This window comes from Dermacentor albipictus, unplaced genomic scaffold (assembly GCF_038994185.2).
Source record: "Dermacentor albipictus isolate Rhodes 1998 colony unplaced genomic scaffold, USDA_Dalb.pri_finalv2 scaffold_24, whole genome shotgun sequence".
NCBI classification, from domain to species: Eukaryota; Metazoa; Arthropoda; class Arachnida; order Ixodida; family Ixodidae; genus Dermacentor; species Dermacentor albipictus.
In genome coordinates this window covers 462,883-751,240 of record NW_027225578.1, presented here as the reverse complement: position 1 = coordinate 751,240, position 288,358 = coordinate 462,883, and the positions used below count along the sequence as shown (strand labels likewise).

At 47.1% G+C, this 288,358-nt stretch overlaps 1 protein-coding gene and 2 long non-coding RNA genes across 3 annotated transcripts; 2 read left to right on the top strand and 1 right to left on the bottom strand.

Annotated features, from left to right (window-relative positions):
- The first annotated feature begins 32,095 nt into the window (after window positions 1–32,095).
- LOC139052489 (uncharacterized) lies at window positions 32,096–44,635 on the top strand. The gene is made up of 4 exons (XR_011509931.1): window positions 32,096–32,253; window positions 33,800–33,841; window positions 36,396–36,600; window positions 39,284–44,635. It is a non-coding gene; the product is annotated as an uncharacterized lncRNA (long non-coding RNA).
- Window positions 44,636–111,447: 66,812 nt separating this feature from the next.
- Window positions 111,448–257,002, top strand: LOC139052487 (uncharacterized). The gene is made up of 4 exons (XR_011509928.1): window positions 111,448–111,621; window positions 113,894–114,034; window positions 256,211–256,301; window positions 256,870–257,002. It is a non-coding gene; the product is annotated as an uncharacterized lncRNA (long non-coding RNA).
- LOC135912528 (uncharacterized) lies at window positions 222,236–224,324 on the bottom strand. Its single transcript, XM_070529606.1, has one exon. The coding sequence runs from the start codon at window positions 224,322–224,324 to the stop codon at window positions 222,255–222,257; it is 2,070 nt and encodes a 689-aa protein (XP_070385707.1). The 3' UTR covers window positions 222,236–222,254.
- Window positions 257,003–288,358: the final 31,356 nt, after the last annotated feature.

The following is a 288,358-nucleotide window of genomic DNA, read 5'->3' as shown; positions in this document are numbered from 1 at the left end:
AGTACCCTTTAACACTAGACCAATTGTAGCCATCGAAGTTCACTAGGGTTGAGGATTGGGCGAGTTGGTATTGCATTCTAGAACTGGTACATTGCAGCATACAAAGCCGGCTTGGCTTGTTTCTTCCTTTGCATGTTGCGCTGTACCAGTTTTAGTAGCCATTTGCCTTGCGCGTGCCATCTAGTGAGTGCCTATTCACCGTACCCTTAATTTCCACCCCCAATCAGAGGACTTTGGTCCTCCCTGTGTCAAAAAGATTATTATTATTATTATTATTATTATTATAAGTTTCATGGTAGGCAGTTATTGTATAATAAGCTCAGTGGTTCCATTTTATTATTTAGGCCACTCTTCACTTTCTTTTGCTTATGCCGGTTGGCATTTTCTCTACTTTGATTCTGTACAAGCCTTTTAGGCGCCCGTTCCTGCGTTGGGCGTCAGCATCCTCGCCATAACCGGGCGAAAGAGCGCAGCGAAGGATGAAAGATGGCGACAGCGACGAGAGCGCGAGGAGGTGGGTGCAGCAGAACCATATAGCGGAAAGCGGAGGAGGAGGGTATGACGAAAGCGTGATAGTGCCGCGCAAGACCAGCTCTGCGGCGACGACCTCTACGACATGGCACCGGATAAGCGGGCCATCGTCTGTTCACCAATGACGCCATCGCTAACGTGTCCGGCAAGCGCATCCACCGATACCATATATGGAAAGAAAGCACTGCATGATCGGAGGTCTGCCTGCCGCGGCTGCTGTGAATCGCGCCCATGAGTCACCCACGCGCGGCCATTTGCGCTCTCCCTATTTGCGAGGTATTCACGCCATACTTCGCTCCGTTTGCAATTTGCCGCACGTGCCAGATTTCCCGCGCCAGTCACGCTACTCACAGCGTTCTTTTCCTAATATAAACCGTGTATACCTATATAATCGTAATACAAAATATTTGACACGCATGCTTTACTGGCACAAGATGATATCAAGCTCTTCATGTCAAGATCAGCTACGGGCTGTCCGGAGGGTCCACGATGACGCCATAAGGCTCGGCCTGGCGGTGCCGACGTGGACGCGGCCCGCCTCGGTGTGCAATGACTGGGCTTCAGGACACTAATAAAGTTCTGTGAATGAATGAATGAATGAATGAATACTTCTGTCGCGTATAAAGCTGCGCTCAATTTTTGCATTAGGGAGTATCGTAATCGTCGGTGAATTTTTACAGCGAAGCTGTCTATGGCTAGAATCTGGAAAAAAAAAAGATGTGCACCGCCCCCCCCCCCCCCCCCCGAGATGTTGACAAAAGCAAATCATCACGATCCTGGTAATAGTGCAGAAGGGGTCCAAGCTCAATGACACATGGGCCTGTGGGCTTGGGGTCCTGTAATCCGCCCTTGAACTACTCTTGTCACACATGGGGCCCAAGGAGGTCCCGGACACACAAGTAAGAACACATGTTTTTTGAAAAAACAAATGGTGTGTACAATTTGTTCAAAAAGGTCTGTTAAGGAGTTCTCCGCGCCAGCCGCGCAAATGCTCTAGTGCCACTCCTCGCGCGTTCGTCATCGTGTTCTTCGAAGCTGGCTCCGTTGTGCAAAAAACTAGCATCATCAGCAATGGCTCAAGCGTCGCCGTCTTCCACAGCTGACTCCGTTGCTGCTCATCATTCCAGCGTAGAATTTCACTTTTCTTCTGGCGTGGGAATGTGGAGGCCACGTTTACGGGGGTATGAGCCCTTGCTAAAGGGGGTGTGAGCCATTTATTGCCTTACGTGACGGACACATTTAACAACAAAGGTGATACGCCAATGTGTGTACCTACTTATACCACCACGATGACCGCACATTAGGACAATAAATATGTTCCTACCTTTGTTTACTATTCAGCGCCACCCATGTGTGGTGCGCTAAACAGCTTTGCTGGTTATTCACCTTCACAGAGTGGAATGACACTAAATTTTTTTCCTCGAGTGTCTTCTAGCGATTCCATGATTGTTCTGTCGTTGCGTCAGAATTCAGTGTTTTGGCATTGTTCAACCCCAAGAATTGATCTATTAGTCTAAAAACGTATGTTTGCATCAGTCTCAAGCATCATCTGCAGTAATGAGCTGCGCAAAGAATAACTTTAGGGCAAATAAGTATTCCTCACTCCAATTTACCACAAGGACAATATCCAGATCATATTTTTATTTTGGACCGCCAAATCCGGCCCGTGCTCTGCGTGCCAACGCTTATCGTCATCATTATTTTCAGAAATCCGAAAGCTACTACTGAGGGAAACTTGCTGCTCACTTACTTTCTCAGAGAACAAGCGGGAAATGAGAAGCTCCGACTAGTTCTCCCATGCGAGACAAACGGGGGTAATAAAGAAGCCACGCGAATGTTCTTTTTACTCCTCTTCTTTCTTCTTTGCTTCTTTTCCTTTTCTACGAGCTCAATTGCGCTTACCAATTTTCTATACTTTCCTGACCCTAAGGAGCACTTAAATATATTTTTTTTGTGATCTTGGTATTTTAGTCTCTTTCCATATAGTGTATAACTTAAAGGAGTACCGACGCGATATTTTCGACCTTGCATATTGCGCATTAAATGTAAATCTGCAACTTGCACACCCCTTAAAAACTACTGGCCAGCGTCAGATCGCCCCAAACAATTTGTTACAATACATTTCTATGGCCAGTTTCGGCTTCGCTTCTACTGTGTCGTGGCGTCATAACGCAGAAGGTAGTCAGATGAGAGCAGGACATTGCGAGCACATGACACGCTCTCGCTCGGTCGGCCGTCTGCTATGCTGCTACATCTTCCACCGTAACGCGTAACAGCATAGGAGACGACCGATCGAGCCGCAGCGAGTGTTAAGACGTCCGTATGTCCTGTTCCCGCGTGGCTACTGTCTGCATCATGACATGACGACACAGTGAGTTCCTCGAAAACGAAACCGAAACTGGATGTAGAAGAGCAATTATACTAACTTATTCAGGGCATTCTCAGGCTTTCCAGTATATTTTCTGGGGTGAAGAGGTCCAGGACGTTCATTTAACGAAAATTAACGAATAGTCGAAAATATCGTTTCAGCGCTCCTTTGAGAAACAATTCCTCCGGGTGAATGATATGGTGTCAAGAAAACCACGAAAAATGATTTCGATTGCAGACGAGAAGTGCGCTGGTCACAGAATGCGAATGATTAGTAAATTATTTCCCGTGCGATTCGTTCGTGCGGCTTTCTGGGCAAGCGTGTTCCGTGATCTTGAACATAAAAAGGGAATAATCTCGCACCACAACTAATTCGTTTACTAAGAAAATAATTTGATGATTCTGCTTCTTTCTTTATACTACATTTGACGCGCCACGGCTGCTTAGCGCCGTTGTCATTGCGCTGCTAAGCACGAGGTCTCGGGATCAAATCCCGACTGCAGCGACAATTTGATAAGGGTGAAATGCAAAAAGACCCGTGTACCGTGCATTGGGTGGGCACTTTAATGAACCTCAGGTGGTCAAAATTAATAAGGAGTCTCTCACAGCGGCGTGCCTCATACTAATGATGGGTTTGGCACGTAAAACCCGAAAATTTAGTTTTTTCGCACCAGAACAACTTTTCGCTTAATGAAAACGCCACTAATGTGGTTTTGCCAAGTTTTTATTTGCCACCTAATTCCGGTCCCTGAAGGACACCCGAGAACGGCAATTTCAACTATTTCCAGGATGAAGCACCAGCAATGCAGGCTTCGGCACATACGTCTTTTCATCGAGCTGTCAGCGCCAAGAAAACAGGGTGATGCTATTTTCAATGCTCTATATTATACATACCACCAATGCGCTCGGCATAGGTGGGAACCTACGGTCGCGCCGGCGTTCAGTGCTGGAGTATTCCTAGGTAATGTGCTTCGATCTTTAGCGATAGCACCATGCATTACAGCATCTTCTCCAGGCCACGGTATAATAATAATTGCGACGAGTTGAGATGGTCTCAGCCTATGGTGTTTAGGTACCGGTAAAACATGGTGGGCCGATCGAAGCGTGTTTCGCTTTTACAGTGGCCAAACAGAGGCCGTCCTCCTTCTCGCAGCTTGCGGTGGCCTCTAGCGAGGGGACGCACAGACACGGGAGCTTGCTCGCCCTCTTCTCCCCTATCTCTCTCAGACACACACACGCGCGCACACATGCGCACAAACACCTCACACTCACGTATGCAGACGCGAGCGCTGTAGGGGTTGAGGACGGACTTCGGGATGAAAACAAACTTGGGAGGGTTTATTTTACATTATTTACAGTGAGAGGAGAGTCAAGTAACAGTCGTACAGTCATTACGGGCCGGCAGCAACTCGGACGCTGCGGCCCGCGGCAAGAAGTTCGAGAGAGGTGAATCAGGGAATGCTCTGGTATCTCTGGAAGCCTTCTTTTAAACCCTTCGAGGACTGGAAGTCGCGTCATGTTCGGCCAATGGGAAAGTCCACTCAGATGACGCCATTTTCGGCCAATGGTAGGCGCACCCGTGCGGCGGTGTCACACCCGGCGGCTCCTTGCGGTCTTGCCTTGCTCACTTGCAATGCGCTCTTCAAAGGCGGACAAGGGGGACGCTTGGGCCCCATTGTCCGAAGGCCCCGGTACTCCCGGCGGTACGGCCCCGCTGCCTTGTAAATGCCTTCTTCAAAGGCGACCGGTGCGGCGCTGCCAGGCTTTCCCGGTACATCACAGCCGTCTGGCTTTGGGACTCACGTTACCTGGAATAGTGCCGGGCTATCCCCTCGCTTTCTGGAAGAGTCAAGCATTGAATAGCTCCACCGGCGGCGTACGAAGTGGGGGCCTTCAACTTGTTTGCTCGTGCCGCGCTTCGGGAATGTGGCATCCGAGCTTCTCCGCTCCTTAATTAGCTGTGGTGCGATTCGATGTGGTCTGGGGAGCTCGAAGGAGGCTCAGAAAAAGGTCCCGTATCTAACAGAGCGCACACGATTATATTCTGGGGTTTTACGTGTCAAAACCAGGATTTGATTATGACGCGCGCCTTATAGAGGAACTCCGGATTAATTTTGAACACTTAGGGATCCTTAACGTGCCCCTAATACACGGGACAGGGGCGTTTTTGCATTGCGCCCACAACGAAACGCGGCCGCGGCGGCCGGGATTTCATTCCGCGACCTCGTGCTTTGCAGCGCAACACTGTATCTGCTAAGCCACCAAAGCGGGTGGCGCACACAATACAAGGACGATTATGCAGGGCACAATGGCAATCGCAGACGCGTCGCTCAACAGATTTGCAATGAAGTATAGATGAAAGCTCAGCCGAGCGCGGTGTTTTAGAGCGCCGGAGTGGCACCACAATGCGGCCGCGGTGATAGCTTAAATCCTTGCGGGCGCGCTCTGACCTGGCGGGTTGAGCGACGATAAGCACTGGCCGCCGGCCTGGCGTTGACAACCAGGCGTAGCTATTGTAAAGGCACGTTCGTAGCGAACACGCCAGAGTGCAGATGTGACTTTAGTGCGCTGCGAGAAAAAAGCGGGGGGGGGGGGGGGGGGGTATTCAGGGAGTGGAAGAGAGAGTTTTGCGGAAGGCCCAGTCATATACACGGCGAAATAAACACTTCATTGAGCGTCCCTTGAATGAACCGTTCAGGTCGATAAACACTTAGGTATTCACCTACACTTCGCGTATTAATGCAGGCAGTGCTGCACTTGAGTGTTCCTTTCAGCAGTGGAAGCGCGGTACCCTGTACACGGCGCTGTTCGTTTCAAAAAGTGCAGGTGAAATTCAGGCTCAGTTCCTGTACTTTCCGGACAGCTGAAATCGTCAGTTGCGATTTCATGCAGCGATGAAGCAGCACACGATTTCTCCGGTACCATGGCAGCCAGACGTCGCTACAATAAATATGACCGTGCTGCTGAATGGCATTCTGAGAGAAATTGCGCCGTTAGTCGTCAATAACGTCATCCATGTCCACGAGAGAAGTCAATATTCGTACGTGGCTCTTGAACGTAGCCCCGAATAGGCGGAAAACGCACTCCAACTTGGATTCAATGCATAGCTTCTTGCCACTTCTTCATAATGTTGGGGTATCCAATTCTTTACCGTCTTACCAGTTTAGTGGCGTACATTGCATGTATATATTGACACGTGTAATTGTTTATCTTTGAAAACGCGGTGACCGCGTTTCACCGTGTAACAACTGCTATCACTCAGCACAGGCCACGCATGTTTGTATCGGAAGTTTCTCGAATGTTATCGATGGTTCGATCCGCTATCTGTTGTTACTGGACCTTGTGTAGTTTGATTGCATATATGCAGGACGCGAATACTGTAGTACTTTCGGGAAGATAAGCGGGTGTCAACGATTACTCTGGAACTTTCGATGACTCATGTTTAAAAGCCAACGCGCTTGACCCGCTGATAAGATTTTCGACGATCGCCAACTGTGTTCGCTACTGTCGTTCTTTGAGTGTAGCCTGTTTTTGAGGGCACAGGTTCGCCCAATAAAACGCTAGTTTCGTCAGCCACAGTTTTGCTGGGGCCGAATCTTATAACGGCTCGGTTGGGGAACCGTTCCTTTGGCCTTACCTGATTGGCCAAAATTTTGATTACGTCACAGGTCGTCAGAGGCAGCGGGGCGGTATGGCAATTTTTGAATACGTCGCACATCTGTCAATCATCTTCAAAGCGAACCTGTCATAGGAACCAGCGAAGGGGTAGCCCGCTTTGGGTTCCATTGCTGTGGCTTGGCTGTGGGCTTGCGACCCTGGCCGCGCGCGCCGGTCGCGCGACCCCGGAGTGACGCGGGCGTAGCGCACGCCTGCGTTGGTTGCTTCGGATCCGGCTATTACTTGCCTTCGTCGTTTGCTTGGCGTTGCGGTGTTGCTCTTTCAGTATCAACCATGGCTGGAAGTGCGATACGCGTTCGAAGAAATGAGGGATAATGAGTTGCACCACCCCTGCCGGCTTTCTAAGTAGGCCTTTTGCAGGCTACGCTATCAAATGGAGGATGCTCGGGTGCAAGCGTACCAGTGGTCATTCCACGCAGAGGAAAGAATATTGCGCGCTGCGGTTCATCGCCACCGGCCTGCAGCTCCCAGAGGTCGGTCGGACGTGAAGCATTCATTGGAATGACCTAGATCTCTGCTGTCGACACTGTCCACAAAGTTGCTCTCGTACTTACTGTGTTGGCCGGTAGAAGGGCTGAGTCAGCTTTCCCATGACCTCCGCTTCAAAGCCAGTGCCAAGGGGATATTTGCAAGGTGAGATCGAATTCCCCGTGTTATCGCCAGCGTGAATAGCTCGCAGATCGCCGTTCAGCAATCAGAAAGGTTCAAACTAGACTGGTTCAGCGCTTCCTTCGTTCGGCTGATAAAACCATACAGTCAGGATGGGAAGATATTGTGGAGACATCTTATTAGGCTGCCCTTCTTCTAGTTCGGGAGTGCAACACTTTGTTCCTCAATTTCACGGCACAGCGGGCACCGTCAGCACCACACTCTTCGATTTTACTTCGCGCACGCAATGCAGGGCCAGTGTATCGTAATGTTCGATTTCAAGTTCCATTGCTTTTATCACGCGACGCGCCGTGAGACACAGATCGCAGGGATAGCGGTAGCGCGGCGGCCAGCGAGTCATGTCCGAGCCGATGACGAAGGGCGAAAAAAGAAGGAAAATTGATATATAGTCCGCAAGTAAAGGTGTCCCTAAGAACCAGTTCACTGTTTTGTCGCGACCGCTACTTTAAACTGCTGGCAGTGCGTTCCTGTTGCGTGCATCGTGCGAGCTCCTGGTAGCAGACGACATAGCGTTGCAAGCGTAATGTATTTACATTTGCTATACCGCCTGTCGGCTGAGAGTGAAAAAGAAATACATCAATAAATTACTTCTGCATTGCGTAAACGCCAGGCACAACACGTTTATGCTTCAGAACTTGGCGTATAATATTCAATTTATATTTTACATTTATTTAGCAAGCAGAAACATTCTGCAATTCCTTTACTAGCGCGTCATAAAATGACCTACACTTCAAAGGTGGCACCCTCTCATCAATTGGTCACGTCCTCCCCTTCTTCCACCACGGGTTTGGGAGTGGCACATTTAGTGACGTAAGCGGCGAAGCGAAACGTTCGTATTCCGAACCGTTATAAGATTCGGTCCCTGCTTTCTTCACCGTCACTACTATTTGACAATGTTGCTCAATTTCGCTGTCAGAGTGTTGGAAAAAAAGCCACCATCAATTTTCCTTAACAAAAAATAATAATGGACAAGACGTCTTCCACCGATGGTTGTCGAGCCCAGAACCCTTTAAAGCTTTCTTTGCCTCCTTCCAGGTGTCTAGCGTTCCTCGTCTGCTCTTTTGTCTGGCATTCATCGATACTTCCTTGCCTATAGTGTACAACTTGGGCTCACTGGTATATGCCTCTCGGGACGAGCCGCTGGGTCGGTGCCCGAATAGACAGCTTAGGCCACCGGGTATGTTGTTGCCCATTGTTGACCAATCTCCAAGAATGGGTACGTGCCACTGTAACGTACACAAGGGGTATGGAGGCTTCTAGGTATTTAGATACGTGTCGTACTTCTCTGTGCACACACCTCACATCAACATTCTACCCCCTAAACGCATCGTCTTAGCGTCAAAGAGAGCTACCAGCTACAGGAAACGAGGCCGCATGCGCGTTATCCGCTATACGGCCACTACTTCGCTCTCTCGAATAAGGTTTGCGTCATTTAGTGTACAATGTTGCGTTTGTTCTGCAGGTTCTTGGCTGATTCTTTATCTGCTGATCTATTATAGTTATTACTATGCATTAACTTTCTCAGGTTTCCTTATTCCTCTTGCTTAATCGCTGAATGCTATGTATATTTTGGTATTTCGTTTCCTCGCGTTTTTTCAATGAGTGAGTGAGTGAGTGAGTGAGTGAGTGAGTGAGTGAGTGAGTGAGTGAGTGAGTGAGTGAGTGAGTGAGTGAGTGAGTGAGTGAGTGAGTGAGTGAGTGAGTGAGTGAGTGAGTGAGTGAGTGAGTGAGTGAGTGAGTGAGTGAGTGAGTGAGTGAGTGAGTGAGTGAGTGAGTGAGTGAGTGAGTGAGCGAGACCATCCTATTAATGTTTCAGAAATGAAATCTCCGTGACCGAGTCTTAATCTCGTCCCACATATGTTTATCCGCTATGTGGAAACATGTGTGTAAACATTTCCCGCCTGTTAAGTGCTACCTATGTGCAACGAATGCTGTTGAGCGTCGGCTCTTCGATCGGTCCGTCTTTTTTTTTTTCACTTCTACTACATAACGCCCATAGTTTCGCTCATTATAAGCTCCTCTAAGTAAGGTAAGTGCAACATCTTCCTTTCATTCTACATTTACTACACTTAGCAAGTTTAGTAAATGGACCATATTCGCAAATATTTTCCACTTATGGTGGAACCTACGTAAAAAAAGATTAAGAACCAGTGCGCTCTTGCTTACAGTAACACAAACCGGGTACACTACTTCCTGTCACGCTCCGTATAAGCAGCTGCAGCTATACCCTTGTAAGTCCACGGATAAAAATGTCAAGGTGACTCCGTCAATAGGACGGCACCAGCAGCCGCGCCGTCGCTCACGGTGTCACTTCTGGACCAACGCGGTGCCCCGACGAGGGCGACAAATAGCTATTCAGAATATCAAAGCACTCGTCAATAGCCGACGCGCTTTTCCGAACGCCGCGAGTACAACAAAATCAGCAAAGTTTGTGATCCGCGCACAATCCATCTTCCAAGTATGTTTACCTTTTATTTTTTTCAAGTTTATTATTTTTTTTTCATGGTGTGTATAGCAGCGAAGAACGACAACGCCTCGATATCATTGACGGCCGTTGCGACAGGCAATCTCAAGCCGTTGAAAGGTCGAGAAAGAGAGAGGGAAAAACGCAGTTTCAAATAGATGGCCTTCAAAGGAATAGAGAAAATGTTGTAGTGCACAGAGTTTCCAACAGAGGCGCATGGAGGACACCACCTCCCATAGAGAGAGAAAGAATAAAGAAAGCATGCTTTTAAAGCCCCCGAAACTTTTGTTCCGGGGTGTCAGTTCTCGCGCAAGCTTCTCTGGCAAGCCTTTGGCTGATCGTCCTTCAGCAATGCCAAAGGTACTTCGGTTCCTTTTTTTTCACTTTTTCTTCAACTCATTCGCTCCACTTTTAGCCCTTCAATGCAGCACCGCTTGCTTCGCCTGTGTTTGTCCTTCCTTTCTTCTCAAACCTTCTTGTACAAAGCACAAAGTGTTCGAGAGAGCGCCGTCTATAGCTGATCTCGCCGTTGTGCCGCTGGGCCCCGTCGCGTTTGTTGCTTCACATTTGCTGTAATTTTTTTTTCCTTTGGGGCACGCCTGACTAGTCGGATTACGTGCAAACACTACGCGCACTTTCAGAAAGCTTGTTCTACGACAGCTTTTCTTTCTTGTTCATCTCCTATTTCACTTTCGAACTACAACCTTCAAACTCGAACTTTGGAAGGAAAACAAAAAGTCGTGCATCGTACTCATTCACATCCATCCTTCTTGCGGGCAGCATAAGAGGAAGTTTCGAGGCCGGGATATCTTATTTCCCCCCCCTCCCCCACACACACACAGATATATATATATATACACGTCTTCCGCGGTACCGTCTGCATGCCATCGAACACGACATGCGAATTTCACCATGCGCACGCGCTGAAAAGTCCATGCAGATTTTCATCTTTTATAGTGTTCGAGAGCAGAACCAAAAGAAACGCTTTAATGCAATGTAAAAACAAAACATAATCTACACAACATTAAACGCAGCCCTACCTAGCAGTGAAATCTAAAAAAAAATATATAGCTGCCTTTTTTTTTTTGAAACTTAAAGGCTTGTCCTCGGATCCGCTCTAAATAGGAAGAACTGTCTTGCTGTACAAGATCTTGGGACTACAGTCTCGCATAACACAGCTGGAGAAACCCACGAAAGTGCAGCGGCATTTTCTGAAGGTAACCGTACTGAACGGCCATCTCTGACACAGCGCTGAGAAACGTTATTACATCGGTGACTGCAGTGCACATGAACTCTCGACTTTCCTTCACTAACCTTTTTTCCTCCCTTTCCGCTTCCCTCAAGTGCAGGGTAAGCAACCGGATTCAGCCTTGGCTAACCACTCTGCATTTCATTTATCTTTTCTCTTTCTCTCTCAATTTGTCCTCTTTGAATATTACCAAAGGAACGTAAACAGCAGGCGCTATCAGTAATGATTCAATAAGGAGCATTGCATCTTGAAAATTGTAAGTCACCGTAAGAAACTGTGAAGCTCCAGCGAAGTTTCAGAACTGCACAGTGGCTTATGAAGGATGCAGTGGATCGAGGACTCCGTATAAATGCTGAGCAGCTGGGGTACTTTAACATGCACCCTGTGCAAGGTATATGGGTGTTTTTGCATTTCGACTCCACACATGAAAGCTTACATTCTTGCGGATAAGGGCAGAGCACCGGGAAACGGTTGCAGGATTGATATGCTTGTTTGAGGCTGGGCAGTAACTGACCCTGCCTCCTGTAGTGCACCACTGGGATTTATAATGGCATTGTTCTGTACTGACTCTTCCAAGATGGCCTCCTTATACTTTTGAGGGAGGCGCGCGTTGTCGTGTGTGAACAAAACACCGCAGGCACAAGAAGCACCAGACTTCTCCGCGTGTTTTTAGAAGATATACATGGCACGGATTTTCTGAAGTACAAAAAAACAAAAACGCAAAAAAAAAACAAAGAGGACCGAGAACGTTGAACCTGAAATTAAAATTTCGCGTTCGTTTACTGTTTTACTATTTCGGTGTGTACTGATGTCAATCCCACTCTGCCACGGTTGGAAAACCCATGCCGTGGGGCTAATAGTATTGTAAATGAATAAATAATAACTAAGCTGCCTGTCAGCGCACTGAGAAAGCATTCCACATGTAACCCCAACTTTCCTTTCCAGGTGCTCCAGAAGATGGTGATTCTTCAATAGCACTTTCATTATTATTTAATTGCTACTTTTTCCAACATGTCATGTATCTAGAATAGTGTCTTAGGCCTACATATGATATGCACGCGTTCTGTTTATGCTTCTGACGAGACAGGCATGCTTATAGTGCCGGTGACACGCGTTTACCATGACTCCTAGTTTACGGCTTTCATCCCCATCGCACTCTTCAAAACTTTTTCTTGAGTTTACATTCATGTTCACGTATCTCAGTTTAATTTTGTAAGCATTTCTATAGGCCCGACGAAAAAAACTATGCGACCGTCTGTCTGTCACGTAAGACAAATCGCTATAAAGAATTTATTCTATAAAACAAAATTAATTCGAAAGGAAGAGAATTCACCGATGATTACAATACTCCCTAATGGGAAATTTGATCGCAGCTGTATACGTAATCTCACGATATATTGGCTGGTGCGGACAATCTGCTTCGTGCGGCACGTTGCACACGAAGGGAAGTGTGGCGCGATTGCCTCGCTAATCGGGAGATAGCGAGAGGCAGCACGTGGGTGATGCGTAGGCGCGATTCACAGCCGCCGCCGCAGATAGACCTCCATTCATGCAGCACTTTGTTTCCATATATGGCGTCGTTGGCGTCATCGGTGAACAAACGGCTCGCGCTACTGGGGTGCCATCTCGTAGCCATCGTCGCCGCAAAGCCCGACTTGCGCGGCACAATTCTTTTCTTCCTACGCTTTCGCCATACTATCCTCCACCGCTTTCCTCCTCACGCTCTCTCTCTGTTGTCGTCTTTCATCCGGCTCCGCGTTCGCCTTTTCATCATTCGATGTGCTCGTTCACTCGCTAAGAGCCCGTCGAGAGACGGCACTGACGCTTTTCGTAGGAACGGGCGTCTAAATGCTGCGCTCTAAAACGTTGCTTGTGGTGAATTTCCGACCTACGACCCTACACTCAGAAGCCGAGTGTCTAACCCACTTGGCTAAACATTCCCGCTTGCAGAAGGTGAATATATCTGACGCATATGAATGTGTTGTACCGGCTGTACAAAACAAATGTCTAACGAGAGCAGTTTCTGCGAAGGCTTTGTTTAAAGATATGGTGATGGTAGAATAAAAGCCATACCTAGGACCACATGTAGAGCCGATTTGGAGCATTGTACGCATCAGAAAAATTCCAATTTCTCGAATATCTAAAGGGTCCTAAACCACTACTCGGTCTTGCTGAAATAACATAGTCCGCGGGTAGCATACGCTGCTGTGGACATCTCAGCCAAGTTTTGCTGTCGTACGCGGTGCGTGGAGCTCGCTAGCGGAGCGCGAAGTTACCTTTCTCTCAAACGCTCTTTTTTCAACAGAACCCTGCCCTTCATTCTCTCTTGACGCTTTATTTCGTAGAAAAGCGGATTCCCATACGCGACTACTATTAGTAGCTGTGGTCTGCAACTTAGCGTAGATACCGCTGCCGCCGCAGGGTGCCGCGAAAAGTTTACTGAAGAAGCGCACTGCGGCTCGCTGAGGACAATCGCGTGGAGCTTACATTTGGCGCGTCGTAGGAACCAAAATCTGAAGTCGTGACGGCTACATTAAAGGGCAGGCACGTACCCAGGGGGGCGGGGGGGGGGCAGGGGGGCCCACCCCCGCCCCCCGAAATTAAGCGGCATACCCCTCCCCCTCCAGGCCACCACTGCTCACACAGATTCCTAAAGCGCTGACGAATCAATCTATTCGGCGGTCAACATTTTGTTGCCTTTTACACCGAAAGCTCTGTATGACTAACCTCCGTAGCTTTTCGGCGGCCGTCAACAGAAAGAATCACCATGTGGGCTGATCCTGGTGATACCCTGCGGGCTCGGGAACCTGTAACGCACCCTCCGGGATCTTCGGGATGGGGCCACGTATGGGGACTGCTTAATGCCTGCTTCACCTCCACCGCGGGTAGGCCTGGCGTTGCACTACCTTCGGGCTGGACCCACGTATGCGGAGTGCTCAATGCCTGCTTCGCCTCCGCCGAAGGTCGGCCCAGCATTGCACTAACGTCGTGATCGGCCCAAGTTTAGGGAGTACTTGACGCCTGCTTTACCTCCCACGGGGGTCAGCCCAGTGTTACACTATCTTCGGAATCGGATCACATATGGGGAGTGCTTAACGCCTGCTTCACCTCTGCCGCGGGTCGGCCCGGCATTGCACGACGTTAGGGATCGGCCCACATATGGGGGGGGGGGGGTGCTTAACGCCTGCTTCACATTCACCGGGCTCGGCCTGGTGTTGCACTGTCTTCGGGCCGACCGGCGCCGAAGGTGAAACACCTTCCTTTTCGTTTGAGAGCTTTGACTGTCGTCAGCTTTCGCTGTCATTCATGTCTTCACAGAGTGGAATGGTTGTCAATTTTTTCACTCCTTTTGGATGGCGGTGGTTATCGGCATTTCCTGGGATGTGAAGGCCAGTTTTCTGATCGATTCGGTGCCCGCGCAATTAACTCGAGATGAGCTTAGTTGTCACCATTTTTTCAACAATCACGCTCATCGCGGTAGCTTCGTTAGTTCAATCTTCTTTGTTTAGACTGAACCAGGGATCAGGAAAGGATTTGGTTCGTAATGAGCTTGCCTTTGTGCTCGTGGAACGAGGTGCGGTCGGAGGAAACGCCAGTTGCGTTTAACGTTTCCTTTTGCTTCATTATTTCCTCGAGTGACGGCTCGCCGAGACGCTGGCAGATCCTCGGAACCATATACCCGCGATATAGGTTAGATAAGGTGAAAAATAAAATAATGCAAAATAATGCGAGCCCTTCATTAACGGTTAAACCCATAAGCACTATGACTGTCACCCGTTACCTCGTCTGGCTTTTCCCTAATTGTACAGCACTTTTCGGGCAAAATTGGCAACTGGAAACAAAAGTCACAAAGAGTTGAGAAATCAAGCGATCTGCTAAGGGAGAGAGCAGAGGCAACAGACCAACAGGAAGGAAAAGCGAAAATTAACAAACTTAACCGTTGTTTCTGAAAATATTTATGGATCAACATATTTTTATTTAAAACGGAAATAGAGGAAACGCCGGCGGAAGTGAAGAATAATTCCGTGTGTTTTGAATGACGCTCCTACAGTTATTAGTCGAGCCACCTGGCGTAGCCACTTCTATGCTGTGCTAATGTGGGCGTTTTTCTAACCTTCTGCAGTGGGCGCAGTACGTCTAGAACCACAGCATCCTGCGCTCTACGTGGTTGTACGGTACTGGTTGCCACGCATACTCAACTTCCCAAATAACAACGCGAGTCGGCTTTGGCACTGAACTTCGTAGAGCAGTAAACGAGGTATCCAAAAGAACTGTGATTGTTCCGCAAATATATATTTCTGTATAATACCTCAAGAGCTAATTAAAAAACAAAACGCTACCAGCCATCTTTATTTTACACTTTCGCTTGTTTACTTGTTCCTGGCAGTGTTCTTCCTTCGCTTCTTTCATGCGCGAGTCCATTTGATATGGTTCCTTGTTTGCCAAGTTAAGGAGAGGTGTATCTCAGAGGCGTACCTGTGAGATATACCTGATTTTAATTCTCTTTTGCGAATTTACGTGTCTTTATGGTGAATGGTGGGCATTATTCACATTTTTGCTAGTAAAGGCACTCCTTTCCCCCTCATTTGCATAGAAAAGTTAGCTTGGGCTGCCCCACCCTCCTCCCCCCCCCCCCCCCCCAAAAAAAAAAGAAATCCTGGGTACGTGCCTGCTACAGGGACTGACAACCAATTTTCGTGGTACCCATTTTTTAGTGCAATGCAAAGCTTAGCGGTCAGAGTGCCTAATCATGAAGTGCTAACACAGTAAACGCCGTGGAACATTTTTTATCAGAATTTTTCATCTGCAGTGAGGATGCAGTCGTTCAATGGCACCATGCTGAGAATGGTGATAGGCGAGATCGATAGCGATTATACGCCGGTGTTAATGGGAGACGGACGAGAATTATGGCCGTGCTGTAACAAAGTATATATGACATTATTTATCAAGTCGATGTTCGTGCGATTCATGTTTTCCGAATTGTTAAATGATTTCAGCGACGTTAGCTACGAGTTTTCGCGGTCTCAACTGCTCTGGTATTTAACCAGTCCAAACGAAACCAATCCGATTGAAAACGAAACGATGCCTTTACAAGTGATACGGAGTTCAGCGTGTAGCCGTAGCCACGCGTGCGTTTTTTATTTCCGAAGCATAGAATAATGCGTGAGTGTCTAATAGTACACCAGCTGCAATATTAAGCTATAATTAAAATTTACTTAATAACAATCGACTTATGTACAGTAATCTCATTGAATACATCCGATGTACCAAGATTTCACCGCCAGGTCTGTCCACTTGCTGCTATTTGAGACTTTCTATGCCAATTTAAAATTATAATTCCTAGTTAAATCGCAAACACTGTGCTGGATTCTATCGCTATAAATCATGGCCATAAATCATTTTCATCAACGTCTTGCAAGACATACTGGCCAGTCGTCAGTCCATTTAACATCCAAAATAACAATTGAACTGCGCGCCAGGGTGACACTTAGAAGGCGGAACGTTGAGGGAACACCCCACTGCGCCGTAGTCTTCGCAGTGCAAGACATTGAAGAATGGGAGCAATGCTGAATGTATTGAAGCGCTTTTTTGCGGTAAAGTATTTCTGAAATAGCTTGTTTTCACTTCAAATGCCTATCTCCAGTTCGATAAAACGTGATGGAGGACCCCTTTATGGCCAAACGCGCCACATATCCCAGGTGCGTTTCGGTGGTCGCGAGATGCGCCTTCCATTGGGGCGTTCCTTCACCGCCGAAATGATACCGATATTAGTGGGCTCGTGTGCTTCACGTCTCGCAACACAGACTGATAAGCCGTCAACGAATTAGTGAGGTTGATAAGGAGTGATGAGGCGTTATGCGGGTGTCATCACGGCTGATAAGGGTTCGCCGCGGATGGATAAGGTGTAACGAGCGATAAGGGCTTATAATGGTCGGAGCAATTCTGATAAGGTCCATAAGCACCGATCATTGTTGATAAGGGCCGGATCAAGTGCGACAAGGTAGATAAGGACCGATAAAAGTTGATAAGGGTCGAATCATGTCCGATAAGCTTCATAACGACAGATAAGTAAGCTTCGATAAGGTTCGGATAGATTGCGATAACGTTGATACCAACCGATAAGGGTTGAGAAGGCTCGGATTGAGTCTCATAAGGGTTATACGATTCGATAAGGCTTGGTAATGGTCCGATCTAGTCCGATAAGGTTGAAATAGACCTATAAGAGTTGATAAGTCGTTATGCTGGCTGGATTCAGTTTCATAACATTGATAATGACACTAGGCTGCATGGAAATGAACAAGTGGCACAATGCTTACACGTATTCAGACTAGTCCCAAAGGAGTTTCTGCGTGAATTTTTCCGTTTTTTTTTCTTTTTGTACTGGCACTGTCTTCTTTCGTTAATATTTTTTTTTGTGCGGTAGTGCCTGACAGCTGGGTTTCCATCGACTTTCTACAAAGGTGCCTCATTTCACCGACGCTCATTTTCATTGATGAGAAGCTATAGAAAAAACTTTGCCGGAATCGACCCTGATCCTGCATCCATGCAGCGCCTAATATCGCTCGAGGTACGACGAGCCTAAATTAACCTCTTAAGGCAGGTTTTTCACCGAATACAAGAGAGAGAGAGAGAGTGAACTTTAATAAGCACCAGCAGTTTTGTCGGCTGGGCCTAGGCCTCCCACGATGGGACGTCGAGGTCTTGCCTCTTCGCCGCTTCGTAGGCCTGCTGGGTCGCCCAGAGTTGGTCGTCGAGGTGGGAGCTGCGCAGGGCGGCGTGCCATCTCGACGAGAGGGTCACGGGATTAAGGTCTTGGTATTGGTGTTTGCACTCCCATAGCATGTGGTGGAGTGTTGCCGGTTCAGTTTTACAGACCTTGCACGTCTGGCTCGGGTAGATGTCGGGGTATATAGTGTGATAGCGTGTGAGGGAGGGGTATGTATTCGTCTGTAACAGGCGAAGGGTGGTTGCCTGTGCCCTGTTTAACTTGCAGTGAGGGGTGGGGAAGGTTCTTCTTGCGAGGTAAAATGACTTTACAAGGTCGTTGTATCTGGTAAGGCGGTCGCGTCCTGCGGGTGCACCTGCACCGTCTCCGGCACGGTTGACTAGTCCTCGTGCTACGGAGTGTGTAACCTCGTTGAGGTTGGTGAGGTGCGGGTGGACAACGCCGGCGTGTGCTGGGATCCAGACGAGGGTGATCTGATTTTCAGACGAATGCGGGGCTTGTCGTAAGATGCGGAGTGATTGATGAGAAATGCGACCTTTGATGTAGTTGTTGACTGCTGCGCGAGAATCGCTCACTATGGTGTGACAGACTGGGTCAAGAGTGGCCAGGGCGATGGCCACTTCCTCGGCCGTCTCGGCATTTTTGGTAATGATGCTGGCAGCATGTCGGAGCAAGCCGCCTGCTGTGGTAACCGCCGCAAAGCGCCGTCCATCTTGGTACTCAGCTGCGTCGACGAATGTGACGCCCGCGGTGTTGGCGTAAGCTTTGATGAGGGAAGTAGCTCGTGCCTTCCTGCGTTCTTTGTTGTAGTCTGGGTGCATGTTTCTCGGAATAGGGTCGGCGTGTATCCATTGCTGAATGTCGCGTGGTATTGGGTGTTTATCTCCATGTTGACGGTGGTAGGTGATGTTAAGCTTGTTTAGAATGCTGCGGCCCGTTTCAGTGAGAGTAAGCCTCTCTAGTTGAGATCGACGTTGGGCCTCGATTAACTCGTCTAGCGTGTTGTGGATACCTAATTGTAGTAGAAGTTCCGTGCTGGTGTGGTTGGGTAGTCCTAAGGCCTGCTTATAGGCTCCTCTAATGATGATATCCAGTTTAGACTTCTCAGCTTTGTACCAGTTGAGAAAGGGCGCAACATAAGTAATCTGACAGACGATAAAAGACTGGACAAGGCGGATGAGGCTGTCTTCCTTCATACCCCCTCGCCGGTTGGTCACTCGTTTTAGCAGTCTGGATGTATTGGCGGTCTGTCGAAGGATCTTTGAAATAGCCGTAGAGTTAGCTCCGTTGGCTTCTATGGTCATACCCAGAACGCAGATGCAAGGGACCACGGGTATAGGTCTGCCATCCCTCAGGTTGAGCTCTATTTCCTCGTATTGGCGTTTAGTTGTGGAGCCCCGCGGAGGGCGTCCACGGAGTGTGGGGCGGTATAGGAGAAGCTCCGACTTTTCAGGGGAACAGCGGAGTCCCGTGCCTTCAAGATAGTTTTCTACGACGTCAATGGCGTCTTGTAGAGCAGTTTCGATTTGGCCGTCACTGCCCTTTGCAGCCCAGATTGTAATGTCATCGGCGTATATGGTGTGTTCAATGCCGTCGAGTTTTTGTAGTTCTTGGGCTAATCCAATCATAACCAGATTAAACAGTATTGGGGAAATGACAGAGCCTTGCGGTGTGCCCGTGCTGCCGAGGGAGAGTTCCTCCGATAGAATGTCTCCGACCGACAGGAAGGCCTTCCGATTGGATAGAAAGTCACTTACGTAGTTGTAAATGCGTTCTCCAAGGTTGAGCAAGGAGATGCGCTGAAGGATGGTGGAGTGCCTTATATTATCGAAGGCGCGCTCGAGGTCGAGGCCCAAGATCGCCTTCGTGTGACGGGATTTGCCATCTAGGATTTGATGCTGAAGTTGGAGCATAGCGTCTTGGGTGGAAAGATGCTGTCTAAAGCCAATTATCGAGTGGGGATAAGCACATGTGTCTTCGAGGTGAGTGTTTACACGGGTTAGGAGTGCGTGCTCCATGACCTTGCCTACACATGAAGTTAGTGATATGGGCCGGAGATTGGCGAGGCTAGATGGCTTACCGGGTTTGGGGATGAGAATTACTTTGGCTGTTTTCCATGTCGGGGGTATGGATCCCTGGCGCCAGCAGGTGTTGATGTATTCGGTGAGTTGTTGCACCGAGGAGTCATCTAGATTTCTTAGTGTTTTATTCGTAACTCCATCTGGGCCTGGCGCCGAACGGCTGTTCAGCTTATGTAGGGCAGCATGAATCTCTGCCAAGCTGAAATCTTCATCAAGGGCAGGGTTGGAGGTCCCTGTGTATGGGCCGTGAGGTTGAGTGGGCCCAGATGGGATGTACTTTTGACATAAGGTATTCTTAACGTGGTCCTGGCCATGCGTCTTGCTCTCTGTGAATAAAAGCTTGGCGAGGCGATCTTGTTGATATGAGCGGGTGGTGGTGCTATCAATCAAATGTTTGAAGATTTTCCACGAGCGGGGTTGGTGGAGTTGCCCGTCTAGAGAGTGACATAGCTCTGTCCATTGCTGTCGACTTAGAACTTGGCAGTGTGCTTCAATTTCCTTGTTGAGAAGTGCGACCTTCCGTCTGAGTCTTCTATTGAGCCGTTGTCCCTTCCATCTAGAGAGGATGGATGATTTGGCCTCGATGAGGTGGGCGAGTCTACTGTCTATGCGCTCAGTCGGGGCGTCTGTTGTGATAATGCGGGTGGCCGATTTAGTATCAGACAGTAGATCGCATGACCATGATTCTATGTCGGTAATGGGAGTGTCCGTCGTTGCTGTTACACGGCGTTTACGGAACGCATCCCAGTCCGTCCAAGTAAAGTCCCTCGTTCTTCTCATAACGGCTGTTAAGTGTGGGAGAGTAATTTCGATGATGCAGTGATCACTCCCGAGGTCGTGTTGGGTGTTGCGCCAATGGGCGTTGTCTGCGTTTTTGGTGAACGTGAGGTCTGGCGTCGTGTCTCGTTCAGTAGAAGTGCCGAGGCGAGTGGGGAAGGCTGGGTCAGTAATGAGTGTAAGCCCGAGATCATGGGAGTCTTGCCATAAGTTACGACCTGCAGCAGAACTGTGTCTGTAACCCCATCCTGTGTGCGGGAGATTGAAGTCACCTCCGATGATAAGGGGGCTGCTGCCTGCAATATTAAGGGCCTTTTTGAAGAGGGTTAGAAATCGGCTATGGCGTTGAGATGGAGTATTGTAGATGTTGAGGATAAATATTCCTTCCTTTCGTTTCCTGTGCGGGATGAGCTCAATGAAGAGGTGTTCGGTGCGCCGATCGTTGAGATCGTGTTCGATTGCGGTAATTCTTTTTCGAACGAGTGTGGAGACTCCGTGTGGAGCGTTGTTCGCAGTGAAAGAGTGATATCCTGGAAGGCTGACCGGAGTATTGTGCGTTTCCTGGAGCAAGATTACGTCGGGTTGACATGAAGTAGTACGGAGGTGTTGATGGAGAACGGGTTGTTTATGGAGGTAGCCTCGGCAGTTCCACTGCCACAATGTTGTGTCAGTTTTAATGTGGGCCATGATGAAGGATAGGGGATGCCACAGGTGGCAGGGTGGCGGCGACGGTTCCTGTGGTGTCCATGGCTACGGTTTGAGCGGTGGAAGCGGTTTGTGTGAAAAGGGTTTGAATATTAGCTTCCATGGCGGTGACTCTGTGCATAAGGGCGATTAGAGAATTCTGTAAAGCTTCCACCGTGCTTTGGAGGGTTACGAGCATATCCTTGACCTCGGAGCGTACTTGGCCCTGAGCTCCTTCTTGGAGGGCACGCTTTTTGGGGGCTGGTCTTGAGAGTTCTTCAGTTTGGCTGTTGTTAGCGGGTTCTGGGGTGTTAGGTGTATGTTGGGTTTTGGGTTGTTTGAGGCTGTGAACCTCCTGGGTAAGCTTTTGGATTAAATCACGCATAACTGCGTTTTCTTTCTTAAGGTGTTCGATGTCGGTGTTGTCTGTGTTGGGTTTAGGCAGTGGGGGGGATTTTACGTGACCCTCTCGCGAGACGCCCGTCAGGGCCTCTGCGAAGCTCACCTTTTCTGAGGTATGTCTGGCTCCTGGAGTCGACGTGGATCTTGATCTGGACCGACCGCGATCCGACCTCGGTCCGGAGAGGGAGCGAGACCGGGACCGGTGCTTGGTCTCCATGGACGGGAAATCTTCTGATTGAAGGGCTGAATGCTGTGCTACTCGGCGTTCTCCGAGGCGTCTTCGTATAACGTACGGCGTTTTGTATCTGGCAGTACAAGATTTGTCCGCTGTGGGGTGGGGTCCACCACACAACATGCAGTTGGGTGTACACTGATGATCTTGATCTGGGTTGCGAGCTCCGCAGCCCCGGCAGATCTTGTTATTAGGGAACGGGCAAACGTCCATGCGGTGCCCGAGACGGCCGCAGTGGTAACAGATATCGATCTGCTTGCGGTACAGGGAGCATGGGATTAGTGTTGCGCCATACCGAACCATGTATGGTACGTCAGGTCCGTCGAAGGCAATGACGATGGTCGTGGTGGAACCGATTCGCTTTGCGGCCAGGGCTAGAGGATTGCGATCATTTATGATGCTAGCATCGACTTGTCTGGCGTCATCGGTGAGAGGGATGCCTCTGATGACCCCTTTGGTGGTGTTATCTGGGGCGGCTTCGTACGCGCTGACCTCGTGGGTTACCCCGTTGACTTGGATGGACTTGATTCTTGCGTACCGGTCCGCATTTTGCGGGCTGGGTGTGCTGATCACCATGATGTTTTGCTGGTTGTTCGAGCATATTGTGTCGTGTTGACTGTCTTCTGAGCTAAGTTGCGCTGCTTGAAGAATAGCTGCAGTCACTGTAGGGCTGCCGACCTTGGAAATATTGAGTGCTCCTTTGGGTCTGACGATGATCTTGATCTCATTTGCTGGTAGTGGGAGCATGCGCCCGGCCTTGAGAACCTGAGTTCTAACTTGCTGCCTGGGTCTATAGCGAGAGCGAGAGTCTTGCGTCCTAGGTTGTTGTTCTTGGGATAGTTTTCGGCACCGCTGCTCGTCTGGGCGACGGGCGGTACACCGACGGGAACGGGCGGTACACCAACCCATCTCGGTGGTTAACTCTTCTGGGGAAATATCTTTGCCACATACTTGGACTTCCATGCTTCGCAGATTTAGCCAGGGGCTTGTGCGTCGTAGCAGAGCTCGCACGGACACGCGCGGGAACGTGCCAGGTAGCCTATGTAGGCCGAGCACCTGGCGCACGCGCTTAGCCTTAGCGCGGCGACGGCGTGATCGTAACACAAAAGTGGTCGCGGTCCCGGAAAAATAAATGTCCCACCTGATAACTTGGTATCTACAGAGTCCTGGTGGTCTCACAGTTCGAATGGTACAAAATTAGGGCAGGTATGCACAGAAAATCGCGGCGAAAACATTTCGAGAAGACGGAGCCGATGTAAACACAAGCTATGGGCGCTGCACTTCTTCTTCCTCCCACCGAATACAAGAAAAAATAAATTGTGTACTCGCCAAACAGATACCTCGATGTATCCAAAGAACATACTTTGAGTAAATGCTGCAGAATGTCTAGGTGTAGTGCCTTTGCGAGTGCACAGCCTTGCGCGACAACAATTCTGCGGCGGTGAATAACGTTTATTTGCACGTTCTCTTTAAATATTTCTCGTTGTTTGATTTGCATTACGCGCCGCTACTGTTATAATTGTTCATTCCATTCAAGCGCTTGTCTAAGCATACTGTGGCCACTGACTGAAGTCTTTGTATTCCCGTCTCTCTCCTCTCTCTCTCCCTTTCTTTCTCTGCCATCGAAGGGCAAAAACAGAGCTAAACAACGTGTTCTGATGAACTTTTTCCGCAAATTGCTTCAGTTTTAGGCCAGTTCAATTATGCTTACTTGGTTTCCAGAATGACGACAAACAAAAACGTAAACTGATTAGAACTTTTGCAGAAGAAATCAATGAGGGTAATAGATGATGTTTCTTGTCATTCTCATAGGCAGGTGATCTTTGATCACTATTGAGCAATGAGAATCAGTCACATCCGCAGCTGCTGTATCACGCAGTTGTACTTCGCAGCTAACAAGGGCTAGCTTATTTTATACTCACATCTTAATTTTAAAGAAAGAAAGATAGCACACCTACAATACGCGTTGCCCAAAAAGATGATTTCTTCATACTCTTTAAGATTATTATAATCGGAAATCCATAACTTACACATTCTTTTAGTAAATAGATTAACTTGAACTTATAACTTAAATTAAGTTCAATAATGTAAATCATGTGGAGCCAGAGCGACGCTGCAGCACATGCTGTGGGCATGCACCGGTAGCGAGCCGCAGGAGTCTCCGACGAACGGGGTAGCAATGGCAGTCTCGAACCGAGGGGCGCGATGGGAAGCGGCTCTGCTCAGCCACCACTTCGCTGACCAACTGTGGACCATCCGGCACGCCGAAGAACGCGCCCGTGTCCAAGGACTCGAGGTCGTCACCTAGGCTGGAGTGCTTATGGCCCCGTCCGGCCCAAATCACCGGACATTTCAAATAAAGTTTTCACTCACTCATAGATCTCTATAGATCTTGCTCGGCTGCCACGGAAAGCTGTACACGATATCATTTTGTCATGCAATGGTCTTATGTACTTATTAATGAATGAATTAATTGTTCCTGAAGGAATTCAGGAACACGTGCACAATTCCTGAAGGAAATTGTGCACGTAGATCGGCTCAAGCCGTATCACGAGCCCTTCGTCCTCACGACGCCTTAGGCCTCCTGTGCGGCTCCGTCTTTAGCGAGGGGGGAAGTTGTAAGGAAGAAGAAGTGCGCCGGGCAGAGCTCCGCAGTCGGATCGCCAATGCTACTGAAGTGGGGCTCGGGCTAGACGCTGTTCCTGGTGTGACTGGCTAAGCCTACGCTATTGCGTCTTCTTGTCCGCGTTCATCGTGCCGTCCACAGCCGTGTCGTAGTTCTTTGCCATAATTCATTCATTCATTCTTACTGTCAGCCCTCTCAGGGCTAATACAGGAGGGGAGAATAAAAACAACAAAAAGAAACAGAATGCGACTGAGTTACAAGGTTTGACTCACAAAGCTTGTCTTAGAATGGAAAAGACGTATGAAATACAACATGCATGTGAAAGTAATAATGAAATCATTAACATCTTGTAATCTTTGTGATCAAGATTGTTTGCAGATGTATTTCGCGCGTTAAATTTCCCTTTTCTGCTGCAAAAGTTTCATCTTTTTCTTCCTGTATTTTATTTGCATAGAAATGCGAGCAAGCATTATCTTCAATTCTAGTTTGCTTCGTTTGTTAAGCTGCGCAATATTGTTTTGCACTTGTCCCTAAAGATACATCTTTGCGCGTGTGTTCGCTTTCGATTAACCCTTTGATGATTAGTTTCGTATCGCAACTTTCTGCGGAAGCTGCTATCCCCTCCCGCTGATTTCTGTCTTTTACTCGTGCACTGCTCGATCATAGACTCACGCGGTAAGGGATATATTACTCATTTTGTGTGCTCTTTATTTTATGCAAATCATTGCTCTGCTTAATGTAGCGAATTGCATAATTGCCGTAAGGCCACCTTTGATTGCATGTCTTCTCATTCATGCTAAAATGCGATGTTTGGAGAGGCTTGTGACACAATTGTTGCCAACATTTTCAATGTTCTAAAGAAATCAATCAACACTCACACAGCACACACAGGCAAAAGCACGCACATCAATACACAAAAACTCCCATACACACACGCGCACATGATACACCCACATGTACACTCACATACGCCCGCCTGCACACACACAAAGTAACGCACAATTAAAAAAACGCAACGATAAAATCTTTGCGCGGAAATTTAGTATATCTAACACATTTGCAGACAATGAAAATCTAGCGCACGTTAATGAGCGCTTAATGGGCCTTGTGCGTCTTAAGAACGCCAGCGCACAGTGTCCAGACGTAACACAAACACAGGCATTGTGGCTTAGGCGTTAATCCAGGCTTAAGCCTGACATGCTCTCTTAAAGATTCCTTTCAAGGGTCTCGTTTAGCTGAAGTGAAAAAACAGGCGTTTTCTCTCGTTGCTGCTATGCAAAGTGCCCAACTTTGTTTATGCAGAAATGTGACTGGACGAGTTTTCATGCCACAAGTGCGAAGTGCAATCACACACTTTCCAAGCACGACGTTATACACCAGGAAAAGAAAAAGGTTTCACGAAGGACCCTGGCTCTAGGAGTAATCGACCCCTTGGTTGTGCGGAAAGTTGGCTTTGCGTCACTTTCTCAATGTCCGTAACATGACGATTGTAATATTCCCGAAGGAAAAGTTTATTCTGCTCCATTTGCAATGTTGCACGCGGTACAAAAATTGCCGCCTCTCTGCTTTTGAGTCCAACTAGCTGCTCATTTTGTCTAAGGTATCGCAATGTAGCGAGCAGCAACGCAATAGGCGTGTTGTAGCATTTAATAAAGGCACATAATAACCAGTTTTTGGGGTGTTAGGTTCAAACCTAGCACTAAAACTGGATCGGCGAATTCCTTTTTTTTTTTTCAGCGCAGCGCACGGACTCTAAGCACGAGCGGCGTTCCCCGAGAACAACGCTGGACAGGACGGCCCACCATAGTCCTTCTTGTGTTCGCTACATTTACGCCCGGGAACGAAAAGGGAGCCGTCCGGCGACCTAGCAGATTCTCACTACGAGTGGGTCACGGATCATAGTACGGCTTGAGACGATCGACGTTGAGAATATCTCGTCCACCACGGCACATGTCTGAACGCGCATCCATGGATTCGATCACGTAGTTAACGGAGGATGCGCACTCGACGATACGATATGACCCTTCATGCTTGGGCAGTAGTTTTCAAAAAAAGCCCAGGTGCAGCGGAATGAAGGGAAAGCCACACAAGCGCTCAAAGAAGGGAGATGGGCGCAGAGGTGGTGTCACCGCGAATGCTCTTCTAGCGCTCTTGGTCATTGGAGGTAAAAGCCCGTGCGAGATCGCGTCACTCTTCAGCATGGCTTGCCGTGGCGGAAGTGGGCGCACATTCAGATGCATCCGGTCGGTATGGTAGAATAGTGTCGGTATAGTGTGCGACGGCTGCCTACCGTAAAGTAAGAAAAAGCGTGAGAAGCCGGTGGTGCTCTGAATAGCGGTGTTGTACGCATAGGTGACGAAGGGCCCAATTTGTGTGGTCGGAGGCGACGTACATTGCAAGCACGTTGCCGAGCGTACGGTTGACACGTTATGTAAGGCCATTGGTTTGAGAAGGGTACGCCGTAGTTGTGTGATGAACAACGTGGCACTCTTTAAGAATGGCTTCAACTACTTCGTATCCCTATTCCAAAACCCAGTATCCCGTGTCCAGTGCCATGCCGGATTACGGGCCCACCGTCGCGCGCTAAATTCTGGGGCGCTGGGAAGGAGCGGCGCACTGGGAGGCGCTAGGTACTGGTGCGAAAACGAGCTCTAGCGTGTAAAATATGCAGTGCCTGGGCACCGTATCTGCTTTTTTGAATACAGAAGGCAACATAGAACCTTTTAGTGCAATAAAAAAGAGAAAATAAAGTAAGAATAATATGTTGCCACCACGATTTGATCCTGTGACCTACAGATCCCAAGCCCGTTACTTAAAAAAAAAAAGGGAACACTAATCCACGCCAACAGATGGCAGGGTGTGAATAACTTGCCATACGAAGACTCAGGGACAGTTTTACTTTCGCAGACGCGTCTCGCACAGACATTGCAGCTGCGCAATCGCCCCGCAACTAAAGCTTATGCCTGTATCAGACACAAAACCCTGTTGTCCGTATTCAATAGTATGCTTGGAAGTGCCACAATTATTTTCTTTTGCGATTAGTAGTTCAACTTCGAAAGAAGTCCTAAATAAACCGCCGACCCGGGACGCTGTATGGGCTGTTACGGCCGATTTTGACAGCCTTTTCTTGTTCTTCGCGCAAGGGATATGCAACATTTTCTTATTTCAACGATCCGTTTCAATCGACACGTCTGTCTAGTCGCCTTAGGCAGCGTCACATATAAGTATGTTTATAACGCGTCATATCGGCGCTAAGGCTTTCTTGTGCTCACGCTCTAGACACACACACAAAAAAATGGTTTATTTAAGAACACTGATGTGAAAGCTTAAATATAGCGTGATTTATCCTTGTGAGACTTCTTTATTTCTTAGTCCAGACGGGCCGATAGCGTGTAGGCGGAGTCGGTGGATACGCCAAGATAAGCTTCAGCGGAAGGTACCGATCTCGGCGAGGTTCCTATCTGGCGAATGCTAAAATGTGTGTATTTGAGCCACAGAACATTTTATCTATAATTTTTTAGTGCACTAGAGAAAGTGGAAACGCTCGAATCACCTCTGCATTGTTATCGGTACGATAATACCAATCAGTGGCAGGCTTCCTGGGAGTCCGTTCGGACACGTCTGAACGACTTCTGCGTTTCATGTTGACTCCACAACATTGCTACCACAGCGATAGCTCGCAGCCATAGGTTGCATACAAACTACTAAAAAACGAGGCGCCAGCTGCGTTTAAGTGATTTTGTCAAGAATATAGCTATCCACCGAGTCAAAAGGGAAATGCAAAAAATGACCCTTATGAAAATAACTGTTGAAATGTTGTTGGCATATTGTTGACGAATTGTTGACTCAACAGCCTTTCAACAATACCTCAACAAATATTGAAACCACAGAGCAATAATTCAACAGTAAAGTTGTTGGGCAGTTTACAACAAAAAAGTCGTTGACTAAATTCTGTTGGTATATTGTTGAATAGTGTTGAGTATTATTGAGCCATTGTTGAGTAGTTTTCAACAATAAAGTCGTTGACTAAATTCTTTTGATATATCATTGAATAGTATTGAGTATTATTGAGCCATTGTTGAGTAGTTTCCAACAATAAAGTCGTTGACTGAATTCTGTTGATATATTGTTGAATAGTATTGACTATTATTGAGCCAATGTTGAGTAATTTTCAACAATAAAGTCGTTGACTAAATTCTCTTGACATATTGTTGAATAGTATTGAGTATTGAACCATTGTTGAGTAGTTTTCAACAATAAAGTCGTTTACTAAATGTTGTTAACTTATTGTTGAATAAGATTGAGTCACGAGCAATATTGAGTTTCGAAGTATATGTGAAAAACACATGAACATGCGTATGTGTGCATTTTTTGCATATATATGTTGCTTTACTGATCACTTGTCACCATTGCATATATACAGGGTGTTGTTTCACGTTACTTGAACCATAGATGTATATACACGTGCTTCAGCTAACTTTACTCAGAGTTTAAAAATATGCCGATGCACCATAAGACGATGTGACCAAATGCATGTTGCTCACTCTTGTATGTGTTACGCTATTATTGTATTTTTCCTAAGTAGTTAATTAGTCAAGAAAATTAGCCATTCTGAAGGAACAAAGTTAGGCGAAAAATTCCAATTAGAAAGTTCTAGAGCACTTTGTAAAACGTCCGATTAGGCCATTTCTAACTTTCTATCTATTAAGTGTTATTGTTTTTCAGCTTACTGCGGATGCCCGCGAAATACAAAAAATATCACCTGACATACCCGCTTGCGCGCCGTGCTTGCAGCGCTCTCAAACGAGCATACCATCGAGCAGGATGTGCTGCTGCTTAAAAGGCGACAGGGCAGTGACGAAGGCGTTGGCTGAGGTATTATAATTGACGCCAGCGACGTGCTTCCCTCGCTGCGGTTCATGATGGCGATAAGCAGACGGGTGTTCACACCGGTTAAATGGTATGTTTTCGTTTGTGCGCAGAGGGCTTAGGAGCAGTGCAATCACGACTCGCAGGCGGGAATGTCATGTGGTGCTTTTTGTATTTCGCGAGCATACGCAGTAAGCTGAAAAACACTAATGCTTAAAGGGAAGCTGAAGAGTCTGTCGAATTCAATAAGACGCTCATATACGGATGCGGGAACCTTATAAACCATGTCGGTAAAATTTGGGTTTTTGTTTTTCAATTAGGAGCGACGTAATCGTCGGTTGAAATTGCGCTGTAGCTCCGCCCCCCTTTGAGTGAGCGAGCGGAGCGGAAACCGGAAACCGCGGTGTTGTGACGTCAACTCTGCTTCGTTCCTTCGCAGCGTCCGCGACCGTGCCTGACCGCGCTTGTTTCTGCGTGCGTGCCATCGTGTATCTGCTTCGATCGACCCTGCATTCCTTTGTTGGTGCGTCTGCGTGTATGTAGAGTGGTAGTCAACGTGCGTGGTAGTCAATGTGAGTGGTAATCAACGTGAGTGGTAGTCAACGTGAGTGGTAGTCAACAGATGAAGGTCGCTACACGTACCGCATGAACCGGGAAGCTTTTCGCGCGTTTAAACCGTCTTTGTAGATTGCCGACAGCTTTGGACAGCGCACAAATGCCGACGATCGCATCCCCGCTTACGTTCCACGAGGAGGCATGCAGGAACACAACACTACAGTTGTTTGACCGGAAACTAGCTCACTAGATCACCGAAAGATCGCCGAGATCACTAGATCGCTTTGGAAAAAACACACTCACTAAAGAGCATTTCCAACACGAGGAGATCACAAGGCTTTGCTTTCGTTCGCGTCTAAAGCACTGCTCGCACCAGCATCGTTTGCTTCTTCGAGAGGCCGGCTCTTCGCAATCGGCTCGTACATGTAGGCAGTAACGCCGAACTCCTCAGAAAGACGCAGTCTCTCTAAATTTTCCATTACCGTCTCAGAAAACAGCACCAAACTACCTGGCACCGCGCTTCATGTGTAGCGGCAGCGGTCGGCAGCGGCAGAGTTGACGTCACGACGCAGAGTTGACGTCACAGGCGGAAACGAGACGCACGAGCTGGGCGTGTCCGCTGCTGCACTTTTCGTCAAAATAAAATATATTTGCGCTTTCTTTCGCTCAATTTGGATACGATATTCGAATTCGGAGGGTTGAAAACCATTATGTACAGATGTTCACTCATTTTTTCTGGAAAACCTTTCAGCTTCCCTTTAACACATAGAAAGACAGAAACGGTTTATTCGTACGTGTTGCCAACTGCTCTGCAACTTGCTAATTGGAATTTTTTTCCTAACTTCCTTGCTTCAGAAGTTGGTTAATTATCCTTGACTAATTAGCTAATTAAGCAAAACACAGAAATAGCGCGACACGCTACATACCAAAGGGAGCAACATGCATTTAGTCGCGTCGTCATAGAATGCATAGAGTTTACACTCGGCCTAAAGTTAGCAGGAAGGAACACCCTGCATATATATATATATATATATATATATATATATATATATATATATATATGCAGTTTGAGAAGACAAACGTATGTACTAACAGTGACAAACAACCGATGATTGGACGCATCCTGCATTTCCATCGGCGTCCATTATAAGGGGGCAGTGCCCTGGCTGTGTGTTAGGAAACGGCATTGCATGCCTCCATGTTAAATATGGTCAAGGTGGCGGAGAACGTTAACAAAATTCAAGTCTGGGGTTTGACGTGCCAGATCCACGCTTTGATTATGAGCCGCACCGTAGTAAGAAACGCCATATTTATTTTCACCATCTGGGGTCCTTTAACCTGCACCGAACGCACAGTACACGGACGTTCTTGCATTTCACCTCCATCGAAATGCAGCCGCCCCGAGCGGCATTAGATCCCAAGCACTCGGGTTATTAGCGCAACACCTCAGGCCACTATGCCACCACGGCGGGTGCGGCGGATAAAGGAGTGAACATCGTTTTTACAGAGTGCGTATCGCTTAGATGTTACCCGTTAGCACGCACAGAACGAAACGAAAAGCTTGGCTGATATGTATGTCATCGTGCTCATATTTCACATGGAGGCCACATTCTTTTCTGTGACGTAGACGGGGTGCTGGCGAATGTGTTGGGAATCTGCTCGGCCACCAAGCAGAATCTGCGCTGCTATACGTTCTCGGTGACAAATCGCACAGCGCAGAAGCACACACACAAATGTTTAAAAGAATGGGACGACAGACCGCCTGCAGTTTGCTGTGACGTCGAAATAAGAAGCACAAACAGCGACGTTTCTGTACTTTTCTGGTCAATAGTTCAGTTCGCATGGTTGCGGCACGCATTACTTTTTTTAAAAATCCAAACGACGAAAACTGTGCGCGCACAAATTAGCACGGCGTTTGCGACGTTTGAATTTGGCGCCTTTTCCCGCGCACTCCATTAGCTCCGGCCGGTGCACCGCGTTACTGCGCCAAAGAAAGTAGTTCATCAAAGAAGTGAAGCAAAAAACTTTCATACACATGCAAAGCGCAACAATTGTTCTGTAATAACATGAAATCACAGAATTTGTTATCAAATAGTACAATTTATGATAATATAAGCTTGTATTTGTATGAGTGTACATGTATGATTGCGCGTTTGCGGTGTTGATGCTTGGAGCATTCCGGCGAGTTCATGTACGCTGTTCGCTTGAAAGCTTCCTGCTTTTCTGCGTTCTTTGTGTGCTTCGCTGTGACTTCTTTGGAATATTCCTGCGTGTTGCTCGCTTTTTATGGGCTTGTTGCCTCGAAGATCGCCATGATCGCCTCCGACTCAGCGTAATCAAAGGTGAGTTGATGTTTCGAATTCCCCTTGTTCGTCCATTGCGAAGCGGTGTACGGGAGCCCGGAAACGAGTTCAGCGCCTGTGCGTGTTTTCCGCGGGCCTCTTTTCTAGTTTTCATTCCTAGCACTATCCTTCCGTTGCGAGAATTGGTTGTACAGCACTAGATTTGTGATATATAACGTGGAGCTTTGTCCTGGTTTAACTTTACTCTCCGCTTGTGGTGACGTAAGGCAGCTATGTGGTGCCAGCTAAAACAGGGCTGTTGTACGCCATGATTTCTGATACGGTGTTCGAGCACCGATTGAGTTAGCCTTATTAATGAGCGCATAACAATGCGACCTGAAACCATCCGATCTGTACTGTAATCGAAGATATTTCGTTTGCGCCACGCTAGTACAAGGCGTGTGAGTGAGCTGTAGCAACAAAGGGGGGGGGGGGGGTGGCGGTGGGATCAGCGAAAATGTATTCTGTTGCGCTGTTGCCTTCAGGATCGAGTGACACCGCGGTGTTTCAACGCCACTATCTGTCACGCCGTGCGGCCGACGTTCGCGCGACCGGAAAACACAGAGGAGGCTGTCTCGCAATAATAAAAAATTTCAAGTGTGTACACGCGATTCTATGCGATACGTGACATACAATAGGGGTGATGCCACAGAGTGCTGCGAAATCACCGAGTTATACGCCTTGCCAACCGCGTGTGTTATGTTTTCCACCTGTTAGCGCGCATTCAACTTTCTTTTATTATCTTCTCCGTTCGGTGCCATGGAGTGCTTCGCCCAAACGGCTTCGCGTAGGTGCTCTGCATTCACGGAAAGGCAGATTTCATGGCACTCCAGGTCCTACTTTACTGGGATAGAACATTAAAAAAATGTAACAGCGTGAAATTTCAGCTTTTCGCACTTTAGTAACTGATTGATGTAACAAAGTTTTAAAATCAGTAAAGGAACGAGATAAATGCCTGGCATATCTGCCTTGTCGTCCCACTGTGTTTCGAGGCGGCATGTATATGTTATCGGCAACATAAACATCAATAATTAGCATTGTTTCTTGTGACCATAGAAGTAGCTAGTTATGTCGAAAAGCCATTTTTGCTTTGAATCCGAGCACTACACAGTGAGCAGATTGAAAGGGGAGCGCATCGTTGTGAACTAAATGACGACGCTTTGCCACAAGCTTGGAATAATGTTTTTTGTCGAAAGAGCAGGTCTGTGAAATTCTTTGAGTGTAAGCAAAACTTCAGTAGCATCAGGTAGACGGGGAGTAAAAGAATGTAACACTGGGGCCTTATATGAAGGAGCTGCCTTTAATATGTGGCCATAACAGTTAAGTAGATGCGTGGAAATAATTGTTAATATAAGTAGAGGAATGTGAAATAAATTATTTGACAAGCTCACACTGCCATTGGCAAGAGCAGCCACACTTTCGTGTATTCGATGACTAGTCATTTGTATCCGTCCATTTATGTCAGCCTAATGGTCCATGTAGCTCTTTTGATTGTCGCTTTTGCTGCATCGTGGCTTCACGTTTTAATACTGACATCTTTTTTCAGATTCAAAGTGAGCTGGGAGACGCCCCAGCTGGCACGCTAAAGGTGAATTCTTTGGTCATCCATTCTGTAGCGTCACCATGATCAAATACAGTGATGCCGTGAAAATGTATTGCAAGAAGCAGGAAAAAAAACATTGCTGATGCAACTGCAAGGCATTTGCTCCAGTGATCAATTGGTGCAGAGTGCCTTCATTAGGAGACATGGTGCCTTTAAGCACTCAGCTGAAAGACTTAACTGCACCGGGACTGGGAGTGAATTCAGTGTCACTTGTGAACATATTAAACGCAGAATGTGTCTTTTTCAGTGTATATGCCTGATATGAAACTTAGTGTGGACATTAGTGGTCTACATGAGTGAACATCTTTATAGTTTTACCAGAACGAAGGTATAATGGCCTATGTCATACAGCAGTGCACTGCTAGATGTATCAAACCAGAACAGCAGCACCCTTCGAGAAAGTTGGCTGAAGAACGAGCAATGATCGGGGCTTTCTGCATTTCAAGGGCCAAATTACAAAAAGATTGATGCCTAGCTGGATGGTGCGAAGTGCCGGTCACCACATGCTCTATCTTGGCATTACGTCTTGTTAAGATACAGAAATTGCATCACTGCTCATAAATTGGAAGGTTGAGGGGAAGTGGAAGGGCTCCCCTCTGGGTAGCCAGTGCATGCCCTTTGCTATACTGATAATCCTACCTTAATGAGAACCAGTGATGCATGTTAACCTATTACGCAGCCAAGTGCATTCCTTGTTTTGTATTAAGGGGACACTAATGACACCCTAAATGAATTTTAAATAAAGCATCGTCTTAAATAACTACTCCTGTAAATTTCTTGGTAGTTGCTTGATTATTAGAGAAAATAAAGCTCAAAGTTTAATTTTCTGAGTATCGCCCCAAAATCTTCGTGCTGACACCTCATTGTCACATCATGGATTCCAAGTATTTTTTCATACTTTGGTTGTATTGGTTCTGTAAATGTTCCTGACGCTTTTTATTTGGGTTTTTGGAATATGATGAAGAACATCTTTATTTGTAAAAAAAAATTGCTACACCTGAACAGACGTTATCTAAATCCATGACGTCACAGCAAGCGGGTGTGGTAACTTCAAGGCAGCACTGCCACCAATCTTTCCTCTTGCTGCTTTTACAGTTTACTCGGCCTCTTGTCACGGTATGAGTGAATCTCTTGAATTGTAGGAAGGTCATGTACAGATACATCTAAAATAATTTTTCTCTATAGTGCTTTCATGCCGTAGTTGCTTAGGGGTGTTGGCACAGCTCCGCTAAGCACGAGGTCACAGGATCAAACAACCGCATTTTGATGGAGGGTAAATACAAAACTGCCCAGGTACCTTGCAGCCTAATTTAGTAAAAAGTAGTCCAGAGTTCCCCACTATGGCGTGCCTAAACATCAGATTGTCATTTTGGCACTTAAAATGCCAGAATTTAATTAATTTATATTTCTTTAGTGCTCCTTTAAGCTGTAGAATTCATGATCTCTGCAAAAACTCATGCTCAAAGTATTTTCCATAAAGATTAAATAAACAGTAGATATAAGTGTCTATTTATATATTGAATTGTGGTGATACGTGATGACTATTAGAACGGTGGTACAACAAGACAGGCAGAATTGTAATACAATGTGTGATGGCACGATGATGCACATCGAGGAAATGACCGAGTCTCCCTAGAAGTCCCTGACATGGACATCAACTGACTGTCCACAAACTTCTGAGTTCACTCCGTGATCTTGTGCAGCCTGTGCTTTGCGAGTCGATTAATTTAATTGAGGTGGTGGTTGGCACATACTGTCCTTGCAACTTATGTACATTTCATACAGTGGAGTGGAATCCTCACACATTACATCTGGAGCACAGCAAGTGAACATGATGTGTAGTGGTAATCTTAGTAATGATCGACAATCATGTCCCTCTTCGAGCTCCTAATGCTGCTTGCCAACACAAGCAGCAGCAGTTGCCCAAGATAGCGTGAAAGAGATTCATTGAAAAGTGGCATATGCCCAGGGTCGCATACCCAGTCACCTAAGCTGTTCCAACGGTTGATATTGAACTCTTCCCTCAACATATCAGCCCAATCTCCCCATTACACCATGGGCTACCTATTGACACAAATGGATGGGAAAATAGACACCTGAAAATATGAAGTATCCTAAGAATGGTAATCACAATAAATAGTACTAGATGTGCATTAGCTCAAGCTCTTGGGCCAGTTGGTGCATGATGAACTTAAAAAGGGAGGTACCAGCAAAACAAAGGACGCGCACACACGGAAGAGGCGTTAGACAGGAAGTCCGTGTCTAATGCCGTTTCCTTGTGTGCGTGTCATTTGTGTTTCACTGGTACTCCCCTTTTTCAAGTACTAGATGTTTGGATACTTTGGTTTATTATTCTTGTTTGTGCTGGATTGTTCTTCTGAAACGTGGCATCCGGACAGCATAAGAAGCTTGTAAGAAGTCCAGTTTAGCATTCTAGATTTGCAACAGGTACTTTTTTAATTTATTTGCAGTAGGGCTGTTGTGTGAATGTGCTTGAAAGGCTTAAAACTGTTTTGCTAACATTTACTTAAACGTGCAGGTTCACATAGGTTGAAGGAGTGCACATTGAGAAGGTTATCCTGGCACAGCTTACCATGGCCTGCCATGGTGGACCAGGAAAGTTTGCAAGGGCCTTGCTTCACCATGTGTTCACAGAGGAGGAGCTCATGGGCCATTTGGCCTTTGGAAATAACACCAAGGGGCAAAAAGGGCTCTTGACCCCACCAGGGTCAGTGCTGTTATAGGCAAGTACCATATATCCTTTCTGGTTGCATTTTTACATTCACATTTTTTTCTAAAATTATGAACTTGCCATTGGCATAACAAACGACTTTCAAGTAGCCCGTGTGTGCAGTTGTGTGCTACGATAGCCTACTATTTGGAATGACTGTTCATATGATCATAAGTGCGTAATGCCGCCATACACAAATGCTTCTAAAATTTAAAAGCTGCCTTCACTGCTGAAAGTTTTTAGTGGCTCCACCACATAACATGAGCTGCATTGGCGCATTAGCAGTGCTACATGGCTGTCATTGCAAGGAATAGTTGTCTGTGAAGCACGCTCCAAATCTATTGGCATGGACGACATGTTTAATTAGCCTGAAAGTGTTATTCTAATACACGAATTGCGGAGAAGCTATGCTCAAGTGTGGTTACTGCTCAGCTCGAGCAGGAGCACGTTCACCAAATTGCAGAAATCAAAACAGCTCTCCAGGTTCTGAGATGTGAAACAGTAGATTCACCAATTTTAACAGACCACATCGAATTAAGGTTGCTCCTATCTTGAAGGAGGTCCATGTGATGCCAGACAGCAGCCTTTTAGCAGAGGGAACCTGAGTGGTGTGGCAATTTTCTTTTGGTTGTTTCAATCAAAGAAACAACATGGACAGAGTTGCAAGCATCGCTGTCAACAGTACTACGTTTAGTGGGCGCTTACTCATTCTAAGCACTTAACCTATGACTCGTATTTATTAATGCACACTTTATCACTTTGTATTCTAAGATATGAAAAAAAATATTTATGTGGCTTTTCCCCATATACTTCAATAAATTGAAAATAGGCTCTTGGGGCCTAATGTATAAAGCTTCTTACAGTCCATCAGACATGTCCACTACTCCCATTCTGAAATTGTTAGAATTGATTCCTGCTTCCTTACTTCACCTACCTGTTAACAGGGTTATTATGAACCATTGCCAAGTAGATTATGGGCTTAAAATAATCAAAAAGATGAATGGGCTTTTCTGTCGCTCTTGTTTAGCCCGTTGAGGGTCACATTTTGGGGAGAAATATGCCTCTCTAATTTAGGAGTTAATATTTTTTGTGGTTTGCAAATGCTCAAAACTTTCGAATTGAATAGTGTCCTATTCAATTTAGTCTTTTAATGGTCGCTATTTGTAAATGTGAGTATTCTAATATTTCGAAACACCAATAAAACATGAAATTTGAGCCAAAGTACGGTAAATTTTCACGTCCAATAACATAGTATAGACATAAAACGTAAGAACTTGTAAGAATAGCAGACCAGGCTACATTACTTAAGTAGCTGTACTTTAGAGGCTGTACAGCAATCATTTATGCTTACTGAAGAGTCCTGTGCATGTGAAGAAACCTTTTGCTGCTCCATTTGTGCTTTTAATAAACAGCTCTTCATAACATAACAATGACAGAAACTTGCAAACATTAATAATACTAGGTTGTGAGCCTCATCTTACATTAATTGTGATATCAGCTGTTCATTATTCAGAAGCTATCCATTATTTGATTTGCTTCTAGCATTATTCGGTTCAGCCTCAAAAATCACTTTTCGTGCACTCTTAATATTTTTATTGCAGATTTAAGTTCTTCAGAGTGACGTTCCGAGAAAATGAAGTGGTAAATAATATTTTTAAATAACGATGAAGTGGCAATACCATTTCAGTATTTGCAGTTTTAGATGTTTTATTTTTTTTATGCAGGATAAAGCAGCATAATTTTTTTGTGTAATGAAACTTACAAAAACTTGTGGCAACACTCCCAAATTACTGCAATGACAGACACCAAGGAGCTAAGTGAAAATCAGTTTTGGAGAAACCCATGGAGCGACAGCACTTAAAGAATATTTTCTAGAAGCCTCAGAAGGTTGCAGCACCTCCAGTGGGATGCTAGGCAACACTTTGTTCTGAAACGGCAAATTTTTTCAGAACGTTCCGTCACAGCCACAGATGTACGGCAGTAAACCCTAAAAGGGTTAAAGAAGTCAGTCCTATGGCATATGGCTCTTAAAAGACAGCATTTCTTCGTATCTGTCACATTCTGCATGTTTCGTGCTAAGCAGCTTGGTGCACAACTACATGGAATCCTCATTATAACAGTAATTCAATCGTTGAGGCAGAAAACATACTTTGCTGTAAGCAGTGTCTTCTTTAATGTAGAAAGTCCTAAGTCATTGTAAGGCGAGAAGTACATTCCGATTGCATGTGAACTCAGGAAACCTAACTTCAAATGAAGCTACACTCAATTGTAGTGACATGACAGTATTGTATTTGGAGCATGGAAAAGCACAGTTAAATGCTGCACATTTTAATTATGAAAGTTACAAGAAATAATTTAATTGTCAGTTCAGGTTTATTTATGAACATGAATTTTTTTCACCATTTTGTTTCTCAGCAAGCAAAGTTCACATCTTCGACATTGAGGATATTCGTAAAGTTATTTTGCTACAGTGTTTTGTTCCTCTTTGCCCTTTCCTGCATTTGACACTTAGTTGAGTCCCGTGCCACACAGAATCAATTTAAATGGTCATGCTGCAAAGCTGTACCCGTGGAAAGTTGGAATTAAGCTACACAAATACATAAATCAATTTCATTATAACAAGGGCATATTGCATGCCATTCTTTTGCATGTAGAAGTTGCTTTTTAAAACTTCTTCTGGCTTCTTGTTGTTGCAGGCTTCACGTGTCACAAGTTTCCTGGTACCAACATGCCCTATGTAAAGAACTCTGGCCTCGCTTCTCGCATGGGACCAATAGCCTCTCAAGAGCCCAAGTTGGACAGCTCAAACCAAAACACAAGTGTTGTGCTTTTGTAACTCTCGACATTTTTATGTTTTATGTTAGTCTCCTGAAGGGCTCAATTTGGATTTCTCAAATGAGCATACAAATGTTGTGCCTTTCTATGCCTTGACATTTTTATGTTAATTTTATTTATGCTAATTATGCAAGTCCCCTGAGAAGCCCACATTGGATTGCTTAATCCAGAATACAAGTGCTGTGCTTTGTTATAGTTCACTACATTTTTATGTTAGTTTTTGATATGGTTCCAGTAAGGATAGTGTTTCCTTATTAATATATTTTTTAAGTATCTTAAGTCATTTCATGCCAAACCACCCAATTTTGTCAAGAACTGTTCCACTATGGCAAAGCATTTCAAGTTTGCTTGATTTTGAGTAGGTACAATAAGAAAATTTTTGAGAAAATTTGCTTTCATACATACACTTGAGTCATTCCAGGGCAACCAACCAGCGTTTTTTTGACCATCACAGATATAGTTGAAACTCCGAACTCTTGCTCCCCATTTATTTTCCTTCGCAAAAATTTTTTTGAATTTTGGCAAAAATTTATTGTTCTTGCCCAGCTAAGCTAGAAGGCACTGATACACGTTTCTTTTGAAAGGGAAATTGTATGATCCAGATATTCAGATGATGTTCATGTCAAGAGACAAGTGGTGTGACTGCCAAAATTTGCAAAGTTTGAATTTTCTTCTAATGTAGGGAAATACAGAAGGCACAAAATAAATATAAAATCAGACTGGTTGACTTGGGATAGCTGCAAAATATTTCAAGCCTTGTAGGTTCAGTTGATCAGCTAAAAAAACTGAAAGTTCCAATTTTTTGCAAGAAGCTTCGTGTTGAAGGTAAAAAATTAGCTTTGGAGGTTGGCACAAAAGTATGTCGCCCATCGTTACACAGCCCTACATGTCTGCTATGCATGTGACAAGTAACAAAAAGGTATTCTTTAAGTGCAATAAATTATTTTCTCTAATGTTCATTTGTGGATCACACATACAGCATAAATATAGCATAAATATATGAAGCTATGTCAGCTAGCAAGGAAAGATTGTTAATATAATTAGCCACAAAAACTACTCAACAAACTGACTGCCTTTTTTATCATTGCGAAGGCAGGTGACGTCAAGCGCTACAGCTGCAGTCTCAACTTGTATTTTTTTAACATGAATGCAAAAAGTGGTCGCCAGTGGTATCTGACCACATCAGACTGAACAAGGCAAATATGACTTTTATAGGTGAACACGTTCTGGCTCTGAAACAGTGGTAGCAAACAACACCACAAGAATTTGTTCACACTTATGTAGGTTTTCAGTCTTAATTATGAAGGTGTTTTCTACTTGCATCATCATTGGGCTCCAGGGAGCAGGGCACGAAGTGTCCTGCTCCTTCTGTGTTGCATTGCAGTGCGACATGCCCTTTAAAATGCTTTGTATGAACAATATCAGCGCTCTTCCTGGATTTACTGTCTACATAATAGCCGATATTTCTTTTTGTAAACTGCATGAAAGATATCTTTTAACACTGCAGGATTCCCTCACATATTAATACGTACGAGGTGTTAGAAAAGTATTTGACTTTTTTTTGCAGACACCTGATGAATATGAAACAAGCGCGTTTTCATCAGCCACCCTTGAACCTTTTCGCGCATGCACGAATTTTTTCCGCCTGCCAATAGCGTGAATTGCTGGGACGCAGCATTTGAATGAGGTAGTACACAGTGCTCTCATCGTTTTTTTATTGCAAGGAAAATGGCGGAGCGACTGGAGCAGTGCTACTGCGTCAAATTTTGCCAGAAACTGGGCGACAGCCACGTGGAAACCATTCGGAAGATTCAGGCTGCTTTCGGTGACTGCGCTATGAGCAGCACACAGATTAAGGAGTGGTACAACCAGTTTAAAGACGACCACGCATCGGTGGCGAGCGAGCCACTCTCCAGTCGGCCATCAATATGCCGAAATGACCAGGTCAAATGACCAGGTCCTGGTCATTGACCAGGTCAATGACCAGGACCAGGCCTAAGTGAACCCTGTGGTGATGCGGGACCGTCGTGTGACTATCCAAGAAATTGTGGAAGAGGTGGGCATCAGCACATTTTATCCACATTCCATTATCACCGAAGATTTGGCCATGAAGAGATTTGCCCCGAAATTCCTTCCCAAGCTGCTCATGGTGGAGCAAAAGCAACTTCGTGTTGAAGTCTCACAGACATGCTGGATTCCACAAACAGTGACCTCAACTTCACGAACACCATAATCACTGGTGACAAGTCTTGGATGTATGTTTATGACCGGGAAACCAAATCCCAGTCATTACAGTAGAAGCATTCCACGTCACCAACCAAAGACCGCTAAGTGCGCATCAACGTTAAAGTGTTGCTGACTGCTTTCTTTGACTCCCGCAGTGTGGTACACCACGGGTACGCACCACAGGGTCAAACAATCACTAAAGACTACTACAGGGATGTCCTCCATGGCCTATGTGATGCTGTGTGGCGCAAGATACCAAAGTTGTCAACAGGAAATTGGCGCATCCATCACGACAATGCTTTTCTCGCACTTGATTCAGACTCTTTTGGCGAAAAACCAGACTCCTGTAGTTCGACAGGCTCCTTACTCTCCTTATATAGCCGCCTGCGGCTTCTGGCTATTTCCCAAAATCAAGAGGCCATTGAAAGAAGCACAATTGCAGACAAGAGAAGACATTATGGCTGCAACGACAGCTGAGCTAAACTCCATTCGGAAAGAGGCCTTCTCGGAATGCTTCTAACAATGGCAGCACCGCTGGGAGAAGTGGCTGGAGTCCCAAGGAGACTACTTTGAGAGTGATTAGGTTTCCAACGCTCCAGTTATCCCAGTTTTTTTTTTCTTCAGCCAAAGGTCGGATACTTTTCTAACAGACCTCGTATTGATATTTTATGTGTAATGGCTGTATGGTTTACCTGGCCCACACCAAACACAAGCCTCGTTGCGTTAGAGCATGTGTCCCTTGGCAATAAAATGCAGACACTAACACCGCTTCTCTGTCATCTGTGTGGAGACGAAGCCAGCTTTGTGGTCTGCATTCCCAGCCGGCAAGCAGTGCGCACATCCGAGAAAAGTCGGTGCTGACAAAATTTCAAAAAAGAATTTCTCGCATTTAAAAATAATGCCTTTTTTAACTTCACACATGCATAGCAGACATGTAGAGCTATCCAATAATGTATCACATACTTTTTGGCCAACCATGAAAGCTGTTTTTTCCTTCAACATGAAGCTTCTTGCAAAAGATTAAAATTTGTTTTTTTTTACAGGCGATTAGCTGAACCTTCAAATCTTCAGATTTTTTTGCTATACTATGTCACCTGGGCTACCATTCTGTATTTAATTTCTGTCCTGTGAATTTTCGTTACGAAAAAAAAAACTAACGGATTGCAATTTGACTCATTTTTGCCGGTGCCGAAAGCAATTGAAGTATTCAAATATTTAAAAAATTGGCTATTTTGGCAGTTGCATCACTTCACCGTATTTCCACGCACACCATTTGAAGGCCTCGATCAATACAATGTGCATTTGAAGAAGAATGTTGATTGATGTCCTCTAGCTCAGCTGAGCAGGAAAACTAAACTGTCACCAAAGTGCTACAAAATATCTGGCAAAAATAAATAAAAGTGGGTAACGAGTTTTGAACTCTAGTAAACATATAGTAATGTTTCAGCTATATGTGTGCTGTCAAAAAAACGCTGGTCGATTCGGCATGGAATCGCACACCTGCAAGTGCATCTGTGCCATTGTCAGAGTTCAATAAAAACTGCATTTGACATAACTTTATAAAAATAACTTATTGCTTTCTAAAATACATGAGTAAAATTAATAGGTATAAGTCGGCTTAAATTTAAAATGCAACGAAAGATCTCTGGTAATGGAATGATGTGCCTTTCATGTTTGCATGAAACCATATCTTTTTCTGAATTCTTTCGTTATTTTTTTGTGGCAGTGAATAAACTTGTAATGGAACTCTCACAAGGAGTAACTTTGATTCCAGCACATCACTAATAGCTGTTTTTTTTTCCATATAAAAATCTGATGTAGTTAATATGAATGTCGCTTGATATGGAATGACCTGCGCAGGAACGTTATCATGGCGGAAAACACAACTGGATCATGCAACAGCAATGCAGCATAATAAATTGCTCCCATCAGCATCACTTATTGTGATTGCCATGTTTCAGAAGTATGTAACGTTTACCGAAATTGGCACATACCATTCAAGCAACAAATAAGGATTGTACAGTGATCCTTTTTCAGTTTTACAGATCTTTAAGTTGTCTGTGCCAGGTAGCATAATTTTTTTTCTTGAGCTGGATTATTCAGAGGTGGACATTACTAGCACAAGAAATGGAAACATTAAACTGATTCTCATAAATTTATTAATTCACTTATCACATCACGGCACATATTTCAGTTTGCAAATTGTAGCCAGTGATTTTGAAAGACATATTCACTTGAAATTAATTTCCAGGATGACACCAGTTGCGAAATTTTTCCATAAATGTGAGAAATACATGGGCATTCTGGTTACTTTTGTGCTTCAATGCATAACAGTGCGTTCTGTTAAAAAAAAGTAAGTGCTACAGCAGTGCATTTCTACAGCCAGTTTGATGGCATGTGTCTCGTTACTGGTGTCATTCTGGAAGTTCGTTCTAAGTGCATACACCTTGTAAAATTACCGTCTACAATTTGAAAAGCTTTATTAGGAACTGAGTTTTTCTTAATCAGCTGACTATGGTGTCTTGATTTCTCATGCAAATAATGTTTGGCACTCTGTATCTAGAATTATGTTAGCTGCAACAGTCCGTGTTTAATAAATTTCATGAAACTTAAAGATAACCACCCTGCATATCAGGTCTCAGTTGAGTGCTGTGGGCTCAAGCAAATCGTGCCATGGTAATAGTACCACTGGCTCCCAAATAGAGAAAGCAAGTGCCATTTTTGAGTGCTCTTATTAACAGTCATGTCAGTCTGCTTCTACATTTAATTTAGGTATTTATTTTTAAAAATTTATTTCTTTTGAGAAATGTGTTTTACTTGAGGGCCACACAGACTACATCTTCAGTATTCTGTTTTGTTATGGTGTCAAGCTGCAGGAAGTTTGTACTGTGCAATAGTTTTTAAGAAGTTTCTGATGTGCTCAAACTACAAATGGTTGTACATTTACACAGATGTTTGTTTACAAATAAACAGTTCACCTAGAAAAATGGTTTTTGTCTGCATCAGTTCAGCACTCTTAATATTGTGGAGGTCCATCCACTCTGACAATTGAAAAAAGTGGCATAACAGTACTGCTAGCAGTTTTACAATATGGTTTATTACAGGCGATCTGGGAGCATGCTTTTGAGCCCAGGGTGGCAGAGGCCTGCGATACAAAACCCCTGTATTTAAATTTTATCCCTGCCCTCTCACAGCAAACATACCAACGTGACATCAAAGGTAATTATATGCAACATAGCTCAGCAGTATTTTAAGAAAAGTGCAGGTTTAAACTGGTAAATACCCAGTGGGGCATAAAGGGCTTTCAACATAATTTGTGTTGATGTTCAACAGATCTGCAACAATTCTTCCATGGGCTTTCAATATGAATGAACAACACATTTCAACAACACATCAATGGGCTTTCAATTTTGCGACAACACATCTTCAACAATGCTTCAATGGGCTTTCAACATTGACAAACAACACATTTCAACAATACGTCAATGGGCTTTCAAGTTTGAGCTTCAACAATGCTTCAATGGGCTTTCAACATTGACAAACGACACATTTCAACAATACGTCAATTGGCTTTCAATATCGACAGGCAACACATCTTCAACAATGCTTCAATGGGCTTTCAACATTGAAATACACCATAGTTTCAACGATATGCCTATGATCTTTCAAATTGAGAGGCCACAATGATGTTTCGACAGAATGTCGCGGGCCAATTATCAACACTTGTCAACAATTTCCTCAATGCTGTTTCAACAATTCCCCAATGATCTTTCAAGGTCATTTGTTGACGTTGAACAATGATATCTCAATAACCTTTCAACAATTTTTTTTGTAAGGGGAAAGTGGTTTTCAGTGTAAAATAATACGTATGCATAAACACTGCATGAACCAAGAAAGGTGCGCAATCACGCACCGTTCTTCCAAGCTGTGACACGAAATATTCTTTTGTGACCCGACGATATAGCCTTATTTTAGATAAGATATTAGTATCAAGCGATGAATATTAGTGCCTTCCGTACTGGAACCAGTGCGGCACAAATGTAACCAGCGCAGTTTTCAGTGCGAGCCAGCGAACTGCGGCGAGAACTAGCGCGTGTACAGCACAAACCAGTGCGCCCCAGCTTCATAGTAGTGAAGCCAGCTTCTCGTCCAATGTGACCCAGCTATTATCCAGCGTTTTTACTGGTGCCCCAGGGACTTCCAGCGAGCGCCAGCGTCCCCAGTGCAACCCAGTGTCAAAAAACACGCTGGTTTCACACTGGAGGGCATTGGAAGACGCTGGTTTTGGCAATAGAGATAGGAATACACGTCCACGATCAATGGGCAGTTCCTCAGGTGGTCCATGACGCAAGATGAATCGATGAAGCAGGAAGGAGGCAACATCGCGCGCTCTAGCTGCTGGGAGGGCGGCAGTTTCGGCGTATCGCGTCAGGTACGTAGTCAATCGCCCCAATGGCCTAGCGGTTTCCAGCTGATGTCAGGGGGAGGGGCCCACACAAATCAATGATGACGCGCCCAAAGGGCCCGGCACTGACAATCAGGGCAAGAGCAAACTAACTTCTGAACGTACGTGTACATCCCTCGCCAGTAGTACCGCTGTCTAAGGCGCTGATAAGTTTTGAAAACTCCCGAGTGTGCACACTGCGGATCGGCATGGAAAGCTGCGCACGGAGACTGCGAGGTACTATAATAACCACTGTTGCCCGACGAGGTTATAATTGCGTCCGTGAAGCAGGTTGTCGCGAATGGCGAAAAGGTGAGCTTAGCGACACAGCGTGCGAGTGCTTGGTGGTGCTGATGAACCAGAAAGCAAGTCTATTAGAGAGGCAATCCAATGGTCCTTGCGCTGCTCAGACGCGATAGTGGTAAGGTCGAGCGAAGAACCGGTAAAGTGGTATATTCAGCAGCAGGCATAGCGTAAGGCAAGGAAGAGCGCGAGAGCGCGAGAGGGCATCGACGTCAGAATGCTGGCGTCCGCTGCAGTACGCGGATATCGTAGTCCTGCGGGTGAAGTGCACATCGGGCAAGACGGCCTCAAGGATCTTTCAAGGACGACATCCAATATAGTGCATGGTGATCCGTGACTACATCAAATGGACGGCCATACATATAAGGCCTGAACTTTGTGAGAACCCACATGATGACCAGGCATTCTTTTTCTGTCACAATGTAATTGGTATCAGCTTTCGTAAGCGTACGACTTGCATAAGCCACGGCATACTCAGGAAACCCCTGTTTGCGCTGGGAAAGAACAGCGCCGAGGCCAACACTGCTGCCATCTGTATGCACCACGGTAGGGGCTGTCGGGCCGTAATGCGCAAAATTGGCGGAGACGTTCGTAAACGACGAAGCCTTGTGAAGGCCTTGTCGCACTCGAACGACCACAAAGTGAGGAGCCCGTTGCTTCTAGTTGCTTTGTCGGGGTCGATATGATCGCGGCGAAATGGCGAATTAAGGGTATGAAGTAAGAGCAGAGACCTATGAAACTGCGCAATTCTTTGATGGACGGTCCTAAGAATTTCGGCGATGGCCCAATGTTTAGCTGGGTCGCGGAGAATTGCATTCTTGGATACGACATAACCTAAAATTGTCAGCTGCCGAGCTGACAATTGGCACTTCTTGAGGTTTTGTTGTAGCCATGCGTTTGTTAAACAAGTTAAAGCACACCGGAGGCGTTGAAGGCGCGTGGCGAAGTGAGAAGCAAAAACAACAACGTCGTCAAGATAGCACAAGCACGTGTGCCACTTCAAGCCGCGAAGAGCTGTGTCCATCATGGCTCATACTTCGCCGGCGCGTTACAAAGTCCAAACGGCATTATGTTAAATCGTATAAGCCGTCGGGTGTGACAAAAGCGGTCTTTGGCCGATCGGCGTCTGCCATGAGTATTTGCCAATACCTTGAGTGCAAATCTAGAAATGACAAGAATTCTACACCTTGTATACTGTCAGTCGCATCGTCTATGCGCAGGAGAGGGTAGACGTCCTTGCGAGTGATCCGGTTGAGGCGGGAGTAGGCAACACAAAACCGCACAGAACCCTCTTTTTTCATAATAAGGACGACAGCGGATGCCCATGGACTGTTGGGAGGTCGTATCGCCTCGCAGCGAAGCATGTCGTCGAGTTCGTTCATTGCACATGACGCTCTGCAGGATACCGACGTTGCCGCAATGGCCGTTACGGGCCGGTGTCGATGCGATGTGTAACAGTTGGCATTCGGCCTAGGAAAGATTGCCCTATATCGAAAGAAGAACGAAGTTCTTCTAGAAGGCACAAAAGCTGAGACCGCTGGACCGGTGTAGGGGAATCGGCTATAGAAGAACCGAACACACCAGTGGGCGATAGGTCACACGTAGAAACAGGACTGAGAGCGCTGGAACTAGCACAGTAATTGTCATTGGGCACGTCCATAACTTGCACGTCTTCGATTGTTTCTGCATTGCCAAGACATTCCCCTCGGAGTAGCAACACAGGGTATGGAAATGGGTTGCAAATGAAAATGGTGCTGTAGCCCTGTGTGACGTCCACTGTCGCAAAACGCTGCAGCAGACCTTTCCGAGGGAAAAAGCAGTCACGTGGAGACACTAGTGAAACAGCATCTGAGATTCCACTGCAGGACATCGGCACGACCATTGAGGCGTTCGGAGGAATGCGTTGTCGGCTGGGGCAAGCAGTTTCCTCGAAAGCGAAGAATTATCGGTGAGCGGCCAATCTAACAGCGGGAAAAGTTCTATCTCGGCCCGTATACAATGAATAACGGCATTGTGGCGCGAAAGAAAATGCCAGCCGGGGATAATGTCATCAGAGCACGAGAAAAGCATTATGAATCATATAGCCTATAGAACGTCGGCAATGACAAGAGCAGTGCAAGCCGCCAAGGAGTGAATGTGCTGAGCACTGGCTGTGCGGAGAGACAGTCCAAAAAGGGGCGTCGTGACTTTCCGAAGTAAGCAGCTTAGCGTTCATAACACATACGGCGGCTCCTCTGCCCACGAGTGCAGATGTGCAAACACCGTCAACAAACACTTCGATTACGTTCAAGGGACTGCGCTGAGGACTGAAATTGCGACATTGTCGCAGCCCTCGCCTCTTGGGCTTCGACGATTAGTTTTCCTCATCCCGAGTTACGGGATGAGGTCACATTGGCACAGTGAGCGACGGCGTGGGGAAGGCGAACGGCGGGTAGTTGTCGTCGGGCGCAATCTCGGCGACAGAGCCGACGGAGGACCGTAATATGGACGGTTGGACTGGCTTGCTTGTCACGGGTGATGGGGCGCTAGGCGGCTGCACACGATTACAAAAATGTGCGACGTGACCGGAGCAGCCGCACGCAAAGCATATTGGCCGGTTGTCGGGAGTACGCCACTGGCTCACCGGGGCAGGTCCCATCCATGTCACAGGAAGCGCTGTACGGGGGTGCGGCCGACATGACTGCACAACGGGCGGCACTCGGGGTCTAGGCACGAAGTCGGGAGGACAGAGGGGCATACTAGAGAGTGGCTAGGTCTTCGCGACGACTTCAGCGTAGCCGAGGGGCAAAGCCGCTGGCACCTGCTGGGGTTGCGCAATGACGTCAGCGTAGCTTAGGGGTGCAGCCGCAATATGCTGGTTCTGGTCTGGCAACGCCTCGCCGATTTCCTGCTCTTTTGCGCGACGGAGCTAAGGCAAAAAATTAGAACCAGGTTATTGGAGATGAGGCGGCTGAGAGAAGGATATCAAGGAGAGCTGGCGTGCAACTTTCTTCCGAACGAAGGTTTTCATTTCAGCAAGTAACGCTCACTGGTCGGAGATTGTATCCCAACCAGCAATGAGGTTGTCGCGCGAAGAAGGGCGACGTGTCAACGAGTGCTGCCTGCGTACCTCCTCGTAGCTTTGGCATAGAGTGATGAAGTCTGTCATGGTCTGAGGACTCTTGGCAGGTAGCATGTTGAAAGCATCGTCCTCTATTCATTTTAAGGCATTTCTGATTTTGTCGCACTCCAACATCGTCGCATTGACTTTCCTACACAAGTCCAGTACGTGTTCGATGTAGCTGGCAAATGATTCACCCGGCTGCTGTGCACGTTCTTGAAACGCGATTCCGCTCGCAGCTTGCGCACAGAAGGGCGACCAAACACAGCCACTAAAGAGTTCTTGAACGAGAACCACGTTGGAAAGTCGGTCTCATGGCTGTTGTACCTGAGACTGGCGACACGCGCTTATCCCTGTCCTGCGCCAGCCAATTCTAACTAGCGCCTGTGAATTTCTTAATTTCATCACCCCACCTAGTCTTCTGACGTCCTCGACTACGCTTCCCTTCTCTTGGTACCCATCCTGTAACCCTAATGGTCCACCGGTTATCTAACCTACGCATTACATGACCTGCCCAGCTCCATTTATTTCTCCTAATGTCATTTAGAATATTGGCTATCCCTGTTTTCTCTCTGATCCACACTGCTCTTTTCCTATCTCTTACCATTACGCCTACCATTCTTCGTCCCATCGCTCTTTGCGCGGTCCTTAACTTGTTTTCGCGCTTCTTTGTCAGTCTCCAAGTTTCTGCCCTATATGTCAGCACCGGTAGAATGCATTGATTGTACACCTTTCTTTTTAATGACAATGCAAGCTTCCAGTCAGGATCTGCCAATGTCTGGCGAGTGCACTCCAACCCATTTTCATTCATCTGTAAATTTCCTTCTCATGATCATGGTCCCCTGTGAGTAATTGACCAAGGTAAACGTACTCCTTCACAGGCTGTAAAGGCTGTCTGGCGATCCTGAAGCCTGGTTCTCTTGCCCGGCTATTGATCATTATCTTTGTCTTATGCATATTAACCTTCAACCCCACTCTTATACTCTATCTGTTCAGGTCCTCAATCATTTCTTGTAACTCGTCCCCAGCGTTACTGAACAGCACAGTGTCATCTGCAAATCTAAGGTTGCTGAGGTATTCACCGGTGATCCTTACTCTTAAGCCTTCCTAGTTTAATAGCTTGAATACTTCTTCCAACCATGCGGTGAATAGCATTGCAGAGAATGTGTCTCCTTGTCGGACCCTATTCTTTATAGGTATCTTCCTTCTTTTCTTATGGAGAATTAAGGTAGCTGTGGAATCTCTGTGAATACTATCCAAGAGATTCACCTAAGCGTCCTGCACTCCTTGCTTACGTAATACCTCAATGACTGCTGGTATCTCGACTGAATCAAATGCCTTTTCGTAATCTATAAAAGCCATTTAGAGAGGCTGATTGTGCTCTGCGGATGGATCGATTAACTGATGATGACATGAATGTGATCCATTGAGAGTATCCCTTCCTGAAACCTGCTTGTTCCCTTGGTTGACTAAAGTCCAGTGCTGCTCTTATTCTATTGGAGATTATCTTGGTAAATATTTTCTATAATATTGGAACTAAGCTAATATGGGCCTATAATTTTTCAATCCTTTAACGTCTCCCTTTTTGTGGATTAGCATAAAGTTGGTATTCTTCCAATTTTCTGGGACCCTTCAGGTCGATAGGCAGTTCGTATAAAGGGCCGCTAGTTTTTCAAGCATTAGGTCTCCACCATCTATGATTAAATTGTCTGGTAGTACATCTTCTTCTGCCGCTTTTCCCCATGTAATGTCTTGCAAGACCCTCCTAACTTCATCTCTAGTTATAGAAGGAGCCTCTCTAACCTGTTCACTGCTACTTTAGATGGAGGTATTGTTGGTGCTTTGGGTACTGTACAGGCGACAATAGAATTCTGCCCCCACTTTTACTATATCTTTGAGATTTCTCATGATGTTACCCTGCTATGTTTCAGTGCATGCATCTTGGTTTGTCCGATGCCTAGTTTTCTTTTCAGTGTTTTCAGGCTGTGTCCATTTTTTACTGCTTGCTCAGTCTTTCTAACGTTATAATTTCGAATATCCCTTATTTTCTCCTTCTTTGTTAGTTCTGACCGTTCCGCGAATTCTATCTGATCTCTTGAGCAGCCTCCACCAATTGCAAAAGCGTGTGTTAGCCTCCAGCGGCTGCTTGACCCGCTAGAAAGCGCAGGATCCTCTTCTTCGCTACAATAAAGCCGGTATATATATATATATATATATATATATATATATATATATATATATATATATATATATATATATATATATATATATATATATATATATATTTATATATTTATATATATATATATATACCGGCTTTATTCAAGGTGTAAGTGAAATAACGAGTTTCTCATTGTCTTGCTACGTGGAATTGCTACTCTGGCCAATATATCGGTGGCTGGAAAGATTTGCCAAACATATTGTAAACATGTTCGCAAAGTTATTTTGTAGGTCTCTGCGACGCTTTCCTACGTTCCATAGCGGCACCTACTCGACTCCGCATATTTGCTTCTTCCACGCTTAAAATCAATTTTATGTCCGCAGCTATATAATGCCACGGCCTCCAGCGCACAGGATGACATAGCATATCCACTGAGAAATCTTCAGCCATTGTGCGAAGACGAGTAAACACGAATTCGTGTAGTCGCCTAAATGACCACGCACTTTTTGGGTGAAAAAGAAAAGTAGCTGGTCAGCTTTCTAGTACTTCGTTGAAATTTATTCATAATATTTGAAGGTCTTACGGGCCGAAACCAGGATCTGGCTGTGAGGCCTATACCGCATAGTTGGGGACGTCGAAATAATTTTGATCACCTGGGGTTCTTTCACGTGCACCTAAATACTGAACACGAGCGTTTTTGCATTTCGCCCTCATCGAAATGCAGTTGCCGCGGCCGGAATCGAACCCACTACCGCGTGTTTAGCAGCGCGACGCCACAGCCACCAAGCCACCGAGGCGCGTCTAGCACTTCGTAAAAAGTTTGCACACAAATCATTTTATTTTTGTAGGCACGTCGAGCGACAGTGAAAAGGATTTATAGTTACTAGTAAATTACGCTTGTGAAATGCTAAAAGAAAGACCACCCTTTGCATAACAGATAGGCTTGGTAAGCCAGCAAAAGACGAAAAAACGACTAGAGTACAGTGGTATCGGCACCTTGCAATTCGCGTACTAGCTCCCACCAAAGTATAGGATTTTGACAAAGCCTCCCCGAGTAGGCTTGATCTTGCATCCTACTGCGACCAAGGACTCAATAGAGAAAGTTTTCGAGAACTTTTCTAGTGATAAGTTCGCTCAAATAAGAAAAATTTTAATGTTTAATACATGACGTCGCGTCGGCCTAAGAACACAGCGATATAATCTCAAAATTCCACAAGAAAAAAAAAGCTTGGTCTCCGCTTTCTTCGGTAGCAACTCTTGCAAATTCTGAAAGAACCTCACCTGTCCAGAATGATTTACAGCTCTCCTTCTTCGGTGACCCTCTAAATACTTGCGCCCGTACTTCTTCATGGGGAAACTAAACATGCGTGAACAGCTGTAAGTGGGCGGGCGAGCAGATGCACTAGCGACACGGGTTTAAAGCTGCGCGACAGTACGGAACTCACGCCTGCTCGGCCTTCAACGTATGCCTTCGTGTGTGCCGCGCTCAGTGTGACATTCGCGACACGACGCGTGAATGGTTGATGTTAGTCCGATACTCGGTTGTCTTCTTTTTTTTCTATATATATATATATATATATATATATATATATATATATATATATATATATGCTAAGCTGCGAATCAGCAATTCAAACTACGGCAGTTCTGCGTGCCTAACGCCGCGGAGCTTTTTGCGCAGGATGAAGCGCCTTTTGCGATACAGCGTCAATAAAATACAGCGGCGTCTAAGAAAGTGCGTGCGTAAAATTCGAATTGCCGAAGCCTGTTCCAAAGCCCGTTTTTTCTCGACCAGGCGTCAACGTATTGAAGTGGGTGGGCTTAGTAGCTTCAAGGGGGCAACAAGGATGTCAGGAGAATTTTTTCCGACAACTAAGGCTTGGTTCACATGACATACCGAATTGGAGAAAGTCATGAAGCTCAGCATCACTGCGCACAAATGTCCACTAATTTTTAATTCCGGAGCATTTGAGACGAACTTGGGAGGTATCAAACAGAAAACAGTGTCCGATCCCGAAGGCAGTGCAGTCTAACACAACGTCTCAAAGCGCTAGCTGCCACGAAGTAAGAATGCGACAAACTGGCTGGATACGCATGCGCCAGACGTTTCAAAAGAGCGACTTTGGCGCGAGAGATGTTCTCCTCGCATCCGCAAACATCACATGCAGGACTATCAGCCATTCCAATTAGTGCTGAGTAGGCATTCATGAATGCAACTCCAAGCCACAACCGACACAGAAGAGACGCTTCGCGTCGGTGCAGACCGGCCGAAGGTCTGAGTTGCAGTGACAGGTTTAGTCTGTGCAGTCTTGTGCAGTCTTGTATGTGCGGTATTCCACTCTGCCAAGGAGTGTGTGCCTCTAGACTGCGAAGTTGTCTCGCAGCGTTGGTCCTTCGGAAGTATCTAACAGAAAACTCGAGATAGGGTTGAGCGCACGCCAGCGCATCACAGTGTGTACAAACTTACAAGTGTGTGGCAGATACGAGCTGCAGAAACGTCACTTTGATAAATGAGAGTGTGCAAAGATGCATGCGCGCGCACCTGTCGAGACGTGACAATCATGACACTGTGCTAAGCTCTGGCCTAGCTTTTTTATTTAATTTTTTTTTCATGAAATGAATAAAGTTAAATTTTGCATAGCTAAGAACTAAGCAAGAGCTGACATGCATGACCTCTAAGCTAGTAAAGATTAGTTGATTGATTGATTTTGCTCATACTCGTATAAGTATGAGCACATGTCAGCTGTGCTCACGCTCCTATGTCACTGGTAAGTAAAATCCACGACTTTATTTGCGGACGATCAATTTTGAGAGCATTCGATGTTGACGTACATTGTCCAAAATAATCGACCCGAAATCCGATCAAGTAGGTCCTTGCCATGCCACAGAACAGTATATAACCACAGCCGTATCGACTGTCTCTTCTAGAAAGCCACAATAAAGGGAAGTGCACGCCTCAACTCAGCGTTTAGATTTCCGGGTGTTTATTTTTCATGAAAATAGACGAATTCCTTTCGGTGCTTTCTTCTGTCGTCACTGGAACGGCACATTTCCTCACGTTACCTCACGTCATGAAATGCACGGACTGTATATCACTGGGTGTTAAAAAATAATAACAGCAAAGCGTTAAAGTCTTAACGTCAGCTTTATTCCATACTTAATACAACTATCTTGGGCCAAGGATACTCTTAAATCAACGTTGCCTGAATACGACGTCGGCAGCAGTAATTGTATGTAGCGCGAGCATACAATCTGTTCACGTGTACATTGTGTTGTTTCTTTTGGTCTCACCACATCTCTCACGTGCTTCCACGGTCATCGAGTGAGATGTGTTCATGTTTCCTTGTGTGGGTGTAACACTATGCTTGTTAATTTAGTTAGTATGCCTGTTCACAAGTTTACACAGCCGATAAAACTATTATCCTTACTTCATAAAGCTGTCCACTAACTTGCTAGCGCAATCGATGCGTCGCCTTTTGGGGTGAAGCTGCGACTTTTTTCTTGTTAGTTAGATAAAGATGACGTAATTTGGGCACCGTTTTCCTGCCACGGCTTTCTGACGACGGCGGGGTCGCACAACGAGCCAAGTAAAGCTCTCGCATGGAAAATGTAGCGGCAACGAATGTGCAGGCTTCCCCTCGAAAGTTTCAGCTGAAACAATGTGCACGCGTATGCTGGAAACGCCTTTCATCGGAAGCGACCGCCATGCTGATATGCACCTGCCACGTCAAAAACCACTTCCTTCTAACACATTGTCTGCAGTACACGGGTAACCATGTTAACGATGAGCTATGGCTACGTTAACAAACACTGATCATAATTTCGAGTGGTTAAATTAAGTTACTGTGTTTAACCTCCCAAAATTGCGCAGTGTGCTATGAAGGACGCCCCACAGTGGAGGACTCCGGAATCCTTTAGAGCGCCTTGAGCTCATTACCGAACCTCCGAAGCACCGATACACGAACGTTCTTGCATTCCCGCCGCTTCAGAGTGTGAACACGCCGCGGTCGGAAATGGAACTCCCGACCGCGTGCTAAGTAGTAGCATGGCATAGGCCCTGAGCCATCGCGGCCGGTATTCAGAGTGGTTGCCGAACCTACGCCAATAGCTGGAATGGCCATAATCAGGGCGCCGCTAACACCAACTTGGACACGGCACTGACGCCGCTGACAACCTCTTCTCCCACCACCGTATCGCAGTCTTTCTCTTCCTCAAAATAAAAAAGGGAGAAGGGCGCCTCGAGCTTTCTTCATTTCCCCTCGGCCTTCCAGCCCAGCAGCGAGCTTTCGGCCGTCATCAACAATGTCCCGTTCTGGTCGTACTAACTCCGTCTGCCATCATCATAGGACCCGTTCCCGGCGCATAATTTGTCGTTCTTTTTTCCTTTTGTAAAAGTATACATCACATCACCGTCTCTTATAATGTGCGGCGCCGAGTTATTTCTCTGCAAGAGTATTATTTTTCTGGTTTCTTTTACAGTGGGATGTAAATTAAGCCATCCGGCGGGAGCGTGGCTCCCTAAGGAAGCCCGTGTAACGTATGGTTCCCGGGCGTGAAAAGTGTGTGTGCGGATAATATACTCGTAAGTCATAAAGTCAGGCCATGCTAGAACTGATGAAGTGTACGTATGCGTTCCTGCGTGACAGAAAAATACGGAAAAGCGGAAACACATTGTCGTTTGTCTAAAGGCACTAACCTAAATATACGGGGTGTTTCAGCGAACACTTTCAAAAATCTTGCAAAAAGTTGCCTGTGGCAGATATCACAATTCTAGTTCATGAGCTGGTGTACTCGAAGCGGCGGACAATACTTGCAAGAAAAATTTAGATGCAAAATTGAATAATAAAGAAAAATTCACGAATTAAATTTTTGATTGGTTGCATTATGGCTATCATGTTTTTAGAAGGGATCGTGGTTCAAGGGGTGGGGGTGTCGTAGCTATTTTGAAGTCGTTTGTCCAGGTCACTGTCCTTGACCAAATTCCAGATAACCAAAGGCTGTTTTTAAATGTGTGATGTTGGGGCTTGACCTTCTTATTATGCACGGTTTATCGTGCTCCTGATTCCCAATTAACATTCCTCAAAAGCTCCTATGATCACTTGTTCACCAAGCTTGAAAACAATGCGATTATGACGGGGGATTTCAATCTACAAGCCTTGGACTGGATGAGTTTAGCTTACGGGAGCTGTGCTTTTGCTGATGTAATTATGGACACCATGTTAGGTTTAAACCTTAACCAAATTGTGCCTGACTGTACTCGTAAAAATGCTGTATTAGATTTGTTCTTTGTCAGTGAATTGTTTTCTTATGGTGAACTCAGAGTTGAGCCTGGTATTTCTGATCACCATTTGGTCTTTTTTTTTCTTGTACTACTAATTGCGTTGAGAGTACTCGAAATTTGTCTGTTGCCTGCGTACTGATTTTGACCACCCTGACAACGCTACTATTATTCATTATTTGGATGACGTACTGCTGCCTACTAATGAGGGTGATGTACACAGCTTATGGGAATGCCTCACGGAAGACATCTTATTTTCTATCACAAATTTTGTACCTCGACGGAGAAGGAGAAGTAAGCTTCGAAACCCTTGGGTCAGTCGTGACATTATTCATTTGAAGCGGAGATTTAAAGGCCTCAGGCGACATCATTCTATATCTTCTCAGTATTTGCAGAATGTAAAACATGAGTTAGCACAGAAACTGTCCACTTAAAAATCCCATTATTTTAAGGTTGCTCTTCCTTCATTCAAAAAAACAGAACCCAGAAAATTTGGAGTTAGCTTGGTCACCAAAAAGAGGTCATCAGAGAAATTAAAAGTGATGATGAGAACCTTGTTACTGATGAGAAGGAAATAGTTCAGCTCATTAATGGATACTTTCAAACTGTTCTGGGGGGGGGGGGGGACTTTCAGATATGGTTTTTGATGCACCGAAACGATTAATCGATCCTAGCGAAGTTCCTGTTTTACCACAGAAGGGGTTTTTTCTTTGCTTCGTAAAATAGATATTCCGAAATGTCATGGTCTTCAAGGTATTCCAAGTGCTTTTTTAAAGCGTTATTCGGACCAGATCTCGGAGCATCTTGCTAAAATTTTCACTTTATTTCTACAAACCAGTGAGTTGCCTAAGGATTCGAGGAAGGCTCGTATTGTACCGATCCATAAAAAGGCGGTAAGTTACTCGTGACTAATTACCGACCGGTATCAATTATTTCTACATCCTGTAAACTTTTAGAGCACATCGTGGCCCGCTTTATAAATGACTTTTTCAAGGAAAAGGACATCCTATTACGTTTTCAGCATGGATTCAGGAAGGGCATGTCAACCACTACTCAACTCGTTACGGCGGTTCATGACTTTCTCAGCGTACTATATAACTCGGGACAGATCGATGTTCTTTTTCTGTATATGGCGAAAGCTTTTGACAAGGTACCGCATTCAAACCTTCTTTATAAATTCAAGTTGATTGGTCTTCCGCTGTATATTGTAGAATGGGTTAGAGAATACTTAAGTGGTAGAGCGCAGTCTGTTGATGTCAATGGCGCCCTTTCTGAATCACTTGCTGTTACTTGCGGTGCTCCTCAAGATAGTGTGTTAGGACCTTTGCTGTTTTAATATATATAAATGATTTAATAAATGTCGTTCCACGGTCAGCGTCAATATTATTGTTCGCAGAGGACTGCATTGTATACAAAAAAATAGCATATATCAATAGCAGACCATCAATTGCTCCAAGAATCTTTGCTCAAAATTTGTCACTGGTGTGAAGAATGGAGTATGGAGTAAAACATTGATAAGAGTGTGCTTCTCCGAGTTACGCGGAAAAAAAGATGTTAGCTGTTACTAATATTGCCTCCAGAACCGTCACATTAGCGAGGTCTCACAATACAAATATATAGAAAGAACTCTTTACAACGGATTAACCTGGGGCGCTCATATCTCTGAGATCTGTTCAACTGCATTCTCGAAGCTCTGTTTCTTGAAAGGAAAATTAAAGAATACTCCTAGCCATATTTAGCTCTTGACTTATAAAACTTTCATCAGGTGCAAACTTGAATACTCGTCCGTAATTTGGTACCCGCACACTAAGGAAGATATCTATCAATTAGAGGTCGTTCAGAGAAAGGTAGTACGTTTCATTTTTCATAAATACAGAAGGTCAGACTCCTCAACACAGCTTATGAAGGACAATAATATCCCGTTGCTTAGTACACGTAGAAAACTGAACCGCATTTATTTACTTCATAAAATTTCGGCACGAAAGCTTAGCATTGCTCTCACCTCATTCCGCAGGCACTCCACTACTCGAAGGGCCCGTCATAATAGGGAACACTCATTACAGCCTATTTTTGCTAAAACAAACTCGTTTAAGCACAGTTTCTTCCCTCAATTTTCTTCCCTCAAGCAAGTTTCTTCCCTTGGAACGCGCTTCCTGAATCGGTTTTTCGCTCTCCTGACGAGGAACAGGCCCTTCAAACTTTGTTTCTTCAGTAGAAAGCAAACAATTTTCTTATGAGGGATTTCAATACTCATTGCTTATTGTTTCTGCTCTGTCATCATTTAATTTTTTATTATGTTGTATGTCACATGCAATGTATGTTTTTTGCATGTTCGTGCTGTTATGATTTGTGCTTTCATGCCCCTCCTGCTTGGGCCAATATGGCCTACAGTATTGTGAAATAAAATAAATAAATAAATAAGTAAATAAATATTTCAATTTACAAACTCTAGCCGTGGAGTTCGCTAGGCGGATCCACTTGGAACGAATTTTCAAGATGACACCGGTTTAGAGATATAAAATGCCTGTGGCTTAGCTAAGGTTAAGCCCAGGATGCGAAGCATACTAGCCTTTATTTTAGTTGTTGAACCACTGTTTAGCCTGGTGAACTGCTGTTGCTTGGCTATATTTGGTTCTGCTAGACGAAGAAACAACTCATGTGTTACTCTGCTTCGCCTTCAAGAGTGGAACGCGACAGCGTTCCCGTCGACCCGCCAAGGGGTGTAAGACAATGGGCTACGGCGCAGCGACTACGCGCCCCGCATTGGACGCGGTGAGCGTCGAGCAACGCAGCGTTCGGCGCGGCAACGAAATGTGCGCCTGAGCAATCGACGCACGCCTGAGCCTTAGAAACAGCTCGTTTCTAAGGGAACACCGCATTCACTAGAGGCGTTTTTGTACCGCTTTGAAGCATCGTACTCGTGGCTCAGTGGTAGCGTCTCCCTCTCACACTCCGGAGACCCTGGTTCGATTCCCACCCAGCCCATCTTGCAAGAGTTGAGCCAAAGCCACCTAGAAACAGTCTCTGTAGCACGCCGCAACCTTCGCTTCTCATTCCAACGAGCAGCTCTGTCTCCAGGAGGCATCTCACCTCGTGAGTGTCTAGCAGAGGCAAGCGCAGCTGCTTATATTGGCGGCGAGGAGTTACGGAGTCGCCCTCTATCGGAAGCGCCTCGCTGGCGTAGTATGAGGGATCACGTGGCGCGCTCCTCATAGGTTTTGCTGTCAGCGCTCACTGAAAACACCACGCGCGAGCTCTCCCGGACATTTCTGTAAGTACTTTCGAAACGAGAGAAGTTTCTTACTGTCTAAATAATAATCTTAGGCAAACTGAAAGCACACAATCGTTTACAGCCGCTATCTCCTTACCGAATACGTACAGTGAACGCCACTGCGCGCGGTCGCCGTTATGGAGTCTCCCGAACCGGCTTCTTGCGTGAAAAGTAGGTAAACGCTGAGGGCAAACTATGTGAAATATGTTCTTATAGTGTTTGTATAACTAAATGGAGCGTAATAGAACGAAGCCTCAATGCAGCGATCGCGCAGATTCGCAGCGACAGACTGCGCGTCTGCATGCTTGTCCGCGCACTGTTTCGCTTTCTCCGCGCGCGCGTTTTCGCACCGTGCCATGAGCTTCAGGCCGCAGAATATGAGCATTTGACAGTATACAGGCAACCATTGTTGCGTGGGCGCTATCAGAGCTGTTCTTCATTGTAGAGACTTCGACGCCTACGGGGACTGTGATGTGCCGTCGCGACGATGCAATCTTTTTTTCTTCTAAATTCTTTGACCTATCAATACTATTTCTCGAGTTGCGTCGCACTGTATGTTTATCGGCGTTCTCAGCGTGCAATTTCCCGCTGCTCCTTTTTTGTAATCCAGTGCATTAATTCATAACACAAACATGACCATATGCCATGCTTTCTGTAAATGTGCTTCTTACCGCTGCCTTTCCACTCCACTGAACTTGCCAGTATCTATAGTATCGACAAGTTCATAGACCAAACCGTCATGACATTAGTCGGGCAGCGGACTCAGGCGAGCGTCTCAGTGCGCGTTTTCAGAACATCGCAGACCGGGCGCCGTAGCAGAAATCTTCCTCGCGTCTGTGCTTGCTCCATACCCGAGTTGTAGCCGATGACTGTTTGCCGGTTTTATGTTTCGCGAGCCAAGCTTCACACAGCTTCTTGTGCTGCGGCTACGTGTGAATAAGGCTGACACCGGCCTCCGTTGCGTGCGTCCGGCCCTGCGGCACCGAGCAGTAGCCTACCATGTTGCGCGCCTTCAAAGGCAGCCATTACCTATTGTAGTGCTTGCAAGCGTTGTAAAGGAGACACTCGAAGCGGGAAAATTTCGCCACTAAATGAAAACTGCAGCGTACGAGGGAATTTAAACTCGTTTTCAGCTCGCTTCGGCGCGCCCGAAGCAGCCGACGCGGCCGCTATGTCCACGTGATCCCTCCTAGGACGTCACGCCGACGGTGGCGCCAGCTTTTCCAGTGGTGGAGCTCGAGGCCAATACCGCCGCGACGCCGCGAGCGACGGCGCGAGGAGCCCCGTTTCTCCTCTGTCGTGACGTCACGGTGTCACGTGGTATTGAAGGCGACACCGCCGCGCCTGAGGAGCTGGGTTGAGCTCTAGTAATATGCTTCGCATAAAATTCCCGAACATTGTGGAGAAATGCATTGGCGTTCCAGTTAACTTGTTAACAAAACGTCGTTTCTTGCACTGAAGCACACAAGTAACTGGAACGTCAATACATTTCTCCGCAAAGTTCGGGAATTTATATCTCGAAACTGGTGTCGTCGTGAGAATTGGTTCCAAGGGGATCCGCCTTGCGAAGTCCACTGCTAGAATTTATAAATTGCAATATGCGTTATAATATAATTAACTAAAATGTAATTAATGAATTATTGTTAATTCGTAAAATTTGCATTTAAACTTTTTGTGCAAATAGTGTCCGCCGCTTCGAGTAGACCCGCTCATAAACTACAATTGAGCTATCTGCCACAGGCAACCTTCAAAGAATATTGAAAGGGTTCGCTGAAACACCCTGTATATCCAAGAAAAGCTGAGCGAAAGATAATGACTTGTTAGCAACTGAAAAAGCATGCATGAGCTTTCCTTTCGCAGCTCCCTGCTCTAAATGCTTTGCTAAGACGTTCCCTTTAATTGCTTCTTTGCCGGGTCTCCTCATCCTTTTGTTTCTTTTTCCTGATCCATTGCTTTCTGTTGTTTTTCTTGGTGGTGGTGTTATTGTGTGCGCATTTCACTGCACAAGAGTTTATAGAAGCTCTGCATTTTTTTATCCTCCCCCGTACTAGGACAGTCGTTGTTCCGCAGTTACCTTGCTACACCTAACAACCTCGTTAAATACTGAGGCAACTTTCTTTTCATTTCTCGTATTTTTTTCGATAATTTACTTCATTGCCATATTCCTTTTTCTCCCTACACGGCTCACTATGCCCGGCCCGATGATCTCCTAATTTCAGGATCGTTTCCTGATATTTTCCTAATATTTCTCCGGGGTTTCGTTACACTCTCCTATTTTGTTCTTATTTGCTCAAAAACAATTTCTTTTAAGGGCTAAACGTCGACCGTCAACTTTATGCACAATACAAGTACAGAGCTACAAGTTTAAAGTGAAACTTCCCGGCGGACAGCTGAAGTAAGGTCACTAATGAGAAAGCTCTGGCGCAAAGAGCCGGGCCATGTAGGGCAGTTTGGCTGCGGTCTCAAGAAAAACAAAAAGTACTAAGAACTAACGCACCTTGGGCAGAAAGTAAAGAAAAATTTCGCAACGCGTCCTGCTTTTCGAGCCTCTCAGAGCAAGTATTAGGGACTTTTAGGCGTCTAGATCACCAAAAATGAAAGGAAAAGAAGAGAAATCGGCACGCCTAAAGCAAATCTGTATGACGGCGAGTGCGCTTTTATAGAGAAGTTTTATGCTTACACCCCCGAAGGATCTCTCTGCAGCCGAAGCGCATAAGTGTTTAAACGATTTACAAGGAGAACAAGGTGGTTTAGTGGAATATCCTGCGTGGCATTCAGTGCTAATTGAGCGCAAATGACGAACGCCCTCAATTATTCTCCCGTTCAGTCAATGAAAACGGAACAAGAATTGATATCTGATGTTTTAGATGCCAAAACCTCAATTTGATTATGAGGCACGCCGTAGTGGGGTACTGAGAATTAATTTTTACTACCAGGGGGTCTTTAACTTGCCCTCAATGCACGGTATACAGGGGCGTTTTTGCATTTCGCTCCCATCGAAATGCAGCCGCCGCGGCCGGGATTTGATCCCGCGACTTCGTGCTGAGCAGCGCAACATCATAGGCGCTAAGCCAACACAGTGAGCTGAACAATAAGAATGATGGAATAACTGTCCGTCTTGTAGCCTTTGAGATATTCGACACTTTTGGCTGAAGTATCGAAAGTTTCACTTTAAAAGATAGACATAAGAATACCCGCAAGTTTCCCACCGTAGCTATGGGCGTGCCTTTCATTGCGAAGTAATGCTACAAACAACAAAGAAGTAAAGCAATTTAGTAGTATATTATGTGCAGCACATATCCAAGTTAAGTTGCTAAAATTTGCCGAATGAGCAACTGCACACACCGCGGGCTGCAATAAGCTGAACATACAAGCTGTTACCTACTGTCGCAGCTTTGGTGCCGCGGCGAGTCGCAGACGTCTTAGGAGAATTTTCGGCACTGTTGGTACATGATTTGACGAAGAAGTCGTACATGATTAATTTGGCGAATTTGGCGTGTTGGTACATGGTTGAAAAGGCGACAGGGCAAAAAGATACGGACGGAGACGAGACGACATGGACGAGCGCGGAACTTCCAACCACATTACTGTGGATGATTCTACGTGTGGTTCGTGCCCCGGGTTACCATCTGCGCATACGTAAGTATGCCAGCTTTTTGCTTGAAAGCGTGATGGAGACCATGCTGACACATCCCTCTCCAACTCTAGAAATCCTTTCAGATTTTGTAATTTCCCGTGTCTTACGCGTTTTACCCTTCTTGATAACGGAAGTGTTTGCAGGGTCGGACGAACACTCCTTGCAAGTCAGACAATAAGCTGCAAGAAAACCTTCAAAATCATTTTCCTTCACGCTCATTTTTCACGCTGTTTGCGTGCCCCTTTAACCTATCGTTAACACATCTCCCAGTTTGGCCAACATATACTTTCCCACACTTTCAAGGAATTTGGTAGACTACACCTTCTGCGCATTCAACAGAAGACCACCTGTGCTTTGTGCCGAGGTCACGTTGCTGGCTTACCGCCACGTCGGTCAACCTTCAATGGTTTTAAAGATCGTGGGAGACAGAAAACACGACTTTCATGTTGTAGGGCCATCTGTTTCGGATTGTGTAATAGCGCGTGAACGTAAGGTAATCAGAGCTACCTTCTGCCTACGCTGTGCGCGACCTTCACACTTTTGCGGATTTGAGCGCATCTATTTGAAAAGGCTCTCTGCGTCCGAAACGAGGAGGTGCCCAGGATACCCGGCACTCAGCAGTCTCGTCTTGATGATTGAACGCATATCAAATACAGTGCGGCCTAGATTTACCGAGAGCGTTCTTTAGGCACAAGGTCACAATGGCTCGATAAAGTGTGTGAGAGAACTTGGAAGGCAGAAGTGGTTTGTTGGCGTGTGGTTCATAGCACCAGCAGGTACCCACACCTGTAAACCGGAACCAGATTTCTCAAAACCTAAATTGGCCATTGACCGGGAGTTCGTGATTTAGGTTAAGCGGGCTCATTACATCTTTCAACGTAGCCAACACTTTTCTGTTTTCACATTCAATGGGCTGCGTTAAACAGCTATTGCCACGTTGTGCATAACGAAAGCTCTCGGCAAATCTACCCCGCACTGTATCTCATATGCTGTATCATAAGAATGCTGAGCGCGGGGTATTCTGAGCACCTCCTCAATTCGGTCGCAGAGAGCCTTCTCAAAAAGGTGCGCTCAAAGCCGCAAACGTGTGAAGGTCGCGCACAGCGTATGCAGGAGGTAGCTGTGATTACCTTACATTCACACGCTATCACACAAACAGGAAAAGATGGCCCAGCTTTAACACGTGAAAGTCGTGTTCTCTGCCCCCGCCAAGCTGTCAAAGCGTTGCAGGTTGACTAACCCGGTGGCAACCCAGCAACATGACTGCGGCCCAAAGCACAGGCGGTCTTTTGTTTGAGGCGTATGCGTAGTCTATCTAAACCTTTTAAGGTGCGGAAAAGTGTATGTTGGCCAAACTAGAGATGTGTTAACGATAGGTTAAGGGGCACGCAAACAACGTAAAAAGTAAGCGTGAAGGAAAATGATTTTGAAGGTTTTCTGGCAAATCAATGCCTGACTTGCAAGGACTCTTCGTCTGACCCTGCAAACTCTTTCGTTATGAAGAAGAGTAAGACGCGTATAACACCGGAAATCGCCGAATCTAAACGGATTCCTATACTTGAGGAAGGATGTGTCAGCATCGCTGCCATCACCCTTCCACGCAAAGAGCTCGCATACTTACGCACATGCAGATGTTAACCCCTGGCTCGGACAGCATGTGTATATTCGTGAATCGTTTACAAAAATGTTGTTGGAAGTTCAGCGCTCTTCCTTCTCGTCTCGCCTCCGTCCGTGTCCTTTTGCGCGGACGCATTGTCATATTCGTACATCTCAGTGATTGGGGCCGATCATCACCTCCGAAGCAAAAATAAAAAAGTGCAGCATTCAGATGACGTGAGTGTTGATTTCTCAGGTTGAAAAACTCAGCCAGGCTCATTTCAGATAATCTCGGCCAGGGCGCATAATGTAAGAGAGGAGTGATTTGATTATGGGAAACTTGAACCGTTCATGCTAATAGGAGTGAAAGAGCATTTTTTTGCTAGAACTGTCCCCGTCACCCTTTACCTTTCTCGCATATTCTTTCTTCCATCACCTCTACTAAAGCCACCCTGCAAAGACCAGCCGTAACTTCAAGAGTCCTGTATTTATTATTTTCGAGAAGGAATCGGCGTCATTCAAGCTAGACGTTTGCATCACAATGAACAAGGAGAGAAGAAGAGAGTCTCAAATACTACATGAAACAAAAACGAAAAAAAGCAATTGCTCATGACATTACCACAATTTTATTGGCTGTCATGTGTAGTATGTCGGGGTGCCAGCTTTGCACAATGCTGGCCTGCCGTCATTTTGGCGGATAACTGGTTAATTGACGGCTACATTGGTGGTTTTGCGGTTATATTTTTGCGGTCTAATGTTTGGTGATAGATATTCCAAGATATTTCCGGTCATTTATTGCAACGGTGTTTACAGTATGCCGTCGAATTCTACCACGCGCGACGTGGTAGATCCAAGCGCTTTTCGGACGCGGTCTCCTTCAGCGAATGAGTCTTTAGACAATGTCGCCCTTTTCGAGACTATTCTTCCACGGTGGCAACCGTCCATTGCGCCATATTTGAGACCATTCATAGCAACGTCCTATGCGAAACGCGGCAACTTGCGAAAGCTGGCATCTGCAAAGAATGACGCTGTGGAGAGCATCGGAAAGTGCGTGCACGATGGACCAAGTCACGCGCTGCAGTTATGGCACGGGCACACCTTTCCTGATGGGTGGCGCCGGGTTCGTGCAATTAACAGGAAAAAAGCCGCAGGAAGGGCTCGGGTTCGCAGGACTGAACCCGACTCTCTTTTGTTCTTCAGGGAGGGGGACTTGGGGAGGGAGGGCGTGGTCAGGTGGCCTGAAAGGGAAGTCAAGAGCGACCCAAGATTTAATTACGCACCAACTGCCAGAGCCTCTTGCAAAGGGGAAAGAAATTAAGAACGAGAAAAGAAACAGAGCGACAGGAACTTCACGAGTTGTTCGTTCCAACCCAATGCCTGGCGCAAGGCAAGGAAAAGAAAATAGAACTATGAGGCACGCTGCTAGCGATGTTAAAATGATGGACGTCGTCGAGCGGACTTAGCCTTGGATATTTCTTATAACATATGCTGCCCGTATACTGACGCAATCTTCCTGATTCTTGTCGGCGTAACGTTGTCAAAAGCACGGTCCTGGACCTAAAAAAAGATGGTTGCGAGGCATCACCGAAATGGTATACGTGGATAATTATAATTTTTTGTTCTATTCATAGGAGGTAATGAATTTGAAGTTAATTAGTTTTACGTTTTCAGTTTGTGTGATGGGTTAGGATCGTCACGTTGCAAAGCGTATGACGCGAGGAAGATGGAGGAGACGGCGCATGGTTAGCAAACACACAATTATATTTGACGGCACATAATCCCGGAGAATACCTTCAACTTGAACCACGCATGTCAGGCTGTTCGTAAACAGGACAAAAAAAAATGTAGTCTCACGAGGTTGCCATTGAAGTCCGGGGTGTGGTGAGATTCCAAGAGTCTTTGAGGTGGAACACTCACTGGTAGGATGAAAACCGGCGTGGAAGAGCAGACGCAGCAGCACGTAGCAGGAAAAGGTGGATGGCCCACAGCTCCGTAGACGCGAACAGGCCACTCCGAAGTCTCGAGCAAGAAGACTGCCCAAGGCGCTCGTTTCAATGACGGACGCCCGGTCACCCGAACCTCGCGCGTAGAAACGGGTTCTGAGATGTCAGCAGGCCGACCTGTGGCATCGTGTAAGGCGACGACCCGAGGCGCTCGTCGTCTCGATGATGGACGCTCGCTCTCCCGAACCTCGCGCGTAGATGCGGGTTCGAGGCTGCAGCGGGTCGCTCCGAGGTCTCGTGTCGTGCAACGACCCGAGGCGTTCCCTGTCCCGAAGACGGACGCCCGGTCAGGTGAACCTCGCCGGTAGATGTGGGTTCCGTAGGCCCGGCGGCCCTAGTCGTGCCGGCCTTCCAACGATCTCCGTTGCGCAAGCCCCTTCCCATTTGCTGCACGAGCCTCCCTTGTCTTTCTTTTTCTCTTGTTGAGGACGGCCGCAATGTCGTCTGCTCTTGCGCTCGGTACATTGTGCGTACTTCTTCACAGTTTGGAACAATACTCAAGAAAAGAATGCGGTGCATAGCAGTGCAATTGAAGTCGTCGGAACCATGCAAGAAAAGAGTTCAATGTAGCCGATTCGATGACGTGCAGTCCTTGTCAGGAGTATGCAGACCACTACCGACATAACGGGGCCTGCTTCTTTAAAGCCAGATGGGGCCGCTATGCTGCACCCGTTTCGTGAACCCTTTATAGGGCGGCAACAAGTGTATTTCTCAGTCTCCTAGGTGCATCGGAGATTCAGACACCCAACATAAACGAAGGTTACCTGTCTGAGTCACTTCCCGGGATCCGTTCCGTATAAACGTCTTGTAGGGGACATCTTTGTTCTGAATGCTGGTAAATTGGGCATCATCAACACTATAATCCTTGAAATCCTGCAGGTCATTTGAATAGGGAAGGGCAGGTTCTCTACCACATGGCATTATAACTAGGGCTCTCTTTACGAAGGGTTTATTATTTGCCAAATTTGCAGCTTTCTAAACTTTTTTTATCATATTACCAAAGTGACGGAGGGAACATTAAAGCGCACACCGCTTGCAGCTGGAAAGTAGCTGTAACGACTGTTTCTCCAAAAGAAAGTGAACGCTCTTTTGCACTCCTCCCGGGTGCATTTTTACGATTGCTTGTAAGCACAGAAGCGCCTGTCAATACCCGAGGCGCCCGACTTTTCTGCGCAGGCGCGAGTAAGAGCGGGTGCGAGAGGGAAAATCTGGAGGCTTTTGCTCCTTAAATATCTGACTTTGCTCAGGCACTACGGAGAACTTTCTTTGCTCGTGTTGTATGCGTTGGTCCCCTAGGCGTGCCGGCATTGCGGAGTGGAGTCTAATTTGCTTACGCTCCGACGCTGGCCGCCGGCGCGGTGAAGCAGATTAAGCATGGACGCGGACGCGCTATTTAGCGATCGCTGTGTCTAAAGCTACGTCAGACAGACTTTCCCGAGCGCGCAGCGCTGGTGCTGAGTCAGTCATGCCAGGTTATAACTTAGTCGCGCCTTATGGCGCTCTAACTTTTAAAAAAAAGTAACTGATATTTCTGGGGGAGCAATAGGGGACGTAGAGGCCGTGCCTACTCTCCTGGAGCAGTGTCTTCGCTCTTGGAAGGCTTTTCATGTGCTGCTGTCCGCGACTTTTCAGGAGCATTTTTGAGTGGCCTCCATTGAGTGAAATAAACGCACCTCGTCTTACAAACAACGGCTGAAACGCGATTGCCTGACGTCAAGCCATGGGTTTCATTTGTTTTGCGTCTCGCCCACGTTATAGGTTAGCTTAAGTTTAGGCTAGGTTTAGGTTACCTTAGGTTAGCGTCAAAGGCGTTAGGGTGGCGCAGCTAATTCTAACAGCAAGTTACACCGTGCGGATCTTTGCGGTCGGCCACGTTAGGTTACGTTAACGTTAGGTTAGGCTAGCGCGAAAGGGGGCGCGCCGTATTCTTATAGTGATTGCAAGGGCGTCGAGCGTCACTGGCGGCCTTTCAGTCACTCGCGTTCAACCGCGGTTGCTAAGGCGTTCTGCCCTCTAGATTTTCAATATATGCGGCGCGGCCTATACAACGGTCCCTACGGCTCCCACGGAAACATGTGACGGACGTCAGTGCCCGCTGCTTCACCTGTTTCACCGCGTCGGCAGCCACGGTCCGAGCGTCAACAAACTCGAGCCCGCTCCTCAATGCCGGCACGCCTAGGTACAAACGCATACAACACGCGCAAAGAAACTTCCCCGCCGTAGTGCCCAGGCAGAGTCAGATATTCAAAGAGCAAAAGCCCCCGCATTTTCTCTCTCGCACTCACTCTTACTTGCGCATGCGCACAAACGTCCGGCGATTATTACATTCCCTCACCTTTTAAAATGGTCAATACTTACAAACATTTCTCTCGCAAACCATACTTAGTTCAAGGGAATTTTCCATGTCTCAATAATTTCTCTTGTCGTATTCGAGTGCTGATTGCCATGTTATCGGTTGTTAGCAAAACTTTTTCTCAAGTCTCTAAATTTATTAAGGCAGTTTTTCGCGTGAGTACCATGGCCACGCACGTTTATATCTCCTTCCGTTTCTCCACCGCGGGTGCGCTTTAGAACCACGGCGCTGTAATTATGCTTCAGTAATTTTCCTTTCCTTTTTTTTTGTCCTTCCTTAAACTCGTTCTCTTAACTACCACACGCACAAACAAAGCAAGAGCGCTCGCATTCGATCCCATAAATGAGAAAAAAAACATACATATATATAGAAAAAATTATCAGTCATAGCACTCGTAGTACTCCTCCTCTGGGCCGTTCACTTTTCGAAAGTAGTCGTATTAGGGTTATTATATTTACACAAAGGTATTTCGCTCTCGTGAGCAGCAGCCCTTGGGAAAGTTACTCGGGCTACCTTCCAACGCTAAGCGTGCCGCGCTCGCACCTGCGTAAGCTTTTCCTAGTGTCTAGAGCCGCTCGAGTTCTCTCTCATCGACGGGCGGCCATTTTTTCTACGAAAGAATCGCTTCCAACTAATCGCGGACCAGATCAGTTTCTTTCCATGTAAGTACGAGGCTCTGGACAGGAGCTGTGGCGCTTCAATGTAACCTGGGGCCTGACGGACGAACCAACTCAGCTATCTCTCCGGTAAACTTCCGGAGAGGTGACCGCTTCCTGATCGGCTGCTCTCTCCGCCCCGCTGTCACAAATTTTGCATACTGCAACTTTGTGACGTTGCAGCAACTGAACAGAACGCGTATCGAACAAAATATCTCCGATCGCGCCCCAGATTGGTCGACCTTGACTGATCGAAGAAGGCACCACTCTAGGTAAAATGAGGCGTAAAACTCCTGCGGTGGTGAAGAGGTAGAATATCCGGCTCGCGTGCAAAGGGGACCGTGGTTCGGATCCCGGTGCCACGCAATTTTCCACCGGAGAAAAAAAATCCGCGTGTTGAGAAAATTGCATAAACAGGCCTGGAATGCGGCCTGATCCTGGTGGCCAGAACCGGTAACGCACTCTCTCACCAGAGCAGGATTGGCCACCCTGGTGCAGTACTTCGCCACAACCTCCTATATGAATACAACAATCAAACCCCGGCCCTCAGTCCCCAGCAGCCGCGAAGCAACTGACCACGGCGGCGGTCAGATCTGTGACGCAGCAGAGGGTGCTAAGAATCCCTGACTCCGGACAGGCCACCATTGGAATCGTTACCAGGCAACGTTTAACGTTAGAACAATACCTAGTGAGGCGAGTCTATCAGTGTTATTGGAGGAATTAGAGGGTAGTAAATGGGATATAATAGCGCTCAGTGAGGTTAGTAGGACAAAAGAAGCATATACAGTGCTAAAAAGCGGGCACGTCCTGTGCTACCGGGGCTTAGCGGAGAGACGAGAACTAGGAGTCGTATTCCTTGTTAATAAGGCTCTAACTGGTAACATACAGGAACTCTATAGCGTTAACGAGATGGTGGCAGGTCTTGTTGTGAAACTTAATAAGAGGTAGAAATTTAAGGTCCTACAAGTCTACACCCCTACATTCAGTCATGATGACCAAGAAGTCGAAAGCTTTTTTGAAGACGTGGAATCGGCGATGGGTAAAGTCAAAACAAGATACACTATACTGATGTGCGACTTCAATGCCAGGGTAGGCAAGAAGTAGGCTGGAGACAAGTCAGTGGGGGAATATGGCATAGACTCTAGGAATAGCAGGCGAAAGTTATTAGTAGAGCCTGCGGAACAGAATAATATGCCCATAATGAATACCTTCTTCCTGAAGCGGGTTAGACGAAAGTGGACGTGGGGGAGCCCAAATGGCGAGACTAGAAATGAAATAGACCTTATACTCTGCACTAATCCTGACATCCCACAAGATGTGGACGTGCTCAGCAAGGTGCGCTGCAGTGACCATAGGATGGTAAGAACTCGAATTAGCCTAGACTTGAGGAGGGAAGGGAAGGAACTGGTATATAAGAAGCCAATCAAACAGTTAGCGGTAAGAGGGAAACTAGAGGAATTCCGGATCAAGCTATAGAACAGGTATTCGGCTTTAACTCAGGAAGAGGGCCTCAGTGTTGAAGCAATGAACGACAATCTTTTGAGCATCATTAGGGAGTGTGTAATAGAAGTCGGTGGTAACTCCGTTAGACAGGATACCAGTAAACTATCGCAGGAGACAAAAGATCTGATCGAGAAACTCCAATGTATGAAAGCCTCTAACCTACAGCTAGAATAGAACTGGCAGAACTTTCTAAGTTAATTAACAAGCGTAAGACAGCTGACATAAGGAACTATAATATGGATAGAATTGAACATGCTCTAAGGAACGGAGGAAGCCTAAAAGCAGTTAAGAAGAAACTAGGAATAGGCAAGAATCAGATGCATGCGTTAGGAGACAAAGCCGGCAATATCATTACTAATATGGATGAGATAGTTCAAGTGGCTGAGGAGTTCTATATAGAGTTATACAGTACCAGTAGCACCCACGACGATAATGTGAGAGAGAATAGTCTAGAGGAATTTGAAATCCCACAAGTAACGCCGGAAGAAGTAGAGAACGCCTTGGGAGCTATGCAAAGGGGGAAGGCAGCTGGGGAGGATCAGGTAACAGGAGATTTGATGAAGGATGGTGGGCAGATTGCTCTAGAAAAACTGGCCACCCTCTATACGCCATGCCTCATGACTTTGAGCGTACCGGAATCTTCGAAGAACGCTAACGTAATCCTAATCCATAAGAAAGGGGACGCGAAAGACTTGAAAAATTATAGACAGGTCAGCTTACTGTCCGTTGCCTACAAAGTACGTACGCCCACTTCTGCTATAGCCATAACGGGCTATAGCAGGAGTGGGTGTACATGCGGAGAAAACTGATTATGATATGCAGAAACAAGAACATAGAAATACAAAAATCTGAAGGAACCATACATCAGCAATAGCATTTAAATATTGAGAAATGGGTAACAAATGAACTTCGGCAGGTAACCAATTCCGCTGTTGAATCATGCGGGGGAAAAAACTGTATTTGAAAGGGTTAGTGCGTAGATCGAGTGGTCTGATATTAGAGGCATGATAAGCTCTGGTTGAAGTCGGGCAAGCAGGCATTAAAAGGGAGGGATCTGATAGGTGACAGAGAGAGAGTTCTTATAAGAATAGAAAATCTTCAGAGATTCGATGTGCCGCCGTCTAGAAAGAAACTGGAAGTTTAATTCCGTAAGAGCAGCTGACGGTGAAAAGTCTCGGTCGAAGCAACGGTAAAGAAAACGAATAGCCTTCCTCTGGACCGACTCAATACAATTAATTTCAAATTGTTTATATGGGTTCCATACGGAGGAAGCATTTTCTAAATCTGGGCGAATCAGTGTTTTATATGCTACCAATTTAGTGTCCCTCGGAGCAGGAGACAACGTCCGGCGGATGTAACAAAGTTTTTTTAACGCTTTACTAAAAATGTAATCTCTGTGTTTAGACCAACACAAGGTGGGTGTAAAAATGACGCCTAAATATTTGTATTGAAAAACTCGTGTTAGTGGTACACCGTTGCATATATAATCGTAACATACGGGCATGTGTCCGTTAGTAAAAGACATTATAACAGTTTTATCAAAGTTTATGCTCATTTTACAAGTAGCACACCACTCACAAAATGAAACAAAACATCTTTAAGGCGCTGATGATCAGCGAGTGAGTCAACAGGGCTGTGTATAACACAATCATCTGCATAGAGGCGTTTTTGTGAAGTAACATGGTCTGGAAGGTCGTTAATAAACAATAAAAATAGTAGAGGGCCAAGTACGGATCCCTGTGGGACTCCTGAGGTGAAGTCGACTACAGATGAATCCGCAGAATCATAGCATACGAATTGGGAACGCAAAGAAAGGAAACTGGAAATCCAAGACACTAATTGAGGGTTATTTAACTGAGGGTTATAATTTCATGGCTGCATGAGTGAACCCTCTGGTTAACATGTAAGAGTGTTCATGATGTTTGCCAGGCATTATTTACTACATTTACAGGTGAACCCTATCTTGAGATTTAAGCTGATGTTGCGTTTAAAGAAATTATGGCCGAGAGCCAGCTTTTGAGAATGGAGATTGAGCTGGACAGATTAAACGCCAGAACAAGTCGTTGAGGATTTCAGATCGAGAATCTTCAAAGGCCAGTTCATTTAGTGGTGGTAATATTCTGCTCAAAGTTGTTGATTGTTACGTTCATATGGTGCCCAAGCATTGCGGTAACAACTTCACTTGGAGTACATAGCAAGGGTTTACTCGACGTAAGCTTGTGGCCTTTTTCTGCGTTTTCAAAAACTGGTTTCTTGTTCAGTTGAGATTTTCAAATCTTGCATTGTTTATTAGGTGTTGTGTCCTGTTTCCTTTTCCTGCAGCTTCTTACTTAAACATCTGAATAGTGAACACAACTTGACCTTTTCCTTGATTTTCTAGATTACACGCACTTGATGCAAAACAATTTTACTTCGAAACTGCTTGTACCTTACTGAAACAATAACTTGAAGCCGCCATAGCCACCAATAACACGCAAGAGATGGTTGCGAAAAATGTAATATCGTTTTTTGATCTACAGGGTGTCCTAACTATCGTGCACCAAGATTTAGAAATTTGTAAATGCGATGTAACTAGAAAGAACGAAGGTAATGCTGTTTGCCATCGCTTGGAGATATTCAGATTCCTTTTTGCATTCTGCATAATTACATAATTCTTAAATAGTTAATAAACATCTCAAATAATTAAATTAAAAATGTCAATGAAAAGTTGTAGAGCAATATGAAAGCCTCCCGATACACTTTTCTGTTACTATTACTCATTGCGTCCGTTTTGTGGTGCAAAGCCACGAATACAACTTAAGTGTGTTCTTTTAAGAAAAAGACTTAGCTCAGAAAATTATCCTTCTTTATGCAGCCAGTGGAGACAAGGTTTCTTAGACATGGCCATGGCCCTCAAGGAAGATGCCGAGGTCACACGCAGTTCTTCCAGTGACGATGAAAAGGTCCCCTGGGGCACAAGTCTAATTTGCTTCCCCACCTTTCTCCTGCTGCTTTTTTGTCTACTTAGCTAACAAGGTAGGTCAAAGATGGCAAAGGGAAAAAAGAATCAACAGCTTCAAACATAGAACTTGCTCAACTCCATGCATTTTTGGTGTAAAGTTTTTCCCTCATCATTTATCAACAAACGGGTAATAAGTATATGTTATGGTCTTCACACGGATACCTCTTTCCCATAGAGAATTAGCAGTAACAAAAGCAGCTTATGAAGGCTTTAATATTGGCTGGAATGATGTGGCATAGATATAATGATTATGAATGTTTCTGGTGAAGGTGGTGGTAGTAGACTGAATAATCAGAGTTTACGTATAGATTAAAAGACATTTCGTTCCAATGCCAGAAGTTTAAGTCATCCCAAATAATTCTTGTGTTTGATAGTCTATGCACACTGAGCGACAGTGCTTCTTGATGCTTGCTTCTTGCTGACATCATTCTTGTGCTGCATAATTCACCCGTTTAAATTCCCTATTTCCCCTGTTCAAGCAACTTTACATTGATCATAGGAAACCTTGTAGATGAGTTCTAGAAACTTGCTGATGAGATTGGAGCACGGCATGCACCCCAAGCTCAGATATGCATTCAAGAGCCTCGTATCTTGCAAATGATAGAAATACTCCTGCTAAGCAAGTTCTTGGTGTCATACAAGGTTATTTGGGAATACCAATTTGCCTAAATTGAGAAACAGTTAGCCTAAAACATTTCAAGCGATATCGCTGACAATGCACACACATTCCAACTGAACTAAATGCAATTAAATATAGCACCAAATGCAGAATCATTGGCATGATGCCATTCTTTCAGTGGAATAATATCTGTCCTGCGTTGTAAATCTGGAATCATTTATAAATCCAGAATAATAAGTAACTCATGAGGGTTGCGACGACAAATATACATGTTGTATTTATTCCACATTTTTTTTTTACTTTAAGACCCAATAATGCTTAAACAGTAGTGAAAGAACTGAGATCACAGTACTTAATACTTTATATTGCTCCAGAAATCCGTTTCTCTGCCGATCGCAGGATCCGACACTAACAATTTTTCACACAAAATGTGAGACAGAAGGCACAGAACACTTATTGTGGTGCTATTCACTTTGTTTGGGAGCGAAACCCATAATGTACATGTTATGGCCCTACATGTCATTACCTTTGAACAACAAAAAGGTAGGGGGTTTGAGTTTTGCAAAACTGCATGGAGGTTTTTACTGTGTGCAATTAAAGTGAGAAACTTTCACAGCCGATACTAAATGCATTCTCCACAGCTTTAGGCTATACAGGTGCACTACTTTACACAGAACACACTCTTTTACTTCGTCACTGCCCAGGTGGTGATTCAGATTCTTCAAAGGTGTTTCATTGTACGGGATGGCACATCGCACTTCACTTATTTGCAGAATATTGCATTCCAATTGTCTCATATGAGATAAATCCATTACACAGCTTTAACTTGCCATAAATTTATTACAGCTGTATACTGGTAAACTAGCAGCAGCTTGCAGTGCTTGTAACTGCCATATTATATGTAACTGCTAGTGCACAAGCATCGGCAACAGCAATAGTTAGGGTACACTTGTTTCTTCTACTCAGGGGTATGCATCCTCCACCAGAATATAGTTTTTTTTCTCGTCTTCCTCTTCAACCACATTGGAAATTGAAATGGGGGGTAATTTGTGGGGTATACTCTTGCATAAACTTCATGAGCATTTCTTCTTGTCTGTGCCACAGATCATTGTTGCTACGACTGTAAAAGCAGGGTGCCTGTTTACAGCACCCGTAGGGAACAGTCTGTGAATCTTTAACGAACAGTATGGATAATGAATAATCGAATAATTTTTAGTAATTTTCAACAAATTTAGCACTCTTTGCTTTCCACTGTGGTGTTTTTCAAACTCTAATGTTGGCACAAGGTTTGACTGCAGGATGTCATTTTGTGTGAAAGAGTGCACTTGTGTGCATAACACCTCATCGGCAACATTCTGCTGCACAGAATGTCATTAGCTTTCGTATGCATTGGTCACTATCTCACAAACCGGCTGCTCCTTTATTAGTTGGAATGTAGCATTAATGTAAAGCACATTTGATGTTCTAAGAAAAATAATTGTGCCCTCTTATCCCCTAATTCTCCTCACTTGATGCCTAGTGTTATAATAGCATGGTTGGCACCATGAGAGTCAGTGTGGTCTATAATTGTGTCTATGGTTGGGTGGGGGGTGTACAATAACTTCAGCAACGTTTCCAGACAACTTGAATTAGTATTGTGGAATGCTGTTTTTTTTTTCACTCACTGTTACCAAGCTTCACTTTGGTTGTGGCAACAAGTATAATGTAGTTCGCTAGCGCTCCTGCCAACACATATAATGTGCAGGCATCTGTGTTGAAAAGAAGACCAGCTAATGGTTTACCAGGAGCTAAAGTCCATTTAGACCATAACATTGTGAGCTTACGCCGGTGGAAATAACTGGCGAATGAAAGCTCACCCAGGAGAACTGCCCGTAATATTTTCTATCAATTTAATAATGCTGGAGGTCTGAATTGCATTAGAACTGACTTGTTTAAAAAATGACCCATTTCCTTGTTCAAGCAAGACAAAGGTTCCACAGGAAGACAGAAACTTGAAGCCGTCAACAGCAGCATAAATATAAACAACGCTCGACATTTTGCAATCTTGCACCTGGTTATCATATTGTCCATCCCATTTTTTTCCACATGCTGTTCTTTGCTGTTTGAGGTCTTACCCAGTTTCATTTTAATGGCCCTCTTTTTTAATATTTGGTTACTATATCTTTTCTTCATTGGCTTTCAACAAAATATGTATTCATAATATGCCTTCATTTACGATTTACAGTGATCTTAACCAGATGCATCTTTATACAAAATTTATTTTCCTTGATTCTCCGTTTCCTTTATCCAAAAGTGCAAACTGTTTATCTTGACACCTATTTTGTCTTCTGAGAAGATTACGTCTACTGGATTAATGACTGCTTACATCTGTACATCGTTTTCTGTTTTGGTCACCCCTACTCTTTGCAAGAACTGACAGCAGTGCTCATACCCGCTCCATCACAATCACCACTGCTAAGCACACCCTTCCTTCCTTTATTTTAACCCTTTGGCTTCTCTTGACCTAATATATGCACCAGCTTCTTCTCCCCCAATGCGGCTAGGGGCCTGTGAGCTATGCATATTCCAAAACAACACAGCCAAGGAAAACATTTGCTACCCTGATGACAAGCACTTATGTCGAAATGTTGGCTACAGCAACATCCCTTGTTGCAACAATGTTGGTCTACTTGCATGTTTTTCTAACACAGAAGTCACTGCTTTGTCGTGTTCTGTGATTATACTTTTTTGGCGCTTTTTTAGGATGGATATTCACGAATACTATTTGTTTCTCTCAACCGCAGCAATTTATCCTTGCAAGCGTTTGAGGTGAAGAACAACTTTCACATGGAAAAAGTGCAAGGCGAGTGATTGAAGGAAATAAAGTTGCTTCTGTGATCTAAGAACTGGAGGACTGAAATGTTGCACCTTTTTGTATATATGCTATGCAATGCATTCATATCACAAAGTGCAAAGTGTTTTATCTCTGCAGCCATGTCAGTGTGTTGGCAATACAATTTTCTCAATGGTGACCTGCTGCTTCGGCTATGAGCTGCCTTCATGACATTTGCATTAAAGGAGATGTACTACCGTGGACAAAAGTACCCTGGAAGTGCGAGCATTGACCAAATTGCATTTCTGTTCGAGACCGCTGAAAGCAGTGGGTCACGTATGCACATTCCGAACGCACTTGTTAGCATGGCTGATCCCAGCAAATAGTGCACCATAAAATTCGGTCGACTCTCGCACGTCCTGGGCAATTTTCTCCCCGATGGCACATTCTCCGAACAATGGATATGCTCTGCAAGAGGAAATACTGGAAGCACCTGTACTTTAACGGATATAGTACAGTTTCAGCATACGGAGTCTTCCATTTTCTGAATACGGCAAGCACCTGTATTTTAACGGTTATTGTTCAAATTCAGCATACAGTGTGTTCCGTCTTCTGAATACGAGGAGCACCGTACTTTAACGGTTATAGTATATTCAGAATACAGAATTCAGAATACAGCATTTACCTAGACTAACTCACAGGGGTCCCCGATCATGAGAAGGAAATTTACAGAATAATAAAGATGGGTTTAAGTGCATACGGCACGGATCACTATTGCGTGTTATGACCGGCAGCTTACAATTATCCTTGAAAAGATGAGTGTACAAACATTTCGTTCTACTCGTATTAACACACGAGGCAGAAAATTAGAGGTTAACGAAGAACCTTAAAAAAATAAGTTTAGGAGCATGCATCGGGCGATGGAATGAAAAATGTTAGGTGTGACACTAAGAGTTAGGAATACAGTGGTGTGCATTATAGAGCAATGGGTGTAGCCGACGCTGTAGTTAACATCAATAGAAAGAAATGGAGCTTGGTATGCCACATACTGCGCAGGGAGGATAACCGCGGTCTACTTGGCTGCCAAGAGAAAGGGGTTCAAATTCACAAAGCTTTTGGTTCTTACTGGAAGCACCTGTACTTTAACGGATATAGTACAGATTCAGCACACGGAGTCTTCCGTTTTCTGAATACGGCAAGCACCTGTATTTTAACGGTTATTGTTCAAATTCAGCATACAGTGTGTTCCATCTTCTGAATACGAGGAGCACTGTACTTTAACTGTTATAGTACAGATTCAGAATACAGTGGTATGCATTATAGAGCAATGGGTGTAGCCGATGCTGTAGTTAACATCAATAGAAAGAAATGGAGCTTGGTATGCCATATACTGCGCAGGGAGGATAACCGCGGTCTACTTGGCTGCCAAGAGAAATGGGTTCAAATTCACAAAGCTTTTGGTTCTTACTGGAAGCACCTGTACTTTAACGGATATAGTACAGATTCAGCATACGGAGTCTTCCGTTTTCTGAATACGGCAAGCACCTGTATTTTAACGGTTATTGTTCAAATTCAGCATACAGTGCGTTCCATCTTCTGAATACGAGTAGCACTGTACTTTAACGGTTATAGTACAGATTCAGAATATAGTGGTATGCATTATAGAGCAATGGGTGTAGCCGATGCTGTAGTTAACATCAATAGAAAGAAATGGAGCTTGGTATGCCATATACTGCGCAGGGAGGATAACCGCGGTCTACTTGGCTGCCAAGAGAAAGGGGTTGAAATTCACAAAGCTTTTGGTTCTTATTGTAAGCACCTGTACTTTAACGGATATAGTACAGATTCAGCATACGGAGTCTTCCGTTTTCTGAATACGGCAAGCACCTGTATTTTAACGGTTATTGTTCAAATTCAGCATACAGTGTGTTCCATCTTCTGAATACGAGGAGCACTGTACTTTAACGGTTATAGTACAGATTCAGAATACAGAGTCTTCCGTTTTCTATATACAGAAGCACTCGTATCTTGTATTACGGTCTCTCTTTTACAGCTGTCCGTTCTACGGAAATGACCGTTCTTAATTTACGGAAGAGTGTTCGGTCACAAATTACCAGCAGATTTTCTGTAAAGTAAGGCAAATTTTTTTACACTGTAGTCAAGACAAGCGCATGAAGCATGCGTGAATATCTTAGCAAATATCTATAAGGACTCCACACCTGCTTTATTCCTGAACACACTAAAAAAAAAAAGCTGAAAATACCGACCAAGAAAAAAATAAATCCAGAAGACACTCTCTTTCCAATGCTATTCGCTGCATGCATATAAGTATTAAGTAGTGGGGAGGACTGGGAGTGAGGATCAACGGCGTATTTTTCAACAACCTTTGGTTCGCAGATGATATTGTCCTGTTCATCAATGGTGGAGATGACTTGCAACAAATGATTGAGGACTTTAATCGAGAATGTGTAATAGTGGAGTTGAAAATTAACATGCAGAAGAAAAAGATAATGTTCAATAGCCTGGCAAGGGAACAAGAATTCGTGATCAGTTAGCCTCTAGCATCTCTGCAGTAGTGCGTTTACCTAGGCTAACTCACAGGGGTCCCCGATCATGAGAAGGACATTTACAGAATAATAAAGATGGGTTTGAGTGCATACGGCACGGATCACTATTGCGTGTTATGACCGGCAGCTTACAATTATCCTTCAAAAGATGAGTGTACAATCATTTCGTTCTACTCGTATTAACACAAGAGGCAGAAAATTAGAGGTTAAAGAAGAACCTTAAAAATAAGTTTAGGAGCATGCATCGGGCGATGGAATGAAAAATGTTAGGTGTGACGCTAAGAGTCAGGAATACAGTGGTGTGCATTTATAGAGCAATGGGTGTAGCCGATGCTGCAGTTAACATCAATAGAAAAAAATGGAGCTTGGTATGCCGTATACTGCGCAGGGAGGATAACCGCGGTCTACTTGGCTGCCAAGAGAAAGGGGTTCAAATTCACAAAGCTTCTGGTTCTTGAGTGCTTTACGCCCTTGGCCGGCAGCCTTCGCTTAAGATATGTCAAGCATCGGAATGGGCTAAAATTTTATCTTACGAACCATTCTCGAGCAAGAGCTTTTTGCGAATATGGGCAAGGAACCACCGTCGATGGAGGGCTGCAGAGAATAAGGTGATGCTATAAAATGAGGAAATTTGCAGGCATAAAATGGGGTCAGATGGCGCAAGACCGCTCGGAGAGGCATTCGTCCCGCCGTGGACATAAATAGGCTGATGATGACTGTACTGGTTACCGCAACGCTTCAAGATAGCTTTCCCTCGAAGGATTAGGTCTGCTGCGGGCCGGCTTTCAATGCTTAAATTATGCGGCATCCCCTTACTACCTCTTTTCTGTTGAATCGCTTTTCTTGATTGAGCTTCTTCATTTAGTCTATGTGTTCTCAAAAGTTCTGATACCGATTCAAAAGAAGAAGAAGACAAAAAAAATATAAGTCATCCGCTCTGTTTGGGCAGAAACCGTGACCTTTAGATAGAGATGCCCCACGAGAACAAGGCGGGCAATGTCGGTACGGTTGCGAAGCCAATAAAGAAAATAAAACATCGGAAGCAGCCAAGACTAACAGGGAGATTTCTCTTTCAATGATAAAAGCCTTATAATATTCGGTTGCGTTGTCGCCGAGATAGAACAAAAAAAAAAGAAAGAAACCAAAGGTAAAGGCATACGCGTGTTCAAGACGCACGCCCTGGGTCACTTGGGTGACTCGTTGAAGAAGGTTTCGCCTAATAAAGCGAAAGCACTGCGCCGACGGTCCGCGCAAGAAGGGAGTATAAGGTCTGTAGCTATAGTCGAGGTCGCTGCACTTCCGCTTGCGATTCTGTTCTTTCTGTATGTGCGATCCGTTCTTACAGCTTTTTCTTTTCTCTCTATCTGATTTCTTTTCGTCGATATAGGCAAAAAGACGGTCGGCTCACCGCGCGTTTGCTCCGCGGCGTGCCGCTTGTACTCTCGCTGATTGTACCCGATGAAGAAAAAAGAGCGCCCAAGCACGGCAAGCAATACATATTATAGACACCGCGTGCAGTCCTGGCGTTCTTGTTTTTAATCCGACGATGCGGTATCAATGAGCTTCGGAAGAATCCAAAGAAAAAAGGAGAGAAAATATGGATAAGGTGTCCGAGCAATGCATCGATAACAAAGAAAGAAAAGCGGATTCAACAAAAAAAAAGGGGGGGGGGTCTGGAGGGTGTTTGCAGCAAGTATACGAGAAAAAGGAAAGGAATAAATGGATACACAGTCTCAGACTTGGAGCAAAGGTACAGGCAACAGAACATTATGGTGTGCGAAGATTGAAAGAAAAAAGTATGACATAACGCGAGGAAAGAAAAAAACGACAACGCGCGTCGGACCAGGCTCGACGGAGCGATAAGTCCTTACATTCTCCCGGCCTATAGTGTAGGCCCCCCCTGCTCACCGCGCCCCTCTTTCCACCCTCCAGAACCACTCCTTTCCGCCACAGCCTCCTCATCCCTCAGCCTCCTCGACCTCCGGCTTTCTGACTGACGGCACTGGCTTGCGCGTTCTTGCCGTCACCGCCGCCACACTTGTGTTATTGGCGCCGCTCGAGACAGTCACGGAACTCGGGCGGAGCTAAACAAGGAACGACGGCAAAGGGAAAAGAAGGCCAGTGAACGTTTTCAGTCGTTGTTGGTAGCGTTGGCTAGGCTGTCATTGCCCGGGGACGACGGGACGCTGCGCCGTGATACATAGGTGCAACTCCCACCCAACACCCCCTGCGCTTGAGCCATACACGCATCCGGCGCTGTGCCGTCCCAGTGGAAGAAAGACAAAGGCGCGAGGTGGCACGGCAGGATACAAAGCGCCCGCAGCCAAAAGGCACCGGCCAAAAAGTAAGCACTACGAAGCACCTTTTCTGTGTGCGGGCACGCGCGTACGCAGAGAACAGAGAGAGGCTGCGACGGTGTCGGGGGCTACAGAGAAGCGATGCTAGCTGGCGGGGCCCCACTGCTAAAGGCGGGATCTGAGCTCATCCATTTCCGATCAGGTCGAAGGTCGCGTGCGACCGGGACAGCTTTTTTCCTTTTTTTTTTTGTCTCGGTAGACAGCTACCGGAATGGTGCTTTTTTTTCTTTTCGGTTGAAGTTTTTTTCCGCTTGCCCATTACTGTCAGCGAACTGAGTTGGGGCACCACCTTAATGATCTTCGCCTCCTTAGCACTGCCCCAGTTCGCGCGTTGCTTGCCCGCGTGATGGTTACCGTCTCCCAAATTGAGGTTACGCTCTCACATTTATACACCACTTTCGCTTGAGTCCAAATACTTTGCCATGCCTTCTGAACAGCTGCGTTGGTTATAGAGAAACTTTGTAAACGATGTACGGGGATGGTGCCGACATTCTAACGATAATGGAACAGGTAAAACTCCGTTATTTGAGGATTAGTCTGCGTTAAATATTTGATATTTTCGATAATTTTCGTGCTACCAACTAAACTACGTTGGCTCTTCACAATATGAAACGTGCCAGTAAGAATCATTTTGTTAGCCATATGTTAACCTGGAGCTGAGCCTATTGACTTCGTCTACTTACAATTCGTGCGTACAAACAGACTGGACCTTGCTGTCGTTATTTTGCCTCTGCCTCGTGTCGGAGATACGAGAAATGCACCATCATATGAGCACGAATGAACACGACGTCGTGTTTCAGTGGCTGCCTGGCCATTTCGGTATATCCGGCAACGACCTCGCTGACGAAGCTGCTAGGAAAGCACACGAAGGAGTAACCCTTGGTTCTGTAACTTTATCGCGGACTGACGCCACCCAGCACTTAAGCCTGCTTGCGCACCGTATGACATTGGAGAAGTGGCACACACCTCAATTCACCCAACGTCGATTGCATTCCCTGGATCCATCTATGCAACTGCGGCTGTTACCGGGGCTTCCGCGTAATGAGGAAACAATGCTGTGCCGCTTACGCTTGGGCGTCGTATTCACCAATGCATGTACGTTTTTGATTGGAATGGCTGATGGCGACGAGCGCAATGCCTGTGGTGTCGAGGAAACTACAGAACATCTACTGTGCTATTGCCCATCTTTTGAAAATGAAAGACATGACCTCTGCACAGCTCTCAACCAGTTAGATAGAAAACCGTTCACCTTGAACAAGATCTTGGTACCATGGCCTCGCATATCGCAGCAACAAAAGGCCACAAAATAGCTGCTACGATATGTCAAAGCTACCAGATTGAGTCAGCGTCTGTGATCGGGACTGAGTGACCGAACGATATCCCCAGTGAACTTTCTCTTGTTCTTTTAATCTTTCCGTTCCCTTTTCACTTTCCCCAGTGTAGGGTAGCCAACCGGGCTCAGTCCACGCCAACCTCCCTACGTTTCATTTATAATTTTCTCTCTCTCTCTCTGCCTAAATATAGAATTTGTCAGTTATTTAGTTTATACGCAATCAGCACAAAATCTTTTGTTCATTATTTCGATCCCTTAGTCATATCTACCTTGTAACATCATCGCTCGTCATTCGAGGGATCCGGCATTTGCTAATCGAATTACAAGCTTTTACAGCGAAACTGTGTATGGCTAAGTTGGTTCGTGCGTTTTTGTTCTACGTGAACAAAAAGTATCGTCAATGGGTCATACCCTTGTAAGCATTCATGCTCCCTTAAGCAAGCAAAAAATGCAATGGCTCAGAGGCCAGTAAGCGAACAGTGCTTAAATTCTTTCTAGTCACGCATACAACATACAGAACAGGGTGTTGAGAATTGTCATCATCAATGGCGCATACTCCCGTGAGCAATGGCTCATACTCCCGTAAGCAAGCAAAAAATGGAATGACTGATAGTGCCATAAGGTTCATGGCTACACACTTTGCCTGAATTAGCTGCGATGACACTGCCTTTACTGTGGTTGTCGGTGATTTCAATGTGGATGTGCTGGTACCGAAAAGGGAGCGGTTTACGCGTTCTGTGTTGCAGACATACCCTTGCGATGCCACACCAATCCGGCCCAACCGACCACCCAGCGGCTTTCGTGCATCGATTTGACATTATCGAGAAATGTGATCGCAGTTGCAAGTGAAATAATGACCACCGATCAAGACAATAAATGAGTGCACGCACCGTTCTTCATGATGACCACCCATCTAGACAATAAATGAGTTCGTACCTTTCTTCAAAATTATGTGTCACCTCCATGCCGTGTGCTAAACGGCTTTGCTAGTCAACCACCTTCACGGAGTGGAATGGGCCACGAATTTTTTTTCGTAGGTCGCATTTTGTTCTCTAGTTCAATGTCATTTTCCTTGAAACCAAATAAAAATATTTATGCTAGACTTCGTTTTACAAAAATAGATTTAATGTGTGACATGACCTGCCCACAAGCAACGCGTTTATGTTGGCACGCACTGTGGAATATTCTCTGAGGTGCCGAAATAAAGATGTATGTATGTATGTATGTATGTATGTATGTATGTATGTATGTATGTATGTATGTATGTATGTATGTATGTATGTATGTATGTATGTATGTATGTATGTATGTATGTATGTATGTATGTATGTATGTATGTTGCGAGCTACAGCAGGCGTGCGCATCGAGAGGATGGCGGTTCTGCTTCTTATGACGCTCCTATAATTCAATTGTGATGCTTTGCGTCTCAAAACCAAGATCTGATTGTGAGAGACACCGCAGCGGGAGGACTAAAATTAACGTCGACTACCTGGGGTTTTAAAATTAAAGTTGCGCCCAAAGCAATAACCACAGACGCCCTTTTGCGTCAGGCCCTCATCCAAAGTGAACCCATCACGTCGCGCTCAGCAGCAGAACACCATAGCCGCTGATCAACCGCTGGCAGTTGACAATGCTATAGTCCGTTTGCATTCTCACCGTCTCTTGCCTTCAATACTGATCGCGTTTTTTGCTTTCAGGTCTCCGCATTTTGTGCACTAACTAGAGTTCTTTCCTCCTCGCTCATAAACTTGTGGCAGCCACTACGCCTGTACTCACATATATATTCCAAGTCACACCGCTTTTGCCCGCGCGTGACAACGGAGGGTTATATAGGAACGCCGCCCAGCTGCACTTTCCCTCCATCGGGTGTAACGCGAAGCGAAATCTAGCCAGTAGAAGGCGTATGCTGCCGTAGGCTGACGATACACATTAGCTGTGCGCACGACCACCCAATCTCCTGTATTTCCTTCGTCCTCTCATTGTCTCTCACTTTTCTTCACACTACACGTCGGGTTAGTGTCCGTCACCCACGCGGAAATTGTTTTACACTCGTGGTAGGAACTTCCCACCAGCAGACGTTTGCCTGCAAAATAGCAGGTTACTTTTGGGCACGAAGTCACAGACCAACAGTTCAGCTTCGATGTTTTGATAACTAGATTGAAAGATAATAAAGGTAATTTAATTATTATCCCGGGCACAATGTTGTCTCGCCATACACAATGTTGCCTCGCCATATTTCTTGCACATGTTATTTTCTTTTTCCCACGTGAGGCTTTGCTTTCCGAGCGACTGGGGCCCACTATGGCGCCACAAGCTGGTGTACAGAAGCGGCGCTGACGATGCAGGCTCGACAGATGAGGATACCGTACTTCTCGCTTCCTAATGTCGTCCAATGTACAGCGCACGCATGTGCGTGCCTTTTGCGTACTACGTGGAAAAATGTTCCCCCCCAAGTCATATCATAGAATATGCACCCCCATATATATATATATATATATATATATATATATATATATATATATATATATATATATATATATATATATATATATATATATATATATATATATATGCCAACGCGCTCTTCGCTGCATAGACTCTCACGGAAAGAGGAGTCAAAATAATGGTAAACGGTTATTATTATTATGAAAACCTATGAAAATGTCGGTGTTATGATTATTTGTGAGAGACTAAAGCATACTCAGTATTATAAAGCGAAAAATTCAAATAAACTAGGCATTTATATGCTGTTGAACGCTGTCAGAATGACGGAACCACTTCGGAACGCGTATACGCAGGAGACGGGCGTCCCGTTTCGATGACGCGGCATATATACAATGACGCCAGAGTTCTCTTTCAGTTACTCGCGTCTCGTTTCACTGTGCCGTCTGACTGCTGCTGGCATTGCCACATTCGCCTCTCCAAGCTGGCGCGTCCGAGCAGACTCTCGCTCGGGGTATACGCGGGAATGACGATGGGGCCGTGCGTCCGAATAATACATGAAGTGGCCACCGCAGCCGCTTCGTTTCCGCGTCCTTCCCCCTTTCCTCCCCGCGGCTCTCCACCGTATGTTTTGTCCATCCACTTTTCTTCTCGTTCACCTACTTCATGTGTTCAGTTTATGTAGTTATATTTGACGCGGCAACGCCTGTTACTCGTGGAGCGGCAAGCTAGAGGACGCGGTTTATGGCTCGGCCAAACTGCCAGGCGCTGTTGAGTATGCATGGCGGTTTCTACCCATTCATTTGCCTCGTTCTTGCGCATATTTATGCGGTTAGCATTTCATCCGGTTCCCTTGTTTATCACGCTGCGAGCCTGCCATACGAGCGTGAACGGCATCATAATGTTATTGCTTCCTACTTGCCCATCTGCGCGTTCAAGGCATGCTTCGCCCGTTGTCTTTCATTGTGGCCGCTACGTCAACGGGGCGCTACGTGGCAGTCAATGTTCACCTCTGTGATTGCGCTCGCTCTGGCAGAAATACAAGAGCGAGGGAAAGCTTCAAGGCACGGTATAGGGTTGAGAGAATCTGGTGGAACATAATCTTACGGATATCGTTTACCAGATGTGCGATTTCATTGGTGTTTAAGTGCATTACCTCGACTCAACCGGTGGTTCTCCGAAAGAAGACTTGGGTTGAGTCAGTCAAGCGTACATTTATGCGCTTCCGTCCTTTTCTGCACCCGCCGCACTTGCCCAGAGGATAAGGCGTTGCCCCGCTAACACCAGGTGCGGCTGCATACCATTGGGCGCACGAAAGCAAAAAAATAAGAAAAAAAACTCGTTCACCTTGCATTGGGTGCACGTTAAAGAACCCCAGGTAGTCAAGTGTGATCCGGAGTCCCATTTATTTATTTTGTTTTGTTTTTATTGCGAATAACATTCTTGGCATTGTTAGACCACTTTTCTTCCCGGCTGTCTAGCTATCCCACCCAAAACGTGGGCCGATCCCGAGACCAGTGCAGTTAGAAAATGAGGGCAATTTCCGGGGGTATATGCAACGGGGTATGCACACACTTCATGGCGACGTCGCCATGAAGCGCAACGTGTCCAGCGGGAAGCGCGAAAGAGGATCTCGGCTGCAGCACGCTCCGCATGACACGTTCTGGCCATTGGCGTACTCGGACAGTCATTGTCGATGAGTTCTGTCCGAGTTTTTTCTCTGTTTCTTTATTTCCAGGGTTGGCAGGATTCGCATTTAGCGCACTACGGGACGCGCAGGGTAACGACAAAACAGACTTCCTCTCAGTTCTGGCATTCGCTTTTGGCTGTGTGACGGGGGCGACGTTGCGTCATTTTGGCGATAACTGTAGCTTCGCGCGGCCCTCTTTTTCTGCCGCGGTCCTCACCTTGCTGGGAGGAGTCATCCCCCAGTGTCTGCTCGTACAGCGCCACACCCTTTTATTTGATGAGCACAAAACCTTTTTAGTGGGCGCGGCGACAGAGTCGGGTTGTGCACGCTCACGGTGTAGTGGTACCTCTGGCCATCTGGAGGTCGCGACGCAAAGTTTGGGAACGCAGCTGCGTTCTGTGGTTTGATGAGCAGCGCTTGAACTTCTGAGCGTTTACCTCTGGTTTAGTGCGTTGTTTACCACGCAACGGGCCTGCAATACAATCGCGAATCATTTTCTGGGACAGAATTCACAAAGCTTTTTTGTTTGTAAGTGCCCTTTGCCATTGGCTGAGCACCTTCGCTTATATTGTGTCTAGCATTACGAGTGGCTGAAATGTTTCTCGTATACCAACGATTCTAGCGTAAGAAGCTTTTGTGAATACGGGCCCTGATCTTTCCTCTTAACCTTCAGGCTGCTTTTCAATTGTGACTGTCACACCACTACGAAAGCTATTTAAACAGTCGATATCAGCTATGGCCGCACAGATGAGCTTTATATACGACGACAACAAAACTGACAAACTAGCAAAGAAAAATATAGGAAGATTAACCATAGAGAAAGTGCGGTTTAAACTCACGCAATGGTAGGGCCTATAACGTCTAAAGTACGAAAAAAAAAAGGAGAGGAAGTCATCCTGCCACTCATTACACTCACCCATATATTATTCCCACCGTATTTGAAGTCAGGCGGCTCTCATAATGATTAGCGAAATGAAGGACTTATGACTACTGGAACTTCTGACTCACTGTAACAGTCGTTCCCAAGGTCACAGTTCACTTATCTCTCTCTCTCTCTCTGTGTGTGAGTGCGTGCGTGGGTTCTCCAAGACGTGGGTTCACTTCGTGTTTGCCCACGGAAGTTCTTTTACACGTCCATCGTTTGCGAACTAATACGTTCATGGTTGAGAGAAGACGACTTAATACGTTTATTACGATGGACCTTTGTAGGAATAAAGGGCGCATTACGGAAAAGAAAACTCTGAAGAAACTACAAAGTTGTAGATAAATAGAGGTCGACGAAGGAATACTCCAACTTCCCACCTGATTCTCTAACACGCACCACCGAACCATGAAATAAATTTTTAAATTGATCATGTAAGCAACGGGCTGATTGTTTCCGCTTGAAACTTTGCGAAACTACACGGGTTACGTTCTACGTTTAGAGATCAATCGCTCACAACATTCTTCTTGAACTATTTGTTAAAAAAGAAGCCGACCAAATATGACGTTGGACGAAGAAATTTGTGATGTCGCCCGACCAATTGTAGAATGAGTTTATGAAGAAAAACATTTGTGAACTCAGCTCCAGTTGTCTTTTTATTTTTTTTTTCTTGGAAGAGGTGAGGAAAGGGTGAATTAAGCGGTCGCGCATTGAAGAACACCGACGCTGGCACGGAATCTCTTCCTTAGCGCTGCGTCCAGAAGCATGACGCATAAAGACTGCAGTTAAGTTTATCTGAAACAAAAAGGCGCCTTTGACGGGAAAATGCCTCCAGATTATACGCAGCGTGCTAAACACCACGCTATCCCTGTTTGCCTGTTTTTCACGGATATGGTTTGTGATTCTGCAAGGTCCAACAGTCTGCCAGGGTCTTTCTGTGAGAGACAGTCACCTCGAAGTCATGAAGTAATAATGTGACCACTAAAACATCTGAGAACCGTCGAAGAGCGTTCTGCTTCAATACCTTTAGCAAAGGCTCCATAAAATTTCAAAGGAGCATTCTAGGGATGATGGCCGAGTTGTACACAAACTCCTTTCTTTCTAGTATTTCCAAGCGGACCTTGTATGGCCTCATTCGGAAAAAATGAAGCCACGCGAAAATAAATATTGCTTGCCGGGCTGTGGATTTGAGCCACCGCACCAGGGTTGCGAGACCACCACGCTAACCGATTCAGCCACTGTCGGTTCATCATACGCACCCTTTAAAGCGGGGTTTTATATGCACAAACAAGTAAACACGGCGCAAGGCGCGAGCCAATCACAAGCGTCCTCTCTCTCCGGAGGCGGGAAAGGGAGTGGTTGCGTGGTCGCTCCCCTCGCGTCCACCGTTTCATGCCAGTTCAGGCCCGGTAGTCAGATGGGGAGGCCTCGTCTGGTTCGTTCTACCGAAGAGCAGGTCGCTTTGAAGGAACGGGAGCGAGAGCAGGCTGTGCGTCGTGCGTTCAGCCGAAGAACAGGCGGTGTTTGATGAACGCCGCCGGAAACTTGCTCCAGAAACGGCTCGTCCTCGGCGTGCCGACCTCGCCGTGAGAGAGCGCGAAGCCGAGGCGTTACGACAACGAAGAGCCCCGGATCCCGAGCTTCGCTAGCACCCCTTGTCAGGATTGGGGGCTCAATCCCATCGCTCGTGATCCGTTGTCAAGATTGGAGTCGGGCATGAATTAGAAGGTAGCTGGCCCATGCCGTCGTCCAACTTATACACGCTGAGGACGTTGATGAAGGAAAGGACTGCTTCTCATCGAGAACGAGGAATATGGGTTTATTTACAGTATTTATATCAGTATAACGTGGCTGTTTGAGAAAGTACATCAGTCTAACATGAGTGCTTGAGTGAGTGTCCTGAGCAGCCACACAACAGCGGTTTTGAAACACTCGGTCCTCCCGCGAACAAGGTGATGCGAACGTTCATTTAGTCATCGCAAACTAGCCGCCTCCCCGCAGGACGGTCTACGCACACAAATGCACACACGTTCGAATGTCCGGAGCCGACGTCAGAGGGGCCCCGTAGAACTCGGAGCCGTTCCGGGTAGCGCGTTGGGGAGTTTGGGAACAATAGTTGGCCCGCCGAACTCATTCCGTCACAAAGTCGATTTAGTCACGCTCTGGCTAGAAGTTGGCGGCGACGCTCCCGGAATGTTGCCGTCATAGTCATAAGTGGGTGGCAATCTTGCACTGCAGCTGGCCGTTCTTAACAGCGCCAGGATGTTGCCGTCATAGTCGTAAGTGGGTGGCAATCTTGCACAGCAGCTGACCATTCTTAACACCCTCTTCACAGTAGTGACATAATGTGTCTCAAATGATCAAAAAGAGAAACTAACCAACCCCTCCCCTAGGGTTGCACAAACTTCGCGTGCACCCCTGTTCCCGATATGGGAGGGGTAATAATTTGTTTAATATGACTTTGTTTTAACGATTACACCGTTTCGCTTGAAAGGATCAATGAAATTGTCTTTCTGCAAAGGTGGCTTTGCTGAGCCCTGCGTCTAAGACAACATGAAAAATATCGTCATGTCTATCGCTACTCCGTAAGCACGATCCTTGGGCAAGCCAGTGCAAAAGGCACAGCACTGCCAATCTCGGAAGCCAGTCCTTCCACTAAATCAGAATATAAATTTCCCTATATTTCTTCAGAGTAGTGCAAAATGATGTTTGTAAATATAATTTCTATAATGATAAAATTTTATTTGTTATGCAAAAAGATGGCACACTTTATAGTTTAATTTTATATTTAAGCTGACTTCAAAATAGTAAAATAATGAAGTCACTGGACTCAAGCTTAAATGATGTCGCAGAGCAAGTTTTTACGCTAACAACGAAGTTTTCTGCTTGAAGCAATATTCACACCAGAAGATGTCAACACGTATATACGCTGTTGTCATTTAAATTTGCTTTCTGTCTACACCAAATATCATACGGAACCTTATTTGAACTGTGCAGACGATCGACGCCTGACTTACCCTACAGAATGCAACAGTGTCAAAACAGTGCGCCACTTCACAATACCAGTCTAAAACGCGTTCATTTTTACAGCGAAGCTGTTAAGGGCTGGTTCCCCCCGAATCGTGTCCGTGCGTAGACAAAAAATCCTGAAAATAGTGCAATGACCGGCCGACCCGCAGCAGAGGTGAAGAAGGCGTTAAGCACTCCCCACACGTGGGCAGATACCGGAGATGGTGCAATACCGGCCCACCCACGGCGGAGGTGAAGCAGGCAAAGTACTTCCCATACGTGAGTCGATCCCGATAATAGTGCAATGGCAGACCGACCCGCGGTGTAGGTGAAGCAGGCGGCGTTAAGCACTCCCCATACGTGGGCCGATCCTGAAGATAGTACAATACCTGGCCGACCCACGGCGGAAGTGCAGTTTGCCATTAAGGGGCCTGCATGCCTACATAGACAGCTTCGCTGGTCATCCTTCTTGACAGAGTGGAAGGACACTGAGTTTTGTTTTAATGCCGTGCATTGACATTGCACTTTCGCGCTTAAGCACCATTTGCCGCAATGAACGAAGATGCGCAAGTAAATTTTGTCTTTCCTCCAAAGCAAAACTCGCTCAAGCACATGACTGGGAATCTATCCTAGTTTACCCTGCCTATAGGTGGTTCCAGGTAAATTTTAGTATATGCGCACGCTGTCGGCTACATAGCGCCACGACCCCATTGCCTTGCTCGGCGCTTAGTATATGCCTACTTACGCCAAGAATTGCCTGTGCCTTTTGTTAAGTCTTCCAGCATACGCCTGTTTCGCCGTTATGAGAAGAATATTTCACTCAAAGTGCTTTGACATCAGTAGCCCAGCTATAAGGTACGAAAGGCAAAATCGTTCTTTAAAGGGCCTAGAGCAATGACAGATTGTCGCTTAATGGGCGAGGTTAGTTCAGTGTGCTATTTGGAGATGAAAAGTCGTACTTCGCATGCTAACACGAAGGTATAAATTGCAAGTGAATGTATTCAAAACACGCCGCCACGTCAGCAGTTTAACCGTTTCATTGTCCCGGTGCAAGATTTCCCCACATTTGAACTAAGTAATGCAGTTTCCCTAAATAATGCGTACAATTGCTAGATCTGGAGAAATTTCCGTATAGTTAGCAGCCTTCAACGGGCCTTACATTCCCGTTCACCACCAACTCACTCTATTCCCATCTTATGTGTGTTTCCGTTGTGTTTTTGTTTTTTTGCTCATTGTCTCCTGCTGGAACTGACCAAGCAGCTATCCTTACTATACACAAGTAAGGATAGCAGATTTATTGGCCGTATATTCCTGTAAACATCCGCTTAATAACTAAATTAACAAGCACTGTGCGACGCGCGCAAAAGCGAACATGCACGCATCTCACTCGATGACCGCGGACACTCGCTGTCACAACGCTGGAGTGAGGAAGCGGGGCAGCAGCAGCGAGCGAGTGGACTTTCGTGCTGCGTCTCGCATCAACGCGAACTAAGCCGCGGAAACACAGCACGCGGCGGACTGTACCCACGTTGCGGATGGCTTTCAAGATACAGCAGCTCGGGCTGGCGCTCACGGCCACCCGGGCCACTCGGAGTAGAACGCGCCCCCCTCCCTACCCTCTCAAGGAGCCTCGCGCCCGACGCCAGACGGCGCGTTCCCTTCCCATTTCCCTGCCTTGCGTACGCCAGACCCTAACACGCTTTCCCTCGCACATAAGGCTACGGCACGCGGCAACACGTTTATCGTCTTCGGACTTTGTACGGATGCTCACGACTACGACGACGGCAGAAATGCGCCTGGAGTGTACACTTAATTGCTATCGAAATAATTACGCGCGTTGCACTAAATAGTTTGGCCTTTTAAGGCGGAGTGGGGCTGCTAGGGCCTCCGCGCCCACGTGCCACGTTAAACTCGACAGACGCCGCGCGTTGTGCTGTTTTTATAAAACGCGATGTGCCCCTGACTCTCTTTCCATCAAGGCGGTGGTCACGTGCTTGTACTGGCAGCTGGACTGAGAAATTTGCAGTGACAGCGGATATAACGAGCCCAGTTAAACTACCCACCGCTTATCAAGAAGTGTTTCATTATAAAATGAATCTTTCAGGGACCCCGTGGAAGCCCCGCCAGTGATAACGTTACTTAAGCAGCACAAATTCGGTTGTGACGTCGAGAAGGCACTGCGGTGACTCGGTGCTATAGCCAGCTGGCGTGTAAAGCGAGATGCGCATGAGAAGGACATAGCTCATGTGCAGAGCGCAGAAGGTGGCGTGAGTGAATGCACTTGCGATCTTGGGATCTTTCTTAAACTTCGAGGTCACCTACCCTGAGCGCCCATATTGTTACAGGTCATGCGCCGACTGTGTATTACGCATAATTTGCAACTTTATGTCAAGTTCTTTTGCAGAATTTATGCGGTGTGTTTCTTTCACTTTAATCTTTTGTAAAATCTTTTTATTATTTCCATTATTTTCCATTTACGTTTTCTCTCGTCTAGCGTTTTATTTCGTTGATATCGTTGTTATTGTTGCTCTTTTTACTACACTACAATTTCGGGATAGCGGGCTCTTCAGCAGCCAAACTTTCCATGTTCTCGCAGGTAAAAGCAATTAAAGGCGATCCCGAGGGAATTACTGAAACATTGCATTTTCCGTGTTTTAACGAAATTTCAGATGCATTTTCTGGAACGCCCAGGTATCGAATTCACAAACCCTTTCCTTGGTGAGTGCTCTTTGTCACTTGTCGGTCACCTTCGCTCATATATCCACCATGAGGATTGGCTGAAATTTTCTCCTTATGAAAAATTATAGCCTAAGAGCTTTCTTGTGAACACATGCACTGTTCTAAACTTAGAGAACTGTAAGTGATTGACATCTAAGCGTAGTGTCACCCATGTACGTTCGGGAAGTTTCAAGAAGAAAAGAAATGTCAGCGCGACATCCTGCCGAAGTTGTTATCGTCCACCTGAGTCGCGTAAACGACAATTTTTCAACTTCGTGTAACTTTTCCCTTCTTGCTGACTTTCGGAGAATTAATTTGGCAGTCGAAATCAGTTCCCCTGTGTCCATGGAAGATTCTCGAACTGATGGGTCCAAGATTGAATTTCTTCTGCCTTAATGGGATGTTTCAGGGGATAGTCAGTGTTTGAGTTATTTTTTCGATCTTCTTGCACCTATGTTTTCCAAGTGTACCTTTTCGAAGCATAAATCTTCATATAGACATAACTGTAGCGTTTCCCTGAAATTCGAATCTGCAGACATTTAACTTCTCTCCAAATTTCGAATTGACAGGCATGCAGAACTGCACATAAGAAACTCACGTAAAAGTTGCTTCTTGAGTTAGTTGGGACGTCGTAACCAAAATGGAAGCGGCCAAAACACACACACACGCAAAAAAGTAAGCAGTACACAGTACACACACTCGACAGCACTCAAGCATGTGTCTTCTGTCCTACTTACGGCTTTTTCAGTTGTGATTTCGCGCATTCCATCTCACTAAGGCATAGTCAGAAGTTTAGCTCCGTGTATCCACCGCTGCACGACAGTCACTTTCACTGTGGTTTTCAGCAAGGAAATAAGTCAATAAATGCCTCGAGAACTTATTAATTACAAAAATGCCGTTCTCGAGCACAAAATGAGGCTGTGTATGTGATGTAGAAACCACTGGCTGTGGCGCAAAAGCTACAAGCTGGAAGCACTCACAGCCACTTTCTCTCCCATAGCCAGTTTTTTTTTCCTTCGTTTACTTTTCAGCAACTGGGGCAGAGGCATACTCAAGAAGAAAATGTGTCAGAATCACAACGTTTGCAGTTTTCAATGATTTCGTCGAACTTAAAACGAAGGAACCGCTTCTGTAAGTTCAGGTCAATTCCGCTTAGCGCTTGACTCCACTTTTACCTTCCGACCTCACGCGTTATACTTGCGAAAAGAGGAAATTTGCTTATAGACCATCATATTTTTCGTGTCGGCGTGGTTTCTTGCTTTCTTACAGTAATAACTCCCATTGCAATGTACAGCTGAGTGCCGCGTGTCCTTCGTCCTCCTAACCTGTGCTCCGCACATGCATGCCCGCTCCGCTATCAATTTTATTTTCTACGTTTTCAGACGCTCTCAAGGTTGCCTTTAACATTTTCTTCTCATTCGCTGTCGGTAACTTTCATTTTTGGCGCCAATTCCCACGTCCCCCCGTCCCCACTTTTAACACCTCCCTTCCAAGTGCCCTTCCGTTCTGGCCACCACTTGCGCGCAGCGCCACGACAAGCAGCCGAGTCTGTCCCACTAAGTGCGGACGCCCTGACGCACAGGTCGATAGCGATGCCGTTGGGCTTGCTCGACGAAGAGCATAGAAGGGGTGTGGTGCCCTTCTGCCTCGAGACGGACAAACTAAAAACGAAAAAAAAGTGAAATGAAAGCGGTGTGGAAGGGCAAAGGAGGAGAGGAGCGAAGCAGAACGCTCTATAGGTAAAGGTAGAATACCGCCGACCCCTCTACCGTCTTTTCCCCAACTATACATACAGGCCGCTGCAACGCCACACTCATTGATCGAGAAGAGAACCGGTGCGCCGTTATGGTAATTCGATAGCGCTTTGCTTTCCCTCCTAATGGCGCGACGACGTGCACAGCCTGAGAGAGTTCGGCAGCGTTGCGCTCCTTCCGTGGCCAAACGGTCCGGAACGCTGCACCCGTTCGTGAACGTTTTGTCTTTGCAGGCGCCGACCCGAACCTCGCGTCCGAGAGCTCCAGCTGCTGTTATTTTGTTCGTTCCCGCTGGCTCAGTAATTGGTCTTGGTGCGCAAGGGCTATGTTTCAACGAAATGAACAAGACTCAGGAAACATGGAAAAAGAAAAAATGAAAGATGGAGCCAGAGATAGCGAGGGAGAGGGGACACAAAGAGGGAATGCTTTTGAGATGGTGCCAAGGCTGTCGTTAGTCGTTATAATTAGTTAAAGCAGTTAGCCTAATTGGGACCGGAAGTTTGAAAGCCGTATTAATCACAGCTACCTCCCCTCCAGGCCCTGTCTCTCAGCCTGACTATGTGGTGTCTGGCGTTCATGCATTTATGATCCCGAAGAGCAGTGCCTACTTTATGATCAGGAAAAGTGCCGGGCGTGATGAACCGCCGTGGCTTCAAACGTGATGATTTCGCGACGCGTAGGGTAGAGCGGACGACGCTACGAATGCTTTCACAAATAAGAAAATAGCACTAGAAACAGGTGCACCCGAATTATAATGGGCAGCACATGTGGTGAAGACCAAGCGCTAGTTGCAGGTTAACGCCTTGTCCGATCTCTAGGAGTTTCCTTTTAGCGTGGAGCTCTTAGGTGCCCGTTACTACGTCTTCCATCGGCGTCTTCCTTCGGCGTCCTCTCCCGGCGTAACGGAGCGAACGATGAAAGAGCGAACGCAGAGCGCAGCAGGGGATGAAAGACTGCGATAGCGAAGAGACCGCTACGAGATGGCGCTTGAGTAGCGCGCCGTCGTTTGTTCACCGACGGTATGCGGCGAGTGCGTCGACCGATATGATAAATGGAAACAAAGCGCTGCGTGAGCGGAAGTCTGCCTGCGGCGGCTGCTGTGAATTGCGCCCACGTGTCGCCAACTCGCTGCCTCTCGCAATCTCCCCATTAGCGAGGCAGTAGCGCCGTACTTGGCACCGTTTGCTGTGTGCCACGCGAGATAGAGTGTCCGCGCCAGCTAATATCTGGCGAAATGAAGACACATATAGAGCTGAGCTCGAATTTCGCATTAGCGAGTATCGTAATCGTCGATTCGTCGGTGAATTTTTCTCCGTTAGCATTCCTGTAGTATCAAAATCTCAATGAGACTAAATACTGTTTGTGTTAATGAATTTGTGACTATATATGTGTTAGTGTGTGTATGTGTGCGTGAGTGAGTGCGTGCGCGCGCGCGCGTGTGTGTGTGCGTGTGTGTGTGTGACTGCTTTCTTTTATCTCGCTACCTTTTTTCATCATTCGCCATATCACCTTAAGTAGCATACCACGCCTGTAGCTAGGCTATAGCCTCTGCAGATATAACTAACATTTTTGTGTTCTTTTTCAATAGCTTTGCGCCATAAGTTGTTCAAGGCTGCTGTTGTAGTGTACGATGCCGAAAAAGCTGACCTAGAAGCTGCTCTATATTGTCGGTATAACAAACACTATAGATTATCTTTGATCATTGTGCTGCATATTGCCCTTTGGAAGTTCGCCCTGCCTTTTTCTTGCTTTATTATGCAGCAGCTCTAAGTAATTAATGTACCTACAGGATTGAAAATGTGTAGAATAGTGTAATTTTGGGCTCTAAACTTCTTGTTGCTTTAATAAACCGTGGTACAGTCTGTTTGCAGAACTCCGAGGCACTGCCTTGAGTAAGAGACCTAGATGAAGTTGGTGCCAAGTGTAGGCTTTCTTGTGAAGGGTGTCACCCACTTGACGAGAAACCGCAGTATGAAAAGAGAACGACCACGCCCAAAGCAAACCTCACTAGTACGATGTGTTAGCTGAACTTTATGTGCACAGATTACGTAACTATTACTCCCGTGGTCACTTCCTCTCCTTCATCCCGGAATCCCAGATCTATTTCACCGTCTAGTGAAAAAACACGGACGTTTTCCTCCACATCAGGGCCTGTATTCACGAAAAGAGTTGTTTCGGTAAACTGTCCGTAAGAGCATAGTCCAGCCACTCATTATGTCGGGCATATCGTTAGCGAAAGTGGTCGGCCAAGGGCTAAGAGCCCTTACGGCGACAAAGCTCTGTGAATTCGGCCCCACATTTATGCCCGCCTACGCGCTGTTACTCACAGCACGTTACTTAAATCCAGAGGTTCCCAAACATGGTTCCACGGAACCAAAGGGTTCCGAGAGCAGCCGAAAGAAATCGGATCCCATCCTTCTTTCGGTGAATTTTACATTGGAGCTTGAATTCAACACCTAAAACCATCCCATTCGTACTTCGGTAATCTTCGCGAGAAAGACCATCGCGGAAGCGGCGTTCAAAACTCATTGCTGTGCGATTTGCGGGCCTACAGCGTCAGCACTGGACGCATTCTTTTAGTGCTCGCAGGATGGTATGAACGAGAATTGACTTGTGTTTCCTGAAAGCAACTCCCGAATCTAGTGGCGTGCTGACTCGTTGTCGACGTATGACAATGGTCGTCGGAGTATATTTTAAGGACATGCAGGGCGTGTGTGTGGTAAAGGAGGAGGAGACAAAGGAGAGGAAAGACAGGGAGGTTAGCCAGTGTGTGTACCGGCTGGCTACCCTGTGCTGTGGAAAGGAGTAAAGGGAATAAAAGGGGAAAGAAGAAGAAGAGGAAAAAAAAATGGACACCAGAAAATTCTCACAGTAGCGCGAAACAACGCGCTACAACATTCAAACGCGGTCGCACAATTCGCATGTCCTTAAAAACTTCACCAATGCCCTTAAGGCCTTGACTGCCGAAGCCCGTCTGGAACAATGTCCTAGAGCTTTTTCCTCTGTAAAGGGGCGATTGTCCAGTTTTTCGAGAGCGGTCACGAGCACTTTTCTTGGCACTTCGTAACGGGGACAGTCACAAAGGAGGTGCTCAATCGTCTCCTCGCAGCCGCAGGTGTCACAAGTAGGGCTTTCGGCCATTCCAATGCGGAATGAATAGGAGTTCGTGAATGCCACCTAGAGCCACAGGCGGCACAGAAGTGTTGCTTCCGCTCGTGGTAACCCTGGTGGTAGGCGGAGTTGCAGACGTGGATCCAATCTGTGGAGACGTGCGTTCGTGAATTCACTGGTGTTCCACAGATTCTGTGTAAGCTCACGGGCGAGGGAGCGAAGACTTGGCAGGCTGATATGTAGTTATGGGATGAAAGGAAAACCTCTGCTCTAAACCGTGAACAGGTTTCATGAGCGCGACAGGCTACTTTACGGCTATAGAAAATAAGGGGTCGAATTCACAAGGCATTTCGTTCGCAAACGGTGCTTGCCGTTGGCCGGTCGTCCGCGCTAATACTATGTCCTGAAGCATCACGATTGGCTAAAGTATTTAAGTACAATTCTAGCGTAAGAGTAATTATTTTTTCTTTTAATATGAACTCAGAAGCATGCGTTCCCATTTTGTCGTCCGTATAAACGGGTGCAAAAAGAAGAATAAAACGGGGCTGACTCTCAGCGAGAATGTCTGACCGCGTTAACTCCATCGCCGGGAAAACAGCTTATCGTGACGTTTCGCGGCATGGCATAAATATGACCGCGGTGCTCATTCGGCCACACTCAATAGGTTCTTGCAGTTAACAGATCCAGAAAGAAGGACTGAAGACGAAAGAAAAATGAGGCACGTTCCGACGTGGTGCTATGCCCATCGTTAAGTGGCCCTGCTTGCGGTTGGACAAAACGCAGGCACCGAACTCACGCAACCGGGGGCCAAACCTACCGCTTAGGGAACCGAACCTGACAATCATGCTAGCGCTGTGCTCCCGATAATGACAATAACGGTGCCCACTCGCCAATTCGCTCGAGTGGAACGGCCAGTCATACATACAGAGAAAAACAGGGAAAAAAAGCAGTCTGCAAGCATTCTCTTGTGCCAGCGATATAGCGATCTTTCCTTTCCGCCCGTCGAGGCAAAAACATATTGCGTGGGGAGTACGAGTAACTGATTACGCAAATGATTGGTCTCGTCTGTCTGGAAAGCAAATTACCGAGACGACGCGAAAGACTGATGCCCGGCGAAACCGTGGCAGAAAGCTGTAATAAGGCGGTGTTTCCTCAAGAAGAAGTCTCAGGGTATTCGAAGAGGGTATCGTGAGTAAAATTAAACGAATCGCAAATCAGGCTGGTGGACGGAGGGGAGAAGGGGGGCGTAATGCGTTCAACGGCGATGCCACAAAGTGGAGCGAAACAAGGGACAACACGAAGCCCTGCCTGCTGCTGCACAGAAAGAAGCGCCAGAATTGAACGCGGCTGTGCGGTGCCAGCGAGAGGGTGAGAAATTGAGACAGCCAAGCCTGAGACGGAAGACAAAAACCGGGCAGAATGCCCGAAAGATACTATGGCGCATGGAAAAAAAAGATCAGAAAGATAAAAGAAAAGAGAAAGAAAGAAAAATAAATAAATCAGAGAAGGTCTCTCGGAGAGGGGGGGAGGGGGTGAAGTGGGAGCCGTAACGCCGCTGCCTGAGCCAGCGAAATGCTGAAACAGTGCCAAAGGCGGTCAATTCTCTCTGCCTGCCCTCTCCTCTTTCCTAACAGCGGTGTAAATTAACCAATCAAGGCGCGCCCGTTGTTTTACGAGCCCCGCACTGCGCTATCTTTCGAAAGCTCGCGCGTGCGTGGTTCTCTTATCAGCGCCGATTGCGGCTCGCACGGCGCGGTGGGAGCTAAATAATTTTATTTATTGCTATTTTTCTGCACTACTTCCTGCCATATATATATATATATATATATATATATATGCGTTCCTCCCTGTAGCGACACCTTCTCCCCGCATCTTCCCGCCTCCCGAACCACCGAAGGCGCACGCACACACGCTTCCCACGCCAGCCACGAAAGCATTGCCTTGGGAATGGAAACACGAGGGTGCCTCCCCTTCCTGCTTGGTTGAAGCTCGGCGGAGCAGCACTGAACCGCTTCCATATACCGCGATTGTGCGATGGCCTTATGTTATACGATAACTCGCGGCACTTCTTTGTTATACCTTTTCCGGCTTCTCATTGATCTCGTCAGCCCTCTTTTTCTCTCGTTGTCGTTCTTTTTTTCTTCTTCTCTCTTTTATTGTCGACGGTAGTTTCCTGCTAGCTATATCAAAGAATTTCCTTTGCCTCCCTCTCTTTTACGACGGGATGAAGAACGAAGCGAAGAACAGTTTCCGAGCCGCCTCATTAGTTTTATTGCGTTACGCGCCGCTCCGCATAGGCACGGTGCGGCGCAGCGCACGCGTCGCGAAATCTAATAGGAGCTACAGCAGGCCTCGTCACGTGTTATGGTTTGAAATATACATATATATATATATATATATATAGTCATATTATAAGAAGCCAACAAACACTGACACCAAGGACAACACAGGGGAAATTACTTGTGCGTAATAAATGAAATAAAGAAACGATAAATTATTGGAAATTAAAGTGGATGAAAAGACAACTTGCCGCAGCTGGGAACAGAACCCACAACCTTCGCATTTCGCGTGCGATGCTCTACCAATTGAGCTACCGCGGCACTGTTTTCCCATCCACTTTCTTGGGTATTTATGTGTCCTACTAGAACCCTGGGGGAGTGTTAGCCAGCGCCACCACTCACAGACCTTGGTGGCGGTTGTGGGTTCGGTTCCCACCTGCAGCAAGTTGTTTTTTCATCCACTTTAATTTTCATTAATTTATCGTTTCTTTATTACATTTATTAAGCACAAGTAATGTCCCCTGTGTTGTCCTTGGTGTCAGTGTTTGCTGGCTTCTTCTGATATGACGAATAAAAATCGGGCCCCTCGGTTCACCCCCTTTCTTCTCGTTTATATATATATATATATATATATATATATATATATATATATATATATATATATATATATATATATATATATATATATATATATATGTAAGGGCCTTTCGCGTCTGCTATACGATGAGCGTGTCGTGCGTGAAGGCGCTATTATACACTCGTGCAGTGGTATAACGTTCGGTGACTCGCGCTCTCCCGCCATCAATCTTTGTCTCTTAGAGGACTCAGTCATTTGATTTCTCTCTCGCTCTCTTCTCTTAGCTTTCTTTTTAAAAAAAAAAGAGTTTGCTCCGCCTCTGTGGTACTCGAGCTCTAAATATCCTCCGTTCCTTGTATAAAGCAGCCCGACGTGATTTCGCTCCGGCTTGTAACACGTACCTCGTAAAGCAAGCTCGCATCGACGCCCCAAACGTATGTGAGCGCGAACGGCTGCGGTGCACGGGGACTTGGGGGAAGCGCAGAATCCCACCGTAGGTGAGTAGAGAGGGAAGGAAAGTGAAATGTTCCGCACTTCCGATTCGAAGGCGGCGCCATGACACCGCGATATACTTCGTGCTCCTTTGTTTCTCCTGAATTGGGCAATATGTTCGGCAAATCCATCCTGCTTAACCGCCTTTCTTTGTCTTGTATACGGGGCCGGCTTGATGGTGCAGCAGCGCCGCCCGTTTGTCGCTTCGATATTACAGCGATGGCTTCGAGCCCGGCTATGTCGACACAGCGGTTTATAGCTTGTCCTGAGCGGTTCGCCGCGTTGCTTGTCGGGCCATGGCCAAATGTTGAGGATCATGACTACGACGACGACTAGGTACTTTGAGGGCTTCTGTTGCATTTAGGAACACGGAGCTCCGTGTGATTTCCGTTACGTCAAATTTTGGTCTTCATAGAGAACGCCGTATAGCTTTTCCTTGCTTGATTATTTCTTGAAGTTGGCATAAGGCTCTATACTGGTCATTTATTGAAATTCGACGTACGCTGCGACATCGATGACGCGTTGCGGCTGCTGCTGCTGCTATGTATGCTGTCCGCTACAAAGGCTGCCCATTCACTTTTGTTTTAGCAAACCAGAAATGGACTCTTTCAGTGAAGCATCTATACGATGTTCTAGCTAACATTAGCCAAGCTGTTATAAGAAAACAAGTAATAAAAAATACGGCGCCGGATACAGTTATAAGACCTATGGTGCTCGGTCGTCAAACTTATGACGAACTAAGAGAGTATATTTTACACCGCGTTTTCTTGTTATTTTTATTTTATTATTTTAGGAGTTTAGGAGTTTGGCTAACGTTAGCCGGGACACGCACTATAGACTCCATGGTGATGCGCCAATTCTTGCTAAATTGTTCTGAACTGCGAAATATTTTACACATCAGATTTAGCCCTAACACCTTTTGCAGATTGTGTGTTTCTTCAAAGCGAATCGATTGACGTATCACTCTCGTCAATCGGATTTCGTTTGTCGCCTTTATCTCGTGGACCGTTTCGGCATAAAATAAAGAGCACATCCAAATCGTTTTTTTTTCTTTTTCTTAGGAATCAAATCGCCTTACTCTTTTTTTTTTTTCGGTGTACCTCTTCTTTGACCGCTGATCGTCCCTTTCCCACTAGGTGTTTCCTTAATTGCGTTCTGCTTCCACGGCAGAGGAAATTACACACAGTGCACTCAAGACATTGCTTCGTTACGACAGACGCTGCTGCAAGTCAACGCTCAATCCGATTGCGAATTCGGAACTTTACAGCTGCCATTAAAGCTGCTTATAGTGAACTATGCTTCAGGCGACTTGACGTTTCGGAGGAGAGGGTGGGGCACAATTGAAGGGCGCCGAAAGGAATACCTCGGAAGATGGAAAGCCGAGGAACGGAAGCAAAAGAGGACCGTTATTCCGGACGGAAAGATTGGGGGATCGGCAACGTCCCGAAGGAGGGTCGACCACTATTATTAGCGGATACGTGGCGGAAGAGGAAGCGAAGCGAAAGATGAAAAGCGCGAGAGAAAGAAGAGCAAGAAAAGAGAAGAGTTCGGGAGCTGCCCCGCTATACAAGTGCGTGAAAACAAAGACCCAGATCTGTCAAAGTGAAGTAGGTGAACCCGAGAGAAACGCTTGAAAACACTAGTCCACGGTCGCCATACGCACACAATTGTGCACGCGCGTAATAGAAGCTTGGTGCGCTCTGAAATTACGCGTGCAAGAAAAATTGCTAAGGGGTGACTCAATAGCTGACACAATTTTATGCGCAATAAGTCTTGTCCTGACTGCTCCATGTGGTATCGGCTGTAGTAAACATCCGCGGATGCGCGTGAGTGATGCTTTCATGGAGAAGAAGGACAACAGTGATAATAACATGAGAACCTAGAAATAAGACGGCCTCCGAAACTGGGACGACGGATGCGTCAGAAACGGAAGGATGACGCCGATGCCAGCTCCACCTAATACAGAGAAGGAGAACCCAAGTGCTAGCCAGCGAATTATGCAGGAGCTGGCGGCACGAGCACCGTATCTTCAGGCACAGTATCCTCCGCAGTAATATCAGAACGAACACAAACATTTATGTGGTGATTCTCCCAAGATGCAATTTTAACGGTATCGGTTCTCTGCCAGAACAACACAAATTGTGCTGAAACGGCTTTAAAATATGCCGGTGAGTTATGAGGTGAAAATGTTTTTCTTGACATAGCATGTTTGCGTTATTCCGGTTACAGCGGAAATGACGGAAAAAGGACTGTCCCGTGGTGTGACCACTGTTTCTAATGCCGCAAACTAGAAAGGATATAGCACGCGATCTTGCTTCGCTGAGATGGGGTGCTGTTCAATGTTGTCCTCGAAACTGGAAAAGACTTTAAGTGCACAGGGGAAAAGATTTCTAGTGATGGGTAACAATGGTGGAGTTCCATAGGATATTGCAATGCTAATGGTCCAGCGTAAGATTTGGGCCTCACGCATCACAGCTCGCCATGCTGAAGTTGGCACTCCCCTGGCCATAAAGTGCTCTCGAGAGCGTTTGACTTCGTGCCTTGAAGGTAAAAGTGCGGCGAAGCCCCCGTGGCATTCCCGTCATAGAATCTTTGTTGAAGTGGTAGTGAATCACTTTTAATGGAAGTCGAGAAATGCAAGTGACGTTACAATGCACTATTTAAAAAATACTTTTCTCCAAACAGTACTTCATTGCGTTCGCCAGAAGCGGAGTCATTGGCAGTCAAACAGTGCCCTTGATCCCTTACGCGGTGCTGCCCCTCCTTCTTCAGTGCCTGCATTGCCCGGTCTACGGCGCATCGAAGTAGTGCCCGGAACGCTCTGCGTATTGAAAGTAGCCGTGGCGCCCCGTTCAAATTTGATTGTGGATGTTCGCATAGGTGCCACAACTTCCGATTTTGGCGCCCACGACGCGCCAACCTCAGAGGCTACACTCAGCTTACGGTTGAGTTCGTACACTTTGCTGTGCTACAGTGTACTGGGCACCTACGTGCGGCTGTCCTCGCCCTGATTGACATTGGTAGCACATTTCCTTATGCATTTATCTGTACGGCAATCACACAATTTCCGAGGGTTGAACAAACGTCATCTTCAGGTTCGCTTGTGTGAATATGTCGGCAGTGCACTTCCTAAGGATTCCTAACTTAACGAGCTTCGACCATGATGATGAAACACCTCGAGGGTGTGGAATGTGGGAAGCAGGCAACCTGTTCGTCAGATGTTAGAGCTCGGGGTTTCAGTCACGTCACCCACAGATACCTATTAGAGCACGCTGTTGTCCTCAGCGAGCCGCAGCGTGCGGGCTCGTCGCGGCACCTCGCGGCGGCCTCGGTATCTACGCTGCGCTGCAGACGCAGATACAGGAAACTGTAGTGCCTAACGATGTGCACGACAGGGCTGAAGTGTGCACTCTCGCTCATGTGCTCTAGTCTGGCCGTGCTACGTGGTGCGGACTGGCCTTGTCATGCCGTCATTCTAATAAGGCACAACTCACCAACGCTCTTCGGTTGGTGAAATAAGGAAAGATTTCATATGGTGGCAGTTCGGCGTTCATGGGAATTCCACATTCCACGTGTCTCCATCAAAGAATAGCGTTTAGGGCCACATTGCTGCGGTTCATGCACCTCGATCTCCTGGCGCAATCTTTCGGCTGTTCACCGCATGATGAAGCGTAACTAAACGACAATAAAGGAATAAAAATTGAGGATGCAGCATGAAAGACCGCCGTTCCATTGGGCTCTATCTCTTATGTCCAGTATAGTCCTTGGCCCCTTTCGGGAAAGGTTCAGAGCAGTAATATCAGTGGAACTAATATTGCGCATTAACATCAGTAAGCAGCCCTCTTAAAGTACACCACTCTACTTTGTTCACTCGCTGATGGTTGCGCTCTGGTAGAACATATTCTCCATAGATCTGTGTTTGTTTCACCATCTGCCCCAAATGGAGAAGCTTTAGCTACGCATATAAGTCTAAGAATCACAGGTTTTAAAAGCATGTCCAGGTAGATTTTTGTTCAAAATATAGACTTAATGCAGGCGAGAGGAGTGGCGGAGAAGGTCGTACATCAACCACGAGTTGTATACGACGCGCGCCTTAGTGGGGAGGGGGCTCGGAAATAACCTGGGCCACATGGGGTTCCTTAACGTGCGCCTAAATCTAAGTACACGGGTGTTTTCGTATTTCGCCCCTATCGCTTACAGGAAATGTAGGTCATATAAAGTTTTATTTATGAATGAATGAATGAATGAATGAATGAATGAATGAATGAAACCTCACTTATTGCATACTTCAAAAAGAGGAGAGGGAATGGCAGGAGAAAAGCTAGTGTTGTAGCTTGAGTGTGCCTGTGACCAGTAACTGTAACAATATAGGACACGTAGTCCAGTAACATCTGTAACTACGCTGATACGAAGCGGAGCTAGGGGTCTGTCTGTCTTTTATTTATTTATTTATTTATTTGGCGATCTCAGCAGCACTGTCATTCAGATACCTGATTTTCTAAGTGAAGTCCTTAGAAGCAATAATTGAGGTGTTCTTGTGCTGAGCGATAGGCGCATATGAGAATTAAGATCCGACTCGAGCATTGTACCACTCGCAACCCTTACAAGCCCAGGGCTGACGAGTAGAATCCCGAATCATCATACGGAAAATTGCTACTGTTCGGGCAGAACTCGCGAATGCTGAACGCGGCGACTCTTTCCTATGTTCTGCTATTTATGCAGTTTCCTCACGTTCTATTGCCCTCAACACCCTCTAATTTAATGCAATTGCTAGCGGCACAGAGCTGGTAAGGCACTCGATCACAGACCAAGAATCTGCAAATCACCATCGAGCAAGTTCTCTCCCTGTTTTGTTTATTTGTTTATTAATGCGGAAGCTTTATATGCCCCACTGAGCCCCACGTAGTCCCACGTAGTCGGTGTGAGCGAAAGATGGTGCCAAAATTGACCGACGGCGGAAAGCGTTAAAACAAGCTTGGATTGATGTCGAATTTCTCAGGGAGGTTCCAGTAAACAAAGTAAATTAATCTCATGGAAAACAAGATTTTCTGCATTTCGGTGTGGGTGGGAATCGAACCAGGCCCTCCAGGGTGCGAGACGAGCGCGCTTCCCCGACGGCACGGCGGCTCCACGGGTCTGGATGACTAAAGGTGTGCCTAATGCGTGCGTCATTGCACACGTCACGTCGCAGCCATCACGCTGGCTAAACGTGCGGCCTTGTGGTGCGTCATTGGGCACGTGACGGCGGAGCCAACCGGGAAGAGTTGGCGCGACGTCATGAGTGTACAAAATGAGCCCGTTCATGACGTTCCAAGGTCTAGAAACGGTATGATGCTTTCCCCTTCCTACACGTAAGCAGTCTTAGGTGTCTCTGTCAAGCTATTTATTTATTTATTTACTTATTTACTTATATTTATTTTCCCTATTTATTCACTTGTTTAGACATGCATGTCCTCTGTAGTGCTCTACGGTTTTTTCTAGTGTCTAATTGGTGGTCGTGCACATTCCAATGCTGCACTAACTACCAGGACAAAACGCCGAGCAACCCATTCCTAGACAACGTGTATGTAGCGCACCTACCAGCGGCCGCTTCCGATGACCACCAAGCATGCTTTGAGTATAGCTCTTCTGGGCATCCTCACATAGCTGACAGTGCTAAACCATGCAAAAGTGCACCACAAGTTGTTCAACAAATTCAGGAACTTACCACGAATGAAGCGCAAACAAAAGTAGCGTTTTCTATGGCTCCCGCTTGCACACGAGTGGGTAAATTTTCTCGAGCTAACATAGAGAAGAGGGTCGAAGACTGATTTACACATCCCTGATCAGGACGATAAGAAAGCTACCTAGTAAATCTAGATGCAAAACGATATCTGTAAGTTGAAAATGCTCTGTATGAAGTCTTTGGCTTACGTATCGCAATGTACTACAATCATACGACACTGTCGTTGCATTCTCTGACTTATGGGCTCTGTTGTTCCTTTATAGGGGCGGCGGCCTATGTGCCTATCCTAGTCGCAGTTGCCAGCGAGTTCTTTTTCGTTATCCTCTCTGTGATCATATTTTATTGTTTATACACAAACCCAATAATAATAATAATAATAATAATAATAATAATAATAATAATAATAATAATAATAATAATAAAACCCTGCTCTTTGGAAGCTATGTTCCTTCGTACATTTCCTGGCCAATGAAACAGAACTGTGTTAACCATCCCTACACGGCGAGACGTCGCACATACCTTACGTTGCGCGAAGCCCATTCCAGCTCTCTCAACCTCATCTTCACCAGACCTCGACTAATTTCGACTAAAGACCCAAACAGGTGACCGGAAAGCAGCGTCTGCCTGCGGCGAAGCGAACCACGAGCCACGTGTAATCGTCAAGAAAACAGCCGTTGCGACTCGTCCGCTTCTTTTCGCAGTGCCTGCATCGCCTGACGCGTGCCCGGAACAGAGCAGCTCGCTTACCAACTACTTCCAGACAATAAAGCAAACCCAAAAATACAGGGCGTTCGTCAAGAACACAACACTGGCGCGTTAGTTGCCTGGCTCCGCACTGCGTGGGTCTTTTCACACGTGCACCGCTGAGTTAGTCATTTACCGAGTACTACAAGACAATCGCGCTCCGCACTCCTTTTTCCCGACGTGGCACGCGCTCACGCGAATTCTTCGCGACACTCTGACTAGGCGGTTTCAAAGTCGAAAGAAGTAAAACAAGGAAGTCGGCAAGAAATGTGTCGCAACAACCTCGTTACACACTCCCTCCCTGCGCGTTATATAGACCGCTTTGTACGCAGATTGTTAGGCGGAAGCTGGCACGCCCTTTTTTTTATTATTGCGCGAGAAGCACGCTGTGCGCCGTTGGAGCGCTTGCCTCGCGTCCAGAAGAAGCGAGGAACGGAGGCCGCGTCAAGAGCAGCGCCCCGCGCCGCTCAGCTTGGCTCGCTAATGTTCTTCTTGCCAGGGTTCTTAATGACCCTGAAAGCATTCGGGCTCGAGCCAATAAGGCCGCGTTGCTGTGTCTTTTGTTTTCACCGCCGAGTGACTTTGTAGGCTGCGCTGTTGCGTATTTCGCTGGCTTCTGCACACGCCTAGAACGCGCTGGGAGTGTCCGAGTGTTAATGAGAAAAGTCGAGAGAAGACGAGTGCCTTTGATTAGTGCGTCTGTGCGCTATTTTTCTATTTTCTATCTTTCTTCAGAACATGCGCTGCCTCGCGTCTGTCCATCTGTCCGTATGTGCGTGAGTACACATATGTGTGTGTGCGAAAGAGAAAGACAGAGAGCAACAGCACAAATCAAACAAAAGCAATGGGAGTTAGCGACAAAAGGTTATTGAATTAATTATTTATGACTATGTTGGATATATCGGCAACATATAGTGTATGTCAGCGGCACCTGCAGATCGCCGAGTTGTAGGAGTGAACTAAAGAAATGTGATCAAATGAGGCACTCATATTGACGAGCGTTCTTGTTCGCCTTTATTCTGTGACCACATTTCACCGGCTAACAAACGTAAAAGGTTATCGCTCACCGCAAGACGCGCCTTTTCTGTATCGAAAGTATCTCGAATGCTATCGATCGTTTTCTCTGTTGCCTTTGTTTTCGCCGAGCCTTGCGTAATCAAATTCTGTGCGCGACGCCAATACTAGTGTAGTACAGTCGACGCCACCCGTATGTAGTGTGAGGGAACGGCGGCCGCCGGGCCGTGCCGCAGCCAGCCGGCGACGCCTAACGGTAGTGGCTGGGCCCAAGATAAGATGCGTCGGCCGCGCGTGCCCAGGCACTTCTCGTTTCGAGCCCAGAAGCTACAGTTATGCCACTGGCTGCCTCCTGAGCGGCCTAGCCGGCCTAGCGGCCGCCGTTCACACGCTTTAGAAAGTTTGACGCCGACTGTACATTCTAGAACTTACGCGAGCACCAAGGATTACGCTGACAAGTTCAGTGAGCCACGTATAAATAGCCAACGCGTCTGATCCTCAGGTAAGATTTCCACATTGTCCTTTGAGTGTCATTTGATTGTGAGGGCGCATGTGGGCACATGTTCGCCCCGTAAAAGTGAGTTTCGTGATACAGTTTTCGCTACTTAGTTTTCACTGTCTGTGCAGGGTGACAATATCGGTTCATGTTGGCACAAAGCAAACGCTACTACAGCTGCATCCCGGTGCGGATATAACTTTAGAATTGTAATCCCACTTTCTGTGTTATTATAGCACACACATAATACATATTGGGTTAGTATAATGGGATAGGATAACGGGTGTTATCACACGGCACAATTTAAACGATGATAAAGGGACCGTTTTTATCTCTGTTTCTATATATTTTCACCTCTACCAAGTCGTCATTCTGTTACTTGTTCACTAGTGTTTGCTCAGCTACTTTAATAGCCCGGGTGCAGATACTAATGACATCACTCGACTGCCGCGTGACTACGCGCCGGCGATAAGCTAGCTGGCCGCGCTAATGCCATTGTGCGAGTTCTCTCTGCGTCTGCATTCGCGTCGCAGTGTCTGAGAGGCAGAATGAAGAGTAGAGAAGGAAGAGGGAGCGAAAGACTGGTAAAAGAAGGCACACAAGGCGAGAGGTTCCACTCGATCAGGGAGATGGGCATTCCACTAAATCCTCGCGCACAGAAGCACTCACAGCCCCTTACCTCCCCTCTGCAACCTCCTCCCCACCCTTAATTTATGTGCAGTCGGAGCGGCAAATCGATTAAGCGCAGCTTCACTTCAAAGAATGCGATGAAAGTTTGCTTGCAGGGTATCCTGGTAGAAGAGAGAAAGCCGGCTAGCAGGTCGGACAAGCGGTGGCACAAGGTGTCAAAGTACGTGCACCAAATAAAAAAATTCCAAGTGCAAGAAAATATAATAATAATAATAATAATAATAATAATAATAATAATAATAATAATAATAATAATTAGTAGTAGTAGTAGTAGTAGTAGTAGAGTACGCGATTTTGACAAAGGGCGCGGAGACATCCAAGGATGGTGCAATGTTGAGAGACAGAGGACGTTTAGAACAAAACGGCAACCACAATCTAAGGAAGAACAAATTGTGCAGAAATAATCGCCGAGGGTTGCCAATGCAAGCGAATAGCCGAAAGTTTCCAGAAAGCTTTGCAACCTATTAAAGTAATGATGTGCCTGAATGGGGCCATTCATTTGTTGCAGAGATGATAATTACGTAGCGTTTGTTGTTTAATTGCGTAATTCCGTCGAAAACAGAGCCGTTAACTGGAACAGCTGTAGCGGTAGCATAGTTGGCTATACATACAAGCCAATCCGTCATATTTGTGTTCCCTCCAGTGGCGTGAGCGTCGGAGTGGTAGGTGAGCTGCAAGCCTTCAAACGCACCTGAGCTTTCACGACAGCTAGGCGACGCCCTTTGCATCGGGGCCTTTGTATCGGCTTTGAATATCCGTCCACCACACACCAACCATGATAATACCCCAATTAGCGGAACGGTTACGCTGGGGCCTGTAAAGCGGAATAAATAATATGCAGCGTAAAGGCAGATGGTTTACGGAATGTTTTCAAAGTGGCGACCTGGGCACACACACACCTATATATATATATATATATATATATATATATATATATATATATATATATATATATATATATATATATATATATATATATATATATATATATACATATAATGTTGCTGAGGCTCACTCGTATTCCAGCTTCGGTTTCTTCCAGATTCGGTGCTAGCTGGTTCTGTACACGTTATTCTTCTACGATACCAAAAAAGAAAAACAATCGCATGGCATCAAATATGCGCTGCGGGCAGCCACTCATGTATGTACTATGAACTCTCAGGAAATTGGCTGCCATGCAATTCATCGACAGCCCGCGCGGAGCGGTGAGATAAGCCATATTTTGTAAGACGTTTGAGATATATGTGCTTATACGGTCACAAAAAAGACCACACACCCTCCTAGAGCATGGGTAAGTACAATTCTGCATTTATTATATCATGTAGCTGAAACGGGCCTAGAATTTTGGTTGATATTGTTATGGTTGGCGTGTAACACCCTGGGCAAAAAAGATGCCCAAGGACCATGCCTAATCGAAACGAAGGATGGATTCCTAATTTGCTATAGTTTTCTCGAGTGGTTGCCGGTTTGGCAGGCGCCCCGCAGCGATGACAGGCCCCTCTGTGTGTGGGACTCTAGGGGAGAACCCTTTTCACAAACCGTGCAACTCCAGCAGAGCACCCTTTCCGCGAACTGTCCGACTCTACAGGAGACCCTTTCAGCGAACCAAACAGGACCTGCGGGTTGCCGCCAGAGGAGGCAAGCTCGTGCAACGTCACCTGGGAGAAAGGATCAGCTGCCCATCCTACCCATCCCCGACCAGACTCAGTACATGTCACGTGGCGTTGACGTGAGTAAGATTCCGCCTACGATTTTAGTGGGCCTATTTAAGGGCCCCCGCAATATACTTTTTCAATTCATTCATTCTCTCCTTCTTATCCTTCACCAACCATCGAACAAAGAGTAGAAGCTTCGCACTAGAAATCGTCTCGTCCTTGCCTGGTCACCAAGGCCTACCGGATGCCTGCAGCCCACCGACAGCGCCACGCCACCCAATAGTAACGCCGGTCGAGGTTCAAGAAACAGGCGTCGCAGCGATGTGCTACCGCACAAAACTGTCACATTTGGTCGAGGACTCTAAAGTAGCCCCCTGATCATATTTCCTCCAGTATTGGCTGTAGTTACAATTTAAGAGTAAGCTCCCGCCACAATCTTGAATGATTAGCTCCGTCGTTACCGTAAATTTGCTAGAGCAATTTTGGGCGCTTGCCGTACCCCACAAGCAGAATTTCAGCGTACTCGCAGTTGTGATGGCAGTTCTCCGCCGTTTGTTCAGTGTGGTTTCCTAGGATAAAAGCTCAGTTGCCTTAGAAAGGGACGAAGAGTGTGTCGAATTAGGGTATGAACTTCTTGGAAGCTTAAAATGAAATTTCCCGCAGAGCTCCCAGAGTCTCACCGGACGAAGCAGCCGGGGGCTAGCCACTTCGGCCTGCATGAACCTTGGATCCCGTAATAGCGAGATAGGAATGAAAATTAGCGACCATTCTTGCGTCCACAGACGCATTACGCGCACGAGTGCCTTGTCAGCATGGTTTCACGCGTGCTGCATAGTGTCGCGGTTTGTATCAGCATGCAAGTTCAATGTGTTCCCAAGCGGCAAGGTGTTGTAACATTCATGTAGTTTTCCGTCTACCCGAACTGGCGTAATGGTATGATTTTGTCCGCTATCGAAAGTATAGCAAAAAAATAATAAGTTGGCATGTTGCCCCTGTAAAGTGTGCTAGCTCTGTGGCGCAATACACTATACAGGGTGTCTTTTTGTTTTAGAGTGTAGACATTTTTTTAAGAAGGCTATATGCCGACCGAACGCGCACTTTTTTGCAGACGAGTTCCTAGGCGAGACGGGCGTACTTTGCCGCTAATAACGTGAGCTTCAGAAGAATAGTGAATCAACATTTATTTATTTACAATTTTATTAGTGCCTCCGGGGCAGTTGTTTAAATGGTGAATTCGAAGGCAGTCACACTTTAATGCACCCACATTTCTGAAAGATCGTGAAAGACGTGCCTAATTCGATATACTTGTTATCGAATTTGCAACGGTAAATCCTTGCAATATCGAAACCGAACGCTACGGGACTGCAGAAAAGGCACCCTCGCCATCATATCAGACCGAAACGCCCCGTGACGACGAGCTCGAGAGAGCTGGAAACCGAACCTTGCGGCCCGTCGAGGCAGCTACTAATACAGCACGCTTTGCCCGGAAAGCACGTGCGGCTTTGTGTCGGGTGAGGATGTGCCGTGGGATGCTATCATTCGAACTTGGCCTCACACTTCTTGGCGGTGCGTTGCCGTTCAACGCGCAGCTGAAAGCGCTCAGTCTCGATGTTGCCTTGACTGAGCTTTGGAATTTGATGATGAATATTTCGAATTAGGTGTGATTTTGATATTTCTTAAAGGATGGGTCTGCATGAAAGTGTCACTGCCTCCAAATCTGCCATTTAGACAACTGCTCCGAAGGTAGTAATAAAAAAGTTAATTAATAAATTGGCATTTATTAGTTTTATGAAGCTCACGTTATTAGCAGAAAGGTATGTCTACCTCGGCCAAGAGCTCGTCTGGAGTAAGGCCACGCTCCCCCCCCCACTTCACTCATTACTTCTTTACAAAAAATCTCTATTGTTTTAAAGAAAAATCGCAGTTTCGCCCGAAAGGCGAAGCATCAATTGCGATAGCAAATTAGTGGACTGCAATGCAAAGTAAAGATAGTTGTTTTATCGGCCGCGTAAACGTGGAAACTTTCGCTTACTCTGGTGCTCGGGCCACGCTGGGGTACAGGGGAACGAAAAGGCTAACGCGTTAGCTCGAGGGTTCACTAACCGAGCGACGACGTCCTCTTCTAACCCCAACCACACGCACTATCCCTCACAAAATCCACCAATTTAAAAGCCAAAGACATCCTTGCTCATCAGCGCGGAGCCCATAGAAAATACCCGCCGCCTCACCCACAACTTAGCAGGGAAGAGGCCGCCGATTGGCGTAAAATAAAGACAGGGGTGTTCCCCCATTTAAAATTGCTAAACGCCTTGTATCCCACTCGTTATAGGGCCAACTGTCCTTGGTGCGGTGGCATACCTTCCATATTACATACAACCTGGGAGTGCACTAAGCACCCCCATAGGCTGAATACCAGCAAAACAATGGAGCAGTGGGAGGCACAGCTCGCCCGTTCCGACCTGGCAGGACAAAAGTCCTTAATTAGCCAGGTCAGGCAGGCGGTAGAGACCAATGGGGCCTTGGACTGAGAGACTCCAACCACCCCTCCTTCAAATCCTTTCCATTTCAATAAAGTTTCTATTTCTATTTCTATTTCGTTTACTAAATGAATTAACAAGCATGGCGTCAGCACGCACACGAAAATATGAACACATCACATTCGATGAGCGCGGACAATCGCTGTCAAAACACTGGCGTGAGCAAGCGCGGCAGCAGCAGCGAGCGAAGTGACCTTCCTGCCGTCTATCGCTTTAACGCGAGAGTGGCGAGAACACACCGTGCACAAAGGTACGAGCCGTCTGCAGATCCCTTTCAAGATACGGCGCATGCGACCGCGCGCGGACGTGCAAAGTTCGCACTTGATCGCGGAGTCGAAGCCGAGCGCTGCCTCCCGCTTTCCTCCATATATGGCGCGCAAGATTAAGCCGCAATCTTCAGTTACCCTTGCGCCCAGTCGCGAAATGCGCAGTTGCTGCCGGACCGCAACGCTGCCACCCTCCCCCCCCCCCATTCTCCCACGGCCCCACAGCCCCACAGCCTTTCGTGCGATAGAAGACGGTGCGTTTGTTCTCAGCTTTCTTCCTTCGCGTGCGCCAGATTGAGCCGCGATTGTCGGCTTCCCTCAAGTGCTTTCACTCGCACATACAGCACACGACGCGCGGCGACGGTGTTATCGCCCTTGGACCTTATAGGGAACATCACGGCGACGCCGATGGCGACGGCAAAAGTGCGCCTGGAGTGCCCATATAATTGCTATCGCATTTAAAGCATCCTGTAGGGTTAGTTCCAGTTTGTAAATTCTGTTCTGCCACCACGTTTCAGATTGGGCAGGGCTGCACGCTTTACAGGAACCAATTTACCAAGGTGGCGTTCTGCTTCTATAAAGTGCGCCCTACCGCGTAAGGGTATCACAATTTTGTTAAGTGTGCTCTTCCACCAACTATCTAATTGAGTGCGGTGTACGCTTTACCGGGGCGGAACGTCTACTGTCCATGTTCTTAGGACTCTTGTGTGCCAAATCCGAAAAACACTGAGACGTGTGCCCTGATATTAACGTTAGAAGATTTTGTATTAGCCAGAGAAGATGTTTATTTTAGGGTACTTTTACATAAATAAAACGTACCGGAAGGTACACAACGAGCATTACGCTATTACAATGTTTCATGACTTTAGAAGCACTATGTTGGTTTCGCACATAATTGGTGCAAAGTAAACACGCTGGGGCAATTATATCGTGAGCTCTGGGTTACTCCAAAGTTTCATCACGAAGAAACATCACTTTCGCATGCTATTGGGGCACAATAACGAATGAAGTGTGACACGTTGACTCCTTGGCGTTATACCTGCATATTAGGGATGTCTATGTAGAAAGACCAACAGAAATAAATATTTGAGCACTGAAGGCTAAGGTAAAGCTTCTGAACACATACGGTAACCTTTATTAGGAGTGTCTTTAGATGTTACTTATTGGTTAGGGTACATGTAATCATTCTTAACATGGCCCTACACGGCCAGGCACGTCATTCTGCATTTCCATCTGCACTCATTCGGTTGCGCATCGACGCTAAAATAATTGTAAGCACCTCGTGATGGAACACATTAATGAATAATCCTTATGCACTGCTTACAAGTTCCAAAGTTCTCCCCTATTAGGTAAAAATATTTAAAATCAGCAACGTAGTTTGTCGAATAATGATATCACTTGTGTTAATAACCAGAAATTCGGAACGCCAACAACCAGCGCTCTTGGCAGCGGCTAACTGGAAACAGGCGCGGTTTTTATGGTGAAGCATCGTTTTTTTTTTTCGTTAGTTGTTGTTATCGTTGTTCTTGCTTTTCGCAAGTTACACATCATGCAGCGAGGCTATTTCATCTGTGCAACACGACTTCAATACCGCGCGGCTTTAGTTTCGAAAGTGCGCGATATGCTTTAAAGCGTACAAAGTGCATCACTGACGTCTCCACCCAAACGATATATCACCGCAAGCCCCTAGTCGGGATCAGTTACGCACTGCGATGGCTGAACGGCAAGCAGAGGGAGTAATGAAAAATTTAATTTTTGAATCTTTATAATTACCTACCCGGATATTTCGAATTCTTATGCAGGTAACTGCCCTTCCATAAGAGCTTCCAAAAAAAAAAACGGCACAACGCTATCTGTCACAGGCGATTTTCAATAGTTCTCCTGAAGATTAAAAAAGAAAAAAACACAGAAAAAAAACTCAAGAAAAAGGAAATAAGAACCAGTGCTATACTTTGTGATGGCGTTAAGTCGGTGATTTTATCTAAGAACTTGAAAAGCAGGCTTTTAACAAGCTAAGGCGGTGTACACTGTGTGCTCCTTCTTTACTATAGTGTTCATATCTGACAGATTTTTCTGATTTTAAATGTGCTACAAGGGATGAATTGCTTGTGGTTTATGTGCATAATTGATATTTGAGAGAATAAAAAGAATAAAGATAGAAAAAGATGAAAAGTAGCTTATGCCACAGTTTCAGCGCAGTATAGAGTATAAAACAGACCTGGGCCGGTATTTTGTAGCGATGCCTTTTCCGATTCTATGCTTTCTCAGGCTTTTCGCGCTTGGCCACTGGTCAGAGCGACGGTCTGCCCACATTATCAACGCGATCAGGCGGCCGTGTGTGGTGGATGATAAGAATAGCATAGAATAAGGCATAAGGCATCGCTACAAAATAGCGGCCCAGGGGTACTATGCAGGATGCGCCGAGTTTGGCGAAACTCGGGATCTTCACGAGCTCTGGCGACATCCCAAGATGAAAGCACGAATGGTACCGAGACACAGTTTATCTTTCGACAAGCCTCCAGTTTCATTGGTTTATCTAGATTCACTCTGGCTGGCTACCATTCCTTGGGCGTTGCCTTCTGGGCGGTCGACAAACTGGGGCTCACGTGATCATACCGTCGGTGCATGGTCGTGCCTTCTTTCACTTGTTTGTCGTTCCACCGAGTGCATTACATGCACAAGCAAGTTATAAAACAAATACATTTAGTACAATATTATTAGTTACTTCAACGTGGCTTAGAAGCATTTTAAAGCTTACAACATGTACACTGAATATGCATTAGACTAATTTGTAATTTAGTACTACTTCGCATTATACCACGAGGGAACGCTGTGGTGGCGTCATCACATCCATTCACCGGGCGAGCATGGCGGCTAAACATGGAAGAGGCCCAGTGTAAACAAACTCGTACAACGAGCTTGCAGTGCGCGACGTAGTGATCAGGCTCGACTATAACCACTATTTCTTGGATAGTTCTGTTCCTCCATCAGCAATCTTTCCGGGCACCCCGTAAGACTGCCAATAGCGTCGGCGATTTTACATATCGCAACGCGCACCTACTGTTCACGGCGCAGTGCTGAAGAAACAACTTGTCCAGTGCTGCTTCTGCGAGGAGTTCATCCACTCTGCGTGACTGCGAGCGTCACGAACATTACATAGTGTGTGAAAAAGGAAGACAGCCTATATAGCTACGATGCGACAAGGAGGTGGTACCGACGATGGATCTCGCTACCAACACAGTGAAAGAGACATCGACAAACTGCAGATAAGTATATTTCTACTGTTTCATATTTAGCATAATAAGCGTGCACGGATTAAGTCACTTTCGTAAACTAACTGAATGTCCAGCTGTTTAAAGAAGGCAGTGAGAACCAATGAGTGTTCGTGCTTTTACATGCAAGTGGGCCCGCGAAAATATGGAAAATATGAAGGTAACCTTCACTAACTTCGCGAGATAACAGAAATTCATGAGTGACAATAAGGCCGCAAAAATTTATGGAAGAGTATCTTTATCCAGGTGAAATATCAATAGGAGGTACTGATATAAAGCAGGAAACTTATACAAAAATTTCACGGGTTGAACAGCACATGGAAGGCATTACCGAATCGTGATCGCCACGTTACCGATATCCTTGAAAAAAAGTTGAGAATCATTGCATTCTACCGGTTATGCAATATGGGACATAAACCTGGAGGTTAACATAGAAACTTGAGATGTCAATGACTGTGCAGAAAGCGAAGTAACAAAAATTGTAGGAGATACCATTAAGGCAGGAAGACAGTGGCGTAGTAAACCGTGGCAACAGATATCCTAGTTGAGATTAAGAAAAAAAAATGGAATCGGCAGGCAGGCCATGTATGTATTCGATCACTTGTTGCCAATTCATAACAGGTGATTACATAAGCCTGACAGAATGGATGTCAAGGAGGGAGATCTACAGCCGAGTATGGTAGAAAATTGTGTAATGGGACAAAAATACGATGTTTGTAGGCATAGGATGCAATCAGCTCGTATAAGACGGGATTGTAGTGTGAGGCATTTGTTTTGCAGCGAACAAAAATAGGTTTGTGGTGCTGACAGTAGAGAATCGTGAAGGTGGGGGGCACCTCAGCTGCTGGCACACTAATCAACATGACAATTGGCTCTGAAAAAGAAAACCCCAGTTATGATAAATAAAGCAATGTTGCCCCGACACATTGTTTTATTATGCATACTACACTAAAGGCTTCCACAGTTAAGGGCACTTTGTCATCATAGTGCAACGAGCATTTTTTTTTGTAAATAATGGTTTGTATGCGGCTGATTCATTCCAATACACTTTTTTTGCAGCAAAACATTCTGCTGCTGTAGGCACTCAACCGCCTGGTGGCAGTAGGCGAGCGCCAGGCACGTGCTCTTGAGTGTGTGGCAGAGGTCCAGAGGGCTACTCTGCAACAGTGGTATCGGTGCCCTCACTGCTCTCCTGTCGAGCCCACAGAAGGCACCTTATAAAGGAGCTTTCAGTTGAATATTTTGTTTATTATTCAAGAACATGAATAAAATTTTTGCAGTAAACATTGTGCGGTGCATATTAGGAGACTTGTAACATGCACTTGGTGTCCCTTCAAAATAGGCAAAAACGTAAGACAACCTCTGCCACTCTTGGACCATGTAAATAAAAAATACACTAATGCAGCATACACGTCATTGTGCTGTTTGTTCTTTCTATGTGCAAGAATACAGTGTGTGTTGATTAGCCACAAGATGAACGGTGTGCGTAATTCACAATGAAGACACGAAACAGCAAGAGCTTAATAATGCTATCACTTATAGACTGCGCATATGACTGCAACACTCCCCGATTCAAATGTGCCATTACATACATGTTCGATACCACATATTCTTTAACATTGTCTTATAATTGCATGTACTAATTTTCACACATCTTAAGCCCTTGCATAGCACACTTCTCATGTATCCATTTCATCGGCCACATAATTGTACACTTTTTCTTTTCATGTTGTATGAAAAGCAGCATCCTTTACAGTCGGATAAAACTTCAGAAGACAGACAGGAGAGGCCCCGCCCAGTTGACCAAAACGCAGCAGCCGATTGCCTCCACGTCTAAGGAAATAGTCCCTGTCCAACGAGCAGGTATCTGTCTGTCTGGCGGCACGATGTCAGTCTAGAGTGCGTGCCCATTGGTGCAGGCTTGTGTTCGCCTGCCTTAAAGTGCAGATTCCGCAGCCTCCTAAAGTTGTATCCAACTATAGAAACATGTAATGTCTTGCACCAGTTGCATAGACTTCTGCAACTTGATAGCACACAATGATCAGGAGCAGAAATCTATAAAGGCATCCAAGCAAAGGTGGCTGGCCACACCATTATGAGGGGCTGTAAAAAGGTCTCGCCAAATATTCCCATGACACCCTTGAAAAAGAGGTGGTGTTTGGCACTTCTTTAGAATCAAAAACAGATTCCAGTGAATGTTGTGTAGCACGTCAAAACAAACTGAGCTTGGTTATTTGCACAGCATGTAATGGAAGGTTGTACTTAACATAGGAAACAAACTGCTCTGTCCAGTACAATTTTGAGGCCGTTATGGCACCTATTGTGTCAACAGTGTCAATATACAAATTACACTTTTCACAGGCCATTGATTTCACCATTATTTTTGTATGATGGTTCTTTCAATCAGTGCTTGTATTACATGAGCAGGTGGATGTGAAAGCAAAGCTTTGTTTGCAAGCCTTCCGACTTCCATAATTGTGTGGCAAGGCACTGGCATATTGTCGAATAGCTCACACTTCCTCGGTCCTGCACCAAGGAAGCCCAATGCTCTATTTGAACTTGGATCGCACAACAATTCAACGGCACACGAAGAAGAGTAACACACACAGCAGAGCATTCTGCTGTGTGTATTTTTCTTTGTGTCCCGTCGAATTTTTGTGCAATTAAACTTCAAGCTTCTATACCAATACACCCTGTCTAACCTCACCAATGCTCTAGTTATTAGGCCACAATGGCGCACATCTTTGAAATGTCCCAACACAAATTAGCTCACAAAAAATCACAAGTGTTAAATTTTGCAGCACAGGTGTATGTATGCACGTGCCATATTCTTTACCACTAAACTCACAGGAATCAAAGGGGCAAGCATTAACCAGCCTTGCTGCTGCCGTTACCATTATCATCATGACACCAACGGAAAGACAGAGCCACGTTTCAGTAAAGGGAGTGCCGGAGGGAAAGGTGTGAAAGAGAGGGCTTACAATAAAAATAACGGTTACGAGACATGTTCAATGCCAATATATGGTGCATGTCGCTCATCCTACTTTGTCATTGCGGCAAGTGTTTACTCATTTGAGCATATCACGTGTTGTGTAATCATTGTTCTAAAGCTGTACAAAGTCTATATGCTCTGTAATTTTTATTTTTTTCATGGCAGGTTAAAGACCCACTTTTCATTGGCATCTGCACCACATTTCTCCCGATATGTAATTTTGCCTTGGTGCTTCATGACATCTTCACGTACAGAAGGTTCTGCAGGGCATTGGAAGTGCATTGTCCTACTGCTTAAGAATTAGAGCCCCATTATAAGACGAAAATATATGATTTATCCATCCAGAATAACACCACCCCCCCCCTCCAATAAAAGAAGATACATTGACCCTCTGGCACATGCATCGACAGTGCACAGAGCAAACACTCTGAAGTATTTTTTTCATGCAAGCCAACACACTAAGATTCTTATGCATTTTCATTTCGCCACAAATGCATAGGCACAACCGGCTTGGCGCAACATCCACATCTCGCGCTGCAACAAATTGTGCAATGCCTCGCCGTTTCATAGTGCGGCCGATAGATTACGCATGACCAAAATTCAGCATTGTGCATACTAAGTTACTTCACCAATGAAGAACCCCAAGTTCTATATGAAATTGGCAGTCATAGTTTACTTCACACAATTTGTGATATCCATTTATCTATTTATACTTGATCAACCTCTTTCCCAAGAAAGTGAGCCATTTGGAAGGCACCCTGACAGACAAGTAGAACAATCGGAAAAAAGTCATCAACCCGCAAAAACTCAGTATCATAAGCAGCCGCATGTGAGATGTCGCTAACACAAAATTTCAGTCGGCTACACAGAAGTGACAAATTTCGCAACATGGCACGTCTAAACATTGCTTCAATGTTAATCACAGTAACACTGACATTGAAGGCGAATTAATTTCTACGTACGTTCCGTCGACACACCCGACTACGTTCGTAATGTTCCCACGAAGTAGGAAGCGTTCTTTTATATAAGCCCACTCAGCCGCAGTATTCGGGAAAGCTAGCCACCGCTTACGCACTGCCGCATCGATAAGCGCGTCAGACACATCTCTGACACAGTGGCTAACAGTAGTTTGATGGCGTCCAATGTAACGCTCGGCGCCGAGGCTTCCCTGAAAAGTCCCAGTCCCGTAGAAACGGAGGGCACAGAGGACTTGCTCTACGACGGTGAGCGAATGAAGCCCGCCACGCTGTCTCCGCAGACGAGAGCCTTCGCCTAGCAAGTCACACAGCAAGCGCACGGATGTCTTCTACAGGCGAAAATGACGCTGAAACTCCCCGTCGGTCATGTAGGTGAACGGGTCCGGACGGTCATACTGACGCTTGCTGCCGCTGGATGCATTGACACAGGCTGCTGCTGGCGCCGCCATGTTCCCGAGTTGAACTCGGAGGGGGTTTCGCGATGTACGAGTTTAGCACGAGTTCGCCTGTCAATCAAAACCAGAGGTCACGCCCCACGCGAGGCATGTAACTCTTGTGCGCATACCCACTACAGTTGGGCCACGCCAAACTTATATTCCAGCAACAGCGACGCGGTGTCGAGCTGAGAGGCATCAACAATCTTGACCGCCGACATAAAGCACGCACAACGCACTGTCATCGGTGATGTACTGAGCACCACTATCAAAAACAAAGCGTTGACTGTCGCTAGCTTATGCATACATCTTCTCGGGCTCAGGTGGCCCCACATCCCGGTTTCATGGCCTGCATTGTGGCGCGTAGCGCACAGTAAATAATTGTCGGCACGTCACTGTAGCTGCTTGCAAGGCGTCGATGCGCCGAGGGGCACGACGATGTTGAGGAGTGGGTATCGCAGCAGTCGTATGAGATGGCTGCTCTGTCATCGGTGATGAAACGGAGCCACAGCGTCGTAAACACGATCAGCGTCCGAGAATCGCTCGCTCTTCTAAACCCAGTGCAATGGCATTTCTTCATCACAGGCACTGCGCACTGAACAGTTCCAACACCTCTCTCCGTTCCAAGTCTGATTTCATAACTGCACACAGGAGCCCTCACCTGCCAAATGCGATTGCTGCGGTGTCGTTACGATATCCATCTGCGATCGCTGCTGGTTCCAGCAGAGGTAATCCCCAAGCACCTTCGACTGGACAACACACTCATACTCTGCGTACATGCGGTCAGAGGCACCTTCACTGGGCAAGCGATGACAAGCGATGAATTGTGCCACTGGGAAGCACGCACTTTTCGCAATGTATCGCAGAGGCTTCGCGCACAAACATAAACTGATACATTTACACTGAACTGCGTCACTACGGACCGTAAAATAACATACCGTCATTTTGCAGCGACAGCCGTTGTGTCGTTTTTAGTTGCTAAAGCGGGGGCCTTAATAGCCTAGTGAAGCACCTGCGATGAACAGCCGTACCGCGGCGCTGCGTTTCTATTCGCCTAATAGAGAAAGATTGGCCATGACCCTCCATGGATGATTACTGACTTTATTGAGAATGGCACTGCAGCGCCCCTAGGCGACTTATCACCTTATGAACGCCCTCGTGTGTGTGACCCTCTTCAATGTATCTGCTTCTAAGCTTTCGCCTCACTGTCGCCATTCGCGGCAAGAAGTGAAAAATTTAATAATTTCCTCGATCTCCGTTTGACATCACAAATTTCTAGCACTGAAAACAAAAAAACAGATACTTAAAGCAATAAAAATGTTCGTTATTTTATTTATTGCATTTTAACGTATTCGTTTGAGTGAAAGTGTAGGTGCAAGAATGCGCCGCATGTACCCTGTTCGCATTCGATGGAGGAAAGAATGATAGTGCACGAAAGAGGAGGCACGCCCTTGACGCGCCCCGGAAAGGAGTGGCAAGCGGCTCACGGCAAGTGTGCAGACTGACAGCGGGACAGTCACGGTATTGCTAAGTTGCGATAATCCACTGATAACAATACGCGGCGCTGGCACGTTTCGTTATGCAGCCTTCTGTGCTTGAAACATGGCAGCAGCGTGCCGCGCAGGGTGCGCTCACGTTGTCATACGCGGCTTTTTGTCTACATATTTTTTGCCTGTAGCTTTTGCGTGTTCTGCGCTATCTCCGTTCACTGACTGCCGTCGGGAAAACTCGGGTAAAACTCGGGTGAACGAGTAACTCGGCTCATCCTGCATAGCACCCCAGTATGGATTGCTGGGGAAGGCCGGCCCCCGCAGAATAATAAGTCGTAAAGCAGCCGTACGATGTGAAATCCACGCAAAAGCCGCTTGACTTAAACAGAGAACGGTCATATTATCACGTCGTATCATATGTCACGTCGTATTGACGGTGAAGAACGACGCACTGTCAAAACTGTGAGTTACAAATTTTAACTCTTTATTGGGCGAACGTGCGCCCAGCAAAAGAAGTAACACTCAAGCACAACTATAGCGGCGAGCAAAGTCGGCGATCGTCGAAAATCTGATCAGGGAATCAAGCCTGACTCGTTCAACATGACTCGTTGAAGCTTCCAGCTGAATCGTTGGCGCCCGCGTGCCCTCCAAAAAGCGCTACACGATTAGCGTAGCGCATACAGTTAGATTACACAAGGTTCGGTGACAAGAGACAATGGATAGAACCCCTGATAACATTCGAGAAACTTCCGATACATGCAGGCGCGGCCTGCACCGAGTGATTAAGTTCAAAATTTCTTAGTGTGTTCAAAGCAGTGAATGGAGAAGGATAAACAAATACACGTGTCAATACTATCAATGGCCGGCACTTTGATATGCATGTTCTGAGGCACATCAATGGTACGAAGTTAGCTTCCCTTTTTTTGAGTTAATGAATTCCGTAACTTATGAACCTGTCTTCTTTAAAAGTTACTTATGTTTTCAAAATATGATCTAAAAATTTAGATGGGCTTTCATTTCCTGACGATTATTCGAAAAAGGAACAACACCTGATGTCCGGAAAGACGGAATGCTCTTGGGGTTAAATAGTATCGGTAAAGTGTCACTCCTATAGTATCGGACAATATATTCTAAATGATGCGATATAACGAAAAAGCAAGCATGGAACCAGATCTGTCAGTGACATAGATTACATGAAGTACAGAAAGAACACGACGCAAGTAATTGTTCGCGAAATTTTCGCTACATTCTGGGTAAACTTTGTTAGAAGGTGCGAAAATATAAACACAAGATAATCAATAACCATAGAAAGAGACTACTTCTGGGCGCATCCTCGCTCTGGCTACTGTCATAATGATTCCAGCAGACTCTGAGACCTTAAACGGAAAAGGCTTCCCTTGCAGCAGACTGACCGGCGCTCCCGAGCACCCAGCCTTTCAAGGAGCCTACACGCTTGATGCCTCCATGGAAGCAAATTCCAGTTGATAATGTGTCAACAGTAGACCGCCAAATCATTCCAATGATGCGGTCCATAATCGATGTCATCAGAGTATGGTGATCATATGTAGTGTTCAATGGTGCAAGGGCTAGGTCTGGCTGAAGAGCGCCAGTCATCACAGTAATGTTGACCAGCATCGAAACTCTATCCACTCGAAGGGGACTACAAGTGCTGGACACGCTAAGCCTAGTCCTAGCAACCCTCGAGTGAACCCCGCCTGGCAATCACAAGACATATTGTAAGGAGGTGAAAGAAGCATCGATTACTCAATGGAACGCCAGAGGTCTAAGATCTCGCATTGCTGATTTTCGCCACTTTGTACACGTCGCCCGATTCCTAGTTATCGTTATCTGCGAACCAACATTATCACATCCTATCAGATTATCCGGCTACGAATCAATTACGTCCTCATGCAACAACTAAGGTAGCGAGGTTGTTGTCTTCATTCGCCGTTAGCTTACTTACGTCGCCCAACCTGTGCAACGTCATGACAACAATCAATATGTTTGCCTAACCGTTAAAAATAGAAAGCTCATCTTTACACTCGTAGGTGCGTACCTATCTCCATCAAGCCCGGTTGACACCAGAAGACTAGGATATCTAATAAAATATATATCATTCATATTATACTGGTCTTTGGATTATCACTAGGGGCTTTAACGCCCATCACACCATTTGGTGAAGCTCAAAAATCAACACAGCGGGACGAAGACTCGCTTCATTCGTTGCAAATCATGATTTCTTGTTGCTGAATGACGACAGTCCTACATTTCTGCGGGGCACACTGTACATCAGCTGCCTGGACTCGACCTTTGTATCGCAACGCTTTATCACGCACGTTAAGTGTTTTTTGGACATTGAGACGTATGGCAGTGATTACATCCTCACTTACCTTAATATCAACGGATATCTAAGACTCATTCGCCTAACAGATTACAAAGAATAAATTGGACTGTGTTTAAAAATTTGGAGGATGCTTAAGCTTGGCCTTTAAAAGTAGAACGCTATAGCATTCAAACATCCGTGGCTGCTTCTCGTGCTTCCCGGCAAGCGCAGCTTATGTAACCATAATGTATACCGGGAGGAGGAGGAGGAGGAGGATGAAAAACGTTTATTGAGCTCTAGAAAATTTTATAAATTTCGCGGAGTCAGATGGTGTCTTCCATCTTCTTGGCAATGGCCGTCTGCCCCTAGTCCAGGGCTCTGCTGGATGCCGCTGCCAGCTGGGCCCGTCGGATCAGCCGACGTCCTGACGATCGCTGGTGAGCATTCCTTCCCATTGCTCCGCACTCGGGTTTGGTATAATTGGTGCCGCATTTGTTTTCTGGCAGGCCCACGTTATATGGTAGAGCGTGGGTGTTTCCTGGCACCATGGGCATTTGTCAGTGTACTGTGTGGGTTGTATTTTGCTGAGGGTGTTTAAGTTCGGATATGCACCCGTCTGTAGCAGCCTCCAAGCTACGGAGTCCTCTCTAGTGAGAGAGCTATGCGGCGACGGGTACCGCTTCCTGCTGCCCTTATAGTAGTTAAGGATAGCCGAGTATTCTCTAGGGACTGGCTCGGTTTCCTGTGGTTTTCAAACGGTTCACCACGGCTCGTATCACGCCGCTTCGCGATGCGGAGCGGAGCGTTACCACCTAAAAAGATAACGCTAGAAGTAAGGAAATCCGAAGATACCCGTAGGCAGTTGGCTGAGCGAGGTAAATTTAAGTCCTCAAGCGCCCGCGTTCTAATCCGTGAAGTCCCCGCAAAGATGGCGGCGAGCACCCATCGCGGCCCACGCAGGAGGATGCATTTCTACCGGAAAGCTCGCCTTCGTGCATAGCGTGCGGCGCCAGCGTTTCCCGGTATATCCGGTGATAAACTCGGATATACCCGGCGAGTGCCATCTGGAGGTGTTGCAAGGAACCGGGCGCGGCGCTCCGTGGCCTTCAAGATTTGCGCGTGCCGGCGCGCGCAAACATGGCGCACGCCATGGCCGGTCTATGAGCTTCTTCGATTTTCCACTTCTCGCTACCCGCGGGCTGCCAGAGCCAGCCTGAGCATCTTCGCTTTTCTTGGGTTGCTCCGCCCACCGCGCGACGCACTTCCGCCGGGCGTTCGTTTTGCTCGGGCTGGATGGTTCTGGCTACCCGCGGGCTGCCAGAACCTGCCAGGACGGTTTTGGTCAGGCTGCTCTCTGGAAGTTCTCTGGCTAGCAGAAGACTAAAATAGGCGATGGGTGCTCGCCGCCATCTTTGCGGGGACTTCACGGATTAGAACGCGGGCGTTTGAGGACTTAAATTTACCTCGCTCAGCCAACTGTCGACGGTCATCTTCTGATTTCCTTACTTCTAGAGTTATCTTTTTAGGTGCTAACGCTCCGCTCCGCATCGCGAAGCGGTGTGATACGAGCCGTGGTGAACAGTTTGAAGCTTTTGTGTGTGTGTCCCCCGATTGCTTCTTCGCGGCGGTGAACAGCGCGCCGCGCTCTCATGCGTGCATGTTATCTGCATCGTGTTCCACGCAAGTTGTAGACGCTCATTCACACATTGCGGTACATTTTGGGTTCGTCTTTCTCTGGTGCCTTTCCTTTTCACATGTCTCACGTATGTATATCTCTGCTTTTTCTGCAGTTAGCGAAGGCTTTGCAGCTAGGCCGTGTTCACTCCATCTCTCCGCCGTATGGTTAGGTGGCAGCTCCAAACCGATATGTGTTCGAACTGCTGGCCGTCGATCTAAGAATGCACTGATTGCATTCGGCACATTAGACACGGGTATATTGGCTTATTGTTTTCATGATTCTGACCAATGTTGTTTTTCGGGTGAAACATTTCGCTGGTCTCAAGCGACGTTCATTTTCATGCCCCAGCCGCGTCCCCAGCACCTTAGGGTGAAAATGGGAAGCACCATCAGCCACAACAAACTTTCTGAAATCGAAGCCCAAGCAGGTCGGCACGAAATTTTTTGCGTATGAAACGTACCCGATGACCCGCTTTTTCATGTCTTGTGATGACACAACGCCAACTATCGCTTTCGAGTATACAATCACGATTTCGCGTCTTGTCATCCGCCGCGTCGGAGGCCATTTTGAGCCGAGTCGCGCAAAATCGCACGAACGTGATCGTATCCCTGAATGCAACTATATATTTTCAAGCTGGCAACGTATAAATGGGCCGACTACGCCGAGCACGCGCCGGCCTCGCCGGGCGCTGCCATGCTGGTAGCATGTTTACATTTGGGCAGCTGTACCAGCGTTCGATTTTGCAAACTTCGGACAGGTTCGGTTTGTCTTGGGATCCCAGCCCACGTGACTTCCTGTCAGAACCGGAACCAGCTGGCTGCCATCTGGCTGCCATCTGGCTGCCAGCGGGCTGCTAGAATTCCCAAAATTGAGAGATGGGGCTCTTGTGGGGAAAGAGGAAAGGCTAGCACTATTTTCTGCAACCCATGCGGGAACACGGCTCAGCGCCAGCAGGGCGGGGAGATGGGATTGAAAGAGAGAGAGGGTAGGAGGGAGAAAGGTAGAAGGTCGTCCTAGCAGCATCAGAGCAGCCCGGCAGGGAGGGCCCAGTGGGTTTGACCGGAGGAGTAGGCTGGAGTTAGACCGTATAGGAGGTGGCCCAGTAGAAGCGAAGTAGTGGCGAATCAGGAAACCCGAGGTGGTGGGATGGCCGTTAGACCATCCGTCTTTGTAGAAATTTCCTATAGTCTCGCCCAGAGCCCCGACGAGTCGAGGTAGTCGACGAAGACGCCCTATAAATGATAGAAAGGCTAGAAAAGAGGTTTATTTGAGTTTGCGTGTAACAGATTTACGTTTTCTCGTATATTCAAATTGCAGACCGACGCCATCATGTCTAGGTTGCGTGTCAACCATACTTTACAGTTTTTCAGACGTATTTTACTTTGAGAAATTGTATTAGTTGAGTAACTTCTTTGCGATACATGGAGGGTATGCGTGGTTAGGTATGCGTGCTTTGGTTTATATCGTTCGGAAGGATTTTTGCCAAAACGACGGTTGACGCTGGACGCGGTACGCCGCATTTCCTGCGACACGGTATCCTTAGTGCTATCGCGTTAAAACCTACTGGAAGACGCTTGTCAGAAAGTTTCCCCTTTGGACTGCAAAAAGCTATTAAAAAAGCGGCGCATACGGCTATGCGCACGCTCATGTGTTCCCCTAACTACTCACACTTCGACCTGTAATTGGAGCTACTGCGCGCAATTCGTTGTCGTGCTGAACGAAGGTACCGACGCACGAAGTTCATTCACAATCAAAGGACAGCCCGGCGCACTAAAAAAAAAGTGCAACCTCGCATATATAAACTGGAATCTGAGTTATAGAAAAAATAATGTGTGTCCCTTAGTCCCCGTAAACCACTATCTGACATGTGGAGAACTGTGAGAACTGTACGTTCGGTTCCAGAACAGCGCTTCCCACTCAAGGCCCTGGCGCTCTTCCTACGCCGACAAGACTTCGATGCAGCAGAAGATTTCTGTGTTATGATGGCAGGCCATTGAATCGGTACAAGTTCACCTACATTTAACTATGTTCCGGACACACGGTATTTGTGCATAGATCTGCCTTTCACCACTAAAGAGCTCGACGCGGCACTTGCCTTATGTAATAAGTCGTCATCACCTAGCCCAGATGGTATACCTTACCATATATTGTCCCACCTCGGTGAACATGCATGAAATGCACTGCTGCACATTTTCAACGAGTCCTGGTAGGATGGCAACATTCCTCAAGAATGGAAGACCAGTCTCCTGGTACCGGGCAAGTCTCCTCTAGAGATTACTTCATACCGCCAATCGCGCTGGCTAGTTGCATTGTGAAGGTGATGGAACGAATGATGCTCGCCAGACTTGAATGGTACCTGGAACGCTACAATGTTTACCCAGACCCTATGGCTGGCTTTCGACGTCACCGATGCTCTGTCGACAACGCGATCGATTTGGTAACTTACGGTCAACGTTAAAAAACGTGTAAGCGATTATCTGTCGCCATGTTCCTCGATATTTGAGGAGCATAAGACAATGTTCTTTATGAGGCAATATTTGAGGCTCTGAGAATGGTTGGTCTCGGCGGTGGACCCTAGCGTTGGACATGCAGTTATTTACATATGCGGTCTCTTTTTATGAATACCGAAGACCGTCCAAGTTGCCGACACTACACCCACCGCGCAGTTCCACAGGGTGGTGCCTGCAGGCCTGCACTCTTCAATCTTGTGCTCCTAGGTTTCGTAGAATGCCTACCCAATACGGCAAAGTTGTCAATAGATGGAGATGACATCTCCGTCTGGGCATCTGGCGTGACGCGTCCTCAAGTACGTGCAATGCTCCAGAAATCTGTATCGTTCATTACGACGTACCTTGTAGCGAACAAGGCCTCAAGACTTCCCTAGGAAAATGTGCATTATTGGCGTTTAGCCGGAAACCAATGACTTCCTAGGCCATATTCATCGATAGTCTTTTTTTAATCTCTTATGTCAGGAAGTACAGATTTTGGGGGGTAATCATTGACCGTGACCTCTGCTGGAATCCCCATGTGGCCTACCTAAGAAGCGCCTGACTGCCATCTCTCATATATTCAACTTTTTTATAGGAAGAACCTGGGGTACTTCATACACTTGACGATGCAACTGTACAGGGTGCTGTTTCTTGGGTATCTGAGGTGGAGCATGGCAGTGCTGACCGGTACCTGCAGAACTTACATCCATACACCCGAAAGTGCTCAGGCCCAGGCGCTTAGAGTTAGTCTAGGGTTTCCTTGATGTACATCCTCAGAAGCCATTGCAATTGCGCATGACTACCCAGTCAAGATTGACATTTTGATGGAAGCGCTCAGGGCACATAATCTTGAAATTTCTGTGTTCGAGTGGTCTCTTACAGAGGCTCTATTTCTCACGGACGTTTACAACCCCCTCTATTTATTTTTTTGTCGTTGCTTTTTCTCCGCTTTCCTTTCCGCCTTTCAGTTCCCCTTACCCTTCCCCCGTGCTGGGTAGCAAACCACAATCTTCTCCGGTTAACCTCTGTGCCTTTCCCACTCCGTTCATCTCTCTCTCTCTCTCTCTCTCCAGCAGACTTCAATGCGATTTAAAGGACAGCCAGTCACTCTCAGCGCAGACATCTGTGCACAAATATAGCTTGTGTTGATGATAAATTGCACATTGAGAACCGGTAGTTCTGAACAAGCCTATGAAATGGCGTACAAAACTGAGAAGGAATAAAATAGTGTGGGGAAGCGGCGTTGATTCACTATTACGCAAGTGCTCCTCGCTGCTCCCAACATACGGCAGGAGCATCGAAAACCCGGAAAATGAAACAAAAACAAAGCCATGAAATATCGAGAACAGGAGTCTTGGCGGAAAATAATGCGGCCCATTTGGCGGCGCAGCGTGTTGCGTTCTCCAGGGTAGCGTACCTCACCGCTGCCGACCAGTTGTTGCAACGCCTGTTTATCGAAGCTCGACCGACGTTGCCAATGGGTAGCGTGGCGTTTTCCATGGGCTGCAGGCGTCCGGTAGACTATGGCAATCAGGCAGGGACGTGACAATTTCTAGTGCGAAACTTGTACGGTTTATTCAATGGTTGATGAAAAAAGAGAGAATGAAGTGAAAAAGTACATTTGTGAGCCCCTTTAAATAGGCTCTCTAAAATCGTAGGCGGGATCTTGCTCACGTCAACGTCACGTGACAGGCACTAAGTCGGGTTTGTGCATGGGCGTCTCCCACTTTGAGTGAGCCGGTACTGGTCCGCGTCCGCAGGTACCAAGCCCTCAGGTCCGGGTTCGGAGGCGCTTATCCTTTCTTCTAGGCGATGTTGGTTCACGGAAAAGGCGCCAAGTCAATTCTCCCAGTTGACGTGGTAAGCCCGCGTCGTGGCTTTGCAGTTGCTCTCGCTTTCTATGAGCATGTAGGTCCGGGAGGGGAGGCTTGATCTATTGCCCCAGTTGACGTCTTCACGAGCGTGTCTCCGCTGGCGGCAGTCCGGGGGTCCTCTCTGCTTTGTGGAAAGGGTGCACAAACACAAAGGGGCCTGTGAACACTGCAGGGCGTCTGCCAGACCAGCCTCCAATCGAAATAACCATAGTGAATTAGGAATTCACCCTTCGTTTCGATGAGGCATGGTGGTCGAGCATCCCTTTTTCACAGGGTGCTACACGCCAGCGGTAACAAGCGGCAAATGTGGTCAATTTCCATAGGATTTATTGCACAGTCGAAATCAGCGGAACGAGACGCCAGAAACGGAAGAAAAACAAGCGCGCACGAATGTAACAAAGATATACATGGGCGATTGCGAGAGGTAGAGGTAGGTGAACGCAAAGGGCTTTTCAAGCATATCGCTCATTTCGTGCACGGGATACACGGGAGCGTTACTTCTCTACTATGTTTTATTTTTTGTGTGTGTGAAAGTATTGTAACAGCCATGACGGACCAAATGCGAAATGCCTAGCCTTTCGCCATCTGCGTATCTATAGGAGACATGTGGGATCCCGCGCCGACGAGTTGCGGTTTATGTTGGGCTTAGGTTTTAAGCATTCCCGTCAGCTCTGCGATCTGCAGTGAGCCGAGTGTCCGCCAGAAATACAAAGCATCGTATTCGTATTCTTTCACATCCCTTTCACATCATTGCAACGAAGACAATGGCAAAGATATACGAGACGCTAAAGCTCTGGAAGGTGGATCCATATACAGTGAATGTGGTCCCATCACAACTCCTACCCGTGCACTCTTCACATCAAGACACCGTTATGGATTCGGTAGCCTCAGCGTGATTAAGAATTTTCCATTAAATCTAAAGCGCATAGTTAGGACCAGAAAGCCCTGCAGCATGAAACGATAACTTGACGAGCAAGAGTGTACATCTGTACTTTCGTTTGAACGTATGAAATTCTTGCGAGAGGCACCAGTGATACGCACGAATAGGCTATTGTACTGTTCTTAAACGCTACTTCATTCTCCAACCAGGTAAGCCCTAACCACTCGAATTAGCGCTCTGCTGCGGCGCGTCCCAACTCACGTGGTCACCGCTTACTGCTGTGGGAACTCGCTCGGAGGTGACCCACACAGACACGCGCCTCTGTTACCTAGGCTCACTTGCAGGTTCCCTTTTACGTAGAACGTAATTAACCTTAGTGGCGAGCCTCGCTGCTTTGCGCCGCCTCTCGCCTTGTGCGCGCGCATACGCGTCAGCGTTCTTTGAAATATGCCATGTGCCCCATCGCCCTTGTGAGATACCGCCAAGCTGCAACTCGCTAGCCTCAACTGGGTGATGGCTAAAGTCAACTAGAAGTAGAATGGTGCAAACCCTGCCACCCAATGCCTACATTCTCTCAGCGTGAGAAACAAGTTCAAAGCTTCAAGTTATAAACTAGAAAAAACAGGAAACCGCTACTCTCACAACCTGCCTTTGCTTGACTCGATTTGATGATCCAGCATATGGGGGCCTGTGTTCTCTGAGTACGTAGGCATGTAATGCGTGTACGTGGGTGTATTTGTGTGCCTGTATGTATATGCGAGCTTGCATGTGCGCGCCTCATAGAGGCTTGTAAAGTGCTGAAGGTTGTTCCGCTATAGGAAAGGTGACTGGGGAGGGGGATAAGTCCCTTATGGTAACTTATGATTGATATCGACTGTATGGTGTGCGCTGCGCCATGTTTACATTTTTCTTTCTAAATTGAGCTCGTGAAATGTGAAAACTTAAACATGCTGCGTATTTTCTATTACTTGTTGCTTCGTAAACAAAATTTAAAGAACAGCGACTGAGCAGTTTTTATAGAATGAACTAATGTCGAGATCTCTGATGAGGTAATTCGGCGAGTGTGAGAAATGTTATTTTGAGTTTCAGTGTCCCTTTTTTTACGTGGTAGGTGGTTCCTTGTCGGGAATATAATGTTCAACATGATATTTTAGGGTTGAATACCTGGGGCCGAACTGAAAAAGATTTTCATCCGTAAGTGCTCCTTGCTATTGGCCGACCACCGTCACTAATGTAATGAAGAGCTTGACGACTGACTGGCATCTGCTGTTATTAACAGTTCTTACTTAAGCACGTTTTTTGTGCATACGGGCTGCGGCTCGCATTATCTTTTCGTACGACTTTTGAGGAAATATACACTTCTATTCTTCATTTCACCTTGCCTCCTTGGTTGTGTACACATCTGGATCTTCTTTCTGTCCGCGTCATCATCTTGCGCAACACTTTTTTGTCCCTTTCCCTCGTTCCCTTATGCAAAGCGGTCGCCTGGAGCGTAACATTTCAGGCCGACCTCTTTGCCAATCGTATAATACATTCTCCTCTCTCCATACCTTTACTCAAGCAAAAAACTGACCGGGCTAGCAGCGAAATTTCCTTTCAGAAGTTATGCTGGATTGCTCAAGTGACATCGAGTGCCGTTTTCTCGCTTTGTAGTGTAATGTCTAGTTTCCATATGCTTTATTTTTCTGGAGTATAGTGCTTATAATTTTGGCTGAATAGTGCACTGATGTGTTTCACAGCCAGCAGAATAGGACTGTCTATCACGCTCGAAATATTTCATAAGCATTCATGAAAGCAACATATTCACCACAGAAGTTGCCGTGCATACCCCACTATTATTATCGTTCCATAAAACTTCAACTTCTTGATGCGCAAATTTAAGTTGCCGGTGTTGCCGGTGTCGCCGGTGTACAAATTGCAGGCGGCTTCATCCTTGTAGAGCTGCTGCCACTATTTGCTGTGCCTGCGACACCTTTACAGAGCAAACGGGTTTACCACTGTCAGAGGTAATCCGCGTCGTATCACTATTCGTCGTATCAAGCGACGCATCACTTCGCTCCTTGGAACTCCAGCTCCCTTGGAAGTAACACCTTGTAATGGGGGCGCCGCCTCGCCTCTTGATTGTAGTCATTCTTGACATTTTAGCAATTTGTCCCTAGATTTAGCTACATTCTGGCCTCTTTAGGGACATTTTAGCGGATTGACAACATTTTATAGAATTGGAATATGAAAAAGTTGTTTTAAAAATGACTTTCTAAAAAGTGCTTTATGTTTGAAAAGCTACATAAAGGCGGCCGAAATATATTGCACGACGCATGGACTCTGCGACAATGATGAAGCAACTGTGGTCTGCACACACGGAGGCTATACGCTGCGGTTAATTGTGCCGAGGGAAACAGGCCTAACATTGAGTTCAGAAAACGGACGTTGATTTATTTAATATCTTCATAACACCAATTAGAATGACGCTGCGCTTGCTGCAGTTTTCTGAAGTGCTTCCGATTGGTCGACGCTCGCAACCGTGGAAGTTATATTGGCGAAATTTAGCTCACTAAATTGATGGTGACAAATAGAAGGCGAAAGTGAATAATAAAGTAAATCAACTGCAGAAGAAAGTACATGTCAAAGCACCTGGGCTCATTCCCGGGAATCTGAACGCAGCACCTCCGTTCCTGACGGCTTTCAGACAAATCGGGTCTGAACGGGTCTGTACGGCTCTTCCAGGTTGATCAAGGCTGGCAACAACGTCTTTGATCTCTAAAAAAAGATTACGCAATTAGTACCGTTTTAATAGGATCAGGATCGTGTCGCACAGGTTAGTTCTCGTTTCTCCTGCACTGAAAACTAGAAAATTCGCAGGCATATTGTAGTCCATACACAAGGTACTTCTGCGAAGAAAACCACGTGACCCGTGTTCTTTTGAACAATGCTTCATTTTAATCGTAAAATCTGAAGGTAAGCATCTGATGTCAGCTATCATCATGCATTGTTTTTTAAACACATTATTAAAGTATGAGTCTTTACGCCCTGCTGGAAAATTAACTGTACATTCATCACCTACACAGACACTACGAAGGTGTCACGAACGCTTCGGAGGATCCGTTATGCCATCGTCTCAAAACATTATTTAGACATTATTTATAGTTCACTCGACAGGTTTACCTACAATTTTAGACTTCGGAGGAAATATTTGCGAAACTTTAGCGACTGCTTCATTTCTGTTCAGCGACATAAAACGGAAGTTCGTAATTGCAGTGAGCGTAGTACTCAGTCACGTTCCATGCCGCGAAAGGACGCCAGATAGTTAAAATTAAGCATGGCGTCTCGCTTTACCGCGGTGTTCATCTGGTACGCTAAATTCGATAAATCGATCAATGACCAAAATAAGGCGTTGCATCATAACACGTATAAATTGTTAGCATGCCAGGAAATTCGCACGCAGAAATTTGTGTACCAAGTTATATTGTAATCTGACAGGAACAGGAATGACGTGTAAAAGGTGCAAAATCTCATATGCATGATAACTCACTCCTTGTTTGTTTTATAAGGATCTGTTGCTAGTAGCAAAAACTAACTTTACAAACGCGTCTATCTGCCTTGTAACAAGAATACGCATTATCAAATCAGCTAAGTGCTCGTAGCTGCCAGCGCGAGCCAGCTGCCACATGGGACGACACGAATTAAAGAATGCAGAGAAGGTATCGAAGGCGCAGGGCGGAAATGCTGACCGGGCCCGTCGACACCGGCTCAAAGAGGCTCGCGACTCCAGCCGTTCCGCGAAAAGGCATCAGCGGGCGCCATCTGGTGGCACTGAAAAGAGGCTTCGAGCGTTATGATGGGGAGATCGCGAGAGTAAACACCATTGCCGGCAGCGTTTCAGGCGCGTGCTGAGCTGCCGATGACTCCTTCCAGCGTCAATTTTGAGGGCTGACAAAAGCGCGACATTGTGTTGCAGCGTTGCGACAGCGCCACAACAAACAATAGCGTCACGGAGCCCAGGTAGCGGAAAACAATTTGCTTCCTGAACGTCATCGAGTCATCTGAGAGCTGCAATTATCTCCCCGTGGCGCGGTCCTACAATTTCAACGCAGAGTACAGCTACACGCATGTTTATTTAATAATGGAATGGATATAGCTCCAGCTTCCGTGAACGTATTTTTTGTTTGTTTGCTTGCGTGTTGTCACTCCGGTACATTAAGGTTATCCCTAACTTGGTTTCCTCTGCACGGGGGAACATCGCGCACGATGTACCAAAACGGTCACGCACGGGAATGATGACATTTTATTGGTTGCTCGCTGCGCGTCAAATACGGTGCGCATCTAAAAGGCAAGGCCCTGGTGGCACATCGATACCCACTGCTAAGACACACACATTCAACATATCTTTCCATGCATAAATACCCCCTTCAGACGCTATACAAGACACTTTCTTCTCGACAAAGCTGGAGTAACGTTGCTTTTATATTGGTGATAATCAAAATTGAAGTGTTGCAATTTGGGGGCGCACCTTAGTTGTTGCACGGGTCATCGTAAAAGTACAACTATACGACTATCGTCGTCGGAGCCCGGGAGAGCCATGCACGCCTGAGCATCTTTGGCCAGCAGTCGCCTGCAGAGTGACTGGGCTTTATCGCTGCTGTGCCTAAGTGCGTGCACTCGCGCGCAATAGTAACGCATACCCCGTTCCCTTCGCTTTTCCCTTGAATTTTTGGACGCAGCTATCAAGGATGCCGTCGCTGTTTATAAATGAGCATGTTCCTCAGATGTTTACATACATACATACATAAATACATACATACATACATACATACATACATACATACATACATACATACATACATACATACATACATACATACTGTCAAGAATGGCGAGCTGTGAAAGAAGATTGCCACACAGTTACGACAGGGCGACACGACGCGCACCTCTCCCTCTCCGTCGCTGCAGCTGGGAGGCGTTCAAAGAAGCGGCCTTTGCGCTGGAATCCGCCGCCTTACTCCAGCCCCTTCGACATTGTGACGGAACTAGTTCGGTGTGTGAACAATGATTCCGGAGTTCCCCAACGCGGAGCTGATTTGACACGCATGGACAAGCTGCCGTGGGGACGACGTATTTTGGAGCGTCTCACGCTTCGGCCTAGCACGGAACAACGAGCGACCCTCGATCGGCGCCGATAGTTTCCCGGAATGGCACCCCGCGCGGTTGCCTCTGTGTACAGAGCGCGGTTGCCTTTGTGTACGTAAAGTGGTCTGCAGAGCAGCGGCGAGTTCGTGATGAGTAAACGAACAGTCGCCGCGTCGTAGGACCGGCGCATCGAGTGTATAAAAACTGTGGTTGTGCGAATGCTGAGGACACTTCTCTTGAGCAGTCATGTTAGACTGAGTCACTTCTCTCATGCAGTCCTGTTGGACTAATACTCTTTTTCTCAAGCAGTCATGTTAGACTGATTTAGTTTCTGTAAATAAACCCTTTTCCTCGTTCTCGATGAGAAACAGTTCTTCACTTCATCGACGATCTCAGCGTAAATAAGTTGGACGACGGCATGGGCCAGCTACCTTCGAATTCATGCCGTACTCCAATCTTGGCAAAGGACCACGGACGATGGGATTGAGCCCCCAATCCTGACAACTGGCTGACAGCGGTGAGATGGACTTTGCGACATGGTGCTGTATCTGCGGTGAGTGCTTGGTTTTTGCTTTGACTCTCTAGGCTTCATTTTGTGGTTGTTCTGTTTAGAACAGTAGGGAAGCTAGATTGTTGTGTGTTAGCTAGGTTGTGTTTTCCTAGCTAGATTTAGAGAGCAGAATCAAAGCAGTAAAGCAGCAGTCATGGAGTTAAGGACACTGCTGAGAGACGAGTTGTTGATTGTTGGTGAGGAACTGGGCCTAGATGTACGCAAGGAAATGCTCAAATCGGAATTATTGGAGCTAATTTCCAATCAGGCCAGTGAGCAAGATATTGAAATGGGATTGGAACTTCTCAAAAAGAGAGAGAAACGGGAAAAAGAAAGAGAAGAACGGGACAGAGAAAACCGAGAGAGAGAGGAACGCGATAAAGATCGCGAGTTTCAGTTAAGGAAAATGCAACTTGAACCTGAAAGCAAACGTTTGGAGTTGCCTCAAGGAAGTGAAGGCGCTCTGGGTCGATCAAGTGAGGCAGAATCGTACCGCATGGAAAGGCTATTAAAGCCATTTGAGGTCGGGACCGACATAGGCTTGTTCCTATGCAATTTTGAAAGGACTTGCGAAAAGATGAACTTCGGCCCGAGTACATGGCCACAGCGGTTGCTGTCTATGTTGCCGTGTGAGGCGGCGGAAGTAATCGCCAGACTGAGTGTGCAGGATGCATATGATTATGCAAAAGCTAAGGCTAGTCTCCTGAAGAAATACCACCTTTCAGCCGAAGCTTTTCGGCAAAGGTTTAGGAGCACAGGCAAGAAAGATAGCGAGGGCTATCCGGAGTTTGCATATAGCTTAAAGGCCAACCTAGTCGAGTGGCTTAAAAGCGCGGAAGCGTACGACAGCAGAGACATGATCATTGAATGCATGTGTCTAGAGCAGTTTTACAAAACCATCCCCCAAGCTGTGAAACTGTGGGTGCAAGACAGAGGTAATGTAAACACTGTGGAAAGGGCGGCTGAATTAGCCGAAGAGTACGCAACCCGTAGAAAGTTGAACGCCGAGGAGGGAAACTGGGACGGTCGAAATGGACCGCGGAAACCATTTCCGTTCAAAAAGGGTGCGCAAACTAGACGATCCGAGCCTGTAGACATGGCGGAAAAGCCCGCAGAAAAGAGCGAGGAGAAACTTAACGGAGAAACCGCACAAAAAGAACAGAAAAAAAAATTCGAATCTGTTAGACCAATTCGCTGTTACAAATGCCAGAAACTGGGACATATAGCTGTAAACTGCGAGAAGTCTAGCGTAGTTTTTTCCTACGTGGAGGAAAAAGATGAGAATATGGAACTTTTAAGTCCATATCTCCACGACCTGCAAGTTAATGGAAAACCATGCCGAGTGCTAAGAGACAGTGCCGCCACGCTGGACATTGTCCATCCGTCTTACGTGATGGTAGATGACTTCACCGGAGAAGTAGCATGGATAAAACAGGTTGTAGAAGAACACAGCGTGTGTCTGCCCATGGCCAAAGTCAAAATCAGTGGACCATTCGGGGAGCTAGAGACTGAGGCTGCAGTTTCCAAATTTTTGTCACTGCAGTATCCCTACATCTTTTCGAATCGTTCGAATCAGTTACTGCGTGACAGAGGGCTCAAACTGGGAGAGGGCATAGTACAGGCATTGACCCGAGGCCAAGCTCGTAAGGTCGCGGCGCTTTCGGCTGAAAATGCTCAAGCTCCTCCAGCGGAAGCAGAAAAGGGCATAACTTCAATACCCGAATACGAGCTAGGCCCGAGGGACAAAAGAACAGTTGAGGAGAGCCTGCCAGCTGACCAGCTCAATGAGAGCGTAGCACTAGAGTGTCAGAGTTCTAGCCTGCAGGAAGAGCAAGCAGACGCGCTCACAAGCGAGACAGGGTCATTATTATCACCGGCCTCAAAGAACTTTGATCAACTCTTACGCGTGGATAGAGAGTCACTGGCAGCTGAGCAAAAGAATGATGAGAGCTTAGCAAAATTACATGACACAGCTAAAGAAGGCATTGCTAGGCGCAACGTAACGATACATGAGAGAGGAGGATTGTTGTATCGGCATTACAGAGATCGAAAGGTTAGGATTTTAGATCAGTTAGTCATACCTACTAAGTATCGGGAGGACCTTTTGAGTCTTTGTCATGGAAATGGGTGGTCCGGCCACCTAGGCATAAACAAATCAAAGGAAAGATTGCTTATGGAATACTACTGGCCTGGCTGTTTCAAAGATGTAGAAAACTTTGTAAGATCATGCGACGCCTGCCAGCGTTCTGGTAAACCAGGAGAGACTTGGAAAGCTCCACTGAAGGTAGTGCCCTTAATAACAGAGCCTTTCAGACGGCTTGTAATACACACGGTAGGGCCTCTTCCAAAAACAAAATCAGGCTACAGGTACTTGTTTACCATGCTGTGTCCGGCTACCAAGTTTCCAGAAGCAATCCCTTTGAAAGAGCTCAGCTCCACCGAAGTAGTAGACGCGCTTTTGACAGCGTTTGCACGAGTTGGGTTTCCAGCCGAAATTCAGGCAGATCAAGGGTCAGTATTCACGAGCGCACTGACTTCTACATTCTTGCAAAAGTGCGGGGTAAAGTTAATACACAGTTCTGTCTATCACCCTCAGTCAAACAGTGTAGAGAGGTGGCATTCGGTGCTTAAGCGAGTTTTGCGTGCGCTCTGTTACGAGCACCAGGAGGACTGGGAGAACTGTCTGCCGGCAACTTTGTTTGCTTTGCGAACGGTTCCACATGAGGCGACAGGGTTCTCACCAGCAGAACTAGTGTATGGGAGGACACTCCGGTCTCCACTGAGAATGTTAAGAGAGATGTGGGAGGAAAGAGGCGAGAGTCCAACCGTGGTTGAATACGTGCTAAATTTACTGGAGCGGCTAAGCGCAACCCAAGAACTAGTCGGAAAGAACATGGCACTAGCTCAAAAGAACGCCAAATTCTATTACGACAAGAATGCGAGGCTTCGTACGTTTAACGCCGGAGACCAGGTAATGATCCTCAAACCTTCAAGAAAGAACAAGCTTGAAGTTCACTGGGACGGGCCCGTTAAAGTGTTGCACAAACTTTCAGATACCAACTATGCTTTGAGAATGCCCGGTCGCAGGAAGGAAGTGAGGATATATCACAGTAATTTGATGAAGCCGTATGTAGAGCGGAGCGGAGTCGTTAACTATACCGTCAAAGAGCCGGATGGCACAAGTACCAAGTTTGACGAATATAGGGCGACCTCCAACTCTGAAATCGGCCTAGAAGAAGTAGTAGAACACTCGGTAAGCTCGCACGCTCTAAAACCCGAGCAGCTAGATGAGCTAAAAGGGGTGTTAGGGGAATATCTCGACAGATTCAGCGATCGGCCGGGTAGAACCGAACTGATAACGCATGAAATTGAGCTGACCTCTGCCGAACCAGTAAGATCAAAACCTTACAGGGTGTCTCCAAGACAGAGAGAGATTATGGAGGCAGAGATACAGCGCATGCTAGAGTTGGGAGTTATTGAGGCCGCTGAGAGTGACTACACGTCACCGCTAATACTCGTAGAAACCCCTAACAAGGACCCTCGTCCGTGTGTTGACTACAGGAAGTTAAATGCGATCACTAGGGATCAGCTGTACCCGATACCCAACATTGAGGAACGAATTGAAAGAGTTAGCGCTGCTAAATACATTTCAACTATAGATCTCGTGCGGGGGTACTGGCAAGTTCCCCTTTCAGAAAGTGCCAGCCGCTATGCCGCATTCATCTCGCCTGTAGGCACTTTTCGCCCTCTCGCACTCAGCTTCGGGCTGAAGAACGCGCCGTTTAGCTTCTCTAAGTTAATGGATATTGTCCTAAAGGACTTGCAAGAGTTCGCCTTACCTTATCTTGATGATGTGGCCATTTTTTCCGACAGCTGGGAACAACACGTATCGCACCTCAAACAGGTGTTCTCACGGTTGAGGGAAGCCGACTTAACGATGAAAGCGGAAAAGTGTAGGTTTGGTTGTTCGCAGGTTACTTATCTGGGCCATGTTGTCGGTCAGGGCATGAGACGGCCGGCTGAGCTGAAAATAGCGACAATTGGAGATTTTTCTCAGCCACGCACGAAAACGGACCTTCGTTTATTTTTGGGACTTGTGGGGTACTATCAACGGTACATTCCGAATTACTCGCAATTGGCAAGTCCATTAACAGACGCCCTCCGAAAGGGAGCACCGAGTAACGTACACTGGGATAAGGACAAAGAGAACGCTTTCCAAAGTTTGAAAACGCTATTGGTTTCTCGCCCTGTGCTTCGCGCGCCAGACTACACAAAGGAATTCATGGTTCAATGCGACGCAAGCGACAGAGGTATGGGCGTGGTACTTAGTCAAGTCGGCGACGATAACGAGGAGCATCCTATCCTCTACGCCAGCCGTAAACTAAATGTAAGAGAGGAAGCCTACAGCGCTTCAGAGAAGGAATGCGCTTGTTTGGTTTGGGCCGCCCAGAAGTTGTCGTGTTACTTGTACGGAGCGAAGTTCATCTTCGAGACCGACCACTGTCCTCTGACGTGGCTCAATCAAATGTCACACAAAAACGGCCGCTTGCTCCGATGGAGCCTCACTCTCCAAGAGTACAACTTCTCCGTTAGATATAAGAAGGGAAAGTTGCATAGCAATGCGGATGGTTTGAGCAGGCTAATTTGAATTCTGCGTTTGAGGGTCCCGCCTAAATTTTAAGGTTACTATTGTTAGCTTTTCTTTAGGCGAAGAAAATCCCCTCTCATTTGGCAGAATTCCCTCCAATAATTGCTGAATTGGTCAGCAGGAATTTGCTTCAGAAATTGGCATAGTGAAATGTAGCATTTTTTTTGCACTTATGTTGTTGTTTTTTTTTTGAAGCCTAGCGAGTCTAAAGTGAGAGCCAATGCGCGTCATCTCGGCGCAGAGCCGTGTTGTGGGGTTCATTTTGCAGTTGCCTGTCCTTGTTGGATGTTTTGGGGCGGTGACATCAATGCACAAGTGGTCGCTGAGAGCCAAGACATCAATCCCCCCCTGACCAGCAGCCGTTCTCTTCCTGCCTAGCGGTTGTCAGCGCTAGACAGTCGAGACTTTCCGGGCCATGGAGGCGCTGTCAAGAATGGCGAGCTGTGAAAGAAGATTGCCACACAGTTACGACAGGGCGACACGACGCGCACCTCTCCCTCTCCGTCGCTGCAGCTGGGAGGCGTTCAAAGAAGCGGCCTTTGCGCTGGAATCCGCCGCCTTACTCCAGCCCCTTCGACATTGTGACGGAACTAGTTCGGTGTGTGAACAATGATTCCGGAGTTCCCCAACGCGGAGCTGATTTGACACGCATGGACAAGCTGCCGTGGGGACGACGTATTTTGGAGCGTCTCACGCTTCGGCCTAGCACGGAACAACGAGCGACCCTCGATCGGCGCCGATAGTTTCCCGGAACGGCACCCCGCGCGGTTGCCTCTGTGTACAGAGCGCGGTTGCCTTTGTGTACGTAAACTGGTCTGCAGAGCAGCGGCGAGTTGGTGATGAGTAAACGAACAGTCGCCGCGTCGTAGGACCGGCGCATCGAGTGTATAAAAACTGTGGTTGTGCGAATGCTGAGGACACTTCTCTTGAGCAGTCATGTTAGACTGAGTCACTTCTCTCATGCAGTCCTGTTGGACTAATACTCTTTTTCTCAAGCAGTCATGTTAGACTGATTTAGTTTCTGTAAATAAACCCTTTTCCTCGTTCTCGATGAGAAACAGTTCTTCACTTCATCGACGATCTCAGCGTAAATAAGTTGGACGACGGCATGGGCCAGCTACCTTCGAATTCATGCCGTACTCCAATCTTGGCAAAGGACCACGGACGATGGGATTGAGCCCCCAATCCTGACAATACATACATACATACATACATACATACATACATACATACATACATACATACATACATACATACATACATACATACATACATACATACATACATACATACATACATACATACATACATACATACATACATACATACATACATACATACATACATGCAAGCGCGTGGATCGCTGAGAGTTGATTGATCGGCCGTACGTGGCAGTCGCACGAAACACAAGCAGCAGTACCGCACCGCACCCGCCGCTCCTATGCTTTTCGCTCTTCTCTCCCCCTTGCAGCACAATAAGGTTCTGACTGAGCGTTTCCGAAAACATCCTTTACAATGGCGTAGAAAGGGCCAGAATTATGGAGTTTGAGAAGCAATGAATAACAGCAAGAAAGGTGAACGTAAGCGAATGCAATGTTAGGACAGCTATAGGAAGAGGCGCTCGCGAAAGACGATGCACTGGTGCCGCGATCAAATTGTCGCCGTCAGGCAGACTTTGGCCCGATAACGCCTTTATTGCGACGCCCTCTATATCTTCGAATGTGCACCGAGATGGCGCATACAGAAACGTGTTTTTATTAGTTTTTATTCGTGACACACACTGGAACTCGGTGGCACCGCCATCGATTCGTCATTTGCTTCACGGAAAAAGAACTCACAAATCACTTTCCGATGAAAGCATTGGCTTCTTTTTCCCTCCCCATTCAACTGATTGTTTCGTTGTTGGATTTGCCTTTTTTACCGCATCTCTTTGTTTCCAACTTTAAAATCTCCACAGCACGTCCCTACTTGTGAATATCTTGTATGTGTACATTACGAAGCTGCGGATACCCTCGCGACTGCTTTCGTCAATACGCATGAATGCGATATTGCAGCGACTGCGCTGCCTGCTATTCAGTGGCTAATTGTACTTTTTTGTTATTATTCATCGCAGGCAGCGAATAAATAGCTCGAGGGTGCTGAATCAATCGAGATTCTTTGTACCCAAAATAAGCCCAATGCAAATGAGGGCGCACAGAGCGGCATTATGGATGCTCCGCTCGATGTGTATAAACTTCCAACTACGCCTTCTTGCACCGGTTCCGTGTTCGCTATTCCCAAATGGCCGCCACTATTTTTTTACGCAAGGGTCTCGCGTTTTGTTTATGGTCGTCATAGGAAACTTCGTGCCATTAAAGTACAGGCGCAATGAGGATTAAGTTCAAAGCTTTTAGAGGTCTTCGAGTTGAAACAATAGAAAAAGTCAGCACAGCAGAAAGACATCAAAATTTAGGTTTTAGATGTTCTGGCGTGCAGTTTAGCTAAGCGAGCCAAGTTAGGACTCATAAATGTGCGTCACATTTTTTTTTCTCTTATACTAAGAGCATTGAGTTTCGGTTTGCGACAATTAGGCGTCCAACTTTCCGTTGAAATTGATAATGAGTGATGCTCAATCACTACTCTAAATGAACGTAATGAAACTTTTTCTGCGCCCCTGCTTCATTATGTATAACGGCGCATCCATAAGGGAGCAATTAGCGCGTGTACAACAGTAGTTGTAGCGTTTACTGCGAGCTTCGGATGTCCTCTTTGATCCTTCCGCTATTTCGCCACGTCTGTCTTGATACAACGCTGTGCTTGATGGAAGTAATTGACGAAACATAAAGGAGAAGCTACATGTTCATCTGATGTGCGCAAGCTGCAGGTAACAATGCGTCCACGTGGCTGAACAGTACCAGCAGGATAAATGTCGGTTTTGACGAGGTGAATCTGAAGACTTCAGGAAACTCTCAGGTGTGGTGAATAAAAGCTCAAGCGATTCTAACAAATTTCAGCTGTTTATTGATATAGTGCTATTGAAGAACCTTGCCGCCGTCATATCGAAGAAAAAAAACGTTAAGTACTGCTAAAACTGCCGATGACCGGCAGCCACGTGGCGCGCGGTCAGCTCAGGAATGTGGTACGGAGCAGAGTTCCACGAAGCCCTCTGACGTCAACACCGAGAGCTGTGCGGCACTGAGAGCTGTGTGTGTGTGCAACACGAACATTTCCGTCCACGGGGCTCTCGAACGTGTTAGCCTTTGTGTGTGTAGGCTCGAACGTGTTAGCCTTTGTGTGTGTGGGCTGTACTGCGGGGCGGCGGCAAGTTTAAAATGATTGGACGAACGTTTCCGACCACTCGCACTCCGTCCACGCCGAGCGATGACGTCGAACTATGACGTCAAGCGGAGAGCTTATAAGCAGCGTTTGCCGACTGCTAGAGCGTGCTCGTGTCGTGCTCGTCGTAAGGAGCTGAGTGCTCATTGTTATGCTAAAAATGTAGTAGTGAGCTGTGTGCTCGAATGCTGTTTGCTGAATGTTAATCTTGCGGGCTCCATATGGGAGTCGCGCTAGACTGCCAATGTATCTTGTCTTAAAATGTCAAATCCTGTAAATAAATCCTGTTAAACGAGTTCCTCATCTACGACCTTCGACTCCTTCAAATGGTGGCAGCGGCGAGGTAGACCGACGACTCCTACATCTGCTTGACAGCGGTACGATCGTCCGACGAACCCGACAGCGCTTGGCGAAGGGGGTGGACAACTTGCGCGAGCTATCCCCTCAGGTGCAGATCATGGTGTCAACGGTGCCGGAAGTGCCTGTACGTGACAGTCATGTACAAATTGCCGTAGTGGCTACCAATGAGTCAATATGGAAAATGAGCCGAGAGAAAGGATTCGAGGTTGTCGAAGTAAACAGGGAAGTGAGAAGGTGTGGTGGTTTTAAACAAGATGGGATCCACTTCAATTACACGACACCCCCTAAGCGGCTTGAAAACCCTCGTGTGGACCCCCGCTCACGCGGCTGTGCCCAGCAACGCGTCGGCTCACAGTTTGGCTCGAGATCTCGCGCGCCGAGCCTCGTCCACGGATGCGGACTGCGTGAATGAGGAGGAGAGACACGAGAAACCCTGCGAGACTTATTATGAAAGAGCCCATCGGTATCGCTTGAGGCGTCGCGCGCTCCCACCACCGGCCAAGCAACTCGACAAAACGCAAGCGGTCGCGTTTCGGCGACTTCAGACAAATACATACCCACACCCTAAATACATTAACAAAATCACAAGGGGTAGGGAAAGCGACAAATGTAGGCTCTGTTCAGAAACAGGAACACTCACACACATAATGTGGGAATGCACCTCGCTCCCGTTCTCTCATCCCCCCGTCAGCAGCGAGACTGACTGGACAGCCTGGCTCAGTTCCGGGGACGTCGACCGACAACTTGAACTGGTGGACTGGGCGGAAAAGGCCAAGGAGGCCCAGGGCCTTACTTGAGCCCTAACCCTCAGCCACGTCCCTCTTTACCCTTCCCCCTTTCAATAAAGTTTATCACCACCACCACCACCAGGCTGGCACGAGAAGTGGGCTGGCGACTTCGTAGTCGCGCTGTCGCTTTTGCAGGGGGCCCGCGGGCGCTCAGGATGCCAGAGTAGATATGTAACGAAGAAGGTCCCCTAGGGGAACCTCAGAAGAGCATCGCCGTCGATAACAGGAAAAGGGGGAAAGCAAGAAAGAAAGCTCGCCATGCAATAGGCTCAGAACATGCAGGGCGGCAGAAGAAAGGGAAAGTGTGCAGAGATTGAGGAGCAGTTAAATAGAGAACAAATAAGGGTGTATGCGGTTACAGAAATGCACATTAGAGTCTCAGAAGAGTCGCCAGGGTTTGAGAAGTATGTTTGGGAATGGTGCAACAGAATTAAGTCGGAAAGAAAAGGAGGGAAAATGAGTGGGAAAAAACTTGTGTCTTGTGTCTTGTGTTGGTCCTATTTTGTGCGACATTCTTTTGTCTTTTGTTTATATGTCTTTGGAGCAGATTTTTATTGGGGGACAGGTTTTAAGTGTGAATTTACATCCCCTGCTTTTATTTTAGAAGCTTTTAACAACCAAGGCCAAGGGCTTGTTTTTACCCATGAACTTCCTGACGACACAGGCCTGCAGTTCCTAGATTTAAAACTGTCTTTTGAAGCTGGCCACGTCTGTTGGTCCTATCAACCGCGAGCCATGAAGCAATTGCTGCCGTACGATTCCGCACACTCTAAAGTGGTGAAGCGAGCAGTTGGTAGTCTTTGCTTGGAATCGGCATTGCGGTAATCTTGCGTACACCGAATGCGGTCTAGTTTTACGAACCAAGTTTGACGCCTTTTGGCAGCTGGATTCCCTTTGACGGACGTCAACGCTATAGTAGAGTCTCTTCTGGAAAAAGTAAAGCTTCGAGCACGAAGGGCGAGAGCAGAGGTCAAACAACCGAAGCTAAGACCAGGGATTATTCCCTACGTACACAAGGTGTCACACAACCTTAAAAAGGTTGCTAACCGTCATGGCATTCCTCTGGTTTTTTCTGCGCCCAACGAGCTTTCGAAGCTGTGTTTTCGAGTTGGCTGTAAGAGCAGGCGGGGCTGCCGCACGAGGCATGAGAAGCCCTTTGATGAGTGCTCCAGAGGGGTTGTTTATGCAATTCCCTTGCACCCTTGTGGGCAGCTCAACATTGGTCTAAGCGAGCGTTGTGCGAATGACCATTTAAGGGAACATGCGCAAAAACTAAAGAAATAAGAGGATAAGGGCGCACATTTGGTGGCTCATGTTAGCGCGTGTGGTTGCGACGCTTGATTTTCTGCGACTACTATTCCTGGCAAGAGCGGCAACGCCTCTTCCAGGCTCGCTCTTGAGGCCTTCTTTATCAAGAAGAATAGAGATAAATGTCTGAGTGAGCCTTCTATCACATTACTAGATGCCGAATTTAACTTTGTGCGCAACCGCCTTTGATGTGCATGTACCGGCTTCTCTTCTGCTTGGTAGGCGCATGCGTGACAAGAGGATATATATATATATATAAATATATATATATATATATATATATATATATATATATATATATATATATATATATATATATATATATATATAGTGAAAGCTCGTTAATTCGAACTTCAATAATTCGAATTTATGGATAATTCGAACTGTACGATTTGGTCCGGCCAAGCTCCATAGAAGTCTATGTATAAAAAAGTCCGTTAATTCGAACGCGAGAAGGTTCCCTCACGGATAATTCGAACTACGCTCGCCTGGCACACGGCCAGAGAAACGCGCCTACTGCCTACACACAAGGCTGTATTTCCTCCGAAACGGAGAGAACGGCAAGAGAAGGCAAAATCGGACAAAAATCTAACCGACACGGGGTCAGCCAGAAGGTAGCGGCGGCTGCCGCCTCTCCGTTCTACGTAACCTCCGAGACTTCTTGCCCGTTGCGAATCTCGGAGGCTTTGCAAATCTTGTACAGCTGCTAATGTTGTGCGGAGATGACACGGCAAGCTCCAAAACACAGCGAATCAAGTACGTCGCAGCTGCGCTTGCAATCAAGAACAAACGAATCAGGGCCTTCGCCACCTTCACATGTTCAGCGTCTTTGTCTCGGCAGCCTTCATCGGTTGTGCACCTCTGTTTTGAGCTTAGGAGGTATCGGCCGTCGCGATTCATTCGGATGGTGTTAAGCCTCGGCTAACGTTCGTTTCGGTGGACATCGGTGGTGTGGCACAGTCGGACCCAGAGCTTCGACTTGAAGATGGCATGTGCCCGCGGCACACGCCATCATTTTCTGACACGCCAAATTTCTGACATGCCCTACTGCTTCCAAATCGCAATGTACTGTTATCCTCCTTCACTTTCGTTAGTTCGAACTTTCGTTAATTCGAACTGAAGCGGCTTCCCCTTGCGGTTCGAATTAACGAGCTTTTACTGTATGTACTATCCTTCCTTCTATTAAAGGGAAGTTCAAAGATTTTCCAGAAAAAATTTGTGAAGAGCAGTACGTCATAATTTTCAACCCTCTGAATTCGAATATCACATCGAAATTGAGCGAAAGAAAGCGCAAACATATTTGATTTCGACGAAAAATGCAGCAGCAGACACGCCCAGCTCGCGCGCCTCGTTTTCGCCTGTGACTGGTCGGGCGCCTCGTGACGTCAACAATGCTGCTCGTCCGGACCGACTGCTGCCGCTACACGCCAAGCATAGTTCAAGGTAGTTTGGTGGTGTTTTGCTGAGATGGTCACGGAAAATTTCGAGAGCTTGCGTTTCTCTGAAGAGTTCGGCGTTACGTCCAAACTTCACGCGAGCCATTTTGCGCGCAACGGTGACGGGCGACGGCTGCGGGCGACAAAACGGACCGTCGCTTGAACAGATCGCTCGGTGTTATCGATCGATCGCTCGTTTATAGAAATCTAGAACTCCTCCCTCTTCACCCGGAAATGCTATGAGCGACTAGCCAATAGTGCGAAGCCGGAACTGGATGTATGTAGCTCAAATACTGTTTGGCGGCAAGGCGCACGCAGCCGTCAACAAAATCAAGACCACATCCGAGCAAGTCCTGAGCATGATCCGGAGAGTCACCAACCGGAACAGAGGAATCAAAGAAGAAGACGCACTGGGCCTGGTGCTGGCATTCGTCGTGTCACGCGTAACGTACTCCGCCCCGTACCTCCAGCTTGTGAAGGTGAACCGCGAAACGCTGAACACGACGATAAGGAAAGCAGTAAAACTCGCCATGGGCATCACAGTCTACTCGTCAACGCAGAAGCTGCTGGAAATGGGTGCCCACAACACGGTGGAAGAGCTGGTGGAAGCACACCTATCACACCAGAGGGTAAGGCTGAGCCGGACAGAGCACGGTCGGGCCGTCCTACGCAAGATAGGATGGCAAATTGAACAGCTACCGACAATGGAGCCGCTCCCCACAACGTGGAGAGACATTATTAAGACCAAGCCCCTCCCCCGGAACATGCAGCCGGGGAGGAACAACGAGAGACGCTCTGCGCGGGCCAAGGCACTGGCTGGACAGCTGGAAGAGGACCCCGAGGTCCTCTACGCGGACGCCTCACTTCCCAAGCACGGAACCAGAGCAACGGCGGTCGTCACCACCATCGATAAACTGGTCACAGGCGCGTCGATACGGACGACGAATACAGCCGAAGCAGAAGTGGCCGTGGCCCTCGCACTCGCACAACCAGGAGTGAGGACCGTTGTCACAGACTCCCAGACCGCCTACGCAAGCTACAACAAGGGGAACATCTCTTCCGTGGCACTAGCGATCCTCAACAAATGCAAATCACCGGGGCGGGCCGTTGAGCTCGTGTGGGTCCCGCCTCACTCGCAAGTGGAAGGCAACGCACTCGCCGACCACTATGCCCGAGAACTGTCGATCCGGGCCGAGGACGAGCCAGGGCTACCGCACCCAGTGACAAGCTACAAATAAATCACGCAAATGTACAGAAGCGGCAGATGTAGGTTTCCCCGTCCGCATCCGCAACTCAACCGAATTCAGCAAACGATCGTGCGACGCACGCAAGCGGGGTCGCTAGCGCATCCCATGCTCTTGCATAAGATGTTCCCAACAGAGCATGACACTTCATGCCCTTTTTGCAGACGGTCAAAAGGCACTCTGGCACACATCCTTGCAGAGTGCACTAAGCTCAAGAACCCCCCACCATCCCTACCCCCAACCCTCCCCAGTCCCAACCCCCCCGAGCGATGGGAGACCTTGTTGTCCAGCCCCGACCTACCGACCCAGCTCGCGCTGGCGGCTAGGGGCCAGGAACTGCTGGACGAATATGGGACCTGAGAAGAAGGTTCCACCCCATCTGGTGCCCGCGCGCACCAACCGTCACTAAGGCCTCAGCACAAAAGTTGATTCTCTCTCTCTCTCTTGTCGCACGGAACGAGTAAACTATTGAATTTTACACGTGCAAGAATAAAAACTTAGTGCAAGACCTTCAGAAATATTTTATGCCCCTTTTTTCAGTACAATACATCAACTTAAATTGATAAAGCATGCGTCACGCTAGTTTCGGCGCGTATATTGCTGCCCTCATACCGGGAAGTCGTCGCTCAAAGCAGTCGTTCGCGTGGAGTTCGGCTTGCAGGAGACGAGGGAACGCGACAGACATCGCCTCGCTTGTCGCGCTGTCACTGTCGCGTGTTAGATCACTTGTAAGAGGTTTATACTTTACTCCCTGCATGTACGAGCCGAGTGCGAAGAGCCAGCCTCTCCAAGAAGCAAAAGATGCTGGTGCAAGCACTGCTTTCCACGCGAATGAAGGCGAAGTGTTAGCATCTCCTTGTGTTTGAAATGTTCTTTGGCGAGTATGTTTTTTGCTAAGCTGCATTCAGCGTTCCAGTGAGTACGTTTCCGGGCAAACAACTGTAGTGTTATGTTCCTGCATACCTCCTTGTAGAACGTAAGTGGTGATGCGATCTTCGGCATTTGTGCGCTGCCCTAAAGCTGTCGGTAATCTACACAGATGGTTTAAACGCGGGAAAAGTTTACCGGCTGTTGTAGTACGTGTAGTATAGAACCTTCATCAGCGCGCCTTCCGCACGCTACTCGTAACCGGCGAATTCCGCAAGCTACGTGAGATGGTCGGTTTCTCTATGTGTGCTAGAGAATGGGGAGCGCAGCGTCCTGGCGTGAGCAGGCTTCCCAACACATGCCAACTTTACGCTTGCAGAGCGTTATGGCAGCTGCATGCAGGCTGTTTCCCAATACACGTGCGAATTGAAAGATAGTTAGATAGATAAACTTTATCAAAAGAATAATCAGAAAACCGCTAATGGTCGGGGCCCTTAGTCCAGGGCTCCGCTGGCTCTTGCCATCTTCTCAGCTCTCTTTATCAGCTTGAGCTGGTCGTCGAGGGCCGAGCTGGACAGCAGTGCCTCCCATTGCTCCCTCGTGGTGTTCGTGTCTAGGTGTTCTACGTTTTGTAGTGTGCACTCCCACGTAATGTGGTATAGGGTTGGCGTGGCCCCACACCATGGGCATTCGTCCCTGCAGGCTGTGGGGTGTATTCGATGTAATATGTGTAGGTTCGTGTAAGTGCCTGTCTGGAGCCTACGCCAGGCAGCGGCATCTTCTGTCTTTAGATTTCGATGGGGTGGTGGATATCGCAAGCGACGCCCTCTGTGGTAGTTAACGATGGCTGAATACTCGAGGTCGACAGGGTCCAGGTCTTCTGCAGCCGGCGTGTTGAGTGCTCGGTTATGTACGAATCCTCGAGCTGCTCTGTCGGCCTGCAGGTTGCCCGTGATGCCAGTGTGGCCCGGTATCCAGATGATGGTTTGGGTGGTGAAGTCCTCAGGGTCCTCCTTGAGTATTCGGGCTAGGATTTGTGCAGCAGGTCTTCCAATTCTTCCCTGTAGGAAGATGCGGCAGGCCTGCTGGGAATCCGTGAGGATCGTCAGTGGTTGGTTTGCGTGTAGGCCCTAGCGGATGGCTAACGCGATGGCCATCTCTTCGGCTTCCGTGATCGTGCAGGGGCGGGTCGATGCAGCGGAGGTAACGTGGCCTCGGTGGTCGCATGCCACTGCCACTGCGCCCTTGTTGTTCGTCCCAAACATGGCGGCGTCCGTAAAACGGGCCGTGCTATTGAACCTGAACGCTTTCTCCATGTACTGGGCCCTTGCTCTCCTCCTGCCGGAGTGTAGGTTAGGGTCCATGTTGCGTGGTATCGGGGCAACGTGAAACCTGTCCTGGACGTGACGAGGTATTAAGCAGGTTTCTTGGGTTCGTGTTGTTATTGTTGGGAACCCCAAGGTTTGTAGGACTTGCCGGCCCGTGTGAGTCCGCGCTATTCTCTGATGTTGCGAGACGTAATGGGCTTCTGTCAGTTCGCTGAGGGTGTTGTGCAACCCTAGCGCCAATAATTTCTTAGTCGATGTACTCATCGGCAGGCGGAGAGCGGTCTTGAACGCCATCCTCAAAAGTGTGTCGGCCTGCTTCGTCTCGGACTGTGTGAGGTGGTAGTAAGGCAGGCTGTATGTGATTCTGCTCACCACCAGACTACTGACCAGTCGGAGGATGTCCCTTTCTTTCATTCCTCTGTTCTTGGATGTTACGCGGGAGATCATGCGTGATATCGCCTTGACACTGGTTTTGAGGAGTGTAAGGGTGTGTGTAGCGCGCTGGTTGGACTGCAACCACATGCCCAGCACCCTCAGCAATGGCTTCTCTGGTATGAGGCCCCCGTTGAGGCGTACCTCGAGTCTTCTTGTTGGGTCTATGAGGACTGCGTTGTTACCCCGGCCTCGCCAGACTCATAGGAGCTCAGCTAGTTGGTACGGATCATTCATATTTAAAGCAGCGCCAGAAAACACGGACAAGGGCAGTAATCTGGCTGTTCATTGTGCCAAGTGTGGCTGTTCTCCCCTCCTTGACGACTGTTAGATATGGAGCTGTTTCCTGCGATTACTTCGAGTTCCCCAGACCACATCGGATTGCAGCACAGCTAATTGAGGAATGCAGAAGCAGGAAAGCGCATTCCAGAGGAGCGGCCGAGCAAACAAGTTTAAGGCAACAAGTTCACGTGCCAACAAGTTCGTGCGCCGCCGGGATTAGCAGGTGGGCATCCGACAATGGAGCATGAGCCGCCCTCCCCTTCTCCTCGTTAGAAGTGCATTGCCAGTCTGCGAGGCAAGACCGCAGAGAGCCGCCAGGTGTGACACCGCGACACGGGCGCCTACCATTGGCTGAAAGTGGCGTCATCGAAGCGGACTCTCCCATTGGTCAAACATGACGTGACTTACAGTGCTCGAAGGGTTTATAAGAAGCCTTCCAGAGAGACCTGAGCATCCTGGGACATTCCCTGATTCCCTGATTCACCTCTCTCGAACTTCTTGCCGCGGGCCGCAGCGTCCGAGTTGCTGCCGGCCCGTAATGTCTGTACGACTGGTACTTGACGTCTCACCTCCCTGTATATAATGTAGAATAAATCCCTCCCAAGTTCTGGGTTTTCATCCCGGAGTCCGTCCCTCAACCCCTACACGACACACGTGTGTTGAAAAGGTACAGCCATCAGATGGCCAGAGAAATCTTTGAGGCTTTTTCGATGTGTCAGTTAGGAGCCGCCTGTGTTAGTTCCCCTTCCATAGCACTTTGTGATAAAGAACATAAGTTCCTTAGAAGTTAAGCAGTTTGGCCTGTGTCCACCATGTTATGGTTTCTTTTATATTGTTTAATGTTACTGACGCATGCGCAGCAGTAGTTGACCAACGATGACTCGCTTCCGCCCCGCCCCCTTTCTTCTTTCACTATCTTTATGCCTGTTGCAAATTGTATATATTTGCGCAGGCTCCAATAAAGGCGTTGTTAGCAGTCAGCGCTCGTCCTGTGTCCTCCCTAGTCCGTGCTTTTGGCGCTGTTTTAAATATGAATGAAGCTAATGTATCCCCATCTCCCTATCTCGAGCACGCGGTTACCCTACCGAGCGAAATTACACAACTACAAAGTCTCACCGTTTCCCAGAAACGTCCACACAAAAAACAACGCGGGCGGGCGCCGGGCCCACGCTAGCGCGATTCTCGACCGCACCGACACAAATCGTGAAGCCACTGCATTCGTGGACGCGGCCCAGTACGGCAACACATCCACTTTTAGCGATAGCAGTCGTGGACGGCAACGGAACCTTACGATCATCCGCATCGGTTAAAACGACCACCAGCGCTAAAGCAGAACATATAGCCGTAGCTATCGCCATGGCACACCCCGCATTTACCCATGACCTCACGGACTCATGCGCCGCAATTCGGGCCTACAAAAGCGGCAACGTATGTAAAGAAGTAGCGCATATACTACTAGCGAGCTCAAAGGAGAGAAACGACGCCTCTCCTGGTTCTCCGCTCACATGGAGAAAGACATTCACCCGCGAAAACCAAACCTCAATGAAACCGCCCACGACCGTGCGCGAGAACTTGCCCGCCGCGACGGTCCCACGGCCTCCGAGGGGCTGGACATTCAGTATAATGACCCGCTACTCACTTATCAAGAAATCACCTCACACTATCGAAAAGGCAGAACCAAATATCCGCTCCCGCACGCAAAACTCGAACGCGCGCAGGCGGCCGCGTTTCAATTGATACGAACTGACTCGTATCCGTCCCGAGGCCTACTGAGTCACTATAACTCAGACATCCCGGCAAATTGCCCAGAGTGCCCAGAATTTTATTGCTCACTCTCGCACATGCTATGGCAATGTACCGCGTTACGAAAGGGCCCTCTTTCCAGTGAGCCCGAATGGGAAGAAGCCCCCAAAAGCCCGGACCTCAAACTCCAGCTGAAGGCAGTCCGATGGCCCAAGAACTGGCGGAGGATCACCACGTTCCCGTCCCGATTTGGGCGTCGCTTACGGTTTCGGCCCGAGGTGCTCCCCGCGTGGGATCTCCAACGGCTTAAAACTCCTCAGGACCTCAATGAAGTTCTTGACTGACTGACGAGCTTGGCGGTCGATTTCATTTTTCATTTCATTTCAGCTCATACTGAGCCTATGCGCGGCATTAGGATCCCACATGCAACAGTGTGCATCGCGATCCCATACCGTACCGATGAACGTAGGGTTGCTGCTGACCTTGTCTTGGAGGCCACATAAGCTATTCATTATGCAGATTTTTTTTTCTTCCTGGAATTGGTATCGGAATAAATACATTTAGTTGCCTTGTAATAAGGTGGTGGTGGTGGTGATATTGCTACAGGCGAGAGTAGCCTGGCAGACCTTACCAGCAGTTGCTCCAGCTGAGCGTCTCCTTCTGCGTGAACTATGTCACCATGTCTTGTCTCTCGCAGAAATGTGTGAAGGATGCGTGCCACTTCCACTGTCATGCCTTTGATGGCGTTGCGCTGAACGGGGGAGCGTGGTTGCGTTTGTCGGCGCTGTTGTGGACGCCTGGAAAAGGAAGCGGCCGAAAACAGGTGCGCAGTGATTTGCCTCAAGAATGTAGCCTCAACCACCAAAGCATCATCTGCGATCATGATATTCTATGACCGCGCTTCTTTCGTTTCTTCTCGTTTAATCCAAGCTTTGCTTCCTCCTCGCTGTCACACGACGACGCAAGGTAAATGCGCTGCCACTTCGGTTGCACCCTTATCTCAGCGCAAGAACCTTTTGGCTAAGAAATTGCGTACGAATAGCGCAGCTTAGTGACTGCCACCCCAGAACGTTTCCGATTCGAGTCTATCCGCCAGCCTGTCTTGGCATTATGCTCTGCGCGCGTTAAGTGCGCGTTGTTAAGGAATACTTCCTTTTGACTTCAGTATGGCGTAGCTAATACCGCCGTGCGGAATTGGGCACGTAGACAATGGCCATACTAGATCTGGGATATGAAACAATCTGATAGGTGGTGAAGACGTCCTGCAGAAGAAAGTAGTTCAGTGGGTCTTCTCTTGTGCGACATATTATTCGCTGACTTAAGAAATGTTAGACTTCCTCAAATGTAAAAAATAGTTGCAGACTGTTTCACAATCCGCTGTTTACACCGTTCTTTTAAATCAAACGGCAGCATGCGCTGTGCCTTCGAACACAGCTTTCCAGCGACGTAAAACGAAGCTTTAGTAAAGCACTTTTCTAGGGCGCACGCTTCCCTAAAGTGACCTCAACGATTGGGTTGGCGAAGTATTCGAATCACTGAACGCATTTCCGTCATGCATACGTAATGAGCGTGAGAAAAAAGAAAACAGAGTTCTCAAGGCCTTCCCGGTGTGTTCTTCATTATAAACACCCCATGAAGCTCTCACTACGCACCCAAGAATAGGCCCGCTTTATTGCAGGAGTATGTCCCTCCCAATGGTGGGACCGTGCTGGCTTGTATGGTAAATGACACCCGCCAATGCGATTCTCAACCGGTTGTGAAATGCAAACTTGCGCACAAGGTCATCACGCGGTCATCAAATAAAGGCGATTTTAATTATTTAGACAGCGACAGAAAAAAGAGTGAAGTAAAGCATATGTGTCCGACACTGTCTGATCGTTTGCAACTATGCGGTTCCGGCTAAAACAACAGGGTGCGCAATTTATATGCATAAACCTGCATATGAAGTGAATGCACGTCCTGGTGAATATACCTGCATACTTAATATGACCCGGCGTGGTTGCTCAGTGGCTATGGTGTTAGGCTGCTGAGCACGAGGCCGCGGGATCGAATCCCGGCTACGGCGGCCGCATTTCGATGGGGGCGAAATGCGAAAACACCCGTGTGCTTAGATTTAGGTGCACGTTATAGAACCCCAGGTTGTCGAAATTTCCGGAGTCCTCCCCTACGGCGTGCCTCATAATCAGAAAGTGGTTTTGGCACGTAAAATCCCATAATTTAAATACTTAATATGAAATGCTTAATATGAAAGCATACTTAAGGCGAAAATTGAGCGAACCAAAAGCGAGGATTGGTGACCCATGGTGTCCAAACCGACACTGTTACCCAGTACAGAGCTTTCGTATGAGCGACAAACTCGCGCAAACAAAGCACAAGTTTGCGCTGCAGCTTCGTTGAAAACGCTGCACCAGCACCTGCGATGTCGTGTTTATATTTCATAAATTGTGTGCAAACAACATGTATTTTTAAAAATTTATGTCTATTTTCAGCATTGAAAGAAAATAGCAGCTTGTCAACTTCATTGGATTTTTCTTTCATAACAAGGGCAACGCAAATATGAACATGACTGCATAAAAATAATTGCTCGTGATATAAGATGTTAGCGTGGCGCCGTATTCGCCCGCAATCGTCTGCTTTTTGTAACCTCAAAAGAGAGAGAAAGAAATGCTGTAACCTTTTCACACCCCTGTGCTGGCGCTATTTGCGTGAGTGGCGCCCTCTCTGTGTGGGACTCTGACTCCCAGAAATCAGTAGCACTTGGTAAATCTAGAGTGTATTAGTAGTAAAGCACGACCACAGTGATCGCCGAAAACAACTCCGTATTACTACGGAAGAGCGGGTGAGCGGAGGTTTGTCGCGGGTGATGTGAATTGCGGAAGAACATTGCGGCAGTTCGATGACAGTAAATCGTCACTCGTCATAATGAAAACATTCCTATGTACGTGCAGGCTAGTTTATTTTACAGAAAGGCTCAACGTTGGCCTATGGTGTCCCTTTAAAAGTCAATCCTGGGGCATTTCCGGCGAAAATCTTTGCACGCACGTGAAACCTAGCGTGCATTTTCTTTTAATATGCCATGCTCACTTGCGAAAGTAATGAAGAATGAATAAACGATAACAAATGAAAGACAACTGAACATTGATCACTAAATGCCTGCGCCTCCACGGATATCGAGTGACAAATCAACGTGGTTGAGTAAATATGAGATTTGACCTGCTGGAGGCGACGATAAACGCCAGATGTCCGACAGAACGACGCGATCAGCAGGACAACAGTGCCATCAGTTCGTCAAACTACAACAAAAATGCTCCCAGTTACACGTAAGATCACCGACGAAAGCAGTGAGTCGTGCCGTATTATCCGCTTTCCTAAGTCTGACGAGGGCGGAAGCTCGGATGAGCTGGTAATTCAGAGCAAAACTAAGCACAGAGACAGACACACACGGCATTGTACGTGTGTTCTTTTCTGCGCTTAGTTATCCTAAGTCTATCGCGCGCGCAGTTCCAAGACCCAAAGATGCGCAGTGAACTATGAGAAACGTCAGATTACTCTGTTGGGCTACTTGGTGCATAGCTTGAGAAGGATGGCGTGGTGGAAGGTTATGATTAACAGAAGAAATAAGAGGAGACAGGAACAGCGAGAAATTACCCTGATTGATCTTTACCCTGCGAGGTATTTTAAGGAGCACGATATAGTACGCGTACGCCAGCGCTCTCCCATTCCACACCCGTCTTTATGTGGCGACTGTAGCCGCAAAGGCGAATCCTGGACGTTGTAGGCTTAGCGTCAGAATGCCATAGCCACCTATCGACCGCAGATGGTGGGAAGATATTATAACGTTAGGTAAGAAATTCCAAGAAAGAGGGATAAAGGAAAGGACGGAGGTTAACCAAGGTCGCGCCTGGTTGGTTATTCGTACGCGTCAGGAAGGGAGAACAACTTTAACGTGTCGCTCCTTGTTGGGGCGTCTCACTTACGAACTGTTATTCATTCCTTTATAAGAATAATTAATAGAATATAGGAGGAGTACATAGAAGCTATAGAACCCATTTTTGTGTCACTGTCCATCATTCGACTGTCGACCATATGCTCTGAGTAACAGTATAGTCAAAGCATCTTGGACGACAGACCGTTCTCAGGAGATCCCGGAATCTTGACCAAAGAACTATAGTATATGTACAGTCGTGAGCGAAAGTAACGGAGCCGTGCAAGAGCTGGTTGAAAAGCATGCTAGCGCCAACTGGTGACACGCTGCTTAAGTTGGTGTGACGTCAACACCGGGGCAGCACGCACGTTCGAATGCTATTTCGACAAATAATACAGGAACGCACATGCGCACTGTGCCGGAATTGACGTCACACCTTAAACCAGCTTGAACGTCACACACACCAGCTCAAACGGCGTGGCGCCAGGTGGCGCTGGCATCGTTTTCGACAGGCACTCGCAGGAGTCCATTACTTTTGCTGACTACTGAACATGGCCACCAGTGAGCTAATGCGCTTGTTGAAGGCAAGTGGGCTCTACAAGCGCGTGTAGAGTAGACGCGAGTGAACATTCATATCAGGGTGTGTGCACAGAAACCTGAAGAATATTGACTGAAACTAGCGGCCGACGCGCCGAAAAACCGAAGGATCGGCCCTCTCTGTCTGCGCAGCAGAGCGCCAATGACGTCCTGGGACTCATGTTTACGAACAAGGATGGAGTTTATAACAGGTATTTCGGAAGAACGGGACAAAAGTACGTGGTCGCATTAGAGCGACTGCTCTCGGAAACGCTTAAATAGCTGTGACCGCGACGGTGCTGTCATGGAATATCATTTTTTTTTCCTGGCACTATTCATGATGAATTTGAGAATAAGCTCTGGAATGTATATAGCCGCACGAGTATTACGCCAATTACTTCAATGCTACACACTTCCCTTTCTGAGTGCATCCTTGTATAAAGAATTTTGCTCATTTACGCTGCTTTCCCCTTCAATGATACTACTTGCGTTCATGTCAGACATTCTAATCACTGACCGCTTTCTTTCCTTCATTTTTTAAAACGAGTGTTATCAGGCACAAGTACTACAGGGCATCCGAAATAAATTATTCAGTGCTCGTATCACTGCTTCCTTCACGAATTGCCCTTACTTCTGACAAGTTCCTTTCTTTTCAGTAATTTTTCTCATTTCTTTCTTTTTTGTTCATTGCTTTTTACTTCATTTCCTTTCATTTGGTCTTCGTGTTTCACAAATTTCACACCATTTCTGTTCTACCGTTTCCTTCCATTCATTTATTCTTCTTCTTTCTTTTCGCCGCTTTCCTTGCGTCTGTCATTGTCGTCTAGCTTGTCGCAGTTTCGGACATCGATTAGGAGGGAGAAAGAAAGGAAAAAGAAAATTTATTTCGAAGCAGCAAGCGTTTGTCGTAAGCGTTTTCCCCTCTCCCCCTCCCTCCTTTCTTTCATGCTATTATATATAGAGACAGTTTCTTTTTTCGCCTTGCCTGTCTCTTTTTGTGTCATCCTCCATTTATCGGTTCCGGCTCTTATCCAGTATATATATGTTGGCTCGCTCACTTATCACTCGCAAGTGGCAAAATGGGATCGCCGAGCGCACTAGCCGGCACCCCTTGTTGATTTTCCAGCAGTGCGGTGCGGTTTAGAAATCAGCGCGCCCATTGCTGTCGACGATGAAGAATAATGCTCCTGAGGAAGGCAGCAGCATTGGAAAGAAGACCGAGTGAGGCAAAAGGAGGGAAGAAAAAATATATATCCTTCTGCGCTAAGTAGCTGCGGCTGCCACAAACTTTTTTTGTTGTTGCTTCTCCTCTTTTTATTGGGCACGGACTTTTGCCCCCGCGCGCCGTATACACGTCCAGATTCCTTCTCGGCCGTTCCTTTCTATTCTTTCGGCGTTACATCTTAATACGGGTTCCGACCAAAAGCGATTAGTGGCGTGCCGGGAACATAGCGGCGAGGGTAATTTATTATCTTAGTATTCTTTTATTTTTTTGTTCTCCTCCCGGTCCACAGCTAGGGTCGGGATGAAGAGTAAAAAGGGGGTGTGGGGAAGTTGTACGCTTTCCAAAGCTCGTTTGTGGTCGCCGTCTCTCGAATGCAGACAGTGCTCAGCATGTATCCACCACTAAATCGATTGCAGAACACGAAGTGCAGTCGCAGTAGCGCCACAGTACGCTTCGCTTAGTCGGCTGCTGCTTATATACCTGCCTGTTCATATATATATATATATATATATATATATATATATATATATATATATATATATATATATATATATATATATGGTTTGGTCGTGGAACCAAACGCTAATAAACAAAATTTAGGATGCGCTCCTGTACTGTTCATTCCCTTTTTAGACTGCAGCTCGTAGGTGCCCGTTCCTGCGTCGGAAGTGTTCACCGTAACGGAGCGAACGAACACAGCGAAGGCTGAAAGCGAACGCGGAGCACAACGGATGATGAAAGACGGCGACAGCGAAGAGAGCGCGAAGAGGTAAGCGAAGGAGAGGTTGCGGCAGTACCATGAAACAGAAAGTGTAGGAGAGTATGCTGAAGGCGTCAGAAGAAAAGCGTAGTGCCGCGCAAGACAGACTTTGCGGCGACGATGGCCACGAGCGGGCGCTAGAGTAGCGTGCGTAATATATATGGAAACAAAGTGCTCCTTGAACGGAGGTCTCTCTGCGGCGACTGCTGTGAATCGTACCCACGCTTCACCAACGCGCTGTTTCTGAAGATCTCCCGATTAGCGAGGCAGTCGCACCACGCATCCTTCCGTTTGCTACGTGCCGCACGAGACAGATTGTCCACGCCAGGCAATATATCGGGAAACGAAAACGCCTACAGAGCTGCGCTCAAATTTCGCATTAGGGAGTCAATCGGCGGTGAATATTTTTTTTTCATCTTTCTTTTTTTGTGATCACCACAGATCACATGAAGTACCGGCATGCCTTCGTTAATGTGGCCTACGCTTTGGTGTAGAAAATATAGTCTCCCAGTGCAAAGAATAGAGGTTTATTGAAAATAAAACGTAGGCCTCACTCCGTGCGTAGCTGCTGTTGCGCGTAGGCAGATGCAAGCGAACTCCTTCGTCTTCCTCGTCATTCTTGTTCAAACAAACTGCCCCTTGTGCAGAAATTCATTAAAGGTTTGATTCCAGCGGCTAAACTGGTGTTCAACGGCCTCCTTAATGGTAGATCCAGCCGGTAGCCTGAAGGTGCGGGATCTTGTCTTGCCATCGCTTCCTCTATGGAGCTCCTCTATTTGAACAATTTTTCATAATTGCCGGAAATTTCTGGACTTGTGTAGAAAGACGGAGTCACCTGTATTCATTCTGTAGTGTGAAGTGGTTGATCTTGAGCTGGACTTTGTTCAGAACTCCGAAAGCAATTTTTTTTTACCAACGCTCATAGAAATTCTTCGAGTTCTTTCTCATACTTCCCACATAGGCAGTACCTGGCGGCTATCTGCTGTGATCTCGCAGAATCTTAGGCCTGGTAGTGCTGCAATTACCGTTCCAGTGAGAAAGTGAGACAGGGAAAGAGGTTGCGGATCTCTACAGTCCCTATGAACGTATGCTATTGGCAGTGAATTGATCAAAGCTTCTACTATAGTTAAGGCTGTTCGTAGCTGTTTCTCCTAAAAGATCCCCTAGCGAAGCACTTCTTCGATGTCAGTTTGATAGACCTGACAAGTCTCTCGAAAAAACCTCCCGATCATGTTGGATGAGTGGCAATACATTTCGATTTCATATGGTGGTTAGCAATGTAGGTGCAAACGTTTTTGTCTCTCAATGAGTGCCAGAGTCTCGAAAGATATCTTGCTCTTCTTAAACACTAACGCTTTGTCTGACTAGATAAGAAAAGGTAGTCCCCGCCGCGAGACAAAGCGACGGAAAGCGTTACGAAACGTGTGGCGGTCATACCTTCGACTGGTTCCAGGTTAGCAGCCCCAATCACGGCGCACGTAAACAGGGAGATATGCACTTTGTCGCAGTCATCTAGATGTTTAACGTAGAAGGGACCGGCGACATGTAGTCCTGTTACTTGAAAGGGTTCCGAAGCGGTCACTCTTTCAGGTGGTAACGGTGCAGCTACTTCAGACAAAGGTCTGACACGGTAACGTTGGCACACGGTGCATTCTTTGATGACCTTATTGACTACTTGCCATCCTCGTAATATTCAGAATATTCCTCATATTTGTACAAGTGTATCCCAAACTCCTGCATGAAGAAGTCGTTGATAATACTGTATGACAAGGAGGTCGCAGTAGTAATAGTCATTTGGTAAGATGATTGGATGTTGTTCCTGTTGTTCATCGTAAGACTTCGTGCTGAATTGCAGACGTCCTGCGAACCGATGAACATCAATATTTTCTAGGAAGCAGGTGACTGCCCGTAAACGTGAAACATTTATAAGCTGAGCTCCCATAGAGACGGGGTAGATTTCTTACGAAAAACAGAACCTTGAAAATTTTTTATCCGGTATAGTAGTTCACCGATTTGTATTTCTTCTGCATTCAGCGCTTTACGCAACTTGCTTTATCTCTTCAGCTTCGAGGCAAATCGTAATGTCCAAGCGGTAACATGTTGCAGTTACACAATAGAGCTGTATTTTTTAATGTCTATATTTGGTGGTTCAGTTTACGTAAGGACTTGCAAGGATGGGTCCCAATGAGGAAATTCCTCTGTCACACTTGGTGGAAGATCGGTAGAATTAGGCTTATGGGTGGTGTTCATTCATACTCTTCACAATTAGGCCGATGTGGTCTCGTCCAGCAGAGTGAGCTTGTTGTTTATTCTCGGGCCGAAAGTCCTCTAGTCAAAAAAATAAGGACGGGGTCTGCTTTCCAGGGCAGTCCCTCCATAATTTGATATCCGCTTTGCTTTTAATCCTCGTTATATTATGGCGAAGGAAGTCTTTCCCTCTACAGGTTCGCCGGTAATCCAGTACAGTGCAATCATATAGTTAGTCCAAATCTGCCCTAATGTTATGTCTTCGGCTAACTCTTGACGCACGATCATACATTCTTTCTGAGATACGCTAGCGGATCTGGTCTAGCAAAGGTTGTTTTCTTCATTGGCGCCACTCTTCACTTGCAGAAAATTATCGGTGAGCTTTTGTCACTCATATTTCCTGCTGTGCACTTGTAGCAAACGGCGCCGTAGGCTGACTTACTGGCGTCATCGAAAAGGTGCCGTGCGTACTCGTCGCCAGGTCCATGTAAGCCATGTTGGTAGAACCAGGGAACTTCAATGTCATATAGCAGCAGAAATTAATTGCACCAAATCTTCCATTCGTGTAGAGCGTCCTGTGGCAGCTATTCTTCTCAGTCGACACCTTTCCTCTAACACTTCTGAAAACAGATATTCATTCTTATTGTAAAAAGGGGACAGCATACCGGGAGGGTCGTATAGGCGAGAGGCCGTCTGGAGCATGAACCACTTGGTATCGGTTCGTTACTGAACAAACTCCATAGCGTTTCCCAGACAGCAGGACAGTACGTCAGTGTGAGGATGCCAAACCCATCAACGGACCTTCAGTACTCCTGTCACATGTCCAAAAGGTAACTTGGAAGATTGCTTCGATTGTGTGCCAAGAATGCGTGTCGTGAATGCGTGTGAATGTCGTGTGCCAAGAATGCGTGAATGCGTGAATACGGCAGTATTGTTAAATGTGAATACGACGACGTTGACGCTGCACTACTAAGAAAATATTGATCTCTGTACTTCAACGCCTCCAACAACGCACCCTCTAGTACGGGAACATGCAGGACTGTTTGTTCTGGAGAATATTCCTATCCAATAAAAACAGCAAAGACTTCATACTCGCCTTCTGTTGTTCGGTGCGTGTCTTTAATCGCCCGCGCTTCTATCTTTTCCTCTATACTCCCAACTCTGGCGTACGATGCCCTCGTTGAAATCGAGGACAATATTGTGAGGAAGAGATTTCAGCAGAATGAGTTGGAGCATAGAAGCATAATTATCTTCCGACACTCCGAGAGTCCTAAGGGCACGAATATGGATTACATAGTATCGTAGACGCTTCGAAGCCCTTGTACATAGTTGGGGGATCAAATGGGTTGCAACACCCACCGTGGTTGCTTAGTGGCTATGCTGTTGGGCTGCTAAGCACGAGTTTGCGAGATCGAATCCCGGCCACAGCGGCCGCATTTTGATGGGGGCGAAATGCGAAAAGAACCGTGTACTAAGATTTAGGAGCACGTTAAAGAACCCCAGGTGGTCTGAATTTCAGGATTCCCACACTATGGCATGCCTCATGATCAGGTCGTGGTTTTGCCACATAAAACCCCATATTTTTTTTTAATGGGTTGCAAGTCGACGAGTCGCTGCAAGTAATCTTGAAAGATAAAATTGGCGTAGCAAAGTTCCGTTTTGGAATCACTAGCAGCTTGGAGTTGCTGGAAGTCGCCCGATTGCCAATGAAGCGTCGCCGGTCGAGATCGAGCCAAGATAGGTGAACTTGTGTATGTACGTCGGTGAGGCCATCGTTGTTGTAGATCAGTTGTTATAGCAGTTTGCAAATAAGATGGCCACAGTGATAATCGGCCGTCGAACTTGATAACGTCGATTTTTGGAAAGTGAGCACCGGGTCTCCGTGTACGATGAACGGGTTCGTTTGAGGTCGACAGTGACGTACGGGTGGGTGATTCTTATAGCTGACGTATCCAGTATCTGAGTTGATCGACCTTTGTAGTTCACAACCCACTCAAAGAATGCTTCAGCTTCTGTGGTAGACAGCAGAGCGACTACGTGGGAGTCAGTTACCCTCAAGTCGTTAAGATTTTTGATGCACTCGCTCAGGTTGCAAAGCGGCTCTTGTGTAACGCTGTCGTCGCTAAGCATTGATTTGATATCGTTAATAAGCCGCGTTAGCTGCAATCTCTCGGTTTTGCGCTCGAGCTTGAACGCTTCCATGGTTTGACTCCGCCCTGAGCAGCCAAAGGTCGGTACGGTGAATCGGCAGACAGGAAGGCGATTGCATTGGAGCCGTGGTTCGCTATTCCGATTAGTTTCGCCACGACTTGACAAAAATCAAGCCACCCAGTGCATAGAGCTTTATTAAGCATAAATCGTAGTCCGTGGATAGCTGCTGTTACAAGTGCGCCGATGCACTCGAACTCCTTCGTCGCCTTCTTTGTCGTTCTTGTTCCAGCATTGTGAATAAGAAACACAATGGGACGCCGCTATCCGCACAAGAGTAGAAGTTTTACTTGCGCGGTATATTCAATGGCAGCTTGGCAACCGTACCCGTGGTTGAGTAAGGAGCGACTGGGACGCTTCTGATTAATGTTCTCGTGTACCGAAAACATTTTCGCGCAATATTAGATATAATTTTAGTGCCCAGGTGGTGGTGGTGGTGATAAACTTTATTGAAAAGGGGAAGGGTAAAGAGGGACGTGGCTGAGCGTTAGGGCTCAAGTAAGGCCCTGGGCCTGCTTGGCCTTTTCCGCCCAGTCCACCAGTTCCAATTGTTGGTCGACGTCCCCGGAACTGAGCCAGGCTGTCCAGTCAGTCTCGCTGCTGACGGGGGGATGAGAGAACGGGAGCGAGGTGCATTCCCACATTATGTGTGTGAGTGTTCCTGTTTCTGAACAGAGCCTACATTTGTCGCTTTCCCTGCCCCCTGTGATTTTGTTAATGTATTTTGGGTGTGGGTATGTATTTGTCTGAAGTCGCCGAAACGCGACCGCTTGCGTTTTGTCGAGTTGCTTGGCCGGTGGTGGGAGCGCGCGACGCCTCAAGCGATACCGATGGGCTATTTCATAATAAGTCTCGCAGGGTTCCTCGTGTGTCTCCTCCTCATTCACGCCGTCCGCATCCGCGGACGAGGCTCGGCGCGCGAGATCTCGAGCCAAACTGTGAGCCGACGCGTTGCCGGGCACAGCCACGTGAGCGGGGGTCCACACGAGGGTTTTCAAGCCGCTTAGGGGGCGTCGTGTGAGGACATGGTACGCCTGTTTGCAAATTCTACCACGGACGAAATTGCCGATGGCCTGCTTGCTGTCGCTGATGACGGTATTTGCGTCCGCATGCATGGCCATGGCAATCGCGGTTTCCTCCGCTTCCACCACTCGGCCAGCCGTGATTGTTGTATGTTCTAGCAGTCCTCCGTTGTGATCAGCTACCACCGCAGTCATGAGGTCGCCGCGAGGGTGTCTGGCTGCGTCTGTGTAGACCACTCCATCTTGCGAGCCATAGCGTCGCCAAATGGCTTCACTACGGGCCTGCCGACGGCCCTGATGGAACTCGGGGTCCATGTTGCGGGGTAGAGGTGGGGCATAAATATGCCCCCTCACCTTTCGCGGAATCGTAACGTACTCTGTAATTTCGGGGATAGCCTCGAGACTGAGCTTCCGGAGGACTGTGCGGCCAGCCGGGGTTAGCGAGAGACGACGGACTTGGGCTGTGTGGTGAGCGTCCAAGAGCTCCTCGATCGTGTTATGCATGCCTAGGGCCTCTAGCCTTGCGGTGGCCGCGTGGTCCGGAAGGCCCAAGGCTGCCTTTGTGCTTCGTCGGATCATGGTGTTTAATTTGGCTAAATCTGTGACTGCGAGTTTGACATATGGTGTCGAGTACATGGTTCTGCTGGTTATGTATGCCTGCACAAGTCGAAGCAGATCGCCCTCGCCCATGCCGTGGTGCCGATTAGCCACCCGGCGAATGAGCTGTAGCGTGTAGTTGGTCGCCCTCTGGAGTTTCTTTAACATGAGCCCGCAGCGCAGCGTGTTCTGAAAGTCTAGCCCCAATATTTTGATACTGGGGCGCTCCGGGATGGTAAGTTCTCCGACTTTAAGCTCAAGGAAGCGCCTTCTCCGTGGTAATCCCCTCGGACAGCTACTCCTGCTGGGCTTGATCAGGAGGTATTCGGATTTTTCCGGTGAGCACGTCAGGCCCCTTGACTCCGCATAAGCTTGTACGACGTCGATGCCGCGTTGCATGATCTCTTGAAGAGCTTGTGGATCATCCGCCGCCCAGGAATATCGATCATGAGACCGAAATACACAACGTCGCAGGAAAGGCAGCTACGTTTACAAAGGCAGCGTATGCGTTTTTTTTCAAACGTTTCGCTTGTCTCGTAGTTTTTTTTTTACTACTTCTTGTTTCTTTCATTTCTTTCCTCCCGTTTTGAGCAGCCATCCTATTGCTACACTCATTCGCTTCCGTACGTGCCTTGTAGATTCCTAGCTCAGTTACCCGCAATGCAGTGACGTCTTCATTTATAACTGAATTCAAAAATATTTTTTAAATCTTTCCGACAGTGTTTGTAATACCCAAAATGATATTGGGAATACTTCGAAATTCTTATCGCGTTCTGATCTGAGCTCCCGCTCTGAGGTCAAAACAAAGAGCGATGTTTTCGGTGGTATTAGCAGCCTTCCGTAAACCTGGGAATGGTTCCCTTTTCGCAATATTGTTGCTATGACTTTATTCCTGGTGTCACTGTGTAATCCGACACCATCACGTTGTTGGTTTGATAGTTTGTTTATAATGCCCTGGTGTTGCTTTGACTTCTATGGTATAGCGTCCTTGTGTGTATTCTGCTCTTTATCATACAAAAATATGTTCAAAAGTATACAACACTATGCATGTAACTGTGCCACCGCTTTAACAGACAAGGACTAGGCGGTGCTGCATTTATGTGGCAACATATCTTGCTATCATGTCAATTAAAGCAAAACATTAAAGCTATTAGAGTGGATGAGGTCATCATCATCAAAGTAAACACGCTATTGGTCTATGAATCTGAAGCAATTTATGTCGTTTTCTGGGAGCCTTCCTCGACGAAGTATCAATCACCGTACAGATGCTGTATTGGTACCCAACATAAGATATCCAGAAAGAGTTTATCAAGTGTTCGTGACAAGTACAGCTATGTCATAACCATACGCTCTCTAAACATCATCCGCTCGTTCACGCTTCCCATAAAACTCCGATCACCTTAACCCGGTTCAGGTCTGTGTAGAATGCATAAGGATACACAATACATCAGTGCTATAACAGAACTGAAAAATTTTTTATTCCCACGAGGAGCTTTTATATCTGCCCAAGTCACGTATAAAAAAAATCGGTCCTTTCTTATTTACTGCTTTTCTTCGACGCAGTCACCCAGAACTACTAAATGAGGAGCGTCGCGTTATTATGAACTTCTGGTGGCAATCAAATGCTCAGATTTATCGTATTTCTCAACCTCCCGCTCAGAAACTCAGAAATAACCTCTTTTTACGAGTGCATTATTTAGAAAAGAAAAGATGGGAAAAAAACGTATAATTTTCGACACGCAGCATCTACAGGGTGTTTCGGCTAATTATTATTATTATTTGTTTTTCACACATATACACATATACACAGGTAACAGGAAAGGGATAGCGAGGAGCAGGCTGGCAACTGCCACCGGAGGGGGCACAATGCCTGCCTACTCTTCTGAAGGGAGGCGACAGCAAACACAGAAATGGAAGATAGGAAGGAGGGGAGGAAAGCGGAAAAATGAAAGGAGAGCAACAGGACAAATCTAAAGACCAAAGTAGAACACTGCAACAGGACAAATCTAAAGTCGCGCCAGACAATAATACATACACGTCAGAGTTACGAGAACGAAACCAACTTAGTGTGGTTCGCTGTCCTCTTGACCAACCCGACGACTTTTCGCTGTAAGCTTATGTGATTGATTAAAAATTATTAATTATTCAACAATTAATGTATTGATTGAAACGCAAAATATTCAACGTAGAAGTTGTAGGACCTATCGAAACATATCCAAATTATTTTTTTTACCCTGCTGATAGCTGCTGCAGTTTTAATTTTTCAGCGCCGCGAAGAAAGCGCACGATATTTGAAGGAGTATTGTGATTGATATAGTATATCAATCACGATATAGTATAGTATATAGTAGTGATGTATCGTTGAAGGATAATGTGACTACACGCTTACTTACAGCGACATTATAGTGTCCTCAAACACTCCAACAACGATGAGTCGACGCGGCACGCAGACCGATGTATAGGCGGCAAACAAAGAATGATAGGCGATAGCCACACTCGTTCTGTCCGGTACATTGTCATCCGCAGCCAAAATCTCCTTGACCTTTACGCTGCCTGTCAACAGCAAGAACACTGGCGGGGCTTCAAGAATTTCCATGCGTTAGTTATCGCATGTCCCCTCGCTTTAACCGGCTAGATATCTTGACAAAAGTGGAAGACCATTGTATTCCATTCACCTTAATTGTTCAAGGCCTCTTTGTGCCTTCGTTCTCTGTGAAGCATCGAGCGCTAATGCCACTGCGCGTAAGCGCGTATTCACGTTGTGCTTTTTCAAGTCTCGCACGCTTTATTTACAACACAGAAAAATTGAAACCACAGCAGCTATAATCACAAAAAGTAATTATTTGGACATTTCTCAATAGACTCTGCCACTTCTACATCGGAGATTTCACGCTTAAATTAATAGTTTAAAGGTTGCTTACTCAATCATTGTTAAATATTTCCTAAGCTCCTAGTAAAAAACAATGCGGCAGAACTCATCTCCCGACAAATGTCAACGGTAATGCGTTTTCATTGAATCAATATACCGACACAACGTATTGCCAACGTCGGAGCGCGTTACCTATGAGGGGTGTACTGCAGCCGGACTCCTCCTTCGCGCTTACCTAAGAACACTCGGTGCTATCTAGCGCTGCAGCCGCGAAGCGTGTGTGCGGCCTCCGAAATCCATGGTGCGCTTCTCTCTGGACCGGCTGCGCCGTCTAGTGGCACAGCGGAGAAGTCCGCGCGTGGCCTCCGAGACGGGAAGCGTGGCGAATCGGTGCCTGCGAACGCTAAGAATAAGCCCCCACTTCCCGCACACTCATTTGCAGGTACTCAGTGTACCCAAGCTGGCGAGAGGTTCAATAAATAGCGACACATGCCCAGTGCATTCATGGTGCAGCTCCATAGAGCATTGACGGGAAAGGCGTTCATTGAAAGCGACAGGTACCTAGTGAATCTGTGGCACAGCCTGCTAATGCGTTGGGTTGTTGTACTTGAGGAAAGCTTGTGATGCGAGCTCAATTCGGCTCAACATCGGAGAACATTAATTGATCTTTTGGAGGAAGAGGGTATGAGCCATTGCTGACAAAGAAGTGCTCATATCAGCTCCGTCGTTAATGCCCGATTTCGCAGTGCTAATTAGTTTGGATCCCGAATATTTTATTACCACTATGATTGTGAAGGTATCCGCTATCCTACGATACCCGACTTTCCATCAAAGGTGCATTTTTCATCGATTTATCAGACTTTACCTGGTTCATCGCCAATAGGCATTCCTAGGCCTAAGCGAAGCAAAAGCTTGCTAGACCTAGCCAGCCGTACTACTGTCACGACAACATGGAGGTTTTCCCCACCGCTTTGACGCACGGTTCCCAGATTGCCCCAATCAGCGTGCAAGTAGAGGGAGAAGAAATTATGCCCGAGGAATTTTATCGCACGCCCGGATGGCTGCACAACGGTGGGCACACGAGCCGAACACGCCTGCAAGCAACGCAGGGTGAGTCGAATTCTCGTACCGATACTCCGAACTCTCAGCAGAAGACTACATTCAAGAAGAACGTTAGGACCGCAGTTATTTGGGCGGCTAGCATGCGCGCAATGCCTGCGGAAGAAATTAAGATCGTTGTGCGGCCCCGTGGAGGGCTCGATATTTCCAAGGCGGGAGCTGCATGCGTGGCTACTGCCTTCATGGCGGCAACGGGAATTGAGAAGGCAGATCGAGCTGATGATATGGTGTGTCCCAATACCCATCAGAACAAAATTGTGCTCAGCACTCCGTGCGAGGAGCGAGCGAAGAAGTATGCTCGAATACAAGCTATCAACGTCCAAGGCAAAATATACGAAGCGGGCGATTACGGATAGACCGCCCACGACACAGTCAAGGGCGTGATCATGAGCATAGCGCTCGAGGGCAGCGAAGCCGAAATAAAGCAGCAGATCGTTACAAAGTACAGCCACCTCGCCGTGGGGACGAAGCGTATCGGGAGCACGACGACAATAATCGCAGTGGTCAACAGTAGCAAGGTTCCCAAGTATGTGCGTTATGGATCCACGCTCTATCCGTGCAGTCTCTACAGGAAGCAAATAGAAGTTTGCAAAGTATGCGACAAGGTCGGCCACAGGCGCGACGTGTGCCCCACACCGAACGTGTTTGTCTTTCATGCGGTGTTTCTAATCATAGAGAGAGCCACAAGTGTGTCCCCAAGTGCAAGCTCTGTGGCGAAGAACAGCCCACTGGGGACCGCCTATGCAGAGCCAAATACAAGGTTCCATGCGTCGTGCGGCAACGGAGATGGGAACGCCGTAACGCCGAAGAACAGCCAAAGCAAGCACTCGAATCAAGCTCCTTTCCGCGCCTAGGACGCTCCCACTCGCGCAGCGCTTCCCGTGGCGGATCCCGCAGCGCGTCGCGCCATGCCTCATGCCACGCATCACGTTACGCTTCCCGACATGCCTCGCGCAGTGCATCCCGCGGCCATGACTCGTCGGACACGAACAGCTGCGGTGCAAAGCGATCGCGTTCCTGTGACAAAGTCAGCTGGGCCGACGTAGCCAAGGACCAGGGTAAAAGCAGCAGCGCCAGCTGCAACAGCGCCACTAGTGGCCGAAGCACTCCGAGCAGCTGGCCAGCGTGGATTACCAGCCCCTACTACAAGGGGCTGGTAAAACTCCGCGCAACCATTGCGACGCTGGTAGAAAACATGCGCCGTGTTACGTTTCGCCTACGACGCGCGGTATAGCCGGCGCGGATGCAACGGACGCCGGGGCTTCGTTCAAAGCGGCGGACATTTTGCCCGTTCAGCACTGCCGCAACGCCTCCCCGCCAAGCGCGTCCAGGCATGTTTCAATGCCACGTGTCTTCGTGTGTGCGTGTATGTGTGTGTGCATGTTGGTGCCCACGCTTGTCCAAACGCGGCAGCCGAAGAGAGGAGCTCCCCGAATGTGAAGCGAGGAGGTCTGACCGGCGCCGGCCCGGCGGATGCGCCACTACTCGTCTCAACATGCCCGAGCGGCGCCGTCACGTGCGCCCCATCCAGAGCCGTTCCTTCTTGCCCTCAACTCCGAGAGTATAAAAGCAGCTGCCCCCGGACGCCAAGAGAGAGGCTCCGATTTCTTCCGTCGAGTAACGTGATCTCCCATCTCTCCACTTCGGTCGACCTGACCGGCCGCTCTTTTGCGATGCTAGAATAAACAAGTTGTTCTGTTAGCAGTCAACTCATGCTTTGCCGGGACCTTCGCATGCTTCCAGATGTGCCTAATGCCGCTAGGCCAACGCTACCCATGGGGCTTGCCACCCAGATGCAACAACTGGTGGCAGCGGTGGGATCGCGACAACGCAGGCCAGCAGCGAAGATATGCGGTTGACTGTATGCTGAGCAGCACAACGACCATCCGGGAGCAGTGCAACGAGCCCTGTGTGATGACTGGTTGCCTGCAGCGGAACGACTGCGCTCAATTCTTGGCTGCGAGGTTTGGTGAGTGCGGGGCTTTCTTCTTCTGAGTTTTGCCAGGCTTTTGTTAGTGTCAGAAACAGAGATGGTAATTGTGGTTGTAGTTGCTGCCGGGTTCGTTTTCGGCAAGGCAATAGTAGGCAGTAGAGAAAGCAGCATTCAGAGCAGCCATGGATTGGAAGTCGTTGCGCAAACCGAAATCGCTGGAGCTTGCAAGAGAGTTGGGTCTGGATGTGTCAGACAAACTCAGAAAACCAGAACTGCTAAGGGCTATTCTTGAGTTAGAAGCTGACGATGACGAGCTGTTGGCATACCTTGAGACCATTGAGGAGAGGGAGACGGCAAAAAGACAGGAACTTAAAGAGCGAAAAAAGAAAGAGCGAGCGCGAACGTAAAGAACAGAAGGTGAAAGATGAGCGCGAACGTAAAGAACAGAAAGAGAAAGAAAAAGAGGAGCGCGACCGTCAACATGCTTTGGAAATGAAACGTCTCGAGGTAGAGATGGAACGCGCTCGCAATGGAAGTGGGGCACACGGTGCAGGAGAACGAGTATCGTTCAAAATGACTGACCTGATGCGGCCGTTTAAGCTTGGAGAGGACATTGGTTTGTTCCTGGTTAACTTTGAGCGAACGTGCGAGAAGCAAGGGTTCTCTCGGGAAACGTGGCCACAGCGCTTGCTCACTGTTACCCGGCGAGGCGGCCGAGGTAGTCGCTCGCTTGAAGAGAGAGGAGGCAGAGGATTTCGACCAAGTGAAATCGAGCCTGCTAAAGAAGTACAGGCTGTCAGCGGAGGCGTTCCGTCGGAAGTTTCGGGAAAATGAGAAAGGCAGAAGTGAGTCATATACAGAGTTTGCCTACAGGCTAATGTCAAACATGCAGGAGTGGCTCAAAGAAGAGAAAGCGTTTGGTGACCACGAGAAAGTTCTGCAGTGTTTCGGGCTGGAACAGTTTTATAGTCGGTTACCTGAGAACGTGCGGTACTGGGTCTTGGATAGGCCAGATGTTAGTACGGTGGCTAAAGCCGCCGAGCTAGCCGAGGAGTTTGTGACGCGTCGGGCTCGCGGAGCTAAGGACGGTCAAAAGGGTGAATTTGGCTCCAAGTTCTAAGAGCAAGGGGGGACACACGTAGTGCGGATGCGAGTGAAAGCAGTTCGACCGAACGTAAGGAGACGGCGGCAGCCGAAGCCGAACGCAGAAAGCGGTTCGAGACGAGGCAAGCGCGCGTGTGTTATAGGTGTCAGAAGCCGGGTCACTTTTCGGCGCAGTGTCCAGAAACAAAAACAAAAGTCATGTTTTTGTCATTATGCAGCACTGACGAGAACATGGAGCTTCTCGAGCCTTACATGCGAGACCTCCTTGTGAACGGGAAAGAGTGCCGAGTGCTTCGTGATTCCGCAGCTACAATGGATGTAGTTCACCCTTCTTACGTAGAACCCGATATGTTCACGGGCAAGTGCGCATGGATCAAGCAAGCCGTGGAAGCTCATAGCATGTGTCTGCTCGTAGCAAAAGTGCTTACTGAAGGACCTCTCGGAGCACTTGAGACGGAGGCCGCAGTGTCATCTCTGCTGCCCCCACCCCCCAGCACCCATACCTATTTTCGAACAGGTCCAATCACCTCCTGCGCGAGAAGGGGTTTTTGTTTGGGGAGGCTAGCGTTCAGGCCTTAACCAGATCGAGAGTTCGGGAGCTCACCGCAAAGGCGGTAGTTGCGGGGCCGACGTTGTCGAACATTGAAAAAGGGTCGGAGGCGCAGCAAGCTGATATTCTGAGCACGTCCGAACTGAATACAATTGAGTCTGTAGCGTTGAAGGCACCAGATACTGGAGAGGAAATGCCCGACACGGGAAAGTTAGAAGAGCTATCTGCAGATTTGCTCATCGCGCCTACGTCAGACGGACTTAATAGGTTGCTAAAAGTCAGCCGGTCGGCTTTGATAGCCGAGCAAAAAAAGAATGGCAGCCTAGAAAACATGCGCTGCAATGTCAAGGAAGGTATCGCCAAGAAAAATGCTCGTTTTGTGGAAAGAGGTGGGGTCCTGTACCGGAAGTATCTAGACCGCAGGAGAGTGGAGTTCGATCAGCTGATCGTGCTTCAGTGCTACCGTCAGGATCTCTTCCGATCTCTACCGTCAGCCTTTTAGACGGCTCGTTATTGATACAGTGGGACCTCTGCCGGTAACAACCACGGGGTACAGACACATTTTGACTGTGATCTGCCCAGCGGCAAAGTTCCCTGAAGCAGTGCCGCTTAAAGAACTCAGCTAAGTTGAGATAGTCAATGCACTACTGTCCATATTTGCGCGAGTTGGTTTTCCTGCGGAAATCCAGTCAGGTAAGGGTGTAGAGTTTACTAGCGCTTTGACGTCAGCCTTTCTCGAAAGGTGTGGGGTAAAGCTGTTACACAGCTCAGTGTACCACCCACAGTCGAATTCCGTTGAGAAGCTCCACCCCGTCATGAAGCGCGTGTTGAGAGCATTGTGGTTTGAACAACAAACTGACTGGGAGCTGTGTCTGCCTGGGGTGATGTTTGCATTAAGGAGCGCGCCGCATGCGGCTACGGGGTTTTCGCCAGCTGAGCTGGTGTACGGTCACTCGCTGCGATCTCCGCTTCGCATGCTTCGAGACGGATCACTGCCCTCTCCAATGGCTGCAGACCATCTCTTCCACAAATGGCCACCTCCTGCGCTGGAGCCTCGCTTTGCAACGATATTCCTTTGAGGTGCGTTACAAAAAGGGGAGTCTCAACGGTAATGCCGATGGGTTAAGTCGAGGCCCCTAACGTAGGAATCAGCCTCAAAGTTGTTTGCTACTGATGTTTTCTTCCTGAGGCACGATTTTTAACATATTGCTTTTGTTTAGTGTTTCAAAGTGATGACGTGCTTTCTAGTGCAATTTTCCAATTTGTGGACGCGTTCTGATTGCTGCTGGACTGTAAGGAACTAGGCAGTAGTATAAAAGGGGAAAGACCCTGGCAGGGCTTAGTGAGGGTTGTGTCGTGCTTGCTGACTGAGCGGTTGAGTTTCGGCGTATTTCTAACGCTTGCTGGGAACGAGAGAAAAATAGCAACTCTCCCGAAGTCACTTTGCAGTGTCCTGTGTGAACCTGAACGTGAGAACGAGGCCTTTTCTGTGCGCTGCGCTCAAGAAACGCCGAGGGACGACCGACTTCGGTTATGACCATCATCGAGCGACATCCCTCCCGACAACGGATGCAGTCCCCTGACCATCGGGATCTCCTTCTCCCGGCGGGGCGGTCTGTTAGGTTTCGCCTATGACGCACGATATAGCCGGCGCGTATGCAACGGACGCCGGGGCTTCGTTCAAAGCGGCGGACATTTTGGCCTGTTCAGCGCTGCCGCAACGCCTCCCCGCCAAGGGCGTCCAGACATGTTTCAATGCCACGTGTCTTCGTGTGTGCGTGTATGTGTGTGTGCATGTTGGTGCCCACGCTTGTCAAAACGCGGCAGCCGGGGAGAGGAGCTCCCCAAGTGTGAAGCGATGAGGTCTGACCGGCGCTGGCCCGGCGGATGCGCCACTACTCGTCTCAACGTGCCCGAGCGGCGCCGTCACGTGCACCTCATCCAGAGCCGTTCGTTCTTGCGCTCAACTCCGAAATTATAAAAGCAGCTGCCCCCGGACGCCAAGAGAGAGGCTCCGATTTCTTCCGTCGAGTAACGTGCTCTCCCGTCTCTCCACTTCGGTCGACCTGACCGGCCGCTCTTTTGCGATGCCAGAATAAACAAGTTGTTCTGTTTGCAGTCGACTCATGCTTTGCGGGGATCTTCGGATGCTTCCAGTTGTGCCTAAGGCCGCTAGGCGAACGCTACCCTTGGGGCTTGCGACCCAGATGCAACAGCCGGCTTGCCGAAGAGCTAGCCGAGGTCAAGAAAGAACTTCAAGCACAGCAAGCCCATCCAAGTACAGACCCAGCTCAGTCACCCGAGGCACCTACACCCGCCACCGACACGCCATCACAACAAGGCATACAATCAATGGACACAACCTAAGACGAGCCCCAGGAGGAGAAGACCACTGATCCAACCCCGAAGAAACGAGCATGCACCGAACCTACACCCACCGCTGACCCTGAGCAGAACACCGACACGCTATCGCACCAAGGCACAGAATCAAAGGACAAAACCCAAGACGCGCCCCAGGAGGAGAAGACCACTGACACAACCGCCAAGAAACGAACACGCACTTCATCACGACATTACAAGGACCTGACCCAATTGGGAACTCAGCTCGAAGCCAAAATTGAAGCGCTCGCCAACACCTATGCCAGCATGGCTGCCGTGACCGACCAACGACTGGCGCGGCTGGAGGAACTGATCACCACGTCCTTCCGCATCATACAAGAGCGTTTCGAATTCATTGAACACATCCTCAAGCCCATAGTGCGCAGCCCCATCTTTTCAGCGCAATTCGCCAACCACCCATACCTCCAAGAACAGACGCAAGCCCTTCCTTCGCCACAAGTATGTCCCACCCCCCATCCACAATAGGATCGCTACCGGGCCTTACGGTCTGGCAGTGTAACTGCCACAGTTACAACAACAAGAAAGCAATGCTGCAACAATATATTACCACAGTAAACAAGAAACCCGACATTATCCTGCTGCAAGAAACGGCGATGGTGACCCCCACGCTCCCTGGGTATCGCGCTCACGTTAGCCAAGCGGAGGGACGAGGCATCTTCACGTTCGTCCGTTCGGTATCACGTCCGTCCATTCACGTCCGTCCGTTCGGCATCTTCACGTTCGCACGTTCGTCCGCAAAGGACTCACGTTCATCGAGCACCAACTCAAACACGGCCGCAGCAGGGTGGAATACGCCTTCACCGAAATCATCCCTAGCAAACAACGGAAAGGCAGCCTGTTCATCGCCAACATCTACAGTAACCCCAAGCACCAAACACAGAAATTCAAGACCCTACTACACACAGCCAGCACCCAAGCCAGAGACAACATGTTGCTGATCGGAGGGGAGTTCAACGCCGCCCATCGAGCGTGGGGTTACGTGAAGGACACGGCCAAGGGACGGGACTTATTATAGGATACCCTGGACCACAACTGTGTCCTACTCAAGGACCCTGAGCATCCTACCCGCATCGTCAACTCCGTAGCATGAGACACCACACCAGACCTTCCATTGATCAAAAATGACCACACGGGAAAAGTAACATGGCACAACACGGGCGTCAACCTGGGCAGTGACCACTACATCCTCGAAATTACGATACCCAACCAATTACGGAGCAATACCCAACGTTAGTAGGCTAGCTTCAGTTGTAAAACTCTCCGCCTGCGCGCTTACAGCCGCTGTCGCCAATTCTGTGAGAGCCGCCAGATGGCAGCGCCGTTCCATCGAGCTCCACTGCAGACGCCGCAGCCTTGAGCTCGTGCGGACGGGCAGTTTGCACGTGTTTCACGCTCGCTGGCGTTCTCCCTTGTCCGAATTAGTGATCCTACGAGAAAGCGGTACCCACCTACAGCAATAAGATTTATCGGGCTAGTTAGTTCATACTGAAAGAAGGGTAAACTGCACGAAAAGAAGAAACTGTTAAGAATGGCGAGCTGCAATGCAAGATTGCTACCCAGTTACGACCGGGGAACAAGACGCGCATCCCCCACTCTCCGTCGCTTCAGCTAGGATGCATTTGATGAAGCGGGCTTTGTGCTGACACCGCCGCCATCCTCTAGCCTAATCGCCGTTGGGACGGAACGAGTTCGGCGGGCGAACTATTGTGCCCGAGCTCCCCAGCGCGGACCTGATCTGCTACGCGTGCGCGAGCTGCCGCGGGAAAGCCGTTTTTTGTTGCTTCCCACGCGCCGTCCTGACGCAGGACAACGAGCTACCCAGAATGGTTCCGAGCTACCCGGAACGGCTCCCCTCGGACGTCGGCTCCGGACATGGGAATGTGTGTACCTTTGTGTGCGTAGGCCGTCCTGCGGGAGGCGGCTAGTTTTGCGATGAAACACGAGCGTTCGCCGCCTTGTATCGCCGGCGGACCATGTGCTTAAAAACTGCTGTTGTACGGGTGCTCGATACACTTTTTCTTAAGCAGTCATGTTGGACTGACACACCTTTTCTCAAGCAGTCATGTTAGACTGATTTAAATACTGTAAATAAACCCATATTCCTCGTTCTCGATGAGAAGCAGTTCTTCCCTTCATCAACGTCCTCAGCGTGGATAAGTTGGACGACGGCATGGGCCAGCTACCTTCGAATTCATGCCGTACTCCAATCTTGACAACGGATCACGAGCGACGGGATTGAGCCCCCAATCCTGACAAGACGCATACAGCGAAGCGCATACAGCGAAGCGCAGAAGCTGCGTTTCTAATTGTGTGTTTCTTCCTGTCATCTTAACGTTTCGCGCAGTTTCTTAACGTTTCGCGCAGTTTAGGCTCAGGAGCCTGAAGATCTGGCTAAAGTGCGTGATTGTGGGATGATCTTCATCCCCCCCGAAGCTTCTCACCACGCCAATGAAACGCTACAAGAAGAAGGAAGAGGTCAGTCTTTGAACAGACAAGCCACAAAAAATAAGAGAAAAACGAAAAAAAATCGTCGGTTCTTCCACTCCGTGAAGATGGATAACCAGCGAAGCTGAAAGGTGCGCCCCCTCCGTTTATCACTGGATTACTCGCGAGGGTTTATGAAAGTATTTATCAATTGTAAGGTTGCAGACACCATCGGTTGCGACAGAGCGAACGATGTCACTGACAGTATGCCCGCCGTCCGCCGTTGTCGCTTCGATGTCTCGAGTTTGCTCGGCGGCGTGGTTAGCAGCCTTCGCCCGCCATTTACCGCTTGTGATACTTCGAAATTAAATTTCTTCACAATTAAATCTGTCCGTTACGCAAGACAATGAGTGGCTCACACTCCCTTAAGCAATGACTCATACCCCCGTAAACGCGGCCTCCCCATTACAATGAGCGAAGAGAAGTGAAATTCTACGCTGTAATGATGACCGGCAACGCAGCCAGCTGTAGAAGAGGACGACGAACGCGGGAGCAATGGCACGAGCGCGTGCCGTGGATTTTGCAGAGAGTTCTCGGTCGGCACGAGGAATCGCTCGGTTCCACGCCGAGCGAAGCGTTGCATTGCTGTGAGCACAGAAAAAATTACCGACGATTACGTTACTTCCTAATGCGAAATTTGAGCGCAGCAAATAAGCTGTTTCACCTTTTCGATAGATTGAGGCAAGGAAATCGGAATGTCGGAATCGAAAAATGAGGAATGTCACCTTTCCGCACAGATTGTATGCATGAAGAACACAGTCTGAATTGACACAAGTCCGAGTTGGGAAACGCACACCGGAGATTCTCACGGAACGTATCCGGAAGCGGTTTCACGTCATTTTGGAACCAGAGCCGATCACACACTGAACACACACTTCCAAACGGATTGTCTGTAAACTGTCGCCGGAAAGCATTTGTTGCACCCTGACTGTTTGCGAGCCTTTGTTTGCGTTTCGCCTCGGCCTCGGCCGCGCGAACGGTAGAGTCTTCTCTGCGACGGCGATGAGCTTCTGCTTCAGCCTCGCTTACTGCTGGTTGCTCTCGACGGCGGCGATGAGCCACCGCTTCGGCGGTGCGAACGGCAGGGTCTTCTCGGCGGCGGCGATGAGCTTCTGCTTCAGCCTCGCTTACTGCTGGTTGCTCTCGACGGTGGCGATGAGCCTCCGCTTCGGCGGCGCGAACTGCAGGGTCTTCTCGGCGGCGGCGATGAGCTTCTGCTTCAGCCTCGCTTACTGCTGGTTGCTCTCGACGGCGGCGATGAGCCTCCGCTTCGGCGGCGCGAACGGCAGGGTCTTCTCGGCGGCGGCGCTTAGCCTCTGCTTCGGCGACGCGTACTCCTGGATCATCTCGACGGCGGCGACGGTAAGCTTCTGCTTCGGCGGCACGCACCTCTGGATTCTGACGGCGACGGCGCTGGGCCTCTGCTCTGGCAGCTCGTTTAGCAGCAGCCGCAGCAGCAGCAGACGGAGGACTTCCATCGGTCGTCTCGCTCATGGCTCAGAAAGAACTGGCAGATAATTTCGCAGTGGCGAACGGCAGCGGCAATTTCGGCTCGGGCGGTGCACATATACAGATCCGCCGCCACCGATCTGGCTCTCTTATTGCCACCGCACAGGGCGAACGGCAGCGGCAATTTCGGCTCGGGCGGTGCACATATACAGATCCGCCGCCACCGATCTGGCTCTCTGATTGCCACCGCACAGGGGTTGCATTGTAGGAGGAGCGAAGAAAGGAATGAAGTTCGAGCCGGCGCTTTGACAACCGGAGACTCGCAGGAAGAGGGGGGAGGGGGGCGGCGTGTACACCCAGCGGCAAACGATGGGGGCAGAAGCGCGCGCAGCAAGCGGACAACACGATAAAGGGAGGAGGGAAGAGATAGCAGCGACTGACTGATGCCGCTGACGCCGATAGTGAGTCAACCCCAGCTGCGGAGTTGGTTTCAGGGACAACGCCGCCGATGCCGACACAAACAATATGATACCCTCGCTTCCGCAGCGCTAAGAACCAGGTCTAGCCGTGGGAAGGTGGTCACGTATTCGTCGACGTGCGGGGGCCTACGTGAAATAACCGGCGCGTCGGCAACTGAAGAGCACCCTATCCGCCACACAAGAACAGGGGGGGGGGGACCCTTTCCTCCTCTTTCTGCATGGCGGCGACGGTGTTCTATGCAGTCACGTTATCTTGACTCTCTAGCGACGTCATCGGCATCCAGCGGTATCAGTCGGTCGCTGCTAGCGCTGGGGGGATGAAAGGGGGGCGGAGCTGGTTACGAGGCCGACGACAACGCCGACGACGACGCGAAACCCAGGAACGGACGCCAAAGAGCTGCGCTCTAAAAGTGGCACGCCGAACTATCGACATCGTTCCGATAGCCGCCTATGCAGCCAGGTACGCAGCACGCCGGCATCGTCTGCTGATATTCTTAACTCGGCGAAGGCTACAGTTTCGCGGATGACATGCTTGCTGAAATTTTCTGTCAATAACGAACCACAAAACGCACCAACGCTGCACCGCGCGCTTAAGGCCGTGTATAGTCCGACGTAACGCCCGCGCGCGCGCGCGCACACACGCTACGTCACGTCGGCGAAAACGACCCCTCCATAGTCGGACGCACCGGCGCAGCCAACGTAACCGGCGGCTTCTAACGCGCCCCGACGGGCCCGGCGCCGATATGGCTCCGGAGCCATTCGCGCGTCGAAGTCGCGAGCGGAACTCTGGCACCACAATGCATTGCGCGCGAAGAAAAAGGCGCCAACACTACTCCGCAGACGGCTTTTGCGGACGGCGCGCGACTTGGCGAACCATCTGCGCATGCTCCGAAGATGGCAGCCTACGGCGCGCGCGTTGAAGTATAGAGGGCATGGCATCTCGGCTGGCGCAGCGCAACCGACGTAGCGTGACTGACCGCGAACGACGCTCGCCCGCGCGCCGATAACGTCGGACTATAAACGGGCCTTAGTCCAGCCCGCCCGCGTAGCCGGCTAGTGAGAAAGTGAAGCTGGGCGCGACTGCAGCGCCACGAAGGCGCGGGCGGGTGGCGGTTCCGCGCAACGGCGCCGTGTTTGAAAACTGGAGCTAGTCTAGTAACGTTATACACAAGTATAACGTTACTAGACCAGTATAACGTATTAGTATAACGTGACAAGTATAACGTCTAGTAGTACTATTATACACAAGTTGACGGACTGGGACGGATTCCATAAGGTACGCCTCACCACAGCACAAGACATCACAGAGATCGAAACCTGCACGGCGGAGCTCCGCGATGCAGTGCGCTCAGCCACAAAGACCATAGAAAGAGACGAGGACATCATCATCATGGACAGCCGCCTGGCCCATTCTGATCGAGGCCAAATGTTGGATACAGCCGCGATGGAAGCAGCACCGGTTGAATCGCAAATTGAGGAAGAAGGTGGCTGGCTTAAACAGGGCCATTCAACACCATTGCATGCTCCTGTGCCGTAAGCAGTGGAACGAAATCTGGAACCGAGCTGACAGGGAACTTCATCGCAGTTGTATATGGAATCTATTTCGGCACCTCCTTGACGAAACAAAGACCAAGTCATATCAGCGCGACCGCGTGGCCCGCCTCATGCACACCATCACCGAACAACAAGGAAAAGACGGTGTTATCAGGAGCCAGGAAGCCAAGTATCTGCCAGACACACCCACGGAAAACCCACACGCCGTACGGGGGGCTGCCCAACGCGTGGCTCGACTGAGACATTACCATATCAGAGGTACGGGTAGTGCTGCACGAGCTCAACACCCGCTCAGCAGCCGACCCCGATCTCGAGCGTTACCAAGATGCTACGCAACCTGGACAATGCCTCAATAGAGGCCCTAACCCACTACTTCAATGAATGCTGGCATTCGGGCAAGCTCCCCCGACAGTGGAAAACGGCAAGAAGGATCCTGATTCCGAAACCGGGCAAACCGTTGGACATCGGCAACCTGCGTCCCATCTCGCTGACGTCCTGCGTGGGCAAGGTGCTGGAGCACGTGGTCGCCAACCGGTGGCAGGAATACTTAAAGAAGGAAGGCCTCTATCCTGACACGATGATCGGCTTCCGGCGCAGACTCAGCACACAAGATGCCATGTTACAACTCAAACAAGAAATCATCGACAACAAGACACAAGAAAGCAAAGTATTTTTGGGGCTCGATTTACAAAGTGCATTCAACAAAGTCCAACACTCAGCCATATTATCACAAGTATCAAGACTCAACATGGGGGTAACGAGCTACAATTATAGTCAAGACTTCTAGACCAACCGCACGGTGGAACTGCACGCCGGAGACCTCAAGCTCCCCGAACACAAGCTCGGCAGTACGAGCACTCCACAGGGTTCGGTCATCTCGCCGTTGCTCTTTAATCTCTTCATGATCAAGGTAGCGAGGGCAGTAGCGGGCCCCGGCGTCCGGCATACGATCTGCGCCAACGACATTACCCAGTGGGCGGCCGGCGGCACCAACGCCAGCATCGAGCAACAGCTGCAAGCGGCGGTTACCGCCGTCGAGCAGCACCTTGACGGCACAGGCCTAATGTGCTCGCCCGCTGTTAGATATGGCACCGTTTCCTGAGGCTACTTCGAGTTCCCCAAACCACTTCGAATTGCAGCACAGCTAATTGAGGAATGCAGAAGCAGGGGTGCCACATTCCTGAGGCAGGACACTTGCAAACAAGTTCGTACGCCACCGGGATTAGAAGGGGCCCACAGACAATAGAGCCCAATCGTCACCCCTCTTCGCCTTTGAAGAAGGCATTTGCCACCACAGCGGAGCCGTACCACCGGTAGCAGGTGGGTCCTCGTACAATGAAGCATGAGCACCCCCCCCCTTCTCCTCCTTTGAAGAAGCGCATTGCACCACTGCGAGGCAAGACCGCAGAGAGCCGCCGGGTGTGACAACGCGATACGAGCGCCAACCATTGGCTGAAAGTGGCGTCATCTGAGCGGACTCTCCCATTGGTCAAACATGACGTGACTTCCAGTGCTCGAAGGGTTTATAAGAAGCATTCCAGAGAGACCAGAGCATTCCCCGATTCCCTGATTCACCTCTCTCGAACATCTTGCCGCGGGCCCCAGCGTCCGAGTTGCTGCCGGCCCGTAATGACTGTACGACTGTTACATGACGTCTCACCTCCCTGTATATAATGTAGAATAAATCCTCCCAAGTTTGGTTTTCATCCCGAGGTCCGTCCTCCAACCCCTACATCTGGTTGGCAGCGGTGAGATCGCCTCCGAATTCAACAGCGGGTGGCAGCGCTACGGATCAACCTTCGTCGAGAGAGATCCTAAGGAACCGGGAAGAGCGAAGAAGAGAGAGCCTTCGTCGAAAGAGGTCCGTAGAAACTGGGAGTAGCGAAGAAGGAGCGAGCCTTCGACCCAGGGAGTCCGGAGGAACCGGGAACAGCGGACGAATGAACCGGATGTCAGGGTGCTGCAACCGTAAGTGAGCGAGTGGTTTTTTTCCTTATGATTCGCCAGACTCAAATGTTGTGTGTTCATTTTGATATTTCTGGGAATCGGGAGTTTGATGCATTGTGTTTGCAAAAATTAATTAAGGAAAACAGTTTTAACCACCTGTCGGGGCAGCTGCCATGGATCTTAGAAGGTTGACGAGGTTAGACTTGTTGTTGGTGTGCGACGATTTGGGAGTTGAGGCGGACGAACGGATGAAAACGCCAGCTATCATAAAGGCGATTAACGATAGGGGCAATGATTACAAAAGCATTGAGCTTGCTTGGGAGGTGATACAGGAGCCACAGGGGCGTGAGCGTCGTGAACGTTTGCGAGAGCGTCGTGAACTTAGGAGTGAGCGTAAGCGTGAAGAACGCGAGAATGAACGGAAGCATGAGCTTCAAGAACTTACTCTTAGGTGTGAGCGTCACGAAAGTGACAATGAACGCGAACGGGAGTATCAGGAACGTAAGCTTGAGCGTGAGCAAAAGTATGAGAGAGAGAAGGCAGCACTGATCAAAGAGATACAGCATTGTGATCAGTTATTGGCACAGAGACAACGGCTGTCTGAGAATTCTGTAGGTAGTACAGAGCGAAAGAATGACGAAGTGTCTAGCGGACTTTCGCCAAAAGCCGACGAGAAGAGTAGTGCCTGTGAGATTGGCTGCAGATTCATAAGTGAAGGGAAAAGGCTAGCTGCTAACGATGGCTTAGTGGCAACAGAGGCCATTAAAGGCCGCAAGGAGAGCGACGAGGTGCTGTGCCAACAGATGACTGTAGAGAAAGCTAGGCCACCTGCAAACAAATTGGCACAGTTACCGCGTGTGTGCGTCGCTGGTAATGTTAGCGAGGTTGCTAGCGAAGAAAAGGGTACTGCTGACGCGACGGACGCGAGCACCCATGTAGAGCCAGATCTGCGTGCTGAAGTGAGGTGCGAACTGGACGATGCAGTTGAGAGTAGTTCTCGGGATGGCGAGCTCCGTAGTCCACGAGAGAACAACTGCATTGTTCAGGGATCGGTGCGGCTCTCCGCCAGTCTAGATAGCCTAGATAGGGATGGTTCAGTTATTAATCATTCGGACTGTGCGCGTGAGACAGCGATCGATACCGACGGGCTGTGTGCCGATGCACAGCGTGAGCTGGGCAATGTAGTAGAGGGCAGTTCGCAAGAGTGCGAATTGTCTTACTCGAGTAAAGCCTGCTGCATGGTTCCAGAGTCGGTTGGGCTGTCCGCCAGTCGAGGCAAAGTGAGAGCAGATTTAAATGTAAATCACTCAGACTGTGCGGGTAAGAGACCGATCCGGGCCGACGAAATGTGTACCGGCCAGCACGAGGCACGAGGCGACATGAAAGCAAGTGCAAAGAGAAAGCGCCGTAAAAAGAAGCGCGGTAAAGACCGAAAGACGGTAATTAATGTAGCGCCGCCAAAGATGGCGAGAAACCCAAATGGGCAGAGAGCGAGGAGAAGAAAGGTGCGGTCGTCATTGACGATGTTGACGCACCCAAAATGTTCAAACCACCGGTCCAAGGGGGACCGCGAAGCATGTTCTGCACGGACGCGGACAAAGGGCACGAGGCTGTTAAACTCCTCGTCGTTCCGTAGTTCTTTTCATAGCTCAGCGTGCAGTTCGAAGAAACGCAAGGTGGCAGGACGAGACCAGGTGGGGCGTAGCGACGCGGTCAATCGAGTTTGTGAGGAAAGCGGGGCGCGAGGACGCAAATTGGCAGCAGACCGTAACGTCTTGGGGGAGCTGATAGTTAGCCCTTTTGTTGTTTCTCGGCAGCCAGAGTAGTTTTGAAACCACGCCCACCTCGAGTTCGACTCAAAGTATGAGTCAGACGTAAGCGTTTGGAAAGGGAGGCCAAGAGCCCTTCCGTAGAAATGAAGTGTGTTGTTTTTTTATTTTTGAGCATCGGAAAGTTTTCGCAATTTGAGACTAGGATTTCTTTCAATGTGTAAGGTTTGAGCTTTGTTTGTCTTTTCGTTTGAGAAGCTCGAGATTTGAAAGATGCGTTTTATGTAATCATGTAGTCTCGCGAGTGTTAGTTAATGAGTATATAGGCTCTTTTTGTGGGTGTGAGTAACCTGAAGGTCCAGGTTATCGTTGAGAGGCCTATCGTAACGCGCGTGTGTGTTACTTAACCTTCTTTCTTTTTAAGTGTTTTTGAATTTTCTAAGGTTAAGCGCGTAGATTTTCAGTGAGTGCATGATTTGCACTGAGAAGCGTTCTTAGTTCCATTAGCGCATGTCCTGTGTGGACGGAAGGAAGCAGATTTATGACTGGGTTGCTCGTGTGTGTTGAGGGCAGCCGTATTCTGACTTCTCTGATAAGTATGTGTGGAACGAGTTATCAAAAGACGCATTATTTTAAGGGTTCTGCGGAGCGTGTAAGTCCCGCAAGTTTAATTGTTCGTTTAAGTCACGTGTCCTGTAGAACTTTCAGGGAAGAAACGTGAGTAAGCGTAAATGAAAAGTTTGCCTACAACGCAAGTACGCGTTTTGTTTAGTGACCACAAGGCTAGTGCGCTTGTGATTACGTACTTGTGAGGTTGACCAGATTGGTCAGTGGCACCAATACGTGCGATAAGTACGCCACTGCGATAGATTGGAAACATGCTGTTCGTGTAGTTAGGCCACTTAAGTTATGTTCGGCTGTTTTCATTTGTTGTTTGCATCGTCGGCGACACTTTGTTTTGCAACAACAATAGTACTCTGATCTTGTCGGCATTCGAGGAGAAATGGATGGCTGTTTGGAAGGGTGGTTGGAACTATTTTGTCAAAATTGGGGAAATAAAAGATCAGGGTTCATTTTGACTCAGTAACAGCCTGGCGAGTCAGGGGTGAAGAGCCTGCGCTTACACGTGGGGCAGCGCTGTGTTGTTTTGTTTGTTTGACGTATGGGATCCAGGGCCCAGGATCCCGAAGTTCGTCAAACGAGGCTCGACACCAATACCCTGCAGCTTCTTTCAGCGTTCCTCATGGCCAGCGAATTGAGTTCACCGGCCATTCAGAACAACCGGGGCGAGGACGAGCTCTTAGATATGGCACCGTTTCCTGAGGCTACTTCGAGTTCCCCAAACCACTTCGAATCGCAGCACAGCTAATTGAGGAATGCAGAAGCAGGGGTGCCACATTCCTGAGGCAGGACACTTGCAAACAAGTTCGTACGCCACCGGGATTAGAAGGGGCCCACAGACAATAGAGCCCAATCGTCACCCCTCTTCGCCTTTGAAGAAGGCATTTGCCACCACTGCGGAGCCGTACCACCGGGAGCAGGTGGGTCCTCGTACAATGGAGCATGAGCACCCCCCCTTCTCCTCCTTTGAAGAAGCGCATTGCACCACTGCGAGGCAAGACCGCAGAGAGCCGCCGGGTGTGACAACGCGATACGGGCGCCAACCATTGGCTGAAAGTGGCGTCATCTGAGCGGACTCTCCCATTGGTCAAACATGACGTGACTTCCAGTGCTCGAAGGGTTTATAAGAAGCATTCCGGAGAGACCAGAGCATTCCCCGATTCCCTGATTCACATCTCTCGAACATCTTGCCGCGGGCCGCAGCGTCCGAGTTGCTGCCGGCCCGTAATGACTGTACGACTGTTACATGACGTCTCACCTCCCTGTACATAATGTAAAATAAATACTCCCAAGTTTTGTTTTCATCCCGGAGTCCGTCCCTCAACCCCTACACCGCCAAATCCGAGCTGTTCGTCCTCACACCGCTTCGACCGGGACGGAAGCACGCTCCCCTTCAGGAGTGTGCTTCCACATCAAGATTGTGACTGCATCGGGGCAACGCATCCCCGAAGTTCCCAAGACCAGGGTCCTAGGCATGCTGCTCAACAAGAGCGGCCGCAAAGACGAGACCATCAACAAGCTTACCACCAAGGCAATGGACGCCATCCGGCTCATACACTGAGTCTCTACACGACGGGCGGGCATGCGTGAAGACAGTCTCGTGCGCCTTGTCCAGTCGTTCGTGATCAGTCACATCACCTACGTTGCGGCTTACCTCAACTGGCACGTCACTGACAGGACCAAGATCAACACGCTGATCAGACGGGCTTACAAGACGGCGCTGGGCTTAATGGAGACCACCAGTATGGCTCAGCTCCTGCAGCTCGGCGTCCATAACACCGTAGAAGAAATAGCCGAGGCGCAGCTCACCACGCAAATCGAGCGCCTCTCTACCACCAAGACGGGCCGCAGTATACTGACGTCCCTGGGTTACAACCCCCAAGCTCCCAGCCGGCAACCGTGCGAGATCACAGATGAGGCGTGGGCCCACGTTTACGCGGACCCAATCCCGAAAAACATGCACCCAGAGTGCAACCAAGGACAGCAGCAGGCGCGCGCCAAGGCCCCCACCGAACAACACGCCCAGGACCAGCACACCCGGTACGTCGACGCAGCGGAATACAAGCGGGAAGGCTTCGCGGCAGTGGTCGTTGCGGCGGCTACCGGCACCAAGACAACGGCAGCGAGCGTGCGGTGCATGAACGCCACAGACGGTGATGAGGTTGCCATCACGCTGGCGATCACTGAGGCCGAGTGTTGCACCGTGCTCAGCGACTCGAGGAACGCCGTGCGCAACTTTGCCAAGGGGCGAATATGCGCGCCGGCGGCCGCCATCATCGGCAAACTCCAACTTCAACACCGCGGCAGCATCATCCGTGTCAAGTGGTACCCGGCGCACGCTGGCGAGTGTGCATTCCCTTTCCCACTTGTGCAGCGCGGTTGAGGTGTCCTCAACTGAGGGACAGTTACTGCGCTGCACTTTACCCCAATTTTTTCCTTCCGCAAACAAGAATCTCTATCTCTCTCACCGAACCACAACGACACGGCCGATTCGGCGGCGCGATCACTTACCTTCCGCGCCCCCGAGGACTGACCGTTCCGTGTGGTGGTTCGAAACCAAGGACAGATTGACCAGTTATGCCGAAGTGACCAAGTGTTACCGCTTAGCTCGACGGACAATGCCGCCTCTTTACCCGGCACTCAGTCGGGAGGAAGCCGTAATCCTAAGGCAAATACAGACCGCACCACTCCTCACCCCCGCAATGCTGCACGGGCTGCACCCAGAGCTCTATCCGAGTGGGCTGTGCGGTGTTTGTGCAGCGGGTCCGGTGGACCAATGGCACTTCATGTGGGACTGTGCCAGGTTCCTGACGGCAGCTACCTCAAGGACTTACCCGCTCGAACTTCAAGGTGCACTACAGTCTGCAGACAAGGACACACAACTATGGGCCGCCCAGCAGGCCTGGGGTGCGCTCGAAAAGCACAAACCTCATGACCCACTATAAACGAGTTCAACTGCAGTAGTGCAGAGCAGGGTATAACCCCGGGCCGACGCCTGGCCAGTGTCACGACGCGTTAAACCATTGTTTGCCGGTACTTTATTAAAGTTATCCCTATCCTATCCTAAGGGATCTTTTTCGTCAGTGTAGAGCAGCACATTCACACTGGCACATACCTAGTCACCCAAGTTGGCGTCAAAAATGTTCAATAAAAAGCGGCACACACCTACTGGCACATGGCCAGTGACCCAAGTTGTCATTACCTGCTGTGGTTGCTCAGTGGTTATGGTGTTGGGTTGCTGAGCACGAGGTCGCGGGATCGAATACCGGCCACGGCGGCCTCATTTCGAGGGCGGCGATATGCGAAAACACCCGTGTACTTAGATTTAGGTGCACGTTAAAGAACCCCTGGTGGTAGAAATTTCTGGAGTCCTCCACTACGGCGTGCCTCATAATCAGAAAGTGGTTTTGGCACGTAAAACCCCATAATTCAATTCAAGTTGTCATCAAAGAAGCTCAGTGAAGACTAGCACAAACCAACAGTCGCATACCCAGGGCTCCAGGTAGGCGTCGATTAGTTTCTTCGAACAGCGGTGGCTACCCAGTCCTGAATCTATAGTGATCCATGTCGGCATGAAAGGGGTCTTTTGAAGAGTGGCATGTATGTACACATTGGTACATACTCAGTGACCTATGTTGGTCTTTGGTCCGGTGGTTGGCCTGGAAGCCTGTTGCCTCAGCAGGGCAGCCCAATGCGTCTACAGTTCCACCACGGGCTACCCAGTGACCCAGGTAGGCGGGAAAACAGTGAGATAGAAACAGATAGATAGGCAGCTCCCGGAAAGTAAAAAATGAAAATGATTAAATTCTGCCAAACCACGAGTAGAATATGAGGCAGGCCGTAGTGTGGAACAACGGATTAATTTTGACCACCAGGGGTTCTTTAACGTACACCCAATGCATGGCACTTGGGCGTTTCTGCATATAACCCCCATCGAAATGCGGCTGACGCGGCCTCAATTCGATACCGCGCCCTCGGGATTAGTAGCACAACGCCTTCGCTAATAAACGACCACGGCGGGTCCCTGGAAAGTGCATGAAGTATCTAAAGAATGCGAACGCAGTCACATACTTTGATTTGCTCAAGGGGACATACATTAACATTTTTCTGTTTTAAGTTTTATCCAACTAAGCTGAAACACCCTGTATATTGCGAATAGGCAATAACCATTAAATATACGTGCTCTGTGAAGCGAGAAAAATTTGGAGCAACGTTAGTCACAGAATTCCGCAGCCAGCAACAGGACTGAAAGTGTTGCCCGCTTCTTAAAGCCTCCTCTCCCCCTCCCCACGACCTGCCACTCGACAGTCTCAATTCCCGATACAAACAAAGAAACAAAAGATCGTCGGTATGCAACATTGTGAGTTACTTTTGACAGAAAAAGACTAACTTGCATTTGCTTGAACGTTCCATGCAGCCACTACAATTGACGCACAAAGCTAAACCGTATGATCTATTGGCCTCGAGATCGAACAGAGTCGGCTCCTAGCGGCGAGGTGACGAAGCTCCCAAGTGTGGATGCCGGCGGCCCGTCGCGGCTCCAGCCGCAGTGTGCAGCGATCGTAGTTCGCGAAATCACGATGGATGTTGTCGAGGACGGTTTGTGCGATGGTTAGTAACCTCTCAACCTGTTATTCTTTCATTTTTGTTACGGAAATTCGTAAAGTAAATCGCTGTACGTTTTTAGTGTACTGATGCGAAAAGCATTTGCTTAACGCGACCACACCATGTGCGCTCGTCTCCTGTCAACGTGTTGTGAGGTTAACATGCGTTCTTTTTCCGTTTTACAGCACCCTTGCCTCTAAGCACAATTCTCAACCATGTTAGGGACGGTGTCAGGTGTCTCGTCGAAGGCGACCAAGTCGTTGCGGCGGCCCACATCATTGAGTGTAGTGCCGTCGCTTCCGCCTGCTGCTCTGGCGGTCCTGTGCACGTTATCGCATTCGTGCTGCAATCGTCCGCGCTTAGTAAAGACCCACACCGAGTCGACCTGAATTTGACCGACGAGACAAAAATAGCATAATTGAACTGCACATGCCCTGCAGGGTAAAGTATTGCCTCAAGTTGTTCGGATGTAGTTGGTCGCGGCGCGTATCGCGATTTGTTTACATTACATCACACTAAGCTGACTCGCTGATTTGCGATGTGTTTACGTTATGCGATAAATTTAGAGAAGTGCTTTATCAATTTTTGTTTTTAGCCAGACCTACAAAATCACGAGTTAGTTTCAGAGTGTTACTACCACTGTAAAATGTTTTCGAGTCGCTTTATAACCAGTTGCAACCGTTGCACGAAGCTCAAATAAAGCATGCAACGTATAATTTATGTTGTATCATAATCATTAGATCCCTTTAATTACTTTCGCATGCAGGCACTTGAATTTGCAGTGGTGCTTGAATGCAGTGCATCGGGCTTCAATTCTTTCCGCCCCCCTATAAAAGACAGGAAAAAATATATCAATATGAGCAGTAGCAATAAATTCGCTCGCGCATGTTCGTTCATCGCTTAATGGACCATCCGCTGTTGGCTCGCGAAACGACACTGTTTAATCTGTACGAGATCATGCGTACACACTTGCCGTGTTTCGGTGCTCGTATTTACACTTCTGAACATGGAGAACAGTTCCCGTGGCTGAGGAAAGACAACGAAAAACGTGACAACTAGTCACGCTCGGTGACGGTCGTTTAAACGGACTCGCAGCTGAGCGCGAACCTTGAATTCACTGTGCAGGCGGCGCATGAAGTTTATAGAATAAATTGCATGCGTGGGCACGCGGTTAATTTACTTGCGGAAGTATATAAAAGCACAGGCAACTCATTACTGGCATCCCAGGCCACGCCGACACGAACTTTCGCGGACTGCAATGATCTTCACACGCACAGCAAACACACAGCAACTACGCATGCAGCAAACATTAATGCCCAGATTGCCGATTTGGATTCCCAAACGTGATATCATATTGGACTACTCGCCATCCTTTTTCGTCAACGAACGCTTGAACGCACCATCGTCGAAGTGCTTACTGCACACCATCGCATACTCGGAAGGGGCCTTGCCGTTCCGCAGCCTGACGAGCCATTCTCGGCGACGTGCCGCGTCAACGGGATAGTAGTGAAAGCTTATCCCTGGCTCTGAGCAATATGTGCTGCATTGCCGAACCAAACAAAATCTCACGATGGTAAATGAAGCGTTTTCTGCGGGCACGCAGCACAGAATCGCGAAATGAAAACAGTAGCTCCCTACACTTCCACACACCGCACGGGCGACGCATCCACACTAACGGGGCGACGGTGCTGCCACCTATAGGTCGATCTCGCGGCCAATAGTATGTTTTATCATACAGCTCCAAGCTATAAGCACCGTGAATCCATACAAGCCGCCGTTTAAAAATGTCTAATTTGTACCTTTGTTTAAGCGTATCACAATAAATTTGGCTTTAAGAGCATCATATCCTAACATAATGGCGTGCTACATTTACTCATTAACCCGCCGTGGTTGCTCAGTGGCTCTGTTGTTGGGCTGCTAAGCACAAGGTCGCGGGATCGAATCCCCGCCACGGCGGCCGCAGTTCGTTGGGGGCGGAAACACCCGTCTACTTAAATTTAGGTGCACGTTAAAGAGCTCCAGGTGGTCCAGAGTCCCCCACTACGACGTGCCTCATAATCAGATCTTGGTTTCGGCACGTAAAACCTCAGACTTTACGCAGTGTCTTGTTCGCTTTAAATGTATTGCTTTCAAAAAAATTTCTGAGCACCCACATTTGCGTGCACAAATTTTTTAAATTTTTTTAGAAAAAAAAAGAAATACACTGCGAGAAGGTATTCATGTTCAAAGAACGCAGCAGGTTTTGAGGTTACGCCAATCAACCCAAATGGTTCATCTGCCGAGAGGCTGTTATCGTTGTTACAGTCCAAACCACTGCTAAATTCACATTTGAACTTGAATTTGTCTAGCGCACGCACTATGCACACTTTTCTGAAGCCGAAAACTGACTTAAGTTCATTAAATTATGGCGCTTCGACTGCCAAAACCACAATCTGATCATGACGCACGCCGTAGTGGGTTACTCCGAATTAACTTTGGCCACCCTGACATATTTACCGTCCACCCAACGCACGGCACACGGGGGTTATTTTCGTATTTTGCCCCACATCAAAATGCGGCCTCCGTGCCCACCATATTATGCCGAGACCTCGTGCTTAGCCGCGACACATCTAGCCGCTAATCCACTCCGCCAGGTTGAAAACTATCTATTGTACACCTGTATGGAAAGAAGAAAAACTAACGCGTACATGTTAGAACTGCTCGCTTAAAACGAGGCAGAAAATATTTGAAAAAGAAAGCGTGAGTTTTATAACGTTTAAATAAAATGCAGCACCAATTTCATACGCTCAAAAAAAAAAGAACTACCTTTACTCCTCACGCAAATATATGACACGAAAGTTCCAGAAGTTGAATTTGTGAACAGCTGGCAGTAGGTATGAAAACAAAATCCTGACCGAGCAAAGTGATAGAAGAAAGAAAAGAAAAAAAGAAAGCTGATGATAGCTTACACCGAGAGAGCATGAAAAAAAAAAGAAACCCCGAGGCAAAAGGAGGGCATCGCCATATCTCTATGAAATGTCGGGACGTCTGAAGCCGCTTTGAAAAAAAATTGTTGGTCAGACACCATTGCTGAACTTCTGACAGCCCGACCTTTGACACATGGCACCACCGAGGTGCAAGAAGTACAACCCTGAGGCAATGCACGAGTTGTAGCAAATAAACGGCATTTGCGACGCTGCGTTGGTATAGGGCGGGCCACCTCATCTACACGTTTGGACTGTCACAGGGGCTTCAGTAAAGTGGCCTCCTAAGAGTGGATTAGGTCGATTTAATTCTTTCTGTACAGTAAAATATAAATATTGCGAATTTCTAGACTAAACTACAAGTTCAATGCGATAATCTCTTTGTAGGTCGTGAATGAGTGTTTGCCTTGTGGGCGCGCAAGCCGTTTAGCTTCTCTGCCATCCGAAAGTACAACGAGAAGTGGTGACGCCCGTGAACACCGCTTAAAGTCTGCACTGTGAAGAAAACTATCTACAGACACCAACTATGTGCGCAAGGCAATAGAAATTACAGTCGCTCTTGAATAATGTTGCTTGAACCAATCTACCAGTGCATATTTGCGCTCCTAACCAAACGGCAGCCGGCGGGATGACGAAGCTGCCCGCTGTCAGATTGCCGAGTTTCAGAACTGATTTGCTTCGTTCGGCGGGGAACATGTCATATACATTGCTGTTCGCAATTCCTTTCCGAAGCCAACATTTATTGAGGCTTTCCAGATGGCTTATAAACACAGCAGTAGTACCATCTGTACTAAGCCTTTACAAGCGTAAAGCGGCAGGAAAAGCAGACTACTGAGTGAGTGGTTTCAACTGTGATGCGTCAGAGGGACGCTGCGCAAAGCGCGTTAGCGTAATGTCAAGAAAATTACTATAGAGACGCGTAGAACAAACACCTATCTCATCTTCCATGGCTCGAAGACAACAAACTAAATATCGAATAAGCCACAAAACGTGTCTGTTCATCCAGACTAGGGAAAATTCACCACAGTAAGCCACCCCTAAACCGTTCTAGATTGATACCGAGTTATGTACCGAAATATAGGCGAAGGTTGGTTAAATCGAGAGCTTGCGCTCCGAAACCAACCGTAATAAACTTTCATTGCAACGTAAGCATTGCAAAATCCGGCTTTTTATTCCTCGCAACTGGTCGGCTAAAAATGCTTGCTTTACTAGAAGGAAGAAAATTAAAAGGTCAAGTCAAAACATAATTTCTACACACCAAATAGCGCAATCCATCGGGAACGCGCAAAGAAAAACTGCGCTTGGTTTAACTTGGAAAGCAGTAACTGCCATATGCTATAAATGTCTACCATTATTAAGCCTGCAGTTTCATTCTTGCGAAGGATTTTAGCTATTTGCCAAGCTGTAGCGCTACAACTCTACACTTTTATTTTCAGTACTTTAATTCTGCATGTATTTATTGCAGAATCCGTGCAATCTATTGCTCGTTTAAATGTATAAAACATTCCCCCCATTCAGCTAACATAGCGCATTATGTTCTTCGTCTACAACGAGCTGCGTTTAAATAAAAAAAAAAGAACTCCATCGTGGCTATTGCTTTGTTGTCGGCGTCAGCAGCTCTATAGCGTATTGAGATGGACGCGACATCCACCAAAAAGCTCGATGCACAACAAAAAGCGGTATCGCGTAACTCATAGTTGCGTCATTTAATCTTAGAGCCCATCACAACGGTGAATTTTGCGGAACGTGCCTCGTTGTGAGACGAAGAAAGAATAAGCCGCATTTCGTGACACGAATTAAACAGGGACAAACAGCGCGCCCACCCGCACTTAGGCGACACTCTCTCTTTCCCGCTGATCGAGGTTTTATAGCCCTGGTAAAAAATTAGAAGGAAAAAGAGGCAAGAAAACCAGTTTGCGCTATTACGTCAGGCACTGTGTAATTGCATAACGCAGTTAGGCAAGAAGCACTCACGCGCGTTGGCAAGTTTGGGATGAGCGCTAATGTCCGAACCACGCGTGCAAATTTTCAAACCCGCTGCTCCGGCCATTGCAAACATTCGGGTTTACCGGCAGAGCGAAATTACTTATTTTCCTAGCCAAGTGATTTTTGAGGTAGATAAAAAACAACACCTCCACTAATATTCATCTCTTGACACGCGCAGGCGTGCCATGCATAATCTCGCGGCGCAGCCGACATTTATTTTTTCAGCAAGTCAGCAAGGCAGTGCAATTAAGGTGAAATTCATTCGCGCAACAACAGTTTTCCTTGCTTTTACTGAGTGGGGAAAGCTGTTGCGAGATACGAGCCAAAATTTAGTAATCGGTTCCAAAAGCGCGCAAGTGTTCACCCCTGTGCCGAGGTGCAAGCACGCAGAAAAGAGAGTAGACTCAGAGTCACGCACCTGGACAGAAGAAGAGTAACTGGGGCAGCGTCCTGTCGTACGCGCTCGGTCGCACAGACGTGGGAAAAGAACGCCAGCCAGAGCAGTCCTGACGGCGGAGTTTGAGAAAAATGCGCGCCAAGTCAGAAAGAGCAACGTTGTTCGCCGCAATCACCCCGCGTTTCTTTCACGCGTGACGGACACGCCGGACAATGTACGCACAGGAGTCGCAAAACAGAACGCCAAGCGCAGTCAGAACGAGCTGTGAACGACGGCGACACACTGACAGTGCAGCAGGGGACACAGTCGGCGACACACGTCAGCGCAGGCAGCACAGCGGGGCGATCGCGGGTATGTCCGGCGATTGCATCCTTTCAGCTCCGTCAGCGTCTATGCGACGCGAATATTGCGACGGAGCGTCGACGACAGTGAGCGGAAGACGGAGCGAAGAGGTCACACAGTTCGAGTCAGTCGTGTCGTAGGACGTGCAAGTGCCTCGTCAAGTCAGCGGGGCCCAACCGGACGGCTGACGTGAAAGAGTCTACAGAGCGCGCGCGCATGCGACAGCACCGCTCGCAAGGTGACAGCTGGTCAGCGCCCGATGATCATCAGCGATGCTCTCGGACGACCCACTAAGAAAGCGCAGGCAGCGCAGCTCCACGAGAACGAGTGAGCGAAAGTGCGCCGCCTGTATCGGTTACCGCAGTCGGGCCAAAACGGAACCGGCGCCGCCAGCCGCGCACCGTTTCTGCACTGCGGAGCTGGAGCGAGCGACGAGCGACGACAGTGCGCAGCGCACGAGTCTGTCGGGGACTGTGCGAGGCGCGATCCGGGGCGCTCAGACTTAGGGGGCCGGAGACCCGGAGTTCCGATCACGTGGCCGCCGGAAAGGGGGAAGGGGCGCCTGAGAGGGAGCGGCGGGGGCAATCCCGAGCGCGCGCGGGCGCGAAGGGAACAACAAACGCCGATCCTGGGAGACGGCGGACGAGGAAAGCAAAAAAAGTAATATCGCAAGCGCTGCCGCGGAGGAACACCTAGCGCCATCTTTGGAGAGTTAGAGAAACTTACGCCTGAAAAGATAAATAAATAAACATGGATCGGGTGGTAGCATTTCTCTTTTTATTTTCCTTTTTCAGTGGTTACAAAGATTTGAAAAAGCTTGTGTTTTTTACTTGTACCAGGCCTCAAAACCCTCAGCTTCGTAGCTTCCCTTTTTCCTTTTCTTTTCTCTCTCAATTCCTTCGATCACACATAAAAATACATTTTCGGACACCCTTCACTTTTGTGGAGCGCTTAGAAAGGGCGTACGACATCGTCGATGCTTCATACTGTTCATGGTGTCGAAGATGGCAGCGCTTTTTTTTAATAAAGGTTATGTAAGTCACGACGCGTATCGCACACACGGCCGTGATCTATTTCGCTTGACCTGCGCTTTGGGCTAGCCCAGTCTCAGCGCAGATGGTGACTCTAGTGTTGCGCACTGCGCAGTAGAGGTAAAAGCCTGTTCTTCTCGCGGGGTATAGTTAGCCGCGGCGGACCCTAGGACAACAAATAACTGAAATTGACCAAATACCTTTCATTAGCATCCTTGCAGCTTATTATAGCCAGTCTCGAAAACTAAGATAGATAGATAGATAGATAGATAGATAGATAGATAGATAGATAGATAGATAGATAGATAGATAGATAGATAGATAGATAGATAGATAGATAGATAGATAGATAGATAGATGTCCTTTGCTGACAGCTTTTACCTTACCATAAAGAAAAATTTGTGGAAAATTTTTCTCCTCCAGTGACCTTACTAAACCAATTTGCCGATATCCTCTTGCTTATTTCTGCATTTTGCATGTTTATCTCCCGTGTCCGCTTTTAAACTTAAGTGCAGCTGAGTAAAATGTCTTTAAAGCTGAGGCCTCGGTTCGTTGGGTCCAATTGGGTGAGAAGCGAATTAAACATTTTTAAAATATGTTCAGTTCCTTTCCTAGCTTGCATACTGCAGTGGTACCCGCCGTGGTCGCTCAGTTGCTATGGTCTTGGGCACAATTTCGGGGGATCGAACCCCAGCCACGGCGGCCGCATTTCGATGGGCGCGAAATGCGAAAACACTTCTGTGCTTAGATTTAGGTGCAAGTTAAAGAACCCCAGGTGGTAGAAATTTCCGGAGTCCTCCACTACGGCGTGCCTCATAATCATAAAGTGGTTTTGGCACGTAAAACCCCATAATTTTTATAGAGCAATGGTAAATATCACGCATATTGTCGAACTTGTGCTTTAAGCCTTCAGTCCTGAAGCACCCACTCTGAACATTATGAATTAAAATACTATCCTCATATAAAAGTTGAAATTAGTCGTCGGACTGCAATCAATTTCGAAGTTTCAGGATATAAAGTCCCGCAGCTTGCGGAGAAGTACTTTAGTGCTCAACGCTGTACTGCTCCTGAGTACGTGAAGAGGACTTCACCGAAAGTCGCTCACTATATCAGTGCGGAATAATGGAAAATACTTACCATTTGAATGGTTAATTCATTCCTTTGTCCAAACTGCTTAGGCGCCTAATTATTGCGAAGATGCATGAAGGCACGTATAAAGCGCTCATATGCCTTGCGCTGGTAATGCCTTCGTCATTGATTCTGGCTATGCTCTTTTTCTTTTATTCCGATCGATTACCGAAACTCTGACGACGCCTACGGCGTCGATGTGCCCCTGTTGGCAGGCTCTTCAGTTTGCTTTCAACGGACCTACACGATCTACCTTTTACCGAAGATTACGGGTCGTGGGCGCGTTGCCTCTCCCCACACCCTTAAAGAAAAGCCACACAAACGTTTCTTCGGCATCTGAAAACAACCAACCTGAATGGCCGATTAGGCACGCTAGGCCTTGTCCAGTGCAAATGATGACGCTGAGCTCGAGCCTCTTCTTTTTCTAAATCTAGCATTTTGTTTGTTTCTCATTGTTCCTGCTGTTGTTTCTTTGCTTTCTTTCCCTCCTCCTGTACAGTAGCCCACAAATCTTCAAACCCGCTCATTCTTGTTTGGGCGCGAGAAAATTGAAGGCGGGAAATCCACTGAAACTCGAAACCTCCCGACACCACGACAAAGTATTCTGATGTGTAAATTTAAGGCCTGCGAAGAGCATTTCCAACGTGGTTAAAGTTCAAGCCATCTACGTGTGCCGCAGCAACAACGAAGTAATCGCCAAAATGTCGCATCAAGAAGGACAAAATATTTCAATAGCAAACGCTGTAACCACCGTACTGTATCAGGCGTTTTTAGCATATTGTTTTTTCTTTCGCGAGAGCAATGTTTCTTTTCGTATTAAGAAATATAATTAACATTTTACATTTACTTGAACAAAACATTGTCTTAACAATTCTTTACGAAGAAAAGAAAATTATACAAAATTACTATTTATATTTTATTTTTAAAAATTTTCTTTGTTAAGGTTGAACTTGTCAGTTGAGTTTCCCATAGACGCCTAAACGCTAATTCACACTAGCCGACCCGTCACCCATATCATTCTGCCGACTGTTGGCGGCAGCGTTTTTTACCTTCGTGTCGGCGCCTCTATCACATGTACCGACGTCGAGCTCTCCGCCTTCGGCAGCTTGTCGGCGTCGGTACAGTGTGACAGAGCTCGAGATAAGGAGCGAAAACTCCTATAGTCCGCACAGCAGCCTAACGCTTAAACATTCGCATAACACACTCGTAACCACCTATAGGTTTCCCTTTTTATTTGTGTTTTTTTTGTTAGAAGGTTTATTATTTGAATTAGCATTGTGCGACCTAGAAGTTCATATACCAATACACCTTCTTTATAAAATCTGGCGACACGATGTCGGCGTGTAATTGTCTCCTTCTGGAGTCCGTTATGGTAAAAGCGCTATAGCCATGTTAATAGAAATGCGTGCAACTACAAAATAGCACACCTAGGTAACAGTTACCGTGTTTGGGAAGCGTAATGTAAAGGTATAAAAGAAAATTTCACTGACAATTACGACACTCTCTAAAGCGAAATTTGAGCGCAGCTCTATTCGTGTTTGCATTTCGCGATATATTGGCTGGTGCGGACACTCTGTCTCATGCGGCACGGCACGTTGCAAATGGAGCGAAGTGTGCTCGACTGCCTCGCTGATCTGAAGATGCCGAGATCCAGCGCGGGAGTGACGCAGAGGCGCGATTCGCAGCAGCCGCCACCGACAGACCTCCCAGATGACGCGCGCTTTTGACATACCCTCCTCCGCTTTCCGCCTCATGGTTCCGCTGCACTTTCCTTTTAACTTTCCTCCTCGCGTCTTTCATCCCCCGCTGCGCTCTGCATTCGCTTTCATCTTTGGCTGTGCTCGTTTGCTCGTTCGCTTGGTTACGCAGACGCTGATGCTCACCGCAGAAACAGATGTCTAAGAGCTGCGGTATAATATATCCGATTTACGGGGGTCACATGTACCTTCATAGCCTTCTGACGACACAAGAGGCTTTGCGATACATATCGACCACGTGTGCTGGAATAACACCACTCTCTAAATTTTATCCTATTGGATCTACTCTATTTTTTTGGTAACGACGTTGTGGCCGCGTTGAGCCATTGTGGAACAGCAAAACCTATTCGGGAGTAACATGACTGGAGTGCGATCGCATCGTGAATGGGAACATCCCTTGTGATATTGAAATCAAGGAGATTCCGTATAAAAGAGGCAGATTCACTGATAATAAAGCCGCTTAGCGAGTACGAGTACATAACACGTCTTAGAAACATCAGATATACTTGTCGTGCCCCTAAACCACTGTCCATTGGCAATTTGGTTGGTCATCTTTGTCAAAAAAAAAAACGTGGCCACCCAGCCAGCTATCACACCTGCGAGGTCGCACCCAAGCAGAAGATGGTGTTCGTTGGCAGCGGAGCTGTCGCACAGGTCACGTTTAATTAGCATCCTGAAATGTACTACAAGGGTCCTAAAGTATAAAAGACCCCAACAATACCAACATAAGTTGGAGCGTGTCGCAATTTTTTGGTGCTTTACACGAACGCAGTTTGCCCCAATCAAATGACCTAAACCCGTACCCGCCGCGGTGGCTTAGCGGCTGTGGCGTTGCGCTGCTAAGTACGAGGTCGCGGGATGAAATCCCGGCCGCCGCGGCCGCATTTCGATGGGGGAGAAATGCAAAGGCGCCCGCGTCCCGCGCATTGTGGTTACGTTAAGGAACTCTTGGTGGCCAAAATTGATTCTGAGTACCCCTCAACGGTGGTGCAACGGTGGCGTAGAGGTAGAGCATCCGCCTCACGTGCAAGTGGGCCATGGTTCAAATCCAGGTGCCACGCCAATTTCCACCGGAAAAAAAAATCCGCATGTTGATAAAATTGCATAAACAGGCCTGGAGTGTGGCCTGATCCCGGTGACCACAACCGGTAACGCACTCCCTCACCAAAGCAGGATTGGCCACCCTGATGCAGTACTTGGCCACACCCTCCTATATGAATGCAACAATCAAACACCGGCCTTCAGTCTCTAGCAGCTGCGAAGGAACTGACCACGGCAGCGGTCAGATTTGCGACGCAGCAGAGGGTGCTAAGAATTCCCTGGCTCTGGACAGGCCGCCATTGGAATCTTTACCTGGCAACGTTTAAGCTAGAACGTTATCTAATGATGCGAGTCTAGCAGTGCCATTGGAAGAATTAGAGGGCAGTAAATGGGATATAATAGGGCTCAGTGAAGTTAGGAGGACAACAGAAGCATATACAGTGCTAAAAATCGGGAACGTCCTGTGCTACCGGGGCTTAGCGGAGAGACGAGAACTAGGAGCCGTATTCCTGATTAATAAGGCTATAACCGGTAACATACAGGAACTCTATAGCATTAACGAGAGGGTGGTAGGTCTTGTTGTGGAACTTAATAAGAGGTACAAATTGAAGGTCGCACAGGTCTACGCCCCTACATCCAGTCATGATGACCAGGAAGTCGAAAGCTTCTGTGATGAGTCGGAATCGGTGATGGGTAAAGTCAAAACAAGATACACTATACTGATGGGCGACTTCAATGCCAGGGTAGGCAAGAAGCAAGCTGGAGACAAGTCGAGTGGGGGAATATGGCATAGGCCCTAGGAATAGCAGGGGAGAATTACTGGTAGAGTTTGCAGAACAGAGTAATATGCGGATAATAAATACCTTCTTCCGCAAGCGGGATAACCGAAAGTGGACGTGGAGGAGCCCTAATGGCGAGACTAGAAGTGAAATAGACTTCATACTCTGCGCTAACCCTGGCATCATACAAGATGTGGACGTGCTCGGCAAAGTGCGCTGCAGGGACCATAGGATGGTAAGAACTCGAATTAGCCTAGACTTGAGGAGGGAATGGAAGAAACTGGTACATAAGAAGCTGATTAATGAGTTAGTGGTAAGAGGGAAAATACATCAATTCCGAATCAAGCTACAGAACAGGTATTCGGCTTTAACACAGGAAGAGGACCTTAGTGTTGAAGATATTAACGACAATCATATGGGCATCATTAAGGAGCGTGCAATAGAAGTCGGTGGCAACTCCGTTAGACAGGATGCCAGTAAGCTATTGCAGGGGACGAAAGATCTGATCAAGAAACGCCAATGTATGAAAGCCTCTAAACCTACAGCTAGAATAGAACTGGCAGGACTTTCGAAGTTAATCAACAAGCGTAAGACAGCTGACATAAACAAATATAATATGGATAGAATTGAACATGCTCCCAGGAACGGAGGAAGCCTAAAAGCCGGGAAGAAGAAACTAGGAATAGGCAAGAATCAGATGTATGCGTTAAGAGACACAGCCTGCAATATCATTACTAATATGGATGAGATAGTCCAAGTGTCTGAGGAGTTCTTTAGAGATTTGTACAGTACCAGTAACACACACGATGATAATGGAATAGAGAATAGTCTAGACGAATTTGAAATCCCACAAGCAACGCCTGAAGAAGTAAAGAAAGCCTTGTGAGCTATGCAAATGCGGGTAACAGGAGATTTGCTGAAGGATGGTGGGCAGATTCTTCTAGAAAAACTGGCCACCCTTTATACGCCATGCCGCATGACTTCAAGCGAAATCTTGGAAGAGCGCTAACATAATCCTAATCCATAAGAAAGGGGACGCCAAAGACTTGAAAAATTAGAGACCGATCAGCTTACTGTCCGTTGCCTACAAAGTATTTACTAAGGTAATCGCAAATAGAATCAGGAACACCTTAGACTTCTGTCAACCAAAGGACCAGGCAGGGTTCCGTAAAGGCTACTCAGCAATAGACCATATTCACACTATCAATCAGGGGTTAGAGAAATGTGCGGAATATAACCAACCCTTATATATAGCCTTCATTGATTACGAGAAAGCGTTTGATTCAGTCGAAACCTCAGCAGTCATAGATGAATTGCGGAATCAGGGTGTAGACGAGCCGTAGGTAGAAATACTGAAAGCTATATATAGCGGCTCCGAAACCACCGTAGTCCTCCATAAAGAAACCAAAATCCCAATAAAGAAAGGCGGCAGGCAGGGAGATACGATCTCTCCAATAGTATTCACAGCGTGTTTACAGCAGGTATTTAGGGACCTGGATTGGGAAGAATAGGGCATAAAAGCTAATGGAGCATACCTTAGTAACTTGCGATTCGCTGATGATATTGTCTTGCTTAGTAACTTAGGGGACCAATTGTAATGAATGCTCACTGACCTGGAAAGGCAAAGCAGAAGGTTGGCTTTAAAAATTAGTGTGCAGAAAACTAAATAATGTTTAACAGTCTCGGAAGAGCATAGCAGTTTACGATAGGTAGTGAGGCACTGGAAGTGGTAAGGGAATACATCGACTTAGGACAGGTAGTGACCACAGATCCGGATCATGAGACTGAAATAATCAGAAGAATAAGAATGGGCTGGGGTGCGTTTGGCAGGCATTCTCAGATCGTGAACAGGAGGTTGCCATCATTCCTCAAGAGAAAAATGTAAAACAGCTGTGTCTTTCTAGTACTCACGTACGCGGCAGAAACCTGGAGGCTTACGAAAAGGGTTATATTTAAATTGAGGACGAGGCAACGAACTATGGTAAAAAGAATGATAAGTGTAACGTTAAGGGATAACAAAAGAGCTGATTGGGTGAGGAACAAACGTGAGTTAATGACACCTTATTTGAAATCAAGAAAACGAAATGTGCATGGGCAGGGCATGTAATGAGGAGGGAAGATAACCGATGGTCATTAAGGGTTACGAACTGGATTCCAAGGGATGGAAAGCGTAGCAGGGGACGGCAGAAAGTTAGGTGGGCGGATGAGATTAAGAAGTTTGCAGGGACAACATGGCCGCAATTAGTACATGACCAGGGTAATTGGAGAAGTATTGGAGAGGCCTTTCCCCTTCAGTGGGCTTAACCAGGCTGATGATGATGACCCCGCAACGGCGTGCCTCATGATCAAATCGGGATTTCGGCACGTGAAACCACAGAATTCATTTCCTCAGCCCGTCATTATTGCGAATTCTCCCAGTTTTTTTATTTTCTTTATTTCCGCCTACATGGCAGCAAAAAATAAAAACCGCGTTTTTACTAGAAAATTATAGCCGTTTGCTTCTTGCTAGTAGATCAACGAAAACTGTATTGCATGTGTTGATAAAAACTACGCTCTTTTGTCGAACCGCTCGTGTAAGACTACAAAGACTTTATCAACATCAAACATATGAAATGATGAGGACAAAAAAAGGCAAACAGCTGTTAATGCATCCTCACTTTCTATGTTGGAGGCATAGCAATGGAGCTTGAAGAACATGTAGAAGGAAGAATGGATGGGCACATAACTGATTCGCGTGACACAGACGGAACACGCAGCTTACGTCAGGCGTCTCGCAGACACTTGTGGCTGTAATCACTACAAAGCTCCACAGGCGCGAAGAAGACAGAGCATGGCCGTTAAGGGATAAGAGAGCTTAAGAAACGCAGCCAAGCATATGCGAGAAAGGAAAAAAAATGGGTGCATATATGCACAATGTCGCGGTATTAGCATAGCATGCTCGTGTGCCAACACATTGTCCTCGCTGTTTAGCCATCAAAATTTCCCTCAATAAAGCGACGACTCGTACCCTTGTGTTTACATTCAGCTGCCGCGGCACAGGCCCCCCTGTAAATCTCCCTGCTAGGAGAAGAAGGATTCCACCGTAATCCGTCCTTAATCCCTGGCCCTATGCTCGTGCGTAGCCACGCTTTCGTTCGCACAGACGGGTGTGCGCTCATTTGGGAGAAGAAAAAAAAAAGGAAGCGGCTCCAAGAAAGAAACTTCCACAATTATCAGACACGAGGATTGATTTTATTAGGAAAAGAACGCTAAACGAACGTATGATCGTCTAAATTAAACTATAATTAAACACTGCGTTTTTCTCGGGAGGAGCTATACGGCCGCGTTTCACGCTGTGTATGTAAATGAAATGGTAGTGCACGAAAGGCATCCACATTTACATGTATAATCAAAGGCGTTCTTTCTCGCCGGTTAAAAAAAGTCTGACACGTGTAACACCTAATACAGGATTATAACGTGTTTCATGGGCTGTTTGTTTTTTGCAACCAATAAAAAGTGCGTAATGGACAATAGCAATTCTAGAACTCGGCAACGTTTTCACTCAGCATGGAAAGCAAATAATACCAGAAAGGCTAGGTTTCTATGTTTGCTTACATACCTGAGAATTCCACAGTTTCTGGTACGAGGTGTTAGAGTTGCAACTATGAGTCATAAACGACCACTCGGGTACAACGCACACCACTCTTAAGAGGAAGCTTCAGCTAGGGTGCTCTTACCTAATTACATGTAAGAGGAGAATTCACTTTTCCTGGCAACCACTACAGCAAGCTTGACGAGGTTTGTTACATCGAAAACAAAAACTTGAAATCTATTGACTGTTGGTTTCGAATTTTCGATTTAAGTTCTCAACATTTATTAGAAATTAGCAAAAATCGCAAATTTTCAGAAAACTAGACTATCAAGATTACAACTATCTAACTCAGCAATGAAAAATGAAGGAGATCACGAATAGGTGCGACGACATAGTCGCCATCAGGCACGGTTGCCGTTGAGGCCAATTCGATGAAGGTTAGGGCTTTTGGAGGTAAGCAAACAAACGCTGTAAGGCAGACGGTGTTCGGATGTTCGTGGCGAATGTCTGAAAGAAGAGGAAGCTCGAGGCACAGCGCACCGGTGGCACAGTCGATGAGGGCAGAATGCGTCGTAAGAAAGTCGAGCCCGAAGATTAGGTCATGAGGACAACTGGTCAGCACGGTGAACAGTACTGGAACTTGGCGGCCAGCAATTCATATGCGAGCAGTGTACATACATACCCCTGACGGCAACAGTGGTGCCATTGGCAACGCGTACGGCTCGAGTGATGGCAGGCGTAAAAACGTTTCTGAGGAGACGACACAGATTAGCGCTCATTATGGACACTTGGGCTCCAGTATCAATTATTGCCGTCAACGGAACGCCATCTACGTCTACTTCAATTTGGTTCGTGTTAGTGAGGAGCGTCAACGGAGGATTTGGACAGGACGAACGTGATGCAGCAATATTACAATTATGTGAATTGCATCTAATAATACATCTAAAGAGAAGAAAATTGATATGTTATACATGAATCTAAAAGAAAATTAGCAATATGGGAATATACATTTTGCGGAACCCTTGTGCACAACGTAACAAATTCACGTAAGATATAAATTGGCATATCGAATTTGTCCGCTTTGAATGATCTAATGAGTGCCGTATACAGAACCGGGATATCAGTTCTTGATGCAGAGCTATTAATTTGGAAACCTTGTGCTTCTATATTTTTCGAACTCTCGAATTTTTAAAAATTGTTTTAGCAGAATTCAAGCTCTAAATTGAAATACCGCTTCTATCAGGCACTATAATTAACCGTTCTCTCTCAAATGCAACAAATTTCATTAAAATCTGTCCAGGGGTGATCTCAAAAAAGCGTTTCTGCGTTTTAGGTGTATTTGAATATGCCGCGTCGGAGATGAGCCAGAGCTAAAGCTTCCTCGTAAGGGAAACACCCGACATAATGATTCATAGATGCAGTGTCGATGCACTGGACGGACGGATGGACGGACGGACGGACGGACGGACGGATAGACAGACAGACAGACGGATAGATGCATAGATGGATAGATGCATAGATGGATAGATGGATAGATGCATAGATAGATTTGTGTCGTGATGGCTATTGTCATGTTTCCATAAAGGAAAATTCATTATAGATAAATGTCTTTCGTGCCCTGACGGAATTGTACTGTCGCTCTTTTACGCCAATCATCTAACTTCCTCTTCTTCATATTAACCTGTTGAATTTACGATAGGAAGGAACCAGTGCAAACTACCGGAAGTTCTCAGTAGCAAATTTGCTGGCGCCTCTCAATGGAAGACAATAAAGAGAAGCAATACATACATTCAGTGCCTGCTCATTGTGTGTAGCTTATATCCGTCTATGTCTTCAGCAGTGCCTGCTGCCATATTATATCTTACTCATGACCACTGATACCCTTCCTAATAAACTCGGAAGGCTCTTCATGGTGATACTATCACCAAATAATTTGTACCTGTCGAGGCAAGTGCCCAACATTTGTTATGCGAAGCATATTACTAGAGCTCAACCCAGCTCTTCAGGCGCGGCGGTGTCGCCTTCAATACCACTTGACACCCTGAGGTCACGACAGAGGAGAAGCGGGGCTCCAACTCGCGCCGTCGCTCGCGGCGTCGCCTTCAAGGCTGACCACGTGACACCGTGACGTCACGACAGAGGAGAAACGGGGCTCCAACTCGCGCCGTCGCTCGCGGCGTCGCGGCGGTATATAAGCAGCTGCGCTTGCCTCTGCTAGACACTCACGAGGTGAGATGCCTCCTGGAGACAGAGCTGCTCGTTGGAATGAGAAGCGAAGGTTGCGGCGTGCTACAGAGACTACAGAGCCGACGAGAAGCGTAGTGCCTGTGAGATTAGCGGCACATGCATAGGTGAACGGAAGCGCTAGCTACTAACGATGCCTTTGTGGCAACAGAGGCCGTTAAAGGCCGTAGTGAGAGCGACGAGGGGCTGTGCCAACAGAGCACTGTAGAGACAGCTAGGCCAGCTGTGAATAAATTGGCGCAGTCACCGTGCGTGTGCGTTGCAGGTAATGTTAACGAGGTCGTTAATGAAATACAGAGTACTGCTAACCCGACAGATACGAGCACCCATGTCGAGTCAGATCTGCGTGCCGATGGGAAGTGCCAGCTGGAAGATGCACTTGAGGACATTTCGCAGGATTACAAGCAGCGTAGCTCAAGGGAAGACAACTCCGTGGTTCAGGGATCGGTGCAGCTCTCCGCCAGTCTAGGTAGCCAAGAGAGGGATGATTTCGTTAAGAATCATTCGGACTGTGCGGGTGAGACAGCGATCGAGACCGTCGAGCTGTGTGCCGATGCGCAGCGTGAGCTGGGCAGTGCAGTAGAGGGCAGTTCGCAGGAGTGCGAGTTGCATAGCTCGAGTAAAAACTGCGGCATTGTTGCAGTGTCGGTTGAGCTGTCCGCCACTCCAGGCAAAGAGAGAGTTGATTCAAAGAAAACTCACCCGGACTGCGTAGGCTGGAGAGTGATCCAAGCCGACGATATGTATACCGGCCAGCTTGAGACGCGAGAAGGCGGCATGAAAGGGAGTTCGAGGGAGAAGTGCCGTTGAAAGAAGGGCCGGAAAGATCGGAAGACGGTGAATAATGTAGCGCAGCCAAAGACGGCGACAGACGCAAAAAAGCAGTGCGCGAAGAAAAGAAGGGTGCGGTCGTCGTTGACGACATGTGCGCATCAAGCACGTTCTAGCCACCGGTCAAAAAGAGACCGAGAAGCATGTTCTGCGCGGACGCGAACAAAGGACACGGGGCAGTTATGTTCCTCGCCATTCTTTTCGGTGCGCAGCATGTAGTGCGAAGGAAAGCAAGGTAGCAAGACGAGACGAGGTGGTAGGGAGTCGCGACGCGGTCAGTCGAGTTCATGATGAAAGCCTCGCGCCAGGACGCAAATTGGCCAGAGACTGTAACGTCTTGAAGGAGCTGATTGTGTGTCAGTCCTCTTGTTGTTCCTGGGTAGCCACAATAGCTCTTGAATCGCGGCAACTTCGTGTACGGCTCAAAAGTATGAGTCAGCCGTAAACGTGTGGAACGGGAAACGAAAACAACTTTCGTAGAAGTGAAACGTTTTCTTCTGTTTTATTTTTGAGCAATTGAAAAATGTTCGCGATTTAAGAGTAAAGTTTCCTTTAATGTGTAAGGAAGGAGCTTTTTTTATGTTTTCGTTTGAGAAGCGCCGAGATTTGAGAGACATGCGTTTTATCTAAGCCTTTAGTTTTGCGAGGTATTAATTAATGTGTAGATTGGGTTTTTCTCGTGAGTAAAATGAAGCGTCCAGATTATAGGTGAGAGGCCTATGATAACACGCGTGTGCATTAGTTAACCTTCTTTATTTTTAGAAGTGTTTTCGAAAATTTTTAAGGTTAAGCACGTAGGTTTTCAGTAAGTGCATAATTTGCACTGAGAAGCGTTCTTAGTTCATTAATGCGTGTCCTGTGTGGACGGAAGAAAGCAGAATGTTTATGACGGGCGCTCGTGTGTGCTGAGGACGGCCGCGTTCTGACTTCTCTGGTAAGCGTGCGTGGAACTAGTTATTAGAAGACGCATTTTTAAGGGTTCTGCAGAATGCGTAAGTTACGCAAGTTTTGTTGTTCGTTTAAGATGCGTGTCCTGTATGGACTAGAGGAAGAAACGTGAGTAAGCGTGATGAAACGTTTGCCTACGACGCAAGTACGCGTTCTGAATAGGAGCTGTTAGATACGGGACCTTTTCCTGAGCCTCCTTCGAGTTCCCCAGACCACATCGAATCGTGCCACAGCTAATTAAGGAGCGCAGAAGCACGTATACCACATTCCCGAGGCGCGGCACGTGCAAACAAGTTGGTGGCCCCCACCTCGTACGCCGCATCTGGAGCTATTCACTGCTTGACTCTTCCCGAAAGTGAAGTGAGAGCCTGGCGCTATTCCAGGTAACGTGGGTCTAAGAGGCAAGACGAAACGAGGAGATAGGGAGAAAGCCCTCGGACAATTGGGTCCCAAGGAGCGACCCTCTCCGCCTTGGTGACGGTAGTTGCAGACCGGGACGGCAAGACCACAGCGAGAAGTAAGCACTCGGATAAATGGGGACCAAGGAGCGAGACTCTCCGCAGGGTGTGACACAATCGCATGGGCGCCTACCATTGGCCGAAAATGACGACACCTGAGCGGGCTCGCCGATTGGCCGAAAATGGCATCACCTGAGCAGGCTCACCCATTGGCCGAACATGACGTGTCTTCGAGACACCTAAGGGCTGACAAGACGCAGACCGGGAGCATTCAGAGAGCATTCCTAGAGCATTCCTTGATTGATCTCTTTCGAGCTTCTTGCCGCGGGCCGCAGCGTCCGAGTTGCTGCCTGCCCGTAATGACTTCTATGACTGTTAACTTCTTGGTCGGCTCACTGTAAATAATGTAAATGAGCATCCCAAGTTTTTCATCCCGACGTCCTCCTCAACTCTTACAGAACCACAGGGCTAGCGCGATTGTGATTACGCACTTGTGGAGTTGACCAGACGGTTCAGTGGCACCAGTACGTGCGATAAGTACGCCACTGCGATAGGGTAAGAACAGGCCGTTCGTGAAGTTAGGCCACTTAAGTTATGTTCGGTTGTTTTCCTTAATTGTTTAAATTTCCCCCGTTTCGGTTGCAACGACAATATCACTCTGGTCTTGCCGGGACTCGAGGAGATATGGAAAGCAGTTTAGAAAGGTGGTTGGAGCTGCTTTATCAAAATTAGGGAAAGAAAAGATCAGGGTTCATTTTGACGTAGTAATAGCCTGGCGAGTCATGGTTAAAGAGCCTGCGCTTGCACGTGGTGCAGCGCCATGTTTCGTTTGTTTGACGTACGTTCTCCAGGGCCCGGGATCCCGAAAATTGTCCCACCAGGCTCGTCACCGGTACCCTGCATGTCCTTTCAGCGTTCCTCATGACCAGCGAATTGATTTCACTGGCCATTCCGAACCTCAGGGGCGAGGAGGAGCTGTTAGATGCGGTCCCTTTTCCTGGTATCACTCGAGTTCACCAGACCACATCGAATCGCCGTCGCACCCAATTAAGGTGCGCAGAAGCGCGTCTAACACGTTCCCGGACCTGTCAGACAAGATGGCGACCCCATCACGAGGCGTCGCACGTCCAGACAAGTTGGCGACTCCCAACTCGTGCGCTGCACGTGGAGCTATTGTCCCACTGCTTGACTCTTCCCGAAAGTGCAACGGGAGCCTTGCACGATTCCACGTAGTTGATCCTGGTCCCGAGCAAAGCTGCTTTGCAGCTTTGAAAGCTCGTTCAGAAACAACCCATCTCCTCCAGCTTAGCGCTTTCAATAAGTATGGACAGCTGGGCTAGTTGGTTGTGATTAGCATTATGAAACATCAAACCAGCTGACAATTGAACATAGACGAAAAGAGAAAGACAACATGGACGCCGGACTTCAACTGAATTTTATTCATAGAAAACAGGGCTTTATGTACACAGGGGGAGCGGTTAGTGCGCAGGACCACCCAAAAATATTTCCTTGGTCCAGGCAACAATCATAAGAGGCGCCGAAACCAAAAGAAGAAAAGAAGAAAGAAGCAAAAATTGAAAAGTGGTGAAAAAACGTTTTTTTTTTCTTCTCTCTCTTTTCTCCTTCTTTTTCACATCACTCAGTACAATCTTGTTGATTTCCCGCCCTACCTAGCTGATTCGACACAGCTCGATGTACCTCGATGTGTGTCTTATTTTTCACGGAGCGCGCGTGTGCTGGCAGTACAAGCCACGGTCGAAAAAAATAAATTGTTAATTATCAATCGGCCCACTCCAAGCTCGTAAAAAGGGTTATAGCAAAAAACTGTATCCGCTCTGCTCTAGAGAAGTCCTGCGAACATCAAGTTCGTGAAAGCGTTGACGCCAAGCTAAGGCGCCTGAAAAAGGCTGGGTTCCACGGAGAAATCGTGGCCTTGGTGATAGAGAGCCAGATTCGCGAGGTAAAGGTTGGAGGGAGGCGCAGGCTGAAAAAAGACGCACGCCCGTTACAGCGCCCTATCGTAGTGCCCTATTGGCAGCAGGTTTTTCACCGCCTCAAGAAGGTTGGTGACAGGTGCGGGGTGCGTGTTGTGTTTTCAGCACCAGAAAAGCTGGGACGAATATGTCGCCTAGTAAACGAATCCCATAAGAAGCCAGCCTGCAAAATAAAGCACACCAAAGCCCTCGTTGAATGTGACGTTGGTGTTGTGTATAGTATTCTCCTCGCTTGTGGGAAATGCTATATTGGCCAAACCGGACGCTGTCTGAAAGAACGCCTGCTAGAGCATCGCAGGAATGCTACTTAACTAAGTGGCGCTGGTCATTTAGCCGACAACATTTGCCGTTGCTCGCACAAGCCAGCATGCAAGGCGTTTTTCGAACGAACACGTGTGTTGCGCAAATTTAGCAATCAGAAAAACCGGGAAATTTTTGAAGCCTTTTGTATCTGTAATGAAAACGATTACTGTGTCAGTGCTCCTTCTGTTGTGCTCGGGAAAAAAGAACTTGATTATCTTAGGGCAAGCGTGTGTGTCGAATCTGCTAGGTAGGGCGGGAGATGAACAACATTGTACTGAGGGATGTAAAAAAGAGGAGAAAGGGGAGGGAAGAAAAAGAAAGTTTTTTTCGCCTTTTTTCAGTTTTTGCTTCTTTCTTCTTTTCTTCTTTTGGTTTCGATGCCTCTGATGATTGTTGCCTGGAGAGAGAAGTGGTTCTTGAAGGGGTAAGGAAAGGTTGACGCTGTTTTCTGCAGCCCTTGCGGGAGCACGGCTCAGCGTCTACGGGGTGGGGGGGGGATAGTGGGAGCAAAGGAGATAGGAGAGTAGAGGGTTAAAGGGTCGCCATGGCAGCGGATGAGCAGTCCGGCAGGAAGGGCCCAGTGGGTCCGGTAGGATTGGTGATCTGGTGAAAGGCCAGGGAGCGGTGATCCAGCAGGAGCCAGATGATTGGGGCAGTTCGAGTAGCCTAGAGTGGTTTGGGTAGCCGTGAGGCTATCCGTCTTTGCAGAAAATCCTAGAGTCTCGCCGAGAGCCCCGACGAGTCGAGGTACTCAACGACACTCAGGAGGGCTGGTAGCTCGCTACGACCAGGGAAGAGGATGTCTTCCTGTCGTGTAGAAGGAAGCCCCAGTCGTCGGAACTCCTGCAGGAGACGGTCACGCTGCTGCAGGTAAGCAGGGCAGGCCAGCAGGAGGTGCTCCAGGGTCTCGGGCTCCCCACAGGAGGCACAGGCTGGAGAGGCGATGAGGCCGTGCCGGTGGCGGCGAGCACCCGTCCAACAGCAGCCAATCCTCAGTCGCAGAAGGAGGGAGGTCTCCCTGCGTGCGAGGCCGCGCTGTGGAAGTGGTCGCGGAGGGCGGCCCAAGGACATCCGCTTGTCCGGATGGCAGGCCAGCAGATGGCGCCGAAGCCTGTGGCATGTGAAATCACTGGCTGTCACTGCCAGGCTGGGCTGGACCACGCAGTGGTGGGCACGCTTTGCCAGTGCATCTGCTTCCTCGTTGCCCGGTATCCCTACGCGGGCTGGAAGCCAGTGCAGTGATACTGAGCAGCCCGCCTCCTGGAGCGCCATCAGCCTTGACGAGAGCAAGGCAACCCCGAGGCTGGCCCTTTCTGGTCTCTGCAGGCTGAGGAGTGCCGCCTTGGAGTCGCAGTAGATGGTCACTGGGGTCACTGGAAGCTCCTCTGCGAGTAAGTCCACAGCCAGGTGAAGGCCTGCAACCTCTGCCGCTGTTGACGTCGCATGGTTGGGGAGGCGACACTGCTTGCTCTTCCCCAAAGCGGGCACCACGCAGGCCGCAGTCGACGAGCCTGTGTCCGGCATTACCGAGCCGTCAACGTAGATCTGCAGGTTTCCACCGTGGTCCTCATGCAGGAGGGAAGCAGCCGTCTGTTGAAGGGGACAAGTTGGGGAGCGCCGTTTGGAAACGCCGGGCAGCTCTGTGGTGATGGGTATGGGTGGTCTCTGGGGAGGAGGCAGTTGTGCGTTGTTCGCTGGAGGCCTCCCAATCACCTCTTCGTACAGCCCACAGAGTCTGCCCATCTGTGAATGGGGCCGCGAGCGCAGTCGGGAGAGCAGGGCACTGCCGTCTGGTCCATGGTGGAGGCGGTCAACATGGCGTAGCCCCTGCTGTAGGAGGAGGAGTGACAGGGGCCATGCTCCCGCCTCGGCCAAGGTTGCAGCGACTTGGGAGCTGCGGGGAGCGCCCAGGCAGAGCCTAATCGCGGCCCGATGCTGCAGCTCCAGCTTCTTGAGACGGGCTGGTGGTAGTGCCACGAGTGGGAGGGCGTACCGCAGGCGTGAGGTGGCTGCTGCATCGTACAGCCGTAGTGCCCACCCAGTGGTACAGCCCTGTCCTCGGGAAAGAAGCTGGGAGACTGCCTTGCGGACACGGAGGACCTGGACATGCAGGGTCTTGACAGCAGGCAGCCAGGACAGTCGGTGATCAATGCGCAGCCCCAGGTACGTCACTGCAGTGCTCCAGGGTAACTGGACGCCTTCCAGGTGGAGCCGGAGTGCTGTGCGGCGGGCGGCTGCTCTTGGGTGGAGCAGCATGGCCTCCGTCTTCCTTGCCGAGATGGCAAGGCCAATGCTATTCAGGTAAGCAGCGGCGGTGTCAAGAGCTCTTTGCAGGGCTGAGCGCGCGCTGCGGTGGTTGTGTGGTGGGCTTCGCACCCACAGGGCGATGTCGTCCGCGTAGATGGAGGCACTCACCGGATAGTCGGGGTCGATCGGCAGGGCAGCAGGAAGCCGGGCCAGGGCCAGGTTGAACAGGAAAGGGCTCACCACTGACCCTTGTGGCACGCCCGCTGCCACCGGCCGAGGGGAGCTCTTCGATCGGCCCACTCGTACCCTGAGGGTGCGTTCCTCTAGGAACGACGAGATGAACCGCCGCAGATTCCCGTTGATGCCAAGTAGGTCCAGGACCTGCTGAACGACTGAGTGGGGCAGGCCGTCGAAGGCCCCCTTGATGTCGATAAGCACCAGGAGCACGGCGTCACCGCAGGCCTTGGCCTCTTCCAGCGTGGAGACCACATCCGCGATGGAGTCCGCGGTGCATCGGCGCCGCCGGAACCCCGTCTGCTCATCGGCCAGGAAGCCACGGGCACGGGCCACCCAGTCCAGTCGGACCAAAGCAATGGCCTCCATCACCTTACAGGAGGCGGAAGTGAGGGAGACCGGCCGGTAGGAGCTCACGTTTCCAACCGGCTTTCCCGCCTTCAGGATGGGGGCCACGATGGCTGTGCGCCATTGCTCCGGCACCTGCCCTGACCTCCAGATGTCGTTATAGCAGTCGAGCAGGCGCTGCTGCTCGCTGGCGGCCAGGTTGCGGAGCATTTGGGTCGTCACTCCGTCGGCTCCTGGTGCGCTGCGGCGCTTCCCCCTCTTCAGGGCCACTTGGAGCTCGTGCAGCGTCAGGGGGTCCTGGCAGATAGCAGTGATCTGGCTCGATGTCCACCCCGGGTGATGGTTGTGCAAGCAGCTAGGCAGGCTGAGGGAAGGCTGTCCTACCGGCAGGATGGCTGCAGTGCGTGGTACAGCCGGCGCGAACTGGTCGGCGAGGAGCTCCGCAAGGGCCTCTTCGCTGATGCCCAGCGTGATGGCAGCGGCGAGGACAGGTTGTAGGTTTGTTCTCCTGCCGGTGAGAGATTTGAGGAGTCTCCAAGCCAGGGGTCCCCTGGATCTGTCCTCGATGGCAGAGCAGAGGCTCCTCCAGCTCTGGCTCCTCCTGCGCCGGGCCTGGCGCCTGCAGCGGGCATCCGCGCGTCTGTACTCGGTCCAATGCTCTGCCTTGCCCGTCCGGATTGCTCTGCGCTCCATACGGCGCCTGGAGGCGCGGAGGTTGAGCAGGTGGAGGTCCGGAGCGGGGGTATCTGGTTGGGCAGAGCACTGAACGGTGGCAGCCTGAGCACAATCCGCAATGGCGCTGAGGAAGTCACGGCCATCGTCCAAATTGCTGCAGTGCTTCCGGAACAGGGACCAGTCTGTGACGTGGTAAGTTCTTGTCCTAGGCCTTCTCCCAGACACGGGGCTGATCACGATAGGGAAGTGGTCAGACCCCCACGTGTCCGGAGTTGTGGCCCAGGAGTAGGAGCACTGCTCGGTGGTGAGGGAGAGGTCGATGGCCGTGCGAGCTCCGCGGCGGACGTAGGTAGGCTCCCCAGTGTTCAACATCAGCAGGCCAGCTCGGCTGATGGCGTCTGTGAGGTCCTTGCCTCGGCGGGTGCAGCTGCGGCTACCCCAATCCGTGTGGTGTGCGTTGAAGTCACCGCACAGGACTGCATGGCCACCGAGGCGAACAGCCAGCTGTACGAGGCTGGAAGGATCCCACGGCTTTCCTGGACGAATGTAGATGCTCGCCACAGCGGTGTCTTGGCTGCCAAGGCGTACGGTGACGGCACATGACTCCAGGGGGCCACCCGCGATGTCAGCAACAGGTAGAACAGCATGCGCCAGGGTGCTGCGGACGTAGATTGCCGTGCGTGGCTTCCCTGTCTTGTGGGCTCCATCTAGGCAGGGTGCTGCAGTGCAACTGCGTGTGGCACAGGTGGTGGCGCCCGAGTAGCCAGTGTAGCCGGGGAGCCGTACGTTCTCGGCCACGGCGTATACCTCCTGCAGTGCGAGGACGTCGAAGTCGCACCGCAGGAGGTACTCACACAGCTCGCCGTGCCGTCGCTGCAGCGAGTTTACGTTCCACTGGAGCACCCTCGGGCGGCGGCGGCGGGACCTTGATGAGATGCTAGCCATGCTGGTGTTGGGTGGATGGCACGCCTCCCGCCTGGAGGCAGAGGGCTCGGAGTGGGCTATCAGCAGGCAGCATCTCTCCGATGGCCTTCAGCGTCAGCTGCAGGCTCGCGATCAGCTGGTCGCGGGGGTCTGGACAGGTCTGCGGTGGTGGTGTGGCTGGTGCCTCCGGGGTTGTGGTGGTAGCTACAGGTGGTCCGGCTCGGAGGGTCCGTGGGGCTGCTTTGGGTGGCTGGCCAGGAGGGAGCATCGCCGACTGGTAAATTCGTGTGCGGCCGGTTAGGGCCTGTGCATATGAGACTTGCGTGGAGGTCTTCGCCTGCTGTGTCTCTTCCCGCACAGAGGCCCGGACGGCACGACGAGAGAGGGGAGTAGGGGCGGTCGCCATGATGGTTGCCACCCTACGTTCTTCCTGCCACCTGGGACAGGCAGGAGTATTAGCAGGGTGATTGCCACCACAATTATTGCAGTGGGCGGCATTTGGGCAGCTTTCTCCTCGCTCGTGTGACCTCCCACAGTGCAGGCAGCTGGTAGGTCTGTCGCAGGTTGCAGCCACGTGCCCATAGCGGCCACATTGCTGGCACTGCAGTGGACGCGGTCTTCCAGGCCTCACCCGGAACTGGAGCTTGTATATGGACACATGCTCGGGAGGGACCGGGCTGCTAAAGCGGAGCATCGCCTTGTTGCCGGAGCGGGTCGCAGACAGGATAGGGACACTGGACTCGATCGCACCAGCCAGCTCTGCGTCGGTAGTCTCGTCGTCAATGCCGTGTATAAAGCCCGTGCTGTTTCCACGGACAGCTGGTGGACGAGCAGCAACGGGAATGCCGCGGAGCTCAGTGGTGGCGAGCAGCCTCTCCAAGCAGGCCTGCGAGGTCGCGTCCGCGGCCACGATGTTTCTTTTTGTGTTAACCCGGACCGCGGACACCCCTGGCAGCGCAGAGAGCACAGCGGCAATAGCAAGGCGGGATCCTCGCTCGAAGGCCCCTCCCGGGCCAGAAGGGCGGAACAGGGCCGTCCCGACCACCGCTGGGTCAACCGGTATGGTGGCGGCTTGTAGAGCCCTGGCGCGACGCTGGGCGTTCCTAGAGAGGACCATGGTGAAAGCATCCTCTGCTGGTTCGCCGTTCTCGGGTGCCAGGGAGGGTGCGATTTGAGCACTGTTGGGGGTGTTCTTCAGTGGCGCCTGTTGCTGTGGAGAAGCCGCTGGGCCCGAGGTGGTAGCAGTCGCTGGAGGCTGCAGGCTGCCTGGAGTTGTCCGTCGCTTCCCCTTGCCCTTCTTTTTTGAGGCAAGGCGCTTTGAAGGAGGAGCTGGCGGATCCTTCAGGAAGGCAGCTGCGCTCTGTCCAGTGGCTGGTGGAGCGTGATCATCAGTAGTCGCGCCCTCTCTTGGAGTAAGAACCAAGGAGGCAGTTGATGACTCATCAGGGTTCCGAGAGACGGCGCTCGCATTCTGAAGGAGCGGGGGCAGGCAGGTCGCTACAGCCGGCGCCGACGTTTCGAGACCACCGCCATCGTGTGCGTGGGGCAGGGACGATTTGATGGCCGTCACTCCTGGTTGTCGAGGGATTGCGCTGTCGACATCCGTCCGCTCCGAGCGTACGTCGGGTGATACGTGAGCCTCGGAGCACGGTGGGGCGCTTGATGGCTGCTTGCGAGGGCCGGCCACGTCGTCCTCCTCACTCTCAGCTTCACGGGCGCGTTTCCGCGAGCTCGAGGAATCCATTTCTTCCTCGTCGTCTGAAGAGGGGAGGGAGACGGCAGTCCTCTCAGCAAGGGTGGAGTCCTGCGTCAGGGAGATGGGGCTCGGCGGGGGTAATTCCACAACAGCTTCCGGTGCCCCAGTGCTGTCGAGTACAGCCATAGGCAGAGCAGGAGCCGCTGGTTGCGTAGTGGTAGCTTGCTTGCGCAGCCATTCGTCGACAATGTGCGCGGCACGGTTCTGGAGCTCTTCTCTCGCGCGGAGCTCTTGGAGATTAGACGGCTCGAGTGTCACGAGCGACGTGCTGGCATGTCGACGGTGACCCGCGCGCGGTGGGCGTCCTTCCGGTGAAAGGAAACTCATGATTTAAAAATAAAAAAAAGAGAGAGAGAAAACGCTCACACAACAGAACCGCAGGGCACGATATCAGCACGGCATGGGAAAACGCATCCCCGCCGCGAAAAACAAACTCTCGCTCGGTACGCGCACAACACAACACACGTGGCGCGTGCACAAAGCACCACACCCGTGCGTGGAGCAGGTGTCGTCTCGGTGTCTCGACACTCGAAGTGTGGACGCCGGGCAAGGGGAGGGATCCTATGGCAGGCACGATGCAGCGAGGTAGGCGTAGGAGGTCGCGCAGAGCATGCGTGGCAGGACGCGATGGCGGTGGCCACGCGGCTCATGCAGCACACGCCGGAACGATGTGCAAGCACGTCCGCCCACGTGGAGTCGGGTGCGGCTGGCGAGGCGAGGTCGTCGGAGCGAAAGGCTGCGTGACCTCTCTCATCGACAGTCCGAGCAAACTCTCCAGAAAGTGATGCCTGGACCAAGGAAATATTTTTGGGTGGTCCTGCGCACTAGCAGCTCCCCCCTCTCCCCCTGTGTACATAAAGCCCTGTTTTCCACGAATAAAATTCAGTTGAAGTCCGGCGTTCGTGTTGTCTTTCTCTTTTCGTCCATGTTCATTTGTGCGCTGGAACGATGTTTCCTAATGCTAGGGCTTTCAGACGGGGATGCAACACCAAGGCAACGCCGTCTGTAAGTCACCGTGAAGCCCTCGGAGCCACACTATCTGCCGATTGTGACGGCAGTTGCAGACCAGGAGGCAATACTGGCGGCAAGTCATCCCTCGGACAGTGAAGCCCTTGGAGCGACCCCCCTGAGCCGAATGTGACGGCACGTGCACGGGCCCCTACCATTGGAAGAAAATGACGACGCCTGAGCGGGCTCGACGATTGGCCGAAAAAAGGCGTGTCCCCGAGACACCCGAGGGGTTAAAGCCAGAGACAGGGAGCAGAGAGAAGCATTCCTTCGTTCATTCATTTCTTTCGTGCTTCTTGCCACGGGCCGCAGCGTCCGATTTGCTGCCGTCCATCAATGACTTTATGACTCTTAATTACTTTGACGGTAAATAATGTAATTAAACCTCCAGTTTCATCTCAATATCCTCCTCAACATCGGCGAACTCCCGCACTCAACAACAAGATCAAATAACGGGTGGACCAATAGATCCAATAGCCGTCAGCGGCCGATTATAGTGAAATGTTTCTCCTCTAAAACAAAGGAAACTGTCCTCTCAAACGGGCCCAATTTAAAGGGCAACAATTTTAGAATCAGAGAAAATTTTTCCCTTCCTGTTCGTAAAGCACGCGCACACCTAGGCCGGTATTTTGTAGCGATGCCTTTTCCGATTCTATGCTTTTTTAGGCTTTTCGCACTTGGCCATTGGTCAGAGCGACGGTCTGCCCACATTATCAACGCGATCAGGCGGCCGTGTGTGGTGGATGATAAGAATAGCATAGAATAAGGCATAAGGCATCGCTACAAAATAGCGGCCCTAGTCACGTTTGCAAAAGCAGAAACCGCGCCATCGTCACAAATGTAATCTGCCCCTCGAGAGAATATTTGCCTCTCGGTTATCTTTACCAACATACGCAGCCTGCTTTCAAAGGGCGATCTTGTGCCCAGCCTCGTGTCATCAACGGGCAGCAACCTGCTCTTCTTGACAGAGACTTGGCTGACTGATAATATAAGCGACGCTGAAGTTATTTGCAGCCTACCAAACTTTAATCTTTTCCGTGCTGATCGCACTAGCTCTCGGGGGGGGGGGGGGGGGGCGTCCATATTGCTACAGGCAATCAGCTACAGTGTTCTCACATCACCCTCTCATCAGACCTTGAAATCTTATGGCTCCTTTATCGCCCCACACCAGCATCTATTTTAACTGGGGTTTGTTATTGACCCCCTCATAACGGCCCCGAATTCCCCCGTACACTGCACAACATTTTAAACGAACTTAAAGCTAGACACCCTAAGGCACACATCCTTCTTTTTGCAGATTTCAACTATCCTGGCATAAATTGGTTAGCCTCTCATCGACCTATATTTAAACAGGGTGAACCCCGTGAATTTGTGGGTGTCTGCTTAAATTTTAACCCAGCCCAACTGGTAACCCAGCCTACACGCATCACTGGAGATACTGCTAACATTCTTGACCTCATACTAGCTAGCCACCCCGACAGCCTCAACGCTATTACTTATCTCCGAGAAATCAGTGATCATAAATTCATTCATGCATGCTGTAACTTCACTCCAATAACAACAGCAACTTCCCAAAAACATTTTCTCTTTACAACACAGGAAGCTATGAGGCCTTCAACGCGGAATTGGAGGCCCTTTTCCCATCATATCACGAGTTATTTGACGAAGAAGACATCCACACAAACATAAAATGAATGAATTGACTAATAAATATATCCCCAAATGCAGCTTCTGCGCTAACCACCACAAGCCATGGTTCACCAATACTCTTGGAAGATTAGAAAATAAAAAGAAACACCTTTTCCGTAGTGCTAAACTGAGCAGAACAGATTGCGCATGGGAAAAATATTACGCTGCTGAAAAGGCGTATTTGGACGCACTAAAAAACACCAACGTTCCTTTTATCGTATCGACTTGCCGAACATATTTTCACATAACCCTACTAAATTATGGCACCTTTGAAACCTCCCATCTTTGCGCGTTGTTACCCTGACTGGCGATTTGGACGCGTTATTTCCGACGTTGAGTGCGCTAACATATTTAATTCTGCCTTCCCATCTGTATTCACTAAAGATCAAGAACCACCACCCTTCATGACAGCCAGTGACCCCATAACTGCAATACCAGCCGTTACGTTCTCAGAAACCGGCGTATCCCTTCTCATCGATAAGTTATAGCTTTCTTCATCTACCGGCATTGATGAAATCAACATAAATGTCTTAAAAAACGCCATACGTCTGGCAAGTTTTTATGCTTGCTGTTCTCGCAGTCTATTTCTACAGGTATCATACCCCACGACTGGAAAGTGGGCAACGTCGTCCAGTCGACAAGTCGGGTAAAAAAGATTCACCACTTAACTACCACCCCAAATCACTAACCAGCACACCCTGCAAGCTCATGGAACACGTCATCTAATCTTTAACAATACTTTCTGGACTCAAATAATTTCTTTCACTCATCGCAGCATTGATTTCGAAAAGGATACTCCTGTGAAACTCAACTAGCCATTTTCGTTCATGACCTGCATGCCAACCTTGATACTAACCTACAAACTGGCTCAATCTTCCTCGACTTTTCTAAGGCATTTGACAAGGTACCCCGTAACCGTCTATTTCTGAAACTTTCCAGCCTAAACTTGCATTGTGATATACTGGCATAGATAAAATAATTCTTGACTCACCACTCCCAATCAGTCATCATTAATAAAGAAATGTCTAGCTTATTACCTGTTTCCTCAGGAGTGCCCCAGGGATCCGTCCTAGGGCCTCTTTTGTTTGAATTTATATTAACGACCTACCTAAGAAATAAGATTGCCATATTCGGATGTTCGCCAATGAATGTGTTATTTACAAAACAGTTACTGACACCTTTAAGCAGCAATTCCTACAAGATAACCTAAATCTTGTACAAAACTGGTACAACGACTGGCTAATCACACTTAATATATAAACAACTGCAAATACATATCTTTTCACTGTCACAGTAATCCTCACCTGTTTCCCTACACTATCGCTAACGTTCCTATCGACCTTGTCCAATCATATAAATATCTCGGTGTTCATCGTAGTCACGATCTTACGTGGAATAGCCATATCGTGGACATTATTTCATCTGCTAACAAAACGCTTGGCTCCTTAAAGCGTCATCTCCACTCTGCCCCCCCCTGCAGCATGTTAAGCTATTCGTATACAAATCGCTAGTTCGATCAAAATTAGAATACGCATCGCCCACCTGGTCTCCGAAACAAGTATACCTTGCTAATTCACTTGAACCAGTTCAAAACAGGGCAACTAAATTCATTCTTTCCTCGAACTCTTTTTGATATCAGCATATCATCACTGAAATCGCAGTCCAACCTACCTACTCTTGCACTTCGTCGCCACATTGCTAGTTTATGATTATTTCATAAATTCTCTTATTCCGAGCTATCACAGGAACCTCACATCTGTCCTCCCCCACCAAGCTTCTCTCTTCGCAGCGGACGTCAGCAGAAGGTATCTCGACCATGAGCACGCACAACAACATTCTCTTCATTCTTTCCCCGGACTGCTAGCGACAGGAACGGCCTTCCCCAAGAACTTGCTGTCATCAGATGCCTATCTATGTTCCTTAACCAAATTGCGCGGTTACTTGAATCATGATAATCATTTTTGTTTGTATAACTTGTTAAAGAAATTTTTTTATTCTGTTAATCTATAGGTGTCCCACCACTTATGTAAACCCTCACACGAGGGTCTTTAAGGAAATAAAGTGAAAGTGAGGTGAAGTGAACTATCATCGTTACTAAAGGAATTGTATTACGCTATAGCGTAATACAATTCCAATGCCGAAATTTTTGGTGTATTAATTGCATCTATGCCATTAATACACCAAACATTTCGGCAGAAACCATCTCACGATGACTGTCGACCGTAATGCGTCTAGCATTGAGTCACTATCACGACACAACGTATCGTCACCGTCGAAATGAGTTATGTACGAGGTGCGTACTCCAGCGGGACTCCTCTTTCGCGTTTCGCTAAGAACACTCGGCATCATCTAGTGGCGCCACCGCGAATGCTCGCATAGCTTCCGAAATGCATGGCGCGCTGGTGCGTGCGAACGCTGAGAATTGTTCCCTCGCTTCCAGTTCACCAAGTGGCACACGTTATAAAGTGACCCAAGATGGCGACAAGTTCGCTGAATACCCCGTTCATTCAAAAGCGACAAATAACGAGGGCGTTCGTGGCAGGCCTTCTAAGAGGTAAGGGGCTTTCTGGCGCAGCCCGCTAAAGGCTCGGGTTGCTGTCCTTGAGGAACCCGTATGACGTGGGTTCGATTCCGGCCAGCATCCGCAAAGTTTAAAAGATCATTTTCTCGTTATAGAGTGGCACACACTACAGGCATATACAGGCTGGCATCAAAGTGGTTCATTGAAGACCAGCAAAGACCGACTGGCACATACACACAGTGCTTCAAGTCGGCGTCAAGGAGTTTCATTGAAAAGTGGTACAAACCCGGTCCCGCAACTACAGTGGCCCATGTTGTGACGGTAAAGAGATAGTTGAAGAGCGGCACATAGGTGCACATTACCACATGCTCAGTGACTCGAGTTGGCCCGTCGGTTGGTTTCGAACCCTGTTGTCCGAGCAGAGCCAGCGCGATGCTCCAACCATACCCCCCTGGACTACCCAGCTACCCAGTTTCATGGGAAAGCGTTTAGATACAAACATACATAAATAGACAGCTAGCCCCCGGAGAGAGTCCATGAAGCACCCTAGGAATGCTAACGCATTAAAATCACGTTGGAGGTTATCTTATTCTTCATCGCCATTCGGCTACCACGCTGGTTTCTTTTATTTTTCTGTGTGGTTGCATTGTGTCGCGTGCAGCTTCCTAGCATTTCTCTAGCGATGTTAAGCGCTTTAATTTCACAAGTAATTAATTTCAGTGGTCAATTTGCCACGCATGAATTAATGTCGATTATATATGCACGCCGTGATCAGGCCCATGGCGCCATATTAATCTTTCTAGAGTTACCTACCTTGGGTTCATGTTTGTAGCGTGAACATTCGACATTCTGTTGTAGCGTGACCTTCAGTGACCGGCCCTACTGTGTGTGATCAGTACTGTACCCTAACGCTTCTTCCTTCGAAGATGGGAGGTGCCGGGTTCAAACACCTTGTAGTGTATGTTGTGAACCGACTACCGGCGTCACTTTAATTCCGGTTTCAGAGTCGAAACTCGGCAGAACAACGTGCGTAGTGTACTGTGTTCTACTTTAGTATTTTAATTTGTCCTGTTGCTCTTCCTTTCCTCTCTCCTCCCCTCCTTCCTATCTTCCATTTCAGTGTTGCTGTCACCTCCCTTCAGAAGAGCAGGCAGGCGTTGTGCCCCTTCCGGTGGCAGTTGACAGCCTGCTCCTCGCTTTCCCTTTCCTGTAAACTGTGTAAATGTGTATATGTGTTAAAAACAAATAATAATAATATTTGAATTTATGAGGCTCCCGGGCAAAAATCAGAATTTCGTTATTGTGCACGTCGTAGTGGAGAACTCCGGGATAATTTTGACCACCTGCATGCAATAGCATTTTTGCGTTCCTACTTAATAGGAATACGGGCGTCGGGGCAGACTTCGAACCCGCGACCTCGTTCTCACCAGCGCAACGCCATCGCCATTCGGCTACCGTCCTGGTTTCTTTTGTTTTTCTGTGTGGTTGCATTGTGTCGCGTGCAGCTTCTTAGCATTTCTCTAGCGATGTTAAGCGCTTTAATTTCACAAGTAATTAATTTCAGTGGTCAATTTCCCACGCATGAATTAATGTCGGTTATATATGCACGCCGCCAAGTCTAAGTTATGTTGGATACGTAACACTGAACAAAGTGTATTCATTTGTTTATATTCTGAACAATAACTTTCGTTTCTAATGTTCTGAAACCCATCGTGTGGCACAAATGTGAAATTATTGCTACCAATAATTACTGCTCTACGAAGCGATTTTTCTATATAAAACGTGCGCCAAATAAAACTATCCACTTGCCGAATAGCTCGCAATAAAAATCCTAGGCATGTCGACGAGAGAAGGTTTTCAGAAGCTTGCACGAAATATTCTTTTTTCGTTCAAACAACGCGTGATCGGAATAAGCTACCCAGTCGTATTGTATGTGCAAACAGCCGCGAGGAGTTCTCCACTATGCTGATTGAATTGTTGCGATAGCACTTGACATACGTAGTTCATATATTGTGCTTTCTTTGGACATGACTGCATATGCGTGCATTTTAGAGGGTTTTATTATGTTATGACCTGTTTGCTTCAAACTGACAATTAATACAGGTATTATTGCGTTTCTATGGATATGACAGCTTTCTACGATCATTTTCTCTATGATTGTAATAATCCACTCCCATCTTGGTCCTGAATATGACTGATAGTATGTAAACTAATAAATAATAATAAATGACATAATAAGAACAACCTATGCATTCACAAGGTCACTCTAAGCGACATGGTCGAAGATAACGCAGCTGGCACGTCATTTTCATTCTGCATGAACAACCGCACTGGCGGAGCGCGCAAGAGCCGCGAGATGTCTCTCGAGCCTTCTGAGCGGGAAATGATTTATATTTATTATGGGATAATGCAAACGATTATAGAAAAAAAAGACATGTGGCGACGTCAACATTCGAACAACGTGAAAAGGCAAGAACCTTTGTTGAAATGCAGCAGGCTACGCATCGTAAAGGGGCGGAAAGGGTCTTCAGTAGGGGTGTGCGAATATTGAAATTTTCGAATACGAATCGAATACGAATAAGGCGAAAAACTGTCTTCGAATATCGAATCGAATATCGAATATATGTGTACTATTAAAAAATTGCAAAACGAGGTAACAATAGCTTTATTACCCTTTTAAAAATAATATTGCATTTTATGAGGCTGCTTCAGGTTAAAGAGGCACTCATTCTAGGTAATGCACTAAGGTAATGTAAGGTAATGCTCTGTCAGGTAAACGCTTGTTGCAGGTTATCGCGAAGGAAAATTGACTGCTGAACATGTTCAGAAAGTAAAGGCTCTCTATGCACTGTGACAACATTGGTCCAGGTAACATTTTCTAGGTGCATATTTTATTGCGCATACTTACAAACCCCGAAAGTACATCATATATTATTATGAAAGAGCCCTGGAATAAAGCTTGGTAAAAGAAGTCGAAACTGATCATGTCTCACGGGCCTGATGCAGATAGACTGGAACAGAGCGTACACATTCATAGTAATTCGTTACAGCACTTAAGATCACAGTGCTGTAACGCTGTGTCGTCGTTTTGTACCTTCTTTAGTCCTTGTTTTGTGTTGCGCTGTAACGAACCTTACTATGAATCCCAACCAACTGGCCCAACTTGCCATCTTGATGCAGAGCATACAGATAATGAGCGGATCATGTGAAGCTCTCAGTGAATAAACATGTTCTTAGGAGAATGTGGAGCAAGCGTATAATTCGTTAATTGCTAAATTATTCACAGTCTGTCCGAATATATTCGCCGTTTCGACGATTATTCGGCCGTCCTCGAATATTCGGTAATTTACGAATATGCATTTCTCGAATCGAATACGCTTCGAATAAGGAAAATATTCGATTCGTATTCGAAATTTCGAATATTCGCACACCCGTAGTCTTCAGGCAATGAAGAACAAGAGAGTGTCGGGAAAAAATTGCTAGAGACAATTTTGGCGCCAGTGTCTACGGGAGCGGGAGTGGCAAGCATGGTGGTGGTTGAGCTAGCGTAAGAATAACACAGGCTTTCGAGAGCGAATACGAGGGTGACGTGGCGTCACGGCAATGCCCTCTCCACTCACACAATACCGCAGCAGCAGCAGATGTTCCCTTTCTCCCACTCTGCCCCATCGAGGCCCGAGCCAGCAAGCGCGAGCCAGCGACACAAGTCCACCTCGCGCGCTAATGGCGTGGCGTGGGAGCCCATAGGAAGTTTTGCTGCTATCATCATAATCATCATCAGCCTGGTTGCACCCACTGCAGGTCAAAGGTATCTCCCATACTTCTCCAACTACCCCAGTCATCTACTAATTGTCGCCATGTCATCCCTGCAAAAATTGTGGCCTGTCGTCCCTATCGCTGCTATAGACGCCGCCGGATTTTTCGCTCAACGGGCGATATGATGCTTTCGTATCAAAATGGGTTTGCATCTGGCTCTAGTTATAAAACAAAAGGTATTTGCCTAAACTCCATCCTTGTCTCTTTAAACGGCTTTGCAACTTGGCAAATTGACCATTTCTGGCAAAATATTGTGATATAGTTTGAACGAATCGCCATCATTATGCATGTACGCAGGTTCTCATTAGCATCAGCATTTAGAAAATTGTGGTTGCTTTGAAATTTCAGTCAACAAAGGGAAACAAACCTTAGTTAATTAGGCGACGAGAACATCTTGCGCGACAAGCATGAAAGTAAGGCAAATCGATGTATACTGTCAATCATTCCCATGGTAGATGAATGGTTGCGACGTGAGAGTAACCTGATGGTGATTTTTGCCCAACTCTGTGCGTCAGCCACATGATGGGTACTCGGACACATGCTGCGTGGGATGTGCACTCCTAGAACTTCTTTCTCATCTTCCCTATTTTTCTTTGAATGCAGTGGACGACACTGCCTTGAAACGTTCGTTCTAACACCACCCTGCTGAACCATTACCACGAACTCATCAACAGTAAACACGAGGGCGACAGACTCGAGTGCTCAACTGCACATCGCATTGTGCTTTTGAATGATCTAGACTTTCATTTTCTCCCTCTATTTTTCAACTTCCCGTCCTCTGCTCTCGTGCAAGGTAGCAAAGCGGGTGAAATCTAGTTGACCTCCCTGCCTTTCTTTGCTTCCAACTGTCTTTTCCTGCCAGTGGGCGCGCAATATGTCAGCCACCAACGTCAATCCGACTCCTTCACAGTGCGTATCACAAACGATGCCCTGGTGGCACGTAGCCCATGCTCCGGCAGCACCTGCCGCATCCTTCTTCCTGAAGCCCGAGTACGCAGCAGAGTACAGAAGCGAACGACGTGTAACGGATGATAGCGTGGAGAGCATAGCAAGTGTCATTTTTTTCCATCTATCGCAATGACGAGCATGGAAACAAATGCTTTTACAAGGAGTAAGATACAGGCACTGTTTCAGATGGATGGCGCGTATTCCGCATACGCCTAATTGGTCAACCCTTCTGGGTGCTGTATGGTAGGCTATCATTTCAGGAAGTGGTGGGATCAATTTCGCTGCACGCAATCACGCCGTTTCCTGCGAATATGTAGGAAGTCAGCTCCCGTGCGCCCCTTCTGTTTCTCGTCGATGGTGCCTTCGTGTGCACTTTGAGAGAGCGAGCACGTGGAGCAGGTCTCGATGGTTTAGCCCCAGACGTTGTCAGCGGAGAACGACGGGAGAGGAGGACGAGCAACACGTAACGCATCGGGGTGGAATTTCGATGTGCGAGTGCATGAATGTGTCGTGCACGTTATGCGCGTGACCGTGAAGAAATGTTACGCCGTAGCTGGTGAGCAGTAGGCTACTTGGCAGTCAAAAATGAGGCGTCAGTATGTGTCGGGTGCTGCCAAGGACTTTATATATAGATAACCTGATCTTGGGGTCAACTCCGATTCCGGGTTGAAATACATGGTAAAGGGTGAAATACTTCCATTACCCAACCAATGAACCAACTTGTATGGCAGTTATTGCATTTCACAGGAAATGTTTTATGCCAGCGACTTTAATAAGCAGAAGTTCGATTTAAAACCTTGAATGCTTTACGAAAAATTGACGAAAATTGCAAAATTGCGAAAATAAAGACGCAATTGGTTTACGTTTTTGTAATCTGCACCAAGAACAAATATCCAAATATTTAATTGCTCTAAACTGCATCTGGTAAAGCACTCAAAGTTGACAAATTTTATATACAACTTACACATGAGGGCTGCAAAAGTCCTACTCACACAAAGTGCCTAAAGTCAGGGGGAGTTCAGGGGCGCCCGGACCCTTTCGATTTCTTAAGGAGGGGCTAGCCCCTCCTCCCCACCCCCTTGTTTTTTTTTTGCAGGTCGATTGTAGCACAGCGGCATCTATTCCAGAAGCGCTGGAGGTGATTTTATTACCAGTAGGGCTTTGTGCGGGGCAATTATAACTCTCCAATTTTTCGATTAATATTTCAATCGCGATTAACCGGTTGAAGCGGCATGAGCAAAAGCAGATATTGTGGTACTGCTACATGCATTTACCAAAGGCACTGCACACGACGGTCACCATTCTTGTTCGACTAAGATTCTTCGCACAGCATACTGTTTAATGAGCCACCTCATCGTGAAAGTACCAGCTTAAACAGTGGAGCTGTTTAGGCTTTTAGTTCCGTCGCGGAGCGTTACCAGAAAACTCAGCCCAGCTGTGCGTTTCCTCACGTTGCCTAGCAACTACCTGCGAGAGCACCGAACCACGTGACCTCCTCGCACCCCACGCGCGTAGGGCAGAGTCGTGACGTCACAGGCGAGTAAAAGCTCGGAAGAGCCGGCGCGGTGACGCACGTCTCGCCTCCTCTACTCCGTGATCACGTGCTGCTGCCATGGGAAGACCCAAGAAACTCCGGATGTCCGAAGAAGAAGCGGCTTACCAGGAAGAGCACCGTACTGCCAAGCGAGAAGCGATGCGTCGCCGCCGAGCTGATCCGGAAAATCGCGTGGAAGCTGCGGCTGAGAAGAGCCGACGCCGAGTCGAGGATCACGAGTTTCAGTCTAGGGAGTGCGAGAGTCGCACCTGAACGCTTGATGTAGCCGAGAAAGCGATCCAGGCCTGCGGCTGCTCGAAAACGTCCAGCGTGAAGCCCGTCGAGACAACAACTTAGTAAAACTTAGCATAACCTCGTAAAACTACGAACAACTTAGGCAAGCCACGTAAAAGTTAGGTGATCACAAGCTCCGCTGTTGACTCCAGCCTTGCACCACTAGTGCAAGCTGAGCACACGTTTTTTTTTGCTCTTAGATCGCATATTCTGAATACTTAAAAAAAGAAAGAAATGCTTCCAAAATGTCAACCTTTGAGAAGTGTATGCCAGTGTGTCTATATATATATATATATATATATATATATATATATATATATATATATATATATATATATATATATATATATATATATATATATATATATATGTATATGTATATATATATATAAATATATACATATATACGTGTGTGTGTGTGTGCGTGCGGGCGCTCGAGCACTATATAGGCCGCTGCCCTAAAAGCCCTCCCCTCACCTCCCCCCCCCCTCCACTGAACGGAGACATTAAGCCCTGCTCACAAACCAACTGCATATTTTAGAGATGTGTACAATACAGAAATATTGTCCACTCAAGGTGTGTTATTTCATCCAGTTGGCGGAATTCTCATTTAGTTTTTTTTTTTACTGCTGACTTGCAGAGTCGTAACTTGGTGCTTGAGTTTTTTGTTGTTGTTGTTATAGAATATATTTAAGTAATGTATTGTGCGAATTGGTTCCCGAGAAATACGATCTTCTCCGCTCAAATGTATGTAGATCGGAGCCACTAAGTGAAAGATTCCTCTTAAAACCACAACCACAGGTATGCCCCCCCCCCCCCCCCCGCCATCAATCCTACCCCATTTCCACTTTCTGTTTTAATTTCAGACAAATAAGAAAGTAGCTCAGTGCAATGCAAGGAAGCATGGAGCTATTGGCAGAAGCAGAATGCTACGTCCTTTGTCTCGCTAATACGCGAAAGGTGCACGTCCTGAATAACCCTCTCATTTTTTACGTTTTCAGCACATACATGGTGTTTTACTTAATTTGAGCCAAACGGTAAAAATATGCAAATGCTGCGTAACGGGACAGAACCAAGGGAATGCTGCTTGTCGTCGCTCAGAGACACTAAGAATATTTTTTGCATTCCGCCAAATTAAATAATTAGTCTTAATTGTTTACATTAATTTTTATTAGATGAAGAGTATCAAGGGGAAATTTGTAGAGCAACATGAGGAACTCCCGATACAGCTTTCTGTTGTACAATATATGCTACATAGAAGTGTTTTTCCGAGCGTAAAACATGCTCGTGAATACACACAAATTGTCTCGAGCAGCCAGTCGCGTGGCAATTTCACGTGTATTTGCGGGTATCTTTCCCGCTCAGTTAGTTACTTGTTTATATCGCACTGCAAACAGCTACTAACATGTAAAGAAGCATAAAGAAACGCAAACAGATAAAAAGCTAACATGGAGCAAATAACTAAACACGCAAAATTTGAGTATGCTATTGTGTATAGGATATTTCGGTAACAATAGAATTCCAGATTAAAAACGTGAACGTACTCCCTTCCAGTACAAAAGGCAACACCGTAAAAAGGTGACAGTTTAACAGCAAAAACGCAATATCAAGTGATTACAAATTGAAATACTGCACTTAATATTCTTTAATTAAGCTTAGCTTACAACTGATTTGCAGACGTCTAACCATATCAGCACAAAACACCAGTCCCGTGCAAGAGATCTAATGCTGTGCGTGCGCAGAAAAGTGCCACATAAACTCGAGCATTCAGAAAAACCAACACGGTGACCTATAGTGAGCAAAACGAGAACAAGGTGAAAGCAGCAGCCAACGTTTCAACGACTGGACTTGTCTTCTTAAAGGCGACATATGCTTTCCTCGTCACAGTATATATAGGCGGGGTTGTTCTAAAGGGGAGAGGGTGTAAGGCAGGTGGGCGCGACAACGAGCGAAGTTGCGTTAGCGGCGAGGGTGTAGAATTGAGAATAAAGGAGTGTGCTGGGCATGAGGCCAGTGACACGGCCCTCTGTCAATCACGTGTCAAGGGCCGCGTGTCAGCCGGCGTGTCAATGGCGTGCACAGCAGCCTTCCATTATCTGTTTCGCTGGTGGTCGTGGGCTATCATGTCTCTTAAACAGATAATAGAAGGAGCGGCAGAAACCGGCACTCGTAAAAAAAATAAATAAATAAAAAAATATTTAAATGGAATAGATAAATATATAAAAGGAAAAAAGACACTAAGCAATCAAACTAAGTGTTGTAGCATATAGCTTGAAATGTAGCATAGCGAATAGATTCTAAAGCTCCCTTTGAAACGTTTGTGCATATTGGTTGCAATGTCTTGAACTTATGGATAAGGCATGATTCCCTGTATTTTCTTTCTCGTTGAGAACTGAAATTTGACAGTAAGATGTAGAGTTCAAGTTCATCAAAGTAATGACCTGGTTGGTTGAAATGCTCGGTGACGGCTTTGGGAAGCTTTTTAGCTATGGCCGCGCGACGTCCATTTAATCTAACGTTCATTGATTGTCTCATTTCACCGTTATATTGTTTCTTACAGAAGGCCCATTCAAGCACATAAATCACATCCGAAGTTGTACAAGGGAAGCTGGATTCGACTTCATGTGTATAACTATTTGCGGTGCTTAAAATATTATAGTCACTTTGAAGGTGTCTGCAGGTTTTGCGCCTGGGGCAACAACTTGCTATTATTACGGGGGAATGATGTTGGCTGACTTTTGCGTGCACTAACATGTCTTTAATGTTCCTGTTGCGCTGAAAGGTAACCCTTGGTACACCCGGGAACGCTTTTCTCAGACGCTCGTTACTTGATAATATTAGGTGGTATTTTGGCAGGATGTTGTTTATGCTTGGGAGTGCATTAGAATATTTTGTTACGAAGGCCGGCGGTCTGTCAGATTCTAGTGTGGGCTGTCTCTTCGCCAATTCCGACTGTGTCTCAAATCTTGACGCGGCATCATAAGCTCTATCGAGAGCAACTTGGGTATAGTTCCTTTCTGCTAGCGTTGATTTAAGGTCATTTAGGTGGTGGATATAATCGTGGTTTTCGCTGCAGATTCTTCTTATACGTTTCGCTTGTCCGACAAAAATTCCTTGCTTGCAATATCGCGGCTGATGACTGTTGAAATCTAAATATTGCTGGCTATCTGTAGGCTTCCGGTAAAGTGTCGTTCTCAGTTTTCCGTTTTCTATGTAGACCGTCGTGTCCAGGAATTTGAATTGACTAGGTGAGTGGTGAGCAGTAAATTTAATACTCAGGTGAAACGTGATTGAAATGGCTAATTGAGTCGGTTAAGGTGCTAGTGCCGTGTTCCCATATTATAAGTATGTCGTCAATGTAACGAAGATAGGTGTGGGGTTTTAAAGGGTAGGATTTCAGCAGGTCTGCTTCAAGCTGTCCCATAAGAAGGTTCGCATACGTGGGAGCGAATGGCATACCCATGCTAGTGCCGAAAATTTGCAGGTAGTGAATAGAATCGAATTCGAAATAGTTGAGCATAAGAACTAGCCTAAGGAGCGATAAGTAAACTTCGGGAGTGAGCGCTTGGCGATTGATTGCGAGGGATCTAGAAACGGCTTCAATTCCTTCACTCATGGGAATGTTGGTGTAAAGGGCAGAAACATCCGAAGTGAATAGAATAGTGCGGTCGGAAAGGATTTCGTTTGCGTAGATGCCGTTGATAATTCGAGGGAAGCACGACGTGTCTTGAACAAAAGATGGGAGGGGGGTAGGGATGTTTCACAGGAGGTGATTTAAGCATTTAGGTAGTGACTCTGTAGGTGTGTTATTATTCGACACAATCGGCCGACCTCGGGTTTCTGCTGTAAATATTTCTTCGACGGGAACATTATGTATTTTAGGAAGGAGATGGAAATGGCCTGCTTTTCTTGTTTTTGGGTATCATGAAGCGATATTCAGATTGCGTGATTAGTTCCCTGGACAGGAGCTCCGCTATTGTGTTTTTCACAGTATTGCTGTAGTCTGAAGTTGAGTTTTCGTAATGGGTGTGGTTGCTCAGTTGTTTGGAGGCCTCATTCTTGTACTTTTCTATAGGCCAGATTACGATATTGCTGCCTTTGTCTGCTGCCTTTATTACAATATCATTCCTTTCCGCGAGTTCTTTAAGGATTTGGCGCTGAGCGGTGGACAACCTTTTGCGTTTCCGGCAATGCCACGTTGACTCTAGAATTTCCTTTGATATCAGTTTTATGTATAAATTGAGGTCTGGGCACCGTTCGGTTTCCGGTGTCCACGTGCTAGGTGGTCTAAGAGAGTCTCTATGTTCTTTTCCTGCGTCGAGTATATCGACAAAGAACTCATTGATGCGCATGCGTATTGAAAACTCTGTTATATCTTTGTCGAGTTCGTGTTCGTTTACTGCGTTGTTCGTGGCACAAAATGTTATATCCCCCACTATCATATCCACCGCCTAAGTGACCTTAAAACAACGCTAGCAGAAAGAAACTATCCACAAGTTGATCTTGAGAGAGCTTATCATGTCGTGGCAACATTGGAGAGACAGTCGGAAATAACGAAGAAACAGCCTATACCAGAATCTGACAGACCGCCAGCCTTTATAACAAAATATTCTAATGCACTCCCAAACATAAACAACATCCTACGAAAATACCACCCAACATTATCAAGTAACGGGCGTCTGAGAAAAGTGTTCCAGGATGTGCCAAGGGCTACCTATCACCGCAACAAGAACTTTAAAGACACGTTAATGCACGCAAGAGTCAGACATCATTTCCCCGTAATGAAAGCATGTTGTCACCCCAGGTGCAAAACCTGCAGGCACCTTCAAAGAGACATTAAAATTAAAAGTACCACAAATAGTTGCATGTATAAAACACGAAATGAAATTGATTTCATACTTTGCAGTGATCTCCGCATAGTGCAGGTTGTAGAAGTGATAGATATGGTAAATTGCTGTGATCATAGGTTAGTGAGGGCTCGGATTCACCTCAATTAGAAGAGAGAAAGAGTAAAATTGGTCAAGAAGAAATAGGTCAGCCTAGAGGCAGTAAAGGTAAACGCAGACAAGTTCAGACTGGTACTTGCAAACAAATATGCAGCCTTAGAACAGAGATGATGATGACATAGATGTAATGAATGAAACTGCAACTAGGCTAGCTTCAGAGGCAGCAGTTGAAGTGTTAGGCAAGGCACCAAGGCAACCAGTAGGCAAGCTCTCCCAAGTAACAAAGGACCTATTAAAGAAAGCACACAGAATGAAAGTGTCCAACTCAAGAGATGAGGTAGAATTCGCGGAACTGTTAAAACTGATCAACAAGGCGAAAAAAATGATATTCGAAACTGCAACTTAGAAAGACTGAACAAGGCGTAAAAATGAACGCAGCCTGAAATCAGTGAGGAAGAAATTTCGCATAGGACAAACCAAGATGTATGCACTGAAAGATAAGCAGGGTAATATTATAAGCAATATCGAAGATATTGTAAAAGACACGGAAGAATTCTATACTGACCTGTACAGTACTCAGAGGAGTCAGGATACCTCCATTAGAAACAGTAATGAAAGGATACAGAAACTCCTCCTATAGCTAGATATGAGGTCAGAAGGGCCTTAGAAGACATGTAACGAGGAACACTTGCAGGAGAAGATGGAATAACAGTCGATTTAATCAAAGATGGAGGAGACAGAATGCTAGAAAAATTGGCGGCTCTCTATACGAAGTACCTATCGATTGCAAGGGTACCATAAAACTAGTACCCTTGCATCATATTGTATTGCAAGCAATATACTAACCCACAAAAAGGGAGAGGTTAAAGAAGTGAAAAATTATAGGCTCATTAGCCTATTCCCAGTATTATATACAATATTTATCAAAATTATCTTAAATAGAAGAAGGACGACACTGGATTTCAGTCAACCAAGGGAGCAGGCTGGCTTCAGGAAGGTATACTCTACAATGGATCACCTCCATGTCACTTATAGGGTGATCGAGAAATCCGCAGTGTACAAGAAGCCTCCCTATATGGCTTTCATCGATCACGAAAAGGCATTTAATTCAGTAGAGATGCCAGTAGTCATAGAAGCACTACGTATTCAAGGAGTACAGACCACTACAGGAAGGTGTACAGGAAGGTGTACAATCAGACATTTTACCGGTGTTGACATATGGGGCAGAGACTTGGAGATTGAGAAAGAAGATTGAGATTAATTTAAGGACCACGCAAAGAGCGATCGAACGAATAATGCTAGACATAACGTTGAGAGACAGAAATAGACGCGTTTGGATCAGAGAGCAAATGGGTATAGACAATATTCTAATTGGCATTAAGGGGAAAAAAATGGAGCTGAGCAAGTCATGTAATGCGCACAATAGATAACCGTTGGACCACTAGGGTTGCAGAATGGGTGCCAAGAGAAAGGAAACGCAGTCGAGGACGACGGTGGAGCGATGAAATTAGGAAAATCGCGTGCGCTAGTTGGAATCGATTGGCGCAGGACAGGGGTAATTGGAGATCGCAGGGAGAGGCCTTCGTACTGCTCTAGACATAAATAGGCTGATGGTGGTGGTGGTGGTGGTGGTGGTGATGATGATGATGATGATGATGATGATGATGATGATGATGAAATAGCTATACACTCGAAGTTAAACCTCGCTTCCCTTGGACAACTTCGGATGTGATTTATGTGCTTGAATGGGCTTTCTGTAAGAAACAATATAACGGTGAAACGGGACAATCAATGAACGTTAGATTAAACGGACGTCACGCGACCATAGCTAAAAAGCTTACCAAAGCCGTCCCCGATAATTTCAACCAACCAGGTCATAAGTTTGATTAACTTAAACTCTACATCTTACAGTGAAATTTCAGTTCTCAACGAGAAAGAAAATACAGGGAATCATGCCTTATCCATAAGTTCAAGACATTGCAACCAATATGCACAAACGTTTCAAAGGGAGCTTTAGAATCTATTCGCTATGCTACATTTCAAGCTATATGCCACAACAGTTAGTTTGATTGCTTAGTGTCTTTTCTCCTTTTATCTATTTAATTATTCCATAAATTTCAATATTTTCTTTTAATTTATTTATTTAATATTTTTTTCACAAGCGCCGGTTTCTGCCGCTCCTTTTATTATCTGTTTAAGAGACATGATAGCCCACGACCACCAGCGAAACAGATAATAGAGGGCTGCTGTGCATGCCGTTGACACGCCAGCTAACACGCGACCCTTGACACGTGATTGACAGACGGCCGTGTCACTGGCCTTGTGCCCAGCACTCCTTTATACTCAATTCTACACCCTCGCCGCTAACGCAACTTCGCTCGTTGTCGCACCCTCCCGCCTTACACCCTCTCCCCTTTAGAACAACCCCGCCTATATATACTGTGACGAGGAAAGCATATGTCGCCTTGAAGAAGACAAGTCCACTCGTTGAAACGTCGGCTGCTGCTTTCACCTTGTTCTCGCTTTGCTTATCGTCTTGAATTTCCATCTTCTGATTTGACCCTGTTTTCCACGGTGATCGATATTGATACAAAAAACCAGCATTTATGAAGCGAGCAAATAGTTTGCTTCGATAAAACGGAGTAGCGTAAGAATGAGCGTGAATTGACGGGGAAATATACAGCACACACACCAGCAAATAAATAATTGAACAAGACGCATTGCTTACCGAGGTCACATTTATTGCTGTCTCCGGCATTCGTTACAGCAGTCACAATATAAGCGATGCTCACCACTCTCACGTAAGCGAAGAACATTTACCATTACCAGGAGGTCCCAATTCAGTTTTAACTATGGGACCTCCTTCTGTAGACTCCTATCTGTATATTATTTTTAAGTAATAATCAGATGGACTGATTGATTGAGATTGATTGATTGATTGATTGATTGATTGATTGATTGATTGATTGATTGTCCATGGCAATGCGGCTCCTTGCAGTGGCCACGCAGCACACCAAATATGTCACTGCTCCACGGCTGCATGGCTTCTTTTCAGCGGCTCGTGCGCCTTTAGGAGGTGCGCTACAAATGTGGCACAATATATAAAGCTGCGCTGACTGCTGCAAGTATCATTTTAAATCTCTTGAACAATCAATACAGCTGATTGCATTTCCCGAATGCAGTAACCGTTCAGGGGCACCCAAAAAGCGGCTAAATTTACTGCAGTGTATGGAACTGAACATTTCTTATTTTGTTACCGCAGCCGGAAGTTATGTGAAATAGCGTAGAGAAGAAGGATAAAGCACAAATGAAACGATAATCCTATCTTTCGGTTAGTCAGTGTTCAGGTTCCGTCTTCTCGTCTCGTACTGTATGCTAATTTGACGGAAAAGCGAAATATAATACAAAAACGACAAAAAAATTATAGTCATAAGCGTAAGGCAAAGCAGAAAATGGAGTGTTCATTCGCCTTAAGAGTTGCGACTAGAACCTTAACTTAATTGAAGAAAGCCGGCGATTTTTATATCGTTACACCTAGTTCGGGCTATTGCATTACGCATGCACGGCATATTGCGGATTTTACAGACGATGAGCAAATTATAGCCGCAGGCCCAGCCTCGTTTGAACGTGGTTGCAAAACAGTCCGCAGTTCGATATTTGAGACCCAGTATGTGCCGTTTTAGTCAGAGCATGGGTGAACCTGAAGTAAAGCGGATTACACAGTCTGCAATACATTACGTATTTCCTTTTTTTTCTTAGTTCTGTTTGTTCTCACTTTTTGTGTGTGAAAAACCGGCATTACGAATTTTCTTTCTTTTCAAGTATAGCTTACGCACGGGGCTTACTAAATTTACAGCTGTATACTGACGCGATCACGGAAGTAAGACCAACTATGTGTTTCATTCTGGAGATTTACTACTCGTATATTTTTTTTCTGCTGCGGCTTCTCGTTCCTAAAGCACGTGCTCAAGGAATATAGCAGTCTCTCGGGGCTTTAATGTTATTGGCACCCGTAAAGGGAGCGGCACTGGCGAAATTACATTTTTCCTCCCCCTTGCTTAACCGCCGGGGGTGTAATGTGAACCGTATACGTGCCGACCTGGCCAAGCGCAATGAAAACACCCTCGCGTACGTGACGGCCCAGAAACCGACAGTTGTGGCCTGCCGTTCTTTCCTTATTATATTTTGTTGAACGTGCCGCTGTGAGCGGTATTTCCGTAGATACCGCCATCCTCGTCCATCGCAAAAAGAGACTGTCCTGTTTTTGGCTTCCGATTGGCAAAAAGCTTACATGCCGTTTTGACAGCGGCGGTAAAGCTCCATTCGAAGGAAATGTGTTTCAGTGTAGAATGGCTGCTGATGGCGGCGGGGTCGTGGCTTTTAACCCCTGCAAATGTCATAGTATTCAAGTATTGTTTTTCTTGCTGCTTGCGTAGGGCAGGAGAGAGTCAAGCCGGAACATGAACGCGTCGAAATGACAACAACGAATTCTTCTTGACATCTCGCTGTGTATACTTTTCACACAAGCTTAACGTAATAGAAATTCGAAAGGATACATGACGCAGCAACATCCCCAATGCTAAGGAAAGTACTTCGCTGGAAAATCTCGTCTCCATGCGTTAGTATTGGGAGTGGCGGAGTAGTGGCTATGGCATTGCGCTGCTAAACTCGAAAGCGCGAGATCGAATCCTGGCGGAAGCAATCGCATTTCAATGGGGGCGAAATGCAGGAACGCGTGTGTCCCGTGCGTTGGGGGCACGTTAAAGAACTCCAGGTGGTAGAAATTAATTCGGAGACCCCACTACGGCGTGCCTCATAATCATATTGAGGGTTTGGCACATAAAACACCAGCATTGAATTTTAAATATTTGGCGTACTGAAACTATAAAACTAAATACGATAATGCCATGTTACTATTGCTGCACAGGGCTTTGGGTTCAGGAGACAGAATGCCAGGTAGCCCAAAGTAACTATTCGTGACTTGTCTTGCGTAACCATTTCAGTGTTCAATGTGCAAGCGTCACAACGCTTCCCTACATTTGTGCTTGGTACTTATTTTGCATGTCGTTTTCTTTAATTCCTTTTATTCTTTGGCTAAGTCCTGTGGGGAAGTCGCGGGTCCAAACCCGCGGCCACACCAAGTTGGCGACATTTCCTGCTTCTCTTTGTTATGATGTCGTTGATAGTTTCCTGGAAGAGATGCCTTCTGGATGGACAGTTCCCAGATGGATAGTTCCCAAGCTGCAACTCGCTCTTCAATTAGGTCGCTGGCCTCCCATGGTACACGGCTACGACACCACACCTCACCAGCTGGCTCTTGGCTTATCATTACGTGGGCAGTTTATAGTGATAAATTAATTTGGCGTTCAGTTCCACAGCTGTGCGATCCAAGGCGGCATTCATCTGGCACACGGTGCCTCTTCACGATGATCACCCAGAATGTCAGTTCCACAGCGGCACGTTGGCACGTTTTCTACGATTCTTCCAGGCTATGTCTCACGTCGAAGCAGCGTACCTTGCCTGTGTCCTCCTAGCCCTGTATCCACTCCGGCAGCTATTTGAAGAAGTGGCTGCTGCCACTGCCCTGTTACTCGAGTACAAGCCTCCAACTGAGGCACCATGGCTGCTGGGACTGCTGGAATTGGGCGTCAGTGAGAGGAATAAAACAGGTCCGAACCTCAGCTAACCATTTCGGGCCAAGCCATGGAATAAAATAAGATATCCTTCTACCCACTGCGGGGTATTGGCCGAGATTTGGATGGTATTAGGAAGATGTTGGTATTAGAAAAACTGATAACAAGTGTCATGCGGAAATGGACAAAAATGATGCTTCAAAAACTTTAGACAATCGTCTCGAAACAACTATGAATTCCTCTACGGCCGAGAAAACATCCCCGTGGTAGTTTCCAAGGAAGGAGGTTCCTAGAGAAAGGATAACTAAAATGAAAAATTTGAATCAAGTTGACTGAACGCTGGTTCTAGAATGTTTTTCCTTAAAGAAGAAAAGTGGTGGCAGAATAAGAAAAAAATGATTGATGGTCTCATCTTCTGCACATTGGGCACAGAAGGGAGGGTGCCGGACCAACCCTGTGACAATAAAAGCTTAATACTGGTGTTAGACAGCGCAACCGGGTAAGAATTACTTCAGCTTTTCCGGTGTGAAAGGAATTTTTGTGCCAAGGCAATAGGCGGTGCCGGTATTCTGAAAATTTTCCTATCGCTGGGCCCAAAAAGCCTTGAGCACTCGCATATCTCCTCAGTCTAGCAGCAGTTAGGTAGGCTGTTGTGGCAAGTAATGATAGTACAGGTTCATTGACGGCCACTCTAGCGAGACTGTATGCCATTTTGTTCATGCATAATCCCTTATGTCCTGGCACCCGAAGTAATCTAATTATGTTTATGTGGGTAGGCGCTAGAAAATGAAGTGTACGTAAAAGGTTAGTATCATTATTTGTTGTGAGCGATGTTAGGATAGTGATATGTTAACGGGATCATTAAGGGGGAACATCAATATCGAGCACATTTTCAGGTTAAGTGAAAGGCGAATCTTGTTTAACCAGGTTTCTGTGACCTATAGATAGTTCTATAGCTTAGCGCTGCTTGCTTCTCTCGTTGTGATGTCGCTGCCATTTTCTCAGAAGAGATCGCTCGTGGATGCATAGTTCCCATAACATTTACGTGCATATTGCACCACATGTGCACCCACTATACTGCTCATCATTCCAAGCGCAGCGACCCTAAGTGTTCATCATTATGTTCTTATGTGAGCGTTTTTACGACGAAGCTCTTAAAGGGAGTGTGGCAGCTGTTCCCGTGCGACGGCGTGGTCGATATCAATCAGCAAAACAATCTACATTGTAGTCCATAATTATTTTGCTTTGAAACGTAATTATCAATGACCATAAAATAAAATTTACCTTGCGGACGCCTTCCACAAATAGATAACACCTTCTTTGGGCGGTTTCTTTAGCGATTTGTGCGTAACGTTTGTTTCTCGAGTCGTGTTATGCCGGGTCCGCGTTTGAGGTCGGCTTGGAATATATAGTATAGCTGTTGTAGTAAACCGTAGTTACGCACACAGTCTGCTTGGCAGCCTCAAAGCGGCCGTATGAGCAGAGCGTTGCCGAAAATTGTCACTTAGGAGAGCCAGGTGGGCAGACCCTAAGGATTCAGAACGGCGTGGTAATTCGCCTGTCCATCGTCGCCGTTCTTGATGAATCAATTGCTTAAATTGTCATATACGATCTTCAGATTGTTTTATTCGCTTATTTTTAATGTAATTTCCGTCTATTCATTCTACCAACAAATTTTGTGGATAGGGCAGTAACAAACGTTACCAATATTTTAAATGTTATCAAATAAGTAAATAAATGCCAATCCGGAGCCCTACACTACCACCTCTCTCATAGCAGTATGTGCAGCTTTGGGACGTTAATCGCGTGATTCATTCTGAAGAAGAGGAATGTTATTCCTTTGCAAGTAGGTATGCGCCACTGTTTAGGATACAAGACAAGACAAGACAAGACAACCCAGACGCAATCTGTCCCCCGTGTGGGTACGAGCCATGTTTAAATGCAGCAACAACGACAACGTCTGTGCTCTTAGCCGACGATGACGCTAGAAATAAGCTGATGCAGAAGTATCCATAAAAAATGCTCTGCTGTGCAGCGTGTGTTGGATCTACGTACGCTCGTAGAGCAACAAAAAATATTACCGTCCATGCACCCCGTACAGATGGTAAACCAGCGAAGCTGAAATGTGCAGCCTCGGTGTTTCTCACTCTCTCAATTCCGGTGGTTTATTAACCTCTTTTTCAATTATTCGTTACGTCTTCGTGTTTCTTAATGAGGTCACGCACACATTTAGCTTGGGTTTATCATATTGTCTATTCGGAATGCGACACATTACGCTTCGCACAATAATCACCATGATGGAGCCGTGCAATCAGCTGCTCATTGTGTTAATACAGCGGGTTTATCAAAGTCGTTCTGAATTATGTTACGCATTTGTGTTTCGTAATGCGTCAGTCATAGAGTTTATAGAGTCATAGAGTCACCGGGGCAGCCCACTTCGTTTAATTAAAGATAGAGACACGTTTTTGAACCTACTGCGAAGTCGGAGAGAGACTGCTGCGCGTGCTCTCTGCTGCGAGAGGGAAACGACGTCACTATCAGCATAGCCAATGGCACGCCACACTTTTGTGGCGAGATAATTATGTCATCATGATATTATATTAACCCCGTGACCCTCTGTGGCCCTTCACTTGCAATAATACGTAGACAAATATATATGTTTTAAATGGGTAAGCATTTCTATGTCTATACCGAATGAGAAATTTGTCCGTCCATCACGTAAGACGAATGCAATGGCTTATACCACCCTAAAGAATGGCTCATACTCCCGCAACAGATTTCTGTGGTCGGACCACGAGTGCTTCGCCTAGGCATATACACCTTGGCTGTAAAAATGACAGTTAGTGTAACAATACACAAATGCAGCAGACATACAATCACCAGCGCTAACACAAAAGTACAAGCTTTAGAATAGTAAAATGTTGGGCTAGTTGGCTTCACATGATTTTTCTAAAGGCGAACGCAGAAGCGTTGCGGAAGAAAGGAGACCTGGACGTCTTTCCGGCCTAGGTCTCCTTTATTCTGCAACGCTTGTGCGCTCCCCTTAACAAAAAACAAAAGTTCAAAAATGGTAATCAACTAATATATTATTTACGCATACTGCCTTGTTATTACAACCACTGACGTAGATGATATACTTAAACTAGTATTATTGTACTTGCACTTCATAGCAGGTTATTTCGGTTGTCTTGCGTATTATTTAAGATATCCAGGTTGTCCCCCCTAACTTGAGCCAAAGTTTTAAAAATGAAAGGAACTCCAGACGCGAGTTGAAAAGAATGCATAATGTTGGCACTGGCCTAGACCTCGTTTGAACCAATCCCAGTGAACTGCAATATATCAAGTGTTTCTCAGGCCTCCGTATCACTGCGTGTTCTCCACAGCAACGCTATTTTGCTGTGGCCAACGTTGAGCAGCAGATATGGCTGACTCCATCGATGAAAGAGTGGATATTGTTTTGGCTCTAGGTGGGTCAAGTGGACACGGAAGGCGCGCAGTTGAGCTCTTTCAACGCTGGCATGCAGGTACGCGTCCGAGCTCAATATTCAATCCTGGGCGAGGAAGTGGAGACAGATATTCTGTCAAAGTTTTCTTCAAACCCACATGCAAGTGTTCGCAGTGTGGGTGCTGAAGCTGGAGTGTCAGTCTTCAGTGTGGAGAGTATATAAGAAGAGGCACCTTCATCCGTACCAGGTGTAGCTGCACCGGATGTTGGAGCCCCGCGATTTCCAAAATCGAAAGAATTTTGCAAACTGTAGTTTAATCAAGACGGCAGAGGAACCAGGCTTTGTCAGCAAAATAATGTGGACCGATGACGCTGCCTTCTCATGTAATGCCCAAGTGAACATCCACAACGCTCACTATAGGAGCGACGTAAACCCTCACTGGGTTTGGGAGACACATCACCAATATCAGTGGTCGGTTAATGTGTGGTGTCGAACTTACGCTGGCACTATTATTGGCCCCGTGTTTTTTTTTTTATATAACAAGCTTACAGGCGAAAGATACGTCAGCGACAGCCTTGATGGGGCGCTTGAGGATTTGCTTTGCAAAGTTTCGTTGACCAGGATTAAGGATATTTGGTATCAGCATGATGGTGCTCTCGCGTACGGCAACCACAAAGCTTGGAAATGGCTACATCAAAATTGGCGGTCCGTTCCGTTGCGTTCGTCCGATAGCAGACAACACGGAATGATTGACAGCAGATATCACTTCACAATTGACGTCATGGCGTTCTTCACCGTTCAAACTGACCAACCGTGTGCGGTTCGGTGGAACGGACCGCCTCCGTTCTATTTTGGAACGCGTACAAGATCGCACCCCTGATATTTTTCCGTTTTCGCGGGCGTTCTTTGGAACGCTGAAAAAAGGACCACGTGAGATATATGGTGTTGGAAACAATTTCTTCAGGGGTTTCTCAAGGTGCTCTACAACTTTGCGTATCATACTTGGGGTGTGCAGCCAATACTTAAAAAGTTGATTAATTAAACATAACTAATCCTCCAGTTAAGGGGAGAATAAAAAAAAGAGCCTAACTCTAGGCCACTGGTCACATTGTTCATTTGGTTCAACTCGAGTCTGGAGTGCCTTTCATATCTAAAGCTTTGCCTCAACTTATGTGGGACAAGCTGTATATACAGAGTGCTTCAGCTAATTTTAGCCAGAGTTCAAAAATATGCCGATGCACTCTAAGACCCCTCGATCAAATGCATATTGCTCACTTTTGTATGTAGTGTATCACAATATTTTTGTATTTTCCTTAACTAGATAATTAGTCAAGATTAATTAACCGATTTCTGAAGCAATTGGCGATGCAGAGGAGAAAAAATCCAATTAGGAAGTTGCAGAGCGGTTTGCAAAACGTCCGAATAAACAGTTTCTGTCTTTCTATCTGCTAAGCATTAGTGTTTTTCAAATTACTGCGGATGCCCGCTAAATACAAAAAAAAACATCACGTGACATGTTCGCTTGCGCGTCCTGATTGCACTGCTCCCAAGCGTCCCGCGCACTAACGAACATAGGATTTAGCCGGGTGTGGTGCTGCTGCGTCTCTTATCGCTATCATGAACCGCCGCGAGGGAGGCACATCACTGGCGTGAATCGCACAGCCAACGCTTTCGTAGCTTCCCTCTCACCTTTCAAGCGGCAGCACGCCCTCCTAGATGCTATGTTCGTTTGCACGGGGACAGTTTAGGAGCAATTCAATCACGGCGCGCAAGCGGGTATGTCACGTGGTGCCTTTTTGTATTTCGCGGGTATCCACAGTAAGCTGAAAAACAGTAATACTTAATAGATAGAAAGTTAGAAACTTTCTAATCAGACGTTTTGCAAAGCGCTCTACAACTTCGTAATTGGCATTTTTCGCCTAACTTCGTTCCTTCAGAAGTTCGTTAATTAATCTTGAATAAATATCTAATTCAGCTAAATACAAAAGATAGGGTGACACACTACATACAAAAGTGAGCAATTTGTGTTTGGTCGCGTGGTCTTAGAGTGCATCGGCATATTTTTAAACTTTGGCTTAATTTAGCTGCAATGCCCTGTATATTTTTTGCAGTGCGTCTTGCTTGATGTATGCACATACCTGCATGTCTTCTATCACGTAGTGTCTGCAGGCTGCCACCAATACGATAGCTTCTAGCCCGTCTTCCTCGCCACGGCTAGTGCGGCTCATGTAATTGTTGTGTTAAATGAGCTATACTCAACACATAGTACAAAAGCACCTTCAGTTTCAGTTTCAGTTTTCAGTTTCAGTTTTCAGTTTCAGTTTATTAGTCCTTAACTACAATGCATTGGAAAGATACAATATACAGACGAGGGTCCCAAAGTCCAAGACTGCAACGGGACCCTCGGTTAATAATAACAATGCAGAGATGTACTAAAGAAGAGCAAACAAACTGAAACAAACGAACACAATTGCGAAAATACAACATAGAAAAATAATATAAATGAAAACAAATTGTATTTATATAAGCATGTAGTGCACAAAAAACTGTCAGTACATACAAATGACAAATATAGTGTAATGAATGACGTAAACTTAGTTACACATATAAAACAGCTTAACGGCATGACTAAATGTATGAAAGGATGAAGATTTAATGCTAACGGGTAAACCCTTCCACAGTTTTATAGCAACGAATGATGATGTCATTTTTCCATAGTTAGAATGAACCATAGGTAGTAGAAAATTTGAGTTACGTGCAAACCTGGTATTATTGTTATTGATTAGTTGTCTGGAATCAATGAATTGATAAGAGAGCTGTTTAGTAATTTATAAAACATAATTATTAGATGTATTTGAGCAAGTTCGTTACAACAAGGATACTATTTTCACGAAGTAGAGGAGTAGCACTCGTGAAAAATCCACTGTTAGTGATAATGCCTTTTGCTTGGTTTTGTAAGTGCTGAATAGATGAGACATGACAGTTATATGTGTTTCCCCAGGAAACAATGCCATAATTAATGTGACTGTGAATGAAGGCAAAGTACAATGCTAATAAGGCGTCTTTAGAGAAGTACTGTCTTGATTTGATTAATGCTCTAATACCGAAGGTACACTTTTGCTTAATGAAGGCAATGTGTTGAGAAAACTTAAGGTTAGAATCTAATTTGATGCCCAAAAATGATAGAAAGTTGGAGACGGGAATGTGATGACCATCTAGAGTTATCTCAGGTAAGCCAGTTAGTATTCTTTGGCTAGATCGAAAGGTCATGAATTGAGTTTTTGAAGGATTGATAAGTAATTGATTGGACGAACACCAAGCAGTAATATGGTAAAGCTCATTGTTTAGTTTAAGGATTAAGGTTGTTAAACAATTGTTACGCAACCAGACAGTAGTATCGTCTGCGTATAGTACACAATGTGCCGACTTAAGACAACTGGGTAAATCATGAATATAAATGCAGAATAATAAGGGACCTAGTATGGAGCCTTGTGGTACACCTTGGTTAATAACTTTAGTACCAGAATAAGCACCTAAAAAAACTGTTTGTTCTCTAACATACAGGTCTTCTTACAGGTTCACATACAGGTAACTTTTTGGGAGTTTTAGTATGGACCGGTAATTCCCAGGGCTTCTAGCTTAGTAAAAATAATGTTATGATTAATTGTATCACAAGCTGTAGTGAAGTCCAAAAATACCGAACCGACAATGTTGCCCGTATCAATCGAGGGACGAATGTAGTCGGTTAGGGATATTAAGGCCAAGTTAGTCGAACTGCCAGCGGGAAAACCAAATTGAGAAGATTGCAACAAATTATGTTTGTTTCAGTAATAATTTAGGCGCTTACAAAATAACTTCTCAACAACTTTACTAATCGACGATAGAATAGAAATACGGCGAAAGTTAAACACCTCCGTTTTATCACCTTTCTTGTGTATAGAAATAACCTTAGCCCTTTTACGCGAAGTGGGAAAAATACCACAATTAAAGATATTATTAATTATAATACGAAGTGTATCACAAGTAAGCGGTGCAGAGGGTTTTAGATGAAATACAGAAATATTATCTAAGCTAGGGCTAGAATTCTTTAGAGCTAATACCGGAACATACCTCATCCGCAGTTACGGGAAAGAGAAAAAAATCATGATTGCAGCGATTAACGGGATAAGTAGTAGTCAGAGGACGACTGCTGTATATATTGTGGAAGTAGTCACTGAAACTATTTGCTATGCTAGAAAAATCAGTATGAGTTTTATTGTCGTAGTTTATTTTATCAGCAGTATTACCGGACTTAGGTAAGTTCATGAACGCATTAAGAAGTTGCCATTGTTTTTTGGGATTGTTCTTGTGTTTAGCAAATTCGTTTTCGTAATAGTGTCATTTAGACTTCTTAAGCAAGTTATTCAGAATGTTACAATAATTTTTATAGCGTGCCGCTAAGCGTACATTGAAAGGTTTCTTTGTAGTCTTTTTGTGTAGGTTTTCTTTCTTTCTCAAACTAGTCAGTAGACATCTCGTTACCCAAGGGTGACCGGGAAACTTAAAATGTTTCTTGCATCGGACGGTAGTGGTGTTAGCGCGAACGGCCTGTAGAAAGATAGAACAAAAATTTTCAAGAGCTTGATCGGGATCATGCAGGGACTTAATTGCAGACCAATCAGTATTTGTTATAGTGTTAACAAAACTGTCTCGGTCAAACTTGGAGGAAACGTAGCAAGGCTCGGACTGAAGTATTTCTGCCTCAAAGGAGACGAATATTGGGAATTGGTCTGTGATCTGCGTATCTATGACACCAGAGTTTGGAGTTGGTACGATGTTAGTTAGAGCATGGTCAAGAAGTGTGTTGGTACCATAAGTAGAATACCTAGTAGGAGAGATAACTAATGATTCGAGTCCGAAAGCAGCAAGACATTCTATATAAACAGTTACACTTCCGTTGTCGACGTCAAGTAAATTGATGTTAATATCACCGAAATTAGGACTTGCTTATGATCAAGAGAAATTTTTTTAAAAACTATGCAGAGTTCACCCAGAAAATCAGGAATAGATGAAGAAGGGGAGTGGTATACACAACCAAGAATAAAACTGTTATGATTATGAGAATTCAGCTGTAAGTCGATTTCAATCCATACCGATTCACAGTGATTTACATGAAGAGAAAGATCAAATCTACGCTTATATTTAATATGAGGTGAAACAAATATGGCGGAACCACCATATCGATCCGATATACGATGGCAGTATTCTGCTTGGTATGTACGAAAACCGTATAAATTGCTATCAGCATTGTCAAGCCATGTTTCCGAAACGCAAATAAATGAAAACGAATGATTAAGTGAGTCAGTAAATGCAGAAATGGTATGGTTTTTGCGCAAACTTCGCGCATTGATATGAAGAATAGAGATAATAGAAGATGTATGCAATGGTTTGACTTCGGCTGAGGATAGCAATGACATGATGAAAAGTATTCAGAAACGTGTGTGCAATCTGTTCGCAGGACAGGAAATGTAGCAATAAGCTGCGCCTGCGCAAAGATGCGAAAGACAGCCTCTTAGCTTATTCGGAACACCCTGCTGTCGGTTGATTTACGGGCTTTAATCTGGCAATTTTCAGTCCATCAAAACTGTCAACTGTTCACTTTATTCAGTGCAAGGGCCTTGCTGAATAAACGTTTGTTGTCAATTGTGAGGTGTTCGTTAATGTAAATGGAATTATCATTACTACCAGAAAAGCCAATCTGGGAGCATCGCAGACGAGTTTCGCGGCCCTTGCGGAGAAATTCATTCTTTTTGTTACGTGAACAAAAACGAACAATGATGTTCCTGTCTGACATCTTGCTGGCCACACGATGAACTATATCAATGTCTCCAGAAGAAATTGGGCACTCAATTGCATCGGCAACCTTCTTCAAGATCATAGAGCATTCCTCTCCTTGTGATGATGGAATGCCTTTAATTTTAATGTTATTCACTCTGCTGTACTGTTCCATGTCTGCGATTCTCTTGGTTAATGCTTGATTCTTAGAAGTTAATGCTTTGTTAGTAGTTAACAGTTCACTGAATGTCGCTTTGAATGTGTATACTGTTCGCTCATGAAGCGCATACTTTCAGCTAGGGAAGCAAGGTTGCCAATTACCTGGTCTTCAAGCCTCTTCCAAATCTTGGCAGCCAGACTGTCGACAAGTGCATCAAACTTTTCATTAAGCAGCGGTTCGAGATGCTCAATTTTTTTACCGAGTTCAGTGTTGGTTGGCATCGCAGAAAATAGAACAAAAACAAGAGACACACTTGTGAACAGCAGCTGCAAAAACAGCATAGGACGCAGTGAAAAGCAGAAAAAAACTAACCTGCAGTAAAAATATCGGTTGTTTTGTTGCAGCCGCTGCTCAGTAGTGAAGCTGGTGCCGGGATGGTGCCCTATATATGGCTCTCCAGCCTATCAAGCGCAGGCGCCGTAGTTCCAAGTCCAGGTAAGCCGCAGAGTCAGCCTGCTGCGTATGCGCAGTATGCTCTGCTAGGCAGCTGGCAGGATGAGGCCGTCTGCTGCGTCAGAGGGGAGGCACGGTGATATGGACTGTAGACAGCGGGGAACACGAGCTGCAGTAAAAATATCGGACCGTTAGGCTGCGTCCTGTTTTGTTGCAGCCGCTGCTTAATAGTTATGAACCCGCTGGCTTAGTTTATAAAGGTTTAATTTAGTTATTAGTATAGGTGTTTCCTGTTCCTTATATTCTCACGGTGACCTTGAAAGTGTTTGCACCAAACTACGAGAACGAAGTAGATTTAAAACGCCAACGGACGGCCGCGTTGCAGTTTACGTGCCTTGACAGGCCTAAAATAGGAAGCGTACCAGTTGCCAATTATTTGACATCTCGAAGTGAGCACGTGTGTGCGTTTCTTTGCATGTTTATGTGCGTGTACGTGTGCGTATATGAGCTGTGTTCTGTTCGCGCATGAGCACGCCATATGTGTGCGACTATGCATTCTTTCCGTCTTCTTACGTACTACAGTTGAACTTATCACCTGCCTTCAATGCAGGGCAAGGCATAGCAAGCTGGACAAGATGGCTACCTAAACCGCCTTGTGAACAACCTTTCTCGTGACTGCCTACGACTCCAGACACGTGCATTGAGTCCCCCAATGTTGTGTGGTAATCCACAGTGATATGAATAAAAAAAGGGTGGTTTTGGGCATGCTTCGTTTAGGTGTCACGCTAAAGGCCTCGTATCATTGACAGGAAGAAGTACACCGAAGCAGCCCGGAGATACTGAACCAACCGACCATTTCTTGTCCCATTTGCCATAGGGGTGATGAGCCGGTAGATGCACACCACGTGCTATGGACTTGCCCGGCAACCAGCGTTACTGGGCGTTGCCACGTCACCCAAGCCGGGTTCAGCACTCAATATGAAAATTGCGTGTACAAAAAGGCTAATTGGTTTATTTGATATCACGTACAGGAAGTCATACATACAGGAAATCAGTTTGGACTCCAGGATATTAGACCTGCGCCATTTACACCCCCCCCCCCATCCCGAGAACGAGCACATTACTTTTTATTCATAGCCTAGACGAAAACATACGCAGGCGAAAAAGAAAGAGGCAATGCGCTCGTGCAGCCTTTCTCGTGTGTGTGTCTTTTGCAGTGCGAAAAAAAACAACAACTATGGGAGCAATCCGCTTTTTGGAAAGTGCTAACTCCATGGATTACTTACTCTATGCCCATTTTACTCACCGCGATGCTCTGCCTTATAGGGATGACGTGCATACTCGCGAGAAGGTCACACTGCCCTGGTGGCATACCTGGAGGAGAACGGCTACTAAGCCAGTTTCCTCTAGGTAATCACTCACCCAGCGTTACTCCAGCTAATTCCACCTGTGGTTGTTTATTGTGAGCCACGAAGGCCCTGCTTCTATATTTACGCCAATCAGGTCATAGAGACATTATTTGATGTTGTGCTAGTCTTCTTGGCTTGATTTCTCTGTTTATTATGAGCTTTTTTTTCTTCTTTATTTTGCCTCATCTGAAGGAGCAAGCCTCATACAGCAGAGCTGAATTTTTCAGCTTTCATTAAACTATTTCTCCCTCTCTCGCAGCTTTACTTGGGTAGCCCACCATTAATCCTGATTACTCCAGGTTACTCCGGCTACTCCGGCTAACACCAGCCTCACTAGTTATTGGTTACACCACTCTCACTTTGTTACTCCAGGTTGCTCTATCCACCCAGTTGTTACTGCATCTAACCACCCACTTATATCAGCCACTCAGGGTGAAAGAAACTGGCCTGCGCAGGTTGCACCGCTGGGCCCATTTATGTATAACGATAAATAAACAAAGTTATTAGCCTATCATCATACCTTGCTGGTGAAGCAGCGCACTGACACGGACACAGTGAAGACAAACAGGAAAAGACGACACTCGCTGCTGGTTGTCTGTTTGTCTTCACTGTGTCCGTGTCAGTGCGCTGCTTCACCAGCAAGGTATGACGATCACTCACCAACTAGCCCAACTTTCCACTTTACTGAACTTCATATGAGCCTATATTCACATAACCTACAGCCTGCACTTATGTGTGCCAGAGCGCAGCGCATCACTGCTATCCAACAAAATGATGGCCAATTTCTTGGGCGCTGGGTGGTTGACTGCGTATCGTACTTCGGGGCCTATTTTGTACTTTTTGTATTGTTTCTTTCCACTTATTCTTAACACGTATTGACGTCTGTTTACATTTTAGTGCCTTAATCATTATGAAAGTATTACCACATAACTTTTGTTTCGTTTTTAAATAATATGTGTCTAAGAAAAAGTTGGCGCTTCGTATAGAAGCGCCGGCTACCCTTCTACTCCGAGGAGCTATGAAAAAAAGAATGGCCCTGAGAAGAAAATTGACTCATGCAAAGCGATACAACACAAACTCAGGGAGGAGTTCCTGCGAATAGTTCGCAAGTGCTGGCATAGAAGCAGCACGCTCACTAGCCAAGTTCACAAGCCACAATTGTATCTGTTCTCTTCTTTATTCCTTGTGTCAACCCCCCCCCCCTCTACTCCCCCCCCCGCCCGCGAAAAAAAAAGTAACCCAAGCTCGATTCAGTCCGCGTGAGAAAATAATAAATAGCTAACTAAATCAACAAATACAAAAACGAAGAGACCACCCCAATACACCCTACAACCAGAAAGAAAACATACAATGGTATGTGACAATCCAAATTTGCTGCACTTATGTTGTTATATGCTTTACATTGCGACTGTATTTTGCATGTTGCACATATGCAAGAGCCAAGAAGAAGCCGGTGCCCTATTTGTGCGCCAGTATCGCCTTATGTTATGTCAATAAATAAACAAAAACATACAGGAGCACATATAGCAGGCGTAGGCGACATAAACTCAAAGATACTAAAAATACGGTGTCAGTCTCGAGTAAAATATTATCTCATATATTATGGCAATCGCTATCGACAGGAATGCTTCCCCAAGACTGGAAAATCGCGAAGGTCATTCCAATCTTTAAATGTGGCAATAGAAATTCATCACTAAACTACAGACCCATTTCACTTACTTCCATCTGCTGTAAGATGCTAGAGCATATAATCACCTCCCACATTTACAATCATTTAGAGAATAATAACTTTTTCTTCACGAACCAACATGGATTTAAAAATGGTTTATCGTGCGACACGCCACTATTTGAGTGCACGACTGAATTACCCTTTAATCTGGACAAAAACCTGCAAACTGACTGCATGTTTTTAGATGTTTCAAAAGCCTTTGATCGTGTCGCTCACTGCCGACTGATTTCTAAACTGTCTACATTGTCCTTAGATTCACTAACGCTATCTTGGATTCGGAACTTTCTTACCAATCGGCAGCAGTTCGCCGCGGTTCAAAATTTTTCTCCCCGCTCTCTTACCTTTCCTCTGGTGTGCCACAGGGCAGTGTCCTCCGTCCACTACTTTTCCTGATATATATTAACGACTATTAACGATATATACTAACGACCGCATAGCATATCCTCTCATGTGCAGATTTTTGTTGGCGATTGTATAATTTACCGAGAAATTACTAGTGCTGATGACGACGTAAAAATTCAAAATGATCTTGACCTTATTGGCAGTTCGTGTAGCACCTGGCTAATGTCGCTTAATTCAGATAAATGTAACGTAATGTCTTTCACTCGCAAACATTTTCTTTCCAACTTCTCATACTATAGTTATAACAATCCTGTGTCTGTAATTATTCCTTTCAAATACCTAGACGTAATCCTGACATCAAACCTTTCCTGGACTACATATATCAACAACACCTGCGTAACTGCCTCCCGATTCTTGGGATATTTACGCCAGAACCTCCGTAAGACGCGGACAAATGTCCGCAAATTAGCCTATCTTACATTGGTTCGCCCTAAAATTAAATTTGCTTCTTCAATATGGTGCCCTCATTACATTTATTTAACCACTATGCTAGAATCAGTTCAGAATGGAGCCGCTTGATTCATCTCACAAAATTACAACTGCAACGAAAGTATAACGCAAATTGAAAACTATTTATCAATTCCTTCTTTGAACACTCGTCCTGAAGTAGACCTTTTATTGCCGTTTCACAAGTAGGTTCACGGACCAAGGCCATCACCAATAGCTCTGCAAGTTTCTCCATTCACCTCACGAAGATTGCATAATCATCTTTCTTTCACCCGCATCTATGGTAAAACAGACGCTTTTAACTCATCCGCACTTCCATGTGTCATCCGCTTGTGGAACGACCTTCCCGATATCTTGGTAGCTGAATCTAACAAAGAAAAATTCCGTCACGACATAAACATTCATTTCTAAACTTAAAAAAAAGAAAGCTTGTCTGCGTTGCTTTTTTTATGCCTTTGTTTTTCTTTTTTTGATCTGAGACTTTTAGAGTTTGTGTAAACTTGACTATTTGTTGTGTTATTATTAACAAAGGGCTTTATGTTCTGTATAATTGTATGCTCTTTAAGCTATGTAAAATTTTTGAAGCTTCCCTTACCCAATGCCCATTCTTCGGGCCTGTAAGGTATTTAGAATAAATATGCAGAGTCAGGGACTTGGCTTTGGGACACTTTAGCTGTCCAGCAACAGGTGAGAGAGTTGCGACGCCCAGGGGAGGGGGGGGGGGAGGGGCGTGCATTTTCCGTTAAGTGCTTCTCTGTTGCTCCGCTTACCGATGACGCACACGGCGGAGTGATTCCTCCAGTTCAATGAACTTGTTTATGCAGTCGAACGTGGTGCAGTTGCCATGAAACAGTCCAAGCATTTTATCACTATGGCAAGGGCTGTTTGCCCCCTATAGCGCGCCGGGTCAGGCGCTAACTTTCGGCGCCATGAGTTAGATGCCTGGTGTGCCACCTGATGTGCTTATTTCGCACTCCCTGTCCTTCTTCAGATTAGAATACGGGTCACTGCGTATTTAAGTAAAGCTTTGCATTATTCCTACAAAGACTTCTCACTATTGTGCATTGGGAGTAGCGGACGGTCGCTTAGAGCATATTTATCAAACCGCAACATGGCGATCTGTCTCCCCGATGCTCCGACTGCAGAAGTGAACTGCGCGTTCGAAAATAGAGCCACACCGACATGGACCGGATCAGCCCAGCGCTAATCTAATAACTGAACGTTATAACATAACGTTATAACAGAATGGTTAATAGAACGGGTAACATAACGTTAAACGCTCTGTTATCCAAGGCGAAGTTCTACCATTAATTTATCTATCAAGCACGCATATACGACGAAATATGCGTGACCGTAATGTCATTGAAAGTTAGCGATTATGTTAAGAAGCCGGTTATGGATGTCCCGATAAGAGCACAACGAGCTAATGTATGGCCCGCAAATTTGCCCAACGGGGTGACAAATTTCAACTGCTACCTCACTAGAAAAATCTAAAGCAGTGACTCACAACTATGAGTTTACTTCTCCCAAGCAAGTAGCCCATGAAGCTTAGATTACAGTCGCCTCTTTAGCTTTGCTTTTTGGAACTTCCGCGTGAGACGTTAAGAGGCGACCACATAAATGCACGTGCTAAGTCTGAAAATTACTCACTGGTAAAGATTGCCGACAGTGCTTGCAGAGTGAAAGCAGAATGGCGCGAATGAACAGGGAAAAGATAGAAAATGCAGACGAGCGCTCGTCCGTGGTTTCTATCTTTTCTCTGTTCGTTCGCGTCATTCTTTGAGTAGGGATTACCAACAAGCCCGACAGTTAGTATTGCTTACAGGTTCGTGAACGACCGTCTTAAAGCCTCTCACATATGCCTCGAGCTTGTAATGTTATACACATGTAGAGTTCGTAAGGATAGTGGCTATTGGCGTGTTTATCGGTGGCAGATAAGTAGTAATGACTACAAAATAGATTAATTCCTGCTATACATAGCGCTGTATTATATGTTTGCTAGCTCCCCCCCACCCCCATGCACTCTCCGGGGCAAAAAACACTGAAGAAAAACAAGCCCCTGCTAGCTACATAGGGATACTCCCAAGCGCACATTCCTAGTAAATGCGTAGATGTGGTATCAGTACACTGCGGTCCTAGCGCGCAATTCTCAGTTACGCCGCCACAAGTGCACGTCAACGAAAAATTAATTGAATCACGTTTGCCGACGTCAGAAAATGGCTGAATGATGCTGTATATTATTATTATTATTATTATTATTATTATTATTATTATTATTATTATTATTATTATTATTATTATTATTATTATTATTCAGCCTAGTTTTACGTACGCTGCAGGACAAAGTCCTCTCCTAGCGATCTAGTCTCGCGCTGATTCCAACTTGCACCTGCAGATTTCTTAATTTCATCACCGCACCTAATTTTTTGTCATGCTCTCTTTTCCTTCCCTTGGCACCAGTTCTGTAACCATAAGAGTTACCTGCCTGCGGATTAGTGTTTGCCTGAGCTTGTTGGTGGCACATTACACAAAAGGTTTCCAGCAGAACGCACGTACGCGAACAGAAAGGGACGACGACACACACAGCGTGTGTCGTCATCTCTTTCTGTCCGCGTACGTTCGTTCGGCTGGAAAGCATTTGTGCGATCTGCATGCGCATTACATGGCCTACCCTTTTCCATTTTTTTCTCTTGATGTCTAATAGAATATCACCTATCCCCGGTGGCTCTCTTATACATACCGCTCTCTCCCTGTCTCTTAACGTTACGCCTAATAATTTTTGTTCAATTGCTCTTTGCGCGGTTCTTAGCTTGTTCTCCAGCTTGTTTGTCAACCTCCAAGTTTCTGCCCTATATGTTAGCACCGGTGGGATGCAGTGATTGTGCACTTTTATATTAAACGACAGTTGTAAGCTTCTAGACAGGCTAATGCCTGTCGTAGGCCCTCCAACTCAATTTTATTCTTCGGTAGGTTTCCTTCTGATGATCGCCGTATAATAAAGGTCTAGAAATTGAATGTGGCGAAAGCTCGACAAACGAGTGTTATACATTCCGCGCGCCATTAGAATGTGGCCATCACAGTCAGGAATGACACGATACCAATTCCAATAACAACGACCAAAACAATGACAAAAAGAAACCTTGAGCGACTGACGTTCACACTAAAGTTTCGACATCGTCGAGGTAATACTTAAAAAAAATTTGCTGGCCTTGCTACTCACTAAATAATGAGGAGCGCCGACGCGGAGCCCTGATGTGCTTATCCCCACGGCTGCGCTGCTTGCACGTGTTTGTTAGCTTGAACAAAAGTTCTCGAATGCAAGAAGGAAGCCAGTTGCTGCTCGTGATCGCCCGCGAGCGCAGTCGCGCGTGACCAGAGCTTGCGCAAGCTTTATACAGGCACGCTCGAAGTGGCGAGATTGCCTCACTCTCCCCTATCATATAACGTGAGGCCAAAGCATAAAACTCCACAGCGGTGAACCTGTCCGCTCAAGCGAGCTAATAGTATTTGCCCCCGTTACGCAAGTGCGATGCTACTAATGTTGAACCACCAAACGGGATCGCTCGCCACGCACCGACGGAAAACATGTGTTAGTTAGCAGCCGCCTGAAGTGGCGTACGATGCGTAGCGGGGACAGAGAGCACCTCTGAGCGCATTCGCTTTAGCTGAGAGTGTTAGCCAACGTGTATATCTAATGCCTGCGAACAATGGTACGAAGGGGAGTTCTTCAATTGAAATTGAGCGACGGGCTTCTGACAGAACACCTGCAGTGTCGAAAATGGCCGTGAGGTATGACTCATACATTAGGCATGTTTTGCAGAATAGGCACAGACCTGCAGTTAGTGACTATGGTGTTGGTCGGGTAAAACAACTGCAGCGTAGGGAAGTGGAGGGAACAAAAAGAAAAAAAAACAATTTGGGATATTGGGCGAAAGAGAAAGCACTTCATGGAAGGGTACCCAACCTGTGCAGCTCCTGGGATGCCTGACAAAGCTGCGCTTGTTTGCGCGAATAAACGTACCCAACGGCACTGCCGCGCGCGTTGGTCTTACAACGCAGAGGTGCATTCAGTTTTTGTTAGGTTGGCTGTTATGTTCTATGCTGGGAATCGTCTCGGGAACAAAGATGGCCGGTGGAGTGCAGGAGAAAACTTATAAGGCGTATAATTCAAAGCAAAAGAATGACAACAGTATAAGAAGGAATTTCAGAAAGTAAACGTGTAAGAAATATTGCGCAGCGTCGTTCATATCATTTTGAGAAATGTCCTAGAGAAAATGATAATTTTTCGCCTCTTAATAAAGAGTGTGAGGCTGTCATAAGGCTTTATAAGGACAGCATAAAGATTAGTTAAATAATAGTATACGCTGGCGGTATCATGCAGATGCGGTGATATTTGATTGTATGCTTTCTTTTTACAGCACAAAAAGTTTAATATAAACAATGTCGATAAGTATTGAAGTTGGACAAAGAAGGAAACAGCACGACCATCTCTACAATTTTTCCCAGGGGGTCGAAGAAATCGTCTGACCCCCCCCTCCCCCACACCCCTCAACAATATCTCAGTGAGGAACGAGTAACTAATGAGGCAAGGTGGACGAAGCAATTCAAAAATTTCAGATATAAAATGAGATGCGGTAATTAAGGGCTTGTTAATGTAAGCAACGACCACTTGTGAAACATGAGATCTGAAGTTTTTGTCGACTGAGCAAACGATGGCATGGTGCGGTTTGTCTTCACGTTTTACATATTCATGATGTAAATGGGAATTGAATTAGTTCTATATTTACGTTCATTACAATGAGTGCTCTACGTTGAGCCCATTATGAGTCATACTCTATCGGGCCACATTGTACGTATCCAATTATTCCTTTAGCAAAGTGGCAATCGACGTTTATAATGCTTCAAAAGTAAACAGAAAGTGCGAAATGGCTAGCAGGCATGCTGCCGTGCGTTGTGCCAGCTGTGGTTGCTCAGTGGCTATGGTGTTGGACTGCAGAGAACGAGGTTGCGGAATCGAATCCCTGCCACGGCGTCCGCATTTCGATGGGGGCAAAATGCGCAAACACCCATGTACTTAGATTTAGGTGCACGTAAAAGAACCCCAGATAGTCGAAATTTCCGGAGTCCTCCACTACGGCGTGTCTCATAACCAGAAAGTAGTTTTGGCACCTAAAACCCCATAATTTGATGTTTTAAAATGTGCGTTGTGCCGTATATATTGCCATGCAATTGGTACTGCTACAAAGAGGATCCGTTTCATTTGATCCTGTATACAGAACGGTATAGCGGTATTTTAATAGTGGGTGCGACGTTCGCAAACCTTAGCCCAAAGACGTTAGATGCTTTATTTTGGTGGCGGAATTCAGGGTTTTACTGGTCTTGAAGACACAACGGCAGTGCCCCATGACTCTCGTATTGGAAATTTCGAGCGGTAAAAGGGTAGGGTCAGTCGGTTCACATTGTCCTGTTAACAACGCTATGGTCCTTGTTATCTACGCTGCTAGATGTAACTTACGAACAACATACGATAAAATGTTTCTGAGGTCTATCACCCTTCTTTATAATCATTACAACCTCTCTCTCATCTCACGCACACCGGGAACTTCGGAATGCTAGTCAGGATATTTGAGAATTCCATGCGTGACGCAGCAGGACTGAATAAGTATGGATAACTACAAATTAGTATGTCGTGGAAACCCTAAGCACTCAATGCACCGTGTTTTTTTTCGATCATTCGATTTTTTAGCTCAAACGGATGGGTACTAGATAGTCCACGTGAAAACAACTCTTTTTATTTTTTTACCGCGAGATAGGGCGGCAGAACTGCAATTGTAAGTGGCCCCCAATGGGAATTTTTTTCCAGTGCGCACAATAGAAAGACATATTTACCATATTTGTATCTAGCGCAAACTTATGGGGCACAAGTAGACGTAAAAGACACACACAAGCACTCGCGTGTCTCCTTGTGCATGCGTTCCATCTCTTGGCGCTATACATTTAATTACAGGCTGCGAATTTAAACAACAAGTCGCCCAATGCTTCATTTTTCTGAGGAAGACCCGCACCTGAAAAGACAAAAAAGAAGGACGCTCGCTAAAAAAGGGGAAGGAAACTAACTAAATGCATAGTCCCGCGACAGTGAGGCGAAAAGAGTGCATATAAAATAGTCCCCTTTAATTACCTGTTTTGTTGCAGCGCCTATAGAAATTAATCAATTTGACTGAGAGTTTCTTTTGTGCGTTCTTAAGCATTTTTGTTGCAATTCTTCATCTAGTAACACGATGCAACGCCTGAAATGACGAGTTTACCTATTTGTCAGATTTTACAATTTTGAGTCTGGAAAAATAATACTTCGACTGTGGTTAACGCCAAAAGGAGCCTCCAGTGCTTCTAGCACTATAGACTGCAATAAAAATACACAAAATTCGCGCTTTGGTCAGTTCGGCAAAATGATTTTTAAATGACAGCAGCAGTGAAGCCACGTAAGGTTCTCTCGTGCTGTCGAATGTTAATATCCTACGTATAACCTGTTTTAACGATGTTTCAAACAAGGTAGATGCTGATGATTGCGTGTTATGTTGATAAGTGAATTCCCCTAATATCACGTGCTACGATACCATGGGGAAAATTTTATTTTCACCACCATTTTTATTTATCAGCACTTCGACAGCTTATGTACAAATTATTACGAGGAACGCTTCCTTTCGTGGGGGTTTTCAATCACACAAGAGTACCCAGTCGACTTGAGACTAACCTTCCACCGAAGCTTGACTAGCTGTCTAATCTCTTATGTTGAATTACAATGGTGGAGTCAGAGCAAGTTTTTCTGCTCGTTTCGGAGCAAGTTTGTTCCAATGACGGAGTGATGGCGGGAGTAATGTGTTCCAATGAGAGAGTCGAAGGGGATTCAGAGCGGGAGTCACTCCGTGGAGCAGAAAAAGATGCTCCGCCAAAATCGGTGAAGTGGACCGGAACTCTGCGTGACGTATTTCCTTTACCACGTTTGTCTGCTGGGAGGCGCCACCGGTCACGACTTGCGTGGAAGCAAAAGCTGCTGTACGCTGGGGCGAGATATCCATTCCGCACTTTTAAAAAAACAACTGGTGAACTTCGCTGATGAGGCAAGTGACCGAAGCGGCGGTGCTGGGAGCAAACAGCGGAAAGGAATGACAACACGCAAGGCTTTCTGGGTAACTCGGCGATAGAAGTTCCGCTTCCGCCTTGCTCCGGCGGCGCAGGTTGTGTTCCATTCGCGGATCTGGAGGCGTTGCTCTACGCCAGAGTCGAGTGCTCACTCGCGGAGTCCGTCGGCTGCTACGACTCCGCCATAGGAATTCAACATTACATTATGAACGCCGCCTGTGTAAGAGCCATTATTCATTACTGCACAACATTATGCAATACTCCACATTACCGTACAGCGCTCTACGCGAATTGCACAAAGCATCTGGAGGCTCCAGCGCCAGTTGAACGCACACTTGACCACCTTGCTCGCACAGAAAAGCTAATCAAACGCAATAATCATGTAAGAGGAAACTTCTTCACGCTCCTTGACCCGAAAACCGTCTCTTTGCGAGCCTAAAAAATTCACTAAAACATAAGCCAGGTGCCTGCTGCAATGAGTAAAAACAAATGCTCCCTGTACAATAGGAAGTGACCAGTTTTCATATGCGCAACGCTGCTGCTTTCCCGCATTGCAGGGGCATTACTATGGCTACTATTGACGCCAACAAATCTTCAGAGCAAGTTTTTTTGTGTGTGTGTGATCTAATTAACAAAAGTTGGAAACTAGAGTCACTTGCAGATTTTCTATATATAGGATTTTTCTTTTACTCCTGTTGGAACCTCAGTGATGACGCCCGTTATTGCAACGGGGTCGCAAGCCCCAAGGGTAGCGTTGGCCTGGCGGCCTGGGGCACAACTGGAAGCATCCGAAGGTCCTGGCAAAGCATGAGTAGACTGCTATCAGAACAACTTGTTTATTCTAGCATCGCAAAAGAGCGGCCGGTCAGGTCGACCGAAGTGGAGAGACGGGAGAGCACGTAGCTCTACAGAAGAAATCGGAGCCTCTCTCCTGGCGTCCGGGGGCAGCTGCTCTTATACTCTCGGCGTCGCGGGCAAGAAGGAAGGTCATGGGATGACACCACGTGACAGCCAGGCACGGACGGACTGAGAGACATGTAGAGACAAGGAGGTGACGCATCAGCCGGGCCGGCGCCGGTCAGACCTCCTCGCTTCACACTGGGGGAGCTCCTCTCCCCGGCTGCCGCGCTTTGACAAGCGTGGGCACACACACACACGCACACACGAAGACACGTGGCACTGAAACATGCCGGGACGCGCTCGGCGGGGATGCGTCGCGGCCGCTCCGAACGGGCCAAAATGTCCGCCGCTTTGAACGAAGCCCCGGCGTCCGTTGAATCCGCGCCGGCTACACCGCGCGTCATAGGCGAAACGTAACACTCCCTCGGTACTTATACTAAAAATAGCAAATACTTACTTTCATGGTTGTTTCATGAGGTGCTTTTACGTAAAGATTCTCAAAAGTTATCTGAACAGTTACTACTGCTATACAATTCAGAACACCAATGATCAGGTTATAACCTTATGTGTCATGGTATACGTTGCGACTACTACGTCTTGCAAAAAAAAAAATGTTAAAGCAATAAAGCACCGACAATCAGTCCCATTTCTAGCGCTATCGAAAGACCTAAACGCAGTAGTCCTCGTAGCTAGCTAAAATATCCGCAGCAATAGTTATCACTGCGCTAAACACAAGGCCAGACGAGAGGCAGAAATACAATTACGGCGCAACGTCGCCTTTGAGTTTCTGCACCGATATAGCCATGATATACGAGGTGTTCATACCATCCTTTTTAAACTTATGTAAATTTTCCTTCTATCATTTGGTGAGCTGCTCTCGATCTGGAAAAATTTTGTAGCCTTCAAATTAGCTTTTGAAGATGGCATATTGACAACCTATAAATATTGCTTGGTCCTTTGATCTGTGGCTGCTGCCTATGCCTTCGTGCTTTCCTGCGAAAAAGCACGCCCATTATTTATTTATTTATTTATATATTTATTTATTTATTTATTTATTTATTTATTCGTCTTAGCTGCACTCTTAGCTGAGAAGAATGCGTGGAAACTCTAAACCGTGTTTAGCCAGTCTAGATCGGTGAGAAAACAAACATGCTGCATCAATCCCGGTTTATACCAAAAGTTCATCCTATTTGGGGATCTTATTTTGATGCGAGTGCGTTTTGTTTACCCTTTCTAATCACTCATTTAGGCAATGGTGGTACGCCTGCTCCCCAGGCTATTTTTTACCTGTTTCCATCGGCTGTATTTTGTTTATTTTGGAATTAAAAGACAAAAGTAGAACGATGACCCCTTCTATTAAATCAGTGACCATCAAGTACGCCTTGATTCATTCAATGTTCTTATATTTATTTGTTTTTTTTTGTTTATTTGTTGCCTTTTTTTAATTGTTAGAAACCGGAGAATTGTGATATGCTCCTCCACGCTTAGGATACGGACTCGTGACGACCCGTGGCCGCCACTACAGGGCGTCCGGTGCAATTTATAGCTGTGATGTTACAGGAGACCCAAAGCTTCGTGTCTCGGAGGAAATAAAAACACTAATTCCTACTCCAATTTCACCCCCACGCTTTCGGCACTCTTAAGGGATCTGTCTCTGTATGTTTTGCAGAAAAAATAGCAAGTGACGTTGCTTGGAAATGTCAAGGACTTCTCTCTCACGCACGATTTTCGGAGCTCTAATCCTTGACAAGAGTTTGTTTCGGCTATTTGCACGCACCATAGAGGGATGGAGCCTGGAAGATAAAAAAAAACGATATTCGTCAGTAAACTCGGAATCACCCCACGTACAAAAAAAAATGAAAAAGAAGGAAAGGGTCTAAAAATCACCCCCAGTAGCAAAGATGTTACGCCGCACCCGCAGCAGCTCTCTGGAGTATGTGTTTACCATACATGTATATATCTTTTTTGTTGAGTCTCTTTACGTCGTTATCCTTGGAGTAACATAGCGCGCGTTGCGTTGGGCATTTTAGCGAGTTGCAAGAGATAAATGGCGGACTTTCAGCCGAATTTCACGTTCATTCCCTCAATTTATCTCCCGTCCTGTCTAGGCGGCTTCTTGTTCCTTCCTCCCTTACGCGCGTTCTCCCCATTCCTTCATTTGACGGACGAAATAAAAGCTCCGGAAGATGTCTTACTTCCACTTCTGTTTTCCCGCTTTCCTTTTTTTTTTCGACCGAGTGAGCTTACGTTGTTTGTCCTCTTCTCTCGGTTTTTCATTAAACCTCCCGCTCTTCCCCCTTCCCCTCTTATCGCCTCACGAGTTCGGCGAAGCGTAGCGCCGCGTTGTTTATTTGCTGGCAGGCTCGTCTCTGCAGCTTTCCAACCCATTCCGTCTCGGCACGTCTCGCTCAGCTGTCGCTTTGATTTCTCTGTATTTTCACTTTCTCTCGAGCGCTACAGCCTTCGAAGCCCGGGTGATGCGCAGATGGAGTGGACGTGCGCCCTGTTTGCGCCCTGATTAGCGGCCAAAGTACGCGCAGAAAAGATTTCCAACGGCACACAAATACATAAAAAGTGAGCAATCCGGAAACCTTTCTATTTATTTTGCCCAAAATCCTATACTCTCTGCGATCATGCAGCGAAGGGGCCCGATTACGTCGGGTAAATCAACATAGCGGGTCTATCCATTTTGTTCTAGTTGCGGTGATAGAAATAGCGAGGGTAGAACATGGGTTGGGGAGATGGGGGAGGCGCAATTTCGGTTCACTTAGGTGTCTCGAGCCATCCTTTACTTACATTATTTTGTGCATCATTATCTGTTTTGTCGTGGAACTTTGTAGGTCACTCGCCACGATGGCTTAGCGGCTATGGTGTTGCGCTGCTAAGTACGAGGTCGTGGGATCGAATCCCAGCCGCGGCGGCCGCATTTAGATGGGACGAAATGCAAAAATACCCGTGTCCCGTGAATGGGGACCCGTTAAGAATCCCCTGGTGGTCAAAATTAGCGTCGGTTAAACTACACAATAGAAGATTCGCTCGTTCCGCTTCTCTAGCCTCAGCAAGGTGGAGGAGGGGGACGCGACCTTCCTTTTCTTCCACTGTTCTATCCTTCCTTTCGTTTCATACCCTTTGGTTTGGTTTAAGTTCTTTCGCCTCGGCCGTGGTTTATGAATAAGCTGCTGAGCGTAATGTCTGCCTATCATTTCAGCGTGCGCGTATTAGGAGGAAAGTCGCAGTATTCTCCATTTTGATTCAAAAGTTTCCAGTGCGGTTTAATACAATTGAAACATCAGTACATATCAATGCAATGAAGGCCAGCAGAGATCTGTGGTGTGGACCATAGATCCACAGATGGTAGTTCGGTGGGTAGCTTGGATGTAGTTCCTGATTCGACTGGTAAGGGAACCTTTACGATCGCAGTCTGGGACAGGTCAACAAGAAGGGGGGGTAGGTTTGCGAGATCAGCTAGGTCTGGAGCAAAGAGGGGACATGTGGCGCTAAAAGTATGGATCCGACTTTCTGGAGCCACACACAGGTTGCAGCAGGTGCTAATGCAGCAACCACGCGGTTCCTTCTTGGCGCCAACTACTATCCGCTGGAGGTACCCCGCCGAAGGTGTGATCCACTAGGATTTGTCAATACACAAGCAGAGTATTGGTCAGGCACATTGTTCTTATTTACCACAATATGGCGGATGAAAGAAAAATGAAGAAAATTTCTGAAGAAACCTTCAACGATGATTGTCAATGTAAACGAATAGTCAAACACTTCAAGAAAATCATTCGCTTTATTAAAGGAACGGTGCGCTCGAAGACATATGCTTATCGCAGTGAGAATATTCAGGTAGCGTTTGTTGATTCATTGCGCTACTGCATAAAGAGCAGAGCCGTTAACCAGCACATCTCTAGCGGTAGAGAGAGTCACAGGACATGGGTCTCGCAGATCTATGCTAGTTAGCATCCCACAATAAACGCGCCCCGCAATGGGTGCGCGCTCCCTTTTCGTCGGCCTCTTTGTTCCAACCTCGGACTGCCAGCCACCAACCAGTAAAACGGGCAGAAGAATCGAAATGATTTGCACAGCGCTACTGACGCCAAAGGACGGAAAGAAACGACGGAGACAAGCGCTGACTTCAAACTCAACTTTATAATCGTAATCACACATGTATAACCATAGCACACATGATCCCAGCCAGCACTGCCGATGCAACATGCCAAAACTTGAAGGTCTCAAGTTCTTAAGAATTAACAACGCAAATAAGACGGCGCACCGCCTACTGTGCTTTCTAGTTACAAAAGTTCCTTTTCGGAAAAGCGACAGAAGGTTTACTGACGCAGTTCACTTTAGCAGTAGACGTGGCTTCAATGATCATCGTGGTATTGTTTTCGGCATTTTGAGGCTATGTTCCTCCAATCTGACATTAGGCATCTGCCACTCTGACCCACGGTGCTGCCTATCTATAGCTTCACCATGGGGCGCCTTCCGAGATGGCCGTCTAAAGTGGTCGAGCTCACCCTAAGGTGGAGGGAACTGTGGAACAGCAGTCAGGGCAGTGTCCACAGAATAGGGGAATGCCATACAACGTGCCAATGAACACACGATGAAACCATTTCTGTGCTTTGCTTAGCAAACGCTCGATTCTTTATCTACAGTGCAGCTATTCTGACGCATAAATAAGAAAGTTCATGCGGTAAAAAAAGACCCAAAACAAAATTGCTTCTTTTCTTTTTGGACAAGGCCGCAAAGGAACTTTCTTACCAATGCGCACAATGCGTAACCAATTAGGCGTCGTTTTAATTTACGCTGTTGCTTATAAAATATTTGAGAAGTCCTTTGGTTTTGCATCATGCATCGGAAGTTTTGGTTGTGATCACGTGTTCTAGGGTTGTGTATGTGTGTTTGCGATAATAAAGCTCAATTGAAGTTCTGCGCTTGTCTCCTTCTTTCTTTGCATCCCTTATCCGCAGTTGCACTGCGCACACCATCATTTATTTACAACTAGCCTGCTCTCTCACCTTGCTTCAGAAATAACCAAAGAACATATTCGCTTTAAAAAAGCGGACTAGCCGAGAGCTAGGGGCTGGCAATCTGCGCGACCAGAGTTCGAATTTTCGCGCAGTACTACGACTATTTTATGGGTATGGTGCTTCAAACACTTTTCATGAGCTATCTATCCATCTGTCTATCGAACCGTTTTCCCGCCTGCCTGAGTCAGTGGGTAGCCAGTTTCAAACAGGTAGCGCGTCGGGCTGCTTTGATGAGGCAACAGGGTTAGAAACCAGCATTGGATGAACTTCAGTCACTGAATATGTGGCAACGTGTACCTACGTGCTGCTCTTCAACAACCTCTTTCACGCCGACATGCGCCACTGTAGCCGCGTCACTGGCTAGGTACCACTGTTCCAAAAAACTCTTTGACGCCAACTTGGAGCACTGGGTATGTGCCACTTGGTCTGTGCTGGTCTCCAATGAACTTCATTTGATGACAACTTGGGTGACTGGTAATGTGCCAGTACGTGTATACCACTCTTCAATTGAAGTCTTTGATGCCAACTTGGATAACTGGGTATGTGCCACTGGGAATGTGCCGTTCTACAATGGCGAAAACCAACCCTTCAATTGATCCGATGCTGAGCGGAATAGATCCCACGTCATGAGGGTTCCTCAAGGACAGCAACCCGATGCATTAGTAGGCTGTGCCACAAATGCACTCAATTTGTGCCGGTTTTCAATGAACGCCTTTGACGTCAATGCACTATCGAGCTGCGCTAGGAATGCAGTGGGCAGGTATCGCTATTTAATAAATATATCCCCAACTATGGTCACCGAGTACTTGTCACTGAGTGTGTGGGAAGTGAGGGAACAATTCTAAGCGTTCACAGACACTGGCGCGCCATGCTCCACGTATCGGAGGCCCCGCGCGGACTTCTCGGCTGTGCCACTAGATGGCGCAACGTGACTAGAAAAAAAAAGCGAGAGGAAGAATCCCAGTGGTCGCCTGACGCTTTTAAGGGTTCTTACGCACGGGCGTCTCATGCATTTCGGATGACACCCGTGGAGGAGTCCCACTGCAGTACACACCTTATACATAACTCATTTCGAGGGTGGCAATAGGTTGCGCCGCTATGCTGATTCCATGCTAACGCATTACCGTCGGCAGTCATAGTGAGATAGGTCCTGACGCAATTTTTCCTTCATAATATTCTCGCAAAGCCCTTTGAGATTCTTGCGATAGAAAAGGGCGGTGGACACTGTTGGACATCAACACATTTATCCTATATAAGAGATGTTACATACATACATACATACATGCATACATACATACATACATACATACATACATACATACATACATACATACATACATACATACATACATACATACATACATACATACATACATACATACATACATACATACATACATACATACATACATACATACATACATACATACATACATACATACATACATACATTGAACTCAGCGAATAGTTTATTGATATACGTAAGGACTTTGTGTCCATGTGCAATGGCATGAGTTGCCGCTTTGGACGTGCCTTCTCAGACGGCGCCAAGAGAGGTACACACGTTTCAACACTCCGTAGTACGCTTTCATCTCTTTGTCTTTCTTGCGTTGCTCAGGAAGGGCAAATTGAACCGCAGGAAACCCAACACTTGTCTTTTGTACAGCTGCAGCAATGATGAGAGCTCACTGACACATTTTAGAGCATTATTAGTCGTATAGCCAGTGTTTTTTTCATGAGCTCGGCACAATGAATCCCCGGCAAGTGATGTGCAATGACGACACTTAGAAATGGGTGTTATTTCTCGTTCATATAGTAGCACAGCCTTCAGTTGTAGTACATGCGGTGTCAATGTGCACATAAAAGCCATTGGGGCCATTTTTTCGGAGAAATCTTTAGACTTTGTTTAGAAGCGTTTGGGTGATAGCGCTGTTGCTTTCTGAAGCACTGAACGAACTACAATATTCCTAAAGCCCAAAGCCAGATTCTCAAAGCAGTTGATATCAGGAAGATGCTATGCTACGATATAAACCCACACAAAAAAAGTTTAGACTGTCTAGAGAGTGTCTATAGACTTCTAGACGGCATTATATAGATTCGTTCTTTTGTGGATATAAAACCTGCACACTGTCCGTTGACAAAGGGTGATATTTTTTCAATTTCAATATATACTTCTATACAGTTGGAAATATGCTCCACAATTTCCTATATCACCCCTGCTGAAGGCTAAAGGGTGGGACGTCACCAAAGGCAATTCTAATTTGAATGAACAGCCCTTATACTGATTGTGGTAAGGCGTGAGATGAACTACAAGAACAGCCGGTACTGTAAAAGTCTTATTGCTTCAGGTTTACTTGCCTTCTATAGATTGACTATGGACAGAACTCGTTAATCTCGGTCTAATTCGTGTACGCTGTAATCAAGCAGATGTACCGATGGATAATATGGATGTACGTTAAATCTATAGACCGCTCTCCCATATTCGTTCTATTAAGGTCTATTAACACACCGTACCAACGAAACATAAAAACGGCAACTTTCTCACCACTAAGTTCATTAATCAAACTGCTGAAATCGACTGGAACCCGATTCTTTCTATAACAGACCCAATCCTGGCATTCGAACAATTTAACAACAAAGTTAAAAGCGTGTACTCGGAGTGTACTAGCCTAACACAAAATACTCACTGGTTCTCCGCCCCTAGAAACCCATGGATAACAGGATCCCTCTTAAAAAGTATTAAAAAACGTGATAACCTCCATAAAAAATGAAAACGCCAACCTTTTAATGGAACTTTAAAGTCGCAGTACATAACTTATTCTAACACACTTACCAGACTCTTGAAAGAAGCCAAGCGTTCCTACTTTCAGAAAACGATTGTTAAACACACAAATAACACCCGCAATAGCTGGGATACCATTAGGTCCTTTCTTCATCTGTCTTCACCAAACCCCGCACTGAACCAACTTCGCACAGGAACAAGGGTAGTAACGGCACTGACATCGCAAATGAATTCAACACTTTTTTCTGTCCTACACATGATCATTCATTAGACAGTATACAACAGCCAGTACTCAGGCAAACCCCTTATTCATTTTACTTGTTCCCTACATCACCCAAAGAAGTATCCGATTCAATCGTTAGTTTACGAACTACAGGTCCTGGCCTTGATCATTTACAACCTTCTAAAATCAAATTAGTATCATCTCATATCGCTGATGTACTCGCGCACATTGTTAACTGCATGTTCACAACAGGGGTTTTCCTCGATGAATTAAAACGCGGTAAATAACTCCTGTATTAAAAAAAGGTAACAAAGGATTAATTTCAAACTACCGTCCTATCTGCATGCTATCTTTTTTTAGCAAAGTCATTGAGAAACTACTTGTAACCCGCTTAACAAACTACTTTCACAAATTTAATCTTCTCTCGCCTGAACAACACGGGTTTCGTAAAGGTTATTCGACTGAAACAGCTATAACATCATTCACTGACCAAATAAAACATGCCCTTGACAACTCCCATATTGTTGGTTCAGTTTTCATTGACTTCAGTAAAGAATTTGACACCATCTGTCATAACATCCTTTCTTACAAGTTAGAAGCTCTGGGCATTCGTGGCCCAGCTCTTACGCTCATTCGCAGTTATTTGACTAACAGAACTCAAGTTGTAAATTTCGGAGGTTCACTTTCACGTACTAAACCAGTCACTAGGGGTGTCCCACAAGGCTCACTTTTAGGCCCTTTACTTTTCCTGGTGTACATTAATAATCTTCCTCACTGTTTAACCAGTACTTCATCTATAGTATATGCTGACGACACGACTATATTTACTAATAGCAAATGCGTAAATACTGTAATAAAACGACTAAATTCTGACCTAAGCAACTTATCTGCGTGGTGCACAAGTAACAAACTTCACATCAACCCTTCGAAAACTCAGTTTATGCTTTTTCATACACATAAACGCGCCATCGTGCCCGCGCCACTCGTCATACAAACTCATGTTCTCTCACCTGCACCTGAAGTTGTCTTCCTTGGCGTCAAACTTGACCCCCAACTTAAATTTAACTTGCATGCTGACATGGTTTAAAAAAAATTGCTTTGGAATAAGAGTACTAATCCTAACGCGCTCCTATTTTCCACAAAACGTTAGAACTTGATTTTATTACGCATTTATTCACTGTCACTTGCAATACTGCATCGCAATTTGGGGAAACACATATTCGCACATAATACATCTACAACATTTACAAAATCAAGCTTTGAGGATCATTAATTTCTCTAGTTACATGTCACATGCAGTACCAATTTTCAGTTCCTTAAAGATACTACCATTACGTTACATGCTCCAGCTCAAATTGTTTTTGCTAATATACCGCACACTAAATCATGAAATGATTTTAGATGCATTTATTAACTCTGCTCTTACCAACACTAACGGAAAAGAAGAAGAAGCGCCGAGCAGTGCGGACGTGGAAGCATCGGCTCCGTTTCTTTTTCCATGCTCCGCTCGCCAATTTTGAGAGTACAACGAAAAGAAGCATACCACTGGATCCACGAAGCGACGGCGAATCGACTGACACCAAGATTCGAGGTGGGGCTCCTATTTTCACAATTTTACAGAACCTTTTCTGCTCCTAGACGCCGACTTGAGCTTAGCGGAGCTAAGCTTAGTGAGGAGTAGGGCCCTTGTTGGGCCTAGTAAGCCCACCTGCCCGCAGGCATGGCGGATACAAGCATGGAAGATGCAGATTTTTCTGGAAATGAAACAAACAATGCTCAGGAAGACTTCGGCTGGCAAGTCGTGGCTGGCCGAAGATCACGAGCTAGCACAAAGGCTGTGGATGAGGAGAGCACATTGCCACGCAGTCAGCGAGATCATGGCGCCAAGAAAACCACCGTCGGTGGAATGATTAAGAATCGGGTTATCAGAGCTTCGAGAATGCCTCAACTGCCTGAGGAGCACAGCAAGATCATTATACGGCCTCGAGGAGGGCTCAATTTGAACAAGGTGAGCACCACCACGATTGGTTCTGCAGTCATTGAGGCGTCCGGCCTAACGGAAGACGAGGCCCGTGAAGATGTTGTTTGCCCAAACTTCACGCAAAATATCATCGTAGTCAGCACACCTAAGCCCGAACATGCTGCGAAGTACGTCAGAATCAAGTCTTTCAAGATCATGGCAGCGGAATACGAGGTAAATGCATACGAAGCGGCACCACATGCCACATGCAAAGGCGTCATCCGAAGAGTGGACATCACAGACTCCCAAGCTATGATAACAAGAAATATCGTGCATGACTTGAACCCGCTTGCGCTGGCTGCTAAGCGCATCAAGACGTCGGAATCGGTCATAGTACTTTTCGATGGACTCAAAGTGCCCAATTTTGTCAGGTATGGATCCACACTAGTGAGATGCTACCTTTACAGGAAGCAATTCGACGTCTGCTTCACCTGCGGAAGGGTCGGGCACCGCTCTGATGTGTGTCCAACACCTGACTTTGTTCAGTGCAGAGGTTGTGGAACTCGCAACCCAGGAGATGAACATGTGTGTGCACCTAGGTGTAAATTTTGTGACGGCGATCACCCTACCGGCGACAAATTTTGTAAGAAAAGATTTCAAGTCCCTTACGTCGTACGACTCCGTCGAAGAGAGCGCAACAGGACTCGGTCGTCAACAAGAGTGCAGTCGGAGGCGCATCAGCTGGCGCCCAACCATCGCCCCGAGGACAGGGAGCACGCGCGCTCCAGGAGTCGCACCAGATCCAGGCATCGTTCGCTATCCAGGGAGAGAAGGCGCTCCAAGTCAAGGGACGCGCAGGTGCACTTCGTGCAAAGAGACTCAATCCCTGGCAAGAAGACGACGCCAGGAACCACCTGGGCTGACAAAGTCAAAGGTATGGCGAGGGTTGCTGGGGGCGCCTCGGCGGCTGTGGGTGATGACAATGATGCCAGAATAGAGCAATTAATTAAAGAAGTAGCCTCTTTAAGAAAAGCTAATGAAGAATTGACCAGGCAGGTAGTAGAGCTTCGTAAAAAAGAGCAGTCAAGCCCTGCTAGTGTAGAGATAGATAGACCTGTGAGCAAAAGCAACGATCCAGGGGAATCCAGCTCCCCTGCCCCTAAAAAGAGAGCGGTGAGTTCCGAGGGTGATTCAGTCTTCTCAGCCCTCAGTGAAATAAAAGAGGCAATTAAAGCGTTAAGAGAGGCAGTGGAAACGACCAACTTTAAAGTGGACAAATTGTGGAAATGGAGGCTAACGGCAGAGAAAAGACTTATGAAAATGGAGGCGCGAGGGGATGACGACGATGAGTATCTGCCATCGGAGGCGGATAGTATAAAGTCCATTCCTGGATTGTCGGGGGCCACCACAAAGAGGAAATTAGCAGGTAATAGAAAGGCATCCTCACCTAATAACAATGGACAGTAATCATGGATTTAACGTGTGGCAATGGAATTGTCGTGGGTTCCAACACAAAAAAGCAGCACTGCAACAGGTGATCAGGTCATCTGAGGCCAGGCCAAAGGTAATTATGCTGCAGGAAACCTTAGCGGACGAAATTATGCTCACTGGGTACAAAGTTATATGTAGAGACAAAAGAATGGGGAGGGGGTTGGCGACTCTCATTGACAAAAAGTTGCCGTACATTGAGCATGAGATTCACCTTAGACATTCCAGGTTTGAATTTATTCTAGTTGAGATTATACTTAAAAGAAACAGAGGTAAGACGCAAAGCATTTTCTGCTTGAATATTTACAGCAGTCCTAACGACATGAGACAAAGGTTTAGAGCACTCTTCAACAAGGTGCTCTCGGTTGCCAAAAACTCCCCTCTCATTATTGGAGGGGACTTTAATGCTCCCTATCATACATGGGGATACGCTTGGAACACAAAGAAGGGAGAGGAGCTATGGAGTCTTGCCATGGATCTGGGATTATGCTTGATTACTGATCCTGCGTATCCCACCCGTTGTGGCACTTCCACAAGCAGGGACTCCACGCCAGATCTTACTTTTGTGAACAATTCAAGAGGAGCCAATTGGGGAAATTCAAACTTGGATCTCGGAAGCGATCATTACATCATACACATAACCATACGCATACCGAGACAGGAAACAAGAATCTTCAAATTCACTGATTGGGATCACTTCAGAAAAATTAGGGCGAACAGAGGGACAGTGGGGCCTCCACATGCCGAGCAGGAGCCCCTTCAGACATGGGTCATCCAGCTCAGAGAGGACGTCAAGGAGGCCACTAAAGAAATCAGGACAGAGGAAAATATTGAAGCTATGGACAGCAGGCTGGCGCATCTGATTGAGGCCAAACAGGCTATATTACAGAGATGGAAAACGCAGAGACTTAACAGAAGGCTAAGAAAAAAAATAGCGCAATTAAACAGAGAAATTGATGATCATTCGAAGACCCTCGTGAAGCAACAGTGGGATGAGATCTGTAATTCGGCTGATGGTAGACTCAAACATGGAGGTAGCTGGAACCTCTTCAAGCACTTGCTCTACGAGAATGAAACAAGGACAAGCAAGAGAACAGCTATAGCTAAGTTGGTTCATCAGGAAAGCCAAGATAAAACAGAGAAAGATATCATGGATAGTCTCGCAGCCAAATATCTCCCACTTAAACAACCAAACGAAGGAGAGGAGAGCCCCGAGTATACGGGAGGCATATGTGAAGAACTTGACCGGGACTTCACTGAGAGTGAAGTGAGGGCCGCTCTTCACAGTCTTAATGGTAGGTCGGCGGCTGGACCTGACGGAATAACTAACAAGATGTTAAGAAATCTAGATGATGCATCAATCTATTATCTAACTGAACACTTCAATGAATGTTGGAGAAAAGGGGTATACTCAGAGGAATGGAGGGTGGCCAATACTATCCTCATACCAAAGCCAAGCAAACAACTCACTCTAGACAACCTCCGTCCTATTTCCTTAACGTCATGTCTAGGCAAAGCTATGGAACATGTCATCCTAAATCGACTCACGAAATACGTTGAGCAGAACGAGATCCTCCCATACAACTTGATCGGCTTTCGTCCAGGGCTGTCAACTCAGGATGCTATGCTGCTGATCAAACATCAACTTATACAGGCTAGCCCAGCGCATACGAAAGCTCTTTTGGGGTTGGATGTGGAAAAAGCTTTTGATCGTATAAAGCATAAGGCAATACTTGACGTTCTCTCGGAGATGGGTTTGGGTAAGAGACTTTTTAACATGATTAAGGACTTTCTTAGAAATAGACCTGCACAACTCATGCTGGGTGAGCTTAAATCAGAAGCTAAGAATTTGGGAAATAGGGGCACTCCACAAGGGGCTGCGCTCTCACCCATGCTATTCAATTTAGCAATGTCCAAGGTTGCAAGAAATCTGGAGAAAATTGAGGGTATACGTTATGTGATATATGCCGACGACATAACCATATGGAGTGCCAAGGGCAATATAGGACAGACAGAGAACAGATTACAGGAAATTTTATACGTTGTAGAGAACACACTGAAAGCCATGGGGTTGAAATGCTCGGCAGCCAAATCAGAACTCTTAGTCATGAAACATTGCAGAAAAGGTCGTAAACCAAGAGGTTACATTCCGGAAGATGAGCCAAGAGTGTGCTTATATACTCATGAAGGATCCGCAATCAGGCTAGTTGAAAAAATGAAGGTTCTTGGGTATCACATAGACGGAAACAATACTAACTACAGAACAATACAACATATCTCGAATAAAACAGATGAGGTCATTAGGTTACTAAGGAGAATTACCAATAGACACAGAGGCCTGGGAGAAGACAGCGCTTTGAGGATAATACATGCCTTTGCTCTCTGTCACTTCACTTATGTGGCTGGATTATTCAAATGGAAGCAGGCGGAACTTAACAAACTTAATGTGATGCTCAGGAAGCTCGTTAAAGTAGCCGTAGATATACCCAGTAACGCTGCAACCGACAAACTCATGAGTCTAGGGGTGCACAATACAATGCAAGAAATTGCGGAGGCCCAACAGCTAGCGCAACACGAAAGATTGACAAAGTCACGAGCTGGCAGGAACATATTACAGGCAATAGGTGCAGAACTGAATACATCGAGGAGTCCAATAGAGGCTGAAGTAGAGTTAATGACTGAAGTTAGGAGCAAGATCAGAACCAACCCTCTCCCCAGAAACATGCATCCAGAATATAATGTCGAAAGGAGAAAGGCAAGAGCTAAAGCACTCTTGAAGGAAATAGAGCAGCAGAACCAACTGGCAGCTATAGTTGATGCCGCCTGGGTGAACGGTAAAGAAGCCTATACGGCCATTGTATCAAATTATCAAGGGAAGGTGCAAGACGCTCTCACAATTTTTACCAAGGACCCCACGGTGGCGGAACAAGCGGCAATTGCTCTAGCCATCAGGAGTAATAAGTGGGCCTTCATTTACAGTGATTCAAAAACCGCTATAAAGTGTTTTGACAAAGGCTACGTAGCTGGAGTTGCAGCTAAACTTTTTGAAAACATTGTGATTATGACAACTGAAATCCTATGGTTTCCTGCGCATATGGGGAAAGTGGACGAGACTCGGGTAAACCTCAATGAGGTTGCTCATGACTTGGCACGAGGACTTGCTAACCGTGACAGTCACAACCGAGCCGTTCACCATCAAGCGAGGGAATCCAGAGATCATTTATTAACATACAATGATGTTACCAAACATTACTATTTAGGACGCAGACAATTCCCATTGCCACATTCAAAACTGAACAGGGCTCAGGCAGTCTCACTGCGCTTATTGCAAACGGGTACATATCCCACACCGTACACCAATAATAAAATATATCCAGAGAGGGAGATTAAGATGGAATGCAATGATTGTAATGGCATCATTGGAATCAGACATATGCTGGCTGGGTGTCCCGCGACTCTCCCCAACCTCGTTTAAGAATGGACACAGTGGGAGAAAAGGATTCAAAGCCCATTGTTTCAGGACCAACTAAGGGCAGTCCAGAGGGCCCATGATGTCGCTGAAAAGCTTGGCCTGACAGTGCCAACGTGGGAGCGGCCCGCCTTGGCTTGAGAAGTCGAGCCTCCGGACCTCAGTACAATAAACGTTTTCACACACACACCAACACTAACAATACGAGATTTTCCTCTAACAACAATTTTTTACTCCCTCGAATAAACACTTATTACGGAATGTTTACTTCCCTTTTTACGGCTATTAAATACTGGAACAAATTACCGCCCCATATTAAAGCCTGCCGCACAACATTAACATTCAGGAGAGAGACGAAGAAATATTTACTAATGACACTACTGGCTACTGATTCATTACTATAAGTATATATTGTGTACAAATCTATTTCCCAGTTTTTAATGATTCTGTACTTACCTATTGTATCGACAGTCTTTATTTATTGGTTATTCTATATCTTCCTTTGTCTTCTTTTTTTATCCTTTCTTAGGCATTTCAAATTTTTTGTCGCATAGTCTATATAACATTTGTACTTTGCGTATTGTAAGCATATATTTATTTCTAATTATCTGTTACATTAACCCAGTGTTCTTTGTCATGTGTCATTCCTATGTTTCCATAACGTGTCAATTACTACATATTTATTTATTCATACCCTTTATCGGTTTCATTTGCTTATGTTTTGAACTTCAACTATTGTAAGCAACTTTTTGTATTTGTTTTTTTTTTTCATAACTTCGTGTTGTCTGATGTCTGTCGCTGCTATGTTGCCAAAATGTATTAATTCATGCAATGCTAAATTACTAATACGAGGTCCCCCTGACAGTTCTTGTAACTCCGGGACCTCCTTCTGTACTAATGATGAATGATGAAATAAATACATCTGAGATAGCTTTAAAGCCTTTTTATAGACTTTAGCAGACATAGTGTATACCTCCGCATTTCCTGACCCCATTATATAACCTTCGTAGTCGCTCACAGCAATACCAAAACAGTCCTCAAAGTTGTCATAGCATGAATTTTGCGAGAGTAAAATAAAGAAAGCAAAACGTTAATCCAATCGCTATAATAGATGTTATCAATGCCAAATTTAGTGAGAAGCGGATTCCAAACAGGCACCAAGCTAACAGCACAGAGACTAGTAATGTTTGTAGCTGACAACGCAGAATTCGTGAGTGTGCATGAACCGATGTCGCGCATGTGGTGTGGTACCCACTGGGGACCTGGTATCCACAGGGGACACGTGGTACACACAGGAGACCTGGTACCCCTCAGAGATGACTTTCAAAATCCAGCGGCCCGGAGTAGAACGCGCCCCCTCCCTACTTTACCCCGGATCCTCACGCGCGACGGAAGACGGCGCGTTTCCTTCACACTTTCCTCCCATTAGTGCGCGAGATTGAGTCGCGATCGATCGCCGGCTCACCCTAGCACGCTTTCGCTCGCACATATAGCATACGACGTGGACAACGATTTTATCGCCCTTGTACTTCTTGAGCAACCTCACGGCAACGGCGACGGAAGAAATACGCTTGGATTGTCCATGTAATTGCTATGGCAATAAAAACTCAGTGCCCTTCCGCTCTGTGAAGAATGATGACCAGCGAAGCTGTGTATGTATGCCCCTTAATGCGAACTGCCCCTCCGCCACAGGTCGTCCCGGCATTTCACTATCTTCGGGATAGGCCCACGTATGGGGAGTGCTTCTATCTTCGGGATATTTTTCTACACGCGGACACGATAATGGGGAAAGTAGCCCTTAACAGCATAGCTGTAAACTGAAAAATGGAAGAGCAAAGCAACCCGTTTCTCGCGCATGGCAAGCAGACAGAGAGAGAGAGAAAGGGAAATGGCGCTAGTTCTTGTCGGCGCGCGCATGCCCTCGTCGGTCTGAGCGCCTGGGCATGGGCTATGGCAGCAATGGCGGCGCGCCGTCTGTGCGCGTCAATTTGAATTCTCAAAGACTGCGCCAGGCACGTGAACGCCGTGTTGCGATTGAGCTACAGAAAAAGAAATTGGCGCCAACTCAGGCGAGTTGGCTATGTGGCTATACTTGGGCTACTCAAAACCTGCGACTTGGTTTTGTTTGGGCTATAAGTGCCGCGCTTATCCACGCTCCAGATGTGGCTCTCATCGAGTAGAGAAAAATTTCGAAGGCTCTGTTTCAGCTGGCTGAGCGGGCACCACGGCAGTGCGTGTGTGCGTGGTGATCCGGTGAGTAGAGGTTGTTTCACAGTACACTTACATTAGACATTGGCAGCTTTGATGGTGGCAACAAAAACAAGGAAACGGACGTTAGGAAACAAGTGCATGCCAGCTATATCATGCTAGAGATGCAGAGATGGCGCTAGCCACCATGGGTGCGATCGGAGATCGTTGTTCGGCGCATTCGTTCGGTTACCGGCGCGCGCGATTGGCCTACTGCGCGCCGACGTTGCCAGCCGCGGGGCGCGGCAACGTTTTTGGTGACGTCCAAATGGCGACATGCTCCTGTCAATCATCTTGCCACCGAGCACGTCGTCTACTAGGCGCCGAACGCGACGGGAGTTGGGTAGGTTGGAGCAATCATACGCTCGTTACGAGACTGGCTTCGCATGGCGCGTCTCGTGGATTGGATTGGATCCAAACGGCGGCTTCAGAAGCTGAATGGCACGTTCGGATCCAATCCATAGTTTCATTTGAGAAAAATGGCGCTTCCGTTGGGAACTTCAGTTGTTGCGCTGGCGTTGCTCGAGGAGGAAGGAGTGTGGGTGGAGGTGCAAAATGCGTTTGAAGAGATGACAGAAAGCGAATTCCGACCTCGCTGTCGTTTCTCAAAAGAAACAGTGCGTTGGTTGTGCGGTGAACTCGACTCCATCATCGGGTGCCAGCGAGACAGTGGAATTTCTACAAAGCGGAAGGCATAAGGCATAGAGCTTCTAAATAAATACCATAGAGTGAAATGTGGCGCTAGTGTCTGCGGGGTTCTCCTGGGCGTTGCCTCAACCTACATGGAAATGATGGGAAGTACAGGCTTCGGATTGACTTCGATCTTTAGATTAGCGGCGTTTGCTTGCGGCGCAGTAAACGAAGCTATACTCCCATATTATCGCGTAAAATTTAATTTTATTTCTGCAGTATGTTATATAATGCACAACACATTACATAAGCTTTGTATGATTTTTAGATTGAAGCGCAGTTTACTATGGTGTACAGCAGGACAAACCAAAGTATACATTCTTCTGCAATTCTGTTCCCGATTTAACGCCAGAGAATAGCTATTTATTTATTTTTTACAACAGTAATAACAGCCGTGCATGTACTTATATAAAATTACTGATCAAGTACTTATCGAAATACAAATTTTGTATTGTGAGAAAGTGTTAAGCCCTTGAGAGAATGCTACAAGTGTCGTCTGCTACGACGCCTGCTCGATGCGAACGCGATACTTTTCTCGCAGATAACAGCCACTTGCGAAATCTCTCGCTCTTTCGAAGGGGTGCATCGGCTGCTAGCAGGGATGATTGAGGCCTCCTATGAGTAGGCTTGATTTATTTTATGTTGGCGTATGACTTCCGAAGCGTTACGGCGTGACTTTGCACTTACCCATTTTGCGATACTAGACTACAGTCAGGAAGCAGCAACCTTTCCTACCAGAAGTAAGTTTGTGTTTCAATGTCCTAAAACACACATTTCAATGAGCACATAAACGAGCAATGCGTAATGAAGCCCTCAATAAGATTTGATTGTCAAGCCACTAGAAGTACAACTGTACATGTCTTGTATCAGTAGTGCCTTCTTTTTCCTATTCTGAAGTTTCATAAACCACGTAACGCTACAGCGCCAACCTAACACACTTAACAAACCAAGATCCAAACGGTGAAAACATGTTCTTTCAACGTTCACCATGCCGTCGCTTTCTCTTCAGGGCTTCAACACTACACCGCGACACAAACATCGCCCCAGCCACTGGCCGAGCACACTATCGCCACTTCGAGCAGCAGAACAAAGGTAGAGAGCTTTGCGTTGCACTGTCCCACTGCAGGTTATAACAATTGCGTTTGGAGCGAAACCAAAACTGCCAAAAAATTCGTGTAGACTTGTTTGCCAGTCAACGAAGTGCCAATCCGTAGCCTGTATTTCCCCTCATTCCCAAGATGGTTGAACGATCGCAGCGCCAGTTTTCCCTCTATTTATACTAATATAAAACTCTACGGCGAAAGGTGTTGTGCGCACTGAGGTTTTTCGCAACGGGAAGCTTCCAGCGGGGCGTCGGCAGTGAAGAATTCATCGACCTCTCGCAGTCATCCGTTAGCGACACTATCCACGAAGTTGAAAACGCAATAACTCTTGTTGGCGGGCAAAAGTAGTGGGTGGACTTCCCCCAGATGACAGCCGGGAAGGCCAGGGCAAAGGCAGCGTTTGCGCGGCTTGGACTGGTCCCTGGTGTGCTCGGCTGCGTCGATGGCACACTTATCGCCATACAGCAGCCCCAAGGCCTGAGCCCCGGGCATACACAGAACTATATGTTGAGGAAAGGTTCCTACGCCATGAACCGCATGATCGACTATCTCGAAGACAACGAACACGTCCCAAGCACTATGTTCGGATTTCGAGCTCACCTGTCCGCGCAAGACGTGTTGCTGCAAATCAAGGAAAAAGTCATCGACAAGCTGGACACGCACAGCAAAAGAGCCATCCTCGCACTTGACGTGAAAGGGGCTTTCGACAACGTGTCACACGAAGCCATACTGCAGCACCTCAACGTATATAACTGCGGTGAAAAAGTATATAATTACATCAAAGCTTTTCTGAAAGAACGTACAGCCACAGTGGGGATAGGCAACTTACGCTCTGAGAAATTCGACATACCGCGAAAGGGAACGCCACAAGGCTCCGTCATTTCGCCGATGCTATTCAATCTGGCGATGAGCACACTACCCAAGCAACTGAAGCAAATAGAAGGGATTGGTCACGCAATATATGCTGACGACCTCACCATCTGGACTACGGGAGGGTCGACAGGTCAACAGCAAGACGCTCTGCAAGAAGCGGTTGACACTACGGAAAAGTACCTGGAAGCATGTGGACTGACGTGCGCA

Excerpts from the sequence above, each read along its gene's own strand:
- LOC135912528 (XM_070529606.1), bottom strand. The coding sequence starts at position 224,324 with ATGAGTTTCCTTTCACCGGAAGGACGCCCACCGCGCGCGGGTCACCGT.